Source organism: Ixodes scapularis, unplaced genomic scaffold (genome assembly GCF_016920785.2).
Source record: "Ixodes scapularis isolate PalLabHiFi unplaced genomic scaffold, ASM1692078v2 PGA_scaffold3__209_contigs__length_174095766, whole genome shotgun sequence".
NCBI lineage: Eukaryota > Metazoa > Arthropoda > Arachnida > Ixodida > Ixodidae > Ixodes > Ixodes scapularis.
The window spans coordinates 62971470-63219952 of NW_024609868.1; the positions used below are offsets into that span (position 1 = coordinate 62971470).

Sequence of the window (248483 nt, forward strand, 5' to 3'; positions counted from 1 at the left end):
AAGGATGTGTATTTGTCGACCTCTGACGACGATATCCGACTTCTTTGGCTCTCCGTCGACGAGTGGTTCGGGGCCTATGACCCCACGCTACCTCGGCCGCAGTGTGTTTACGGAACCTTACTTCCAATAAACGAGGTCTGAATCTGGATCATCGTCTGGTGTGGCGTGGCTATGTCTACTTGTTGCAGTCAGCGAACGAACCCGGCGCGGGAACCGCTCTCCTGGCAGCGTCGCCACGCGGTGGGAGTGCTTTTAATGCATGAGACCTTTGTTTGCTCGGCCCCGTGGGTAACTGAATCCCCACAAGCGACGGGTCCTTGCGTCCTAGCGTCCCAAAGGCTGCATCGCGGATGCTAGCCGCGATGCAGCTTTTCTATTGGTTCGTCATCGCCGGCTTCGATAGCTTGGTATTTCGCTGATACACACTGAGGAAAGGAGCATTGGTTCGAATACGAAGCGATATGTAATCGTCGATACCTCGATTCAAGTTGTTGGCGTCCCACAAGGTACAAACGCTTGGCGTTTTTACAAAAAGCAAACAAAAGCGAATGGCAGAACCCACTTTCAGCACACACTGGCATCGATGACTCGCGAGCGGTAGTCTTTTATTTTTGATTGTGTGGTTTCCCAATACAACCATGGGCCCACAGAGGAAACTTACAAAGTATGTTGTACCAAAGCACAATACGAACAAACTACCTAAAAGGTGCATAAGGTATTTGCAACAACGCCACCATTACAGAGGAAGCTTGGTCGAACGCGGACAAGGACACTGCACGCTTAAAAAGCGCTACACGGCTTAAAAGAAGCGTGTCCAGTGATGAAAAACAAAACACAAAATGTAGCATTTTGGTCAGACCTGACATAATCACTTGGTATGTGGAATGCGTACGACGGTCGCGTTGTTTGTACCACTATGGGCCACGTGGCTGGTGGCTCTCTGGCTCACGTGGTCAAGCCATCGCCTGACATGCCACACTACTTTACCGTGTCATAGGACCTTACAACCTTCTAACTTTAGCGAGTGAACATACATTTTATCGCCTTACTTTTGCGGAAAAGGGGGGGGGGGGGGGGGGAAGGTAAACCTAAAACGTATTTTAAGGTAAGCGATTGCAGTACTGAATTTAACAACTAATTTTGTGCACAAAGTGTCAACGGTCGTTGCCCATTAAAAATTATATCATAAAACTAAATATGTGCTTCAGGCGCACTGACTGCACTTTTGTAAGTCTGGAATAATTCTAAACTTGGCCCAAAATATATTGTCATTTTACTTGTGAATGACTGGACACTCAAAATGGAAAGTTCCCGTTTGCTTCAATTTCTGCAACAAGACCACTTATTTTTTTTTTTCTTAGAGCATCGGTCGGATTCTACTTTTTACAGGAAGGATGCAGGGTTTCCTTCTTCCTACGGAAGGGATAAAAGGACACTGGGAAAGGATTTTTGGTCCGGCAAAAAAACGAATTTGAACGGTCGACCTTTAAAAGGAGTAGGTCCAAGGAAGATTTGAAGCAGTTGAACATCCGCTCAAGACATTTTGCCTGTGGAAGTATACTTTTTAATGCTCCGTTTCACTTTAAGTTCGACCGCAGCCGTCCGCAGCCGACAGAGTGAAACAAAATACAAGCTGCGATCAAAAAGTTTCGAAACTGATTTTGTAGCGTAAAAAGAAAGGGCAGCAGAGTAGCGTCAGAAGAGAGGTAGGGCGACTTTTTTCCGACCTCTCTTTGTCCTGCAGTGATTTTCTGCTGTTCATTGTTTTAAATAATTATAATAGTTCGTTTACAAATCCGCATCAAGGTACACAAGTTTGCGTCACAAAAGCACTTGCGTGTTTGTGCGTGAGAAGGGGCAGTCCGTTCAGATTCGCATACATGTAAAACAAATCAAAACAAGAAAAGTAAAAAAAAAAAACAAAAAAAAAACACTATAAAAAAAAGTCCGTGTGTCTACTTCCCCACACAACTCTCGGAGAACCAATCATCGCAACCCATGGAGGCAGCTGAGCGAATGACGATGCCGAAACATGTGTCTAGAGCAAAAAACGTAGTCTGAGTTGTGACATTACGCAATGCAAGCGTGACGTTTTGCATTGCTTAAAGGGATATTTCAACGAAATTCGAAATATACTTGTCGTGTTCAAAAATAGGTTGAATATGATCCACAATATCCGTAAATGACAATCGCACGTTTTTATTTTGACCCATGGTGGCTGTATTTTTTGTTATAAACGGCAAATCTGGCAAGCGCTCGGAGAACAGCCAGCGGAGAGCACGTGACATCTCCCGCAATCATGACGTAGTTCGTCTCGGGACGAGCAAAGCTCCGGCGAAACTGATGTTGAGAGGATATCGTAGTCGTTCCAGCCACCGAAGGGGCTGCTTTTGTGCGAATTTTGAGTGACGGGTTAATCTTTTTTAATCTTTTAGAGGGACAATAGCGACTTCTGGAACTCACAAAAGAGATTCTTGGGAAGAGGGTAGTTCCTCCTTCCACGCTACTCTCGTGATGGCCGGAGGCGAGACAGTTAACGTCATTACCTATCAAGGTTCTTAGACGGGCATTACAAACGAGGCGTTAGTGACATCCACCAAGTGCTTTTTGCTAATCGTTTAATTCGTGTTAAAATTTTTTTCTTGTCTTTTTTAACAGGATATTGGTGTGTCCGACGTGATATTGGTCCTTTAAACGCATATAGACCAAGCAATAAGAGCCAGAATTTTGTTGTATCCCTTTGATGTCACAACTCAGACTGCGTTTTTTGGTCTAAACATATGTTTCGGCACCGTCATTCGCAGAGCTGTCTCAGTAAGCTGCTGTGACTGACTCTTCGAGTGTTCTGCGGGAAAGTAGACGCACGGGATTTTTTTAGAGTGCATATGAATTTAGTCTGTGTTCGCTTGAACCGCGAGTGCCACTCTAAACTCTTCTCACAGTTCACTGTTTTTTTGTCACACGCCTGCTAAACCATTTCAAAGGTCTTTTTCAAATTTGCCGAGTTTGACGCAGAATTGATGTTCACCCTTGCTCTTGTTTGCAGTGCATAGTAAAATCGCCCAAACGCACGTGCACATAATAAAAAAAAAACAAAAAAAACTCGTGTAGCGCAGTTTTAAATGTTAACGGTACGACGTCTTTTAGCATATTGACACGGGGAGGTCCCTGCATTCAACTGCTGCGCCGCCCTAATCTGGACACTGGGCAAAAAAGTCGGCGAGAAATCTGGCGGCCGTGATTGGACAACGCAGGACTCGACCTTGGCGTCGGCCAATCATGGCCGCCAGATTTCTTGCCGACTCTTTTCGCCAAGTGTCCAAAGCCGGGCCACTGCCTTTTCTTTCTACGCTACAAAATCAGTCTCAAAGCTTTTTGATCGCACTTCGCATAGTAATAACATGAAGTGTGCTTTATGTTCACTGATAATGTAAGAAACGCAGAATGGGGCGAGTCGAACATTATATTGACACGGGTGGTGACCAATAAACAAGAAATTAACAGGAAGAAATAAACGTTTAATGTGGCGAACTTGTGCAAAAAAAAAATAAATAAAAGGGTGCAAAAGATAATAACAGAGCGTCGCGGGCGTCGAAGTCGGCGTAGCAGCAGAGTCGAACACTGGGGCGAAACTGGCCCCGCTCGCCTTGCGGAATCCCTTATGTACCCTCGTGGGTTTCTGGATCGTTCGGCGTAGAAGGTTCGGCGCGTAGAACATTCTAACCTCGAATCAGCAAGACGGTTTTCGAATTCCCTAGAACATCACATTACAGTGCCAACAAAAATTATTAGCCGCGGCCAGGAATCGAACGCCGGCCTTTTGCGTGGAAAGCAAGCGCGATAACCGTTATGCCACGCGCGCGCTGTCTACTTGGCCAGCTGCGCGCGCGGCATTACTGCCCCCTTTAAAAAGTGCATCGTCCCGATGCAACCCAAAACAAAACAAAACAAATAAAAAGAACGGTAAACTAAAGAGTCATTTGGAACACATAAGGTCCACAGTCCTATCGAGCGTAGTACGGCTTCAGTCGCACGACGTGGACGACTTCCGGTCGTGGAGGGCGGCGTGACGAAGTCCGTGTTCCGTCGGGCATCACCTCGTAGTTCAGATCTCCGAGTCGACGAAGCACTTTGTAGGGTCCAAAGTAACGTTTCAGGAGTTTCTCGCTGAGACCGCGGCGGCGAATCGGTGTCCACACCCACACCCTGTCTCCGGGCTGGAAATGGGCGTCCCGACGACGAAGGTTGTAGCGGCCAGTGTCGACACGTTGTTGAGCCTTAATCCGGAGTCTGGCGAGCTGACGGACTTCTTCTGCCCTTTGGGAAACCACCTGGGCGTCGTCGCTTACGTCGACAGCCGGTTCGTGGGGCAACCTAGCGTCCAGCATTGTCGTTACCTTGCGCCCATGCACCAGTTGAAAGGGTGTCACTCCGGTGGTCTCTTGTACGGCCGTGTTGTAGGCAAATGTGACGTACGGCAACACCTCGTCCCATGTCGTGTGCTCCATGTCGACGTACATGGAGATCCTGTCGGCGATGGTCTTGTTGAGTCTCTCAGTTAGCCCGTTGGTCTGCGGGTGGTACGCCGTGGTGCGACGATGGCTGGTGTGGCTGAGACGAAGGACTTCTTGCGTCAGGTGGGCCATGAATGATGATCCACGGTCTGGGATCAGGACTTCGGGAGCGCCGTGCCGGAGGACGATGGACTCGATGAAGAGCTTCGCGACTTCAACAGCCGATCCTGATGGAAGGGCTTTTGTCTCGGCGTACCGCGTGAGATAATCGGTTGCGATGATGATCCATCGGTTTCCTTGCGTCGACGGTGGGAAAGGTCCGAGTAAACCCATACAGATTTGCTGGAATGGGGCAGATGGCGGCGCAATAGGCTGAGGAAGTCCTGCCGGTCTCGTCGGTGCATTCTTCCGTCGTTGACACTCGTGGCAAGATCGGGTGTAGTGGTGCACTGTCTTCGCAAGCTTGGGCCAGTAGTACTTTTCGCGTATCCTGGCAAGAGTCCAGCTGTAACCAAGGTGTCCCGCCGTCGGGTCATCGTGGCAGGCTTGAAAAATTTCTTCTTGAAGACTGGAAGGGACCACCATCAGCCACGCCGTCCTGTTGTCGCTGAAGTTCTCCTTGTAGAGCACACCTTGTCGGATGGAGAAGGAATTGGCAGTGTTCGTACAAAACCGCGGGGAACGGCGCTTCCTTGTCCCTCTAGGTGCTCGATGAGTTCTCGCAGCTCAGGGTCGTCTCGTTGGAGTGCTGCCATGTCGCTGACATCCAGTGCGCCGAGGAAACACTCATCGTCGTCCTCTTTGGTGTAGGAAGGACCGGCCTCGACTGGGGCGCTCGACAGGCAGTCGGCGTCATTGTGCTTCCGGCCGGACTTGTACACCACGTTCATGTCGAACTCCTGCAGTCGTAGGCTCCACCGGGCGAGGCGTCCGGAGGGGTCCTTTAGATTCGCCAGCTAGCAGAGCGAGTGGTGGTCTGTGACCACGCGAAAAGGACCTCCATACAAATACGGGCGAAACTTTGTTATTGCCCAGACGACAGCGAGGCACTCCTTTTCAGTCGTTGAATAGTTCCTCTCCGCGTTAGACAGGGTCCGACTTGCGTATGCGATAACTCGCTCTGCTCCTTCCTGCACTTGGACGAGTACCGCACCCAGTCCGGTGTTACTGGCGTCGGTGTGGATCTCGGTTTCAGCAAACTGGTCGAAATGGCCAAGAATCGGGGGCGTCTGGAGTCTTCGTTTGGGCTCGTCGAATGACCTCTGGTGTTCGTCTGTCCACTCGAACTTTACGGCGTCCTTCGTGAGGTGTGTCAGCGGTGCGGATAGTTTTGCAAAGTCTCGAACAAAGCGCCTTTAGTAGGCACGGAGTCCGAGAAATCTTCTCACTGCCTTCTTGTCAGACGGCAGCGCAAATGCAGCTACGGCGCGGGTCTTCTCGGGGTCAGGTAGAACACCTCTGTTGTTCACGACGTGGCCGAGGAACTTTAGTTCTCCATAGGCGAACCGACACTTTGTTGGCTTGAGTGACAGGCCGGCGGTCTTGATGGCTTGAAGCACGGCTCGAAGTCGTCTGAGGTGTTCGTCGAAATCTCGTGAGAATACCACGACATCGTCCAGGTAGACGAGGCAGCTCTGCCATTTCAAGCCGGCAAGGACGGTGTCCATAACGCGCTGGAAAGTTGCCGGTGCTGTGCACAGCCCGAACGGCATTACTTTAAACTCATACAGTCCATCCGGCGTGACGAAGGCTGTCTTCTCACGATCTTGTTCGTCGACCTCAATCTGCCAGTACCCGCTCTTCAAGTCTATCGACGAAAAGTATTGGGCGTGGCGCAGCCGGTCCAGGGTGTCGTCGATGCGTGGCAGCGGGTAGACGTCCTTTTTCGTCACAGCGTTCAGTCGACGATAGTCCACGCGGAACCGCAGGGTTCCGTCCTTCTTCTTTACAAGGACGACTGGGGACGCCCATGGACTTCTTGAGGGTTGAATGGTGTCGTCGTCGAGCACCTCCTGGACTTGATCTTGAATCACTTTCCTTTCCTTTAAGGAGACTCGATACGGCGACTGGTGGACAGGGGGTGCGTCGTCGTCAGTAATAATGCGATGTTTCGCCATTGGTGTTTGGCGAACTTTCGATGTCGTGGCAAAACAGTCACTGTATTCGGCGAGGAGATCAACCAGTTGCCGGCGCTTCGGAGCTGGGAGCTCGGGGTCGATGTCGAGCGGCGGCGGCGTCGTGCTCTTCTGCTGTGGCGACGAGGTTTCCTCGGAGATTACGGTGACCACGGCTGGCGCCTGAAGCTCCTCGACGTGGCCCATGATGGTACCCTTCCTTAGGTGCTGCGGCTCCTCTCTCTCGAAAGTTGGTCACAAGAACAGTTGTACGTCCTTCTTGGAGATCCGTTACGCCTTTCGACACCAATTCCTTTTTCGAGGAGCAGTTGGACTCTGCCTTCCAGAAGAGCTTCACCGTGCATGGCTGCATCGGTTATAACGGTGACGAAAACACTCGACCGCGGTGGTAGGTTCACATGGTCGGCGATAACTCGGATAGCAGTTGACGTCGTGTTGGTCTCCACCGGCGGCAGGACAGGCTTTCGCAGCGTCAACTGGTTCGCCGCGAGGTCGATTACGGCGCCATACTCGCAGAGAAAGTCCATTCCGAGGATAACGTCCCTCGAACAGTCTTGCAGAACGACGAACTTCACAGGGCATGTCTCACCATGGATCTCGACGCGAGCAGTGCATCTCCCGACTGGTGTAATGAGGTGTCCTCCGGCGGTTCTTATTTGTGGTCCATCCCACGGCGTCATGACTTTTCGAAGGCGGCGGGCGAGCCTCCCACTCAGGACTGAGTAGTCTGCTCCGGTGTCCACGAGTGCCGATGCGTCGAGGCCGTCGATCACAACGTTGAGGTTGTTGGACACCGATGCAGGAGCGTCGTTGTGATGCGTGGCGTCGGGAGAGTGGGAGCGCTCCGTCGTTCTTGGAGGCTCTTTACGTCGGTCGTCTTCGGCACCTCCACCTCCAGGGGTTGCCGCGCCTAGTTTCCCCGGCGAGGAGCGTGGGGCGACAGGCTTTCACGTCGGGGTCGGTGCATCGGCGAAGCTGGACGTCGCGGCGACGGCGATCGGAACTCTCGGCGGGACGCAGGCTCGGGGGACTGGGGTCGTCGCAGGCACTCGTCGATCTCCCGAGGGCGTTCACCATACCGGGGGCGCGGGTCGTTTGGGTGGAATCCGCGCAGCCCGAATCGGCGGTATGGGCATCGGCGGTACACATGGTCGGCTTCCCCGCAGTGGTAGCAGAGCGGGCGTCGGTCAGCCGTTCGCCACACGTCGGTCTTCCTCGACGAGGGTTGCTCCGGGCGGACGTCCTGGATTTGCCCTTCCTGGCGTCGAGGATACTGTGGCATCGGAGGGTCTGGTCGAGGTGGCGCCGTGGCCTGGCGGTTAGTTTGCGGCGGTCGTCGGGCCATGGCGGCGTAGCTCAAAGTCGGCTCCTCTGGCGTCGTCGTGTTGATCGGAACATCAGGTTGGAAGGCCCGGTGAACTTCATACTCGCACGACCTCGGCGAGCGACAGGGAGGACGGGCGATCCATAGCGGGGAACATCTTGCGGATTTCGTCCCGGACGACTTCACGGATGATGTCGCGGATGCCTGGGAGGTCGGTACCAAGGTTGTATCCGGATGTCGCCAGAGTAGTCACGCCAGGGTGTCGCTCGTAGTGTCTGGCGCGTGCTAGTAGGGCACGCTCCATATTCGTCGCCTCCGTGACGAACCCGTCCACAGTTGTCGGGGGATTGCGAATGAGACCTCCAAATATCTCGCTTTTCACAGCCCTCATAAGGTGTCGCAGCTTCTTCTCCTCTCTAGCCTGAGGATCGACGCGGGCGCTCAGGCGAAGAACATCCTCGACGAAGCCGGTGACGCTCTCGTTGGGGCCCTGAGTTCTGGTTCGCAGTAGATCCTCGGCTCTCTCTCGGCGGTGGTGGTTGCTGAACGTAGCCTTGAGATCGGTCTTGAACATGTCCCACGACGTCAAAGAGGACTCATGATTCTCGTAGCAGTGCTTAGCGGTACCCTCAAGCGAAAAATAGACGTTGTTCAGGCGCTGCTGGTCGGTCCAGCAATTGTGGCGGGCAACGCGTTCATACTGGTCAATCCAGTCTTCGACGTCTTCGTATTGCTCGCCGTGGAATGGAGCAGCCGTCCGCGGTACGACGGGCAGGTAAACGACGGCTGGAGCGGCCGGGGTCTCCGACTGGTTGGCCATCGTCGTCCTCCTTGTTTGCCTGGTCCTGGGTGGCAAGGGTCCTGACTCCGGGGGTAGGCCAAGGTTGCGGCAACTTAATCGGATCTCGGTCTGGTCCTCGTTGGGTTCTTGGGGGCTTGTGTTCGGACTTGCACTGCGGGAACTCGGAGGGGAGCGCTGCACGGGCATGCAGTTACCCCGCACCTCCACCAAAATGACAGGGGTGGTGACCAATAAACAAGAAATTAGCAGGAAGAAATAAACGTTTAATGTGGCGAACTTGTGCCAAAAAAAAAAATAAAAGGTACAAACGATAATAACAGAGCGTCGCGCGCGTCGAAGTCGGCGTAGCAGCAGAGTCGAACGCTGGGGCGAATGGCCCTGCTCGCCTTGCGGAATCCCTTATGTACCCTCGTGGGTTTCTGGATCGTTCGGCGTAGAAGGTTCGGCGCGTAGAACATTTTAACCTCGAATCAGCAAGACGGTTCTCGAATTCACTAGAACATCACATTACAGTGTCAACAAAAATTAGTAACCGCGGCCAGGAATCGAACCCCGGCCTTTTGCGTGGAAAGCAAGCGCGATAACCGTTATGCCACGCGCGCGCTGTCTACTTTCCAGCTGCGCGCGCGGCAATATGAGAATGCCGAGAAAGAATTACGAGTCAAGAATCTTGATATGAATAAGCAAACCCTCCCTTTCCTTAAACTGTCCGTGACTATAGGATAACAATATGCCAAGGTAGAAAGTGCGCGCATTTAATAAAAAAATTAAAAAAAGCAAGATATAAGAATGGCTTTTTAGCTTTCACTTCATCTTACTTGTCGCGACATAACGTTCTTAGAATAAAAGTCGCCTTAAATAAATAAATAAATATATATATATATATATATATATATATATATGTATCAGTGTGTCGAACCGAAAAGAATACGGGTTCGGTTACGGTTCAGGTTCAGGTAAATTTATTGTGTTCCAGTTCAGTTCCGGTTCAATTAATTCGATCCGCGAACCGGTTCGGGGCGCTGAACCGGTTCGCGAACCGGTTCGGAAATTATATTGACAAATTGCAACATCAAAATAAATTACAAATAAAACATCTGAAATCAGCACATACGAAACGGGATACATCGTATTGTAAGGCTCAGGGATTTCTACCAGGAATGGTTTCTTTATGTGCACTCAAAGGTTACCTCATTGACGTTTACGCATCCGGACTTCATCTAGTTGGGTCCGACGCAGTAGCTGTAAAATCCGCGACCTCCTTACAAACCCACTTACAAGTAGAACTCGCTAACTATCCCGCCACCTCGGCGTGTAAGCAATTGAAGGAACAGTGGGGAGAAAATACAGCTTTCTTTATTTGAACTAGCCTTCGGTAACTCAGATTAGACCCTTAAAGAAGTTTTCATTAAACAAGATACGGAATACGAAAAACACTTCACCGAACGCAACGCCAGAAGGACGTAATAGGATAAATATTAAAATAGAAGAGTTCGCTGTCTCACAAATATGTTAGCTTCTAAGTGCCTATACGAAACCGGATGCATTATCAAACTCCACAGCCTTTTCGTTTCTCATTCCGATGGAAGCAAGCTTCAAGAACTCGCGCGTTCTAGAAACGTGTTATGAAATGAGCACACAGCAGCATTTAGGATTTACGAGATTGTAGGAAAATAAAATCCCGTGACGCGATTTTTTTTTTTTGCACAGTTTTCCAATTCTTTTTTTTTTTTCGTGCAAGCCGCGACCAGCGCAATACTGGTTCCTATGTCAAGATTCATGGATGCAGCGTTTGTCACGATTCACGGATGCAGCGTTTATATTCCTAAGACTGAGTGGAGAAGAAAAATATGTGAGCGAGGTGTGTGTCAGTTGACGGCACTTAAAAAACAAATGGCATTGATAGCACATTCATTGTCAACAGCGCGTGGCGGAACCGTTTTGACATGAGCCGGTAACCGTTATTTTTTCCGGTTCAGTTCCGGTTCGGGTTCATCGCGATAACAATATAACGATTCGGGTTCGGGTTCAGTACCGGAAAAAATACCGGTTCGGTTCCGGTTTTCGGTTCGGTTCGGTTCCGGTTCGACCACCCTGATATATATATATACATACATACATACATACTAGAAAGGAGACGCTCACATTGCTTAAAAAAAGAAAGAAAAAATAACAAAAATAAAGTAGCGAATATCGAATATGAGACCAAGACCATATCCGTATTTTTCGAGTCAATAGGCACGCGGCGAATAACGGGTGATCTCCCTGCTGACGTAAGCAAACTGACTGCTGCAGCTTTCAGTCTTCCTTTCTTTATAAAATTTTTTTTATTTTTATTTTATTTTTTGAGGGGGAGGGGACGTAAACAAAATCGATATGCTGCCGTTCTACGTCCGTGGCCATCGCCGAGCAGCCACTGGTGCCGCTAACATTTGATTTCGGAAAAGTGCATATGACCCCGCTGCTGTTGACTGCTTGAGTGTCTTATGTAACGTGAACAGGCGGGCCAGTCGCTGTGCGCGAATGGTTAGGGCGACAGTTGGGGTAAATATATCTTCCACACACTTTCAGAAACATGCGGTGGATTCCAAACAACTGCATTGTCACTCCCTGCTGTAGAAACGCAGGGTGTGTCGGGCCCCGGGGACCTTATTATTGTTCCACAGCCAATGAAATTGCAATATTAACCGAAAAGAACGTCAACACCCCCCCCCCCTTCTTTTTTCCGTCAGAAAAAAGAAAGACCAAACATATCGATAATTAAGTAACGTGAACATTATGACCCACGCCATTCTTTTCTTCAGCTGTGAGTGACTCATTCGTACACCTCGGTGTACGAATGAAATAGCGTGAAAGAGGCAGCGACGAGAGAGTAGACGGGACAGACGCCATTCTATTTGCACTATAGATGTATTTGTTCATACGCGTATTAAAGTATACGTGTCGTAGCGTGCGCATGTATGCATGTTGTAAATGTATCCGTCAAGCGTTTGTGCGTGTAGCTTTTTCTCTCTCTACGTGGATAGGCATGCAAAGTTGACACGTAAAAAAAAAAAAAGGACATAGTCGGACGTCAGAACCTGTGAGACGAGAAAATACAGTGTTATCCTCGTACGCTCTTCCAACACACAAAGAGCCGCGTTACACGATAGGAAGATAATGCCGATAATGCCCGTTCAAGAAGTAACGAAAGCCGGCTATCTGGGGTTTCGATTGGTAGCTCAGAGGCTCCGTTGTTCTTGTACACTTAGAGCAGAAACTAATTGCCTTCCCTTCACTGGTTGGGCTGCATTCGCCGATCTAATACCAAACAATTTTCTGTTGCAGCCCAACTCACCGGTTTGTTCCACATGTCGCTAGTGGCGAACCTCTCCCAACTTCCCCCTCCCCTTCCCCCCCCCCCCCCTCCCCCGAGATACACAGATGTATTGGTCGGGCGTCGCAACCGACCTGGACAGATGGGCTTCGCGATGGACGCACCGAGACTTGTCCTTTTCTAGCAGAGCGACAATCCGCATCGTTTTTTTTTTTTTTTTTTTTTTCATCGCCAGGTTATGGTATGTTCTGCAGGCTTTACACTGTGTGCAGAAAAATGTGCTGCAATTTCAGAGTTTCTGCAATGTTAATATGGAAATCAACCTGGAACCAATGAGTCGGAACAACATTTTTCATTGCGTACGCAATGTGGACTAGGACTCTCTCACCTATTTGTGCGATAAGTAGTGTCAAAGTTTTATTTTTCTTTTGTACGCGATCAAGAGCAGCCATTCATTCGGGCGCTTATTCAAACAAAACTGTCACCTCTTTTTCCTTCTTTTGTTGAATCGTAAATTGCTAACCCGCCTAACAAACTGTTGGGTTTTTAAAAGAAGTAGTGAACGCCGTAGGTTTTCTTTTCGTAATGTTTTTATTTGACCACCTGGCAACGGTTAGCAAGAAAACATTCACGCGTGACCTGAATAATAATCTTCTTTTCAGCTTCTTTGTATTGCACTTTGTTTCCGAAGCGCCAGGGCTAAAATGTCCTGTCGCTAGTTAAGAAGATGTGCGTGCCTCCTGCGGCGAAGTCTTTTTTTTTTTTTTTTTTAACGCATAGCTCTATTTTTTCCGTGAAAGCTTGGTTAAGAGACAAAGGCATCTTTTGTGCCGTGGTTGGTGGATTGTCTCCTGTTCAAGCGACCGGAGACGGTCGACCATGTTCTCATTTTTTGTTCGGATGCCCACTTTTTCTGGAATATACTTCAATGCACTTTAAAAAAGGACTTCTACAAAGTCCCGCCTAACATACTTCAAACTTGTCTTCAAAGCAAATAAATTACTTTATAAAATTAAATTATTTGGGACGTGCGGCGACCTTTAATTCACATTACAGGTCATGTTTTAATATACTTTCATTTCACGTGTGACGTCACTTTTCACGTGAGCGTTGTGGGTTATTTGAAATTCCCGCGCGAGGTGACGTGGTTGTGACGTCATGACCCTATCGGCCAATCCTGGTTTTTAGCACACACCACCAACGTCGGCTTTTTCGCGAGACGCGTTCCTTAACGCTATCGCGTTCAAAATAATCGCAACGAAGTTTAAACGTTTGCCATGCAAGGAGTAACGTAGCTTACATTTGGAGTGCGCGAGTGTTGCCATTGTGCGCGCTTCACCGCAAAATGACCCCCCTTGCCGTGAAGCCAGCTTTCCGTAACGTTGCTTTCGAGGTTGGCAAACGTTTCGGTCGTAGGAAGGTGAGTCATCAAAGAGAAGCACGATGGGATAGGCATGCATGTATAAATATTTATATTCGATTCATTTTTATTTAGAAATTTCCAGCGTTAAAGAAATATGTGTTATTTTTTTTTTTTTGGTTGCAAGCGTATGATTGATAAATTAATTCGTTATGTCTGGTTTCGGTTTGGATCACGCGGTGCACAAAGGCGACGATCGGGACAAACGGGCCACGGGATTCGAGCGCGCAGTCACTCTCCAGAGTCACGAAATGCAGCCGATGACCAGACCAGAATAAGGGATTTTAGCAAACCGTTACCCTGTTCCGCGCACCGCGCTATCGGAGCATTTGAAGCATGCTTTTAAGCGCGAGCCCCGCGCTCCCTATTACTCGGACACGCGCTTAAAAGCATGCTTCAAAGGCTCTGGTACTGCGGTACGCGGAAGACGGTAACGGTTTGATAAAAGCCTCTAATAAATCCTACATATTTCGGCGGTACCGTCCCATTCAGCACTTGAATACGACAGAACTGTTAGCATTTTCATCGAAAATAGCCACGGTTAAGTCAGATGGGCAATCCCGTTTGGTAAAAATTACGCTTGCCAGACTTAACTTTCGTCACCCGGTGATATGTGACGATATAATTATTATCTTGAATATAATGTTGTTCCCTTGTCCCTTTTCCGTTTCTTCGAAAAGTAACGGGCAAAGAAAAAAATAAAACCAACCGACGGTGCGTTTTCAGTTTCTTATACCTTGAGAACTAGGTTATTTTAGTCTCGCAAGAATTGACTGCTTCATAACAGTAAGTCTCACTGTTAAAAAACAAAACAAAAACGGTAGTTTGAGTTAAAAAAAAAAAAGGGTGCATGGGCGCATATGTTAGAAGACAACGTAATAGAAAAGTAGTCCACCGTTGGATTCATTTTTATCAACAAGTAAAGGAAGACGATGGTGCAAATTTGTGACGCCGTTCATTCCTTCACAATCGTTTCTTCAATGCCTTTATGGTGTGATTCTGTGACCCCATGGCCGCCTAGTTATAGCGTAATTACTGAAGCTAGTTTCCCCTTGTCTTTATAAGCTATCAGTGACTGTATAGCTTATTAATTAAAATAACACGCTGGTGTGTGGATTGACACGATTGTAACATTTCCCTTGGCATCACCCCGGAAAGTTTGGCGCCCTTTGTTTGCCGAAAGACTAAATACCTCACCGCACGGGCCCCCTTTGCGCACAAGTGAACACATATTATAAACTTACAAAACAGTGTACTGACAAATAGTGTAAGGCTTTTTTAAAGAAACGTAGACCCTTACTTTCTGTTTGAATCTGTTTTCGTTGTTGTTAGCGCCAGCGCCACGATATGCACTGTTTCATGCATGGGTGGCATAGTAAAGTTAGCTGAAAAACGTTTACTTAAACAAAACATTAATGTAGCGCTGGTGGCAAGGTTCATTTTTCAGATGACCAACTTCACCAGCCACAAAAACTGAACCTATACCTCTTATTAAATTGAAAATGACATAATGAGTGTTCATTATTTACAACGTAACAAACAAGATAAAGCAAGCAATCGATAACTATCTCACCGCGTATACTGCAGGATTGACAAGAAAATTTAAGAACTTTTCACTAATTTGGCCATAGAATACGGCGAAAAAAGAATTTTATATTTCTGAAATATCACAATGTTGTCACATTTTGGCAACAACGAACACATGGCTTATAGGAATGTAACAACCCACGTAAAAAAAAAAAAAAAACACTTTACGCTCGAAATTTTGGCAATTAGTTTGCTTAATATTAGGTCACAACCAATGAGAAGTACAGTTGCCTGGTGGAGCGTCACAAACGGCAGTGACATTCCAGTTGAGCCTAACCTAACCTAACCTATGTTAGGTTACAGAAGCTGGTTATACTCAGAACTAAGAGTGTCACTTGGTGGGCAAAACGCAGACATAACAAGATTATTTTTAAATACACCTTTGAAACTCAGTGCCCAAAATCCTAGCCCCCAGCGATAAAAATGGGAAATAATGATATCAAACCCAGGTTCTTGTCAAGAGAAGGGCTGCGCATAAAATTTTTTTTTTTTGTATTTTATAACACTTTAGGCATCGGTGTTCTTGGAGCTTCAAAACTCTGCATTTCTGACGTTTTAGAACTACGATATCTGCCAAGGTTTCTGAAGAAACAACCAAAAAAACGGAATTTTGCAAAAAACGCAGCCCCAAAAGCTGTGTCATGGCGTCAGATTAAACAAACATGGCGACGCCCATGGAACACAGCAGGCATTGGTCTTTAAAAGCTGGGATACCCATAACCGTCTTCACGTAAATATCAAATTACTGTAACAAATGTCAATGCCAGTTTGTTTTCATTTTCTTTTGTTTCTAGAAAATATGACTGCATCACCTTGTTGAACCGCATAAGAACGATGCCAATTGTAGTATCAATAAGTTTGTTGTTACGAGCCGTATTATATTCTACGTAATGTTGTTCCTCTGCTGCAATGGCAAAATGCATGACCTGCGTAACCAGCGAATGATTAAGTGGGTCAAAGAGACTGCACAACCTAAGTTTGCTCATGTGCGAGGAGCACCCTGCAGTATTGCGGAGACAACAGCAAATATGATGTTCTTACATTTTTTCTTAAAAGAAATTTGCACGTTGTCGTTGGCATGACAAAAAGTATAATATTTTTAATAGCACACACAAGCCGCGTGATTGAGGTCGAAGGCATTCAACAAAGTGGAATATGACGTGCGTTCACCGCTTGTTTCTTGTATACTCCGTTTCAGCTTCGGATGGAGAAGAGCGGATGCTACGACCCATCCGACCAATCCAGTGATGTGAACGTATCACGTCACTACGCACGCTGCGCTTTTCTGTCACGTGACAATCACGCGGCATCGTACTGGCGTAGATGGCTCGTTACGTCCGCTGCTGTCAGTCGTAAGGTGTGACCCAGGAAGCACTCTAAGAGTTACGGTGCGTCCATTTTTACGCAAAACTCTTGAGACAGCCAATCACTCTAATCTACAAGGAGAGCTCGATAGGTGACGCGGTATAACATTTTTTTACCTAAAAAGAGGCAGCCTACGCTGCGAGACTGAGTATGGCGTTTTACGTGCTTATACGACATGCTCAGACTGTCCCTTTTAGTTGAAGACATGCGTTCAGCCTCGCCTCACGCCGAGGGCTTCCTGCGTAAACTTGCAACGATTGGATCTCTTATGTGCTGTGCGTGCAAGATTGAAGGAATTGTATATTTTAGGGTGCAGTCGTTGGTGTCGTTAGCGCAAACTCGAATGCGTTGCACGACCGGCCAGGGTTCATATCCCACTCATTGCCCAGTGCAAACTACCATTCCCTACTATCGCTTTCTGCTGCCACATAAACAAAACCTGCCCCTCCCCCCCCCCCAAAAAAAAAGAAACAGTAAAACAAAGACACAATAAAACAAAGGCGCAACGAGGGCAGCGTTAACGATGAGCGGACGAGTCGTCGCGCTCTCAGTCACGTCGCGCCGCCACTGACGAGAGTCGTGTTTCTGCCCGCCAAGCCATTGTTGGGTGCGTTTCATCAGCCCCAAGCTTGCCCTGCCTCTCTCTCCCCTCTTTCCCAGCGCCGACTGCGTGCGAGTTCACGGGGTCGATACCTCAGGCTAATGATGCACCTAATGGTATCCGATAGCAGGCTTTCAAGAGGCGTACCGAAGGAAGAAAAAACAAAGCAGCTATATTATTGCCCACGTTCTGGGCGATACACTTGTGCGCAGTAATGAGCTAAAAAGCTGGCGGTCATCTATTCATTCCTCCCTTTCCTCCCCATCTCTCCGCCTCCCTCGCGCGTCCCGAAGGGTGAAATATGAACGACCACGCGTGCCACGAAAAGTTTCGTTTGCAGGTATGGAGGTGAAGTGCGCTGGTCGGGTAGTTCGCGGCCTTGCGGGATCTGGGAGTGAAAGCCTTGACAACATGTACTAATGATTTTCGAAGAGGGCGCCAGCGTGTCTATGACCCGGCCGTTATGAAATCGGGGGCAAAACAACAACGAAGAGCGATCTATTAACATGATGTAGTATTGGGGGCTTTCAGATTGCAGACGGTAATTGTTTTTTAAATACTTACTTTTTTTATAACCAACAGACACACACACACACAAAAGCTAAATCTGGATACGTAAGTACCGCACAGCATCTCACAAGAAGCACCGCCGATTGAGCACTCAGAAATAAAATATATTCTTATTTGCGTAATAGGGGGCAAGCAGGGGTGTGTGATTTAAAACCGAAGGCTCCTTTAAGTTCGCGGCGACAGTTTCGTCATAGGGTCAAAACAAATATTTTTATGCCGATAAGGAAAATAAAGTTGGCTATTTCTGGGCGCCTTTATTGCGTTTTTATGAGTTTTCGGTTTCACTTGTATCGAAATAATGCCCCGCTTCAAAAAATACTGAAATTGTACATAAAAACAAAAGAAACCCCATGCTCTGAATTGCGAAAGCTAGCACTAGAGCAACTCCTCATAGATAGAAAGTCATTTTGACATTATAAAAGCGAGTGAATGGCTGTGACCGCAGGATTCAAATACCTTCATGTTTGTTTTTGAAAAAATTGTAGCTCGAGAGTATGGTACAGGTCAACGCGCTGTTTCCAAACAAGCCCTGACGAGGTGTGGGCAAACGCGCAGTTTCCGCACGAGGTGTGGGCACTGCGCATGCGCAGAAACCAGATTCGCGTCAGGTGGAGCTTCTACGCATGCTCCCGGCCAATAGCAGCGCCACTTCAGCGCTATTGGCCAACACGCGGCGTGATGTCAGCGCTGCGTGTTGGTCTATAAGAGCACGCGCGTATTTCAATGCTGATATACTACAAATAAAACATAGTACCGGCGGTGAGTTTATAAAAAGAAAATGATTTTCGAGCTTTCTTTCTTCGTCACACGCCAAATCATTTTGAGGTGTTCTGCGTTGAACTGTTGCTACGATCTATTCAGGTAGCTCCTCGATCCTTGGCAACAGGAAGCACAGTAGTTTGTTTACTTCGTGAGTTATGAGGGCGGAGAAGAACTACGAATTGTTATCGTGAGCACTGGTCTGGTCAAAAATTTCAAAGCGTGCTCGTCTTTCGTCAGTACAGGCAGCGCGTGCCGAGAATATGCGAGATCTGCAACCACATCACCCGCAGCTTGCGGTGCTTGTTCGCTTCAGAATTCGCGCACCCTGCTCCGAGCCTCTAAACGTAAAACTGATGCTTACGCCTAAACTATACTTTGGGTATAACAAAATCATAAAGAACCGGCGACTGTAACTGTTTCTGGGTGTTCTTTCCAAGCCTCGTAATGTAAGAACTGTAGCGCAGCGCTGTATCTGAAGGTGAATAATATGCACATGAGGAGTTCCACCGGCTGCTTCAGCGAAACATATGAGCCTCATTTTCCCTGTAAAGAGACACTAAAAAAAAAAAAATTGTAAAGGGTGTAGATTGGACACATATTTCTTTTCAGAAATTTCGAGCAAAAAATATTATTGCGCAATACTTACGCCGTTAGGTGTAACTTAGATAGTAGTCACGGCCCGCTTTAAGCCCGGCCCACAGATTAGTGGTGCCGGCCATTACTACTGGATTGGCTTGGCTGCTCAGCCGAAGCCTCGTGAATGCCGCGACGTTCAGTGTCTAGTCTGACACCTCCTGCTAGTCGTGCGATCAGACGCGCGGCAGCCTCCGGCATTGTCTGCTCTTCCACCACCTTTCATCGTCGTCTGCAACGCCCGTTAGACTCGAACCATTAAAGCGGCGGGTGAGCGTCTGTCATCGCCTGCTTCCGTCTGTGAAACCGCCTCCGTCTAAAAGCATGTAATCGCTGGCAAGAAGAAAACATGAAAGCGCCGTTCTAACGTTCCATCCCACAGGAGCCAAGTTCTAATACAGCGTTTGTCAGCGTCTGTCGATGTGAGGTAAAACGAGACCGAAAGGACTAAACAAATATTTAAAAGATTGATATGCAGTCGTTTCAAATTTCCTGTTTTTGATATGTCTTTTTTTTTTTTTCTTTGCATGGCATTCGCAGGCGAGGTGGATGAGCGCCATGGCCCACAATCAAAATGCTACCTAAACATATTCGCTTTTGCAAGCTAGGCGCGATGCAAAACTTGAGAGTCACTTTCCTTTCGAACGTAATGACGGGAACATACCTGGACAAACTTGACGCGAGGCGAGCGCCCGATGGCCTCCAGCCAAGTGACTCGCAAATTCTTACCTATGTAGGCGCCTTCTCGGTATTCAAATAATTTTAGCAATCACAACGATTGCACAATTCACAAAGCAGCGGAGTCGCTTTTGCGGGAACCAACATATGTATTCAACATCAACAAGCTCAAACGAACAAATCAAGCCAGATCAAGAAAAATAGCTGACGGGCGAAACTAGGCTTATACCACTCCCGCTACAAAACCAAACACCCGCACAGCGTTTCCGAAGGCGCGTACTTGCGACAGTTGTTTGCTGTAAACTAGGTCGGTTGGGGAGATCTTCCTCTAAACACCTCGGTGAACGCCCAAAACGACTCGCACTCATAGAAATATACGAGCTCAACGAGCTACACTTGTTGAGCATGCACTGAAGCCTATTCTAGCATGGCTTGGTCGCGGATCGAGCTTGTTTCGCTATGGAGGCAAGTAGCACCACCGGCGGCCAGTGCTTGATACCAGCAAGTGCATTGAACCCTATGGGAAAAAAGTCAAAAAGTAAATTTTCTCATTTGTATTACATTTTTCACGACCAAACTTCGACAAAGTTTGCTAAGAATGCTCAAAACGTTTTGTGTTGTGATGTTAATATTTCCTACTCAAAACCGTTAGGGGAAAACTACTTTTCTATCCCCCTTTGATTTCCTCCATGGGCGAAACGAGCAGACAATGGGAGCCACGTCGTCATGCAGGGAGCCAGAAAGGTTTGCTTATATGTTTACTTTTTATATTTTTACTGACGAAGGATGGCGGGTTGTGTTTGAGACATCACTTTTATTGCCACTAAGCGTGCGGAACGGCGTAAGCAGCAGATCATGTGGCCGTGTGTCTTGATACAGCTTGCACGGTGCACATGCCACCTTGGTTATGATTGTTATTCTTCCTGTCGCTTCTACGTACGGTTCAGTTCATTAATTATATGAATCCAATGTCAGCAGATAAGAGTGATTGGCATGCTCTTGGTGTAAGTAATAACGTTCTCAACAGCTACTGACGGCTTCAAAATCTGAAAAGTTTCTTAGTAAGACACTTCGCACAAGAATAATAAAATTAATTTTTATTTATTCCTCACATATGCTTACATGTATTGCCTGGTGTCAAGCAATGACCACCGGTGGTGCCACCGTCGGGCTCCCAACCCGCGATCCAGTCAGGGTTGTAAACTACCTAGCTACAAGTACCACCAGGTCGGTAACTAGGTACTTTCATTGTACCTAAGGTGCAAACCTAGGCACTTTCGTTTTGATTTATTTGTACCTGTATTGCAGGTACATTTTCCAATACTATTTAACTGAATGAAGTTACTTTTTGCAGGTATTTTTGTTTGCTTTAGCTAGGGTTCGGCGTCCCCGCAGGGGACGCCGAACCCTAGCTAAAGTAAACGTAAAAGCTAAGTAAAGTAAACCGCGAACCCCGAGCTATGTGGGTTTACCCACCCACGCCTGGCTGTGTGTGGCTTAACCCGTGTCCGGGGAAAAGGGGACCCTGGTGGTTGAGCTGAGCCCGGGGTTTGTTTGGACCCTTCGGGGCCCCCCGGCCGAGGCAATACACCGCTTCGGCCCCTGCTTCTCGTAGACGGGTGTCCTGGCTTGGCCCGACCAGGATGATTCAGCCAGTCGCCTCTTCTATCCTCTTCTTCCCTCTTTCACTTTTCCTCCCACCTCTTTCTCTTTTCTTATACACTCTCTTCCTTCCTTTTTCACCTTCTTAGGCGGCAAGGGCCAACCTTGAGTGGAAACAGGACCTGTCCCTGCAACCACACTAGGGTATAGTGCGCGGGCAGCACTGGTAGAGTAATTGTGTCAGCCAAGCCCATCTTGCTATGGCACATTACCTACCCCCTTGTTGGGCTCCGTGGTGGGCGGTGCACCCGGGCCCTGAATTTTCCTCCCATCTCTTATGGGTCTGCACAAAAAATTTTTTCTTGATCGACCCCCGAAAAGGGGTCGCACCGAAGTTTCTACCTCGCACGAGACACACACTACTCCACCTAGATTCCTAAAATTCTTGGTACTCCACTCTGAAAGCGACAAACAACTCTCGAAAATGTCACCATTTCTTGTTGCAAAGGTCCTAGAGGGTGTGATTGGAAAGAACTTTAAGGCTAAGAAACTGGCATCTGGCGATTTGCTTGTAGAAATTAAGACCAGCCACCAGAGTTCTGCGCTCCTTGCACTCAACTGTGTGTCGGACTACAAAGTTACAGTGACACGCCACAAGACATTGCACACCATCCAAGGAGTCATCTCGGAGGACGACCTTCTGGACACGTCTGAGAGCGAAGTAGTGGAAGGCCTTTCTGAGCAGGGGGTTGTAGCTGCAAGGCGCATCTCCTTGCGTCGTGACGGCCAAGAGCTGAAGACTAGGCACATTGTGCTTACCTTTGAGTTTACTACACTTCCTGAGTCTGTGAAAGCGGGATACCTCTACTGCAGAGTTCGTCCTTACATTCCGAACCCCAGAAGGTGCTTTAACTGCCAACGATTTGGACACGGTTCACAGAACTGCCGCGGCAAAGCGACATGTGCTAAGTGTGGCAAAACCGACCATGCAGCAGACTCTTGTTCCAACGACACACTCTGTGTAAACTGCAAAGAGCCCCACCCTGCTTACTCCAGATCGTGTAAGACATGGAAAGATGAAAAAGAAATTCTTACACTTAAAGTGAAAGAAAACCTTTCATACCCAGAGGCGCGTCACCGCTTCGCGTTTTTGCGCAAGGGCGGCTTTGCACAGGTGGTGCAGCGGGGACCTGCACCACTGAAGGTTGCGGTGGCAACCCAGACGTCCTTCCCGGATGCTAGGAAGCCACTGCAGTCCCCAACACCCCAGCTGAAGCTTCAGCTTCCTGGGCGTTCACTCTCGTCTGGTAGGCCTACATCCCCCTCCAGCGAGAGTTGTACCACTTCCACGGGGCAGTAACCTGTCCCCTCTTATGTAGAGGGCTCACAGGCTGTTTCTCCTACCCAAGATGGGTCGGCTGTGTCCGCACCTATCAGTGCTTCGCGGTCTCCTTCCAAGGAGAAGGGACCACGCTCCCGACCGAATTCTTCGGAGGGAGCGTCCTCATCCAAGGAGCGGCACGATTCTTGTGCCACTCCTCCAGCACCCAAGGGGCAGGAGCAGGTGGGCTTGGGCGACTGCCTGCCCAGTACCTCTGCTCCTCCGGCTGGTGGAGGTAGGGGCCGGGGTTTTCTTCCCCGTGCCCAGAACCTCTCTAAACCGGCTAGAACAGCCTCCGCCCAGGCGGCAGAACCAATGGAGGAGGGTGCCGAACCATCCACTCCTGCGTCTGACCCAGACGACATGGAGTGGCAGGTCCGCAAGGCCAAGCACAAGAGCAAAAAACCGATTGTTCCACCAAAGTGACAATTATACTCTACAAGGCTGGTATTATCTTTCAACAGGAACATCATCCTACATCCTCAGTCACTACACCAACCTCACGACACCAAGATATCTTGCTCATTTCCATTGCTCCACCTACTCCTAGGGTTCAGCCAAGAGAGAGGAGTAACGGCGACTCCCTCGCCAGTGGCCTCGGCCCGAAGTCTCGGCGCCCTTGGAGGTCGGAGAGGTCAGTTCCATATAGACCAACCAGAGGACTACTGGCGACTCCCTCGCCTGGGGCTTTATTTTTAATTGCTTTTCCCCAAAGGTTCGGTCGGAGCTGCCTTCTTGCAGACTCATTAAATCATCATTCATGTCCTTTTCACATTTTACTAAATTCACCTCCTATGACTGGCTTAGTTTTGCTCTAGCTACCATTACACGAAGCTTGTGACTTTCTGGTGAAAAGCTAACTGCCTAACATTAATCATGTCTGTTTTTTTACAATGGAACTGTCGTGGACTTTTTTCCAATTATGACGACATCACCTTTTTATTAAATGAACACCGCCCTGCTGCCTTTTGTTTGCAGGAGACGCACCTTAAGGAAAGTCACTCAAATGTGCTTAGACACTTCAAAGTCTTCAGGAAAGATAGGTTAAACGCCTCTGTGGCTTCCGGTGGTGTTGCAGTGGTTTTCCAACGCATGGTCCCGTCCACTGAAGTGGCTTTGCAAACCTCTCTCGAGGCCGTCGCTGTCCGTATGCTGCTGGACCGCGTGATTACCGTCTGCTCAGTGTACATCTCCCCGGGATATCAGCTGCAGTATGAGGAGCTAGATAATCTAATTAGCCAGCTTCCGGTGCCTTACATCATTTTAGGTGATTTCAATGCACACAATCCTTTGTGGGGAAGCTGTAGAAGAGATTCTCGAGGGGCACTCATTGAACGGTTTGTTCTTTCGACAGGATTGTGTCTGCTCAACACAAAAGAAGCCACTTATTTTAGTTCAGCAACTTGTAGTTTTACTTTCATTGATCTTTCATTTTGTCATCCTTCATTGTACCCTTTGCTTTTATGGAAGGTCATCCAAAATCCTTATGGGAGTGACCACTTTCCACTCATTTTAGAGTTCAACCATCCTCCTGCTGGTCTTTTAACACGCACCCCTCGTTGGAAGCTTGAAAAGGCTGACTGGTCAATCTTTACAGAAGCCTCACTTATAGCATGTTCATCCCTTGATGATCTTTCCATCGACAACGTCACTGAGCACATTACTCAGCACATCTTGCAGGCCGCTATGCTTGCCATTCCCATGACGTCCTCACATCTTCCAAAAAGGCCAAAACCGTGGTGGAACGAAGACTGCCGCCAGGCAAAGAAAGAACAAAATCATGCATGGGGTATTCTCAGGCGCTATCCCACGGCCAATAACCTGATCGGTTTTAAGAAAAAACGAGCGCAAGCGAGGTATATCCGACGGCGAGCCAAGCGGCAAAGCTTTAGAGGGTATGCTTCCTCAATTAATAGCAGTGCATCCTCGAAGGAAGTTTGGGACCGTGTGCATAAAATTGAAGGCTTCTACCGGGTATTTTCTGTCCCACTCCTGAACCACAACGGAGTATGCCCTGCCAGCCTAGAAGAACAGGCGAATGTCCTTGGTGAGCATTTCAAATTCGTTTCAAGTTCTCAACATTACACTCCGTCATTTTAGAGACACAAGCTACAGGCAGAGAAAAAGGCAGTTCCTTTGTCAGGTGGCTTGCAGGAGCCCTATAATTCATTATTTACACTTTTTGAACTACAGCGGGTACTCCATTCGTCCAAACAGACGGCTCCTGGGCCAGACGGTATTCATTACAAAATGCTTCAGCACCTCCATCCATCAACTCTTGAGCTTGTATTATATTTGTTCAACCGCATTTGGCTTGAAGGTTGCTTCCCCTCATCTTGGAAGGTGGCTGTCATAATTCGCCTGTTGAAGCCAGGAAAGGATCCTACCTGTCTATCTAGCTTTAGGCCGATAGCTCTCACGAGTTGTTTTTCAAAGACACTAGAAAGGATGATAAATAAAAGACATATTTTATTTAGAAAGAAGCAAGCTACTTGACCGTTACCAGTGTGGATTTCGCTCAGCTCGATCGACGGTTGACCATCTGGTCCGCTTTGAGACTGCTGTGCGAGAGGCCTTTGTAAATAGACAGCATTGCTTCTCTGTCTTTTTTGACTTGGAAAAGGCATTTGATACAACTTTGCGCCACGGCATATTGCAGGATTTGTTGAACATTGGTCTTCGGGGCAGAATGCTAGGTGCCATCCATAGTTACCTCCGGGATCGCACTTTTCGTGTGAAGCTTGGGGCAACTCTTTCTAAAGAATTCTCGCAAGAAAATGGAGTCCCACAAGGCAGTGTGCTTAGCGTGACACTTTTTATCGTAAAAATGAATTCAATTTCTCGTATTATACCGCCATTTGTTCAGTACTCGCTCTATGTTGATGATGTACAAATTTCAGTCTCATCTTGTAATCCGTCCATCTGTGAACGTCGACTTCAACTTGCAATCAACAATTTGGTCAAATGGGCGGATGTAAATGGTTTTAGGTTTTCTCCTGAGAAAACTGTTTGTGTGTGCTTCTCTCATCGCCGCGGAATTTTACTTGAGCCTTCCTTAACTATGTATGAAGTCCCTATTGCAGTAAAGAACGAACACAAGTTTTTAGGTCTTATATTTGACTCAAAAATGACATTTGTTCCACACGTTAAGAGCCTCAAAATGAAATGTGTAAAATCACTTAATATACTAAAGGTCTTTTCGCACGTATCCTGGGGGGCTGATCGGTGTTGTTTATTGCGCATCTACCGCTCAGTCGTACGCTCCCGACTTGATTATGGCTGTATTGTGTACGGCTCCGCACGGGCATCGGTTCTCAAGATGCTGGACTCCATTCATCATCAGGGGCTCCGACTTTCCACTGGTGCCTTTCGCACATCTCCAATACTCAGCCTATATGTAGAGGCAAATGAGCCCTCACTGGAGAAAAGGAGGTTTGAATTAGGCTTCATGTACTCTCTGCGAATTAGGTCTGTTCCTGGTCACCCGACCCTGGACTGCATAGAACAAGTACACTATGAGCAGACTTTCATAAACAAGCCTTCATTTGTTCCACCTCTCGCCATGAGAATTCGTTCTTCTGCTGAGTCCGTAGGGCTGGATGTGCTACCCTCAGTTGTGCAGCCCTTGAACTCAGTAGCTCCTTGGGACCTCATGCCCCTCCACTGTGAGTTGAAATTAACAAAATACAACAAGAAAGAGACCCCTAATGAAGTTCTGAGACAAGAATGCTTCGAACTCCAGGACCAGTACCGAGACTTCACCAGTTTCTGCACTGACGGGAGCAAAACTGATTCCTATGTAGGCTGCTCAGTGGTAGGGCCTTCCGTGAAGTGTGTCCAGAGAATTAACAATAATGCCTGTATTCTTTCCGCATAGCTTTACGGCTTACTCCTTGCCATAGACCACATTCTTAAAAAGAAGATCCGTAAGTCAATTGTTTACACTGACTCACTTAGTGCTTTACGAGCTCTGGACACAATGGGGGATGTTTAAAATCCACTTGTTCTAGAAATAAGGAACCGGTTACATTCAGCATCAAAAAGGAAGAAAGAAATAACATTGTGCTGGGTACCTTCCCATGTAGGAATTCCTGGGAATGAGGATGCTGACCGTGCAGCGAGCACTGCTAAGGATCGACAAATGGATCTGCACAAGATACCCTACAGAGATTATAGACATGCCCTGAAAAAATCTACAAAGTGCAAGTGGCAAGAGGAGTGGAACCAAGAAATGAACAATAAGTTGCATGCCATAAAATCTTTAATTCAAGAATGGGACAGTGCACGTCATCGTGAGCGATTTTATGAGGTGATATTATGTCGACTCTGAATCGGTCATACACGTCTTACCCATGGGCACCTTTTGCGAGGGGAGGATGCTCCAGAGTGTGAACATTGTCACATACCATTAAGCATCCTGCACATATTACTTGTATGCCCTTTGTATGACCAAGAGCGCCACAGACACTTTGCTAAGGTTTACCAAGAGCATACACCATTACATCTCGCCATTTTATTCAGCGATGAGCCATTGATTCCACACAAGTGTGGAATCAATGGTATTCTTTATGAGTTTTAGCATAGAAGGTAAATTTTATGATTTTTTTTAAATATTTGTTTTAGTTTTGACATACTGGTGCGAGATGGCATGCCTCGACTTTGCTTGGCAGGTCGGGTGGTGATTCCTTCCATATATATCATCCCTTCTGCTTTCATTATATGTGCTTAACCGTGGTACACTTAGTTCCTCCAACTGCAACTTTGGGCTTTACACGACCATGTACTTTTTCTTTTTCTAAATATATATATGATCAGTATATTTGCTCATTTCAAGACGACTCTTTCAAACCAGTCTTGATTTTGGGATTTTGGAATTTTGGCCTCTAGAATGAAACTGGTTTCTCGAAGAAGTTTTGATCTTTTCTACGTATTCTTTCCCATTTCTGTTTTGTTCCACGATGTTAGCTCCTATTGTGCGCGATTAACGGACTTTTTTTTTTTATCACTTTAACACCTTTTGCATTAAGACGCAGCACCCAGCCACAGAAGCAGACGGACGGCGCGAAAAGGAGAGGACACCGGCGGATTGTAGGACCGTATAGCAGGACGGTGAGGAGAGGGGCGGGAAAGAAGGGCGACATTGTGATCGACGCGCGAACCTACGCTTTGAAAATACATGAAGGCCGATACGCCACGTGTCACAAAATTTTGAAACAAATCCGCCGTGTCCCCGAAAGTTGGTCTTGAGGCGAAGTTAATCACGGTTGTTGCCAAGGGCGGGGAATCCTTTGAAGTTACTGCCTTAAATTACAGATTAATACATTCCCCCTCGTCATCATCAGATACCGCTGCATTTCCATCTACCAAGTGAGTTGGGTCACTTGTGCCCCGCTATTGCTTCCCCGTCAACGCCGCTTCGTAGGCACGAGACGCTCGCGCGAGAAAAGCTTCGACGTGCCTCTGGAGCGTTTTGCCCGTGACCCGAAGCTTTGGGAGGACCTTTGCTCTCCTGGTCGGGAAGCTCTGATCACCGGGAGAAGCTAGAGGGGGGCAGGTATATATGTTTCGTTCGATTAGCCGCTGGACCAGCGAGGCGATCCGGCCCGCACTCTTCGACGAAATTGGCGACATTCGTTGGCAGCCTCTTCACTCGTAATGGGAGCGGAGAGCCAATGCTTTCGGACCCTGACTGACCGGATCGGCGACGGAAGGAGTGGCGAGGATAGTACGAACGACGGAGTGCCACGATTTTAGAGTGTTTCCGACTGCTCCATCGGATTCACGTGGATTACGGGCCGCGTTTGTGCTCCGAGGAGGTCGCCAAAGCGTCGATTGTCCGCAAGCGTCCTCCGTCTCTCCGCACGCTTTCCATCCTCCTCGCCACGTGAAAACACCACGCACGCGCGCTTGCGACCAGTCTCCGCAGGAGGCGTCCGCCACAAAATTGAAAACGCTCCCTCCCTATGGTTTGGCTTGCTCGTCTCTCTGAAATCCAGGCTCTCTAGCGGGGCAAAGTGCGACGGACAGGTTAATGAGCCAGAAAAGAGGACAATCTCGAACCTGCTACAGTTTTGTTTCACCTTAAGATAGGCCGCAGTGAACGCTACGACTCAACGAAGCCAATCGAGCGCCGTGCCTGTCTCACGTGACCGTCGGAAAGGGGTGTAGCGACGCTCGGGGAAAGTCGTCACGTGACAAGCTGTCGCAACGCTGGATTGGCCGGGATGGCTCGTAGCGCCCATCGCGGTCCATCACAGAGTGAAACATAGTACAGTGGTGTCAAGCCTCTTCCGCCTCGCGGCCTCACCGCTTCGAGCACCCACTCCGGGAAAAGAAGCAAAGAGCTGGAAGCAAGACGGACGTGAAAACGCGCTGGTCAGTACGCCCTGCTCATTGTTTTCTTTCCTTTTGTTTCGTTGAGGCCGAAGGGGAAGATTGGCAAAACGTCTGAAAGGACACAGCCTGAATGAAGAGAGAAAATAAAGCAGCGAAAAAAGGAAGAAGTGAGTTGCGAATGGTGTACAATCGTCGAATGGTTGTCAGGAAGGGCGGGAACTAGACGCCACTGAAAGAAAGCTTGATATCCTTTTTGATTTCTCTCATTTGTTTCTCTTACGATCGCGTTGGAGCGTGTACGCGTGTCCTCGTTATCATCTCCGAGAGGAGCACTGACGTTGAGTGACAGAAAATGAGACAAGAAAATGAAGAAAAAGAAAAAAAAGAAGGCAAAACGGATGCTGAACGCTACCGTCGCTCAAATTTCGGGCTGGTGAGTCTGGAGTCTTCGGCACTTGGTTCACGCTCGCACACGTTTCACGGAACGTTCATTTTCTTTCTCACGCTCTCTCTCTCTCTGCGTAGAAACAAATAAAAAAACAAAACAAAACAAAACACAAAAAAACAACGAGTTGAAAGGAGGCGGAACGTGCTCGCCGATGCGTTTGGCTCTCATCACGGTTCTTGAGTTCGTGCCCTTCCACATTCCCGAGTTTTGCGTTTTTCTTGATTGAATAATGTAATATAGTTCACCCGTTCAATATACTTGCTTTTTCCTCTGACCCGCGGAAGTTCAAGCGTAACTGCCCGCTGGGGCAGCAACAATGGCGTTCCACACTCCAGGTATGCGCCTCTGTAAGACACCTTCGGTCAGAGCTACGAAAAAAAGTCGAAATAAGTTAATAAACGTTGGGTAAAAAAAAATTAAATTCTTGCGTACTTTCTTACAGTCCCGTCAAATATCCTTTCGCTCCCCCTGAAACGTGGGACTTGAGGGCGACAGCCATTCTCCTCGAAATGGGTGCTTGCGAAGCGTTCCTGGCTCAAGGGATCAAGCAGAAGGTAAAAGGATGAGAGACTAGACGAATGTGATGTAAAGTAAGTTGGAAGAAGACACATTGATGAAGAAAAAAACGAGACAAGCGGCTGAAGCCTGATAGCTTTATAAGCTACGTGATCAGGGGCGTAGGTACAACATAAACCGTCGTTTCAATAGCGACGCATGCCAGGATCGATTACGCGGAGAAATGTGTCAACATATCGGCGGGAACCACACCTTCTTCTTGCCTCGTTTGGCACTTCCGAGCCACCGCTGCTGCTATGCTCCGTTCGCCGCCAAGCTGACAGGATGATGGGAGCTACGGGATGTCCAGACCGATGAACCGCCTCCCTTTTATCAGCCGACCCCGCTCTTCGCGCCTGCGTATGTGGGAGCTTGGTCACGAGTAGAAAACTACCCGTATGACTGGTCCAACGAGCATGTAGCTTCGCACTTGGTGTCAGCTTCGTGATGAAGGAAGTCTATAGAGGCGATCTCCATGACGATGTACTTTGTTTCCGCTGTCTGCTCCCAAAATCCTGCTAAAAAGGAAAAAAAAAAAGATATATTTTCCTTTTTACTTGTAAAAGGTTCAAAAGGCGGCTTTTTTTTTTTTTTCATGCGTCTTGAGGTTGTTTTTGTAACATTAACAAAAAGAAGAAGAAGAAAAAAAAATGGGATTAAAAGGAAAGTGTCTGCTCTTGGTCGGTCGCTTTAGTATATAGACACTGTGTGACAACTGAGAGTAACCTACGAGCCGAAGCTTTTAGATCATGAAGGTTCCTCCATAGCAACAGGAGCAACTTCTAGAGGAATAAGCCGAGGCGTGGTAGATATCTTGTTAATAGAGGTTGGGGTTAAATGAATACGAGGTAGTTAAAAAAATGTATTGAAAATCAAAAGAGCTGAATGATAACTTGTTATATACACTGGCTTATTTTCTTGATTGCTGTCACTTCCTTCGCACTATTGCGAGTTACGTGTTGTTTATTTCACAGATTATCAAAATTCAATATTTTTTGTGCACTTATTAAGGAAAGCTACTGTTTTCTTTTTTTTTTTCGGAACCATACGCAAGAAGATTGTTACGCCCGATATCTACTATGGGCGAGCGGATGTGGCGTGCATGGGTTTAGACACCATGTAGGTTTTAAACAAGCATGAAATTTTTTCTGTGCAATTGCAAGCTTACGACACACAATTTTGAGTACATATATTGCACGTGTTAACTTGCATGCTTTGGGCTCCAGCTCAACCTACCAAAATACAGACATAAGCTACGCCACTAGGAGCATGGCAGTGTCAGAATGCTCGACTTACAATCAGGTACGCGCATAAAGTTCTAAGAGTGAACCTATGTAACGCACGCAGGTACTGTACATGCAAAGCCTTGACAAGGATAGGCTGAGTGTTCATTGGCGTAATGGGCTTTGCCATGCTGTTGTATAGTGTTAGCAAGCTCATGCCGAGGTTCTACAGAGCTTTACTGAAAGTGCCGCGAAGCAATCTTGGAACTTTCCACTATTATGGCATTTAAATGCTTTGTTCACGGTTTAGAACACCAGAGTGTGACAGAGATGCTAGGATGTTTTCGGTTCGGAAGCTCAAACCGGAACTGTCACCTGACTGTGAGGGTCTACCTAAGTTCATTGCCGAACAATATACTTAAATACCTTCACCGCTCCTCACGTATCTATTTATTTTATCTATATATTATGGGGTTTACCTCTCTTGTTGTTGACACGGCTTTCCGGGCCATAAACCTGCTCATGTAATTCAATAAAAAAAATCCCCCTTACGCTCATATCATATCCATATATAGTTGCCCCATCCTAGAGGCGTCCCTTAAATTGGGTCACTTATAGCTGCAATTTTAACCAATCAGTACACACACCACGAAATAAAACTAAGCCACCAAAACATAACATTACATGAAAAATAGTAGTGATTTTAAAAGCATTGGAAACATAAAAAGCACCCCGCAGTTCGGAAACACCAAAGGAAACCCCGCAATCACGGAACGACGTGAATCACATCAGAGCGAGTTACGCACTAAAAATATGTACGGCTTCTGTGAGATGCCCACCACAAATCAGAGCACAAACACAGAAAAGATAAAACAGTTAATCATGTTCAGTCGAGGTCCCAACTGGCGGGTATAGTCGTGCTCTTTTGAATACAAGCAGTTCAGCATCCATAATATCCTCAAAAGGTTTCAATAACGCAGGGCATCACCGGTCATTTACCGGGTCATTTTCGTGACCCTGCAGATACCTTGTGAGGCTTGCGTCAGTTTATACGTGAATACAAAGTCCTCATACCTCGCGGCACGTGGTGTCTGTCTACAGAACCTTTTTGACCGCAAGACCCCCTCGCCCAACCTGTCATACAAGCGCTTAGAGAAAGATAAAGCGGCGGCCAACGTCTTCAAACTTTGAAATTGGATCGTGGAAGGGCTTTCGGTGGAAAGCGACCCAAGGAAAGAAGGCAGGGGAAAGGATTTCGTAACGGACGCACGGCAACCATGCAGCTCTCACTCCCTGCGTTGCTGCCTTGGCTACTGGGAAAGTTTTCCCAACTTCAAAGTGACCTTTCTTGCCCGTTTCATCATCTGACCCCGATGAAAAGGAAAACAAAGCGAAAGCGGGGCGACGATCGGTTAGTTTACATAATATTCATTTTTCTCCGAACTTAGACGGAACAGCGTCCCCTCCTCTCCCTCCACTTAAAAAAAGAAAGAACGTTTATAGAGATCATGGTTCAGAGAGGGCCGATCACCTCGAAAGTGAAAACGAAAAACAAACAGCGTCAACTATCGTCTACCACGTTCCAGAAAAAGAATATAAAAATGAAATAAAGACAGTTTCAAATTCCTTACGTCGAGCGTGTTTTGCGTTTCTGAGAAAACGTGGCACATAAGGCTTTTCGTGTTTCTTTCTTTTTTTCTACAAAACTTTTTTGGGCGATTTGCTTTATGTCGATATAGCGATTTTGATGATTCAGTATACAAAACAACAAATGCACATCTACGCACACACACATACAGACACAAACACGCACACAAAATGAAACCGAACCTTCCTCCTTCAGTCCGGAAATCCGTCGCCGACGCGAAAACTCGGTCAAATCATGATTCGTTGTGAAAATCTCCTAGCTCTGGTACCAGGTCTGGCCAGAGCGCTTCTCAAAGGTGAAGGTTGGCGCCTTTAAAGCCGCAGTTCAACTGCTCACACATCACACAAAAGACACCGTGGTCGCTACAGACACGATGACATGATCATTTGCGGAAACACACCACGAGCATACTCGAAGCATACTTGCCTCATACGCAGCATGTCTGCAGACAGTTTTTGTAGGACCAACGTGAGAGGACCGGTCATATACCTGTAAGGAGGAAACACGTCCTCAGACGGTTTCTGCACACTGTCTTGTGTATGACGTGGTACCGGTGTGACCACTGCTTCATAAGGGAGTTTTGGGGAACCGTTTTTGCAATTACGATACGGTACGATAAGCCCTCCGGTACGAACTGCGCATGCGCGAGTCTTCTGCGGTGGCGCATGCGCAGTTCGTTCTGGAGGACCCATCGTACGGTATCGGATGTGCAAAAATGGTTCCCTAAAACGCTCTAATGTTCGTTCGGAATCGCGCTAGAGCTATACTGGTTTTCGTATACACATTCCGACTGTGTAGTTATATCAGCTTTTATTCACTCTGCATTCTTAGTGAGCGTCTTGACCATTACATACGATACTGACGCTCCAAATGAACTGTAGGGCACATACCTTTCTCTAATGCAAATTTTTTTTTTTCACAAAATTTGTGTATAGAATTGTATAAGACTTATATACCTTATTTTTGGTCAAGTATAGAAGTTAAGTGTGCAAATTTGTCGCAGGGGTTATATGCATTGTTCGATTCGTTGGCGAGAATGTTGAAACTGACTATACAGGCTTATTAATGCAGTTTCATCGCGCTTACCTTACGAAAATATAAATGCGCGACTTAGAGACGGAAAAATACGGTAATTGTACCAGGACCCTTGGGAAGACTCCATCAAGAAGTATGCAAAATATTCATAGCCAGCAGTAAAGTAAAATTAATTTCAATGTTTCTTTTTTTTTTTAACTGCTGGAATATTTGATAGCTTCGAACGGTTACGCGTTTTTATTTATTCCTTTTGTTGAATGTCACCGTGAAGTTTTCTCCCTTAAAGACCCTGCGGGGAATATTACATAAGGGGTGGGGTTACATCGACAATCAATCATGAGTGTCACAAGTCTTCGGAGTGAAACATGGATAGTCAAAAATTTCCATTAAGTTTGCTGGGCAGATGGAGGCAGCAATCTTGTTATTTTTCTTTTTCTATTAGAAGATTATACGAAAAAAAAAATGATGTTCAATACAGCTCTGATGACTTTATAGTAACTGAAATTCAGGAGCTGTAAGTTGCATAACGCGGTGCACTTGCGTCTGCTTTAGTGCAAATGGCTGCACTAGTCGATTCATTAGGCACGTGACGATTCTTCATTTACATCAAGGTAATGTTGTCCCCTGTGTAACCATGTAATCTCAGTGTCCTGTACTCCTCGCCATCTTTAATTTGCACGAGCTTGCTTGCACCTTTGCGCTTTGTTCGTTTCATACGAAGTGCGATAAAAAAAAGTCCGGAGACTAATTTTGTGGCGTAAAGAGAGAGGGCAGCACAGCCGTACGTGCGCAGCAGTCGAAGCCAGGGAGCTTTATATGTCCTTCTGCGAAAGGGAGTCGTTCTCTGAACATTTTGACCTGCGCTACGCGAGTTTTTCTGACCACGTGCACGAGTGAGTAACATTGTCTAACACTGTCTTTGTGGAACGGCCTCGATATTAAGCAACACCACCTAGAGTCAAGGCCGGAGCGCTTCTCCCGTGACGTCACCGCAGAGAGGCGATTGAGTCGGGCCGGGTACCTCGGGATCATACATGGGTAAATTACTTTCAAAATGTAATTTAATTACAATTACAATTACTTAGCTCCAAAAGTAGTTTAACTACAATTACAATTACTACTACGCAAAAGTAGTTCATTGCAATTACAAATTACTTTTTAAAAGTAATGCAATTACTTTACAATTACTTATTTCTGAGAGTTACCCCCCACATTGGGCCATATAACTGTAAACGAGTTATATGGCCGCTGTATAAATGTCACGCATTGTACTTTCCTTTTATGAAATTTGTTAAATGGAATATAGAACTTAATAGTTTGGAGTAATGAACTCCTGCGTTCATATATTCTCAAAACATAAAAAATGGCGACAAAATTCACAGGTGCGAGGTGAATCTCCTTAGAGCTTATGCAAATGGTATCCAAGTCAAACCAAGAAAAAATAAACTTAAAAATAATACAAGGAAACAAATATGCGACAGTACTGGTATCATAAAACTCACGTAAAAATGGCTAATAAGAGAAACTTGTAAACGACGTCAAACATTCAAAGGATACGACAACTTACGAAAACATTTCAGCCACGATGATGCGCTGCCTCTCCCTGTCTGTGGACTTGTTACATGCCGGATGTGGGTAACCGTAGCACACGAACTGTGGTCGCTTCCACAAAACTAGTGTCACAATATCAGCAACTCTATTGCCAGGGATTCTGGGTTAATTCAGTGCACGGTAACACCCAAAAAGCTCCTGAGATAAATAATAAATTTAGGATCGTCATGTAGCTAATCATTAGGATAGCAATGATTGTATCGATGTTATGCGTCTCATAAAGAAGACCGATTTGAATTTAGCATGGCAAGAACAACCTCGAAAAATTCATGATACACTGCAAACTACTTTATTTTCGCGAATTTCGCGAATTGCCTACAATTCGCGAAAAAAAATGTAAACACATCGGAATATATCGCGACCGCACCGCGTCGCGAAAATTAGAATCCGCGAATTATTCCAAAACTGCGGCCTCTTGGACGCCTCGATTTCACGATTTACTTGAGCGCCTTTCAGTTGGAAGATATAGACGAGCTATTATTATTATTTTTTTTTATAACTGTAAGTATTATTCAAAGTAACAAGAAAGTGGCCTACCTGCAAGTGTTTCCGCAAATTGGAGGTCGCCTTTCGGTTTATTGAATTTGTTTTCAGAAACGGTCCGGAGAGTTTGCTCCTCACGATTATAGTTTTTTTACATTGGTGCTAATCTGTTTAGAGAATTTTTCGCAACAAGGCCCCGGCAGCCTTTCCTTTTCCATTGTAGATAAGACTGTTGCAGCTTCTCAATGCAAAGCAGCACTGCGCGCCTCGGGGCGGTTCCACAGGCGAAGACGAGAGGACAACGCGTGGAGGGTCACGATAGAAATGTGAAAACAATGTGCAAGCCAAGCCCTTTATAAAAAAAGAAGCCTTCAACGAACAACAAATGCAAAAACAAGCTTCCTACCGCTAAAGCCGCGGTTTGTAAGTTTTGGAATCTCGTCCAATCAGGCTGACAAACGGTTGAAAGGGTTAGGTAGAGCGAACACTAGATAATGAAGATTTATACAAAAAGGTAGACGAGGATTGGGAGAAGGAAGAGCAGTGTAGCAAGAACAGTTGGAAGTAAGGCAGGGTGAGTCGTGTTAATGAGACCTGCTGCTTCTTTGCTTCTTCGCCTCGATGTTAGAGTAGCACGACTTACTGTTAGTGGTATCAACATACGAGATAGAGGAGAAGGACGTGAAAAACTCATAAAGAAAAGAGAATAATTTCATGAACAAAAAAGTTCCAAACTTGACTGAAATATGTAAGCGAATATGCTAGCGGCGAAGACGCGTAAGGAGAACCTCGAACCTCCCCGCCTCGACCGGATGATGTGATCGGAGCCAACCAGCTCGACTTCGACCTCCGATGCCCCCGTGTGGGAATGAGAAATAAGAAAGACCCCTAGAAGCAGGAGCAACAGGAAGCAAACGAGACGAAGAGTCAGATTCAACTACGACAGGAACGAAAACGGACGCGAATGTAGCCCTCATTTATCAATTTATTTTTCAAATTATTCATTAAATCGTTTTACAGTCTACAAAATCCTTCATTCCGTTCTATCCCAGCCTCTCTTTCCCATCCCTCTTTTCCATTTTTTACAAATTACCAGGAAAAGTAATTAAATTACAGTAATTTAATTACTGTAATTGAATTACTACCCAAGTATGCTCGGGATGGCGCTGACATGAAGGCATCTTGCGTAAATATATCATCGTAAAAACAAGCTTTTATTAATACAAACACGTTTTATTATCTATAAAGCAGTTTAGAAAGAAGATGGTCTAGTAAACAAATATTGTTGCACGGGAAGCGGTCGGTCGCCGCGGAACAGCTCCGACATGTAAGCATTGCGAGTGGATTTACATTCGTAGCTACGAATTTGTATTAACGCAGACACGCTTTATTACTAAAAATGATAGTTACACGCAGCATGTAAGCTAGAAACATCTACACAGGCAAATTATTTAGGCACAGAAACACCGAGACGCAATGTACGAACAATACTTGTACTTACAAGAATGCCTCGAGAAAGATGGGTTTTTGCTTTGAAGCAAACTTCTATTGTAATCTAAATATTGCTCGGAAAGACAGATGTTTTATAAACAATAATTCTAATAAAATATCATGATACCGAATCTTACGACATGGCAAAACAGTTCATAGTAGCAGTGTAATGCACGCAGAACCAAACGCTCACGGAAAGTATTGCTTACAAAAGGAATAACGCGTTGTTGAGGAACTATGTTTCTTTCGAGATAAAACAGCATAAAGTTACGTTAGTGGCTCGAAGAAAGAAGACGGCGAATCAAGGTAGGGAAAAAGTGTCTTCGAAAGAGTTGATATCTGCCTCAATCTTCCATGTTTATTTTTAATTAATCGAGGTTAATTCAATGAATCAAGTTCATCGCGGCTTTACTACTCAGACACTGATGAACACTCATTATTTTTGTCCCTTATCGCCCTACAGCATATCTTTTGAGTGGTACTGCTAGCTTGCAGCGCAACCGATACATCAACAGAACAGCACAACCTTCTGGAGCAAATAGCTCTGACGAGAGACGGAGGTCTTGATAAAGACAGAGATACGGACGCGTGATTCCATTGTCATACAGAGTTTTTACCTCTTAAAGGTAGGCAGTGTCTATTCTCCCGGCCATCCGGAAATTGAGTTCCCGAAATTTTACGGGCATTCGCCTTCCTTTGGCTGTCTGAAATCATGTGACAACTACCAGCAGAATACGGACTTTCTGATTCCCCGGTATTTTGTGGAAACACTTTCATGGACGCTAAACACGTCTCATGGACGTTTCATGAACGCGTTTGCTAAAACGTAATTCGACGCTTTAACGGGGACGCTTAACGGGGGCGTATACGACCATTGTAATCGTATACGTTGTCAAAAAAAAAAAAAAAAGGAACTCCTGGCGCAGCTCCGAATGCTCACATCACGACCCTTTTTGGCATAACGACACATGAAGGCCTTCGAGTACTGTGCGCGCATTTACGTGCTGCCCTTTCTGTTTATGCAACAGAATTAGTCTAGGACCCTTGTGATCGCACTTCGATAAGTTTGTCATGTTGTAGCTTTACTATTCTCCCGCGTCAGAACGCTCGATTTGCAGTATGGTGGTCTAACCAAAGTTGTATGTAACACGTTAAAAGTAATGCAATATTGTAGCTGGTTACTTTTTTTAGTAAGGAAGTAACAACCTAGTTACCTTGCAAAAACAATAATTAGATTATCGGATTTGTTTTACTTTTTGTTCAGTCAATGCGTTTCTGTACTTTATTAGATTTTTCTTAAATAACGTTTTCGATGCCAAGCTTCTTTTTGACTAGGTTCGCGCTTTGGCTCTGAAGCCCAGGTGGGAAATCAAGTGAAGGACGCCTCAACAAAAAACCACAACAACAATGATTGAGCTTATGTAGTAACTTCGGAGGAAGAAGAAGAAGAAGAAGGGATGGAGAAACGCGTTGAAAAACATCATACTCGCACAAAAAGAGAACGCGGTAAACAAAAACTAAACTCTTCCAACTCCCCGTAAAACATTATTAAAACCGCAACTCAAAGCGTTCAATTTCTTTTGCCCGGTGACTATTATTTATCGCAGATTAAGTCGGATGTTTTTATGGGTGAATCCTTTCGACGGCTAGCGCTCTTCGGTCGAAGAAATAAAGTCTTCATGATGGATATAGTGAATAGAATTGTACCTTTTGGAAGGTTATGTTGTTTCTAAGACAAAAATTGAAGTCAGTTCAAATAGAAATATATTCGCCTTCCTACCCCCCTTTCCCTCCTTCCCCCAACCAAAAAAGAAAAGAAAAACTAAGTGGTAAGAGAGTGCATCGATACTAAGGAAGTGGGAGAGAATGGAAGAACTGTCTTCGTACATTTGCTGTGCTTGCACAAGAGGTTTACGAGAGCTTTGACCACCAGCTGTTCTGACTTCAAAACGCGGCTAAAAAAAAACGCATAAAAATATATATATCTCTTTTTTTGCACCTGCTTCATTTATGCAGAGTGTTTCACGAAAGGTGGACAAATTCGATATTGCGAAAACTACGCGTCGCAACAAAAAAAGGCTTTTGTTGGTTTGGTCCTGGGCCAGGGGCCGAATTAAGAAAATTTCTAAAGTAGGGGATAATTATATTGTTAATTATTTTTGCGTAATTAAATTTTAATATTGTGTTTAAGGGCGTAGTTGCAATTAGAAAATTGCTTAGCATCATCGAAAAACAAGAGATCAACAAACTGCAGAACGATAGAAGGCACGTGAAGCATTTTACGACTTTTGGAAAGACCGCACAAATTCGACGAGTTTTTTAAGTTTCGGCTTGCAATCGGAGCGGATCTCGGCCCCGACAGCACTGCGCCCCGTGGGGAGATAGTGCAACCAGCCTCTGCTGCGCTGTCCTCGCGCAACGCAGCAGAGGTTGGTTGCACTATCTCTCCACGGGGCGCGGTGCCGTCGGTGCCGAGATCTGCTCCGATTACAAACCGAAACTTAAAAACCCGTCGAATTTGTGCGGTTTTTCAGAAAGCCGTAAAATTCTTCGCGCGCTTTCTACCGTTCTGCAGTTTGTTGATTTAGTGTTTTTCGATGATGCTGAGTAATTTTCTAATTGAAACCATGCCCTTAAACACAATATTAAAAAAGTTAATTACGCATACATAAATAACAATCTAATTATCCCGTACCTTAATAATTTTCTTAAATAGACCCCTGGCCCCGGACCAAAACGACACGTCTTTTTTTGTTCGCAATATCGAATTTGTCCACCTTTCGTTTCCCATCCTGTATACGCACGTACGGCGGAAGGCCAAACAGGGCTTGTAGCACGTAACCGGTGCTAACATCTAAAAAAAAAGTTACACAAGGATGTGTTTTTTAGTAAATTAAAGTAAAACAAAACTGATATTGATGATTGGCATAATTCTGCTATAGTATGCGCACGGGTGCTATGAAAATATCTTCCTCAATGGCCGAAAGGTCTTCCTTCTTTAAAAAAATATAATTGATTGCTATTTATAAGTAAATCCCCGTATGCTGGTTGCATCCACGAACGACAATTGTTTATGCTGTCGCGGTGCCCTTGAAATAAACCCAAATTGCCTGTATTCAACATTGCAAAATAAAAGGCACAAAAAACAGAACATCGTTGGGGAGTTGCAGGACACAGATGAGTGTTGGGGGGGGGGGGGGGGGGGGGGGAGGGAGGGAGTGAGGGAGGAGAGAAAAAAAAAGGCAAACTTGGCCTCCCGCGTCTTTTGTTTTTTTCACTGTTAGCGCCTTTAGAAATTTCGCTTTGGCATTGAGTCGTTGACTTTAGAACTTAGCAGTCCTTAAAGTCGTCGACTTTAATAACGATAAAGGCGGACATGGCATCTGGCGGCTCATCGTCGGCGGTGCTAATCGCTGTTTTTAACAAACGTCAAATACGACCGATAGAACAAGAATGAAGACCTGTGAGAGGTCATATAGAAGGCATGCGTGATTACTTCGCGCAATTCAGGATCACACATATGTTTCGTCGCCTTTCTCAGTAACCGATAGAAAATAGTCCGCCAACACAGGCCGTGTGCGTCTGGCATTTTAGGGATTCTTCGTAAAGCGCCGCTCGCGTCCTTTAAATGAAACACTTGCTTTTTTAGCCTTTTTCTCTAGGCAGTTTCTGTTCTGCAAGGATCAATAAACTCACGCGGTATTTACGCAAGCTGCATCTGGTCTCAAATATTTCGAAACCCCGAGCCACTTTTCTTATACCGTGCCGAGTCACGTAGAATAGATGCCAATAGGAAAGATGTCACAAAGAAAACAGGAAATGTTCAAATTTAGCGCCCCTTGAGGAGGCTGTAGCGAGCTTCAGGACTTATTAAACAACTCATGATGCGCAAGAACACACGTGTTTGAATCCTCAAAAATGCTGAACTGCGCTTCAAAAACGAACACCACAAAGTCAGACGCAGGATAGGTAGCCCCAAAAGACGGCTCGCTGCACATGCATGGTGGACTAAACTGGTTGTCATGTAAGAAAACTGTTTTACGCAGGATATGTACGCTCCGTGATGTAGTTTTTACGGGACTTGGTTGCGCGTGGGGACAGTGCTTTTAGCGTTTGGAACGTGTAGAACGTACTGATAAAATAGCAGATACTTAATCTGAAATACATTTACATGTATCTTACCATTTAAAAAGGAAAATTAGTGATGTTTTGCGAAGAGCCGGACTATTTTTAGATGCAGAACTGGATTCTTACTGAAGCTAACTTTAATTTAGTCTTGTATGAAGCTTGAGCTCCACCGACCGTGAGCTCCACCGGCCACAAAACCCAACGGTGAAGGAAAAAACAAACATAAAACAGAAGAAGCATGAGGGAGGACTCCGACATGCTTCGAGAAGACATCGCCAGCTGCGAAAACTCCAACAACAACAACAACAAAAAAATAAATAAGAAAGAAAGAAACGACACAAAGAACGAAACGAAGTTTACACGGCGTCGCATGCCTGGAAGGCTAAAATGGAAATCAGCGTCCACTGCCTTCGTTATAAAACCTAATTCTTCAAATCGATAGATTGAAATAAAACTGCAATCTTCTTTTACAACGGTTTTTGAGATGAATATAAGTATAAATAACAACAAGCGTAATCCATGCATGCCTACTAAGTGGGCTCGATTCGTACCGAACGCCCAACGGTACACGATGGCGTAAGACCCGTAGACGCCGAAAGGCAATTAGAAATGGACACCAACATTGATTTTCCCTGGAACGTCGGAACAAATCACCGTCGTTCCTAATGAGGATATCGAGCAATTACTTGGGGTGCCGTAAAACAGGACGGCGAAAGATCTCGTTCTTCATCCGGAAAGGTGATGAAACCAACTCAGAGAAGTCCGCGAGGAATCTAATAAACTGAGCAGTAACTTCTCAGTCATTACGACCGTTTAGTTTCGCAGCCTCATGCTCCTGTCGCCATTAAACCCCACAAAACCAGACCTAGTACACGCGGACACATAAAACAAACAAAGTCTTGTTCAATGACAGGTCCTGGGACGCACGCAGTTCTTGTTGCGCTTGATGCTACACGAAACGTGGCGGTCACAGATACGCTGCTTCCATCCAAACATCGGAAGTTGTCGAGCTTCGTGCTTTCACAGCAGCAAAATATTCTCTCGTGTTTAGTGTACGGCACGAAATAGCTCCGAATCCTCTCAATTATGATCCTCCCTTTTGATTTCCAGTTCTTTGTAGAGGCCTCCATGTGTGATGGGTACTTCCTTGACGTTTTGATACGTACAGTATTAATCTTTGTAGTAACGCATGCTAGCAAAGTAGGCCAAAACAAGGAACAGGGTGCCTAAAGCCGCAGTTTGTTCAAAGGCGCGTTCGAAGCTTGAAGGAAGCAAAGAGGCTTCGTGCATTCTTCAGGTGTGTTTCCGCAGATGTCATCGTGCCTGCCGAAATGTTTTTTTTTGGTGTGTTTTCTTCTTTTTTTTTTCTTTTTGCAGCGCGACTTTAAGTCACGTTGCTTATACATTCCATAAAATGCAGTCCTCAAACATGAGTCACCGCAATATCCGCGGTCCCAATGCTGCTTGCCAAATTTTCTACTCCAACTCACGCCATTTTCAAAAAACCCACAAAAGTTTTTTTTTTTTTTTTTTATGTTTTTACGAAGATTTAACAAAAAAAAAGAGAAAACATTTAAAGTAAACTTTAATAGTTGCTTTCCACGTATCCTCAAGCTTATGCATGCCAGATGTGGTTGTCATAGGACAATATTAAGAACGAATATTCTTGTGCTGCTAAAATGTGTCAAAATTGTAAAAAAAAAACAAAAAAAAAAAAAAAACAAGCGCGTTTAAATATTAGCATAGATGTGTAGCGGCGCTCCTTTGCGGTTTCAAAAATAGTTTTTGTTATAATTTTTTTTTCTCGTGAGAAGTCGAGGATACAAAAAAAAAAAAAAAACAGCGATAGAGAGCATATATTTTCAAAATAACTTTTATGGCACGCAACGTCACAATTTAAGAACCGCGCACACGAACATGGCTCATATTTATGCCTTTTTCGGTCTCCGGGAGGTCTTCAAATGCTACTTACTATGACTGATTTTGCAAACATATTCGGTCCGTAGTTTTTTACAGAAAATATGAAGATTCAAGAATGATAGGGACTTTTAGCAAATCGTTACCATGTTTCGCGTACCGCACTACCGGAGCTTTTGAAGCACGCTTTTAAACGCGCACCCCGCCGTCACGGTATCACCCGGGCGCGTGCCTAAAAGCATGCTTCAGAGGCTCCTTTGATGCTCTACGCGGAACACGGTAACGGTTTGCTGAAAGCCCCCGATAAAACACAGCAAAACCCGAAATCACTTTTTTTTTCCGCAAAAGATTGCCGTTTTTTTTTGTTTTTTTTTTGTAATTTACATTAACCCTTAAGTGAATCAGCGAGTTCAAGTGGGAACTTGTGTATTCAACGCAAGAATTATACACGCAGTTGTTCCACTACATCCCGGTGCCAAGTTAATGGTGCGCGCTGTGTCGTCTGGCTGAAAACAGGTTTAATGACGCAACAGTCTGGACAGTTCGGAGCTCCGGTGCACGGTGCCTCGAGGCCATGGCATAAAAAAGGCTTCGTAAAACTCGGTACTTCTCTTCGATTTGCTGTCGTCCTTATACGCAAGCAATAGTCGCGGGAACGCCCTAGATGTCATCGGCTGAACAACCAACTCAAGTAAGGAATGAAAGGAAAGGGGAGCGGCGAAGAAAGAGCGAGAAAGAAAACAAAAAAGTTTGATTAGGCAGCCATTACGCGCTAGGACTTCGCTCGTATAATCTGGGATTGCGGAATCCGCAATTGAAACAATGCCCCGAAACTACGTGCAACCCTTCGAGATATTGATTAACGTCACGCTGTCGGACACAGCTGACGTGTCGCAATTTGTCCCGTAGGTCTCCGAGTTGAGCGCGCCGCGGCAGTTCATTGCGATTCCGTTCGCCGCATAATGCTCCCAAAACGAATTTTGCGACCTTAAGTGTCCCGACCGTAACATTTATGGCGACCTCGAGAGGCTATAGCTTTGAAGCACCGGGAACTCCCAGACGAGGCATAAAGCAAGAAGAGCAAAGGGATCCTGTATCATAAAATTTGAGGAGAAAATTAATCAACTCAAATAGTCGACCGTGAGTATAGAGTTTTCATTCCCCACAACAGAGACTGGCTCTCTGGGAGGTTAAATCAACCGTCCCGGGACCCCTATAAGCACGAGGGTCGTTCGAATTCACGCTCTAATTTGATGAACGCACAAAGAATAAATGAATTTCTCCAATTCATATAACATCGTTTTTAAACATAGGCTCCTCCTTTCTTTGAAATAAAGGGTTTAGACTGGTCTGATTTATTCTTGATTTAGTATCAAGAACATTTTCTGTTGCAGACACATTCACTTTCGTGTGCATTCGGTAACATTTGAGTTACTGGCCAACGTTTTTGTTTCTAAATTCCTAAACACTCCCTGATGGTCTAAAAAAAAAAGATATCCGATGGGTGGCATTTAGATTATATGAAGCATGGGAAAGAACAGCCCATTTCAATTTCTACCTCTTCTCCATCGTGCGAGCAGCAGTATATTTTAGATCATTGTCCTGTAAGAACTGAAATAAGAATCGAAACGCGGGCGAGCTGGTGAAGAATGATGATTAAGAAATACAACCTTAAGACAAGGAAGCAAAAAGGGACATACGCACCACCGTCGTAAGTGACGGTGGAGTGCACGTTCCTTTTTTTTTTTTCCTTGCCTCAAGGTTTCATTTCTTACTTAGGAGTTCTGTAAAAAGCACACGAAATTCTAAGTCCCGAACCAAACCGGCCTTTTTCTTTGTGATTGGAGCTCTGATTTTTCTGTGCATAGCCTCTCCTGCAGACCTTATGCTGCAGCAGAATAAGGTTTGTACCTTTCATCGGTTGACGATCGTGTGTGAAGGTACTTAGCAACATCATCATAATCATGACTTTATTTTATTACATTTTAAACCGATAGTTTTTTTTTATGTCTACCGTCCCGTAATCCCTAAAAAAAATAACCTCCACCGCCATCTTCATGCTAGCCTCTACCTCCTTCATTTGTCCCCATCGATCAATCGTAATTGCGTGAGATCACTATGTGCAATTCATGAGGTTTCGGTAGGTTACAGGCGCGGTATGAATCTGGAGTTTTCAGTGTAATACCCCAAACTGCAACAGCATGATATAAGCTTTATTTTACTGGATGCGGGCCTACAATAAAGCGACCAGGTATGCCTCCGGATGTTTCTGCGGTTATTTCACCGCGTACGGTTTGTTGAAGTCGTTATAAAACAAGCTCGAAAAAAGTGCCATGGTCGCACTAACAGCTCAAAATATTACGAAAAGACTGCCGTTGAGGCCCTTTGTTGAAGTCGCCGAAAATACCTCCTTCATGAGCTCATTCAAGTTGACCTACCTGACAGGTCGACATGTCCAGTATACCTATTTGCATAGAATAAGTGTTCCGTCATTAAACACACGGTACTATTCGAGAAGAAAGACAAACCTTAGCACCACCGGGCACTGCGGTTCCGACGGGATAACCGCGTTGATAACTTAACTGATCTAAATGTTATTTTTACCCGTTTTACGTTATGGTTTGTTTGAAGCCCGAATGTATTCGCTGACAGATTAAGAAACGCAGGGCGTGAATAGGCCTGAACATCTGGTCTCTCCGCAGTCAATTAGCTTACGGCATGAGCCGATAAAAAACCCCAAAGACAAATGAAGAAGCAAGAATATATTATAAGCCACGCCGTATGTTTCCTGGGTTGTCAGTGACTATAGATATCTCACATTCTTCACCTTTCTATCCTTCGTTTCACCTGATGCCCAGACGCAGCCGACGCTACGAGCTGATGGGACCAATCAGAGAGATTCAAAAGCGCACTGTCATGATGTTCGTCGTGTTCCTGCGGGTATTCTGTCATTGCTGAACCACTAATAAAAAAAAAAAGACCCAGTGACTTGCGCTGTTGACACTTTAGCTCGTAGAGTCGGTTGCGTGTGGACTTGAGCTGAAACGAAGTAAAACTTACTGTTTGTTCTCTTTGCATCTTTCTTGCCCAGCGCTGATGCATCATCTAAACTGACGCATCAGCGCTGGGCAAAATGGTCCACGTGTATCTGTAAATACCTGAATAAACTCTTAACACTACGCAGGCTCTCATTCGCTCTTGTTACTCAATGTGTACATTAAATCGGACCAAAATATTTTATTTGTTTTATATGAATTAAAGGGGCCCTGCAAGGACATTTTTACTGGTTTTTAGTTTGCATCAAACCTGAGCGCACTGAACGTAGTAGCTTACTGAAACTTTTTTTTTTTTTTCAAATTTCGCTTTATTTTAAAACTTATAGGCAAACTAAAATTAAAAAGAACAAGTAAAAAAATAATCTCCTTCATGACGTCGTTGGTCGCGGCTTGAGTGGCCGTGAACTGGAGGAGGGGTAGTGAGCTCAGCGAGCGCTCACGGCTGCCGCACACCGTGTCGACGGCTCGAGAGGGTGCCACTAAAGCATGTTCTAAATAGGCTGTATGAAGCGGGCAGCCAGGGCGGGTGGTATTGCATTTGCTGCGCGATTAAACACTCATTCGGCCTGGCACTTCATTGCCCACAAATGACAGCAAACACGGGGTAAAGATCAGTTCAGAACGGGAGCCACTTCGCACTGCCACACCGCCAAACGGCCACAAACCGCAAGCCAAACCTCCTCGCCGAAGGCCTTCGGAACGCTCGGAACCGGTCGGATCCTCGAGCCCGCGTACGACCGCAGCGCCGTCGCGTACATCCGCGACCTTTCTACGCTCGCTGCTCGTCGGTGCCTGATTCCACTACCCCTTTCTAGTATGCGCTGTCTTTTCCACCGCTTGGTAACGGGTATGTCGACGGGTCACTTCTTGCTTCCGTACTTTGTAAACTGCATTTGTTTCTTTTCCGATCTAAAATAATGAACAAAAACTACTTTTATAAGTAATTGAAACGGTTCGCGCCACTTATACATTGTATTTCGACTAAAAAGAAGCTTTTAGCGGCTCTGACCAGTAGTAAGCCAGGACCAAAGACTTCACATTTCGCGCGCTTTCGGCACCGCGGGTCGCCCCCGTAGGGGGAGGAGGTTTCCGCGTCATCCGGTTAAAATGTGACGCACTGATATTTAGTCAATCTCTCCGTGCCCGCTAGCTTGCCCGAACCCCAAGAAAGGCGGAAACCGCAAAAAAAGGTAGACGCTTAAATATGATTGCAGGGCCCCTTCAAGAAATATAATGTTATGTGACGATGAAAAGGATGAGGGAACGCCCGGCGTGAAACCTTTCCTTCGCGGAGCATTATTTGTGGGCTTTGAGACTAACGGTATGCTCGAAAGAACAGCGGTACAGGGCCCGAATCACTGACCGAAAAGGCAGCGGGTTCTTGAGAGCACGGATAGGCGAGTCCAATGTCTTTGAAATCAACGAAAGTCCGCTCTCTCTATCATCGTTACTATACATCACGCCCTGTCGCGGTTCGTGAGCACACACCCACGAATAATGACAAGAGGCATAAAGTACAAAGCCTGTGCATATCTGCGAAGTTTCTTATTCTTGATAAAGTTTATAATGGGATTCCAAGTTTTATATAATAAAGGGTTGTGCACAATATAGCTTGTCCAGTTTTGGTTCATATATTCAACTTATCGCTTGAATCTAAAGCATATCCTGCCGCTTGGAAAAAATCTGTTGTCGTTACACTGCATAAATTTGGTGATCGATTCATGGTTAACAACTATTGGCCTGTCTCCTTCCTCTGTGGTTTGTCGAGAGTATATGAAATTGTTCTGCACACCCGCCTCTATGCATATGTTGGTCGGAAGGGGATCACTGAACAACATGGTTTCATAGAAGGCCACTCTGCAGAAACCAACCTATGTTCCTTCCTAAGTCAAGGTACTAGTGGTGCAAAACTATCGATAGTACTATCGATAGTATCGATAGTCGCCAGGACTCTGACTATCGATAGTAAGAAAACTATCGATAGTACTATTGATAGTCGACTATCGAAAAACTATCGGTAGTACTATCGATAGTCGACTATCGAAAAACTATCGATAGTACTATCGATAGTCGACTATCGATAGTACTATCAATAGTCGACTATCGGAAAAATATCGTTAATCGACTATCGGAAAACTATTGATAGTCGACAATCGTAAACCTATCGATAGTACTGTCGACAGTTTACTATCGGTAGTTTTCCGACACTAGCAGTTTGCGTTCCTCCCTTTTTTCTTTTTCTCGCTTTTTTTTTTCAAATCGGACACCAACTAGCCCAAGAACTTACCATCCCAACATTGGTTCAGCTTTCAGTGATGACGAAGACGGGAGTTTGAGTGAAAAGAGGAGGAAGGTCAGGCGAGTGGCGGTGTGGCAACTGTGTTCGCTCTAGTAGTGGTGCAAAACTATCAATAGTACTATCGATAGTCTCCATAGCCGCCAAAAATCTGACTATCGGTAGTAAAAAAAACTATCGATAGTCGACTATCTAAAAACTATCGATAGTACTATCGATAGCCTGCTATCGCAAAACTATCGATAGTACTATCGATAGTTACTATCGAAAAACTATCGATAGTTCTGCGACACTATCGATAGTTTTTCCAAAATTATCGATAGTATCGATAGTCGATTTATCGATAGTTTTGTATCACTACAAGGTACACAGCGGAAGACAAGCGGATGTAGTATGCTTTGATATCACCAACGATTTTGGTAAAGTAAACCATCGACTATTTTTGAGTAAACTTTCTAGTTACAGTCTCTCCACTTAGTACGGTCGTCTGTTCTATAGCTATCTATTTCATTGAGGGAACTTAGTGCATCATGTTACTTATCTGCTCCCTTTTTGTCTACCTCCGGTGTTCCCCAAGACAGTATTCCCGGTCCTTATTCTTTTTCATTTTTGTGAATCATCTTGGTTATTGACTCAAGAACACGAGGTTGTTCTTATTTGCTGATGTTATTAAGTTGCTCACGGTAGATAAAGTGGTTGAAGATTGCGAATGTCTTCAGCGTGATATAGATTCTATTTCGGTGTGATGTCTTTCAAATCGCCTATTCTTAAACGAGTCAAAGACGCAACATGTCTTTTTCTCGAAAGTTTGAAATTCTGAATATTCCATATACATCAGATTCCACCGATAATATTAGTATTGTGGTCATTTGTGATCTGGGATTTCTTTTTAATGGATACTGTGATTAATTTCAGTCATCAAGTAACTACAATTACGAATGTTTTCATTACAGTTCTGGAAGCCGTTACGGGAATATCACGCAGTTTTTCGAAACCATTTTATTTTTTACGTTTTTTTCTTTAATGGCGCGTAGTCATGTCGAATATGCCTCAACTGTATAGAACTGTTGCAGTGACTAATTCAAGTGTAATTTAGCGTGTTCGACGTACTCTTCCGTGTATTGTTTGATCGCTATTTTCCACCGAATTATTTCTACAGTTACGAAATGATTTGTGACCTAGTGAAATTGGACACGTTGTACAACAAGAGGATGATCCGTGGATTGATGTTTCTGTATAAGATCGGAAATTGCACAATTGATTCCCCAGCGCTACGCCAACTTGTGTGTTCTTCGTAGGCCTAATAGACTTCACTCTGTTTTATTCTTCTGATTTATATCACCCAAGACACGCCTTCAATAGACATATAATCATTGAGAACTGATATGTGGGAATGTTAGCCTAGATATATTTTGATGAGAGCGTAAATTTAGAAAGTGTGTTGCAACCATCGTTTTGTCCTAGCTTTCCATTTTTTTATCATGCCCGAACAACTTAACTAGTATCTGACATTGATAAGTGCACCACTAAGGCGCCGACAAGTGGTTTGTGGGTCACTAAAAAAAAGATAATAGCGCAGCTTATAAAAAACGCTGGTAAGCGCTCAGCTCCCTCAGTATGCAGTATTTGCGTGTTGTGTTGTCATTACTGCGCGCAATATTCCTTTTTTTTTTTTCTTTTGCGACTGTCGATGAAAGTGAATGAGAAAGCAATGCGTGCACTCAAAACAATCGGGTAACAACGCCGATGTCTTCATTTTCACATGACAAAAGGGTAACTTTCCCTTCGCTCACTAACACGCGCGAAAAGGAACACCGTCGAAGAAGACTGTCATTTCCAGCATAATTGACCGTTTAACAAAATCGAGTACATAAAGTGATAGTATTAAATGTATGTGCTCTACGCGCAGCGCAGGAAGTAACGGCATGTCGAGCTAACGGTTTTTTCATGATCCAGCCTCATTCTCCAAAGCGAATGAGTGAAATCATGTCTCGGGCCACACTGGCGTCGTAAGGGCAGGGAGTAAGTCAGAAGTAGAAAACCAAGATACATGATATACATGATCCCATGTCCTCAGTGTCTTTTATTTTATCCCTTAATTTGTTGTGTATAAAAAAGGAAAAAATTATCCGAGGCTTTAGCGGATCCGAATAGTCCTTTCGCTTGAGAATATACTATACGCGTATTCCCCATTAACTGCTAAATAAACAGTAGCCGCCGGAACCAAATACAGCGCAAACAATTCCCTTCAGCATACTCCATAAAAATCAAATTACGGTATTTGCATTGGGACACAAAAGGCGGAATGATATCTACGTACATACAGTAGCTTGTGCACTCAAAGCGAGTACTAAAAAGAAAAAAAAAAGCCTAATTCTCCTGGCGTCTCTTGTATCTCTAGGTGGTGGCTTACAAGAAACGGGCGAAAATGAAGGCATGTTGTGCTCAAGCTTGCTTAAGCTTTCGATTTCAAAGCTTCCGACCAAGAGAAACCCGTCTTGTGCAAGTCAGGTGCGCGCCATTCCCGTTTTTCGGCGCCAGCGATGAAGCTTTTTTATGAACGATGGCTTCGCAAAAGCCAATATGAAAGAGTAAAGGCATGTTCACATTTTAGCGAATTTAAGAGCTCTACAATGACATACCGAAAAACCCTGCGTACGTAAAGAAATGGCGTCGACGCCACTGCGCCTGTGCTGAGCCTACACCGCCTTTTGGATTGGCACGTGGCAACAAAGCTATTTCTGTTCTCGCGCAAGATGTTTAGCTAGGCAGTTCTAAAACTCGCTATTATCATTCGACTACGTTTTGGCTAAGTTCCGGCAGCTTATTACGTTGAATACGACCATGGGTTACCACAAGAAAACTAAAAATTGGGGCTTGGGTCAACCTTAAGTATACTATGCAATTACGGCCACTTACGTTGGACCAATCGGGACTCGAGGAAGTGAAAAGCCGGATCCATGATCGCTGCAGTTATAGCCGCTTGCAGCCAGTTTAAAGGCAACACCACGCGTTCCGTTACATTTTTCGCGGTCTCCCGGTTGAAAATAAGCAAAGACTTTGCTGCCGTAAGAACTATGTGTTTATTTTGTGACCAGATCGGCCTTATAAGCCTCGATACTCGCTTTTGGACAAAGAAGTGCGCGAAAATAAAAAGGAAAGGCGAGGCCGGTGAGCCGAGTCACGTAATCATATTGAGCCAGCATGGCAATCGTTCAATCCACGAGTTCTTGTTTGATGATATTTTTTTTTCTTTGAGAGTTCGTCGCGGCAAATAACGCACTTGCATTGAGTGCGGGACGGTAACAATATGCCCGGAACACGTCACATCCTGCGTTTCCTAAGCAATCAGTGACTGCAAAGTTGTTGGTCGCAAGTGTCCGTCATCCGTCGCTGTCGATACGAAACGTTGTGGCCGCCACGTTTCTCAGAGTTGGCTAACCAGAACGTCTTGAGAGAGAAGTTCGCCATTCAACAGCCCCTAGATGAAGTAATGTGAGCCTCCGTGTAACGGTAGCGAGGTAACTCATCGTGGTAGAATGACATGTAATCGGACTCAAATATGTGAACGGCCCTTGAGGCCGGATCACAAACTCGCATGAGCCGCAAGCAGCTGCCTTCTTTCCACTGGAATAAAGTTTCATTTCTATTCTATTTTTTGTGGACGCTCTACACCGTCGGGTGTAGTCGTGGCTCGGCAGTATGGTTACATAATCAGAATTATGTGCTAAGAGTTTCCGATGTTCTGTTTGCAAACAACCGTTTGATCTCCTCGGGATTCGGGAATCCTTCCCGCGTGCAATTTCCGAGTTTGAAAAGTGTATGCAAGCACTAGGAAGCAACAGTTACGATGAATTCCAACCACATATAACACGTTTGTTAAGTACGAGCAACTATTTCAGCGACAAGGAACGAGCGTGGTCTTAAGTCTTCCCCGTGGAGCACGCAGCTTGGCGGTCGGAACTGCACGAACCACAAAAGTATCGCAGCGGGATTGTTTACACGCAGGGCTTATAATCCCCGAGGGTTTGTAAAAGGCGTCGTGCATGCGGGAGATCCGATATTATTTATGTGCTGTTCTATCCTACCTGAATTTCCGTATACTGATCAGTACCTCTGTTCTACTAGCGCCCATAACGCAACCGGGGACTGATTTATATTTATGTACAGGTTACGTGATTAGCAACCAATCTGTCCAACTTGGTTTCAAGGATATCATAATCCCATGGTTTTTTGTGCAATGTGCAACGAAGATAACGCGTGTCAAACCTACACCAAATACCCACCTCTCTAGACCTCCTAGAAACGCGATGATGCCAGCAGCGCTCGTCACCTTGCGTCTGACGTCACTCCTTGGAATTGAGATCTTCGCGTCGATTTCAACGTCAAGTGAACTAAGGGAGACGCATCATCACGCTGTTAACTTAAACGAGGATTAACTCAGCCTCCATGCTTGCTGCTGACTGCGCTTTATTCAAAACACGCTGAATGTTTCTTCCTTTGACAAGGTCCCTTTAGAGCCTACCCACGCGAGCGCTTCGCGTTGCAGCGTGCATCATGAAGCGTCTCGCGCTCTTTTCAGATAAGGTACCTCGATATCGTGATTGTTGTGGACGTTTCTTGGAAATTAAAAATTGCTATCGTCTCAGCAGTGGTTGCACTTTTACAACGAAGTTATATATGACTCGTAGGTCAGGTTTTTCCGGGTCCACCTACAGGAGACCTACGCGCGCGCCTTATCACCGTTCGCGCACGCCTTATCATTTATCATGTGGTTTTGATACTTGTTTCAATAAGAAAACCACAAAAGAAGTGTCAAAACCACGTGACGATTCTAAGGCGCGCGCGAACAGTGATAAGCACGTAGCGGTCCCCGAATGGGCTTGGCGGTAGAGGTTGCGGTTTATTGGGAACCTAAAAAAATGTGATCGTACATTGTGTTCATTTCAGGTGTTAAAATTACTAATTATAGATCAAATTCTGCTCCTAAAAATTTTATTACTATTTTTCATCAAATTACACAGGACCAATCACTTTTCTTTAGCATGTATCCAAAAATACCAGGAAATTACAGTTTATGAGATGGCCATTACATAAAAAGCAAGGTCCGCACTCATTATTGCTTCCAGCAACTCTCACATCTCGTTCCAGACACCCTAAATACACACCACACCATAACTCAAATGATGGAAAATAATATGTCCTTCGAGACATTTAAGAACAACCTAGTAACCCATATATTAAATTTTTCGTAACCTGCAGTTTGTACTCCAATTTTTAATTTTTCTAATTTTTAAACCAAATTGATAGTTTATCAAATGATAAATTATGTGGTACTTGTGAGAATGATTCTTTACACTTTGTTTTTGAATATCTTCTCTGATGGGTGCTGTAAAAGCCTGGGGCTGGGGTCCTGTCAAAAGACGAGCATGTCTTCTTTTACCCTAGCCCCCCCAGTCTTTTTTGTCTGAAATAAAATGTAACACAATACTATACAATAAGCTGCCGCGGCAACGGCAGATTTCGAAGTGTGGAGTGACATTACTAGTCCCGCTAACAATGCCAAGCACGTAGCGGTCCCCGCATCCGTTTCCCGATCGGTAAAGTTTGGGGTTGCGTAAGCTGCCGCGGCCATTGCAGCGTACGAAGTCTTTCATATATATATATATATATATATATATATATATATATATATATATATATATATATATATATATAACGTTTCGCTACAGTGCATTTACTTTTTGTGTTTTTCAATCAACTGGTATAGACCTTTTTGGTGTTTACAAACACGAACTGCCTCTTGTGTCCCAAGCGGCTTCTGGTCGCACCGTCTTTGCAAGCCTGTTGAGCTTGTTTATGTCGCCAGTCCAGTGCTAGGAAGCATAAAGGTTACACGGACAACGAAGTTGGAGATTCAGAGAGGGTCTTCGACTGTACAATATTACATCTTGGAGGAGGAAATTTGGTTTACAAGAATACTCGAAACATTTTAACAGGTCTCGCACTCCTTCGTTCTTTTGGTGTTTACCTGAAGAATTGATGGTTAAACGTTTCATCTACATTTCAAGCAGTAATGTTAAGGTGGCCTTGTTCATTTTTTTCTTTATAAACCGACATTTTTTTGTTATGCCAAAGACTGGAGCATTACCAGGTGGCGTTTGCCATAAAAAGGGTCTATAGTGCAGTGGGCAATCGTTGCAGGGGGTACTTCAGCTGCGCTGTCCAACCACATTCACTGCGTGGATTGGAAGCTTTTTCGTACGACCCTCCTTTGCGTGCAGATTTGCAGACGAATGGGTCGAGTTTCTAAATGGTCTGAGCCACGCCAGAGAGAGAGAGAAGTGTTGGAAAGAAAGGAAGCCTGGAACTTATTAACCACACCGTCGATTGGGGGCAAGCCAGTTCCAGGTTGGGGATGGGGAAAGAGGGGATCAAAAGAAAAGATTAGAAAGGTGAAGAGGGAAGAGAGAAGGCATCTTGGATGAAGTCACAGCTACTTGATTAGGTTTGTCCACTACTGTATATCTATTTACAGAACTGTCGGCACTTTTACAAGCGGTCCAGTAGGCAGGTATCTTCCAGGAATACAAGAAGACAAGAGAATGTTCTTGCGGCATCACGAACGGAGCCGGGGGGGGGGGGGGGGGGGGGGGGAAGAATATCTTGCGTAGTAGAGCGGGTAACTCCGGCGATCTGTAGTTTGTCGAAGATTTTTCTCTCGTCTGCGTAATTGGAACAGGCCCAAAAGAGATGGTCCACATCCTCACGAGTGTCACAAGTAGAGCAGTTTGGGCTCATCGTTACGTCAATTCGGTGGATGGCAGATGCAGTATAGGCACAGCCTGTGCGAAGCCGGTGTAGTACGGAGGCGGTTGCACGTGGTAGCTTCGAAGGGACGCGTGGGGGTAACTTTTCGAATGACAGTGTTGCAGTGCGAGGCAGACGAGATCTCTGAAGCCGCGGTCACACTGGTATTACATCACACGAATGACAGTCTGCAGATGACTCCTGTGGTATTTCTTCGCTGTTGATGATCTTGTCACATTTTTCACACAACAACCGTCTGTAGGCATGTATAGAGCAAACATGTATATAGTTCGCTCTACAGATCGACAAACGTGGCTTCAGAAAGTTCGTCGGAACTCAACTCGCCCACAGTCCGTGCGAGCGAAACATAGGTAATGAAACAAGGACAAAACAGGAAGAATGTTGAGCTAGCCTGACAGAGTGTGACTGTTTGCTGCTCGCTTCATAAAACTGGTAAGCGCCAGCAGAGACGGATAGGAAGAATGGGACGCGGGCAAGTACTACCAAGAAGTTCACGATAAATGTGTAGAAAGGAAAATTGAATCGAGGACCCGTTGCGGACGTCCTTTTTCTCTACATCGCGAGTGAACTTCCTTAGTGTCGCTCGTGCGTGTCCCTTTCTTCGTGCTCGTCTCCGTTTGCGCTAACAAGTTTCCTGAGCATCGTGCACCAACTTGTCCCGCAACGTCCTTGTTGGCGACTCTGGGGAGAAGGGTAAGCAGATTAAGCAAGAGTATCACACTGCGCTGCTCGGCACACGGAGCGCTCCGAGTTCCTACTATACATGAAACTAAACCCGTCTGTAGTTAAATGGCATAGCTTTGCTTACATTTCACCTCAAAACATTGAGCGGTGGCCATACATCATACAAACGACAGTCTACGGACATTGTCTGACGCGCGTTTCTTCCTTGTATGACGGTCACACTGTTCATACAAAAACTGTCTACATGCATGTCATAGGCATACATATTGTATTAAGCAAACGTGCGTTGAGAGTGCCTGAAGCGTGTCCACATATAGTTCTGCCATACATGTATGTTGCGAACACCATGGCTTTCGTACAATGTACGAGGGGCATGATTGCGGCTGCCTTGACAGTGGAACCAGGGCTGACGGCTTCTCTCTTTCCCAGGCGTGGCACAAGCGGTTCCTGGTGCTCAAAGACGAGACGAGCGAGCGCGGCCCCTTGCTCGAGCTGTACACGAGCCAGGAGGAGGCTCTGTCCCAGGCCGGCACGGCACCCTGCTTGAGGTCCCCGTGCTGCCGGCTCTGCTTCGACCTGGCCCAGACGGTGCACGTGGGCTTCACGTCCGACTCGAAGCGCTTCCCCAACGCCCTGGTGCTCGTCTGCCAGGGCAGGTCGCCCCTGGTGCTGGCCGCCCAGGACGAGCTGGGCTCCCGCTCCTGGCTCCTGGCCTTGGGCCTCATTGCGCATAAGGCCTCCTCTCAGCACGGCTGGAGGTTCATGTGCAAGAAGGTAACTGTGGCCATGGCTGCATGCTGCTGCTGACGTGCGGGCGCGCTGCTTCGATCGGTTCTCTTTGTTTTTTAGTGGCGCTGAAGGGATGGTGGTTTGTGTATACGTGGCTTGCACTGGCGTCGCGTCAGCGGCCGTTGGAGTAGCTTTGCTCATGAGAGCGTGCATTCTGGAGACAGCGTTTAAAACCATAAAATGTGTTTTTCTCCGTAATAATAAATAAGAATGACCACCCGCATGACGCGAGGATTTCACGTGCAAGCCGTACATAGGACTTGGTCTATTCCAGAAAAGACAAATCGACTGCACTTGTCTGGGAATATCTACCAGTGAAAAGGGATCAACTGGAGATGATAACCGGAAAAGAAAGTTTATCGCTATGGTTTCGTTACTGTGTACAGAGTTGATTGTTATGCAATCTGGTTTCTATGTTCAAACAGAATAATTCGCATCGTATATAACTAAAATCATTAGCCACTCCCATTTTCCTGAAATCTTGAGAAATGAACTGAAAAATGTCAATTTTAATAATTTGCAAACGAAAATAGACAAGGATTGAATAAATCGAGTTAGACGAGGTGTACGAGTATACGCCTCCATGTGAGTTTTTGATTAATAATTTAATTATCTCGCAAAAAAGTAAACGAACTGTTAAAAAATTACGTGTGCAAAAATTACAAATAACGTGACTTGCATATATCCACAAACTCTGGGTACCATTAAACAGAGCTAAAATATCTAAACGGAAGAAAAGACAAGGTCGGGCAAGGTTATAACCTTTCTCTTCTCCGCTCTTCCTTTTGTAACCTTTGGATGAGCATTCGTGTGATTGGAGCAACCGTCTCGAAACCTCATAGTGCTGTCGGTTCGTAATCATACATCATAGCCGAGCCCACGGTTGCGTGCGTCTAAAATTAGAGCCGAAGTTCCGTAAATGGTACAAACACTCGCCAGATTTCACGCGGTCTTACTTCAGCTTAGCTGCTTGGCTGCGTATGTTGCGGCTTCCGTTTAACGACAACGTCAATCGAAGAAGGCTTTTTCTATAAAGCGAAGCGTTGTGCGCAGCGCCCAATTCCTCCGCGGTCCGAAATGGGCGCTTGGTGGCAGCATACATCTATCGTGCAGTATCGACGGATTCGTGATCTCGCTAGCGCTGGGCGCGCGTGCGCATGTTCGCTCGCGGGGACCACGGGCAAACATGCGTTCAGCGAATCTTACGCAAGGCCGGGCTCGCCGGCCCACCCTGGCCAAAGTAGGGGACCGGCGCCGACGGCCAAGCGGCCGAGCGAGCTGGGCGGGAATTCCTCGGAAGACGATAGCCTCTCGGAGCGGAAACCCAGCACGAATAATTGGGTCATCTTTAACGCCGCCATCGTCGGATGAATTCGAGAAGCCGCCGTCGTAAAAGCCGTCGCATTTTTGCACCGTTCCGAGGCTAATTAACTTTGCGGCATTATTTCCTGGTGGAAATATATTCTTTTTAGTTATTTGTCTCTTTGCATACCCTCAGGGACATCGGCATTACAGAAGAGAGCGGTAACAACAAAAGACAACATTATGGAGGCTCAAAACCGTGAAGGGTGTTAACGGCGTTTTTGAACCGTTAATAACTAACAATGCATACGATAGAAGCCGGAAGGCGGTTCCATTCCAAATATAGTTTAGAGACAAATGAATGGCAAGATGCATTCTTCTTACAATTAGGTTCAGTAGCGTTTATAATAGGGCGGCCAGGGTCCTTGGTATTTATTTTTCTTCTAATATATTCTGGGCTGCTCGCGAGTATAATAGTATAGTTGTAACAACTACTGCGCAATGCAGGTTGCAAAACGCCAGACTTGCAGGGGTGCTGCACTGCCTAAATTTCTCATCATCAGCGAATACGCCAACTATTGAGGCTGATTAACTTTCGGCTATCTAAACATACCCACGACATACAAAACTATTGTACCAATATTTTTTTTTAAGGTGGGGGGGGGGGGGGGAGGGGGGGAAGGGGGGTCTTTTTCCTGGTATCCGGTGGTTTTGGATGTATATTTTTGGTGTCAGATAAAAAGAAAATCTGCGTTTATAAGGGCTTTTGTTCCGTAAAAGAGGACATGGAGTTCTACAACCCCCAGGGAGCACCTGCGCGACCCGATTGCTTGGAAAAGGACCAGGTACCGATAAAAGGAGGACGCGAGATAAAGGCTGCGCTTACCGAAGGAAAAAAATCAGCCTTGTAGACATTTGAATAGGGGCTGTGTTCCGGGTGAACACAAAATAAAGCTGTTGATAAACGAACAAAATAGTAAGAGAGCAGGTGAGCTGGTGTATACTGAACATTTTGAAACAACCCGGGAGTGAGGAACACGAATCCTCCGGTTCCAGGTTGCTTCAAAATGTTCTTTTGATGAAGATTGTGTATACCCGCGGAGTTGGGCTTTTAAAGCGAAAGAGGCTTTTTTAACAGAAACCCTCAACCCCCAAAATGATGTCCGTCCGTACATTTTCTGATAGAGTTTAGCGAGGAAATTGACGTCACGTAACCTAACGTCACGTGACCTGTACATAAAGTGGGGAACATGACGGCACGTGACCAACACGTAAATTCAGTTTCCTCCTAATATTTACCGAGACATTTCACGTCTTGAGATCTTAACACCAGTTCAGTTTCCCCGCTAAATTTCCCGAGGAAATTGACGCCTCGTGACCTAAGGCCAATTCAGTTTCCCCGCTAAATATAGCAGGAAAATTGACGTCACGTAACCAAAACACCGCCTCCATTTCCCCGCTAAATTTAGCTGGGGAAATCGATGTCACGTGACCTACACGACAGTTTAGTTTCCCCGCTAAATGTAGCGGGGAAATATGCGCCACTCGACACAGCAATTCCCTCTCCCCATCCCTCTTCTCCCTTCCCCCTCCCTCTCTCCTAATCCCTTTATTCGCCTTGCTTCCTCTCCCTCTCTCCTCCCTCCCCACCTACCTGTAATTCTCTACCGCTCCTGCCGTTCCCACTCCCTCTCACTTCCCTGTTCCTCTGTCTCCCCATCTCTCGCCCATTCTCCTATGGTGCCTTTTTTCCTGTTTCGTCTCTTTGCTATCCTCCCCTTCCACCTCCTTGGTCATGTCACACAAATAGACGTATAAATTAGCACAAAAAAAGAAGAAAAGGACAAGAAGCAAACAGGACAATCGGTAACTTTCAACCAGTTTTACTGAGGAGAAGGGAAGCAGATATACACACTACACGCGAAGCAACAACACGTACAAGCTGATATCAGTATCCGATCATGCAGAAACTGAAATGTATTCTCATGTAGCACAATAGACCTTTTTCAAAAGTCCGCGCCAACGACTGTCCACCATTGCTTGCTCACATACTCTGAGCATGTATTGGACACGAGGGTCACGTGAGCGTTCGGCGTCAACTCGGCTTAGCTCGTGTTGATAATGAGCGCTGACGTCACCGTTCGGCGAGGAATCGGAGCGAATCACACGCTTTGGGAGCAAGCAATGGTGACCGAGCAATGTTGCTCGATGGACTCTTGAAAAGGGTCCATTGACACGTCGCTGACACATGCCGTCTCCCTTTTTTGATAAGGAACCCCTCCAAAAGTTCACGAGCGACAGTCTCACGGCTTCTCCCCAGAATCCTTATCTGCTGAAGTCGCGGAACACAGCCACACGTGTTGCAGTGTATAGGCAAATGCGAGCCATATTTATATTTTACTGATAATGCGCGTGCTCCCGTGCTCGGTCATTGATGCTCCGCCCCGCCTGGCCGATGTGGACCTTACCCCAACTCAGTGGGATTTCGTAGGCAACACCCGCTGTGCAGTCCATGTAAGGGGTGACGTGTTTCTTATCACATGGCCGTTTTGCTTTCTCATCAGAAATGCGGCAGCACAACCCAGCCAACTTCTTTTGTGCGGAGAAAACAACGGGCACAACGTACTTACTTGCTTGCCACTTTCTTCAGATTGTGGGCAACTTTGTGGAGGTACGGAGTAACTTCTGGTCTTTTTGTTCTTTGCCTCGTTAAGACCCTTCTTTTAAACACCTTCATTTTCTGTATGGCAATCTCCGCCACAGAAACCAAAACCGAACACGGGAAGCCAGCCAATTCCAGTCTAGAAATTTGGCATTTAAAACAGCATCCGCCTGGTGGTTACAAGACTTCATCAGTGCAGACTAGTTGAACGTTAGCGCTCGTCCTGTTTACTTCTTGTCCAAACACTATTTGAAAATTGGCACTTGTCCTGGTTTACTCCTTGCCGTTGCCTTTTTTGTGCTAATTTATACGTTTAACTAAAGATGAACCAACTGGCCCAATAACGTACCATATCACACGATTAATTGTTCCCGTTCCTCCCTCGTTCCTTCCCCTTTCCAGTCCCTCTCCTCACCGTCGTACAGTGTCCTCTCTACTTCCCCAGTTTCCTCCTATTGCTCTTCCTCCTTAATTGTCAGGTAACACACCAATTCAGCGCCCCCAAATTTGATTTAAAAAATGCAGGTTCTTGACTCCCGGAACGACAGTTTAACGTCTTCTAAACATTCAATTCAATCGCTCCTACATACTGCATTTCATACATGATAGGACATTAAAGATAAAGGTCGCTATTACTCTTTTTATTCGTCCAAATCGTTTTTTTAAATAAAACTTGTTTGTTTACGTTTACCATCAAGAACGTAACATTTTTCTGACGCAGCAATAAAAAAGAAACGTCTGTCAGCGCCATTTTTTTTTTTAAAGATTGGTGATTACCAATGCGAATTTTCAATGCCCTATATAGGGCATGTAGTGGAACGTTGTTTTCAGTATAGGCGGAGACTTCCTTGATGTTCTCATATCGCAGATGGCTATAGGAGGGTGTAATCATAAGCTGGTTTTCGAATGGTCGCTCTTTTCTAGGTACGATGTTAAAAGGAAAACACTTAAGGATATTGGGTGAAAGAGGCACCTATTTAACAATAACGATCGGAAGTTAGATGGCGCCATATGATAATACACGACCTGACAATGTCCGTTCTCGATGTCTGTTGTATATTCTCGTTTAGCTCGCGGGCTCAGTTAGCTAGACTAAAATTAGATATTAAAAACGACTTTTCCTTCTTTTTTTTTTTTGGCGGGCTCAATATTTCGCGACTTATCGAAGTGTGGGTTTCGGGAATATATGTCGGTTGGGAGTGAAATGCTACGTATTCGTCAAAATAAGGTAATGTATTCGCGTGATCAAATTTTCACGATATGTTTCAGGTCGCTAAATTTTCGTAAAATAGGTCCCCGTGAAAATGAGCTATTTACAGTGTGTGCGAGATTTTCTTTTCAAGGTGTATCTCTCTCTCTCTCTCTCTGTTTATTTATATATATATATATATATATATATATATATATATATATATATATATATACCGAGTGTTCATTTTTAATTCGAACATATTTATTTTAAAAAATCCGTAAAAGATGCACTGATACGGTTTGTGCAGGTGAGTTATACGGCCAGGGGGACATATTATAGGGGGCTTATCGTAACGATCAGTTGGCTAATTAACTAAAATTCGTTAATTGACTTTTTAATTAATGAAAATGGACATACGGTTCCAATTAGAAACTTGCACAGCGTCACCGAAAACCACTAAATCAGTCATTTTCAGAAAAACTTTGAGCGCGTGAGAAGCGTAGTAGTGCACTAAATTTACGACTCGTGGAGCAGGTACAAGGCTGGGGCCGGATAAGAGACGGAAAAATCGCGCGGGCGCCTTACTGCAACCGCTAGCTTTGTACCTGCTCCACGAGTGGTAAATTTAGTGCACTACTACGCTTCTCACGCGCTCAAAGTCTTTCTGAAAATGACTGATTTAGTGCTTTTCGATGACGCTGAGCAAGTTTCTAATTGGTACCATATGTCTATTTTCATTAATTAAAAAGTTATTATTGAATTTTAGTTAATTAGCCAACTGATCGTTACGATTAGCCCCCTATAATATGTCCCCTGGCCGTATAACTCACCTCCACAAGCAGCGTAAGTATAACTTTCACGTTTCTTTTGAATAAATCGGTTCGAATTAAAATTGAACACCCGGTATAATGATGTAGTTGTCAAATATTGCAGGTTTTGCTACGATAATAATAAAAAAATACGCGCCTGAGAGAAGGGATATGTATGAATTATGAAAATTGTAGATAGATTCGTTATAGAAACCAGATCATCAGCTAAATAGCACGCATTCTAAAAACGACAAAGTTAGAAATAAAAACAAAAAAAAAACATAACTGCAGTTAGCCGAGGCATAATACAACCATTACGGAACATTGACTGCGGCGCTTTGAGTCTGAGGCTTCGCAGCAATTTATTTAGAAATTATACCCGCCCAAGTTTCTTCGGTACCGAAAATTTTCGCCTTTTCTTGAGCACCATGCCTCTGATGGCTCATTCGAGTAAACGGCTGCGCAGTTTTGTAAACACGATACATCACAGCAATGATCGTAAAAAAAGGCTATGTTCTAGAGAAGCCTACGCAAGTAATTTGTAAAACATTATGAGTTATTTTGCGAGTAAAGAGGCCTGGAGGCGAGCAGATGAAAACGAGCAGTTTTTGAGGGTCTGTTGGCTTCTGCTCGATTCCTCACGGGGGACCTAAGACGTAATTCACGAAATCTTGTTTGGTATGACGAGGAGCCATAAATGCTTGTAAGAAAAGATTTACGGCAAACAGGCTGACTTCCAAAGGGTTGCTCTGAAATCTGCTCTTGGCTCGGAGTGCGTCGTTGTTGTCTGAAAACTTAGAACTGGCTACCGGCAGAATGGGCCCTTCGAAAATGTGTTTGTTTACGGTTACCCCCCCCCCCCCCCACACACACACACACGCACACACAAGCACACACAAGAAAAAAATCCAAAGAGTACTTAAAACTGACATGACTGCATGTGCAACTTCAAATGTGATATGATATTTTCGTTTTATTTATTTGTTTCTGTCTGCAGGTCAAGGACGGCAGGGCAGTAGAGTAAAAATAGGCTTTTATCCCTGACAAGTTCTTTCTACCCATTACAGTTTGATAGTAGCACATAAACACGAACAACATAATAACCGCATTATAATAATAACAACTTAAATACAAATGAAAGAGACAAACATAAGCTATAAGTATTGGGTTCGGTCGAGAAAATGAAACCCGAGTTTTCAGGCCACACAAATAAACCACACATTCCTGAAAGCTGAAACTTCGTGAGAACATGACGCTAGCGGTGCGAAGAGGATGCGAAAGTTTGATAACATTACGGTTATTTGGATCAAAAGATAAAAAAGAAAGGCGAAATCTCCCTACAAACTGAAGTCCACGTAAGTCTGAATTCTTCAAAACAAGAAATAACATTGTAAACTCCTGTAAAATTTATTTCAGTGAAACAAACTTCTCTTCAAGAAAAAACGCAATATTGTCTTTTTCGCTGACAAGTTTGCACGCACGCTCTTTATGGTACAAATATTTTGTTTCGAAGCGAACTGAAATTCAGGTTTTGTTCGAATTTCTCTACAAAACAAAAGTACTCTTGGAAATATATGTGTTCTTAAAAAAAGAAAGAAACTAGGAAATTATTGCACGTTTGTTTTGAGACACTGACACAAGTTAATGTCTGCATTATTGATTGTTACATTATCATATAAAGTATACTTTTGGGGGTGTGCTCATAAGATGAGACAAAAAGCAATTCTTCGGAAAGAGCAAGCTTATGCAAAGTTAACATTAACGTAACACAAACGTGCAAGTATAAAATCTCTGAAATCAGAGGATTAAAGACTCGAACTTAATTCACAGTGGGGCGCTTGAAGTTGCGGCCACGAGAACCTCTCAAATGCTGACCAATTGTGACCCACTGACGTTATGTTCGGGCCAACAATAAGGAGGCATCTAACGACGTCTCGTGCTCAGTGTGACTGCTACAATTGAAGACCTCTAATGTGCTTTTGATTTGGGTTGGGAATGCCAGGTTTGATGGCAAAGCGGCTCTTCACTCTCAGAAGGGCCTGAGTGCATACCGCATAGTGATTCACGTAAACACCGACGTGTGGTCTTTCTTGAACCAGTTCAACCAACGTGGACGGCGATCCGGATTGTGCTCTGAAAGGGCTATACGGTCTCGACGGCAAACGGGGTAGTCTTTAGATAAATCTTCTTATCACTAAGACTGCATAGCTATCCGGGTGTGTTAGCCACTTGTCAATGGCCAAACTAGTCAAACGGAGAGCTATCATTGGTAGTCCGAGTGTATCGCGGGGCAGCGTACACGCAGGAGCTTCTGAGAGTGTCAACGGCATTGATTTCTGACCAGCTAACTTGCGACCTGAGGACTCACGATGTCTGCAGCCCCGTTGATGCTCTAGGACATGGCAGACGAGTTCCGCCGTAGACACATTGAAGCTACAACTTTTCAGTCACCAACACAACCAACCGCCGGGGACGCGGTTAACCAGCCCATTTGCACCGAGGCTGTACGGCTATCTGAAATTCAGCCATTGTCGCGTGCGGTTTTGACGACTCGAATATTGGTCCGAACTATCGTAAAAACCCGAATGAACGTTCACTCCCAAAGCATGGCCCATCTCCTACCCCCCCCCCCCCCCCCCTCTTTACTCTTTTCACTTTGGGTGGGAGTTTATTTGGAATCTTAAGGTACGCGCGGGCCGGCTGTCATCGGACCGCACCTGTGAGTGAAAGCGTACTCAACAGCTTAGGTTAGACCTTTGTACGTAAAGTAGCAGTCAAAAGGCTTTTATATCACACAAAAGATACGATGTTTGCTACAGACATGATGATAGAATTATGTGCGGACGCGCCTCAAGCATGTGCGTAGCATGTTTCCCTCATTTAGATGTTTCGAAGATGCCCTCACGCTGTTTTTCTGCGATCAATGTGACCGTCATGCGAGGAAAAAGCTCGCCTCAGTGCATACACACTGTCTTTTTTTATGAAGTATAGCAGGCTGACCGCGGCTTAATTGTGGGCACGTGTGTTTTGTTGCGCGCAGGCTTCGGAGCAGGCTGTGGCGGTGGCCACCTCTGTGGCCTACGCGAACAGCCTGGAGAACAGTTCCTCCGCCGGCACCAACGCCAGTTCGTGCGTGGCGGTCCGGCGCCAGAGCGGGAGCACCTTCGACGGCGAGTCGGAAAACTCCCTGGATGCGGTGCTCATCCCGCCGCCCCTGGAGTACGGCGACGGGTGCCTCGACAGTGAGTACCCTGCCGCCGTCTCTCTTTCGCTTCCTGACTGGCAGCTGTCGCGAGACGGGTATACCGGGCCATCGGACTCGGAACTTGACGTCCCGGAGACAGGCCAGCGAGGGGGCGCATGGCCGCATGACGAAGCATCGCGAATACTGCACCGTCTGAGGTGTCACGAAGACGACCACACGTCTAATCGGCGGTCCAAACTATACGATGCCTGAAATGCGTCAACGAATGGTGTGCCTAGTGTGCCCTTCCTCCCACGCATCGAAAGTTGTCCCGCAGTGGCAACAAAGGACGTCAAAAAAAGTGTTAGGCTCTTGAATGTTGCGAGCTTGGTGGTTGGTCGTAGGAGTTTTGAGAAAAAGCACGAGCAAAGGTGAGTGCCGCTGTTGTCACGGGGTCGTAGCTCCTGGCTGCCGAAACTTTCGTGAACTGTGAAGCTGGGAGCGACCTGCAGCAGAACAGGCGTCTGCCAGATCCACCACCGTTGCTCGGACACACGCAGGATCGTGACCGGTGACTGCATGACGCTTCTATGATATCATCAGGAGGAAATCTAAGGACGAGTTTTTTGGACGTGATAAACACACCAGTTGGAGACGCGTTCCAAGCACGGAGTTATTACAATGTACGCTAGAGGTTCAAGTGGCGCTAGTGTGTTGTCGCAAAATGAAGCAGACTGCAACCAGTCGAAAATTGACTTCTGGTAGTGCATTTCTAAGGGAAAAAGTCAGTGCATTTTCTCCCCGCACTCGATTATAAGAGAAAATATCACGAATAATTCGTACGTACTAACTAGCTCGGAACATTTTTCGGTCACGCAGAGAAAAAAATTAGTCAGTTACCGCGTTTTCTTTTTTATTTCAAATTCATTGCATTAAAAACGGCTCTAAAACGGATTCCTACATGTTTTTATGTGCACTGTCGGACACTGTCAGCGAACACGACGTCGGCGCGTTTCAGAGGGGGGGATATACGTGCCAAACGGACAAAGCACATATGGAAAACCAAGAAAGACGGCAAGAGCTATACGCAGCAATACTGGACCAGTAACTTCCTGTGCATGAACGATCAAAATAAAATAAAGGTCACAAAATATGTTCTAGTTTTTAATAAGTAAGTACTGCTTTACTATTTCTGCTCTGTGCAAAAATGCTTGTTTTACGTTCAAAACATCACCCGCACGATGAAAAATTTTGAAAATATGCGCCTGATAAAAACTGCCCGGCACAGAAAATAATAAAAACACACCTTTCATGGCCCACGTACTTTATTCTTTACGTTTCGAATGTTTTTAACCGCTCGTAAAGATGCAAGACCTGGAAAGTTTCATATAGTGACAGGACTAGCATATTAGCGATATATGGGCGTCTCCGGAATGCTGGCGAACCTTGAACATACTTTATATTCCTCTCGATCGTTATTTTGCTTATAATCGTCGCTTGTTTTACGCACCTGCTGCCGTGGAACAGAGGTTTAGGCCTGAAATATAGCGAAGTTAAACTTCGTTCACTGATGAAGAAAAATGCGCTTACTACAACAATGACACTTTACAATGCTAATAAAAGTACGTATTATTCGGTACGACCCAAATGAGAAAGTGTTCCGTGTTATTTTCCGGCGGAGAGACGAAATGCACGCGAGTATTCCCGGAGGAATGCAGAGGAGAACCGCCAAAGTAAACTGTTGAAGCTGTCTGCTTCAATTTAAGCCCCGGAAGTCGCATGGACACTAGCGCCAGTTGAACCTCTAACGTACATTATAATAACACTCCACGTCACAGTCACTTACAACTCAAAGATGTGAGGACACGAAAATTAGACGGGTAGATTATTCTTCAAATAGAATACTCATTGACCTCATAGTAGGTACACCAAGTTTCAGAATTTTAGAGCTCTAGTAATTGCAGTAATCAATTTACGGATTTTTATAACTCTCATCTGGCGACCAGGCAACACTGCCAAAGTTAGTCACACCATGGTGCCAATAAACGAGGTGATCATGAGCACTCTCTCATTCTAGGCGCCCCATAATCGCCATAGCTTGCCTCGCCACGGTGCGATCGAAACCTCTCACACCGTTCGGGTACTCCAACGCTATTTTCGCTCTCTCCCCCCCCCCCCCCCCCCCCCCGACCCTTTTACCTTCCGCCCTGCATGCACCTGCGAGATCGTCACGGACGACGGCGACCACGGCGAGTTTGCCCGCGACTCGTCGTTGCTGGAGCTGGTCGCCAACGGGCCGCCAGTCTAAATGACCAGCTTCCAACATCTTTTGATAACGATCCTTCTCATCGCTGCTGCGAACAGTGTCGAAGGCTTCAATGAAGCGAGCGAAACCGTAGACGTAATTGTAACCAAGCGCATCCTCGAAACGCGGTAGGTAAACGAGGAAGCTGAAGCTCGAGAGAGAGCCAAGTAGGGGTGTCGCGAACCGGCCGAGGTCCAAGTTCGACCAGGTTCGACTTTTTCGAACTTTTAGTGGAGAGTTCGACGAATCTTGTATTGAGGTTCGACTCGTGCGCGTATGCGCGACAGGCTGGCCAGTTAACTTCGGATTGGATGGCGATGGCTAAGGTATGAATGAAGGGCGGCACTGATTGGTTATTTCAGTTAATACAGTACAAAAAAATTAAGCTATTAACTTCTTCAGTAATTAGAATTAATTTATTTTAATTGCAACTGTTCATAAAACTAAAATAACCCTCTGCTAAAAAAAAAAATAAGTTCTTCAGATCTAGACATGCTTGTACCAAGGTCTGGCCACACTGTCTGCAAAGTCGAAGCTGTCGAATCTGGTTAAAATGTCGAAGGTTCGCCGAACCGGTTCGAACAAGTCGAACCCCCAAAGTTCAACTTAACTTAAATATCCGGTTCGACAAAAGTTCGCGACACCCCTAGAGCCAAGTCTGTCATGGTATATTCGGTTGGTCGCTTTCGAGCGCTCCAATCATCCGAGTCGGAGCTGCCAGATCCTAGAGCGCCTCCGCATCGGAGCGAGAAAATCGGCGCGCCCAGCCGAACGCTCCTCAACTTTTCAGAGCGGCAAGCCGAGCGGATAGAGGGTGGCCGGCGCCGTTATAGAGGACGGCGCGAGCCGTCCTCTAGCGGAACATTTGCTGCTCGGATTCAAAGGGTTCAGCAGTATTCAGTCGTTCATTCATCCGTCAATCCTTGAAAAATGGCAGCCATCAACGCGGACGGTGCCGCCCCTAATATTTAAACGTCTTCGTTTCAACGACATTTCACCTCATTTCGGGGAGCACAACACAACGGTGACGGCGTCGAGATTGACGGCTGTTTTTCGCAGCCCTCTTTCTGCGGAGTAGCTTTCGACCGAAAAGCATCATGGCGGAATGGCTGGAGTCACGTGATCGGTCGTCAGCTAGATCTCTCGCGCGCTCCCACTTCCAAGTCAGAGCGCCTCAAACAGCTCCGATTCGGAGGACGGCGAGAGTCTGAGCTTCGAGAGCGATCCGAACGAACAAGCCGGATATACTTGGAGCGCCTGGCATCGACCAGCCGAATGCACACCGGCTTTTCAGAGCGCTTTAAAAGGCTGAAAAGCGACCCGCCGAATATACCATAAGTGCGTGCAAGGGGACGCCGGGCGTTCAGCGGATGACGTCCGCTGACGTCGTCCGCTGAAAAGTCACGACGGACTTTTCCAAAAGGCGTAGATCTTAGGGTCCTGCATATAAATTGATTTATCCGCAAAACTGTCGCACCGTTGCCAAAATAACTTTAGTAGAAATGAAAAAACATCGATGGGTCCTGGCAGTGTATTTCTAATATTTTATTTTTGGCTAGTCCTAAGGCAATTTTGAAGACAATTTTGAACTTTTTTTAGAAAAGGGTGTTCCCGACTCTCTAGGCCCCTAGCAATATGCTCACTCTTTTTAAACACTTATATGAGGCGTATTATTTCGTGTAAAATAAATCAACGAAACCAAAACTGACGTTCGGCTTTCTCGCCATACAACCACTCTTAAAACGGAGGTGACGTCAACAGTGAACCGTCGGTTTCGGTAGAGTATAGTGGTAAGGAGCGTAGATGGCGCGGTGAGCTGTAGCGGCGCTGTGTAGTTTGACAATGTTGTGGCGTTGTACCGCGTTGCGACTGCGGGTAGGAAATTCGTGCTTCGCACGCCGCTTGCCAAGCCACTCCCTGAATCGGTTGCCACGCTTCACACGATGCACGGATGACCCAGTGACTCGCGGCCGTGCGTCGACGCAACGCAGTCAAACGCGTTTAAACGCAGCTGTGTGTATGCACCTTAGTTTTTGTAGAGATCCCTTATTGCCAATAGTGTTGCGAGCGGCGGTATCGCATTACAAAGAGCAATAATTGTTGTGTGTGGCTGTTACGTATAAAGTGAGACAGAACACCTTGACAGGATTAACGGGGACGCCATAAGCTTTACTAACGCAAGCCATGACACAAGTGTGGTCCTGCTTGAGGCGGCTCCGGTCAGAGCTTCCCATATAAGTTTATATAGGAGGCTGTGGCTCGGCGTGCATGCGACAAAGTCCTGGGCTTGCACAGGGACGTTTAGCGATGTCCTCATTCCCGCATATTCGCGCATAACACTTCAGTACACCACAGGCGCAGAAAGGTCTCGTTGGATGAAAGGCTGGATGGATGTACAGGAAAGATCGGAGCGTGCTAAACGAGGTCTGCTTTTTGGCATAGCCCCTGAGGAATACCAGAAACCGCAGCACGTCAGCCAGGAACAGTTTCTCGCGAGACAAAACGGACAAAACACAATGATATGCCATTTTTGTTTTCCCCACGTTAAAAAACCCAGGCTAGCGATTGTAACACTGGATAAATTGCTCATCTAGAGCTGAGAGACAAGTCGCCCGTTAAAGGGGTTATGACACGAAAATCAAGTGGGCAGATTTTTCTTAAAATGGAATGCTCATAGGTTAGTTAGTACATACACCAAGTTTCGCTATTTTTAGAGCTCTTGTAATTGCAGTAATCAATTTACGAGATTTTATCATTTTCATCTGGCGACGAGGCAACACTGCCGAAGTTAGTCACGCTATGGTGCCCGTACACCACGTGTTCATGAACGCTCTCATTCTAGGCGCTCCCATGATCGCCCAAGCTCTCCTCGCCGCGGTACGATCAAAACCACTCACGCAACTCGGCAATCCGAGCGCTATTCTCGCTCTCGCCCCCGGCCCGTTGACCTCCGACTCTGCATGCGCCTGCGTTATATTCCTGGACGACGGTGACCACGACAAGTTCGTCCGTAACTCGCCGTCGTTGGAGCTGGTCGCTAGCGGGTCGCGGTTAAAATGAATAGCTTCCAACATCTTTTGATAGCAATCCCTCTCATCGCTGCTGCTATCAATGTCGAACACTTTGACAAGGCGAGCGATGCCGTAGACGTAATCGTCACGGACCGCATGCTCGAAACGCGGGAGGTAAACGAGACGAAAAGTGTGAAAGTGCGTGCAAAAAGACGCCGCGCGGGAGGCTGGCTACATAGCCAGCCTCCCGCTCCGCCCCTCCGAGGGATTCGCAAATAAATCAATTTATCCACAGAACTATAGCGCCATTTGAAAAACAAATTTAGCTGGATTATAGGAACATACAAAGGGTCCTAGCAGTATAGTTATCTCATATTTTATTTTTTGCGTGACATAACCCCTTTAAGGCAAACTAATTTCAGGCTCTATGAGTATACACACAACACAAATACTATTCCTTTTCTCACTAGAAAAAAAAATCTTATGTTGTTACCTCATTAAACGCTTTTCAAGTTTGTCCTCGCACAATATTCCCGAGGGAAAAGCGATCGGCTATTTGAGTCCACACGTCAGCGAACTGAAATAGTACTTACTTCCATTGTCAGAAACCTTTCTGACAAGAATATACGGTTTTCGTTTTTATTAAATAAAAATAAAAGCGATTTCAGAAAAAAAAAAAAAAAAAACTCGATCGAAAACGAAGACGAGTGGACTCCGTTCCCTTCGACCAATAGCCTGAAAAACTTTATTTAATGTCATGGGCCACGTGACTAAAAACCTAGATTTGTTTTCCCAGTCTCGGGCGTTGCGGTCATCGGTCTCGGCGTGATTATTGCTGGATCTGTTGAATTAATCTGTACTGCACGCAAGCGCAACTTCGGGCTAAAACTTCGTCTACATTGTCTAGTAAACGCCATTACCGAGAAATAGATACGCCTCGAAGACGTATCTATTTGAATCGTAAAACTGAACTTCTAAATCGTCTTCGTGGTCCCTTTAAGAAAAGAGCGTGACCTATCACGATCACGCCTCTTGATTGGGTCTTCGGAGTCCTTATCTCCTAATACCGCACTAATACCGGCTTTGGAGTCATAATGAGATGCTGCAAGGAAGATAATCCCCTTAGCACTCCCCTCTCCAAAGCTGCGAGGAGAGCAAAGTTGGGGCAAGGTAAAAAGTGGAGAGGATATAGAAAAGGAGGATGCGGGCAAAAGTCGAAAGCGCGAAGTGTACGTCGTCCTTTAATGTGTCAATAGTCTGTAGTGGTCGGCGACACCACACGGCATTCGCGGCTGCGCTTAATGGCGGACGTTCACGTGGGCCGGCGATTTTCTTAAAGTCAGTATCACACTGCTTACGACATCATCCAAAAGACAGTCTGCAAACATTTGAGCGCGAGTCCCCCGAGATCCGTTTTAGTCAGTATCACGCTGCTTACGACATCATCCAAAAGACAGTCTGCATACAAATTCGAGCGCGTGTCCCCCGAGATCCGTGCATCAAATGCTGCATGGTAATAAGTTCAAGCAGGAAACTTGGCACTCGGCATTCGAACCAGGGACATTGGCGGTGCCTCGTGTTTTCCATACTGTCTCTTGTATGATGCATGAGCAGTGTGACCTCGGCTTAAGGCAGCCATTCGAACACTCTGCGAGGTTCGGCAATCTTTTAGTTCACAACGTGAAGCCGTGACTGCGAGCACGTAGTATTGATTCTGCTTATGAGATTCGTCACCAGAAAGGAAGTTCCTCTCGCTGCTAATTTGTTTGTGAATGTACTCCGAAAAAAAAAACATTATTGAGGCTGTCGGCCAACTCCTATGAGTTCCCCGACAGCGAGAAACAATAAAGCGATGCCTAGTTTTAAATTTTGGAAAGAAAGAAGATGTCTAGGAGGCTGAAAGGACAAGGCGACTACATTCACCTGACGATGACCCATCCTGCCGGCCCAGCACAGCAACAGAAACGTATACGGCAGAGGAAAAGTGTAACTGCAAACCTATATCACTCACCGGCTCCAGTTTAGGGGGAACATTATTCATGACAAGGTGCGAATTGACACGTCTTTGAGAGCTTTTTATCGTCACTCAAATACATCTTACGTGTTTGCACTGGATGGCGTTACTTGTCGCGTGAGTTGAGGCACGGTGGTATCAAGCAGTCGAGCCCAGGGCGGAAAACCGACGCGTTCTCGTTTTTTTTTTTTTTTTACTTCATGTTTTAAAGCGTTTTCGAGATTAAATTTACGCACTTGTTTTCCTGAATTGTCGATTCTAACGTTGCCCGTAATATTTTACACCTACAAGGGGGGGAAAATGCGTAAAAAATTAAGAAGGATACTTAGGTGGAAGTGTGCTTAAAATGAAATGCTAGAATACGTTCCTTGTTGTTGTTGTTTTGTTATTGTTGTTGTTGTTGTTTTCGGGGGGAGGGGGTGGGGGATGTTTGCCGCACCAGAGTTTTTGCGCATGAAAACAAAACTACGAAGACACATATGGAAAACGAAGCATACTGGTCCGGTAATCCTGTTCCATCTACTCAATGGGCTTCTTAAATTACACGTTCGTCGGAAGGGCCATGCTTCGAGCCACGCCACCAGAAAGGTATGGGAGACGGCCGGCCGTACTCCTACTCCTCGCTAAGCCCAGGCAAGTCCTTACGGCCGCTGCAGAGGTTCGTGTTTCAACGGTGGCTCTTGCTAAGATGAATAGGTGCAATCCAAGCGAGCGCTGACTTTATTTTTATGCAGTGCTGACATGTACGGGCTTCATAAAACGGGGCTATCGAAGCTGAAACCATACCACTCCTCTCCGCGCCCGAACAGGTATCATAATGCGACGCGCGCAGAGTTGCATGGAGGGAGTTTTGGAAGTAGTCTATAATCTCTTTGACATTCTCTGCTCTTCATTGCATAATCGTACCGCCACAATACAAACAACGCCGACCCTCAGCTGAAATAGCTCAATTCGTCGGACTTTCCATCGGAAACCGGTGCTGCGGTAAATAGAAGAGGCAAGGCTGCATTACTTACGCATACTCGACTCGTCTCAGATAAGCGCGCGGTCGAATATAACGCTTTCCTCGCTAACGGTGCTGGGGAGAATCGCCCTTCTGCGGTTTTCGTCATGCAACCAGAGATAGAGAACACGAGACAGGGCGAGGCAAACGGTCCTCTCTCTCCGTTTTTTGTTTTCTCTACCTGACGCCCGAGCTTGTGACAAACGACGACGCTTCTGCGTTCAGTCCCAGCTTTAATTCACCTCGTCGAGGTCCCTATTATTAGAATCATCACCCTTCCCTGTCGTCCATATTTGGCTCGCGCTGGGTTAGGAGCGCTGCACTTTAAAAAGTCTCCGCAGTTATGCATCTTTATGAAGTACAGGGAAGACCACATCTCGGGATGAGCGAGCGCTAGAGCCACTGAGCCTGGAACAAGCTATGCTAATCGAATGTTGACATGGTGCGATACCCTGTGGTTGTTGTTTTTAATCGGTCGACTGAATTGATAATAAAAAAAGAAAATCAGTAAAGCATAAAAAAGTGCATTCAATGCATGCTCGTATGGGTGACGGGAATAACGAAAATCTAGGTTAATTGATTCCTTTGTTTTTCCCCTAGCCCTATTTACTACGTTATATTTGTGTGTGTTTCTGTTAGTATTATTATTTAAAATATTGCGTGTTTAAATGTTTTGATCGCTACTGTGGAGGAGGCGAAGGCGTCTGAAACTCACCCAACATTTTTTTCCCGTCCCCACTCTCAGAAATATATACATATACTTATCTTTTATTGAGCTGCGCGTCAGAGTAAAGAAATTTCCGTCATCTTGGTGGTTAAATTTATTGTTGTCAATTATCTGAAGCTTTATCTAAAATAACCAAAAAACGGGTTTCCGTTCTCCAGAACTGCGGCAGTAACAAACGATATTAGAGACTTTTAGCGAACTGTTACCGTGTTCCGTGTACCGCACTATATATACCGGAGCCTTTGAAGCATGCTTTTGAGCGCGCGCACCGCGGTCACGGTATCACTCCGCCGCGTACGGTAATGGTCTGCTATAAAAGTCCCTAATAGAGAGTTTTAGGGAATCGTTTTTGAATCCGATACTGTACGATGGGCCGTCCGGTACGAACTGTATACATGTTAGAGTCTTCTGTGGCAGCGCATGCGCAGTGCGTACCGGATGGCCCATCGTACCGTATTGGATGTGCAAAAGCGGTTCCTTCAAAGTCTTTATCACCTGAGCTTCCTGACACATAATAAAAGCTCGGGAAGTCGCATTTCTGAACTGTAACGATCGCCAAGAGACCGATTTCACCGAGCGTTCGGCGCATCCATGCACGCCTTAGTTAACTGGCTGCAGTGCGCGAGACGGCTCGTTCCGTTGCCTGCACTGCTTTTCTCAGCACTCTGCGAGGTTGCCGCGCGTGCAGAAAAACTTCCTTCGATGCATTGCGGCAGCATGGCGCCCACTCCGCACAAGGCATCAAAATGGCGGCGCCCGCAAGAAAATCGACCAATGGAGTGCCGATAGCTCGATACACTAAGCATAGTTTTTTTTATTGGCTCTAGTTGGAGAAGCCTAGCCAATGAAGATACACAAAAGGCTCCCTGGTTACACTTGGTTGTCGATGCGTCGGTAGGATGAGTTACTTCGAATGTATTCAAATAGTTAGATGTTTACGAAAAGGCACTAAAGTCGACGTTTCGGTGATAGCATCCTCAGGGGCGCCCACAAGAACCAAAGAGCCTTAGCGAAATGTAAGAACCCTGCTTTCGTGGCGTTTCGGGACAAGTGCTTTTCGATATAAGCCGACCTTCTTCGCACCTTGCCTTTTTTTTTTTTTTTTTGTGCCAAATGTAAACTTTTTGTGAGTGCACATAAACCGGGGTTACATTGCATGATACAAAAAAAGTTTGCGAACACGAGTCATCGCCATATCCTTGATTCAAATGCCGCGTGCTAAGTTTTTTTTTTTTTATCTCATTGTTATGCGGCATTCGAAGCACCGATCTCGCGGTGACTTCCGTTCGAATATGTGCGCAGAGTGTCTTCTGCATGATCGATATAAACAGTGTGATCCCGGTTTCAGGGTCCCAAGGAAACCTAAATGCTAAAAGTGTTTTTTTTTTTTTTTTGAGGGGGGGAGGGGAAAGTGTGGAGTTTGATTTTTTTTTTATCCCGTGTAGCATTTTTTGAAGACCTCTTTCATTCTTCGGCATGTTTTTTTTTTCTAGTTAACAGCGAGGCACAAGTAAGTTTTCGGCATATGACGGTTATCTTCACTGAGACAGCAGGCATTCAAACGCTTAGGTTTATGGAATTAAGGTGTCAGTACAAGCGAGTTCGTTCAGACTAATGATAAATGAAAAGGCTAAAAGCGCGCCAAGAACGAAGACAGAATAAGGAACTAGAGAGCACTTGTCCTGTCTAGTTCCTTATTCTCCGTCGTCTGTCTTGGCGTGATGCTTGGCATCTTTAAGTTTACAGCAGATTCAATCCATCATTCGTTAGGACTTTTTCGTACTGGAAAGAAAATATTGTTTTAATTTTATTTTGTTTGGAAGTGGCGGAAAAGGAAGGGGGGAGGACAGAAAGCTGCTATTGAACGAAATTGTTAACAAAAAGGCTAGCTCATAAAGCAATGAAAAGTGGTTTTGTCGTGCATTATCATAATTGGCGGCATAGAAAATCGGCCGGTCGTAAACAAGCGGTACACGCCGGTGGATAGATCCAGCAAAACACATATCAAAGCAAGGAAAGTTGAGAGAAATCATGTGAATGCTGGACTAACAAATATATTACTATTAAAGACCACCTTTTTACTCCTTTGCTATGTTTCCGCCATTTCCCAGTTCCACTCCCAAGCATCAGCCAATTGTTCAGCTCCAACCCATCAGCATGAGCCAATGCTCTATTTACAAACAAGCTCACGCTTTCCCACGCTGTGGTGCCTGGAGCTCGTCTCCGACTGGTGCGTCTAGTGTCCTATTTCGCGCATACACCAAAAGTGGTCCTGACGCGGCAACAAACGACGTCACAGAAGCCGGAGTGTCCTGCTGTCGGACGTCGCGATCCTGGTGGTCGGTCATAGAAATGCTGGCGAAAAGTACGAGCGCACGCGGGTGTCGCTGTCGTCGCGGCGTCCAAACTTCTTACTGCCGAAGCTTCCGTGGACTGTCGCACCAGAGAGCGACCTGCAGGAGAACAGGCGTCTGCCACATACACCTCCGCTGTTGGGACACCGCCAGGATCGCGACCGGCGTAAGCATGACTGTTCTATGAAATCACCTGGTGGAAAATCGAGGGACCAGTTTTTTGGACGCGGTAAAAACACCTGTCGGAGACGCGTTTCATGCACCGTACCCACACCAGGTCATTTGGATCTGGTTTCTGCGTGCGCAGAAAGCACATTCGAACAAGAATACGCGTCTGCGCATGCGCTAGGCCGACAGCAGCGCCACCGTTTCGGCGTGACGTCAGAGTATGTATATACGCCGGCAGCAACCGCCAGAGAAGGATCTTTACCGAAACGGCTTTCGGGGCTAAAACAAGTTGACAGAGGCTGTGAATCACCAGCGTCCATTTTCTTCTCAATTGAAGTCGCATTCCAAAGGTTTAAGACTGCCACGTTGGATCTTTGTTGATACTCGCGATATATTACGTGGTTTCTGTTTTTACCCGTTTCGGTTTTCTTCTTCCGCCTTCAGCGAACTTTCGCAAAGCAAACTTCATAATATTGTGAATAAATAATCACTCGATGAACTGAAAGTCTTCGTTGAAACTGGCATTTAGAATTGACATTTTTCTATGAATGGTTTCCGAAGCACCTGGCTGCGTCATAAAAAGAAGGGGGAAAAAAAGTCAGTTTAGTTTATACAAGGAAATTACCTTCGCAAAGATGGTTAACTGCGTGTTTTTTTTTTTTTTTTTTTCGAATAGAGCTACGTGGTTTGGAGAGCGACCATTCAGCTTGTGTTAAGAACAAAGTCAATGTCGTCTTTCTTGCTAAACTATCGTAAAGACGCTTTACACACGCGCCAAATTACAGCCGTCATTGCTGACCTTCTCTTGTCTTACCGAGATGCCGAGCAACTGAAACGATAGTTAACGATCTTCTACAAAAGCCGATGCTTTAGAAAAGGACACAATTGAATCTGATATGGCAATAACTTGGCCTGCTATGGTAATGATGAAGTGAAATAAACGGAATAAGAGGAAACAAAAACTGAAGGTCAGTTATGGCGGCGTCCATGCACAGCTGCTGCAAAGCGTCTATATGTATGCACACCGTTTTGCGGCCTTTTTTTTCTTTTTTTGCTAGGATTGAGGGGGCGGAGATTTTATTTAAAATATTAAAATTGAATACCAATTTTGTAAGGTCTCAGCTTTAATTCACGATAAATTATTCATGGTCTAACCGCATTCGGGAATACGGGCTCGAAACATATCGCGGGACATGTTCATCGTCTTTTCTCTTGTGTCCGAAGAAGAAATAATTAAAAGATGCAGATGTATAAAACCATACCGATCCAACAGGAACGAGTATTAGAAAGTCGTCACATAGCAATATTTTGGGGTCAGTATACACCTTTACATACGAACTCCGATCGCAGATTCGCAGCCAACAATGCGAACAGGGGCCCTAAGCTGGACGCATGGAGAAAACGACGACGAGAAATCTGGCGGCCGCGATTGGCCAACGCTACACTTGACCTTGGCGCCGGCCAATCATAGCCGCCGAATTTCTCGCCGACTTTTCCACCAAGTGTCCAGATTAGGGCCCCAGATGTGGAGCAAGTAGCAGAAAAGTGCACCGTCATGACACTCATCCTACTCGTTTCTTTGCTATCGTCGACTAAACCAATCACACACAAGAAAAACGCGGGAATCACGAAGTGCGTGAGTGGTTGTTTAGGGGCCCTAAACTCGTCAAAGGGAAAGTTGGAGCCCAAAGTTCGCGGAGCACGCTCATTGGACGTCGGCGAAAGAAGCGCGAAGTCATCGTCGTGATAGGCCAATCAGTGCGCTCCCTCAACTTCGGCCCCAACTTTGTTTTTGACGAGTTTAGAGGCCCTGCTGGGGCCCTAAACTGGCAAAACGCAAAGTTGGAGCCGGAAGTTCGCGCAGCGCGCCGATTGGACGTCGGCGAAAAAAGCGCGAAATCATAGTCGTGATACGCCAATCAGTGCGCTCCGTCGAATTCGGCCCCAAATTTGTGTTTGACGAGTTTTGGGTCCCAGAACTCGTCAAACGCAAAGTTGGAGCCGGAAATTCGCGGAGCGCGCCGACGGGGCGTCGACGAAAAAAGCGCGAAGTCATCGTCGTGATAGGCCAATCCGTGCGCTCCGTCAAATTCGACCCCAACTTCGTGTTTGACGAGTTTAGGGCCCCTGGTATAGAGAAACACAAAAAGAGGGCGAGCGCCGTAGCGGTACTCTCGTGATGCTGCTTGATTCGCTCCCTCGGGACGTTTACCGTTGACTGCGCTCGAGCCAACGCTACGAGCTGATGGGACCAATCAGGCACCGTCAAAAACGCACCGTCATGGTGTTCGTCATATTTCCGTACGTGTTCTATCATCGCTGAAGCAGTCATAAAAAAAAAGGCACAGTTACTTGCGCTTTCGACGCTGCTCAGTTGGTCCCATTAGATCGTAGCGTCGTCTGCGTCTGGACTGAAGCTGAAACGAAGTACAGACGACCTTTCAGGGCCAAAATTTGGATAGAAAAACACGAACGTAGCACCTAAGGAGCGTCTTATACAATCGTCGCGCGAAAGTTAGACCCCTTTCAGAATACGGTACTCTTGGCAACTGTGAAATCCCCCCACAATGGCGGACTAAAACATCAACGTCACGGCACACTAGAAAAAGCACACCCCCTAAAAAAGGTGATGATCGCAGTGACGCTGCACTTTTGACGCTGATTGGCTCGTCGACTCTTAGTGTTGGCCGCGCTCCGACGTTTGCTGTCTTATGTAATGACTTGCACGTTCCTCCATGCAGTCGCTCCGCCATTGTGCAATGGTTCCGACCCTTTAATAATTTGCACAAGACTTTTGAAAGGGGTCTATAGCCAGCCGGCAACAGCCAGGCTGCGCCAACAAGTGGGAGCCCAACGTTATACCCTGTCTCGTTGCAACTTGGCAAAAGGTGAACAATAAGCCCACATGCGTGCGGATGGCTGCGATATGTGCTACGATCGTAATGCAAATATATGCGGAGGGCAGGGTGTAAGATAGACAGGTGGGGAAACGGCCCATAGAAACCTACCGCAGCGCCGTGACCCGATTGTGTACTCGTCTGCTTGCGGGTGGCTTGCGGGTACCCCCGATTTGCGACAGATGGCGCTGCGGCGAGAAGAAAAAAATTGGAATCGAATTTGCATGGAACTCTATGTGAGAGTGCGCAAAATAAACTGAGAGCACGACAGTCCTCCATTGAAAATCCACGAGAAACCTTCTCCGTCAGTTTAACCGGTTGCCAGCGTTCGCCCACCCGGAGTGAAAGTTCGCGGTGCTCCACATAGATGGCGCCACAGAAAAAGAGAAAACCGAGGGGGACACAATCCGGTCGCTCATTTGGCTCTCGTTTCCCCACCTGTCTATCTTACACCCTGGCGGAGGGCAAGTTCGTCTGCTTCTTGCGCAGGGGGTAGCGGTGACGTTAGAACGCCGAGCCCTGATTGGCTGATCGCGACCCCCTATCTGAGCGTCGTCTGCTCCTTTGCAACGTCGTCTGCTCGCTACGTCGTCTGCGTCTGTCTTACCTTTCCTGCGACTTTCGAAAGTACAGAGGCCAGATTCACGAAACGATCTTACGCCAAAAATGTGCGTAAGACATAACTTAAGAACAAATTCGTATTCACGAATTCGTTGAACAGACCGAGGCCAGATTCACGAAACGATCTTACGCCAAAAATGTGCTTAAGACAAAACTTAAGAACAAATTCGTATTCACGAAACGAAATTATCGTAAGTTTTGCGCAGGTTACGACGGAATCCTACGACACCTCCGAAGCTGTCTTACGCACTTCTTACGATCAAATCAGCATGGCCGACAGCGTCGCAGTCGCGACGACCCACGGACGTTTATTTTTCTACCTGCGCTTCTGACGAGTCCCGACTTCAAGCAGCAAGAAAAAAGTAAAAAGTACTTGAAACAGACCACGACGAACAAGAACGCTGGATCCTACAAACACCTGGGAAAAGCTCCAACGGCCACGATGTCACCGACCGCGACCAAACGAGCTGGGCAGTTAGGCCTAGCAGGCACTCCGCGACTCGGCGACCGTCTGCCCACGACCGGCTGGCGTGCTGAATGGAATATGCCCGCGCGACCTTTGTGAACCCTTCCCGTATTATACTTTGATCGCTGACCTCAATTTCTTCCTCTTGTTATCTCCTTGCTTCTCGAGGCGACGGTGACTCGCCGGTGAAAAAGCGGTGAATCTCCGACAGACGCAGGAAAAGTAAAGCAGCCATCGCTTTGACTAGCAGATCGTAAAGCAGACGACGTTAACTGCGACAACCCGCCGACGCCGTTAAAGAGTGAGGGGTCTCGCCGCACACGATTGGAGGGAAAAAGTAGTTGGGAGGGAACTTGTGGACACTAAAACGCTCATTCTCGGTTCTAAGCAAACAAACCTCGGCGCCCCGGGACACCTTGCCAGTGAGTCCTTTGACTTCCCTCCTTGATGCGCGTCTGCTAGTTGTTAGACAAAAACAACGTACCGCTCGAGTTATTTCGTCTGCCCTCTCTTAAAGGCGAAATCGAGTTCGCTCCGAAAGTCGCAGGAAAGGTAAGACAGACGCAGACGACGTTGCAAAGGAGCAGACGACGCTCAGATATATAGGGGGTGGCGATCAGCCAATCAGGGCTCGGCGTTCTGACGTCACCGCTACTTCCTTTCTCATGCGCAGAAGACGAAAATGGGCCCAGTTGCGAGGCGTATTAGAGCATGACGCAGCGAAAAGCCTGATAGCTCTTCGCAGTAGAAGCGCCCTCCGGTGATACGTACTCACGTCCCGATTGGCCCGCCATGGCAGTAGCATCTGCCGTACTGGCATGTTATGCGATCACGGCTTCCTGGTCTACCCAGTATTTCTTGCTTCAGACACTAGGCTAAGCGGCGCCACCATTAAAATAGCTCGCATTTGAGCAATGCAGCCGCCACTCCCAGGCATACCCAGTATTTCTTGCTTCAGTCGCTAGATAGCGCAAAACCAAACAGCACTGCAGGTTGCCCATTGAGGGCTTCTTCCGCGTGAGTCGGATTGTAGAATATCTCCTACTACGATTTCTGAATGCTGCGAAAGTTTGCTCAGCGCGCTGAACTCGTCAAGCAACCGCCGTCTGTCACACTAGATCACTCTTCAAGGTGCAGCATTGTCCTAGAAGCGCACAAAAAAAGACAAATGAGATTAAGAAACAATAAAAACCGTTCGGCGCGCCTACGTAGAAAGAAACGCGACATCTAGACTTCATTTTCATCCCACAGTGAGCCGCAACGGCCGCTACTAGCCATCCCGGCCGATCCAGCGCTGTGGACTCATCTCGCGACTTGGCGTATCGCGCGTTGCTGCTCTACTCTCGAAGGTCACGTGACATTCGCGATGCATTGGATTTGCTCCGATGGCTCCTAACGTCATCTGCGGTCCGGCCTAAGGTGAAGCAGAGTAGAGTATTCGCGACTCCAGCAAAACGGACGCCGCCAAGCGGGAAAACCGGGAACCAGCCGGTCCAGGTCGCTCCGCGCCCCGCCGCGTCTCTGATGGCTTTCGCGGACGAGTGCTGTCGGCGCGGCGGCGAGCAATGTAATTTGACGAAGGTCCGAAAATTTCTTAAGTTTGCCTGAGTGTTCATTTGTGTGGTGAAGCCTCAGTAAATTGTTTCTTTCCGTCACGTGTTTGAAAGCCCGTTTATTCCACAACACACGATCGCGTGCTTTCAATTTTTTGAATGGGGAGGAATCACGGAAAAACGTTTTGATTTCATGTCTGTCTCTAATCACAATCAAAGTGACGACTGCTTGGTAACTGATAAGCGGTTTCTTTATAAGGATGTTGAACAGTAGACAGAGGTCGACAGACGAAGTGTTTTACTAGAGGGGACACCAATGTTGCAGTCAAGTGAATGGGAAGGTTCGATAGCTGCTTTCCTTGAGTTTGGTTGTGCTGGATTAGCTTCAGGTTAATTTGAGCCACTAACGCCGGCCGGTGCGTTGGCTATTCATCTTGGCGGCTTTTCGCCGAAAAAGACCACATTGAAGGAGTTGGGCTAATTTCGCAATTACTTGATTCAGAAAACCTGCTCGCTGCATATGATTAATGAGGGAAATTATCTGCTTTCAAAAGGTGGGGACGCGTCTCGCAAAGATAGAAACTGTCACGTCGTTAGGATCTATCGCGCCTCCAATACTTATAACCCCTGTCGAATCCAGCAGCAATATACGTCTACATTGCTCAAATTGACCGGCCACAAGAAAAAAAATATACTAATTTTATTTGTTCAGGATTCGAAGTCAAGTTCAATGCAGAGAGGTCTGAGTGAATCTCCGATTAAGACTCTCCTCAGCTTGTCCGCATTCGTCTCCGTTCTACCGGCTAGAACCATTTGGCTAAGTTTAAGTAGTACCTCTCTGTCTGTCAAATATACTTTTATTCAGCAGTTCACCCTAATAGTTAGTCAACTAAGTTCATATTTCAACCCGAAGAACATACTAATATCGCTTTAGTGGGACCATAGTACATAATATAATACATAACCGCACATTCATCAAAATGACTTCTCGATTGCTACTAAAACCTGAATTGAAATACGAGTATCAGCTGCTTAGTGAAGTGCCAGCGAGTTGACATGCTCCTTGGCTCAAGAAGCGCTTGCTTAATTTTCGTAATTTTCCTGCAGCCTGTGTTCTTGACCGAGCACACGACTGCAGCTGTTTCTTGAAACGCGGACAGGCACAAAAGCTCAATTTCGCGGACAGGTAAGTCGCATGATCGAGGCATGCGAGTTAGCTAAACATTACTCTTGGTGGAACAATTTTGGAATCCTCGCCGCTTTCCTTAGATGATCAAAACTAATTAGAGTCTATTGCCGTTTCTCCGCAGCCCATAGTTTCGGTTTTGATCGAAGTCTCCGCAGCGAAAGTTTGACATGAAAAGAACAAAAAACACCGGCAAAACAAAACTATGCTCGGCAAGTTTATGCGCACCGGCTAAACTTAACTGTCTCAGTTCAAATACCCATACAATTGGGCATTCAACAAAAGAATAATTGTTAAATTGAATGCGCCACCCATTCAGGCGGCCAGGCCGAGCCGACGCGACCTGGACTCAGCCGCCATGTTTGTTTGGTGGTGGCGCCCCCTATAGGTCGCTGGAGTCGCGAATACCCTCCTGAGAAGTCTACGCGAATTTGTGCGCAACCCGCGCGACACGACGGTTTCTCCATTCCGTCGGCTCCCAATTAGCGAGCTAAGGCGCTTACGTTGCCAGAGAAAAAAAAAACTTCCTTCTTAACTTTGCACACGCTAATGACACATTGGCTGCGACGCCTAAAGTGGAGTGCGGATTCACGAGCTGCCTAATCCGAGGTTTTTAAATTTCCGAGAGTTGCCACCCTAGGCGTTCATTGCGTAAGTCCACGAACGGTGTAACAGGAATCAGGGCTCGATCTTCACGCAACAGGGCTTGCGGTAATGGTCAATAAAACCTCCATTGGGCGCTACGCAGAGGAGAGAACCGGATACTCATGAGCCGGTGAGTGCTGCTGTGCAGTATCGTTCATAGAACGAAAAAAAAAAGAACGAAAAAGGGCAGTCTAACGAACAGTTCATGCGTGGTACGTTGCATGCTTGAAATTACACCCTGTGTTATTTTGTTTATTATTACTTCTAATATTTAAGCGGTTGTAAACTTGAAACGTTTTAGCGGCAAAAGTTAGCACTGAAGTGTTGATGTTATTTCAATAAAAACAACCGCCTGTTTAATGGAAAAGTCAGTCAAATAATCAATCAATCAATTAATCAATCAAACAAACAAATCTTTACTTTTCCAGAAACACTGGAGGGGTCGCCGGACAAAACGCTGTTAGATTTGGGTTCCCCTTTACACTGGCAGCAGCTCTGATAACACAGATGTATAAAATATTTTCTAAAAAAAAAAAAAAGTACATAGCATTGGTGTTTTAGTCAGCAAAAATCAATTAACAAGAAATAAAACAATAAGTACGTAGGTTTTTTTTTTTTTTTGCCAATCGTAGATATGTTCGTGTTGTTCGTGAAACATTTATTTAACACGTATGGCACATTGTAATGTAATGATTCTGAGTTATACTTTGTTCGAGACCGAGGGATAAGCCATGCGTCTGTACAGCGTCTTGAGAAATAAAATATAAAACAAAATTCTACGCATGCTGGCGATGGCAAACGAATGGTATAAAGTGAACAATATTTGTATATGAGTCCCCCTACAGGAAGTATTTTATATCTATAAAATAATGGTAAATATCTGTACAATAGACACCCGCGATGTGATGTACAATTTGTAAATTTTTTCGCAACATTAGTTGGTTTTTAAGATTTTTCTTTGTTGTAGTGGCCCATTCGAGGTAACATTAATTTAAATTTGACTACAGTAATGTGTAGTAAATATATGAATAAATAAATGCTGATTGCTAAAACATTACGACAACGGGCTATCATGCGCGCTGTCGCCAACAACTCGGGAAACTTTAGCGATTAAAGAGCGTGGTAATCCATTATTATATACTCAGAAAAAAGTGCACCTGAAGTTTTTTACTGGCCAACGAAATCAATTTTCGGATCACCAAGTTTGATTTTATTTTTAATCAAGACTGATTTATTAGTAAATTTAAACAAAATGTCTTTGGACTTTTGTGTGTTTGCTTTAAAGCCATTAATTCCGTAGCAAATAGGAAATTTACTCAGGATATTGTTTGCTTCGCATACCAAAGTGATTTAAGTGCTGCGTCATTAGCGTCATATTGCGCCATGAACGAGTTCAAATCCTGGCTTCGCCGTTTTTTGGCTTTCGGCGGGTTCCTGAAAGCTTCGATTCTTTGATTCATTGGGTTGGGTATGGTTCATTCATCTGCACATATTCCTTTATATATATATATATATAATATTGGTTGACTTTACTATTCAGAGAAGCGGGAAGAAATGAAAATGGTACAAATATATATTTCTAGGTCAGAGCACAGTCAAAGACTCGGTCGCATACAACCACGAACACACGCACTAAAAGCACGAGTCACGGGACATTCGGGGCGCTTGTTTGTTTTAGTCAATAAAAGAACACGTGCAGGAACATGGATGAATGGCATGAGGTCGCACTTTGACGCTGTTTGGTTTCCCCTTGGCTCGTAGCGTCGGCCGCTCTTTTATTTAAGGTGAAACGAAGTATAAGGGCTGCTTGTGAACCGTGCTGACTGGTTGACGCCCTGGCGGGTTAACTGCCGACATCGTCTAAATTTCCAGACGATGTCGGCGATGTCAGGAGCTGAAAGTCGAGAGAAAACAGTGGGAAACAGTAGGATGGCGGTTACTGTGAGACACAACCAGGATCTTGCAACTCAATTGAGATCACTTGATTATCGTGTCTGCGCATGCCTCCGTGCCGCCTCTCACCAGCGCGTCGAGCTTCACCGCTTTGCACCAGAGTGCTAGGAGAAGCGGTTGACTCGGGTGAGCGCCTGGGTTAGTGCGATAGGCTTGGAAATGAGGCTCAGTATTACGGAAGCCTTACCTTCTTTGGTCTCGATTGTAGATTAGTCTCTAATGTTAAAAAGTTACTCCGAGGAAGAAGGGGGTAAAAAAAAACGCGGGTCTGTACTTAAACAAATATGGTAGTGATGGTAATTCTCTTGAGGCTGTCGATCGAAAGAGCAGCGAACTTTGACTTTACTTTGGTCCCGACGCGGCTAAAGATCAGTGTCACTTTTAAAGCGCAAGTGTAGGTTTTCATGATATTTCCGAGTGTGTGTGTGCGTGTGTGTGTTTTTCAGTTTATAATGTTAATCTTGATTTTGGTAGCTTCATGAAGCTTGCGTGAATCAGTTTTAGTGATCGACCTTTTAGCGGATATGTTGGTCTCTGCTGGAATTTTATAGAAATTATATTTTTGTACTAATTAGACTACCGGGCATAAAAGTGGAACGGGAAAAAGAGGCTTTATCCCCAATGAAGAGTTGCGTAATGATTAATTTTTAAAACATTTTAATACCCTTTGCAAATCGAACAAATCTAACCAGAGTCGTATTTCTAAAAGAAAAAAAAAAGCCTGGTTTGTTTCCACTATTTATTTTTATTATAAAATTTCAGAAGTAATATGCTCCAGTGTTGAAGAGGACCCCTCAATAATTATTAAAGATAAACTCACTTAGTGATGCAATCACTTTCTTTTTAATCTTCAAGTGATGTGCTAACAGATGTTGACATCTGCTCCAAGAGTTTCAGTGGCCGCTCAAAACCGATATTCTACCTGCTACAGAACCTGCTCCAAAATGTCAAATGCCGCTTCCATCACCGATATTATCAGTATATCAGCATCATCTGCAGAAAAAAAAGGTTCGTATCATCAGCGTAGATATTAAACTGAGCTTGGTGATCCATGTTAACGATATCATTTATGTACACATTAAATAGAAGAGGCCTAAGTATGCTTCCTTGTGGAGTAATGACCATCATCAAACAGTTTCCTGCAATTTAGATAGGATTACAGTAGAGCTAACGTTGCTTCGATGACACCATAATAATGATACTACTTCTACTACTACGAATAATAATGCTTTATTTGATTCGTGCCCCAGAAAAACCTATAGGCTATAATGTGGTGCCACATAAAATATAATACAAAAAACAAAAAAACATAACGATGTCTGCCATTGTTACAAAATATGGGTTGGGTCAATAGCCGAAAATACATGAATCAAGCTCCCGTTTAAAGACTAAACAATCTGAAAAAAAAACAAAAAAAAAAAAAACATCAACGTGAGGCGACAATTCTTTACTACGCATTTGCATCCGCACCAATGATGCGGATGCAAATTAGCCAAGTTTCGTGAGAAAAATGTTGGGATTTAGAACATCGAACGATTTACTGAACTTAGTGAATACACCTAAAATAAGAAACATTTTTCAATATTCTCCAATATAATTTATTCTTGAAGTAATAAAGTCAAATAATGAAGGATGCTTTACAAAAAAATGAAGGCCGTTTGCAACTCCCTGTAACGCCAAATTCGAGCGCAGCTCTTGGGGAGGAGGAGGAGGGGAGGGTACTGTGGGGAGGGGATACCTATCCTCCCTCCTCTTCACCTCGTGATCCTGCCTGCTACTCCTGCTCCCCCCCTCCCCCTCCACCCCCTCCTTTGCTTTGCCGAAAAACCCCTGTCGAAGAACACGCTTTGTTGGTCCAGTCACGACGATTAAACTTCAAATGGTTGCCGCGCGTTGAATCGTGAGGCATGTCCATAACATCAATGTGAATTTGTTTAGTTTACATTTCCTCCGGATTCGGTCACGTAATTTCTAACCGACTTTCCGAAACGAAAGCTGGCACACCTCCAATGACACATCTCCTGCTTCCGTTTGGACCTCGTTCTGAATACACGCTGAGCCGAGTTCACTCCAAACGCCGACGCAGCCTTCATGTCCCAAACAATGGCGGATTCGGGATAGTTGGCCCACAGGATACTATAGTTGGTGACGGGTTCAGAGTTCAGGGAAAAAAAATCCTCCCACCCCTTTCCACTTTAGCAGAGCGAACGCTGGGGAGGAGGTCTCCTCCTCTCCAGCGTTCGCTCTGCTAAAGTGGAAAGGGGCGGGAGGATTTTTTTTTTTTCCTGAACTTTGAACCCGCCATTAACTATAAATGGCGCGCACTTTAGAAAAGGGTCTATGGCAAGCCTGCGAAAGCGCGACCATTGCACGTGCTGGCACTCATGGGGAACCCGTAAAGACGAGCCTCTCGAGAAAGAAAACATAAAAGGCGTCCATGTGCGGAGCACCCTGTCCGGTGAGGCGCGGGGGCACCGACCACGCGCCCCACCGTTCAAAAGTGCGAGCCTCCCTTCCGAGTCTGGTGCGAAAACGGCACGTGTGGCGTTTCCTCCTTTCTCAACGCTCGTTAGGAAAAAGGCGGCACACCCGTCGGTCTTCTTGATGCCCCAACTCGAAGTAGCGCTCTACGCTACAGCGGCAAAGTCGACTCCCCCGCACGGAGACGCCAAGAATGATTCGGGGGTTGCCAATTTGAAACCCTCAATCCTCTGTTGTGCTCAGGGGCACGTGGAACCACAAAATGTGGGTTCGTTGATGCAGAATTACATTACCACTACTTTTAGTAGAACGTAACGTATTCAGATTGCTAGATGGCTCGGAAAGCAACTAAGCCCAACTAATTGACGGACTACTCAAGGGGGAATGGCGGCGAAGAATCTGCTGAGAAGAAAAGGAAAGGCTGTTCCGTTGGAGGAGGCCGAACAGGTTTTCCTTGAAGAAGTGAAAGAGAAACTAAGAGAGAGAGAGAGAGAGAGAGAGAGAGAGGGAAGGAGGATTAAAGAGAGGAACGTAAAGATAAAATGAATTCAGAAATAAATAAAAAAGAAAGATTATGCAGAGAGGAAAGATGGGATCGAGCAACGCCTCCTAGCCGTAGTACTGGAATTTCTACGCTACCTACCGGAGATGAGCGCTGGGCACCGACTGGACACCGGTGCTACGTCAGCGCTCGGCCGGGGCTCGTGTCCAATCAGCGTGGACACGAGTCAAAGCCGAACGATGATGCGATCCTTGTGTCCAAACTGTGCCCCTTACTGGCCTCCGATAACTGACGTAAAAATTCCGCAATTACAGCCTCGTTATTTATACTCATCGTCACATCAAGAAATAACGATGTTTTGAGCATACTTCATGCAGTGTGCGAAGTATTTTTTTCAAGATTTGGATGTCGAAGCAAAAAACGATTCTTTTATTGTCAGCGACATTTACGTCTCGATAAAATAGCATAAATCGTGTCTTAGATGCACTTAAACACACCTTAATTCAACGTATGAAGAGGGAAATTAGTAGCGTTTCACAAAACGCTGGACTTTTTTTTTTTCTTTTTTTTTTTTGTTGTGAATACTTTGTACAGGAGTTGTTGGATGAAGTGAGAGTAGAGAGTCGACGCTAGAATTTTCGACCCTGACAGCTATGTTTCGTTTTCGGACGCGTGCGCAGTGCTCTTCTCCCGCGAGCGGTTCCCGGTGTCCGTGAACCCGAGCGAGGCCTCGGAGCGGGTGGGCCTCCGGGGCGACTACCAGCTCGTCATCCTGGGGCACAGCGTGGGCCTGCTGCGGCCCGGCGCCCCGGAGCCCTTCCTCGTGTGGCCGGTCACCTGCATCCGCCAGTACAAGCACGAACTGCTCCTCGCACCAGGAGCCAGGAACAACGCCCGCTCCACCACGCTGGTCACCATCGAGGTCGGCCGGTACGTTCCCGGCGGACGTCGCCCCAACCCTCGTTTTCTCTTCTGCTGTAATAGACCGCGGGAATTCGGTTTTGATTAAAAAAAAGGATGCCCTGGCTCAGATATTTCGCCAAATGCAATTAAAGTGAGAATGCAGTTGATATATACATATACGTATTTTTTTTCTTTTTTTTGACGAGGAACAATTTTTTATTTTTAGGTTTAGCGGATGTGCTTTAACGCTAAATTTAGCGGGGAAATTGTGACGTGACTTTCTGTCACGTAACCATTTCATGTGACTTTGGGTCACGTGACATTAATTTCGTAGCATCACTTGACACGGGAAGTTAACACTGTGGTGTCATTTTTCCCGCTTAATTTAAGCAGTTCCGTTGCAATTTACTCGCTAAAATAAGAGTTACGTTGCTTTGTGCTAGGAATCATTATTTATGCGACATCATTTAAAGGATAGGGTATCCTTTTCTTATGAAGGGCACAAGATAATCCGGAACAAACAATTCGGAATATGAAAGCATATATAAGGTTTACATCTTTTTTTGTACAAAATTTAGATCCCGTTTTATCGAATTCTAATCTTGTATGCGATGCATCGGTAAGTACCTATAAATGTCCTATGAACGTAGTAAGACAGGATAATTTTTACCCTAATATAGTTTTGGTACTACCCCTTCTGTGGTCAAGACCTGTGTCCTGCACTTTCTTAAGTCACCCTCATCTCTGTTGGTACCTGCGGTTGCTTCAGACCCTTAAAAAAAAAAAAAAGAAATAGTGTGCGAAGCGCAGGACATATGGGACTCTAGAAAAGGCAAACACTTGCTAGGAATAGTTAATCGTGGACGCCGCAACAAAATATAATATCAATGAAGGCAATGCCATATTTTGTTGCGCCTTTAGCGTGAGTGTTTCTGCACTTGCTAACACTAGTGTGAACGCGCAGGCACGTGCAATCAAAGCAGTGCGGAAGCCAGTGAGCTCGCGCTGAAGGCGGAGCTTCTACTCTCGGCTTAAGCGTGAACGGAGTGTAGAATCAATAACGCTGTCAAAGCTACTGGTACGGGCATATGGCTCAATGCAGCGTTTCGTTTGCACGGGCTTTCTTGCAAACGAAAAGCCACATGCAGCCATGTGTTCGTTTGTAGTAACTGGGAGTCCCACAATATGTTTAAAACGAAATATACACCTTTTCCACAAGAGCACACCCATTTTGAATGTCCTCACTTCTGGTATGCGCGGTAAATATCCTTTGGATCTCTCCACGCCGCTGGAAGGGGTTTACGAAAAATGAGTGATTGTCACACATTCTTGTTTTGCCTCACCTTTATTTTCTCGCATATTCCGCGTTAAAATATTTTATTATATTTTTTCGTCCCGTATACCAGATACGGAACCCACGTGGCTGAGAACGACAGAAAACAGGAAACGTCTATATAGTTAGTGGGCGGTGTTGCTGGCGCACTGCTTCATTGACGCTCCACGAGCATGGCTCGACCAGCGGGACTTTTGGTAGATAGCACGCTGCACATTGCGGGCCCTGCAAGCTAGTGCTCTAGCCCGGCTCGAAGTGGCGACACGAGCTCCCGCTGCTATCAAGGCCTGTTGCGTACAACCTACGAAAATGCAAGCCTCTCCACAGCGGTTCAGGTGGATAAACTCGAAGCATAAATGATACAAGGCCTATGGGGGAAGTTTTATCATGGAGGAATGCCAATAATAAAACACTTCCACCTCTAAGGCCGCCGCGCACATCACATAAAAAATAAGAAGTTCACTGCAGACACGATGGAAGAATTACCTGCGGACGCGCCTAAAGCATGTTCTAACATACATAAGTATGCTACAAAGATGGGTGCAGAGAGTCTTTCTATGACCCATGTGACGGTAATACAAGTAAGAAACACGCTTCAGACACTGTCTTCAGATTGTTGTTTGTATGATATATTTGCAGTCTGACCGCGGCTTAGCGATCCCTTTGCCAATTAGACACATTGTCCTTCGATAGGCTACCCGTTTTGACTATATAGTTTTCCCAGCTGCATAAATTCAACTATTACAAATTAGCCTATTCGACGAACCGGCCTTTGAAGAGTTGACTTGTTAGCCCAGTTCCGTTTCGGAGGTACCTATAGATATCACTAAATAAGAACAAAAAGAAGTATCATCAGAGTCGTAGGTTTTCTTGCATAAAAATCCCGCTGCCACGATGTTTTTTTTTTTTTCTACATATTGTCACGCGCGTTGCGAGCAAGCGCGTGCGTGGCCGAGTGGTTTCCGCTCTTGGCTGTCGCGCGGAAGGTGTAGGTTCGATTCCAGTCAGCGGACTGTCCTTTTATTTACTCTTTCAACTTGGCCTTCTCGTAAGTTCGCGAACATTTTCGTCTGATCGAGTTCCAAATGTTCTACGCACCGAAAGTTCTACGCCCAATGATCCAAAACCGCACGAGGGTACATAAGGGGGACTCCGCAAGGCGAGCGGAGTCAGTCTCGCCCTAGCGTTCGTCTCTGCTGTTACGCCGGCTTCGACATTCGCGACGCTCAGCTGTTATCTTCTCTTTCCTTTTTATTTTGGGCACAAGCTCGCCCCATTGAGCGTTTAGTTTCTTCAGTTATCATCGCCTCATCAGCTGTCACTCGTGGCAATTGATTGTTACATTTTCATATTTCGGAGGGTTTTAGCTGCTTCTGGCGTTTTTTTTTTTTTTGTTTCTCGTCTTGCTGCTATGCGTGCCTAGATGTTCAGTTGTGTGTTGTAATACTTTAAACGGTAATTGGTAAAAAAGGGGCGCGGGGGCGGGGGGTTAGGGCCGGGTTAGGCAGTAATGTCTTTACTCATTGCCACCCTACTTGGCAGTGCCGGTAAAACACCGCAAAAAAAATATACTTAAAAAAGGCAGAATATCGTCCACACACAAAAAAAGAATTACTTAGCACCTGTCAATATAATCTCCGCTGATTTTCTCCTCAAGTATTTCCCATTTTATTACGCAGCTGATTTCTTGAATTAACAAATATGTTCATGTGTCAAAGAAGAGCAGTATTATAAATTAAAAATAATTATTATTATTGTGCTACAAGAAAAAAACGCAGTCTAGTTTTTTTCGAATATTGAACAAACCTCCAGCAAATAAATACAGAAATGCGTTCATCTGCTTACTCTGCCAGTCATTACGCAGTGACCCGTGCCTTTTTCTGAAGGTTTACTTTGCATCAACTTCCACTTCCATCTCGCTAAAAAAGTTTAAAAAGCTTAGATTAACTCTTTGTTCGAGAATTGCACGTGCTATTCTATTCAAATTACCCCGCAGGGACAAGCGCACCTTTACATAAGCAGTCATTAAAACACCAAAGTCACGCGAGAAGTCAAACTTTTATGTTTTATAGTTTTCTTTTTTTCTCGGGACGTTGTAAAACGTTGACGGGCCTTGAATTTTTCTGAAAGAGACATTTTTACTGTCTTTTTAGACGCGCAGTCTAGGCTTTTAATTGAAACGATAGATTGATTCTTGCCCATAAAAGTTGTTTGAAAACGAACAGAAGCAACGCCAAAAACGACCTTAATATCTTCGAAAATTGTGGTCCTTAACTCTGTCGCTAAATTTTTGTAATCAGGACATCCATTACTGCTCCCGCAAATAAACTGACAAAACCACACTAACTTTTACTTTCTAGCCCGTCAGCTGGATTGATGGACGGATGGTAATGGCTATGCCCTTTGTAACGGGCGGCAGCTTGCGCCACCTAGCCTAACAGCCTCCTTTATTCTCTCTCTCTCTCTCTCTCACACACACACACACAAAAAAAAGAAAAAAAAAACCAAGGTGGGCCGTAATTGCTGGACAGACGGTTCCCGTAGCATTCCCGTTATAAGACGATTGCAAGCAAGCTCCCTGGCCGCCGCCATATCTTTGCTCGTGCGGAGAAAGCCCGTCTAATTGCAAGCTTGCACAAAGCTGTGTTCCCGAGCAAGCACCACGTACTTGCACGCATGGGGCGCTAGAGCACTGCACGGGCCCGGGCCAGCCCAAAAGCCCGAGCCCGGCCCGGCCCGCGGGCCGGGCTCGGGCCGGGTAGCACGTATTTTCTCGGGCCCGGGCCGGGCTCGGGCTTGAACAAAAAAGTTCTCAAGCCGCGCCGGCCCGAGCCGGCCCGGGCCGTGCCTGGGCAATGTTGTGCCGTAAATCATAAATTGTTGTTGATAGCGAGAAGTTTGCTCATTAATCTTTTAGGTTCATTAAATACAAAAAAGGCGAAGTGCAAATTCACTACAGTGTCGTTAAAAATAATAACTAAAAGACGTCTTGAAGCTAGAAAGCCTTCAAGCTTTTTCCGTGTGAGCGAGGGTTCAGTGTTATAAATTGTAAACAAAATAAAGTCCCAGTCATATGCTTGTCAACCTGTCTGATTCATCGCTCTCAAAAATATCTAGTTCACTATTAGGAAGGTTTAGAAAAACGTTCGCAAGCGCTTTGGGTACCGTAAAAATAGCGTTCCGATGTAAAACCTATGGCGATGCTAATTTTAGCTTGCCCAAAGTGCTTGAGTACGCTATTCTAAGACTCCCTTATTGCACAGATTGCGACACTAAATTAGCGCGAACAAGCGATCGTCGTGTTTTTATGTTTATCTCATAGAATCAAAACGCTGTTTTCAAAACTATTAGTATCTTTAGAAGTGCTCATCTGGGCCACAGACCTAAGCGGTATACTTTGGTGCCTACTAACACCATTTCGAAGTAAAATTCGAAAAAAGAGCCAACGTCGTGTTCGCGGTATCAGTGTCGCGCAATGTACATAGTCCGTTCCGCGCTTGCACGTTTTGGGAACCATCTTGAAAAAAAAAACATTTTAAGGGGATAAGTAGGAATATATTAAACTTAAGCTTGCCTGAAAGGGTTGTATATTTTAAGAACGCGTTGACATGTAAAGCTACTTCAGAACATATTCTTAAACAGAAAAGGTGCGCAGACCAGGCTTAGAACGATGGAGACTTTTTGCGAAGAGGTTGCGATGTGCAGGGCCTTATAAAAGTAGGTTGAAACGGGACGCGTTCAAACGCAAAGGGTGCTTCGGAAACTGGTTCAAGTAAGAAGGACGTTTAGGGAATGGGTCGAAACAGGACAAATTCAAACGAGAAGGGCGTTTAGGGAACTGGTCGGAAACGGGACGGGTTCATATGGGAAGGGCGTTTAAAGAATGGGTCGAAACAGGACGAGGTTCAAATGGGGAGCTCGTTTCGGGAACGGGTCGAAACGGGACGGATTCAAACGGGAATGGGTTGTTTCGGGCTACAGCCATCGGGCCGGGTCGGGCGGGGCCTAGAAATTAAAAATTCTGTCGGGCTCGGGCCGGGCCCGGGTCGTGTCTCTTCCGGGCCGGGTCGGGCCGGGCCTAGAAATTAAAAATTCTGTCGGGCTCGGGCCGGGCCGGGCCGGCCCGAGCCCGAGCCCGACCCGAGCCCGACATGTCTAGGTCGAGCCCGACATGTCCATGTCTAGGTCGGGCCGGGCCTAGAAATTCCGGCCCGTGCAGTGCTCTATGGGGCGCCGTGTCAGTTCGCCATGCTTGCAATAGCATGAACGTCTGAAGCCTTTTCATATGCCAAATCGTCACTTTTCGTTTACCTCTTCGCAGTGACTAAAATAATGTATAGTATCTTCTTTCTTTTTTTTCCTGCTTCATCCGGATTCTAGTCATACAGCAGTCAGCTGTTTACAGCGCGTGCTCAGAATGAGCTCTCAGAGGTCGTCTGCCAAGACAAACCATTTTGATGGTGTAAAATGCACGTTATGAAAGCGTTGTGGAAGCTAGCCCTCAGCACGAGCTCAGCAGCAATGGCAGCGACACTGCATCTATTATATCTCTATCGTAGTCGCAATTCATGCTAATGACATTTGTATTTGTGGCAAGCACCGTCAACAAACAGAAATGAACATTTTCCGCGTAAAGACAATAGCTGTGGGGGCATCATATATGAAGTATTCATTGGCGGCCATAGCTGTGTGCGCGACTGCTGAGCGTGTGCTGATGGCTAGCTTCCAGGGTTGTTTTGCAGCATGCATTTCACACCGTCAAAACGGCCTGTCTTAGCAGCCTATTAATGGGGGCTCGTTCTGAGCATGCGCTCTAGACAGCACCCACAAATATGGCGCCCAGTGAATACCCTTATAGGTCCCCGCTGCAGTTGAAGCCAGCACAGCCTGCTTGAAGAGCCGTAGACGCATGTGCCATTAACTCGCTCAAAGCAGTGCATCTAAAAGAAAGCACTGTCAAGGCTAGCACTCGGGCGATATGAGACGTGAATATTGTGGCTCATGAACTTGCATGCCCCAGCCATGGGAGTGCTTTTATCGAACACTGTCTAAAAAAGAAAAACACTGTTTCAAGCAAGCAGGTGCTGACACTATTCCCCATCCTAGTTCCCTCCAAAGCCCATGCGCATCTCTACCGTTAAGTGGAAAGAGAACTCTCGTAGTCGCAGAACTCTTTTCAGAAAGCGGCACTTATATTATTTTACTGTTTGCATTTTAATGCACTGCACGACTTTTAAATATATATATATATATATTTTTTACCGGGATAAGATTTTCTTGTCCATAAAGAAAATAACCACTGCCAATGTCGTTGGCAGAAGAAAAAAAAAATACAAAAAACAAAAAAAGGCGAGTCCGTGCGTCCGACAGATGTGAGAGAGTTTACCCGCAAGACGTTGCAAAGGCGGGATAGTGTTCCATCTGCACAAACAATTGCCGTTGCTATTGCGCCAGAAACAGGAAAGAAATCGAGCGATATGGTATATACGCGGAAGGTTTCCGACTGCTTTTAAAACCAGTTTTCACTGGACAAAAAAGAATAATAAAGGAAGCACATATTTATGTGCACCTCTGCTTGAGCGCACGAGTACAGGAAACGTTTTGGCAAAGAGCTGGGGAGTGACGGCTGCGTCTTTGTCGGTACTCCAAAAACCCAAAGACTGAAGAAAGCACGTCGAATGGAAGTGGCGCTCGATTATGCAGGACGATGTAAAGGGGAAAAAAATAGGGAAACCAAACCTTAGTGTGTATCGTCCTTTTTCTTTGTTTATTCTTTTTTTGTCTCTCGGTCTTGGGTTTCCGCCATGTTGAAAGTGTTTTCAACTCGCCTCTGTATCTTATGTTGTTTTTAGCAGAAAACGACGCTTGGAGCGGGACGATATTTTGATTCTCTAGCGGCGTCGCCATACACGCCGCACACTTGCAGCTGCGGAACCAACATACAAGGGATAATTATATGTTCAAGTTCAGCCTCTTTACCTCGGTGGTTTTTCGTCAAAATTGGAACCCCTAAGCACATATGTACCAAAACCAAGTATCATGTTTCAAAAATGTTTTCTCCGAAAATAAATATAACTTGCACGACCTGTGACGTTACTGCAATTGCTTGGTGATTTATTTGACTCACAACCTTAAAGGGGTCTTGAAAGGATATCGGGTTGGAATGTTCATGACTTTATAAAGGCGTACTGCTCCTAGTCTGGCCCAAGTATACTCGCACGGGCCACCACGGATTCAGAAGCTACTTGGTTCCGGTAAAATTGTGAGGATAAAAGGGACTATTTCTTTCAGTCTAACCTTCGCAAAACTTGATGACGTAATTGTGGGATCGAAACCGCCCGTCTGACGGCAGTCAAGCGCGGCTCATGAATCAGACGCAATAACTGCGTGAGCACTCGACTTCGGCTCGTAACAATCAATGCCTCGGCGGACACTCGGGTAGTGGCTCGTGTCGAACCACTGCGGTGAGGAGAAGAGCCGAACTCTAACAATGCTTGGAGCTCAGCACACGTGTTCTACTTTGTCGAATCCAGCCTGTGCTATGATTAACGTTGACGGCATAAGATAGGCATTAGGTCACGTAGCCGCTTGTTCTGGATCCGAGTTGAGGCGATGAACGATGCTCGTATATCTTAAATTTATTTGCCAACTACCATTACTTAAAAAGAAAAACTAAGGCAAGTTTATTCGGTTATGAACGTTAGGGAGCGATTCTGACTAGGATTTAGCGAAAGTAGAAAAATCGTTTCAAGGCGTCTTTAACTGGTGTATAGACGATTGCAAGCTGGGCGACTGACCGCCGCCATGTCTCTGCTCGAGCAGGCACGCCCGTGCGATTACGAGCTTGCCAAAGCTACGTTTACCCGCGCGTTGCACGCGCTTGCACGCATGGGGCACCACTTGTGGCGCCATGCTTGCAATTGTCTATACATATTGGTTATACCTAACGCTAACAAAGTGGCATACCTTATTCAGAAATATTTTAAAAAGGCACTACGACCTCGCTGGAGCTCTGCGCGTGCAGGGCACGAACAGTCTCGTGCACTGCCGATTGCCCCCTGTGAACTAAAGTTATGGCTGCCTCGCGCATGCGTCGAACGCTTGGTGAGATCGGTCTATTGCTATAGCGAATTCTCATTGACAAAACAAAAACAAAAAAAAAACGATCTTACTTAGCGTTTGGTGCATGCGTCACGCAGCCATAACTTGAGTTCACAGGAGGCAGGCGGCAGTGCCCGAGATGGCTCATGCCGTCTCGGGCTCTGCATGCGCAAAGCTCCAGGAAGGTTGTCTCAAGTAAAAAAAAAAAAAAAAAAGACTGAAGTTTCCTCGATTCATTGCGACCTCGGTGGCGTAACAAACCCGGCTGGTGAGATCAGTCTATTGAACGACGTTTTTTAGCGAAAACTAGACTACCTTTTTTTGCGAGGTGAAGTAAATGCTTCTTGGGAATTCCTTGCGTAACGAGATTAAAATGTTTCATTGTGTTTATTATAATGCCAGTGGTGTCAACAGAACCGAGCATTTTTTTTATCCAAGCTCACGTTTGAAAACTCACTTTTTTTTTCGTGTTTTTCTTTCCAGTTCTATTTAAAAACTAAATTCAACGTTCAACGGCGCAAGGTCGGTCTGCTTTTGAGGCGCGGCGAAACTGCTTTACGCTGTAGATGAGCAATTTAGCCAGTGCAGTACAACTGATTGCCTGGGGTTTTTAACGTGCACCACGCAATAGTGATGCACAACCGCACGCCCGTACGATGCTCATCCAGATCGAAACAGGCAGAGTGTAGTGGCCAGCGCTAGCGTGCCTGGAAGTAATCTTTTTTTTTTTTTTTTTTTTTTTTATTTACTTTTAATTTTTATAGTTTTTTTTTTTTTTTTTGGATTTCCGCGTCGCAGCATCACTTCTCCCATATGCCCTCGGCCTCCCGCGGCAACGCACCCGTCGCGTCTAGCTTCGGATATCAGCTCAACCGGTGGCAGTGAACATTCCACGCATCCATGTCGCTTTCCTCGCCAACCTTTCCTCCTTCCCCAGAGAGAGAGATAAGTTCTTTATTATACAGACGTTGGTAACCTCCTTCCCCATATCTCCCCCTTAAATGTTTAGGGGTTAAAAGCGCTAAAAACGACGGACGAGTAGGAGAGACACACACCACAGAGCGCTACTTGCAACTGGTTTATTATTGGAAAAACCACACGTACCGCGAAATTAACAAAGCACAGATCCGATTCAGTTCCAACCGTCGCTTATCACAATTCTTACTCTTAACCCATGCACGCTCACGGAATCGGCCTTGGTACCAGAAGAGCTGGTCAGGAGAACACGAAGCTCGCCGGGAGGCGTCGCGATGATCGCGTTGATTTTGGCTGGGCTTGTCCCATAGCGGCGATGGCACTCGTGCTGTGATCAGGTTGGGCCCCGGTCCTTGACGCTAGTGCTTCCTAAGACGTAGGGTCCGGTACTGCGACGGCACTCATATTCGGCGTTGAATATTCCACGGCGCGGTCCGCAAGCACGGCGGCCAAGGGACATGTCATCCGCCGCGGACAGGATTATCCGCATGCCTTGCGGGAGCTTTTGAAGAAAAACGCTCGTGCCGGATGGAACCCTGCGCTTCGATAGCTTGCGTTCCCGGTAAGTGCGTCATGCGGTACAGGAGCTGCGACAGGACGGCGGTCCCCGAGCTCTTCGGCGGTGAGGAGCTTTTGGATGCGAGAGATCTCTGATACAGTCGTCCTGTCCAGCAGCGCTGCTTTCAGCTGGGATGAAGCCTTGCCGCTGTCCATGTTCGCGATTGGCCTCCTACGTTGCCCAGGGGGCACTACAAAAAGGGACTTGTCAGGACTCGAACTGCCACGCATGTAGATGCGTGCCTGCTCTGGTGTGGAACGTAAGCCCACAAAGAAAGAAGCAACAAACATTCGAACGCCATCGAAGCACAGGTTAAAGCTAAGACCCTAAGAGCGTGAGCTAATTAAGAGACGCCGTATCACGCGGTCTAAAGTAAAAATAAAAATAAACGCGTCGGAACGCCAGATGTTCTGCACGTAACAACCCAGAGATGAGATACGCGTACCCTAGCGGTGGCGGTATGAATATGGCGCTTTCGATTGTCTCGCGGCGTTGAATCTAGCCGATGTAGGACGTCCAAATGTATTTTTCCGTTCTTTAGCACCACGCAAAGAGAAGAAAAAGCTCAGTCAACGTGCCTTAAGTAGTGCGAGGCCCAATCAGGTGAGCTTGGACTGCCCAAACAGAGGGCGCCACAGTATCTTCAAAGCTTCACCGCAGAAGGCCCATGGGGTCGGCGTCCGCGGTGTATGAGCGGCGCTGTTCGAGTCGCCAGTTTTGTAGTAACGTCAGACCACTACGACATCGAGAATCGAACCCTTTAATCACGCGCTCGCCAGCGAATCAGCACGCGGAGCGGTGCTCTAGCTCCGCGCAAAATGTAAACGTAAATAAAAATCAAATATATATATATATATATATATATTTAAAGTCACACACAGGGGTTGGAGATTAAACGCAGGATCCAAACACACACTTTCAGTCATTCCATTTTTGCCTACTCACCCAAAGGCTGGAGCTATTACTACATAAACTGCCCATAATTCTGGACAACGGTATATTCATTCCTCGTTCGTGTCATTGAATACCTGAAAGTGCGACACTGGGCACTGAGCTATTTCCTCTCTTCCTCTCTCTCTTCCCTCTTCATTTTACAAAAGTGCCTCCTGGGAGCTGTAGGTACCCGATATATAAAATGCATAACTACAAAAGAAATGTTTTGTAGATTAATCATACTACTTGTGTCTGCCTGTATACTGAAGAGTCTATGCGAGCTTCGTATGCAATTGCAGTGTAGTAGTAGTGCAAGTTATAGTAATAGAAGCGGTAGCAGTAGCATTTGTAGAAAGAAACGGTTGGCCTTTCATGAACCGTTTTCTTTTCCTCTAATAGATGTTGAATTATGATAATATAACTACTTATAAATGATCACGAAGAGTTAGTTTCTATAGCTCTTTATTCATACAAGAGCGCATTTCCTTTTGTACACCCTTCATTTTGTTTTTCATACTGTTGTCGCATGAAAACCACAAAAAAGTAGACACGCAGGCCTGTTTACAAATCAATGCACGAGTGTGAGTAACCAGCTCACACAGTAGATTTGCCGTTCCAAAAATAGGTCAGCTCGAGTAGATCAGGTGGCCAGTCCCCACAATCTTGCACTTTGTCCTAAGAATATATAAACGCATGTACGCAAGCCGCAGTCAAAAAGTCAAATCAACTAAAAGAAAAAACGAAGAGTGCACAGCCCATAAACATCATATACTGAGCTATATCAAATGTCACTCCTGGTCCAATCATTCGCCAGCACTCTTTACCTTTCCCTTCCCTTAACATTAATTAAATATACAGTATATGCATATATATCATTATTGTCGGAAGCTACAGGCAAGAGCGTTTTTTTTTTTTTTTACTTTTTTTAACGACGCTGCCATTGCAAAGGTGCGCGTGCTTGACAGGGACGCTAAAAGCCCGGAGCTAACTTTCGTCGATTTTGCTACGCACGCACTTAAAGTGAAACAGAGTGAGCGCCGAGAAACTGAGGGAGGCAGAAGCTTGTCATGCGACGATATTATTAGCTCGTCAAGCCTTCCAATATAGTGGTGAACGGCTTATTTATTGCGACTTACACTAGCGCATGTCAAAAGGGATGGACCTCGGGGCGGGAGATGAATCCCCGAATAGCCTCCGTGGCGACCAACCGACGCGGTCGGCGGCAAAGCGCACGATCGGGCTTTGGGTCACTGCGGGGGCCGTTGCTGTAAATCCGCGCCACTCAAATATATGGGAACGACACAAAACGCCGGGTTGGAATCCCATGGGGCGAACGCCGAAGGATCGCATTTACTGCGCATCGAATGCGCCACCCTGGCTTTTTTCTTATTATTGTTATTATTACGACGAAAAGAGTGGCTTTTATTCGATGCGACTACATGAAGGCGTGGGGTCACTGGCATGCCAAGTATATTTTATAACTGCTGCTAAAGGAAAGAATATATAACGCGGGAGTGGGGAAGGAATGATGTATTAGATGAAATAGTTCCTTTTGAAATCGGATTCGCGAAAAAAACTTAAACTACGCCTGCGACTTTCTTTCTTCTTTTCATTCTTACTTTTGTCTTTTTATGTGTATAAATCTGGGGCGCCTCGTGTCGTGAAAAGGACGGTAAAAAGAAGAAAAGATTCAAATGCGCCAAAGAAACGAAAAAGCTTTAAAACACACCGACGAAGCGGTGTTTAGGGTTATTGATGTTCACACTGCTACATGTCCGACGACTTTCTATCTTATTCATTTTGTTTATATCGTTTTATTTTTCGGCATGCCGATCCGAGAGGTGAAAACCTGCTGATCTCAAAATGCGTCACTTTTTTCTTAATTTTTTTTCTTCTGGTTGTATTTGTTTTTATAACGAGTCTGAGCGCGTAAGTCGATATCGAAAAGGGAGGACAGTTTGGGAAGATTCCCGGGAGATGCGCTTTGTTTCCGCTTGGAGTCTCGAAGCAGCTACTTTCGTGAAAACACCGAGGTTATCGGGTTGGTCGAAAGGAGGCGATCTGTTGATGTTTTCCGAGAGGTAAGGCGCTAATGTTCCGTGTGCGACGTGTGTTTCCAACGAAATGGCAGCTGCTGTTGCTCTTGAGTCGCGGAGCCCATCTACAGTCGCCATCGAGAAAGTTTGAACCGGAACCGAGCATTGCTTCGGTAGAAATAGGAGGAAGGGTAACAGCAAGAGGGACACTCAAAAGGGTCATTCTTTCTTTTGTTCTTCTAAAAAAGGAAACATTACTTTTTGCTTGTTAGGTGTGTCTTTGTATAGTGTCGAACTGTTTTTATATATCTTATTTCCCACTGTAAAAACTGTTTTTTTTTGTTTCAAAAAGTTTTGGCTTTTTCTCAAAAAAGCTTCGGTATGCGACGGTGCGACTGATATGCGTTTTGTACAAATAAAATTTAATTGTGAAAGGTGTTGATATTTGCGACAAAGAAGGAACAACAGAGCACTCGCCGACGGTCTGCCTTTCCGGCGGTCTGAAGACACGGTCCGAGGCGTGGCAGTATGGCATCGTGGCTGCAGGAACTCTGCGTGTAATCCATACAAAGAAGCACGACTTATAGAAGGGCGCGACTTAGATTACGTTTCTATTAGATCACTAACATTACCACTTACCTGAGGAAGGTTGCCCTTTTAGAGCCATTAATACTGAAAGGGGGACATGGCAACGGCCGGTGGCATCTTACCTCCAAAAAGAGCTGTCCTTTTTGAGTACTATACCTTTCCGGGTTTTCAATTCTGAGGAGGTAGTTGAATGGCTCGAGATAGGCGCTTGGGAGATGTGTAGAGCATTTATTATAGATGTCGATGATCTGTTTTAGTCTTTTGCCACACGACCGGCTGTTGGCCTTAGTGCAAGCGTGCACTGAAGAGAATAGAGAGCTTCTTTTCAGAAGTTCTAGTGGTGTTCCACTTGAAATCTTTGTATAAATCTTACTACTCTACCTTGGGTTTACGATAGTTGGGTAGCGCGAAGGGTGCCGCAGGCAAAAATCGGGGGTCTATGTAGGTTCACGCGTGGCGCCGGTACTAGGTGACCTTTACCTAGGTAAAGTGTACTCTTCCATTGAAAGTGCGCATGGCAGCAGAAATATTACCAAGGGGTCCTTTAGGTTGACGACTTTTTAGAGATTCTTGAAGGAGGTGGAGAATTCAACATACGGGTGGAGCAGATTGTGGCAAGTTTTGTAAAGAGTGTGTTAGGGGGAAAATGAGAAAGAGGGAAAGGGGGGGGGGGGCTCAAGTTTACCTTTGCGATTACAAAAGAAGGAATTGTCCAGTTTCTGGACCCTTCTCTTAATATAGGGCACTTCCACGTACGCGTTTTTGAACTTATCCTCCACTCTGAACAAAAACGTATTCTGGGCTACAGGTCGGCTCACTCAATAGTCATTAGGAGGGGCACTGCTCTGTCGTGTGGCTACGCACCGAAAAGTCGTGCTTTCACACTTTGCGGGACTGTTTCGTAATACAAGCGGACAGGCTTAGAAAAGCAGGGTGTCCGTTAGACCTAATGTCAGACGTGATGTGCACCCTGTTCAGGAGAGCAAAGGGGGTTCCAGGCCACACAATGCAGTAAGGAGAAAAAGAAACCGGTGGTGATCCCCTACCTGCACAAAATGTCAAACCATAATAATATAAAAATACAATGTTTAAAACAATTCTGAAGTATCGATATAAGAAAAGAAGCCGCATTTGCTTCAGAGTTAATAACCTGAAATCTCAACGGAAAACAAGACAAAAGTGTAATAAGAATCATGCTAAAAGCTGGTTCACACAACTGTTTTCTTTCGTTTTCTAACGTTTCGTATAAGTCCCCGAAACATTCGTGTCTCAAATGTCGCGTGCCAGACTATCTTATTGAACTGGTAGCTACGCTTAATAGGAAGCACATATGTCTCGGTGACATGTATGTAAGCTTTCGTAATATAACGTAACATAAGAAAATGGGGCTGTATGAACCAGCCTTTAGGCGTTTGTCCTCGAGTCACTATATGTTCCCAGAGTACCGAATTCCATTCAATCCGCTTACGGGAAGTCAATCCCCACAGAATGCAGTGCTTGTTGGCTGTTTTAATCTGTAGCGGAAGTTATCAGTCGGCCATTTTGGAGACAGGCCCAAAATAATTAAAAAAAAACGTGTATAAATTGTTTCCGCGTTACCACGGCCACGGCGGGTACGCACGGGTGGGAACTCTGGGCATCGATGACTTAGGATTAGGAACAAACGAAAGGTGTCTTGATGTTTTCTAGATTTTTTTTTATATCCAGTAACCACTAATCAGCTTCGCCAAAGAAGGTTGCCGGCTCGTTTGCTCGCTCTGGTTGCGCTGACGTTTAAAACTCTACGCCTCACATGCTAAGCCTAACGCTGGACTTCGATGTGTTTCCAGTTGAGCAAGAGAGACGAGAGAGCGAGCAGGAAGTCACGCACTGCTCGCAACGTAGTAAAGGACTTTAATAATAACAAAACGGTGTCGCCACAGTCCAGGAACGTGGATTGAATAGCTCACATAACAACGAACGCCACACTGTATACGCCCTTCGCTTCGACAGCACAGGGCAGCGCCATGCTGCCCTGTGCTGTCCGCGCGCCCGTCTCGTTTTATATAAAAGTGATCACTGCGACGGGGGGGGGGGGGGGGGGGGGGGGCGCTGGGTGGTCATGGTTGCCATACAGTGGCCGTCGGACCCGCTGTGAGGCGCACTCGTGTCTTAGGGCCGGTTGCACCAACGCCGCTTAGCGCAAAGCGGAGCTTAGCCGGGAACCTAAGCTTAGTTTCGGTTTCGTCCGGTTGCACCAAACTCGCTTATCGCTAAACCTAGCACTAAACTACGCTTAACTTAAGCGCTCAACATTGGGCGCTTTACTTTTGGTTGTTTCTTAATCCTGGATTAAAAACATGGCGGCTGGTTTGTCGCGGTCGACGTGGTGGACGAAATTGGTTGTGCAAAGTGTTTTAGGCTACATCAGCGTGAAAGTCTCGACAAAATGACCTTCGATTGTGACAAGGATGCAAAATATTGTCGCGTGAAGTGTTTATTGACCCCTGTTTTCAAGTTGGCTCTCCACTCTCAGGGCGTGTTAGCCCTAACCGCGACACGTACGGAGCTGTGGGGCTCACGGGGCTCACGTCTGTCTTCCCGTTGGTTCTTCTGTTAACGAGCTTATTCGTATGTGCTTACTAATTTTCGCATAACCGTAACGTATTGTTATTTACCACCTTGTTTATTTACACTTGCGGCGCGTATCCTTCAATTCGATCAGGGCGTTGAATAGTGGCAGTACATGATCTCGGCGACCAGCTGATTGTCGACACCTCTGCCGTTCGCATTAGATTGCGGCGCTTTTAAGTAATAAAACAACGAAAATTCAATTTCTTTCGTTTTCTGAGTTTTGAGACAATCTTCAGTGAATTTTCCTAATCTCGCGAGTAGAATCTTGGCTTCAGAAAACTGTATCGTTCCATAACCGTAACTTTTTTGGTGATCGCGATTTTTTAGGAATATTTTGCTTTATATCTTTCATTCGTGGCGACGACAAATCGTAACGACTACTATGCTAGATTCGTTCATTGCTGTATCGGGGCAGGCTGGGGCAGGCGATGCGAAGAGACGACTGTTCTTATCGGCACGATGTGATGTACTAGTGAGAGTTTTTTTTTTTTTTCTGAACTCGACAGTGTGAAACTGAAGTCCGTTTGAGGCTGCAGCGGATGTTCAACGACGGTACAGTGCAGTTCTGTCACCTTGCTGATAGCAACGAGTACCGTGGATGCAAGGTCTTGTGACCTGACCTCTCGACGACTTCTATTCGACGATTTCCGGGCATTTTCGCAGCTGCCGTGGCGAGTTGTCACTGTTTTGAACTTCATCGGTCTCAGGCTTGACTTGATTTTAGTCATAATTTTACCTGCCTGCTTATACACTCCGTGCGGGAACTATAGGGGGCGCGGTGGGGCTGCACGGCAGCGCCACTGGCGGCGGAGCTGGTGTTGCTTCGCGAGACTCGTCCGGCCGCTTGCAGCCGCCCTTTGCACCAGGACGCTATGGCGGCGCAGACGTCCGCAGTCGGAGGCTTGGTACTTCGAGCCGGTTTTAAAGACGTCTTAGTAGGCTCCATGTTTCGCGATGCTACTACGAAAAAGGGTGAAGACCTCTACGAGAGTGGCCACGTCTTCGACGTTAACGAGAGATTATCGAAGGCGTCGTCGGTCCTGAGGGCAAGGTGTGTGCGACAGGCGAGCGTCTGTCAAGAAGCTTACTCCATAACGATCAAAGTAAGTGCGCGTTCTTTCATGCTCACAGAATTATTTATTCGTATTTACTAGTATTGTCTCCTTCAGAATCTCAGAGCTATTCGTGATTATCGAATGCCTAGATGAAATCTTGGGAATGATGTTTATCCTTTCGGGTCACGGCAATTCGCACGGAGTCTTTTTCGCGAAATGTTTCACTTCAATTTGTTGCGGTGTGTAACAATCTCTTTCTTTGTTTATCTTGCCTTCATTTAACTGCCTTCTAGTTTCTTCGCCGATTTCTGTGCACGCCAGCTCTTCCTCGTCGTAGCTGACTCGATCGTATCGAGCGCCGAGAGATATGGGTAAACAAATCTCGTGAGTGGGTGCTACGATCACAAAAGCCTCAAGACCCGTTGCTATTTGATCAGAAAACTTCTGCAGCACCTGTAGGGCCTCGGCAACTCCGATCGATTGCTAGACTCGAGCCCACTGCGAAATGTGACCTCTCCTTTATTATCAAAGCGGGATCATTTCGCTGATGCCTAAAGTCGGACCGCACGTCCGATCAGAATTGCAAAGACAATTTCCTCACACTTCCTATTTTCGCGAGGGAGGCGAACATTAACGAAATAAATGTATCAGCATTTGCTGCACGGTTGTCTCACTCATCCCATTCCAACCCTTGGTCGACCTAACAAAAACAAATTCCTGCACTTTCTGCCCTGCTGTTTTATATTTTTGAGCATGATCTTTTTGTTCCGAGAAAAAGACCAGGCGCACAGGAGAACGTGTAGTGCTGATGATATTCATAATGACAATGTTGCATGAACTTGATTGGACATTAAGGAGTCTTACATCCACGTTTTCTTTTTGTCATCAGCTGGACAACACCAGGAGAATAACAGAGGCGCACTGCACCTGTAGAGGTGGCATATGCGGCCAGTGCAAGCACACGACAGCAGTGGTGGCATATGTGAACAGGGAGGACACTTCCACAAAGACGTCCACAACAAATGTGTGGAAGAGGCCATCGGCAAAGCAGCTTGGAATGTACAACAAGGGTGTGCTATTCTCGGAAATGTTTGCATCGAAGCTACCGGATGGCAGGCTGCAGGGACAACCGGTGCCAGCGTCTATTGTAAACTCCAACTCCCGTTAGGCATTATGCTTCGTCAAGAGGAGCAAGTGAAGGAGAACCTCAAAAGTCTCAACAAGCTTCTACCTCGTGTCGGACAATCGCGGGTAATATTTGGCGCAGATGACATTTTGAGTGAGGAGCTATGTGACGACATTCTTCTCGCTGTCATGGTCAGCGAGGATGAGTGCAAAGAGATTGCACAAGAGACAATACTTCAAAGTGCATGCCCACAATGGCACCGCTTGCGGGCACCAAGAATCTCTGCAAGCTCAAAGGCTCACAGAGTGAAAATACGTACAGCTGACTTCGATACCCTGGCCGAAGACCTTGCCTCACCACGGTCATTCAAGAGTGCCTCATGTTCTTACGGTGTAGCGAAAGAACCGGAAGCCAGGAAAGAATACGAGTCCTCGGAAAAGAAAAAGGTGATACAAGTAGGACTTGTTGTGTGCGTCCCACAGCCGTGGTGGTGTTGCAGCCCCGACGGACTGGTGGAAGAGAATGGGGAAGTCCGCCTCCTAGAGATCAAGTGTCCGTCTAGGTGCGAGACCAAGCCCGTAGTTAACGAGAACATTAACGTTGACTACCTGCAATACGAGGGGAAAAAGCTGAAGCTGCAAGAAAGCCATGTGTACTACACACAAGTTCAAGTCAGCATGTATGTTGTTGGTGCGAATGTGTGCGACCTCTACGTCTACTCACCCAAGGGGTCCGAGTGTGTCAAAGTAATGAAGGACATGCCGTTCTTGAAGAAAGTTGTGCCAAAGCTGGAATGGTTTTTTTTTAGGCACTATTTTCCAGCTGTTCTGAAGCGGCAAAGCCTCTAAATCAGCTAGAGTAGTGCTGATATGTGAAAAATTGTTCTGTATGGAATACGAAGTGCAAATGTCCAGTTGAAATATCACAAATAAAACGTGTGTGACCATTTATTTCTGATTCATAGTGGCAACGTGGGCAAGTTGGTTCACGCTTACGATAAAATACACGGCGTGCAAAACGACGAAGACTGATTGTACAAAATGACAAAGACTGATGAAAAAGAAACAAACACGACAAATGCTAATTTTCGTCCTCTCATCCTGTCTGCTTCCTTTTCGTCGGTCTTTGTCTTTTTGCGCACTGTGTACTTTATCGGAAGCACAGATTTCTGTTCGAAACTCTCACAGAGTCTTAATGACGGGACCTTGCAGGTTCGCGAGCATGCTACATACATGTAGAATTTTGTCTATGTGGCATTTGAGTTCTGGCGTCAACCTTTGGCTCAAGATTGCAAAACTCTTAATCCGCTGGATACATCTCTCAACATGAATTCGATGAGATGCAACCTTGTATGTCTCCTTCATCTCTGCCTCCGTGAACTGTTCATTAGCTCTTGCAAATGGTGGCATAACGAGAGTCACATCTTTACTCTCCAAGTCGCACTTCACGTGAGGAAACCCTTTGTCGGCCATAACCATATCACCTGGTTCTAGCAGGTTAACCAGCCGAGAGTTTGCTATGATGTAAGTGTCACTTGCCCTTCCGCCATAAACATCTGAAATAAATGTAATGTACCCAGATGGCGTGATGCCAACAAGAAATTTGAGCGTGAAGTCACTTTTGTAATTACTCCAGCAGTTCACTCTGTCGGAGACTTTGCTCGGTTTCTCAATCCGGACTTCACTGCAGTCGACGATAACCCTACAATTGGGATACTTCGACCGGAACGATGCAGGCATTGATGCATGAACAACATCTCTAGAAAACCACTGGATCCATCCCTGCGTACTAACATAGAGCACATCTAGAATCGTGTAGAAGATGCGCGATGCACTGGTTCGGTGGATACCAAACAATACACCCAAGGCAGAGAAGGTCAGTCCATGCTTCATCTTGACCAGGAAAAGCAGGAGCTTGCTCTCCATACCCAGATCCAAGTATCGCTCCCCACGTACCTGGAACGAAAATACTTTTTATGTAAACAGAATAAAGTTTTCTTTGACCAGACATTTTTGCTCGAAGTGCGGTGAAATCTTAACCGAAGTCCCTTGTAGCTGCCAAGAGTATCTAGCAAACTCTAATGGCTGAATGCCCACTAGCTCTTGGCTTCACTACTACACGAAGCTTGCGTCACTCTGTGGTGATAAGAATAATTGCCAGCAAATTGTCATCTTTTACGACAGTAAAACTGTTGTCTGCGAATTCTGTCTCTGATCGACTGAATCCTACTGCTCTTTTTCCCAACCCCCAACCGATCCGACCAGCTCGCCAGTCTCATCTCGACTGTCTGAGAACCATGCTGAAAAGTGACGTATGGCAGAAGTACAAATGGCGAATGTAATGAGACACCGAGACCGGATGTACACGCAGACTCTGGTTGTGATGAGTGAGAGCTAATGTTCTGCGACTACTTTAATCCCCACGGACAGGCTCGACGATCATTAACTACAGCACTGGTGCAAATCTGCTGAACTTGTGGGACAGCGTCCTTCTCGTCGACTCATTATGTTTAGGCTCGAGCATTCACCATGTCGCGAATGCGGACAGAATTAGAGAGGCTTTGGCACGGGCAGTATTTGTTGAGATGTGACTTGCATTTCTGAAGTGTTGCGCATGATCTTTCGTAGCTTTGCTGTGAATTAACGTGTTTTCATTCCTAGACTGATGGCGCAGAAGCTGAGCACAGCCGCTGTGGAGTCACTAATTTAGACAATTCCGCTTGCCGTGACATGACTTAGCATTGTAAACAAAGAGCATGCGTCCAATTATCTATTGTTTTAGGCCCCACAGCCACATCCATTTGGTCACAGGGTTTGCTTGTAATACGACAAGCATCGTCCTGTTACTAGGTGACGTGTGTCTGCAACAGACCACCGCAAGCATACATTCTGCACCTAAACGTAATGAAATACCAGTGTGCGCTAGCCTTCGGAGCTAGGCAATTTCTGTCCACCGTAATTGGACAGAGACTCTCAGCTGAATGCCAAAACGCGCACTGGAGGTACACTGCCTAGCACTTCCCGCACCGGTGCAGGTGAATTGAGAGCACCTGCCAAAATCTCAAAATTTGTATGGTAGCTGCATCACCCGATCCCGTTTGCTCGAAGTGCAGATATCTTTAACCGTGTTTAAAAGTTATCCGAAGTACCTGGTAGAGGGATTTCAAGACCGCGTGACTGGCCGTACAGGTACGCGGGAGGGGGGCAATTTTCTGCATCCCTACACGACCGGTCACAATCTTAAAATGTCCTACTTTGGTTTACTTGTAACCATGGTTAAAGATATTCATGCTCCGAGCAAATAGAACCAGGTGGTGCAGCTACTTCAGAAGTTCTAACATTTTTTCTCGTAATGAGGATAGCTTTCTGGTAAATTTAAGACATACAGTCGGCATGAAAATGAGCTGGCTCATTGGAACGCTCGCCGGAGCAGCGAAAATTTCTTTGGGGCGCTTCTGTCTCGATAAGCCATTAAGAGAAAGGCTGGAAGAAATGCTGCGACCTCGTGCACTGGGGAAGATGGCAATAAAGTAAGCGGCGCATAGGATGCACTTGGATCTGCTCGTTGCACACCAGCTACATTCTACACCTAACGTCATAAAATGCATGTGCTAGCCTTCGGAGCTCGGAGATTTCCGTCCATGGTGATTGGACGCAGACTCTAAGCTGGGTACGGTGTGCCCAGTCAGGTATTAATTTTACGTGAGCCCGAACAAAGTGACAATGCAGTGCTCGGGCCTAATCCATGTATTGCATTCAGCTAACACACTGAAAGGTTGATCCTCTTGTCTGTCAAATGTGACCCGCATGACCTTGCCACCAAGCTTTTTGAAGGCAAGAAAGAATGAAGTACCCTGCATTTACTCTTGAAACTAGGCAGATAGGAAAACTCTAGACTTAGTAGCATTACGTGGGACATACTTGCTTCAGGCTTGTGTTAACATGCACATAAACTTCAAACCCTAAATTGCTGTGTCACCCCTTTGAGTGAGTTTCTATTTACCTTTGACAACAAATTCAACAATGCCAGGAACACCATGGCAGTCACACCGGTAAGGTCCCTCAGAGCATCATCCTTTTCACTGTGGTTCACCAAAGAATGGTAACCATAAAAACCTTTCGGTTGGTGATCCTGGAGGCACACCGCAGCGATACTTGCATCAGCAGTCGTCGGTCGTTTGTGCGCTAAGTATGCAACCTGGGTGGATGCCTCGCAGACACCAGTCCAGAAGACGCAGGATATCATCAGCACACCCTGATCCTGGGGCTCTGATGTCCATGATGTTTGAGTTGATACCTGAAGTTGAAGCAATGACATGTTACAATATTTACAATTAAAGCAAAACTCAAATGTTTAGTCTCATGTTAGCAGAGGAGAACCTACCTCCACACCTTCCTGATGACGAGCTTCACTATGTTGTCCAGTGACTTCAGGTTCTCCAAACTCTGGTGCGAATGCTGGAGATGCTGGCAGATCCACAGGAGCCTCGGTCACCACTGTTGGTGGCGCAGCTTGCAGCAAGTCTGGCAGCGACGTTGAGGTCTGGGGCAGAGCTGCAGTAGCTGTCCTCCGTTTCTTGTATCTAAGAAAAAGAAATCACACCTTCACTTCTCTCATTAATCACAGTGAGGCTGCATACCAACAAATAAGCTCCTGGCTTCTAAATAGAGCAAACACTGCAATTGTTCTCGCATTCCCACCCAACTGTGCAGCAGTTGCGTTTGACATTATCTTTCCGCGACCTACGAGAAACCAGCGTCATAAAACTGCTTCCCCGAAACCGTCGAAAAGAAAACAAAATTGCCGCGTCTGTAAGGATGCTAATTAAAAGCAGCCGACAGACCGGAACAAGTAGGTTCAAATACGGCAATTTGACAATGTTCTCACCTTTCGTAGCGTCCGGATTTATCCTCAGGGAGCACCGAACGCTTGCGGTACTCTTCGGGGAATATCGTCGGCGCATACGACGGGGACGAAACATCCTTCGAGGACGCACCTCCGACGAAATGAACGCTGCATATCCGTGAGTGCCGGGTCGGCTCCCAGTCCGTTCCGTCGGCACTGAAATACGCAAACGTTAGTGGCAGAAGAAAAACCAAAACACAACGCGAGACGGAGAAGATAAGTTCGCCATTACGATCCATTGGAAGACAAGATCCGGAGCGGAACTTACTTCTTCCGCCGCACGGCTCTGATCCACTCTTGCCGCTGCCCGACGAAGCACGGACGAGTTGAAAAACTGTACAACGTCGTCCCCGCGGGGCACGACGTGTACCTATTAGTACAACCGACGACGCAGCAATTCATAATCGCAATAAACAGCGCGTTTGCGGCGCAGTTTGGGCGTCGCGGCGGCAGTTGTGCAAGCCTCTGAAAGCGGTGGTGCCGCGCTGTTTCCTTCTGCTCGGGCAGCTCGGTCGCTCGGTCGCTCGGTTCTCGCGGCCTGTCCTCTCTGACGGCCGCGCGGCGGCGCGCCGGTCGCCGCGCACGGAGTGTATATCGATGATGTTTTGTTTTCAGCGATGTAGCGAGTAGAGTCCCCGATGGCCCCTTCACCTCAAAATGTGAGCACGAAAACTACTACCACTGTCAAAATATCCTGTTATCAACCGATATTAAACACACAATCACAGATGTAAAGAGCATTCGTGTTTATTTGAAGCTTTGACTTCTGTTATTGAAAGTTAAACGAAAAGATTATTGAATTTGGAGACCTTTAATTTGTTACTCACTGAAGAAATACAGCGAAAAGCAGACGCCAACGACTACTACTACGGCAGTTTTTTTTTTTCTTTTTTTATACACATTACGTGATTCCTTTCCGCCAATCGTATTCGTCCCTCTGAGCGTTCCCTAGTTCGCTCTGTTTGTCCCTAGATTCCCTACGCAAATCCAGCGTTTAGCTAGGGGCGCGTCTGTAAAGCCGGCTTAACGTTGGTGCAACCGGAATTTAAACCCGTGCCGGTTAAGATAAGCGGCGTTGGTGCAACCGGCCCTTATTAGCGGAGGCGGACAGTAAGTCGAGCATCGAGGGTACTTTTAGTACCGGCTGGCTTTTCCTGGGCCGTTCCACTGGCTGTACAGATTGGTGGTTTCCTTTATCCCCACTAATTTCCCATTGGCATTTCTAAGGAATTCCCACTTGATCCAAGGATCTAATTCATTTTACTTTATATTGGCTTTAAGTCTGTGGTGCGAAAGCGGGAGCCGGCCAGAGACACAAAATTTTTCTTATTTCTTTAAAGTCTCAACTCATGAAATGTGTCGATCACAGGTGCTGTCGTCGTGCACGAAGGTGAGCCTTAATCCGAAGAAGAAGAAGAAAAAGAAAGGAGAGAGTACAGATTTACAGACTCTCGTGATTTGGTGGCGGCGTGGAGGCGGTGAGGCACAACAAGAAGCGGTGAGCGAGGGAATGGCGGGACCACCGCTGGGAGTAACAACGGGAGCGGTCGGTTTGGGAGGTATTGTATTGTATTCTATTTATGTAGCGCTTGCTTTTTGCAACGAGCGTCTGCAAAACAGACACGCCCCTCCCCTCCATCCCCCCCCCCCCCCCAAAAAAAAAAGAAGAAAAAAAAAACAAAGAAAAAGAAATTGTAGTATTGTAGCTGCTGGAGTCTCCTCGCTGGCGCTCCTCGTAGCTAATGGGCTGAAACAGCTGATCAGACCTTCCGAGACTCGTGCCGTTGAGAATTTCCTGAAGTCTCTCCTAAAGCTTGTCTGCCCGTCTTCTTTCCGTCTAAAACTGCCTCTTCAACTCCTTCACCATAGACAATCCTCTCTTGTCCTGCATTTTGCGCTCCTCGATGTTGTCCTTTAGCTCTTGCTTCAGCTTCTTTGCTTTCTCCTCGAAATCGCACTTCTGGTTGTTTGACATCTTTAGATGAATGGTGAGATCCTTTACGGCATCGTCCAGTTGCGACTTGAGCTTGGTGCAGTCGTCCGAACCTTGCCTTGCTTTGCACTGCTCCAGGTCATCTTTGGACTCCTCGGTGGCTTTCTGTAGCATGTCCACGCGTTCCTGCGCCTCGGCCTTCAACTGAAGCACCTCCTCCTTCAAAGAGGGCAGCACACGCTTGTACAGTGTCAGCGCCGCTTTGTTCTCTATCACCTTCACCGCACGTTCCTGCTCAACAAGAAGTGCTTCGTTCGACAAGTGTAGCTTCTCCTCAAACTCCTGCCACATTTTCTCCGGGGCCTGCCTGTGTTTCTCCTCTTCCTCCAGCAGGTATGTTCCATCTCCTCTACCAACGCCTTCCTCTTCTCCGCCACCTTGTTTGCTTCGAAAGAAGCAGTGGCGCTACTTCGGGAAACATCTTGAAAACCATGAATGGTGTTGTGCATTGAAGTTATCTTGCCTACCATTTGCTCGTTCACCCTATGCAGAGCCTCCCGCACCTTGTCCGAGTAGTCGATCTGTTGGCACGAGTCTCGCAGCAGCGTCTCCAGCGATGCCTTCTCGGCGAGGGTTTCAGGTGGATCGCCCACCAAGCCTCCAGAGCCGTATATGGGGAGAGTTTGGTCAGTCTATGATCTCGCCGCCGTAACACTCTCCTCCCAAGTGAGCCAAGCAGCACGCGGCGTAGAGCGAGAGGCATGAGCGCGTGCGCGTGAACTCCCGGCTGCTCCCACCTGAGCGGGAAGGGCCGCCATCTTCGATCATTCTCCCGGCGGAATGCGTGGGATCGACATCTAAATCTCGATTATTGCCTTTTGTATCGCTGGCTCTGGCAAGAAAATGACATTCTGTTATACCTCGGTGGGTTAAAAAGCTAATAAATGAAGATTTTTCGGCGTATGGCCACTAACTTTTATTCAAGCGAAAAAGAAGTCGGCACGTAGCAGACGACGCGTAGCCTCAGCAGTGCTCTTCTCCGACCAGTCTCCGACAGCGTTGCTCAGAAATGGCGGTCGTCTCCTCTCTGCGCCCTTCTTTCTCTCTCGCTCCTTCGGCGCTCTCCTCCCTTTCATTTACTTTTCTCCTCTTCGGCCCCTTCGTCGCCACACCCACTGGCCAAACTCTCCCAATATACGGCTCTGCAAGCCTCGAGCCTTGTGCGCCATCTATCCCCGTGCGAGTGAAGCGCGCTCGGTGCGCCGGGTATAATGTGGCCGCCGCGTCGGACAGAGAGTCAGAACCTAAATGTGTTTCTTCCACCATGGGTAAGGCAAGAAGCGGTGAGCGAAGGAATGCGGGACCAGCGCTGGGAGAAACATCCGGATCGGTCGGTTTAGGAACGACCCCATACTTGGGCGCCATCTATCCCTCGCGAGTGAAGCACTCAGTGCGCCGAACATAATGTGACCGCCGCGTCAGACAGAGAGTCATCACCTAAATGTTTCTTCCACCGTGACCGTGACTCGGTTCTGAGGCGAAGCTTGCGAGTTTCGGTACTCTGAGAACATTCAATGGCTCTGGGTTGTTTCCATGTACTTCGGAAGTTGTATACAAGGTGAACCTCTCGTTCGGCAGTAGCTACATTGGACAAACGAAATGGTATAGGTGAACAAGAGGCTCCGTGAGGATAGCTACTTCTTGATAGCTACAGTCAGACACCATATGATCCACTGTACGAAATACCTGTACCAAACGCATATCTCGGCAAACCTCTCATGTGGGCTTTCACTCACCCTTACTCACCCTCACTCGCCCTCATCATCACAGGTGAGGTGAGGGTGAGGGAGTTTCTGAACCAGGAAAATTCATGAATGTGAGGGTGAGTGAGGGCCGTGAGGGCTGTGAGGAGCGTGAGTGCGTGAGGGCCGTGAGTGCGGTGAGTGCGTGAGGGGCGTGAGGGGTGTGAGGGCCATGAGTGCGTGAGGGGCGTCAGGGTGGTGAGTGGCGTGAAGGCCATGAGTGCGTGAGGGTATGAGGGCCGTGAGGGCGGTGAGTGCGTGATTGGTGTGAGGGCCACCAGTGCGTGAGGGCGGTGAGTGTGTGAGTGGCATGAGGGGTGTGAGGGCCGTGAGGGCGGTGTGTGCGTGAGGGACGTGAGGGCCATGAGAGCGTGAGGAGTGTGAGGGCGGTCAGTGCGTGAGGCCCCCTTCAGACGGAGCAACTTTTTCAGCAATTTTGGTGTTGCTGGCGGGTTGTTTCCTCGCTTTCCCCAGATCGACACGAATTGCTGAGATCGGGTCCGGCTTGAAAGAAGCGAGCCACTCGGAGCGATTCAAAGACGTTTGAAGCGGCTGCATCCAATCAGAGACGCGATATTTTCACGTGATACCTCGGGCAGGTGATGATGACAACAAAAGACTTGGTTCTGGTTTGAAATTGATCGTTTTTTAAATAAACTGTTTCAGAAAGATGCATTATTATTCTCAACAATATTTAAATGCATAAAAACACGTTTATAGCGCGTAATTGTGTATATAAATAGCGCAAAAAAATTTAATGATGGTGATGGCAAATTGCAGCAATTGGTTGCTGCGGGTTAACGCGGGCGGCCCGTGTTGCTGGTGCTGCGACGTAAAGTTTCTTGGCTTAATCACCCCATCTGAAGCGGGCCTGAGTGGCGTGAGGGCCATGAGTGCGTGAGGAACATGAGGGGTATGAGTGCGTAAACGCCGTGAAGGCGGTGAGTGCGTGAGGGGCGTGAGGGCCATGAGTGAGTGAGGGCGATGAGTGATCTGAGGGCCATGAGGGCGTGAGGGGTATGAGTGCGTGAGGGCGGTGAGGGGCGTGATGGCCATGAGTGCGTGAGGGCGGTGAGTGCGTGAGGGGTGTGAGGGCCGTGAGATTCAGTGAGGGTGGGTGAAGGGCTGAAGGTGTGTGTGACTCTGAGGATGTGAGTGAGTGAGGGGCTGAGGTGGGTGTAGCTGTGAAGGTGAGGGTGAGTGAGGGGCCTAGGTGAGTATGGCTGTGAGGGTGAGGGTGAGTGAGGGCGCCCTAAAATGCCGACCTCTGACCAAACGTGCTCCAGTTACACAACCATCTTGGTAAGACACAAAGACAAAGTTACCAAGAAGCAGTGTTGTACACGTTCCTCAATATAAAAAGCAGAAGATTATTCCTCGTTACTTCTAATTTTTAGAACGCTTTCCCGTTACTCCCTTTGCATATGAAAAAGGAACTCGTCCCTGTTACAGTTAAAAAATGGAACGTATCGTTACATATACGTTGCATTTGTATTTTGCTGATTACCATATCTAGTTAGATCAAGGAAATTGTTTTTACCTATCCTATCAAACGGGAACATGCGAATTGGAATGTCGTGATGGAAGGGCACCAAGAGAAGAAAACAAGCGGAAGAAGGGTTTCATTTGTTGGCATATTCACCTTTAAAAATGTCAGCTTTTAATCATTTTCATGTTTAGGTCGGCAATTGAGATGATCCAAATGTACTGTTATCCCACATTGCGCGAGCATTTTTAAAAAAACTCACACGTTTTCAATCTAACAGAAGCCTTTGTTCGACCATAACAACTGTTGCTTCTCTATGTTCCTGTCCGCAAGACGAGCAAGTGAAGAAGAAGGTACGGCTTTTGGAAGATCAGTCTTTAAAGCTGCGAGTCCTTCTTCGTGAAGGCTGGAGTCGTTGTTCAGTTTTAAGGTGGGGGACAAAGGGAGAAGGAATAAAGGTTAATTTTTTTGTATATTAAGTGACCGATGCTCGGTATACAAAAGTGCGTTCGATGTCTGGTAACCTGTTCTTTTGTTGTAACTGTAGGTTTCTTCGTGGAAGTTCAGTAATGGCTGTAGTTAACCTTAGAGTCATGTGTATGTGATGATTCGTGCAAGCAAAAAAAAGTATCTGAGTTTGAAACGTCCCTCTTTCTGTGTCTTTTCCTTCGACTAAAAGTTATGATTTTTGTACCGCAGTCTCGTGCACTGAAAAAAGTATCGATGTCCACTAGCTCTACTGCACCCGACTGTTACCAAGCGAGGACCACACAATATAAGCCCTAAGATAAGTTACCAAAAGGCTAACGAGATCCTGCTCTTCGAACGTAAAGATACTGTTTTTATACGTTTAGAATTTACCTTTTGGAAATAAAATAAAAATTACCCCACTGGGCGAAAAAAAGGAACGCCGTTCTATTTTTCATTCCAGTAAAAATGTAACGAGTTCCCGTTTCATTTCCACCGATACAAAATGAAACGGCGCCGTTCCCTCGTTCCTTCTAAAAGGAACGCGTTCCAGGAACGCCCTTTTTAGGAACGCCGTTTCGTACAACACTGCCAGGAAGGTACTCGAGACGTGCAAAATATACAGGGATAGATTGAGAAAATTAAACCAGGGTGTTCGGCCCGTATAAATAAACTACGCCTCACGGAAAGCAGAAACTCGATGAGAATGACGCTAGTGGTGGTGATAAAATTCGAAAGCTTGAGCAGATGACGTTAACTAAATAAAAAAAAACTTCTATCATGAAAATCAAAATTTGAGACTTCGACCACCTGTAGCAATTATGTCAACGGAAAAACTTGTCAGAAAGACAAAAAACAACAACAATATCGTGTTTCTAACTGACACGTGAACCATCAGTGACGTTGTCGAGCAATGAGATAGGTTTCCTGAAGTTGACAATGGGGCCCCTGCACGTGCAAAGGGGATTAACTATCAGCGGGAAGGGCGATGGATGCACGCTCGAAGGTTTGGAATGTGTTTTCTTCTTTCGCTTTATTTATTTCTTATAAAAAAAACTCCCTGTTGGCGACGTGCGCGACCAAAAGCGTCGCTGGTCGGCCTTCGACGATTGGCCGAATATGAAGTCACCGAAGGATTTTTCATTAACGCAGACAAGAGTAATGTAGGAACTTCAATTTTGACGGTGTTGGCAGTGTTGGTTTCAGAGCGCTATGATTTCAAGCTTCCACCATGCTCATTAGAAACACTATCGAACTTTTTGTTCCCAAGGTAGTGACGTCACGAGAGGGAACCATAGGAGGGCACCACCAAAAAACTCTCGCCGCTCATATTCTGTTTTATACTTGTATACAACGTTATCAATGCTACTGACGCGAGCGCGTAGCTACATCTATGGTTTCGCTTATTCAATAACCTGTCCACATGATCTGCGAGATCAAACCTCATGCTTGCGCCAGCAGCTTCGACAGCGTTGTACACTACGTACGAAACATACCATAGTTAAGAGCTATCACCTCTGTCCTGCCCGGTTCTTCTTTCTATCCTCGTGTTCACGCTATTTTACCTCAACATGTTCTGCGACTTCCGTACCAACCTTTTTTGTGAAAACGATCGTTTATGGGGAAGTTTGACTTTCAGAATGGTGCGAAATATAGACCGGAAAATACGTACAGTACTTACTGTTTTATAAGTCTCACTTTTGTATAACTCGCACCCCTTTATAAACGATCGTTTTGACCAAAAAAGTTGGTATATAAGTCGCACATTTGTTTGAGTCGCACTTACATATTTGTACGATCGGCGAGGCGAAACTGCATTGACAAGCCTACATATCCGTATGAGGATCGCTATATATTCAAAAAGAGGAGGAAGATTCTATATTCTCGCCAACGAATCAGATTCGAATCAGAAATATAACCTCCGCGGTAAATTCTGCGCCCATACTTAGGTAAAAAAAAGAAAAGCATTTAAGCCGCATCGTTGTATAAGAGTAAGACCCACCGGCGGAAAATCCGGAAAACACACCGCGACTTATCGGTTGAAAACGACCGTATTTGAAACGTGATGCCTGTCACGAGACTACTGAATTCTAGAAAGTAAGGCTGCAATCACCGAAACCGACGAGAAGGAATGGTAGCAAGTGATTTTCAGCCGAAGGCCCAGTGCTCATACGCCTTTATATCTTGAAAGGGTGCGTTGTGCATTCTCCTTTTCAATCTGTGTTCTGCTGGTGTGTGTTATATACCGCATCGGCGTAAGCCCTTGATGGTAATCCCACTCTTTTTCAATCAAAGCCATTCGGAGCTCAGCGTCGTTCCAGCATCACCGGAATCCTTGCGCTAGAAGCAGACGACTTGCTCTCTGTAGAGGTGAACCAATAACATGCATATCAGCGGCATCTGACTTCAGAAACACGGCAGAATTGTCTCCTAGAGACCAGGGCGTGTTAACACCTTCACCCTTATGCGCCCTGGAGTGACGTTGCTCAGTTCAAGGGCCGGCGCTTTTTCATTCTAAGACGGGTGCACTCGCCTGTTTACGATCGAAATGAATAATGACGAGAAGGTGCATTTGCATGCGAGATATCTTTTTTTTTTTTTTCTCTTTCGAATTTGCATAAACTTCAGGGCGTCCAGGATCCGCGGGAAATAATAGGTGCAAGAAGCCCCGTTTAAGGATATGCAAATGAGGACCCCCACAGAACCCAAGAAGCGGCGGATATACGATCGCCCCCTAATTAAGCACACCGGCTGCCGATTCCGTTCTTCTCTGGATGCATCGAGGGCCAAGTTTTATCTCTCGGCCATCCAACGCTTGACCGTGGGGTGGGAGGCAAGTAAAAATATCGCGATTCGCGCAGTACCGCCGTACTCAAAACAATAATGTATCGTAAAAAAAAAAAAAAAAAAAATCGTACATAATGTAGGTTGTCTATATTAACGAGACAAAACTACGTGAATTTGCTCCACTCGTGCCCGAAACCTTTGTCTTTATAGCGGGGAATTTGTATTAATGGGGTGAGTATTAACGAGGCGTAATCGTACCGCGGCAATTCTGGGGAAAATAAATCGACCAAGTCGAGACAAATATCATCGGCTTCGATGGCACACTTCCTTCGTGTCGGCCGTGGATCTTCGTCGAAGTCATTATAAGAATAAGAATAACGTCGTTGCCCGGGGGTCGGTTGATATGGCAGGCACCGCGATGTTCAGTTATGGTATATTTGGCTCGTCGCTTTCCAGCGCTGAAATCCGTTTAATCGAACCTGCGAGATTCGGGAGCGTCTCCGAATCTGAGCCGAGGAACGAGGCGCCAGTCGAACGCTCGGCATCCTTTCCGAGCTGCCGGAGCGTCGACACTGAGCCGGATACCGAGGGCAATTTCCCGAACCGCTCCGCTGCGATTCTGTGAACTACTGTCCGATACGAAAGGCTTAGCCAATACCATTTATCCATCCATTCAACACCCCTGCATGTCGCACTAGCAGTGCCACCGCCACATGTCACCACGAAAAGCGTGTTTTCAAAGGTCACTTAAATTAAAAAAAAATAATAACATTGAGGTGAATAATTTTTGAATTCTACTTCGTATTTATTAGTGATAAACCGAACCTGTCGAACTTCAGATTTGGCAAAGTTCGGCACATGCCGAACTTTTGAAGAAAAGTTCGGCAAAGATTCGGCCAAAATTTAGCGGCAAATGTCTGCGCACGCGCGCGAACTTGACGGGGCCATGGATTGCGAATGGACGCCGTGCGGTCGTGCGGTTACCATCGCACAGTGTATTACAACCAGCGGTTAGGGCGAAGTGTGTAGTAGGCAACGCGGTATGTGTGCGTTTGTGAGCCTTTGCGAGTGCGGTTCTCTTCAATATCTCCTGCCACAAGAACAGAAGATCAACCAGTAATATACGCCTGAATCCTGAAATCCAATTTTCATCTGCAAATTGGGTTTCAGGTTTGCAACAAGAAATCCAGTTAGATTTCCTGTTCCATAACTTAGTTAGCAAAAAAGTTATACAGTTTTTTTAGTTTTCAGTAGGGAAGTTTTGTTTACGAAGAAACCGAAGCGCCCCTTGCGGCCCGCCACCGACGCCACGCATGCGCGATGGGTGTTGGGATAGCGCCGCGTTTCGCATCAACAAACCATAATAATGTAATGGCGGCGTAGGTGTGAGTCTCCGTACTCTTTTTCGCGTTGGAATTTCTGCTTCAACGTCTTCCTTGCGAAGTCTTACTAGTTTAGTGGCCCGAGGGTAATTAACGAGGCTCGTTACGTCACGAAACTTCGTGTAAATGATGTGACATGCGGCGATTCATTCCGCTTGAACACCACAGAATGGACGCTATAGTGGCTGATTCACATTATGAGATTCTGCTCAGAATTTTTCTGTCGCAACGTCGCTCGGGCTGCTAAAACGTGGACGGTAGCTGCGATGCTCGACGTCGATACTGAAAAGCGCAAGCGGAATCGAACCAAGTGAATCAGCCATAACAAGTCGTTGATGGTCACTGGTAACAATGATCAACATTTCCTTGCATCCACTGTTTACACTGAGCAAACTTAAAAGTAGTTTGAGGCCCGCACTTACTTCATACCGCAACGTTCGGTCAACTGGCCGCCGTCGTTTGAGCGAGCAGACGACAGTTTGAAAGAATTTGAGGGAGCGCACGAGAGTTTAACGCAAAGACGGCCGTTTGAACGTTAAGACGCACTGAACGTGGTCCGCGGGTGTTCCGAAAAACTTGGCGGTTTTCCCGCGTTAATGTTGGAACAAAACAAATAAATCTGACGACCGCAAGTACGCGCGAATTCAACTCACCAAACTGTTTCCTGCACAAGCCATCGCGGTCCGACGGTGTCGGGGTTTCCCTTTTCATGGCACCTATCTACCTTCTCGGAGGAACCGAGCACGCAGAAAGCATGTGCACTTAAAGACTGATCTGCACGCCTTTCCCGGCTCTTTACTGGTACACCCCTATTTGCGACCTTTTCAACGAGAAGGCAGGTTTTAGTTTTGTTTCTTCCAAAACAACGCAGGAATTTCCGTCCCACATGGCGACTTCCGCCCGCACCCCCCAGACAGGAAGTGCGCCCGAAGCGCCACCGCTGCGGCGTGACGTAGCAGAGTTGAGTTGGTGTATATACTCCGCCCTACGATACGTCCGATCGCAGTCAACAGTATGACCCGATGAGGCCAATTAGGCAGCGCCAATAGTGCATCGTCATGGGGCTTGTCGTCTTAGTATGTTTGCTCTCATCAGCTTAACCCCTCTCGCAAAAACAAAAATGATTACGGTGTCTTCACTGTGCATGATTGTTTGAGTCAATGACAGCAAACGCGCAAGGGCAGCGAAGAACATGACCATGCAGTTTTGGCGCTATTTGATTCGCGCCAGGAGGCAACGTTACTAGAACAACTCAGTTGGGAAACTGACACAGCATGATTTAAAAAAGTGGCTTCGATCCGTACACGAGAACCAAACTAATGGCGATCGCAACGCCGCCATTTCTCCCGCAGCAGCCACTCCGGGAACTGCACGTCCGAACGTATCGGTTGTGGTTGAGTCGCGCAAGGGCCGGTGGCGCCATCTCGCAGTGCTGTTTCGGAGTAGCAATATTAATGGACTTTCATGTTTTGACTAGTCGCTAAAGGATGGCGCTGTTATCGTATTTTGTTTGGTCTTGGTGGACGCTAGCGGTCCGGGTTTCAAAGGTGAGTTTCCCAACTAAGTGTATTAGTAACGTTGATCGATGATCGGAGGTATCCTTCCCCATGTTCAGGTTTTCGTGCGATGCATTTTGATTCTGGCACACCAGCCTGAATATTTGTAGACTGACTGATTGCTATCGAGTGCAAAGCCGACCGCGGTGACGCATGCGCGTATCTAATTTATTACCTGCCATTGGCCGTGACGATTACGGAAGAAAGCGATATGATCACGAGATAGATAATTACAAGAACGAAAAAAAAAATAGTCGCGCCACATTTTCGTGATTTTACGGTGAAAATAACGTTTCTTTCTTCCCTCTGTGTTCTCGCGTGTTAGTCCTCTTGCGGTCCGCTAGGTAATAGGTAATTATATGGTCACTAAAAACTTTAGAAACGAAGGACGTCACAAGTTCCGAAGATCTCATTATTTTTCCGCGGCCAATCAAATTGCGGCATTAGCCGATAAGTGCGTCGAAGAACCAATCACGGAGCAAGATAAGCATTGACGTTATAAGCCACGCCTTGCGATTTTTACTAAGCCGCCAGTGATTCCACTATTGGCGGTAGCGCGTTAAGGCTCGTTCGTACATACCCGTTTTCTTACGTTACGTTACGGAAAGTCACCGGGAAATCTGTGCTCCGTGTTAAGCGTGGCCACCAATTAAAGGCGATAGCCCGGCAGGCGACATTCGAGACAGGAATGTTTCGGGGACTTAGACGTAACGTAAGGAAACAGTCCTGTGTGAGAAGTTGAACCGAGCTCAACTCCTTACGTTACGTTCCGACGAGCCTTGTGTCCTCGGTTGCCACGGTAACTCACCGTCCTAGGTTGTCATCACCGAAACATTCGTGTTTAGAATGTCGCGTGCGAGGCTATCTCCTTCAATTGGTAGCCACGCTTAATACGAAGCAATGATTTTCCGGTGACTTTTCGTAACGTAACGTTACGCAACGTAAGAAAGCGGTGCTGAGTGAACCAGCCTTTACAAGTAACGGCGCGTTACCGGTAAGGCGTTACTTTTTCGGTATCGCTGTAACGTACTCGTTATATTTTCAAAACAGTAACAGATAACGTACTTAGTGTTACTTATTTCAAGTTACGGGCAAAGTAGTTACGTTACTCGTTACATCCTTTTCCCAAGGTCTGAAAAAAAAGTACATATATATTTTTTGTGTTTTTATACTTTGTTGCACCTGAAGTCCAGACAAAGCCGACGCTACGAGCTGATGGAACCAATCAGACAATGTTAAAGGGGAACCATCATGGCGTTCGTCGTGTTTCTGTACGTGTTCTATCATCGCTGAACCAATCACAAACAAGAAAAGGCCCAGTGGCTTGCGCTTTTGACGCTGCTTGATTGGTCTCATTCTCGCAGCGTCGACTGCATCTGGACCTAAAGAGACCATAAAATTATTTTTCAACTTCTTCTCCTTAGCTTTACTCCTAAACTTAAATGCGAAACGAGAAATCACGTGGTCGTTATGTGCTTGGGATCCGGTGCGATGACTCCAAACTTCCACCGTGTTTTCTAAGCTCACCATAAAACTTGTCTTTCGCTAGCGATGATGAGTGCCGTTACGGCACTCATTGGCCACGAACGCGAATTCAGATATTCGTAAACGGATTGATTGTTGACGAGCACATACGTCTGTGGCTATGTTCCAAATCTTACCCGAGTAACCAGATGTCTCCTACGTGTCTCCTACGTGTCTCCTACGAAAGTGAAGAAACCTGTTTGTAGCAAGAAACACGTGACAAAGTTTGTGCCTTGTGCCACTGAGGTGGTTTACAAGATTCCTTTAACGTGTGCTCGTGTTTACAGAGGGCAGACGGGACGTTGCTTAAATGATCGACTTCGAGAGCATGCGGCTTCTCTTGGCAACAATTACGGTTCCCACTTGCCGGGGCATTGTAAAACTTGTGGTTGTTCCCCCACGCTGGACGGTGCGCAGGTGGAGGGACGCAACGAAGGAAGGATAGAACGAGAGTTGCTGGAGGCGGCAAAAATACATGCTTGTGGCAAAGACGTTTGCATAAGCATCGCATCGGTGTATATACAGCCGAAAGAGTACAGTTTCATTAACACTACCTAACTTGATAATATTAACGTGGCGTTTTTTCTATTCCTTTCCTCGTTCGGATTGTGCGGCGGGGTGATGTAGCTGTTTTGCTGACTTTTTGGAACAGGTGGTGGGCGGCCTGTATCTGCTGATTTGGCGGTACACCCTCTTTTTTGTTGAGACGAGACTAAGCTTGTGCACGACGATAGCAAAGTTGGAAGCATTCAATAAAGTTTAGTTGCCAGTTAGGGCTTGTCCTGTGTGCTTCTTCGTCTTTTTGTCCCGTCTCTTTTGCGCTATTTTTAATATGAATGTCCAGTACCGACTTGCCCAGCAGACCAAGCTTTTACGATGTGGTCTTCTTTGGCAAGGGAATCTGAAGCGCTGGACGTAGTGGAAGTCGAGGCGACAGCGGCTTTGCGGCAATTGCGGACTTATTCGCGCTGCTGCGTACGTCGCTGCTCCTTCCGCAGCCAGTCTCCTTTCCCCGAAAGGGCGCGCGGCCGACCCATCCTGAGTCCAAACCGAAACTGATAAGAACGTAAGAAACAGCGCGCAAAACAGACGAAGACGAAGAAACACACATGACGAGCGCTGCGCTCGTTACGTGTGCTTCTTCTTCGTCGCCGTCTGTTTTTCGCACTGTTTCCTACGATGAATTTTCACCAACGGGCCCAACGGGCAAAGCTATCCATTCTTCCATGATAGCTGGAAAGGTTGTTTTCATCTATGAGTGACGGCGGTAACCAGACTGGTTGTGTGCTTGCCGCCGTCGCTTATAGATGGCAAAAGCTCTCCAGGCAGGTTTGTGTTGACATACCGGACACGATCCTGAGGAACCTAGCCCTTAACAGCTCCTCTGTAAAAAAATTTGATAGTTATTGAAGACAGGATCCCCCAGTTCCGCAGCGCGAGCTGCAATGCGTGCTCGGAACTGCAATGCGTTAACACATTCCTCGAGCTCAATATCGTTTCGTGGTAACTTTATAAAAAAAAAATGTTTGCATGAAAATAAAAATAAAAGGATCTGCGCGGCAATTGTTTAGTATATATCCTAAGTAATTAAGAGAAGCTGTGGAAGCTGTGAGCTCGGACCCACCGATCCGGACCGACGGTTTCACAATTCGAGGCAAGGATTAGAATTAGGCGATTGGGACACACCTGGCGACAGGTGGAGTTGCTGCTAATGAGGCGGCGTATCAGTGTCGTTCGTCGCCAACTGATTCGCGTTGTCAAGCAACGAGGGGTGCTGGACTTCGTATAAATTGCGCGTTAGCGGGAAGTCAACGAGGGCCGAAACTTATTAACAAGTGCAAAGGCAACTAAAATTTCTTTAAACTTGAGCACAGCAAACGCGAAGAATACGGCTTCGCAAAATATTTCTATCGCATAATTTGCTTTGTGTCCTTACAACATCCTGGTTAATAAAATTGATGAGGATTAGCGAAAAAGAAGGAAAAGCAAACAAACACCCTCTCTCTGGCTGCCGCCAAAGGAGATTTATTGCGGCAGCATTCGGGATCCTTTGCCTGCTGTGCTTTCAACGCCAGGTGTACGTTCGAACCAAAAATGGCTACAGCTACCTTCTCCGTCATCCCGCGCGCTGTGTATGTAACCCTTCGTTGGCGTATTGTTTCGGCAATAAAGCGCGCTCTTCAGTCGTTCGTCGAGGCTCAGAGCAGAGAGGCGCCACCGGTGGGTGGAGACACCTCGAGAGATGGATTTCCCTGGGCATGGGTGGATGGTGTTTCAATTTCGACGGATCCACGCTTGAAACTTCAAACGCTGTTAGTCGGCATATGAATTTTTTTCATAAAACAATCCTGAAATGTGTCTAGGCCATATTTTTTAAGATTTTCTCCGCAGGAACGGCCACTGTGTGTCGTAACGAGAGCAGAGAGGCGCTACTGGTGAAGATTCCTCAGAGAGGGCTCCCCTTGGGCGTGAGTGGACAGTGGTTCAATCTAGACGCATCCACGCTAGAAACTTTAAACGCTGTTTGTCGGCATATTAATTTTCTCCTAAAGCAATCCTGAAATTGATCGGAAGCTATAATTTGAAGGTTCTTCCAGCCGGAGCGGCCATTGCATGTGTTAAGGCCTCTACGCACATTTGCGTTTGAGAGCGTTTGAGCGCGTTTGACTGCCTTTCGTCAAGAAACAACAGCGAGTAACCGGCACATCTGTGCTTCGTATGAAGCGTGGAGTCCAATTTAAGGAATAACTTGGCACGCGACATGATAAGCAGGGATGTCCGATTTTCTGGCAGCCGAAACACAGTCAAACGCACTCAAACGCAACTGTGCGTAGGGGTTTTTAACAGGAGCAGAGAGTCGCTACTGGTGGAGGCACGTCAAAGAGGGCTTCTCGTTGGCGTGAGTGAAATCTCCCAGAAGTCATATTTCAAAGATTCTATCAGCAGAAACGGCCATTGAGTGTGTTAATGAGAGCAGATAGGTGGAGACTACTGAGAGAGGTCTTCCCATGCGTGGGTGGACAGTGTTTCAAATTAGACACATCCAAGCTAGGAACTACAAATTCGACATATAAATTCTCCCCTAAAACAATCCTGAAATTTACCGGAAGCCATATTTTGATGATTCTCCCAGCAGGAACGGCCACTGCGTGTGGCGGTTCCTGCCGTCCTCGCGCACTTACGAGAGCAGAGAGGCTCTAGTGGTGAAGACTCCTCTCAGACAGGGCTTCTTGTGGTCGGTGGACGCTGTGCTACCAGGCTTTATGAACAAGTTGTTTGGTCCAGGGTATACGAAGCACTTTTCGTACGTTTTTCTGCAACAAGCCGCTAAAGAACTTTTAGAATCATAATGGAAAAACAAATTGTCACAAAATCGACTGCCAAACCCCACGCAAATAATGCCCGTCAAGTTTGCACCTCCAACCTACATCACAGACGATCGACTTTCGCCAGGCACAGAGTTGCTCCTCGCAAGCTCGAAGTTCACCCCGGAAGTTCTAGTTTCGAAGGTTGATTAACTGGCAGCTGTGTACCAGGTCGCGTACGTCGTGCCTGAACAAGGACGACAGAGATTCCTAGGAGCGGCGACTCGTTTGATGTGCTTCTTCCCGACTCCTCACTTCAATTCAAGTGTCAACATCCGGTCGGCTGTAACGGAAATGCGCGAAAACAACCTCGAGCTCCCGGAGGCGGATAAATCAGGGGGATTCGTGGTCATTGATGCTCATGAGTTCAAGGTGAAGGCCAACGCGGGCGTCGATAAGAATTTTGCGGCACTGAAGGAAAGGCCTTCGGGGTCGCTCCGCACCGATCTGAAGAACCTATGCGCAGACCCAAACCTACAGAAACTGAAGATCTTTGTGGCAGCCCCAGCCAAGCTGTACCTGCAGATGTTCTTCTCTGCTAAAACCCACAAGCCAGAGATCCCTTTCCGCACCATTGTATCAGAGAGGGGGGGGGGGGGGGGTGTTGGCAGAAGCCCACCTAGCGCTGTATCTTAAAGAAACACACCTCCTCCATAGTTCCGGTTCAGCTGTTCCGCATCAGAAACACCTTAGAATTTATATCCGCCATCCAACCTCTTCAGACATCTGCACCAGAGACCGCCTTCTTTTTGTTGGACATAGAAGATATATACTACAATTTGGGAATTTCGTTCTTGCTAAATTGTGCTCAAGAAGCTGTCACGGAGTACGGACAACACAGCTTCCAAAACGCGGTTGGAGTGCCGCTATCCGGGTTCATCGAGCTTCTCAAGCTCTACCTCAAATACAGGATGATTGTACTGTGAAGGAATATCTGGCTTAAACAATCAGGTGTGTGTATAAGTTCGTGTCTTGCACCCGTGCCAAAACAAGATATACCTGTCCTTCGGTCACCCAGCCATGGAGACGGAGCTGAAGTACGCAGACCAGAACATAAAAGTGTTTCGCTACACGGATTATTATCTGATAATTCCCCCTGCAGCCGTCAAAGTGGAGGCTATTTTGCCTTCATTACTTAGCGCCGGAGGTAAATGAAATTAAAGAGAGTGGACCCGTCCCCGGAGGGCCTGCAATTTCTGGACCTACGGCTGACAAAAACAAAAGGCGGTGTTTGCTGGGCGTTCAAGCAACGATCGGAACAATCAGTTTTTCTTTCGAGAGTGCCCACTCCAAGTCGGTCAACATTGGAGTGATCAACGCGTTACTAATCTCGGCAAAAACGAAATCTTGTCAGGATACCACAACGGAGAACATAAATAACCAAATCCAACGACTTTTGCAATCCAGGTATCCAGTGCAGCGTCTTGTGTCATGTTTTCACTGGCTCATCAACCCCAGCAAAATTACCCCCCAGCACGAGGAAAGATGGCCACCATTCTGCACCTTCACAGCGCGTCCCAGCCGCATCCGATCTATCGGCAGACGCTTTGGCATTAAAGTTGTCTTCTGATGCAGGGAATCCAAGCCACCTTGCGAGAAGAAATACACCACCCAATTTAGAAAATGTGGGGTAGAAAAAGTATACACGGTACTCCTCATATGCAGAGCCGAGTACATCGGTCAAACAGGCCGGTGCGTCAATGATCGGCTTCGCGAGCATCACAACGAAGTAACTTCGAGAGCCGAGTACCCTACGCACCCTACCGCGGCACACGCGAAAGATTGTTTCGAATGCACTCCCAATTTTGGTTGCACGAAAATGAAAGGAGCTCACCGTCAACGCTACAACGCCATCGAGGCTTTTCTCATCGAGAACGCAAGAAACAACGTCTTATCGGCTTCTCTAACATCATAAAGACGGAAATGGGATTTCTTAGGCAAGAGATGCAAAAATTGCGGAACTCAACTAAGAAGGAGCGAACGTCACCATGGCTACGTTTACATGGATGCGACAGCAGCGCATCGGATCCAGTTAGCGAATCGGATCCACTTGAACCACTACGTTTACATGGATTCGGATCGACCAGCAGCGGCACCTGGTGTCGAAGGTCACAACGCAAACCTCGTGACCTTCAGATTGTTTCCGAGGTGTCCGGTTTGCCTAGCGGCAGGCAAAGCAAAGCTCCCGTAATCCCTCGCTCGAGCACTCGATCCGATCCGCTGGAGAGTCTCGATTCGGATTGACCATCTCAAACCACCCCGTCTTAGCGGATCGGATCGGATCCGATCTGATCCGATCCGAGCTGTTTACATGGACCGATTCGATTCGTTAACTGGATCCGATGCGCTGCAGTCGCATCCATGTAAACGTAGCCCATGACCCAGCGTTTCGCCCCCTTCCTTCACTCCTTTCCTTCGGTTCTCCATTCCCCACTTCCCCCTCTCCTCCCCCCCCCCCCCCCCTTATCTGCGTAAAAATTTCGAGTAGAGCGTGAATTTTTGTTACAAGAATAAAATGCGTTGCCATTTCAAAGAGTGTGGTCGTCTGTGTACGTATTTTATGTTTCATTCTTTCATTTTTTTTAAGTATTCTTGATAACAACGCGCTCGAATTAACTAGTCCATAGATAAGCCGAGTAGAGAAAAATCAATGACCAATGTTGAGAGAGCAGTCATGGACAGTATATGCCCGTCATATATCTCTATAAACGTAGATATTAGGTCGAGGAAACGATTCTATATATGAGACGGAAGTAGGTGGCGCCGTTTGATATTGCCACGCGCATCGCCAAGCGAGTGCGTGCGTGGCCGAATGGTTACCGTGCTTGGCTATCGCGCAGAGTCTCTAGGTGCGATTCCAGGGAGCGGAATATTGTTTTATTTATTCTTACAACTTACCGTTCTCGTAATTTCGAGAACCTTCTCGTCTGATCGAGTTACGAATGTTCTACCCACCGAATGTTCTACGCCGAATGTTCCAGAAACCCACGCAGGTACGAAAGGTGCTCCGCGTGCCGAGCCGCAGTCAGTCTCGCCCTAGCGTTCAATCCTGCTGTTACGCCACCATGGACGCCTGTGGCGCTAACCTTCTTTTATTTTGTTTTGGGCACAAGTTCGCCCTATTAAACGTTTAGTTTGTCCAGTTATTCGCCGCCTCATCATTTCTCATTCGTGGCAATATGGTGTTTCCATTTCCATAATAGTCGCTGACAGCAAGAGACGGACGGGCATGGCAATTATAATGCTTACGCTTTTGGCTTCGCGGTTCGTTCATCGTCGGCTGTATCTGATGATGCCGCAATCACGTTCGCTGGGGAATGGTAACAAGATGCTCGAAACTCGCCACGTACTGCCTTTCTTTAGCTGTCAGGTAATAGAGAATTAGTCAAATAAATCGATGACTGTTTGAAGGGACCGCATAAGTCGGTATGTGAACGTATTTTCTTTTTTTAGAGGTGGCCGAAGAACGTGCATTAAGGTTATAAATATTTCGCTGAACAAACTTACCTCAGTAAAAATTAGACCCCATATTTGCACGAGCCAACATATTTAAAAACTCTCCACTACTCGCTATATCGCGCCGGAACAGCCTCTTTAGAGAAATTGCCACGATCAGTGACCATCAGTGAATAGTCTTGTATTCCTGCAATATCTGTTGTTGTCAGCGTCTTGTTTCTGATGTGCAAGTTTTGATTGTGCGCCATTGCCATCTTTTTTATATTATATATTTGAAGGCCAAAAGTTCGCGAAATGCTTTGTACCTTCAATTTATGCTTTTTACCTTTATAATTTTTATCTTAGTCTCTTTTTGTTTCCACTTGGTCCAGTTGTACTAATCTTTGTATCAGATTCCCCTTATGTAATGTCCGAAGAGGCCCTTAGAGTTAAAATAAATAAATAAAAGTAATGCCAACGCACTGAGCATATGTTAAACATCAGTGTCACCGGCATATATTCCCAGGCAGGTTCAGTGGATCGGCGTGGTCGATTTTTTATACGTTCTGCAGAGCAGAAAGACGAATAAAAAGAACGCTAGGAACGCTGAGAGATCTTCCGACATTTAGGAAAGTATTGACCGAGGAAACGCGGAAATTAGATAAAAGACAAAAAGGCCCTACCCCATTTTGTTTCATTGGTCTCGTGTTGGGACGGAAAAGTAGACACAGGCCGGATCATTTCTCCAGTCTGGAAAAGAAGAGGTTTGTTCCCAGCCACTCCTATGCTACAGTACACGTTACTGACATCATCGAGGAAGAATGTTAAATGTTCGATAATTGACGTGCAACCGAAAACTCAGTCACACCACACCTGCGCTGCTATACGAGTGGCTGCAGATTCCTCGTCCGGGAAGTTAAACTATATACTAATTGAGAATATGTACAGCTATGATCTTCCTCCCAGGTATACCAAGGTGGCAACAATCCTGAGCGAGGCGAATTTTTTTCTCGGTTCGGGCGTGAAGCAGCACAAAAAGCTCGCTAGTTTATTTCTCTATTGTAATCATTGCTGGGCAGGTGACCCCCTCAAGTATTTGTATCCAGGTGATTAAAAATAGAAACGACATAACTGTTTTCAGTTCCCAGTTATCAATATTTACACCCCGAGGGTTACGTTCTAAGCTCCAATGTTACACCGCGTAAAAGCAGACACACAATTGGCACAAGGACACAAAAAGGGACACTCAGGCTGCGCTGCGTAAGTGTCTCCCTTTTTGTGTGCCTGCACAAACTGTCTCTGCTTTTACGCACTGTAACATCGGATGTATGAACAACCAACACGCCCAAACTGAAGTTTTAATACGTCTTTAATTGCGTCACGAATAACGCGCCGCGTGCCAATTTACGTCATTAATATAATAAGCTATAAGGCTTCTTCGGACCTAAGCTCGACGCCGCAGTTTAAAGACACAAAACTTTAAAACTCTCACTTGGACTCCTTAAAGAATAGACACGCTTCATCGCGCTCTTAATCTCGATCTCGTTGAATTCTGTTCGCATAAGTGACGGACAAAAACTTTCGGAAAGATTAGGCAACGAATGGCCGCGACGAAAAAGTAGCCGGTGATGGTGGAGGGCCGTAAGCGAAACTAATCCCTTTGCGAATCGAGGAAATACAAAAAGATAAGTATTCTTCGCTTCCTTTACAAGAGCCCAGCTCTTGGATGTGGGCGGAAGCACTTCCCGACGTTCGAGTCGGCGAGATCACAAGATGTCGATCATTACGCGCTTCCCTTAATGCCAGACTGCGCTGTGTCGACTTCGTCTTGTACCGGCTATCTCCTCGGCAGAAGACCTGCCCAATCGGGAATGAGATTTAGTGCATGTAGTGCGGTAGTGTGCTTCCTTCTTATTTCTGCTTTGTATCGGTTGGGTATTTGTTTATAAAAAAGGAGAAAAATGTACTTTTTTACCCTTGCATCGTTCGTTCAGCTTGTTTTGTGTGTGTTTGCTTGCGTGCGCGCGTGTGTGCGCGCGTGTGTGCCTGTGTTTCTGTGCGTGCTTGTGCGTGCGCGCGCGCGCGCGTGTTTGTGTGCGTGCATTCTTACCGGCGTGTATCTATCTGTAAGCGTGAGGGTGTATATTTGTGCGGATTTGAACACGTGTGTGTGTGGGTGCGTGTGTATGTGTATTTATATGCTTGCTTGTATGAAATATTTCTATGAAAGATGTGGTTGTGTTGTCCCTGTTTTAATTGTTTTATTCTTTCTTCATCCATGACGTGTATTTATATGTTTGCGTGTGTACATGTCTGCGGGCGTGTGAGTGTTTTTCGGTTATTGGAGTGTGCGTTGGGAACACTCTCCAACAAAAGGAGTGATATAAGGAGAGAAGAGTAAATAAAAATTGTAGATAGTTTTGTAAGAGTAAAAATAATGTTTCATTGGGCCGTGTAAACGCTGACACACGCGTGTCGCCGTTTCTTCCGCGTGAGCGTATCGCTAGGCCGAAAGAAATGACGTTTCTAAGCCACTTCATGTTACTTCAGAACGATTATAAGAGATAAAAGAGTGCCACCGAAACATCTCGCTGCTTATACAATTCAAATTTTATACCCGTGCCACACGGGCTGCTCGAATGCCATTTACAACGAATACATTTGAGCGGACGGCCAATCAGCGCTCGACACTCCGGGCGTGGCGCATTCCACGCGCGACAGATTGCGAGCTGATTCGCCGATCACACAAATGCCATTCGTTGTAAATGGCATTCGAGTTGCGCGTTTGGCACGGGTATAACTCCTGCCGGTCTCGAGATGGATGGGCGTTGTACCGGTCTGCACTCGTGCATTCACTACAGCGTGACGCACGCTAAAGCGCCACGACGGTCATCTTGAATTTGTTTGAACAACGGCCGTCTTGTTTTTATTTATTTCAGTTTAAATCATGCTACCGACGAACCTTCAGCCTGGTCAATATTGTAATAGCATTCGTGAAGATTTTGCAAAAAAACTGATCGTTCTTCGTCATAGAGACGTTCATGGACCGTCCGCAGAACTTCTTTCAAGGGTAGCAAACCCCGTTTTTTTTTTTTCGGGAGGAACGGGGTATGATTCTTTTGCAACAAAAAACAATAACAAAACAAATCTGTTTTTCTTTTTTTTAATTTAGGCAGAGGAATTACCCAGGCTTGTATTAATCCGGTTTTATCGGCGAAAAACGACAAGCATCAAACTGTCAATTTTTACGGTGTGTGTTTTATAAACACGATGGCTTCGAGCCTCCGCCGTGCTTGCTACACATACCATCATACCATTGAGCTTCTCGCTTACATTTGATAATGCTATCGCCGGTGACAGGCTAAAAACCGGGGGCGAGGGGGGGGGGGGGGGGGTATTGAAGGCTGGGGATTGAGGAAGCAGGCGGAATGCTAGGGGGATGTTTCCTCCCCTTTCAACATTCTATCTGCTTCCTCCTTCCTAGCCTTTCTTTCCCTCAACCTTGGTCTTTGGCCTGTCAGGGACTACAGTCGTGCCGTGACGATCGTGACCCACGAAGCGCAGTTACTGCTCATACATCATAGAGAAGGTGTCACCACGCTGCAGACATGATGACACAAGTATCTACGGACAGGCCTCGAGCATCTTCGAAGCAGGCTTGCTTCATACACGCTTCGAACATGTCTGCCGAGAGTCTTTGTATGGCTAATAGACCGTGCTACGAGGAAGACGCACGCCTCAAACACTGTCTTCAGACTGCCCCTTGTAGGATGTAAAAGCAGTGTTAGCGCGGCCTAAGAGTACGTCACCCAAATATCTCGTCGTTTTCGATACCTCCGAAATTCCTATGGGGAAGCAGGTGCCCACACTTTCCCCCTCCCCCTTCCCCCCTCCAAACGCCCATGGAGATGTAATTAAAAAAAGATAAATTTACAAAATTAAATTTGTTCACCGGTTTTCGCCTTTCTTTAGATCGATTTTATATTTCTTTTTAATATACTTAACGGGAGGCCCACGTTAATTTTTTTTAAACTACTTAGGATGTATTCGAGTTTAGAAAACAAAAAACGGACACTCTATTTCGCCTTTTTAGGCACCCTTAAAGTACAAATCTCTGATGCTGTTGTTTTGCAATGTATAAATACGGCTAAAAAAAAAAGCCCTTATTTATGCTAGGGCACTGAGCTGCGAAGCACGGGACTGTGCGTTTCCTTTTCTTAAAAGTAACGAGTTGCTTCTCTCGCTACCCTTCCGGATATTGTAGCTGGCGCGGGGCATGAAGCTAAAAAATGCAGTCACGTCTACCGAGAGTCATATAAGTGCTGTAAGGTTAGCCGTCGAATGGTGTTTACAGGTCAGCCATAAGCGCGGCCACACTCTTTAAATTTGGGGATGCCCGCCCTTATTATACCGTCCCGATTCCATTCTATGGTGGCGCAATTAAAATTAGAACGCGTACAGGCCTCGGAAAAAAAAAAATCGGTTCTTCGTCGTGTTTCGCAAATTAGGTGCGGCGACTGCCGAGACGCTACATGTTTGAAGCCATGGTTCCTTCTTACATACCCATGTATGCCTCAAAGAAGTCTACAGACAGTTGTTGTGCGACCGATTTGACAGGACCGTCAAATAAGGAAGAAACACGCATCAATGTGTTACCAGTGTGGCCGTGGCTTTAGCGAAGCCCAAGGACCCCGCACGGGGATCTGCGGTGAAACCTTGCCAATAAAAGCTGTCGCAATAAAAAAAGGAAAAAGATAAAGTGCCTAAATACTTTTGTGGCATTAGGATAGACGTCAAAGTGAATTGAGTTCGATGGTGTCTAAAGGGAGACTGAGGTGTATTTCCAGTCTCCAGTTGCCGACAGATATTCGTTGATGGTATCAGCTCCCATCGCTGCTATTGGCGACGAGGAATTTCGTTGGCTGCTCCCTCTTATGGCTTTTATCTGTGACGCCACGACAAGGGTTATCGATTGCCAGCGGCCGTTTTAATGGTATACTCTTTAAAAAGTCGTATTTCCCGCCCACAATGCGCGAAGAAACGAAAGCAATGGCTGTAGCACTTTCGCGCAATGCGGGTGTAATGATGCCGTCACGTTCCCGATGACGGAGGCGCTACGTGGTTAATTCTCCTAGCCGTCGTGGTTGGCGTTGTGGATGCCACTCATAACCGCAACCAGTGCTCGGTGATCCGTGAATAAGCGGGTAAGTGGGGTGGAAGATTGTAAAACCATCTAACATTAAGCGTAGCAACTGGATACTGCCAAAGGGGAATTTGCATAACGCGATTAATGTTTCAAAACAAGTCTTTCAAGCAGACGATACGAAGAATCTCCCTTCGTCGACCCATTTTTGGTGGGACGCCAGGGCTGCCCTCTTGCTCTATTCGCACGGTACGGCCAACGGAAAACGCAACAAGTCCAGACTTCCCTCTCCTCGAGGCAAGAGGGCAATAAATAAGGGTTTTTTCATCCTTGGCGTGCGCGGCGACGACAACTTACGAGGTCTAAATGTCTGCAATGTCGCCCATAAAACTATCACTCTAAAATCACGGTGAAAGCTCGTAGTCGTTGAGTCCTCAAACCAGCATCGTCAAAGTTGGCAGTCTGACATTCCTCCTCTTTCTACTATCAAATGTAGAATTCATCATACTCAAGACATCATAGAGAGCATTTTTCCAATCGTGGAAGGCCGACCACAGCGACGCTTTTTTTCGCCCACTTCGCCAATGGTCACGGACAGGATGAGAACAGCTGCGAGGTCTTGCAGCTGTCCCGCCTCCAGCACGAGCTGTCTTCCTTCGATAACACTTGGGCGTCTCGTGAGCTTCGAGCGCGGACGCGGAGTCAAAACACTGTGGAAGACAACGAGCACGTGCTAGGCGCAGGAACCTGAAAAAGACGCACGGCGGTTATTCCTCTCAGTTTCAGTTATTATAATACAATTATGCATACGAGAAAAGCTTCAAAACATCAAACACCCATGAAAAAGTTGAATTTAGTATATAGTGCAAGAGTCGACGGCCCATTACAATAGAAATTGGACAGAAACTGCCATGCTGACGCCGTCAAAATGGGAAAACGAAGTCAACGATAAACACAATCGGGACTGCAACTAGTGCAGCTTCGCGAAGCACTGTGGCCGCACGAAATAGGCGCTGGAAAAGCTTGCTGGCTCGAGTTCTCTGCTGCTAGTCAACGTCGTGTAACATTCACTAGACCGAATCGTCATTGTCTAGTACTCGCTGTAGAAGCACTCGTCGAGTGATAAAGAACGATGCAAAGCTTTTAGTTACTCCGGTTGTGTAGCCTTTGGGAAGACATTTCTGACAAAAATGTTCGCCTAAACATGTCCGAACAAGCATCTTGATTGTTGGTCCTTCTTGCAACTGATTTATCTAGAGTTGCATTAATTAACCACTTTTGCTAAAACGTATTAGGCTGAACTATTCTTTACGTTCTAGCAGGACTGCACTGTTTGGCCTTGTTATTTTTTTGTGCTCTCGGTTATGCTGGAGTTTTTACTCACACCCCTCTGTGATGCCCTCTACGCCCTAAAGGTACCTAAATATATTGAACTAAAAATTTTCCAAAAACGTAAATTACACAAAGCTTGAACGTAAATTAAGTTCCCTATAATTACTCATGAGGAATATGGAGGTGCAGTTCAAGCGACCCCTTTTATCACTCTTTCTAGGTGGTTTGTGAAGTAACCTGCGCCATAGTGCAACTTTGCCCGCAAGAGTTCGGTGACGCTGCAAAATTTTGTGATTGGTCCAAGGGCACAAAATTTCCACCATTCCCCATTCTGCACGACGCGTTAAGTGCCTGTCCGGGCGAAGGAAGAGATACTGTTTTATTCTTTCCTGGGGCTGTAACTGCTATTTCGTTACAAGAATATAAGTAACGAGCTACAAGTGATACATTAAAGAAAGTTTGGTTTTCTTCTTACCTTTAGACTTCGTGCACGCCGACACACCAGTTGTTAGACTGGCAGTCCGAGATAGGGTTCGCAACATTTTAAAACATACTTACTTTTCGCTCTTGGAACATAGCCTGTGCATGGTGAAGGTCAATGAAGACACTACAACTTGATTGGGGCTGAATGTGCACGAGCACACGGGTAACCATAGCATTCACTCTATTGCCAAAAAAAGTTATCCCAAAGTATAGACCATTCAAGAAAAGAGCTTAAGGCCAGTGTTAGTTTCAGCGCGCAAGCGTGGGGCACCTGCTTTGCTCACGTTTTGAAGCAACGAACATGCGCGTGCTGGGCTGTGTAGATGGAATGCTGGGCTTTAAATATTAGAATTGCCTGTAACGCTGGCACGTTAGGCCACCGTGCATTTGCCTTAGAAAAGCCAATGTGCTCTAATAAAGGATTCGCCCTGTAACGAACCGAGGTCATGGCTTCCGCATCAAATTTGTTGTATTGTCACTAATAAAGCACTACACGCGCCGCTTTTTTGAGCCCCAGTCCCGGCCCGGGCCCGGCATCAAGGTAATTTATCCGCACGAGTTCGGCCCAGTTGTTTAAAATCCCCGGCCAGAGCCCGAGCAATTACTATATAACCCGGCCCGGCCCTGTCCGCCAGCTTTTAGAACAGATCCGGGCTCGGCCCGCGCCCGAATTCAGTACGAAAGTATTGGGCAGACATGTATACGCTACCCAGAAAAGTAACTAAATACCGTTACTCGCTACCGATTCTCAAAAGATGCGCGTTACGTTACCTCAAAACTAACGAGTTACTTTTCTGTTACTTTGACGGTCAAATGAACAACTGCTTTTGTTTCATGGTTTATGTTTTCTTTTCAATAGTCGTTGCACTTAAGCGGTAGCTGCCTCTCAAAGTTTTCATCAGTTATGTTTCCCCGCTTCCTTGAGAAGAGAATACATCTTCGGCGACGCTGAAGAGTCGTTCTACCGACGCGCTCGAAGGAACGGCAGTGTTGTGCTTTAGGAAGACCTGGTGAATATGGGATTGCCCTCTCTCCTCTGTTCTCTCTGCTTCTGAAGTTCCAAGTTGACAATGGGTTCTGTGCCTTCCCGTGTTGGCAACAACCAAGTTTACATTCGGTCTGTACACAATTCTAGAAGGTTCAAGCAACGAACCTTATTGTGTCCTCTGGGGGAAAGACATTCCCAGCTGTAGAGTTCGACTGGCGTGTTCAACAATAAGCGTTGCTATACTGTCATACTGTTGAGTTCTTTTTTCGAGTTGCCCCGAATTAAAACGAGGCTGCTCAAACGTTGTTGTACACGTCACTCCTCAAGAGTTACGAAATACCGTTACGCTTCACTTGGCCTTAAAAGCAACTAAGTACGTTACTCGTTCTTTTTCTAAAAAATAGTAACTGAATACGTTACCCGTTACCAAAAAAGTAACTAGGTAGAAGTAACTGGTTACTAGTAACGCGTTACGTACGTGTCTGGCATTGGGCAATGTGATTTTATGCATATAACGCCACCGTTGGAGGAAAATTGCTAGTACGCAACTTCTTCCTTATATGTAAGTAAATGACGGAGCTACGAATAACACGTGTAAAGTTATCTAGGCTAGTCGAATTGCGACACCAAAGAATGATATTAACCTAATAATTAATAAAATGTAGTATAGATTAATTGATCAGCATATAGACCTAAGCAAAAAACAGGCAGCTTTCAACAGATAAGCAGTATTTCTTCCAGGGCCTCAAACTAAAAATTATTGTTTTTAATTGTTCTCCAATATTGCCAGGGTCTAGAATGGGAACCAAATAAAAGTAAGCTTCCGACAAAGATTTTATTTACGTCATATATGGCTGGAGGTTTTGGTGCAATAACAAGATGTTATCCAATAAATCTGGAATACATAGAACCTTCTTGGCAAGATAAGAAGGACGTGGAAATGTCTTGCTCTGAGACTCCCACCGTTTTAGCAGGTCACCCATATTTTCACACCACTCGCCGGCATGGAAGGAGCTGTCTAAAGGCACGACCACATTGCCGTCGCGGAGGCCTGCGGCGCGGCGGTCGGCGCTGCCGTTTGCCGACCCAAACCAGTTTTCGGCTTCAACGGCGCGACGTACGGCGCCGCAGAGTCAACCGCTCCGTGCGCGGTTCAGAGCTCGGCGTTGCACGCCGCAGAAGTGAGGAGCCAATGGGAGGTGGTGTAAATAGTGACGTCGCGATGCCATGGCAACGCTCAAGCGTGTCCTCGGCGCGTCTGTACACGTTCCGAAGGACGTGTTTCGTGTCGTCTGCTCTCCCTATTTCCCCCCGGTGCCTTCCCCAACGGAGCGGTTCCTTGAAACTGTGCGACTGTTTCCCTTTTTATATGACAAGACGCAGCCAGACTGCCTAGATAAGGACGCTAAGAACAACCGCTGGGAAATTATAGGAGAGGAATTCGGAATTACATGTGAGTTTCTCCGTGGCACTTGTTGCATGTCGTCTTTGTTGTGACGGATGTCGTGTTGATTTGGTGACACTTTAGAAAGTAGCCTTCATCTCTGGCGCGCCGCCGGGGCAGCAAAGCCCAGGCGGCGCGCCAGACCCCTCCTGGCCTTCGGTGTTTCGGTAAAACCAACTCGGCCGGACCCAAAACCTGCGCCTCCTTCCCTTCAGAGCGCGGCGACGTCGCAAGATCAACGAGCAGGCTAGGATAATCACATTCACGCTGATCACCAGGTCAATATGGACTCCTGCCATGTAGGCAGCGAGTGCGGAACGGAAGAATGTAACGAAGAGCAGACGACGAAAGAGCGGGAAATCCGACGGGAGGCGCGATCGCGGGATCCAGTGCTGTCACGTGACGCCTGCAAAACGGAGGCCAATGTGGACTCCTCGCGTTGGGATGCCGGACCATAGCCGGACGGCGGTGCCGCCCGGCGGCGCCGCTCGGCGGCGCCGTTCACGCTAGTGTTGTCAGGCCTTAACTCACCGTTATAAAGGTCCGTGTCGGGGTCGTCGTGCCAGCCTTGAAAATCATCCAGGAGCCTGCGTTTTGGTGGTTTTGCACTGACGCAGCATTCTTCGCCGCTGTTCTTGCCTTCGGAAGGAACCGCCGGCACGCCAGCCATAACTTTTCTTACTATGCTTTAGACAACGTTCCTCGCTGCTTCTTCAGTGCTCGTCAAACAGTTGAGACAGCGGTTTGTTCAGCCCCTCAGTTTGAGAATATAATTCCATGGTATCGGACTTCTGTGAGGTATTGTGATGCCTAAGTAAAACGACGCAAAATATTGTAAGGGTCAACATGTTACACTTAGGGAGCAAGGCCAGAACTACGATAGGTGTCGGCTTGCGATGCAGCCGACACACAACCGTACTTATCAAATCATCGTGTCATGCTTTCCGTCTATTAATTTATCAATTTACAGAGTGCTGTGATTTCTCCCAAAATGAATTTGTATGGCGTACGTAATCGCGTTTAATTTCACTTGCCGTCCAGAAGAAGTTCTATGTAAATATATAGCAAAGCTACGCTCATTTTTTTTTTTTTTTTGTCGCCAAGACAACGGCATTAACAAAGCTGAGATGTTCCACACTGAGGCCACACCTACTATTGACATTCGTTGGAGGGCCTAGATCGGGTCGCAGCCCCGAGTTCGATCCAGGCTCGTCAAGCTGTTTAACTGAGCCCGGCGCGGGCCCGCAGTCAAAAGCCGGAGGCCAGCCCGGACCCGAAGGTAAAAGCCCGGGCCCGGCCAAGGCCCACCGAAAAAACCGCCTTACCTGGCCTGGCCCGCGGGCCGGGCCGGGCCTTGGCTTTCGGCTGAACCCGTGCAGTACTCTAGTCACTACTCCCGTACTAGTCTTATTGTATTTTTTTGTTTTTCATTCCACGCCGGTTTTTTTTTTTTCTTTTTTTACCAGTAATTACGGCAGATCGAACCAGAAACATCGATGCACGGTAATCTTGTGCTGCGTGGCTGTTTTTTCTTTTCTTTTTTTCCTTTCTCTCTTTTCTTTTCTTTTTTGAGTGAGCGCTTTAGAGCTTGGACGTGTGATCAATCATTCTAAACGAGAAACGCCAGTGGTGTGATTCATTAGAAGTTCCCTGTTCGATACATTTTAAATAGTGTTCTTTCATATCTTCCATCTGTGACAATTCAAAGGCTCGGATTTCTTCTAACCGATGACCCGTTGATTCACACATTATTGCCTTAGTAATATAAACACCCCTAACACCCCCCTCCCCTACCCCCCCCCCCCCCCCCCCCTCCGCGCACCAACAAAAACAAAACAAAAAATGTAAAGCCCATCCACTTCACGTGAAGATGGATTGTATAGACATCGAGATTGCATAAATCGTATAAACATCTCTACGATCTACATGTGATCGCAATGAAGGCACGTACAAGACTGCGCTTTGTCTCTATTTAATCCTTAGTGACTAAAGTGATCATTGTCTTGTGGTTACTTATGGACAAGTTCTAAACCCAATTTTTCCAGGCCCACCTTGAGGACAGTTTTCTTCGATTGAGCCCAGGTTTCTTTATCAGCATCGCGGGAGCGAAAGAAAAAAAGGTTAGATCGGCGCGTTCTGCCCTCAGCCTCGTCACAGCGCATTCTTAGCTAAGTCGGTGGCCGTAAATGATAGCAAGGTATCAGGACCTCACTATCTAATAATTCCAAGGAAGGCTGACTCACGCGGGTTGCCTCCTCTGCTTATTTATACTTGCCACGACCAATCGGGACAACGGAGCGTTGTTTAACCGAGAGTTTTCTTGTTAACATCCATGGACGCATTTTTACCAGATTTTAGCACATAACAGTTTCGCTGTAAAAAGTTATACTTTGTAAGTTGTTCATAATAGCAAGACTCAAACGAATGTAGTAACTCAGTTTGCAAAAATTTTATCTCTAAAGCGTCCCATTCATATTAACGGTGTCCGTAATAACGGGACATGACTGACATGGTTAATAAGGACTAATACGCACAAGTCGGTTACCGTCGAGTTTAATTCTCCCATTTCTATGAGGGGAATATCCGTTTAGAAAAGTTGTGCAACAGCTCTGTACAACGATCATGCTTAGCTTGCAAGCGTGCGCGTCGTAAGCGAATTTCGACCGAGAAATACTCGTGTAATGCCTTCGGTTTTTTGCAAGAGATGGGTCCCAAATTTAATAGGTCAGTTTAATGTAGTTCTAAAAGGTGGAAACACTAGAAGCATCATTCATTTTCAGAAACAATGAAAATGTCAACTGGCGTTCAGGTGACAATATTTTTTGTTTTCTAAACTAGGAAAGAACCTGTTTAAAAATAAAGAAATGCATGTCGTTCACAATATGCAGAAGAACTTTACCACAAAAATAGCATCCTAGTAACGTGAGTTAGTATGGCAATTTACAAACATGATAGTTTAATCAGAAAAGTCATAGGCGTGGGTGCAATAATGTTGCAAATAACGCCATTCAATTGGGGTCTCTTAGTTGCCGGTATCTAGGTTTGACAAACTTCGATGTTATAAATGCTGGTTTCTTTCACCCAGATAAATAAGGCATTTAGCAGTATTTAATAAACAGTGCATAAAAAACAAACAGCCACTTTGTTTTATTTGTTGAGAATTTGGGAAGCTCATCCTGACACAAAAACTTTATTATAACCCGTGTTTAATTTATTTTGAACTAAGTAACATATTTCGTAGATTCTGCCTCCTACTAAGTTCAAATTATTATTATAAACTGTGATCTAGTAACGCTTCAGGGAGTGTTACTATACTTTGTTTTTTTTATTTTCGAGGGATGCCGAAGCTGATAGCACGAGCATGTTGCACTGAATTATGCTTTCAGTGCACGAGCGCACGAAATCTGGCAGAGACGCTGAAAGCCTGGAGTTATTTCTTGCAGCATCTTGTATACTCGCACTTATAGTGCAAAGGGGTATACACAAATCAGGTAATTTGGAAAGTTTTGGCAGAATTTAAAACCATTTTCGACGTCATAGCTCTGTTATAACTTATAAACCAGAATGTTTATTCAAAATAAGCGAACGTGATTGAAGTTTGTAAATGGGTAAGCGGACTTTGATCGATGCTCCATTTTTGTTTTTAACTCCCGTCTCCTTCCGCTACGCTGATCAAAAACTGATTTTATATTTAGACAGGCGCTTAATCAAATGGTTTATCGGGGAAGTTTCAGACTTCTGCCCTGCTCGCACTTGCATCTCACCACCGTCGTCTTACATATGTCGCCTAACGAACCGGAAGTCGCCTCCGTCGTGTGCTACGACCCGTTCTGTAGTCAGTTTTCGGAACACCTTTCGGCTCCGGTAGGGGGCACTAGGAGTTTTGGAAATTGCCTATTCAGAGAAAAACGCTTTTCCCGTCTCTAGCCATTGCAGTTTGCCGTAAACTATGGCGGTCCCCGTCCTGAAAGTGTTTCAAGTGTTCACCGATATTTCTATGAGACTCTCTGAGGACTAATTGGCGGGCGGCTCTCTTAAAAAGCGTTGAGAAATATGTGGTTGGTCTATACTCTGTTTCACCTTGTGATGTACCGCAGGAAAGGCTACAAGCGCGAGCTCCTTGCTCAGAGCACATGTCGTCGGCACTAGCTCTCGCGCATTAAGGGCAGCAGCCAATGCTATGAACTCGCGCTTCTAGCCTCCGCTGCGGTACAACATAAAGTGAAATGGAGTATAGTTGGTGCATTTCAATACAAAAAGAATGACGCTATTAGGGCAAGGACGATTAGGTCAGACAGAACAGGTGCTATCTTGTTTTACTTACTTGTCCATACGTTATTCGCGCTATGACTGGAATGACTAGTGGTAGGTAGCCGCAAAGCTAGCTTCCGCTGTGTCTCTATTCACTGTTCGAACGCCAACGCCGAAAGCTGGACGCCAGCGTTCGGCGTTCAATAGTGCTCGAAGAGTGAGCAGAGATAAAGGCAGCTAGCTTTGCGGCTATCCCTACTCGTTCCAGTCAGAGTTAAGGCCGGTTCTCACATGCAGCGAAGCGCTGATGTAACGCTGCTCACGTGCCGTCAGGTACTTATCGTATGCCATGAGCAACAGTTTTGACGGTACGATACAAAGCTGGTGAACGCTCCTATCGGCACGTGCTTAGCACGAGGTCAGCGCTATGCTTGTTGCGCTCCGCTGCATGTGTGAACAGGCCTTTAGGCTCTCTGGCGTCTTCGTGAGCTCTCGTCTCCTCCTCGCTATCACTTTCCGTACTTAGTTTATTCGCCCTAAGATACACTTTCCAGTCACTGACAAGGGAAGAACGGCAAGGCGCCTCTTTCGAACGCCCGGCCTCCAGCACCCGCTCGTTACCTTTCATCGCGCTTTCTCAGCGCTTGCACACTAAAGGTGCATGAGACGCCGAAGCATTATCGAAGGCAAGAAGCTCGAGCTGGAGGCGGGAAAACGGAAACTCCTTCCTGCCGTTCGCACTCCGTCAGGGACTACTTTTCAATTATCGCGTGTCTCATCTTAGTCGGTGTCTTTGCTCTATTGGCGCTATTTTATTTATATTAAGATACTTCAACCTTCGCTTCGCCCCGCGGTGTGAGCAGGAGGTGCTGCACGGGCGAGGGCACGTTCCAGTTTCGCACCAACCGTGGCCAAGAGGTGATCCGGGAGCTGAAGCGGGCCGTGGCCCTGTGGTCCGCGCGCAAGGCCGCGCTCGCCTCCTGGTGCCAGTCCAGGGCCGCGGCGCAGAGGTCCTCCTGCCTCAGGCTGGGTAAGGCTTTTTTTACGGACCAACACGGTCCCGAGGAGAGCCCCAGTCTAACGAGGGACGAGGAAACAAAAGAAGGGCAGGGCTAAGATTTGCAGGAGAATAAGGAAAACACAACGGAATGTAGGGTTAATAACCGTGCAATGTGGCAGGAATGGTGTAAAGTAAGCAGTAATTGAGAAAGAACCAAAAAAAGTTCACTGTATACAGAATTGCGGAGACACATCTTAGTTTTGAAACACCCACCTTTTACACCAGAATACTCGTGAATCGAAGGCAACAGGAAATGAAAATAACAAAAAGTGGGAGGTCTTGTGGCATTGGTGAGCGTACAAAATTGAGAGAGTGTGAAGAAAGAACGTAGGGATTACCTGTGAAATGAAAACTAACATTGCAGGGGGGGGGGGGTTCCAACGCTCTTGGGATTTGTATATTTGTGGACAATCAATATTTCGAGAAACGAAAACACGGAGAAATTAAGACGCATAAAAAGAGACATCAAGGAAATCGAAAAATACCACTAAATACTAAATACTAAACCTAAGCGGGATGAATGCGCACTAGGAATTTGACAGGTCCACGGGGCGACATGAGGAGTGGTACAGTAGTTATGCGAGGCCTTAGATTTAGTACTGGTAAACGCATAAACTAAATATAAGGGTAAAGCAACGTCGCAGGGGAACAACTTCCAATCAACAATAGATTACTATATCACATTCTAGAAATTATACAACAGAATGGGAGCATGGAAATAAACGAGGAAGGAATAAAACGCTTGGGCTGTGGCCAGTAGCGAATGAAGTTAAATTTTTGTTGGATTGCGCAAGAACCACGAACGAAGAAGAGACTTTTGTAACGGCCTCTCAAAAGGTGCCTTGCTAGGTGCAGTATTATTGCTGCACCATTTCTGCAAACCTGCGCCAAAGTGCTTACCCAGCTACATTTTGCTATTCTCCAAAATGTGAAGAATTGGTGCTAGCATTGCGCCATAACGTAATTTTACTTAAGTGCCTTGGACGAGCTGAGCTCGTCAGCCACTTTCTGGCTAAAAATGCCGTGGACGAGCTCAGCTCGTCCAGTGGTTTTTTCGGTTGCCCTCAATTCCACGGACGAACTAGGCCCGTCCGAGTAGTTTTGCGGCGCTGATCATAGATGGCAGCAATCGTTTTAGTTGGCAAATATTTTTTTCGCCTCCGCTGATTTTTGCGTAATAAACTTCTCAACTTTTATGTGTAATACTAGAGAAGTAACAACTCAAAATAAAAAAAAATATCTGGCACTTTTAGGTAACTTTTGGAAAAAAAAATTGTCACTGAAGGGGTTTAATACTGAAATTACAATAACCTGAGCAGCGCTCCACAGCCGGATAGTTACTGTAAACTTGTGCAAAATTTCTTAACTTTTGATTATCGCCTGAAATGACATACTTTATTTGATCTATTTGTCAAACACTGACTGTATTATGAAGTATCACATCACTCCTCATGGTCGTGGTGTGTTCTGGCGTTTAAGTTAAAGCCCCTCTATCATGTTAAGTTAGCTCCGTTGAGTGCGCTTCTCCCCACGCACTGGTGTGCTGCAGGGAAGCGACGACGTCGGAGTAGGAATCGAGGTCGAGATGTGATGGCGATGTTGCGTACCTTGCTTCACCGCTGCGCATCCCCGCGCTAGGCGGGAAATCCCTCCTCCAGAGCCGGACATTGCACATGTAAGCGTCGGGCATATATATATATAAATAGATCTTCGTTAGTGCTGATTTAACAAACACTTTCTTGCAGTAATTTGTTTTTAATAAAACTGCGGCTAATATAGCTGATAGACTACGATATTCTGACCATAGCCTATATTTCTAATATATTTTTCTTCAAAATTGAGATTCAGCAAGGGTACTTGGGTATTGCGAGATGATGTATATGAGCTGCTCTATAATCTTTTTATGTCAACTTTATTGTTTCGTTAACACCGTTATATAAATTTCATATGTGTGGTGACGCAGTGAACAGAGTCAATTAAAACTAAATGAACTGGAACAGCGGATGGAAACTTGGGAATACACTTGATGAGTTCAGCTTGATTGTTTTTAAGAAAATATGGTTTATATGTTCTAGATATAAAATGTTATTGATGTTTATAATCAAATGACAGAATCTTCTGTTTTACCTGAATTAAGGATGGCAGTTTTATTACAACTTTTAGAGCTTCAGCGAAACATAAATATGGGTGCTTTATATAATTTTCTTCCAACATTATTTCCATGAAATGTACTATTTGGATTAGCTTTGACACCAGACCTAAAATTACTATTGCAGCAGTTCATTATGTCCATCAATCAGCATTTCCTTGCCGTTCTTGATGCTTCTATGCACAACTAAATAGCTAGTTCTGAGTTTGAGCGAATCAAACCTGCTTCATTTTGATGCTAACAAGAGGTTGCACATAGGTGGGAAGACAAACTTAACAATGTATATTAGTTGGACAGCCTAGAACGTGAATCTTAATATATAAAATTTGCATTGTTATGAATAAGAAAGATGTGTGCTCTTATGTTCCAAATAGTGCGTTTGGCCGCTCCAACAGGTGCTCCAAAATTACTAAAACCAATCACATCACCGTAAGTGGACTTGATTCTTCTCATATTGGTTGCTCGTCTTTAGTTATCTACAATTCGTTGTAAAACATAAACATAAAAAATGTACACGCCCACCAAAAAAAAAAAAAAAGGCTCGGCTCAGCTTTTAATACACGAAGTGCACTGCGAATCAGGCGGAGGCCGCTTATTTATGTGGGTGCAATGTATCAGAAAAGGACGCCAACGGGTACTCCCCTTTTTCTGTGACGCTGGGAAAATGCTGCGTTTGTACTGAATGACGTAGTGACGTCATTTCTCACTGTGAATACAGGAGCCTAGCCTGACGACAGTAATCTCTGGAGAAGGGGGGGCAAAGGACAAACACTAATCTGCAAACACAGCTGGGTGACCGGTGCGCGTCGGAAAAGATCCGCCCGGTCCTGGTATCGAACCAGGGTCCTATCCATTTCCAGTGAAGCGCTCTACAGGATGAGCTAACCCGGCGTTAGACGACACTGCTCATATACATAATACCAAACAAAAATACGGTGTTCATTGCAGACATGATAAGAGAATTATCTGCGTAGATGTACGAAACACGTTTGTTTCATACATATTGTAAGGACGGCTGACTGGTTGTTGGTTGATGAAGTCGACAACAGCATTTATATACACATGTTTTCACGATAACTGTCGGGCACAGTTCGTTCATGGCCAAGCCCCGATTGTCCTTCTCGTTCGCTCTCTATCTCTCGGGAACCCGCTTCTACTTAATCTTTGTCGGGACGCCCGCTTCCGTATCATTAAGTGTCAGCACATATGTGCGCTTCGAACACATCTGCGGACAGTTTTGGCAGGGCCAGTGTGACCGTCCTACAAGGAAGAAGTGCGCCTCAGACACTGTCTTGCAGGCTGTCTTTTGTATGCTGTGTCCGCAGTCTGACCGCGGCTTTAGTCTCCCTCGTGAATCGCAGGGAGGTCAGCCCCGGCGACTCCGTCCCTGTCCATGCCCCCCGCGTGGCGTCGCCAACCCGAGAGCCCGGAGACGCGCGGAGGGAGCTGCGGCGACGCGCGGACGACGGCCGACCTGAACTACGTGCTGCCGGCCTTCGAGCGGTCGAGCAGCTCGCTGAGCAACGACAGCGCGCTGTCTTCGCCGCGGCTGACCAGGCCCTTCCAGTCGGACCCGGGGGAGCACCTGGCCATGGCCGTGGACGAAGATGACGCGGACGGCAACTACGTGCGCGTGGCCGCCGTCTCCCACGCCGGGCACAAGAACAGGGTGTCGTTCAGGAACGCCGTCAAGTCGCCCACTGCGCCCACGCCCGTACCCGGAGTGCCCGCCCGGAAGGTCCAGGAACTTAGAAGGGCCGAAGGTGAGCAGTGCCGGTCACAATGAGCACTCGATATCGCGGGAGTAGTAGCGAGTTTGAGTAGTTCCACACTTCCCAGTTATCAAAACGATGTACTAAAACCCACCTGTAGATCGTTGTTTACGTTCCGATAAGGAGACACGATAACTATTGATTGACTGATTATGTATTTAGTGAGAGGCCAAAAAGGGTGGGGATCTTTCGTTAGCGCCGAGGTCTGGAAGAAGTCCTGCGAGAGTCAGATGTGGGCTTTTACATCCCTGCCATGAACCTAACCCAAGAAGGTGCCAGGCTTATGTGTCGTCGACCCGGTAGCCTATAGTGCACGAAGATGTCGGAGGGCTTTGGTTCGAGACAAAGCCAGTGTCTTGCATTCGTATATCAAATGCTGAAGATTGGGGTGTTGCTGTGTTGTTATCATTTGGCTCTGGGCGTGTGATAATCACTCTGAACTGAATTTGCCGTAGCATGAATAATCCTCGTCTGCAAAAACGACAGGAAGTTTGCTTGAAGGTGTCAGCGGGCTGTGGGTATTGATGTCGGTATGGCAAAAACGGTAACTAAAATTCCCTAGTAGAATGTTTTAGCATTGTGTTACCGAAATACCGCTTTCGTTACCGCCATTCCGGAAGCGGGCAGGGAAAGTACCACGGACAAAACGTTTAGCAAGGCTGCATCTTATACACGTCTAAAAAAAAAAAAGAGTAATGTTGATAGTAAATTATGCACGGTTGGCTTGTGGCACACATTCTTTTCCCGTAACCGCATAATGTTCACGCTAAACTAAATATGTTTATAGTAGAAGGTTATGCGTTCTATGCATAACGTTATGCATTCTATGCACACACAAACAAAACGTGACACGCTAAGCGCGCATGCAAAGTATGGCTGCAGAATACGACGTTTCCAAATTCAGTCGAATGTTTTCCAGCACCCCTGTTGTAACTAAGGTCCAGTGCCCTTTTTTATAACCCTGTTTCTCCCTTCAAAATCTTCAACGGTAGAAATCGTTTAAAAGCAACGGGATGCGACAAGAAATTTATACCCGGCCGCCATATTTTTCGTGTACACTAAGCGTATATATAACATTTAGCCTGTCTGCCTGGAGAGCGCTTGAATAATTGAACAGGAATGCACAAGCGTGAACACAAACACACACACACACACACACACACACAAAAAGACTTCTAACTTGCCTCCGACACGATCACCCTGCTCGCTGGTACCAAGCAGTGGCAGGGTGACCTAGAAGATATATAAACAAAGTCCGGCCCTTTGTTGCCGTAAAGTGAAGCGCGTCCGAGTCTGTAAACTGAAAGATAATTCTAGTGGTGTCGCATGAGATTGGCACTTTCATTTCAGAAATTTCCAGGTGAGTGAAAGATTCTGTATTTTTCTGAACATCGTGAAGCACGCTTAGCGTTTTCTTACGTTGCATTGTGACACGACTACCAGTCACCGGGACATCCGTACTTTGTATACAGATGTCCGGGCGACTCGTGATCGAAACTTATCGTAAACCCCCACAACGAGGTCAAAATGTGTCAAACGCTAGTGTATTACGTTTTCTTGCGTTATGTTAAGATACGACCGCAAGTGACCGGGACGTCCGTGCTTCGTATGTTACGTGCGAAGCTATTTCTTGAATTGGTTGCCACGCCTCATACGGACCACGGACTGCCCCGGAACGTAAGCAAACGCAAGTTCTCGTAACATAGCTCAACGTCAGCAAATGGCGCTGTGTGAGCCGGTGTAAACGAGCCCTTACTCTCGCACGCCTGTGAAAAGAAATATTATTTCTTACAAGTTTTTTTTTTTTTTTTTTTAATTGCTGGCAAAGCACGAGAACGGACGTGTGGTTTATGAAAGAACTGTGTATGCGCGATTGCTTGTGCGGATAATGCATTCTTCAGGGTCACGGCAGGCCGGGAGACCGGTGACGTAGTGGACTAGCGCACACCAGCTCGGAGCCCGTGGAGCGACAGCTCGCGCTCCAGAACCTAGGAATCCTGAGCTCAATCCCCACCCATGCCCGTTTCGATCTGAATGAGCATTGCACTGGCGGGCAGTCGTGTATCACCACTGCGTGGTGTACGTTAAAGACCCCAGGCAACCTCCAGACATTTCCCACGGAGCCAATGGTTCGACATTTGTACCGCAGCGCCAAATTCCTCTTCCGTTGTGGGCCTTAAACTTACTTGAACGAGTTGACAATTTATGTTTAATTAGTACATTAGAAATTCAAATTCACAACTAGCCGCGTTATTAAAAATACGTTGCTAACTTTTTATACAGGCTTCTTTTGACACAAGTTGCTTGGAGTAGTCTACTCTGAAGTGGTTTCCAAGCGAAGCCATAAAATATTCCACATGGCGCTTGCCAATTTTTGTAGGGTGGTTGCACAAGCGCTTCGTAATCGTGCTGGAGCGAGGCTCCTGTGCAGAAAGCACGGCGCTGTGTGATTTCAGTTTCATTGGTATAAGGTGCGATCATTTTAGGGACTTTTAGCCAACCACTACCGTGTTCTGCGTATCGCTCTACCGGAGCCTTTGAAGCATGTTTTTAAGAGCGCGCCCGGCGGTCACGGTATCACCAGGGCGCGCGCTTGAAATCATGCTTCAAAGGCTCCGGTTGTGCTGTACCCGCAACACGATAACGGTTTGATAAACGTCCCTTTTATGTTAGTGGGTAGTCGTGTGGGGTGTGCGTTGTTTGGTTTCGAGCGGTTCCGAGACGTCCAGCCTCGAGCTCTGTATGGCCCTAGTCCAGCCGTCCCATAAAAAATCGAAAGATGCGTCCGAAATATTTTAGGCACATTTATTTTACATTAACAGCTCACAAAGAAATCAAGTACAGCACTACATGCATACATGAAAACATAAAATATTGACATACTTCCTTCCTTACAAGACCTTTAGGGGTAATCTGAATAAATGAATAAATTTTCCCTGAATAGATAAAAAGTCATAAAATATTTACACATATTTACAAATGTACGCACCTACATTTACCCACATATTTACAGTCGATATACAAAATCGGATCAGTTAGTTCTTTGTCCAGCTCACTCAAATTATATAAGTTGTTCCCTCGTTTAAGAACTAGGTCACTTTAGTTAGCTCTCATCATTTGCTTCGGGTTTACTTACTGTATTCAAAACTTAGCAAACATGCAAGATGGAAAGTCGGTGAAATGATCGAGGCTGATGGTTAACCTCAATTAATGTTATCATCTGAAAGTGTCGGAAATATTGGCACTCAACGAGTTCTTGAAGTGGTGGGAAGCACGAAGTGTACGTCCAGAGCACTGTGGTCCGGAACCATAAGAAAAAGTTCATGCTTGGTCGCTCTATGTCCCCAGAAACTGTAATGAAAATGTGGTCATAATATTTAGAATTTAAATCGTCAGGCGGCCGAACACAACAAAACTAACACACGCGTGGCCAGGTTTAAATTAAATTTATATCAATCAAGCTAAAATATAAATCCGAAATTAGACTTATTATTATATTCTCCATCTGTTTGAAAACCGCACGAGAAAGTTTCAAGAATAAACCTGATTGTAACTCTTCAAGTATGGAGTTGTGCATTAAGTGAAGTGGAGCTGTACCAGTTCTAAAACTTTAAATCGTACTAAATCTCAACTTCATTTCGTAAAAAAATATTACTAGGCATTTTTTACTTCCTCTTTTACTGCTAGATTAAAAACAGGTTAGGTCAACCCGCAGACTAACCGCTATGGACAGAGAAAATTCTATGGTAACATCTCTGGAAAAAATAGAACATTGAATACAAAGGAGGTGCGAAATCACCCGTCGTTCGTTAGATGAAAAAAAAAAAAATCTTGGAGAACTTGTCATTTTCTTTTGAGAGTGGCCATGTCACACACGCTCCTGAACAAAGTTCCTAAAGGTTTATACCAAAAACATCCAGCGAATTCGACTGGTAGGCGGAATACCAAGAACAAAGGCCAGACTCGCACGAACCTCGCTTAAACAAAACAACGCGCAGCGATGCGACCATTACAATGGTCACATTGTAATGGTCGCATCGCTGCGACCATTACAATGTGAAATGTCAAGTGAAGCAGCGGCGCCGAGGCCCGGGGCGCCGGCGGGTCGGGCTACTTGACAGCTCATGCAGCCGCCGCCCGGTAGTTTGATGGTTTTGTTTTCAGACCAAGGGAGGATCAAACAGAAATGAAGATATAAAATAAATTACATTTTATTTTCATGACGCGCGAAAATAGGTCGTATAAAAGTTAGTGGTATATAAAAAAATATCTTTTATATTTTCGATTTTATTTTAATGAGAGCTCCCTACCACCAAAGCGCTGCTGCCGGTGACGACGCTCTTGACAGCGCCACCGATGGGGGCGACGCTAATGTCAACGCCGCAAAACTTGGACTATGACCGGCGGTTTGTCCAGGCAAACGGTTGTACTGAACTGGCCAAATTCATCATCTACAGCGGGGACGCCAGAAGACCACTGAGGCTCACTAAATTCCAGCTGTATAAACATGCACACAACAATATAATGAGAGCCACGGCCTAGTGCCCGTGCCTTTGCCAGGACTGAAGCCAACGTTACTAAAGCACTCAGTTGGGAAACTCCCATAGAGACAGCTTTGAAAAAGTGGCCCCAAACTGTCTCCGAGCACCGAGCTAATGACGAACACAACGCCACCATTTCTCCCGCAGCGGCCACTCGACAAACTGCACGTGACTTCCATTTTGGCTTTCAGAACAGATACAGCGGTAGAGGTTACAGGGGTGCCACCCCCGCCTCCCCGGCGGACGCGCCGCGTTGAGCTACCGAAGTTAAAATGCACCTAGGGCGGGACGTGCTACCTGAAAGGCCTGCTGAGGCATGGTTGTATAAAAACAATATTAATTGTGCCGCAAAACCCTGCAAACTAAAGATTTTAAAAACATAACGCGCCCCTCTTTTGGTACTATACTCCAATAAATTTCATACAAAAAGAGTCTTTTTCGTTTGTTTTTACGCAAAAACAGGCTTTCAAAAAGCTCAAGGTGACCACAGTACAGACAAATGATAAAGAGTGGCGCTGTTGTCGCATTTAGCTCGGTCTCGGTGGACGCCAGCGGCCCAGGTTTCCACGGCGAGTTTCCCAACTGAGTGTTTTAGTAACGTTGACTGAAGCCAAGCAAAACACAGTTTTTGTGTCGGCTGAACTTGGCCTTTGTCCAATATAAGAATAAAGACGCAAAAAAAATATTGGAACTTTCTCACTCTTTTTTTTTTCTTTTTTTCTTGACAACGACGGCAATTTAATTAAAAACTCGGAAGACGTTCGCTGGGCGCCGGCAATGCTGCTTTCCAATCCAACTCCGCTGCGAAGCGGAGAAAACACCTTGCAGAGTGCTCCGCCTTGTTCGACCAGTTATTTCGCTGCTAAGGGTATTTCCATGCGACTTCACCGTGATGAAATATCATGAATAGCCATCGGGTGCGTCTAAAAAAAATAAAGTAACAAAAAATACATATTCGAGAAGAAAATCTCGAACTAATTTTGTGCTTCGTTCTCGTTTATCTCGGTTACGGTTCCCTTCAACGTAGAGAACGTAATCTCCCTCAAACCGATGCCTGATTCGCAAGTCAGAAAACTCCTCGCGAAACGTGCAGCCAGGAAGCGTAGGCACAATAGCGAAAGAAACATGAATAAAATTAAGAAACAAAACGGCCTTGATTAGAAACTAACGCCATCGAATCGTCGTTTCTAACGCTAGGCTTTGATTGCTGTTAAATTGTAGGCGATGCTATACGATTTTTTTTGTGTGTGTCATTACCAAGAGAGCTGGACCGGAATGACCTATATCACAAGACGTACGAGCTGTGGGGCACATCAGAGTGTTCGGTTTTCCTAAATGAATGTATGCGCGCTCACGAACAGTGCAAAGCACGGGCGAAACAGACGATTGCCGCGACTTCATTACAAGATTGTCGTGCTTCTACAGACGCTGTCTTACGTCGTTCCACTCATTATTTCGTAAGCTAAAAGCAAATCAACAAATTATTCGCGAGGAGACACGTACTTTCCAAATTTATTTAATATAGTGGAGCAAGAGGGAAGGCGAAATAATAATAATAAAAAAAGCATACGACAGCAAGAGAAGACTTATCGAATAATTAGAAGTACCAAACATTAATCTGATCATAATGAACTAATTAACGTATCACTTAAATAAATATAAAAACAAAGCAAAAAATACGGGTGACAATGCGTCTCAGCGCGGAGGCGGAAAACGCGGGAAAGCGGAGAGTCGTGGAAACATTCATCACGCACGCAGGCGAGAAAAATAGTTTCAAATTTGGTTGCTTATGTTCTTTTGCAACGTTTTATTTTAAAGTTTTCTCTGGCTTCTCGGTAATTACGGAAGTTAATTACGTTAAAAGTCTCGTTAAAAAAAAAAAAGGAACAAATAAAGTCATGCGAGGCTTCTTTTTTGACAAGTGATCTTTATTCGCTTTTCGACTGCGATATTTGGGGGACACAACTTTTTTAGCACACGGGGACATAAAGAACAATCAGCTTGTCATTTTTCAGCTCGAATAAGAAGATAAAGGTTTCTGTTGTGTTGAAGCACTCGGGTGATTGAAGGGACTTTTATAGCCGCCGGCTCTAGGAGCACACGTCAGGTAGTTTGACGAACAGTGTACGGTACTCTTACAGTCGTGTCTCGCTAATAAAAAACAACTGTCCTCCCCCCTCCCCCCCCCCCCCAAAAAAAAAAAAAAAAGAAAAGTCGTTTATACTATGAGGCGTTTCTAATAATGTAACAAAATAGCATGTTTTACCTTGCTTGTCTCCGGAAAGTTGGCGTATATTGAAGAGGACCTATATTAAATAATCAGGTTTATATTTACGACATAAGATCGTAGCGCGAACACAACATCGGCGCTTGATCGAGGTTTAAAAAGAAAAATTGGGCTGTATGTATGTCTGTACAGCCTAGAACTTAATCTGCCTCAACGGGCACCTTGTCTCCCAGCTGTAGATGATAAGTTTAGCCAGTGCAATACAAACGCTTGCCTGGGGTCTTTAACGTGCATCATGCAGTGGTGATACACGACCGCACGCCGGCACGAGCTCATCCAGATCGAAACGGGCAGGGATGGGGATTGATGGTCGAGATTTATTCGCGCAGGTTTGTGATGAACGCCTTTTGCCACCATCTTCCCTGGGTTTGTATACGAGCCCATGAAATAAATCTGGATGCTAAAGAAATCATTAAACGATTTTTCTACAATCGCTAAATACTACTTACAATCGCTCCCTAACGTTAATAACCCAGTAAACTTGCCTTGGTTTTTCTTTCTAGGCAATGACAGTAGCCAAAAAAAAAGTTGAGAAATATGAGTGTTAAGTTTGAAGTAATCAGGAATCCGAATAGTCAACACACAACGGGTAGCTTTACTCCGGTGGCTCACAGCTGCCGATCTTGACGGTGGCGTGACCGAATGTCTAGACTTAAATTCCCTCGTCAATGGTTCGTGGTCCTCGGTCTTGTGGGGCTTTAGCGGCTATTTGGCGTATAAGGGTTAGCTTGTCTAAAGCCTCAAGCTTGGGTGCTGTGACATACTTGGGCTTTTCTTTTTTTTTTCAAGCACCTGTTTTCCTCCGGCTGATATAGGAACGTTCCCTATATCAGCCGAAGAAAGCCTGTAGGCCTTGGCTATAGAAAACGGCTGATATAGGCTGATATAGAAAACGGCTGATATATTTCTCCGGCTGATATAGGAACGTTCCCTATATCAGCCGGAGAAAACCTGTAAGCCTTGGCTATAGAAAGCGAAGAAGAAACCTGTGTGAGCTCCGCCTCGATAACCCCGCAACCTCAAGAAAAGCTCCTTCTGCAGGGCACCCTCCCTGCTCAGTACAAAGAGAAGGAAGGGCGCAACACGACTCAGGAGAAAGAAAAGGAAAGAAAAAAACAAATGTCCACCATGCGCTGTCACGCACACTATACTATTATTGGCAGAAGAAGAGGAGGCGTTTTTTCTTATTTTCACATGCTATGCAGGACATAACACCTCTCCCCACTAGACGTCATGTCCATATCTTTTAGGTGGTCGCCGGTTCCGGAAACTCCTTCGAGTGCCTGAAGTGTCAGGCGCTGCCGGCGCCGCAACAGGAACCGATTCTTGGGAAATCGCAGTTGTACTGCTGTCCCTGATGATTGTCGCGGGTAGCGGAGCCAGGTCGTCGCGGCTGTGAATGTCCCATGCAGCTGCCACAGCTGTCTGTAGAGGTTGACTATGCGATCCCATCCTCGTCGCCAATGTTAAGTGTGAAGTAATCAGGAGTCCGATCACTCAACACACAACGAGTAGCTTTACTCCGGTCGCTCACAACTGCCGATCTTGATGGCGGCATGACCGAATGTCCAGCATGCACTGGCACGCACACTATCCGATAATTGGCAGAAGAATACGACGCCCGTCTTCTTTTGACATGTTATGCAGTACAACACTGTATGCAGGACAGAACAGTGAGCATCGTTCATCCCCTCAACTCGGAGCCAGAACGAGCGGCCACGTGGTCTGGTGCCTATCCTATGACTTTAACGTTAATCATAGCCGCGCACTGGGGTTGACAAAGTAGAAAACGTGCGCGCTGAGCTCCAGGCAATGTTAGAGTTAGGCTATTCTCATCTCTTCAGTGGTTGGACACGAGCTACCAGCCGAGTGTCCGCCGAGGCATTAATTGTTACAAGCCGAAGAGAAGTGCTCACGCAGTCTCGTGTCCTGTCCACGAGCCGCTTGCGACTCTCGTTAGGCGGGTGGTCTCGATCCCGCGATTACGCCATAAAGCTTTGCGAAGGCAAGACTAAATGAAATAGTCCCCTTTTATTCACGCAATTTTACCGCGACTAAGGAGCTTCCGAATCAGCGGTGGTCTTGGCGAGTATACTCGGGCCAGACTAGAACCAGTACGCCTGTACAAAGTCACGAACATTTCAACCCGAAATCGTTTCACGACGCCTTTAAAACGGTAGCTTATCGTTATCGATAACCTACCGTTCGAAGTTATCGAGAAAAAAAAAACAGACGGAAAATACCGGAGACGTAAGTCCAGTCAAACTGTGGCACTGCTGCATATTCTGCTCACGGTGCTCTCTCACCTAACATACATGCGAATGTACGAGTCAACTGACTTTTGTTTTCCTCAATTTACGTGCCCTCATATAACTTTTTTTCTTCCAGGAAGGGAGCCGGGTACGGGTGTTGAAACGTTGTTTCATCGTTCAGATCGGAGTTACAACGCCGAAAACTATTTGCGTTCCTGGTTTACCAGTCAGACGAGTTGTTCTTTAACAGAACTAGGACACAATAATTCCTCCTTTTGTTTTTATTTTTTCAGGTTACATCGAAGTTCTGCCCACGTAGCCTCTCAGCAGGTCATCAGGGGAAATATATGGACTGCTCAGGAAAGAAGATGAAAAGGAACTGTCCGAAACCACGGACAACGTACGCGTAAAACCACAAGAGCGTGACTGCGTTTCGTCGCCAACGCCGTCATGAAAAAGACATTTCTCTCTTCACACTCGCGCAGAAATGTAAAAACAAAATACGATGATTATATAGAAGCGGTGTCAACGCATATACGTCCAAACCTCGTCGATGACTCTTTGACTCGTTACACCGCTACTACGTCGTACAAAGGATAGCCTGCAGGCGGTGCCTGAAGCGTGCCTCGTTCTTGTACGACGGTCCTCTGTGTCACGTTGGTCATGCAGAAGCTGCCTCAAGTCGTGTTTGAAGCTTGAACCTATATATGTGAGGCGTGTCTGCAACTGCTTTTGTCATCGAGTATGCGGTGAACAGCAGTGTCTCTTGTATGAACCTATCAGCAGGGTAACTGCAACTCTAATCATTGTGTTTTGTTTTGTTTTTGTTGCTTTTTTTTTTTTTTGCAATACAGGGCCGGAGCTTCTGTGTTATTTTATTCAAAGCAGGTTTCATTTTGTCGAACTCGTTTAAACATTTCAATATTTCTTTTTTTTTTTTTTACATACTTACGTTTTCTTTGGGAGTCTCCGAAATGGGAACCGCATCTTCAGCGCGGACGACAATGCAACGAGACGTCGTCAGCTTTGGTTTTTGCAAAATTAAGAAACGAAATAGGTCTTGTTTGCGGAGATGTTAATAAATTCTGCCGTAATTTCTTAGCGCGGGTTTTGTCAGACGCGGCAAACGAACGTATGCCAAAATAATTCAGCTTCTTTTATTAGCCGAAATTTCTTCGCGTCCCACGTACCGCGAAACAAGAGGCGCATAGCGGCCAACTTCTTCGTTCGCCGAGGAATCATTGTCCGCGCAGTACTAATATTCGGTTTCAATAGAAGGTTATAAAAATAAAACGCACCGGGCGCGGTTTTAATCGAGATGGACTTAATTAAAGCCCCGAATTCGAATGAAGGGATTTTATGTTATTTCGTCTTATCGGAGAAGAGCCGAATGACGAAAAACCGTTGCGCCGCGTCGAAGGACGTCCCACTTTGTATCATAAGTCGCGTTCGATCAATATCGACCTGGATCTGTTTTATTTTTTTTTTCTTGCATTTGGCCTCGAGTATATTTGTATCTAAAACTGACGACAATCTGACGAAGGCTACAATCGGTCGAACTCGGATTGAACCTAAGAATAGATCTGGTCGCTGTCGCAGCTGTGAATTTCATTGACTCAGGCTTCGTTGGCTCCTACACTCTCCTGCTTAGGGCGTGCTCGACGTTTTCGTTTCAATCCGAACCTCAAAAACTGTAGCTGTCCTGAGTCGATGTGTTTCACGCAGTTTTCGACTGCTTGTGGTCGTTGAACCGTGAACTGAATCGTAACGGTCCCATCTACGGTTCTAGGCTGTCCTTGGTGGTCAATGGAGATGGAGCTCAAAATCCCCCGACTATGTGATTTTATATATATATATATATATATATATATATATATATATATATATATATATATATATATATATATATATATATATATATATATATATACTTTTATCAGATGGCTTTCTCGTAGCGACTGAAGAGTATTTGAGGTAAGTAATAACGGTCGAATCCAACCAATAGGCCCGCGGAGGTGGTTCTTAACGGCCTTATTTTGTCGAGTTTCAGGAGTTTATTTTCATTTTTAGGTGCAGGCACGATATATCAATAAGCCGCCAACTCTTGTCTAGTATAAAACGCTTCACATACCGCCAGGGGCGGCTGTATTTTATTTTACTTTTTTTTTTTTTTTTTACAAAAGCCGTCATTTGACATGCCATATATGTTGGTACTTTATGTCGTGACAATATTCTATGAACAACATAAAGGAATCAAACCAATAGTAGTCTTTCCTGAACACCTAATTGAGGGATTGTTTTTCTAGGATTTAAATTTAAAAAAAAAGTGTTAAGAGACTGCGTCAACAAAAAACGTATTGTCAGTGGGATATTCTCGTTTGCCAGGAGAAAAACATAGCATGCCGAAAATGGCTTTTACGTTGCCCCGTTTATTCTCGATGACGTTTTTATTCTTATGGCAGTGTTACCCGAATTTGGGTAGTGACCCGAGGGAGCTCACAAGACAACATGAAAAGTAAACAAAAAAAATATAGTTTTTTCTGCAATGGCTTTGGTGAAAACAAATAACGAGTCGCAGCTCAACATACAGTCGAAACTTCGAGAAGCGGTGTCCAAACTTCGCCCTCGGTTTGAGAAACTGCGCTCTAACAAACTAAATTCAATCATTAGGAACACTCATAACCGTCATGCATTGTTTTTTAGTTGTTTTGCTAAGGTTTCTTGCCGGATGATTTACTCTCACTATATTTGGTGTCAATTAACATTTCAGCGTCATTATTCTGTATTTCTCGTCATGCATTAAAATTAAAACACTTGTGGCATCGTGAAAAACCCGGGAATTGAGGGGGAAAAACCGTGACGTGACTTTTTAAAAAAAAATTTTTTATGATGAGTCGCAGGGTAGCAGAGTTTGGGAAGAACTACCTTATTAAACGCGACTTTTACGCCCACTTCATTCCAAGAAATCTTCAACCGGAAATCACTCGTCTCTAATCAATGGGCGTAAAAATTGTGCTCCGCTTTCGGTTGTTTTTATAGCGCACAACCATAAAAAAAAGTCTGGCTTCGCAAGGGATTTCACGGGTAAGTTGACTCATCTTAAATGATTCCAGATGTGAGTTGAATGATTCTAAGTGATTCCACGTATGAGTTGAATCATTTCAAGTGAATCCACATTGTGAGTTGAATACGGCACTTATATTCAGATGTAAAGACGCAGGTATCGTGAATGCTCTCGTATGTTTCCTTTCCGTAAACAATGAAGCCTAAATAAATAAGGCCATTTCAAAAAGTATATGACGCAACGCATCACATTTGTTTCTAGAGTTATGCATTTGTACGCATTTTCTACTAAGTTTACCTAAAGTTTGGAGGCTCAAAAAATAAAAACAAAAACCGTATATCGGGCATGTGTAAATTTAAATTTGAGGTACGTTAGTAAAAGTGTCATACTCGTTCGAAATATTTCTTTTTTTCTTGGTGATGGTACTTTCTAGGACTGCAATAATCATTCCGAATTTTGGACAGTTTATGCAGTTATTTTGATGTTGTGCGAAACCAGCGATACTAAATACATTGTAATCTTATTTCATTTGGTTGCGAATGATCAAACTGTGTAACAAATGGACATCGATAAATTGTGGATTCATGGACCTATTTTGATAAGTTAGCAATGTTTTGAATGCTAAATTAACAAACACGGCGTTTCTAAAAATAATAAAGTAACGCGACAACAAAAACTGTTTTAAAGGTCAACTACTGTTTGTGTTTCGCTAAGGAAAAGCGCTGCCTTCCTACTGCCTTCATTAAAGACCTGTTTCTCTCTATACCCCACACATATGTCCAGCAATTAAATCTGCCAGTCAGACCAAACCGAAATTTCTACGCAATCTTGGGGTCTTAACATCATCTAATGAACGCACGACGATGTCACAACGTAAATCTGCGCAGTACATCTTCACGAAGTGCGAAATCACAAGTACGAAAAAATACATTCTACGATTTTGTTAAAGGGCTTTAGATTTTTATTAAACTAAAAAAAAGAAAAAAAAAACGTCTTCAAATTTAAAAGCGTCGATTCTTTGCATCTGTGATTAATTGAGTGAGAGAGCAGAACGACTCGCAAAGCCGCCAGGCTGAGCTCTGCCACCCTTGCCGCGGTCGCCAATATTTAGCCGTTTCAGCGAAAACGTAAGAAGCAGAATTTATGCCGATTAAGTCCTTTGAGGGGAAGGTCGACTCGCTGACGTGGTCCACTGACATTATTTGTATTTTTATTCATTCGTCCTTCGAGCCGTGAGGTCAAGGCTAGCGTGTTACGCGTATTTAACGCAAAATATACAAAATACAAAATTTTTAGTGCTATGTAAAAGGGTGTGACATCCTTTGAAACATCTATAACGAATGTTCAAAGGCTCTTATATTAACGTAAGCAAAAATAAAGAGACATAACAGAAAATTACGACGGCAGGTAAGCGAAAGACGACGCACAAAAAAAGTCTCTGACACAACTGAACATTTATTTCACTTGGAAAGTTCTTAAATATGAAATGCCACAAAGACCCAGAACATCACGAAAAAAAAGGATTGAAAGCTATAACCGCCTTTTCACACCAGTACTACTGAGGTATATATCGTTTCAACGAAAGTCTAGACGCAGTCGACACCATCAGGTAATGGGATCATTAAAACAGCGTAAAAAGCGGATATCGCTAGGCCTTTTCTGTTTATGATTGCTTCAGCGACAATAGAACACGCACAGAAACACGACGAACACCACGAGGGTGCCCCTTTGACGCTGTCTGATTGGTCCCAGTAACTCGTAGCGCCGGCTGCGTCTGGACTTCAGCTGAAACGACGTACACTAGCTCTGATAACAAAAGAAAACACAAAACACAGCTTTGTGTTTTGTGTTTTGCCGCAAGACGTGGTACCAACAATTTGCACACATAAAATGGGAAAAGCAATAATGAGCACTAAACCAAAGTCACTTCCTGTTACTTTGGCGAGCCTCGATACAATGAAGAAATGAATCAGTAAAGTAATTTTTTCTTCGTATATGCTAAAGCGGTAGCCAATTTCAACATTCCCGTCAAAGATTCAAACAAGAATTATAGCCCCCGTGGGAAATTTTTAACACTTAAAGTCACTTCATATCTAAAAAAAATTCCGAGGACACTTAAACTCTTTTTATGCGTTGATAATGCGAAAGCATTCTCGGAGTCGAGAGGAGCAGAAGCGGCCGTAGCGTCGGCAGGGAGTGCGGCGGTGCTCCGCACAGACTACACTGGCTCGCAGGTGACTGCTGCGCCGCTGGGTGAGGCAGCGGCGGAAGTGCGAAGCTCGGCGCGGCGTGTGCTGGAATCACGTGTCCTCTCATCATCACCATCGCTCATGCTGCGGGCACCGGTTGACGACGTTAGACCTCAAACCGTCACGTTAGGCCTAACATCAGGCCGGCGCATACCAGCGTCCCCCTCACGTCAAATAGCTGCGCGTACCGGTTGATGACGTTAAACCTCAAAGCGTAACGATAGGCTTAACGTCAGGCCAGCGTATACCTGCGGCTGGTTCGGGTGGTTCGGCTGGCTCCTTAGCGACGATGACGCCGTTGCTATGGAGCCACATGACGCGTCGCCGCCAATGGTAATCTAGGTGCCGTTTTGCTCAGCCAATGGGAATTTAAGTGCCGTTTCACTCAGCTAATGGGAATTTAAGTGCTGTTTTTGGCTGCTGCAGATAACGCCTGCTTCGCTACATTGGGCAATTAATACTTTCGCATTAAAAAAACGCGTATAAGTCGCACCGTTGTGTAAGACGCAACAACGGAAATTTTGAAGAAAACGCCACTTATACAGCGGAAAAATGCAGTATTTGAAATTATATATAGGGTACGAATCATGGTTCGAGATAAAATTTGTTTTCTACTGAGCATAGGCTGGGATATATTATGTCGTAAGCATTTAGTAACATTTGTCTGATGTAAGCCATGAGCTACTTTAATAAAATATTTGTATGTACTGCCAGACTGGTTGGGCGCTTGTTAGATAGGGGATTGAAGTTAGCGACATGGTCTGTTAAATCGTAGATACCGTACATAAATAGAACTTCTTTTATTGGTATATTTTCTAAACAATAAGCATGTTTCCTGGTAAATGACGCGCAAACAGGGCAGGACTGATCATTGGTTGGTAACATCGAACAATTAAAATCAGTTAATTTTACTTCTGAAATGGTATTCTTCTCCAACTTTCCCTTGTGCATACACAATTTTAAAAATATATTTACGCACATGTTTAAGTTAAATGTTACAGTTTAGATCATATGTGAGATATATTTCATAAGTTTATTAAGTCAACCTAATGAGTTTTAGAACTGAATTTTAAGCTTGCTACTCATCAGTTGCATTCACGCAGACAGTTTTCTTCACCACCACATGCTACTACTATAGACACATCATTCCGCTGCTTACGGAAGGGCCTATTACACTTATTATATCATAAATAAAACATGCAATACAGTAAATCAAAGTGTCGTTCGTAAAGTACTTCAAGGTTATCACGGGATTTAAGTTGTTACTCGTGTCTTTGATCAATAAACTATAAAGGTAATTAAACCAAGAACTCCGTGAAACGGTGCCCTTACAAAAAAATTAAACGAGTTTCAATTGAAAGTCATTCAACTGAATAGAAACTCAATTGAAACTCATTGATAATTTTTGTAAGGGTGGGCTCTTGCGCTCTTGCGCAGTCAGTATATTTTCCCCCAAAATATGCGATCTGTTCCCTTCCTCACAAGTAGGCATCCAAGAAATTCACAGTGGATATTTTTTAGATTGTGACTGAATTTGTATAAAAGCTCCGGGTGCGATGCGCGACCAAACGCCTCAGCGAAATCTCAAAACACGATCTAAGTATGTTCTACTTTATGCTACGGTTATAAAAGGCTCACATCAAAATGAAGATGTTTCTTTTCATTGTGTTGATGTTTGGGAGTTACGCGGTGCCGTTGCGGGGCCGCGATGGTGGTGTTCTTCGGTGCTGAAGGCTTCGTTTTACTTACAATGTAAACTGTTCCTTTGCAGCATATTTACACCAAAACGTCTTCTACAAACAATGTGCATATATGTAAACATTTCGGCGGAACTCCGCCTGGTTAGGTAAGTAATTAGGTAAGTTAGTAAGTAAGCGGAACCCACACCGACTCTGTTTCTACGTTACGTGGATGATTGCTTCTGTGTTGCCAAGTCCAGCGAAGTCGATCGCTTTCACAAACATCTCAATTCCATCCATCCAGACATTCAATTCACGGTTAAACAAGAGTCTAACGGGTGCCTTCCATTTCTGGATGTGGCAGTGGAAAAAACAGGGAACCATTTATCCTTCCAAGTATACAGGAAAGCAACGCACAACGGTCGCTACCTAAACTTCTCGTCAGACCACCCTACGGCTCACAAATCCTCTGTAGTGTCGACGCTCTTTCGACGCGCCCTCACGGTCTGCTCAACAAAGAAGTCACTTAAGATGGAAGTCGATATTATAAAGGGAGACCTTCGGAAAAACAACTACCCTACGAGATTTGTCAACAAAATATACAAACAACTTCGTCACCCTCCTACATCCAAGAACAAAAACACCTCCAGCCGCATGTGTGTCCCGTACCTCCATGGCACGAGCGAGGTCCTTGCCCGCGTTTTGAGACCGTACGGCATTGCAGTAACGCATAAACCTGTCTCTGGGCCATTTTCTTCCTCTTCCAAAGGATCGTCCACCAAAAGAAAAAGCTCAAGGCCTGATTTACCAAATTCCTTGTGCCGAATGCGACTCCTCTTAAGTGGGGGAAACGAAGAACTTTCCCGAACGTCTGCGTAGACATAAGTATGATGTTAAGAAGAATGACATCCAAGGCAGCGCGCTGGCGGAACATGCTCAGAAGACCGGCCACGCCATTGGCTTTGACAGCAGCTCCATCATCGACACAGAAAGAAACTGGAGAAAGTGGCACATACAAAATACAAGCAACAACCTGAACCGATCCACCGGAACGCTTCCAAGCAGCTATATACACGGGCTAAAATGCGCCACACACAGGAACAGAAGAAGAAAACAAAGCTAAGAGAGAAGAGAAGAAAACGACGACAGGTTGCTACCCTTGGGCCCATATACAGTCACCCGTGAACAAGGAGCCGAGCTGGCTTCGAAACGTCGGGCACATTAAGAAAAAGTACGTTGTACTTTTTCTTAATGTGCATATATGATCACTACGTACCAAGTGGAATAATACTGGTTGATTAGCTACGGGGTCAAAATCACAGCGGAAAATCGCCCTTTCTCGCCCAGGCACGGGCTCTTGAGAGCACTGACTTCCTTGCCCTCGCGCAGGAGTCGACCAATGAGCTGAGAAACTGGGGGAGACGAGGAAACGAGAGCGCGCTCGGAGGTCAAAACGCCGAGCTCTAATTGGATTGACTAGTGGGTAGACTTAACACTAGCGGCCTTTGTCTTCACTGCACTCGTCGAAGGCGTCAGAACGCAGAACGCAGGCGTCCGGCGTTTGGCTCTCGCATTCGTACGCGTTTGACGAGTGCAGTGGAGACCAAGGCAGCTAGCTTGAGGTCTACCCACTAATCGTTCCAACCAGAGCGCTCTCGTCTCCTCCTCTCCCTCAGTTTCCCGGTGCATTCTTTCAAACATTTATAAAGGCACGTGATGTTTATAGACCAATATTCGAACACTGACATTCCTCAAGCCGGCAGCCTACTCTGGCTGACAGCACCGACAAGACCCTTATAGGTCAGGCGTGCTGTCGGGTCCCACATACCGGCGCCTCTGCTGAAGCACAATCGGCCCCTCAGGTACGTAACGACCCCCGTCACTAGAAGAAATATCACATACGATCGGCACTCGTAACTGGCGGCTAGCAGGTATGTATATACGTTTCGAATTCGGATTTTTCAAGGTGTGCCAAATCTGCTGATCCTAAAGCCGGGGTCACATTGCTCATACATCATACGAAAGAGTCTTCAAGCACGAGTCATCGCAATATCCATGTTCGAATGCCGCGTGCCAAGTTTTCTCCTCGAACTTATTGCCACGCGGCATTCGGCACTCGCTTTCGAATATGTACGCTGTCTGTCTCTTGTACGATGAATAAGGAGTGTGACTCCGCGGCTTAACGGCTGCACCATGCATGCTCAGAAAGCATTCCAGTGAAATAGTGATTTTCTTTTTTCTCTTTTGTTAGTCTGGTTAAAAAGAATGATCACATATTTAATTCACCTACAATTGCTTCCTAATGTAAAGACTAGTAGAACTGAATAAAAACTAGCACTTGCGACACCGATGCTAATACCTGATACAGCGCTGTCTAGGGTTGCGCGATCGAATTTAATAGTTCGCAGCAGTTCGAATCGTGGCGTGTATTGACTACGCGTTTTAATTGCAGTGACAGCCTTCTGCCTCATATTTTGTGCCGTATGTCGCAAACTGGATAACTGCCAAGCGTGATAGTCTTTCGGCTGTCGAGTTAAAAAAAAAAAAAAATGTGACGGGTTATTTGCTTGTTATGTAGATCCTTCTTATGAAAGCAAGCGAGACACGTCATGAACAGTGACAAAGGTGACTTTTGATAAGATTAGGCGTTACTGCAGGAGTGTGTACGGATGCACGGTGTTCGCCGTGGAATATCGAAAAGACAATTAATAAAGTACGACGCAAAGTTTAAGGACATTTTGCAACGATTAACAAGTTAGAAACCTTCCATAAATGTTCGTCATCCATTTTAAGTGTGAGATGTATGCCGATAAAATTATCGCCTAACTTAGACGTTCCGCCAATTTCAATGAAGGTTTGCGTAGTGGTAAGCGTTTTATTGAAAAGGGGAAAACCTGAACAGTTGGCCACTCCTAAAAATGGCGGCGAGTCAGTACAGGGTTGCAGAATGGGTTAGAGGAGGGACAGATTAAAAGAAAAGAAAGAGAGAGAGAGATAACAACAAAGGGAAGGGGTGGATGACTGTCACTTGTTGTCACTATCCACTTAGTTTGAGTACTTGTGGCTTATAGGCGGCCGAATATATCTAAGAATATGAGGAGACGAGCGAATCATCTAGAAGTGATCCCGGCTGGACCCCGGGGAAAAATAATTTCCTCTGTAGTGGCATGTGCGACGCCGGCCTACTGCATGCTGTCGAAGAGGGATTTTGTTTCTTTCGTTAACGTCGCGCAGTCCCAGAGGAGATGGTCAAAGTCCTCAGGAACATTGCAGGTTGGGCAGTGGGGGTTGACGGCTGAGTTTATGCGGTGGAGGGCTTTTGCCGTGAAGGCACATCCAGTGTGAAGCCTGTGCAGCAAGGAGGTGCTGGCTCTTTGTAGCTCCGTTGGGACACGCGCAGGAGGTTTTCCGCCAGAAACGCTTCGGTACGGGTGAAAGGGGGATTGGTGGCCGAGTGGGCTAAAGCGCACACCCAGCTCGACGCGCGCGGAGCGAAAGCTCGCGCTGCAGAACCCAGGGATCCTGGGCTCGAGCCCCACCCCTGCCTCTTTCGATCTGGATGAGCATCGTACAGGCGTGCGGTCATGTATCACTACTGCGTGGTGCACGTTAAAGACCCCAGGCTAGCGGTTGCACGCACTGGCTAAATTGCTCATCTACAGCTGAGACACCAGACGCCCACTGTGGCAGACTAACTTCCGGCTGTATAAACATACACACAACAATTTGCTTGTTTGCGGGTGATGAAGGATTATTTCTCTATGTACAAGTAGCTTGGCTTCGTGTATTTTAGGTACTGTTATCACTGGGACATCAAGGTGATGAGCCGCTGCAGCGAGGCGGTCAGCAGCCTCGTTGCTCGAGATGCCGATGTGCGAAGGCAACCGCTGAAAGGTTAATTGCCAGCCGTTTGTAAACTTCTCGCTACGTAATGGTTGGATTTCACTAATATGCAGTTCCTACCCTACTAGACGGCCCTTGTTCCTACGCAGCGGAGGGGGTAGGAGAGATAGAAAGGGAAGTGTTAACGCACCACCTACCTTCCCCCCTCCACCACACCACCTGCTGTAACAACATTGATCCCGCGATCTATGACGTTAAAGGAACAGCTGCGCTCCGTTGCTCACATACTTTCTCCCATGGTCTCGTTGCGGTGCGACCGACGCCAACGCGAACAAGGAAATTTAATGCAGGGAATCTATAGAGGGTTATCGCTTAAAAAAACAAAGACGAACTAATAGTTTTTATATGTATACGCTGTACTTGTGTTCATGACAACACTGAAAGAAAAAAAAAAAGCACAGCAGGGAGATTTGCTTGTTTTGATTCCGGCTCTCCACTACGGGTATTGCTGTGCGCCTGCGACCAACTTTCCCCCATCGTATTTCAGGAACGTGAGGTCTCCCTGTTTACACAACGGCAGCGGCGAAGGTCCAACTAAAAAATGTAACCAAAAGGAGGCTAGAAAATAATGTATTCGTATGCGCGGTAGACGCCCATGGACGCGCCATTTAGATAGCGGTGCCCAAAAGGCTGGAACCGGGCAAAATTGGAAGCGAACTCGAGGAAGCGGAGAAACGGCTGCCACTACGGTTGATGTTTCTCGTGCGAGTGCTCGGAGGGAAAGCAGTAAGCGCGATAGCAGCAGGTACCGTGCGGGAGAGCCGGTTTCGAAGCTGCGGGCGAGTTTAACCGCAGGAAGATACTGAGCGGCACGAGAAAGACCATTCAGACCGAGAGCACCGAATTCTTTTATTATCTTTCTTTTTCATGAGGTCTCTGCAAACGGTGCAACTCTTCATCTCGGATCGTCCTCTCAGTTTGCGTCATTATCATTGAAAACAAGCTCACTCTGTTCAGTCTATACTGTCTTGACTCTATACTCGCTATGTTAGCTACGATCCTACGCAACTATCGACACTTCGGTTATGGTGCACGGAACGCGTCTCCGGCTGGCGTGTTTTTCGCGTGCAAAGGAGTGACCAATCGAATTTCCGACCGATGACGTCATAAACGTGTCATGCTGTAGCCGGTCGCGATCCTGGCGGTGTCACAGCAGCGGTGGCGGACGTGGCGGACGCCTGTTCTGCTGCAGGTCACCCTCCGGCTTGGCGGACCACGGAAGCTTCGGCAGCCAGGAGTTGGGACGCCGCGACGACAGCGACACTCGCGCTCGCTCGAGTTTTTTGCCTGAACTTCCGAACCCAACCGCCTGGATTGTGACAATCGACAGCGTGGCACCGTCGCGTTTGTGAAGTCCTCCATTGCCACCCTCGGATTAACTTTCGATGCATATAGGCGGAATGCGAAGCGCAAGTTCGTCTGCACAGGGGTTGCGATGAGGTCACAATGCCAAGGTCTTATTAGCTGACTGAAAAAAAAAATCTCTCTCTCTCTCTCTCTCTATATATATATATATATATATATATATATATATACAGTGTGTAGACTTTAAGGCATCTAGCATTGCGGTCTACCCACTATCCTTTCAATCAAAGAAAATCGGAGCTCGGCGTCGTTCGGAGGTCACCGCAACTCCTGCGCAGGAAGCAGACGACTCGCTCTCCGCATGACGCTAAGCGCACCAGTCGGAGAAGCGTCTCAGGCACCGTACTTCGGGCCCTTTGATACTTCAAATCATTGTTGCCACTTACGTGAAACTTTATCTGAGACTTTGGGAGCACTTTTTTTGTGCCCCCCGAGACAGTCCGCGACAAAGGAAAACAATTTCGCCTAAGCTTCATGACATCATATCTAATGCTCATAAATTGTTTCTTTTTTATATATATATATATATATATATATATATATATATATATATATATATATATATCTTAGGTATTTCAAATTGCGCTTGCTTTGCACAAAGCAGCAAAATGGCAGCGCCCACGAGGTAATCCGTAATTAAAGCGACGATACTGTAAACGTACCTTTTGAGTGGCTTTAGTCCAGTCTTTAAAGGTGTGCGAATACTGCTTCAAATTCAATGCGGAGAGCAAGTCGTCTGAGGCGTTCTGACATCATCGCAATCCCTGTGCAATTGAATCAGACGAACGTGCGCTCCGCATAGCGCAGCGCCATCCCTTACTCCAACACTGAGAAGCGAGTCGGTAGGACGTGGGCCTCCTAACGCTGGGAAGGCTAGGAATGACAGTGCGCGCTATTCGATTCCAACCATTTATTGGCACGCCCCATGTACTATAATCAAAAAGGAAAATCTTCGCGCATTATATGTACGCTGCCCGAAACAGTTCATGCAAGGTTTGGCGGTCAAAGAAAAAAATGGTGTTTTTGGCGTTTGAAACAAGTACGTGTTTATGAAATGATACAAATATGATATATAATGCACCTAGATGCTATACAGCAGGGGTCTCAAACACGCGGCGCGCGGGCCGCATGCGGCCCGCGCGTATCCGGCGGCTGTGAGCCCCCGTTCTCATGCCTCAAGCGCAACATGCGCCAAAAACTGTAGCTTAATATCGTCCATTTGACTCCGCTTGGAAAGGAGCTCTGCTGATATGACTTGTTCACGTATTTTGCATTATTCTGTTTTATTTTGTACTGAGTATTGCTACGCTTAGATATCTGATTACCAGTCCTTTCTCGAATAAATCAACCGGCATGGCAATACCACTACTAATCTACAAGCGCGAGATCTTTGCTCAATCAGGCACCTCGGCTGCACGAACTCTCGCTCGACAGGAGGAACTGGTGAAGCTCAATTTATTAGCTCGGATGTCCGACAGTACTTTTAAAATACTTTTTTTTTTTACGTTGCTATCAAATTTGCCAGGAACGCAAAAAATACTGTATGAAGACTTTTTTTTTCTTTTTGTCTATGCCTGTTGAGCTTAATTAATTATGCGACCGGGCAAAGACGGTGTGAGTGCTCTGGTTCTATTTAAAACTGCATGTACGTTGGCACTTTAAATCGTGTTATAATATCGAGGGTAGACCCAAAAAAGTCGTATATGCAAACAAAAGCTGCTCGTAAAAAACTGAGAGCACAAGGTTCTTTCACTAGAAAATCTCTGTGGTGTCTCTGTGACAGTCGGCTGCTTTGCAACGTTGTCCTTGATACATTATCAAGTTTGGTTAGAGGCGTATTTTATTTTTTATTTTTTTCAAGATATCAAAATATTGCCTCCCCCCCCCTCTCCCCCCCCCCCCCCCCCTTTCACCGTTGGCCCTCGAACTTTCGGGAATGGAAAATCCGGCCCCCACACTCGAATGAGTTTGAGACCCCTGCTATATAGGGTTTTTCTACGAAAGTTTTCAGAAATTCATAAAAAATATGCTGTTCGAGATAATAAAAAAAAAACTCTTTACGAGAACAAACTACCAGCCTTGGCGGACATCAAGGATTGCAAAAACATACTAATGAACAAGATTATTAAGTGAAATTTATTAATTACTTTTTTAATTAGAGAAAATAAGTTAAGTTGACATGGGGTAGTTGGTAGACTAACATATTGAAAACAAAATAAACATTTTGTTTTCTGAGAAAAAAAAAGACGAAATAATTCGTGTATTAAATTAATAAACAAAATATATTAGAAGTGTAGCTTTTTTTTTGTTGCTGAGGGTTAATTAAGGAGATTAGTTTTTGTAGCACAAATTGATTAAAACAGCCAATCAACTAATTGTACTCCGTGCGCCGTGTTCCTTGTGGCCGAGAAGGAAAACCCTCGCGTGCAACTCGGTCTTCCGTTAGTTGCTCGCAATAGGTTGAAATGTTTAGCATCTCCTTGGGACGAACAAATCTCACTCCATTAAAATGCAAGGGCCAGGGTCGGACAGGTTTTGCGTTTTGACGGCTGGATGCGCCGAAAGTTAATACGCTTTCTTCATCCAGAAACGTTATTTGTTTCCATGAAGGGGGATCCACCCCGGTTCTCTTCCTCACTAGAGTCATCCGAGCCAGAGGAGAAACTGGGGACGGATGGAATAGGTGAGAAACGGTTGAGAAAATGCACTAAAATCAGTCCCTTGCACGTAAGCAAGCAAAAAGTCCAGTATTTTTTGTAAAAAAAAAAAGTGACTAGCGTCATTTATTGTCGAAGACTCCTTCACTACCTTACAAAACTGCACCTAATACATCACGCGGCACATCTGACCAAGCAAAAAAATAAAAAAAAGGTTGAGTTGTCACGCTTGATCTCCGAAGCGTCGAAATCCTGTCTCAGAAAGTCCGAAGATCTCCGACGCCGAGACTTCCGCACTTATAAAGGAGGATTTGGCGGTGTACGAGTTCCGTCGAATGCAAATGAGGGGAATCGGATGTTTTCCGCCGTGACTCTGTTTCACTTTACGATAGACCGCAGCGGACGCTACGAGTCCTCCTAGCCAATCCAGTGCTGGGAACGCATCACGTGACTACGCTCCTCGTGCGTTGCTGCTCATCCCGAAGGCTACGTGAAACTCACACGGTGTAGGATTGGCTCCAATGGTTCGTATAGCCCCCAGTGCGGTCCTTCGTAAGTAGGAACGGTGTATCGTTGTGTGAAATAGTAAGTCAAGCTTGGCTCTTTCTTACTTCTTCTCTCCTTTAGAAACTCATGCGACCGTTTTGATTTCGGTTTCCACAGGCTCCGTTAGTTGCCGTGTGATGTCTTGCGTTTTGAAATGCTCGGGTGAAAAGTAAAACAGAAAGAGAAACGGCGACACATTCGGTCATGTATACGACACGCAAACAAAAAACAATTTTTTTTTACCAGGTTTGAGACCGTCGGTAGAGTCGCTTTAAACATTACTTTTGTTATTTGTTCACGCTCAGAATACATTAGAGCAAATAAATTCTAGCCGCTTCTATGATAGACCTATTGCTAAGTTACCCAAGCATCCAGGAGAATGTTGGGAATGTACGTCTACGCGCCGCACGCGCTCGCCTTCCCCATATAAACAATTCGAAGTAAATAACTAAATAAGGCGTTCACGAAATCGAGTGCAATGTGCAGTTTGTTTTAGGCTTTTGCTTTAGAACAGTTATACTACTGCAGACACCAGCACGTACAGGGCGTTAACTACACTCTCAGCATGCTCCTTGGTGCTTGGGTAATTTAGCAAAAACTTACAAAAATCCGTAGTCAAATTCTTTTGACTTTCTCTTCAAAACTTTCTGGAATTGTATTGAAGTTTTTTTTAACTCTTTTGAAGTTTTCTAGAGTTTATTTTGACAAGTAACTTTCCTCCCAGTTAAAAATGGCCACTTAAATCTTTTTAGAATTCCTTCTAACATAAATTTTGTTGAATTCTTTTTTGGCGGAACCGCAGATGAACGTAAAAAAAAAAAAAGACACTCTAATTTTTGTTTTAATACATATTTCAAATTTCTTTAGGAAATAGTGTCCCTGTGGTACATACACATCCCACAAATACAGATTAGAAACGAGCACAAACACAGACACCATAAAGCACTCGACACCAGAATCACAGTCCCTGTTCCAGAGCCTTATATAGCCTGAATATTGAAGGTAATTATTTGGCCGGTGACCACCTCGGTACTTATTAGGGTTCTAAGTGCCTGATCGCCTTCTCAGGAGGCTGTCAAGGGGAAAACAGTGTTTCGAAGTTCGTGGACTCTTTCTCTTGCTAAAAGGCATTGGAACAACTAATTATTCGGCGCAGCCCCTAAAACGACATCCACAAAAACAGCTCTTAGAAGAAATGTTATCGCTTTTCTGTGTTTACGCGTCAGAAAAAAAGGGAAAGGGGGTTAGGTTAACGCGTTTCAGCGGTCCGTCCGGACGTAACGCTAGGCACAGTTAATTTTTATGTTACGTGGGACGCGACTTTAATTTTATTTTTGTTAGGTCGGACGTGTTATCAGAATGTTTTATTAAATAGAAACAGGAAAGGGACTGAAAAGGGTAATTTGCCCTTGTCCTCTGATTCTAAAAAAAGATATCCTAAATTAAAATGAAAAGAAGGGCAAAGCAACTTACTATCATTTTTAGAAGATTTACAAATAGGTCAACAGTGAAAAATCTATAGAAAATGTCTTTTCCTTTTCAATATTTTCAAAAAAATGTGAGCTTTTATTTTCCGAAACTTTTTTCCAAATTAAGAGAAGTCCTTAATATTTTTAATAGAAGAATAAAAAAACTACATCTTCAGTTTTTATAAAATAATGTAAAAACAATGTCAATAAGTTTTCTTTTTATTTCTTTTTTTTTCAGAAAATAATCTACAAAAAAAAACACGTCATTGCAACTTGTTTTTAATTTTCTTATGAATAAGTGTACAAAACAATCTTATTTTTTCTTTGGAAGTTTTTTGACAATAATCAAAACCAAGTGCGACTATAAAGGAATTCGGTAGGATCCTGGAAAGTCAGTAAGAAGTCAAACAAAAATTAAAAAGAATGTTGAGACCTGTTTGTGTCAGGAATTACCGCGAAGGACATAGGTCAGTACAGTTTCACAGCTATTCCAAAAGTGTTTTGTGCTCATTTCTAACCTGAACGAGGGCTCGGATATTTCTACAAAGAAAACTATGTGGGTTCCCATGGTTGTACAGAAGTGGCATGACTATCAATAGCTCATGTGAGGTCTGGGAGATGAATTATTTCACACAGACATTAATACAAACAAAGAAAAAAAACTCGCACTCACGTCATCTTTATCACAAAGGGCACTAATATCACTCTAAGGGTCTCGTGCATCTAAAATAAACAGTGTGACTGACGTAGCGAATATAGCAAATTCAAAATAAATGACACTGAACTATTCCTATTGTGGCTTAGGTGGTCCGCGTGTTACAGTTTGCTATGCCAGATGAAAATCCAGCTTTAACAAAATTAGTGAAAAGTGTACGCATAATACACAGGTTGACGTTGGAGAACTCGTTCATTATTCTGAAAATCCCTTTCAAGGTCCACAAAAAGGCGTTGATAGTATTATAACCGCGAACAATATTAGATAAAAAAAATCTCTATGTACGCCTTGATCAAGCGTCTATTCAATCCATTGCAGCGGAATACTGCCCAGCAGATAATAAAAATGCATAGGTCTAACTTTCCCAAACAACGAGGTATACCACGTTTAGAAGGAATGAGCGTCAACGTGTTCCGACAGCACCTATCACGTGACACGTACCGTTATAACTTTTGTACACTAGGGAGTTTATGGAACCGTTCTTGCACATCCGAAACGGTACGACAGGCCCCCTGGTACGAGCTGCGCATCTGCGAGTCCACTGCGGTAGCATGAGCGCTGTTCGTCCGGAGGGCCCATATCGTACCATATCGCAGGCACCTAGCCAGGGGGAGGGGGGGGGGGCATAGGGCCCGGGCCCCCCCTCTCCCTCGTACAGCATTTTGTCATGGGCGCCTCCCCACCCCCCCCCCCCCCCCCCGAAACAAAATCCTGGCTACGTGCCTGCCGTATCGGATGTGCAAAAACGGTTCCCTAGAACTCTCTATCATCCCTAGCCTTCCACAGTCTCCCAAACCTGAGATCTGCCAAACCAGTGTCATTTGCTTATGGTAAGATGTCTGAATGTCCAACACATGTGGTCTTCAGACACGTTCCAATCATACATATCTAGGAAGCGCTTCGAAGATGCTTCAAGCGTGCCCGTGTATAATTTTGCCATCGTGTCTGCTGTGGACACTGTGTCTCTGTATGATGTACGACAAGTTTGAGTGCGGCTTTGAACTCAGATGCTCTATCCTTCACCAAAATTATAAATAAACAAGAACATAAAAAGCAATCGCAACAAAAGCACATCCCCAGCATTCCTAGACACGGTCTCCTTGCGCCCTCTCTTGGGTATTCTCAGCAAAACGCCGTAAAATGATAATTTCAACCAAAATACTGCAGAAATACTTAATTTCCCCGAGATAGCTATAGAAGGCACTAATACACTCTTATTTAATACCTACTTGAACCTCAGGCTTGTATACTTCTTATTCCTGGGCCCGATATAATATTGTTGCATTGGGTCCTATAGGGCCACTTTGACAAAATTTTGAATTTCTTCTCACTGAAATGAAGAATCGTAAAGTCCCCGAGAAATATAATAGCTGCCGACTCATAGCACACACGACAGTTAATATTGGGGTATTTTAATGAGCAGTTTTTATTCCTCGAGACTTTCAAATTCGGCCCGCTTTTCGCCCCTGTAAAGTTAGCACTCCGCCGTGCACCAATAAGCTCGCGGCCAAGCTACCTTTACATAAGCTTATCGAAAAAAAGATTTGTACGATGCGTTTGTGACAGCATAATGACTAAAAACGTGGCGATTATAATATGACTATATAATAATTAGATGTTTCCAATAAAAATTTGTTCCCTGGATTTCAAATATAAGCAATTGTTATGTAGGGTCAGAAACACGTGCATTGTATATATTTTGCTGTGAATTTGCCTGTGTACGTAAAGTTTTAGCTCGGTTACAGACACAAACTGAACAAAATTCTCTCAGGCGTGTATAGCTAGAAATAACTAGAAATATAAATAGAACGGCGCGCCACTGGCCGTTCGATTGTGTGTCTTTTTATCTATCTGATTTTATTTAAACGTATATACGCGTATAAATAAAAAACACAGCGACGACGACGTTGAGAGGATGACACACCGGGCGACAGCGGTGCCTCAATCTGAGCCCTGGTTCCTGGGAAGCGGCAGCTTCTACTTTGACTGGGCTACCTCCTTAAAGCCTGATGCTTCGACCCCAGTGGACCCCAGTAAGCAACAGCGCCATCATGTTCCTGGGGCTCCTCCATGCACCGATCAAACGGCGTGCCAGATCCCCATGGCTCGCTGCTGACCCGCCCAACCCACCTCCACGAAATCTGGACTTCTGCGAATCGGACTGCCATCCTCTCTAATACCGATAATTCATGTCGTCGTCATCATGCATGTATATACTCATCGTATTATCATGTTCACGAGACGTGGTACCGCGGGCCTCCATGGTAGGCACCGCTTTCCGCGGTGCCGTGGCTCTCCAGAGCCAAATAAATAAAGACTAAAAACTAAGGACTAAAGACAAAATGCTTTGCTGACCAACAGCCGGTAGCGCCTCAAAAGAAAGAACAATAGTGTTTCCTCGTTTAGAAGATACAAATTCTAAAACTACACCATACTAGTGGCGCACATTGCTGAAATAACATACGCTATACAGAAAATTGCAGATTCTCTCTCGAACGCAAAACGGCAAAATACATAAAATTGGGGAAATATTTTGTCTCTAAAAGACAAATTCAGAAACCTAAACTAAACTAATGTTTGTTGAAACTCGGGGCATATCGTATGCATCGTTTCGAAAAAAAGCATCAAACGAAAACACCACGCAACAGATTTGACGTTGTTTTACACCTCGAGACACTGGCTTGCACTGGCGCACCGACCGCCGGCGTTGCATAGCGCGTAGTCGTGAAATGTCTGCGACTAATAGTAATAATAGATTATTTGCAAAAAAAAAAAAAGAAGATTTGTCACGGACCTCAACTCCGTCAGGGCTGGATTCGGCGCTGTAGGCGTTCTATCTATATAATGCAAATGAGCGTAGTGGAATGTATTCCCCCTAGTAAAGTATTTGACCAGACGCAAGCGGTGGAAAGGGTGGGAGGCCGGAGAGATGCATAAGAGACGAGGTTCAGATAGCGGTCGCGCGCTTCGAATGCTCTGTTTATCTAGTACTATCTTGCTCTAAAGCCCTTTCATGTTTCAAAAGTAGCGTAAGGTTCGTCGATGCACGAGGCACGCGCAAGTTGCAGCCCTTGTGCAGATCATGGCGGCACAGTGCAGCACTGAGCTAGATTTCAGCCGCCATGAATTTCCCAGAAGTGGCGCGCGGCACGTGCCTCGAGCATTTGTACAACAATGAACAGCGCCAATTTTCCCAGGATTTATCTTGCTCAAGATTGATACGCCACGTGCCGTGAGAATCTGGAACTAAAACAGCGTGTCCCAGAAAGCTGGCCATGATAGGGCACGAACGTTAACGTGACGCGATCACAGTGATTGCAGACGACGTGTGTACAGTTTAACTATACCTTTCAGATACTTTCCTTCTAACGAGGTCTTGCTGTCTCACGCGAGCTCCGGTCACGCGGTAATCACTCCAAAAAAGTAGGCCAGACGCGCGTCGCAATAACCGCGCGTTAGAGCGCGATTGACCCGCCTCATTTAGATTTTGACAGCGCGGCTACTGACCCGCTACTACTTTTCTTCCATTATCTTCCCCTTCTTAAACCACGCGAGGTTGTGCTATGGAGACACCCAAGGACGGCTATTAAGGTCCAACCACATGGGACGTTTTTCATGCACTTCGTCCACGTCAACGTCACCCCTCGTCGGCGCGCGTCGCTTCGTGCCAGACTTGCGCCCGTTACTTCAAAAAAGTAATTACAGTTACAATTACTTGCTGTAAAAAGTAATGAATTACCGTTACAAATTACCCATCGTAAAAAGTAATAGATTAATTACTGCGATACTTTGCTAGATTACTTTTCCGTTACTTCAAAGAAACACGAAAAAGACACACTTTATAATGCGTGTTTGAGGGGGAATATTTTGGGCCTAATCAAAGTTAAAACAAAACTAAAACACCTTCAGTACTATCTACGCAATATTTTAGGTTAATAATTTTAAGAGAAGGAATCTATAAAGTTGTAAACGACTCAAACAGGTGTTCGAGATAAACGAGTTTGTGCTGTCCAACCAGGACAGAACTACATTCCATGAACATTAGGCGGACTCACTTGGGCTGTAGAGGCACCCACACCATTCGAATTAATCCGATTTTGGCATCGGCGAACTTCAAAACAGGATTCCTTCGAAAGATGCGTTTTTTTATGTTTGCTACATGTTGCCTAAACAGGGGCTGGTCTACCTACTAAAACTTACTGACTGTGAGACCAAAATGCGGTACTTGCGTCTGGGTGCATTTCAAAGACTCCTGCTTGATGAAGGTCCGATGATCCGACCGAATGACTCACTTTGTCTTTTTTCTTGGTCACCAACCACAATTTTCAGCTAACAGCAAGCTTCCATGTCTTTCACGCGTTTACATGCGGCTTCTCAACTCCAGTGTCTAAGTGAGTCACTGCTTATTGTCAGAAAACTAATGGCGTGTTCCCCTTCCCTAAAGTTTCGGTCTTATTTACCGCAGGCGCAATTAGCCGTCGAGAACCCCAGATTTTTCGTTTCTAAGAATATCGGTTCAGCTTCGAAGTCCCAAGCCGTTTCGCTGTGTCCCCCGAGCAGCTACTGTTTAAACTGACAGCTGGTTTGATGCTACATCTTTTCTGTTCCAATAAACTGCTCCCATCGCACCCCTCATGTTTCTGCCTTACACATCCGCTAGTGCGAAGTGACAGAAGCCGCATAGCTGGTTGGTCCAGCCAGTGTCTTTCACAGCGCTGTCAAGGATGAGCATGGGCGAGGTCTCCTTAGAGCCTTTTACGGTTTCGTGTGATAACAACAAAAAAGAAAAACATTTTTTTTTTTCGGAGGACAAGGCGCGGGTGGGTGGGAAGCAGCGTTGGACAAAATACTCGATAAAAGTATTTAAGTTTAGTTACTAAATACCTGCTTCATAAAGTATTTAAAATACTACCCAAGTTACATTCACTATAAAGTATCTTGAACAGAGAAAAATACTTAGATATGTAATTCCATTACTTTTGAAGATACTTCCACATTGCGTAATTTGTATCGACGTCAGTGGCAAATACAATTATGCAGTTCCGCAAATCTGGTTTACTAGAGTGGTTTATTAGCACGAGACAACAAAACGGAAAACAAACCAACAAAAAACATTGTAGGGCTATTTTATACAGGCCAACTATAAGGAGCAGAATATCACGGATACATGTTACAAAGTATTTTGGGACAAAAAAAAAATGAAAGCCGTTTACAACTCCCTGTAACGCCGAATTAGAGCGCAGCTCTTGAGGAGGAGGATGGGAAGGTGCGGAGAGAAGGCTATGCCTTTCCTCCTCTCCTGCTCACCTCCCATTCAGGGGAAAATTTTCTGCTAAATTTGGCGGAGAAATTTTTCCGCTAGATCTAGCGGAGAATTTTTTCTGGTAAATTTAGCGGGAAAAAATTTCCGCTAAATTAAAAGGAAAAAAATTTCCGCTAAATCTAGCGGGAAAATTTTTCCACTAAATTTAGCGGGGAAATTTACCCACCATGCACCCCGCGGTTACGCCGACGCCGCTCAAGCCGAAAACGGGTGCCTTAGGTTAGAGCTGCGCTCTAAAAAGAGGTCGCTTTACCTATTGGCAACTTTAACGACGTATAAGTGTTGCGCTTGTGCCTATTAAAATGGGTGTCGTCTGGATGATCGTCGTAGAACAGCAGTAAGAAGCGGGGTTTGCAACGCGTAAGAAATTATAGTTTTGCTTTATACGAGCAGCCTTAGTTATTTTTTCCCGCTAGGAAGCTGCAGGCAAGCACCCTTCTTGTGAAACCGATCATCCAGGAGCTAGGGAGCGTGATTCTCACACCGCGGAGCCACCATCGCTGAAAGTTGCGAATAGTGACATCGCTGAATACTTCGTAGTGCGCCGGACATTAGGTGCATCGTTTAAATACAATGTATATTTTTTACATAGGGAAATTTCTATAAACGAATTTAGGATATGGAAATGAGTGAATGGCTAACAAAGAGAGCCCACATAATAGCCACGGCACTCGTCGCACCTTCTTCTATAAAGTTGTGTTCCGAGAGGCAATCAACGTTGGGAGACACTTTGTTGGCATTTTAAGAGGTCATCCTACTCATGGTTAGTTTCCTAACCTGTTCTCTGCTTATCAATGTTCGCTAGCAGACAGTGTTCGCGAGAGCAATAAGTGCTGGACTGACGACAACAAGAAAAGAAACAAAAGAAACCTCGACGTTATTCTGCAGCAAGGTAAAATACACGAGCAAAAAAAGAAGAGTTTTCTTTTTGTGTCTATTTCTCGTTTTCTTCCATTCGTTATTTTCTTGACACTGAAGTCTGGATCGTTGTCGTGGGTCGTTTCCCGTTCTCCGTTGTGCCTCAGTACGGTAGTCTTTACATCCGTAAAACCACCCCTTCGGTTCGAAACTTTTTGGGGGGAACTCTACGAAAAAAAAGCGTCTTTGAGGAGGCGAAAGGGAAAACCTTCATTGTACAAACTTTGATGTGAAAGATGAGTCACAATCGGCACAAAAGCGATGTTTTCAAGAGCGCAATCTAAGTCATCGAAGCTTATCAGAGCTAGCAAAAGGATTGGGTTGCTCGAAATAATGTTCAAGTTTGCTCGTGCCACGCCCATGCCACTTCATACCGAAAAACTCGGAAAATGGCGGAATGTCAAAAATGTATTTGAGGTACGAGATACCCAGAAGTGTAATTAAACTAGAGTATCAAATACTCTCGATCAAAAGCATTTGCAAAATACCATGATACTTCAAAAAGTATTTGAAATACAGTATCTTGAGTAGAGTATTTGAGATAGGCACAAGTATGGTGGGGAGGGAAGAAGGGCAGAGGAGGGGGGAGGAAGGGAGCAAGCATATGCACCACGGTCACTGTTTCCATGGTTCATGGTCGCGACGGTTTTATAATCCATTAGTTTTCTGCTCTTCTGTACGCTCGAAGAAGTCTGTTCATTTTTCAAGAAGTCGAAGCCTGTTGCCTTGATGTAGACAGTCGAATCCTCCCAGCGTATCTGACCACACGAACGAGTTCAGAAACGGGCTCTGGCTTGGCTGTCATGCTTTCCGTGAATTCCTTTCCTCTCCCTCACCAGCACTCTCTTCGCGAGCGAACCGTGCGTTACCATGCTAAAAGCGCGAAGGCCATTGCATCAACCTTCTTCCACTCTACTTCTCCCTTTGATGGGACGGAAGAATTGTAACGAGTAATTTCAGTAATTCGTTAATGAAAAGAAATTATATTATATTACAAATTACATTTTCAAATAAGTATTGGAGTAATTACTAAACTACAAGAAACGTAATTAATTACAAGTAGTCTCATTACCCGTAACAGATTACTTGCTAATTCCGCCCAGATCTCGGCGTCCGCCCGTGCGTCGCATTGCTGCGAGTGACCTCGGGCGACGCGCGCCAACGCTGACGCAAATGAAACGCGTGAAAAAAAAAAAAAAAAAAAAAAAACGCTTTACATGGTTTTTTTTTTAAGTGTACCTGAGCACTCTTCTGCCCTCGTTGTCTAAAGCCGCTTGTCAAACTACCACATCCGGCAAGAAACAGTTCGCAGACAATGCCTGAGGAATGCTTCTTCCTCGTATGAAGTAGTTCTGTCATCCAGATTGGCCATACAACAAAAAAACTTTCTCAAGACATGCTTGAAACATATACAGGGTGCGGCCCTAAAAACTTTCACATTTGGCATGCCTAGCAAAAATCGAATTTAAAGCATACATACCTGAAATTGGGCACACGGACGTCGTTTATTCCAAAGTTTTTTGTCTATTTTTTTCAGACGTCAACTCGGGAGTAGCGAATCATTAGAAAGATAACAAAAATGGCAGACGTGCATTTCCTATGGCCTATACCCACCCATTCGCCGTCTGCTATCAGGTTCGCGATGCCGCTCCCAGGTGGCGCACTGGACGCAAAAACGCGGGAAACGCCGGACGAAAGACTGGTGTCGGGCGAGATAATCGCGATAAAAAGTGATTTTAACGAAATATATGAACGATTGTTGAAATAACCTGTTTCAAGCCAAGGTTTGACAGATCGTCATGCAAGCAAGAAGACACCATGATGTGACGAGATCATTTATTTACAGCCTGGAATAGCAAGTGGTGCTGCTACCATTACAGACAAGTTCGTTTTGAGTTATTTCATCCTTTGTTTTTTTTTACAGGGCCGCTGTAACACAAAGTAATTTTTTTTTTCATACAGCTTGGGTATAATTAACACATATGTCACAAGACATATTTGTAACAAAAATATCGTATTAATTGGAACAATATTTACGGCGCTGGAGTCATTTCGGTGGGCCGGTGATAAAATGGCTGGTATTTAGAGAGATAGTCGTCGTTTTGCTGTTTTCCCATTGGTACCTTAATCAGCTGCCTCTACTTTGCTTTCCGCGTGCGGCAAGCAGCATGAGATACAAAAATAAGAGGGATACTAATAGTTTAAATTCGATCAGGAAGTGGAAGTTGTGCGTTCATTCAATTGTTTATTCTTGAAAAATACATCTTCTGATACGCCTCTTCTGTCACGGCGATTTCAAACAATGTTGAGGCTGCAGCGGCCCTTTAAACGACTAGGGTTCGGCAGATTCGATGTGCCCGCCGTTTACAGACACGCAAAGCGGAAGTCGAGCTTCGTACTCCAGGAAAGCCCTTTCGCGCATCCCATCGTCGATCTCGAAAAACGCGGCCTCAATTTTTTTTTTTTTTTCATCGATGTTGGGGATTTTCTTCTTGTAGCCAGGTCCTTTTATAAATCCCCATACGAAAAAGTCGCACATATTTAAGTCGGGGGATCGTGGAGGCCAGACCATATAATTTGATCCCCGACCCATCCACCGCCGAGAGAACGTAATATTGAGCCATGCCCTCACACTCTTTGCGTAATGGGGAGCCGCCCCATCCTGCATGAATATACAGTTTTCGTTTGTCATGTGGTACCTTTCAAGCTCAGGGAGCATTTCCGTTTTCAGCATGTCCAAGTAGGCATCTGCATCAACGGTGCCATCGAAAAAAAAAGGGCCCACTATGCCTTCACGCTAAATCCCACTCCACACTGTCACCTTCGGTGAATGGAGGTGCCGTTCGTCCACGGCATGAGGGTTATCGCGAGCCCATATCCTGCTGTTCTGGCAGTTCACACGTCCATCTAAGTGAAAGTTGGCTTCGTCACTAAAAGAACTTGCAGGTGCCCCGGGTTGCTCTTAATTCTCAACAACTCCGCCTTGCAAAATTCTAAACGTCGGACGTTGTCGCCGTCGTGCAGGGATTGGACAACTTGCGTCGTGTACGGCCGCAAATTATTTTCCCGCAAAATCCGTCATACGCTTTTTTCCGAAATTCCAAACAACCTGGCTGCTCGTTTTGTTGACAATTGCGGGTCACTCTCGAAAACAGCAAGCACCGCTTCAATGAGCTCTTCATTTTTCAGCAGGCTCTCACGTTCACTGACTGGATACTTTTTTTTAAGTCTTCTCCACGCACAAAACGATCCGCCCAAGTCAAAATAGTCGGGCGTGAAGACGGGCTTTTATGAAATGCAGTACGAAATTTTCGTTGTGTTGTGGCCACCGAGTTCCGCTCCACGTACCACTTGACTGCCTGGGCACACTCACTTGCCGAGTATTGCGGCATCACAGGGCGCCGCGGAAAATATTTTGATAATAACTGCAGAAGATAGTGCTACAAAAACAATAAAAAGGAACAATCAAGATTTCTCAGCAGCGCCACTCTTGATTCCAAAGTTGAACTTTCACCGGGAACGGACCCGTCAACTGATAAGCAGACGACAAAGGAAGACACACGTTCGTCTGCTTTAGAACATATTTTTATTAAACGAGGGCGTCCGCCAGTTTCAAAATTTCAAGTCAAAGGGCATAATCGTTCACATATCTCGGTAAAATCACTTTTTATCGCGATTATCTCGCCCGACGACAGCCTTTCGTGCGGCGTTTCCCGTGTTTTTGCGTTCAGTGCACCACCTGGGAGCGGCGTCGCGAACCAGATAGCAGACGGTGAACGGGCGGGTATAGGCCATAGGAAATGCACGTCTGCCATTTTTGTTATCTTTCTAATAATTCGCTACTCCCAAGTTGATGTCAGAAAAAAATAGGCAAAAAACTTTGGAATAAACGACGTTCGTGTGCCCAATTTCAGGTATGTACGTTTGAAATTCGATTTTTGCTAGGCGTGCCAAATGTGAAAGTTTTTACGGCCGCACCCTGTACATACGTTTGAAGCAAGCATGCTCGAGGCACGCCCGTACATTGTTCAGTCATCATGTCCGCGGTGAACACCGTGTCTTTTGCATGACGTATGAGCAGTGGGACGGCAGCTTTATGCCCTGACGGCGACCATTCGTCCGTGCAAGTCGCGGGACGTTTGCTTATGCCAAGCCATCCGTAGGTTCCTACATCTTGTTAGAGCTCTATAGTCGTTGACGGCTTAAGTAACGCAGGGCGGGTTCCTGGCATCTCTTTATCGCTATATAGCGAAGGAGAGTGCGGCATTGGCCTATGATAACCTCGAAGCACGAATTATGAATTAGGAAGCGTGGACTGAATACAGAGCGCAAGCTTGTCTGATTTTTGCACAGGGGTTACGATGATGTTAGAACGCAGAGATTTTATTGGCTGATTGCAAAAAATGGTGGGCAAACCTCGAGGCATCTAGCATTGAGGTCTTCCCACTATCCTCTCAATCAAAGCCAATTAGAGCTCGGCGTCGTTCTGACGTCACCGCAACTCCTGCGCAAGAAGCAGACGACTTGCTCCCCGCATAGGACACGCCCTGCGTCTCTTAAACTGCTGTCGGTGACTATAGTGAAAAGAGAAAAATGGGGTACGTTAATTTGTTCAATAAACATATAATAACTCGAATGAGTTACGTAGGGTGCGTATAAGTTCATTCGATCCTATATGTACTTGACGGCCTTATCAGGCAATGTCCCAAAGCTTACCCGGGTAATACCAGGTGACATCGAGAGTAAACGATCCGCTACTGGATTGGGAATGGCCTGGATTATCACCTAGATACTATACGTGGATTGGCTTCACCTTGAACTTCGGCAAAAAGAAAACGTAGCAGCGATGGTGGAAAATAGCAGACGGTCGGTTTTGATCATGCAGGAAGCATTCGAAGACCGCTGAGAAGTTTTTCTTTGACAGTGACAATGCGGCATTTTCAGAGGTGGCTTAACCGGTTCCACTTGATCACCTTCTTTTGTGGGTTGTATATTGAGATCAAAATGATTTACTCCTTTCAGCTAGACATCAAGCCTCTTTTTTTATATTAATCAGCGTGTTCGCTGTAATTCTACTGTGTCCAAAACATTCACTTTCCATGCAACGTAATTTGCATTAATTACGTTTTAGATTTAGAATCCGCTTCCACACAGTGATATATTTAACTTAAGTACCTCAGTTATAACGCGAAAAGAATCACAAGGAGCTTCTAATTCAAGCAACCGTTCCTTGGCATGAGAGAGAGAGAGAGGGGGGGGGGTTGGTTGACTGATCACATACATAAATTCTTCCAATCATTCACTGCCTTCACTCAAGCGCCATTACGTACATTCGGAGAAAATGACTTCTACATCATCCTATTGTGTTCGAACATCTTCAGCCTTGAACGTAAGAGTACGGAATTCACTCTAACGCCGAAGACAAGGATGCAAGCTCCTGTTTACGCTCGCGCTCTAATAAGAGCAACATGTATACCTTCCAGCGGAAGGTGCACGGTCTGAATGTGATGCACAGTCCAATAGTGTGTTAAAAACCGCAAATCACAAGAAACAAACATAAATGGCTGCACCTCGTTCCCTGCCATTTCGAATGTCTGCAATGAAAGCCAACGAAGCAGACGAGCTTCGACGGTTGTTAGCGCGGAAAGCAGACGACGAGCACACGGCGAACAGAGCACGTGACATTTTTACACCCGTTACCCACCGATCGGGGGAGAGCAGCGTGAGTAATTACTCCAAAGTAAATGACCCGCTTCTGGACCGCGAGTTCTGACGTCATCGAGCAAGCGCGAAGTAAGTTTTGAAACGTCGCGGCACGATACTTTTACGCCGGAGTTGTATAGAGTAAATTTTGGAATACAGCCTTATAGTAACTCCTGTAATAATTTTTGCCAGCAGAGCAGGTGCGCCATTGGCGACGGAGTGGGCTTTGAAATGAGTCATTTAAGCTTTAGGTTTTTCATTTGGTAACCCTGATGACGTTAAAAATTTTTTTCTTGGGGGGGGGGGGGGGGGGGGGAGGGGGGGGAAGTGCTGTTTCAGCGAGCAGGAATCTAAAAGGTGGCTTCTACGCTTTACTTCAGGTACGTTGGAGCCAATAATAACTGACAGTGTGTGAATGACGTCCCTCTTACGCGCGACCTATTTTTAGTCACAGGCGGCGTAAGAAACGCAGGGTTTGGATTCTTATGATCACTATTCTGGCGCTTTGATTCGCGCTTAGGAGTTCTCATCTGCTACAGCCGCCATCGCATTGGCAGCTGAGCCATAACAGCAATGCTCGAGGCTCGCCACGCCCTGAGTTGACAGCGACTAGAAGGACAACAATTCGCGTCGTTCAATCTCAGAAGCCGTGTGTAAGACGAGAGAAACCGATCCTTAACGCGGCTCGTGAATGTACGAAGTAAACTGTATTTGAATTTCTGAAACCAAAAATTAACCATCGCCCACTTAACAAAAAAATAAGAAAAAATTACGACCCCCTTTTCCACTCCAGCCCGAGCAAACCAATCAAACGAAAACCGCCAGAGCGCGTTCAAGCTTCTTGTGTGTGTGTGTGTGTCCTTTTTTTTTTTTTTTGTCTCTCTTTCTTTCTTTGTTTTTGTTTCATTCGGCTCACTTTCGGTTCTCGTTCGAAGAGTGCCCAAACTTTAGTGCCTACCGAAGTCTCAAACACGGCTGCTAACGCGATTGTGAAGGGGCTCGGATCAATGGAACGAAACTTTCACTTCGCCAAATGCCTACATTAAAATAGAAATAAAGAAGCTGCAATCAAGAGCAAAACATAAATGAGGCAGGGCCGATCACTCTGCTCAAAGGGCGTCGATCTATATGTGCTCTTCGCCACTCTTTCTAATTTGAAAACGTTAGAAATCCCATACTGAGTATCGTGTTGCCGTTCACTTAGTTCAATCGCTTTCCGGCTTGAGCGAGCGAGACTGCGAACCCTTTATGCCGCAATAGATGGACGCGTACACCTCGCTGGGTCATTGTATTCGAATAATGTATTCTTGGCTCGAAACTCGATCGTGAATTATTCAAACTTGGCGGCGAGAGTTCGCGAAATTTGTGTGAGCCGCGTATGGCGCGTAATGTTTGGAAGAGAAAAACACCAGCAAGAACTCCTTCTAAGCACAGGTAATCACAGCCTAAATTTAGCATTTTAGTGAATCGTCCATTCGGAAGGTTTCGGTATGAGCTGCATGTGAACGGCGGAATGAGTAAGCGCGTACACTTCACTCGAACCAATGCCCTTCCGAAGGAACGCCCGCGGAATGCACGTGCCCTACTAAAAGATATCAAACTGGCGACTCAAGAAGAAATGAATGAATTCAAAATGTCTTTACTAAGTTGAAACCTGCAGACTTGTACACGTTACTGAAATAAAGTAACCGATTACAATTACAATTATTGCACGGTAAAAAGTAACCGATTACAATTACAATTACAGCCTCAAAAAGTGATCGGAAAATTACTTTAAAGTGATCGATTAGTTCTCACGTTACTTTTCATTCCCTTTTTTTATTACGGTAGCATAATCCATGGAGTCTCGCGCTCAGTTGTTCCGAAAAAGAAAAAAAAAAGAAAGAAAAAGCCTTGATTATTTTTGCTTAGAACCGAGTGAGGGACGCCAACACACCCAATCCCTCTCGTGAAAAAAAAAAAAAAATAGAAAAAGCACTTTTTAAATTCATTACTCACAAGAGGCTGGATAAGGTCAATTTCCATACCCGGACATAGTCTCCAGTGTACCAAAAGAAAAAAAAATTACCCAGGAAACGAGGCATAGTGAAGTGGCCTACTAATCGTTGAGGTCCCGTGCTTAGTAGTTTCGGAAAAAAAAAACTGACCGTTACCCAGAGCTGACTGACTCCAGCACATCTAACGCCTCCTTACCACCCCCCCTCCCCCCCCCCCCCCCCCCCCCCCCCGCAACCTCCAAAAAAATTAGAAAAACCTAATGGGTAATTTTGTAATCGATTACAGCAAAAAAGTAATTCAATTTCAAGGATCGTTATTCCTGAAATGAAGTAATTGAAGCGTTACAAAATTGCAGTAAAATGTAATCGGTTACAAGTAATCCATTACTTGTAACGCGTTACGTAAAAGTCTGATTGAAAGTAAAGAACTGGTGCAAACGAACCTGAAACCGCTCTCAAGGAGACCTTTAGATGCACTGGTCTGTATTTTAGCGCTCTATTAGTTTTGTGCTTCCTTTCTCGTTTCCAGAAGTAGTGCATCCGAATTGGGCAGGTTTCTTCGTGCACCGCCATTTGTCTGTTCACGGGGTACCCTCCTAGCCGGTACTCGCACCGCTATTTTACAATTGCCCATTACCACGCGACAAACCGGAGTGCCTGTCAGGGACAGGCACTCTGGTTAACATTTGCGATGCTTTTGATACTCCTTGCAGTGTCGCCCTTGTCTCGCGTCCTTCGAGGAACATTGCTGTGCACCCGATCAATCTTACACGTTCCATTGTCTGCTCGCAGATGCCGTCTTCCAGACAAAAGCGTTCGCCGCCGCTGTCTCGCATTAAAAGCAAAACGACCCAATTTGCACTCAGCCTAACTAAACCGTCGGCTCTCCAGACACTGACAGAAGGTTCGTCAAAGAGCTACATTGTTTCTGCGTAGTCTAGTTCGAGCGGAGAAGGCGCCGACTTCCTTTCGAAGCCTGCTCTCTGCCCGCGCCGAATCCACGACCCGGCCGGCGCAGGCATCCGACCGTAGGAGCAAGGAGGACCACGTTCCGTCCACCAACTGAGCAGACAGTGCGGTGGAAGCTATGCGGTCGTCGGACCAGCCATGCGACTATCTTTCGACACGTGATCGCGCTCTTTCGCCCCATACCCACATGCAGAGGGCGAGGTCGGGTGATTAAAGGAAGGCGGTTGATTGGTCCGGCGAGAACGTAGCTTCCACCTCACTGTCAGCTTAGTGGTGAACGGAGTAGAGGAAGCCAACACTTCCAGGAAGCCCTTATAAGAGCTTACGAGACCGGAAGCATGCCGCCACTCGAGCTGCCGAATCCGCTCGTATCCGGCGCTGGATGCACGCAATCTATCCTGTTGCCAAACGCAAAACGCGCAAAAAAAAAGCAGAAACAAACAAAACAGACCCGCTGCCGCGAGCAAAGCAGCCGCCACGGGTTCGCGTGGGTCTTTACTCTAAGTCTCTGACTTTTCATGGGCTAACCCAAAGAACCAGGCTGAATATTGTCGTCGTGGAATAACGATTCTTGAAATCAATATCTTTCCGTGGAAAGATACCTCAAGGTACGGACCACGCCTTCGGAGGTTTGTCAACAGTGTTTTAGCGATGGTACGGGATGGTGGCGTGTGCGATAGCCGCACGAATAGATAACCCGAGCACACGCCGTGTGGCTCGATGGCGAGGAGCGAGTGTAATCGATCCCGGCTAGTGTCTTTCTTACGAGCCATTGATTTCCCTATATTGATGCTACGTTTAGAAGACACATTCCTCGCGTCCGCCAAAGAGATCGTTTAAAAAGAGAGACTACTGTGCGGGCGTTCTCCTGAGATTGTGCGCTGGTAGTCTTTTTCAGAAAGACAAATGGGTGGCCTACTCGGTATATCACTAATTAAACAAAAAAACGCAAAAAAAAAAAAAAAAAAAAAAAAGATCAAGGGAATGTTTTCTAACATAGCTGCTCGAGCAGGCAGCATGCAGCCTGTACCAAAGCGCGCATCTTGAACTCGTGTTTCAGACTTGAGGATTTTGGTGATCTCAACTAACAGAGGAACCAAAATATACACAGATCGTGGGAGAGCCACTATGCTCCGTTCCCACTTCCGCTGACGGTCCGTTGGAAGCTGGGTGCTCGCTGGACCGGCCACACGTCTATCTTTCTTACCGTCATGACGCTCTCGCCCATAGCCACGACGAAAGAGCGGGGTCAGGCTATGATTGGGAAGGAAGCTGATTGGTTCTGGCGAGCCCGTAGCTCACACCGCGCAGTCATCTTAAGGCTGGACGCGGTATAGCGTGAGTCAACACCACCTAAATGGCCGTAGCGCCGAATTTTCGAAGCCATTTAAAGAATCCTAACATCGGGCCGCAGATGGTATAGTACGAGGAGTGATCAATCAGTTTTGACTTTTATATTGTAACTTTTTTTTATTCAATGATGAAATTGAAAGATGTTACATTGGAATGAAAGTTAGGAATCTCCTTTTTCCCAGGAGCCCATAACTTTTGAATGTAGTCCCCACCGGCGTCGATGCACCTCCGCTACCTGTGCATTATTCACTGCATGCCATCGTAGATGATTGCGGGCGGCCGTTGACGAGACCAAGACCGCGCTGAAGGAGCTGCCGTTCCAAGATGTTTTGCCTTATTCCCCTTATAGCCCGGACCTTATGCCATCTGACTTTTGGCTGTTTTTCAAGATAAGGGAACATCTGTAGGGTAGACTGCTTGGGCCCGACGACCAGGTTACCGATGCGGTGCGCCGTTGGTGTCGTCAACAGCCGCCCTCGATTGTCTACGACGGCATGCGGAGAGTAGTGCACCGGTAGCGGAAGTGCATCGACGCCGGCGGGGACTATATTGAAACGTTATACGAAAGAGGAGATTCCAAACTTTCATTCGAATGTAACACCTTTCAATTCCTTCATTGATTAAAAAGGTTACAGCTTAGGAGGCGAAATTATTGATCGCCCCTTATTACAGTTATTTAGGAGGTGCGGCTTATAGACAGCGCTCCCTTATGAAAACAAATATTGAGACAGTAGGCAAGAAATTATGACAAACCTTTGGGTGTATGAATCTCGTTATACGCCTCTTTTCTATTGCACTGATTCTTGCTGGTGATGGCTTTACTCTAAATAAAATCTGAACGAAAAAGTGGGATGCATAGCCCAACGTTGGTCAAAAGCTTACTCGCTCAAAGTGACAAGACTTGACGCTGTAAGAACGATTATACACAAAAATAAATGTGACATACTGCGTTTATGCACGTTGATAAAAGAAATTATTAAAAAAAAAAAAAAACTTTAAAGTGCTGTGTGGCGGACGTTGCTGGCAGCAAACTCGATTAGCTGTCCTGCCCGCGGGCTCGCAACCAACCAGCGGGAATACAACATCAGGAGGACGTAAACAGGCGCACACAACGTGCGTCGTTGATTGAATTAGGGTAGACGAGCATCCCCAGATTCGGGGAGCCTCGGTTTGGCACAGGCATTGGCTTCCAAGAAGCGTCACCACAAAATCACATTAGGAATCAAAGGATCCACCGATTTTCAGTGACCTTTAAACGAACGAGCAGAATAAATGTATAAAAGATCAAAGCGAGAAAAATAAATTTGTGCAGCCTCGGGATCGACGCAAATCACGAAAGAATAGAGATCTACGTTCGATGGATCATCGTATTTTTGTTTTTGGCACGTACGAGGTTTGGGGACGCTTCTCTGCGTCAAGTATTTCAATTTGGCGTTGTTTAGCGCTCCTCGAGATTTTGATGATTCTGTTGATCTTGTCCGGGTTTAGCGGATTTGCTCAACGTACACATGACACGAAAGACAAATAAACGCGCCGGTAAAATATGTGATATACGGGTGTATACACGGGACGGGGTCTTCGCAGAGGGATACTGATCCCGTATTCTACACTTCAAAAAGTAGACCGCCCAGTCTCGTAAAACAGTTAATATGTAAAACAAAACTAGCCCATATTAACGCCCGGCCTTCATTTCCACGCAAAGAAGCCCCGTACGCAATCGTGTGGCCCACGGGAGTTGTGGCCCTCTTAGAGAAGTGTGAGGCAATAGAGCAACATGGACGGGCTCATTCTGGTGCCTATACATACAGCGGAATTTGTTACGGTCACTCGGGAATGGTGGCGTATCCGGAGTCACCAATTCCGAGAAGAGATGCGACGCATTCGGTGCTATATACTTCGTGGTGATTGATACACATGCTCGCATTGCGGAGCCGAGGCACATTGCCATTCAACTCGAGGATGCTCAGCGATGGCGTATGAAGTCCTATTAGCTCGCCCCGTGCGGTTACCGGATGTATTAGTGATAACGAGCGAGCGCGAAAAAGACGGGCGGTATCACCGATGTGCATTGGAAAACACTGTCATACACTCTAAAAAATGTCTGTGCGTCTAATTTCACGCACACCACTCAGAGAGCCAATCACCGCAACTTACCGAGGTAGCTCAGCGAATGACGATGCGGAAACATATGTTTAGACCAAAAAACGCAGTCTGAGTTGTGACATTAAGCAATCCAAGCGTGACGTTTTGCATTGCTTAATGTCACAACTCAGACTGCGTTTTTTGGTCATATGTTTTCGCATCGTTAGTCGCTGAGCTGCCTCCGTAAGTTGCGGTGATGGGCTCTCCGCGTGTTGTGCGTGAAATTAGATGCACAGACATTTTTTAGAGAGTATCAGACTGACTTTAGTCGCCAACAGTGCAAGGAGCGTGGGGCGTGACTTATTAGCTTAATGCTTATCTCGCAACGTGATTGGGTCATCGGCGTTGTTATCGGCGATTACCGCAATCTCATTGGCTGCGGGTCACAAAAGACGCGCACTCTGTGCTGTCGGTGAGACGCCAAGCCGCTGAAACGCCAAGCTGTATAGGTGAAACACTAAGTTGGTGAAACACCAAACTGGTGTTGCGCCGCCTTCTTGTTTGTTTGGCTTTTTTTTTTTTTTTTTTTTTTTGTCTGTCAGCCTCAGGGTAATTTTATTAATAATCTTTTTTCACGCCACTGCATTACAAACGATGGTGTGTTGCAAGACGACAGACGTAAATTGTAAAAAAAATAAAAATAAAACGTCGCTGCTTACCAAAATTCCAATGCAAAAAAAAAAAGTGTTTTAACGCTAGTTTTGATGTATCTGGAGTGTTCCAACCAGTTTGAGCGCAGTTGTCCACATTCATACATGTTTGACAACTGCGTCTTACAAAATAATAATGATAATAATAATAATTTCATAATTAATTTCATAATTTATTTGTGATGGAGGAGCATATCCACAAGACAACGCAGGTTCGTCAAAGCCTTCATGGGCTTGTGTGACTAAACCGAGGTTGCAAAGGTATCAAAATAATTATCACAAAAGAAGAAAGAAAAAGGAGAAATATAAAAAAAAATTGTGAACTTGACCAGAATTAGCTATAGTTCCAGTTGAAGCTTAGGCTTCCGAAACACAAGAAAATATAAAATTCAATAAAAATAAAAAGAAAGTCAGGTTATGTCACTAGAAAAGAATCACAGAATCATTCCTTGAAGAGTTGCACGATGCAGGGTACGTCCAGGTGACGATTGAGATTCTTAGTGGATGAGAACAGTCACAAAACGAGTCATGAAAACAAAACAAAACAAAAAATATGACGCAGAATTTGACACAAGCAAAATTGAGTTATATCACAAATACACCATATTGAGGACAGCACCATATTTGTGTCATTAATAGTAACCATAAATAAAAGCACTATTTTAATCAATCACCTTTGGACTATACGCAAGATGCACCAATCAAAAGACACATACTTGGTGGCAATACTAGTGGGGACAAAAAAAACTGTCAAATAAAATCCAATAAGGGCGTTTGAGAAAAAAATACAAAACGCAAAAAAGAACACACACAAAAATGTCATACATTTTTAGATCGACTCATCGGGAGACAGAAGGCGAAGCGCTTTTCTAAGCTTTTTTCTGGAAGTGAAATCAGGGAAATTAGCAGGTAAAGAATTAAAAATCCGAGGAACGTAGAAGGACCGCAAGTTTTTGCCATATCGAGTGTAACATTTGGTGATAACAAATCGTGGAACCGTTCGGAGTTGCCGGATATTCCGACGAGGTGTTTTGAAGTCAGTATTCCAGTAATGACTAAGGACTACCGTTTCCACAAACAGAGATTGAAAGTTGGGCATAGATAATATTTGAAACATATCCTGAGAGGAAGTGGTAGGCCTGTAGTAAACATTACGCAGCATTCCTTTTAGAATATTATTGATTTTTGCCTGCCATAATCCAGAGCAATTTCCAAAAATGGTGATTCCGTAGCGGAGGGAGCCATATGCTAACGAGTGAACTATGAGTTTCCTGAGATTAAGTGGTAGAAAAGCCTTGATATTGTACATTAAGCAAGAAACGCTCCTTAACTTAGAACACAGTCTTGTGAGGTGTGAATTCCAAGAAAGATCAGAATCAAAAATAATTCCTAAATACTTCACAGTGTCTGAGAAAGCGATGGGAGTGCACTGGCAGTTGACACAGTGCGACGTGTGGAGGAAAAGTGGAGTATTTAGATCAACTACCTTAACGGGATTGTGAAAACATACTAACTTAGTTTTTGAGACATTGATATCTATAAGATTATGGGCGAACCAGTTCATTAGTCCTAAAGAACATTCCTGGAGCATCTCCATAGCCCTTGAATAAGTAAGATGACTTGTTAACAAAAGAGTGTCGTCCGCGTATTGATAAAGGGAGCAGTTCGAAACAGAGGTAGACATATCATTTACATAGATATTGAAGAGTAAAGGCGAAAGTACAGAGCCCTGTGGGACACCAGATTTTAAAGAGACTTTGACGCTGTGTATGCCTTTGATTGAAACCAGCTGGGAACGATCTTGCAGGAAATTAGTGAGTAGGGACAAAAAAGGACCCCGGAAACCAACAGCTGAAAGTTTTTGCAACAAAATAGAGTGACCCACTGTGTCGAACGCCTTTCTTACATCAAGAAAGCAAGCGCAAATAAACAGGTTGTTCTCAAAACCCAAATTTATCTCATCAGATAGCGCTTCGAGAAGGGGTTGAGTCCCACGACCAGGCACGAAACCGTATTGGTTGGGAGATATTATGTTGCACTTCTCTACGAAAGAAGACATAGTGATGTAAAAAAATTTTCTAATATTTTAGCTATACATGGTAGAATAGAAATTGGCCGATAGTTTTGAACCTGGCCACGCTGACCTCCTTTAAAAAGAGGTTTAACAATAGCAGTTTTCAATTCGATGGGAATGGAACCTGTCTCGATCATTGTGTTGAGCATAAGTAGAAGAGTATCTTTTAAGTACCTAAAAATTCTACGGAGATCGCTAAGACATATTCCATCATAACCTGGTAATTTATTTGGCTTGAGCCCGAAGATTATTGACTCGAGATCCTGCGATGTCATTTCAGGAAGAAATGCGGAAGCCGAGTTCAGGGAGGGACTAGAAAAGGCCGCTGTGGCCGATAGCCGGGCACTGCCCGAGAAGGAAGCAAAAAAATTGTTGAAAGTATTTGCCGTAGCCAGTGGATTAGGCCCAAAGGTACCGTCAAAATTTTGAATGTGAGGAGATGTAACACCACGTAACTCGTTGATTAACGACCACTTTTTAGCCGAGTTACGTCTAGAATCAGAGAACTGCTTATGAAAGTACAGCCGCTTAGCTGAGCGAATTAACGCGCTGACTCTGTTCCGGATAGTTCTGAATTCTGCTTTAACCCCTTCGGACATGACGTACACAATTGTGTACGCAAATTTTCTACTTTTATTTGCTCCTTAATACCACTCTGCTCCTCTCGGGACACACCGTACACGATTGTGTACACCTTTGGCCACGGGTAAGTGGCGCCATCTCACGGAAACTATTCAAAACACACCGAGAAACGCCGACTGCAAGATGGACGCCTCCACGTTTTACGGGAGCGCCGGTGAGTAGCCTACAAAAAAAAGCTTTTTCTCTTGTTCCATGTCTTTGCACTAGGTGTAGAATATGCGAAGACGTTTCTAAAGAGCTACAGAGTAACTTATGATAACAAATAAACATCGGGGCAAGTAAATTGATTCTGAATTTCAAGGTTCAATTAGCGCGTACACGTTTGTGTACAACGTGCCGCAATGAGCACAAATGCCGCATTTTCTTTTTCGTCAGTAGAATTTGCACGAAAGCTCGATACTGGCTAGGGAAAATAAAATATTTCTTTTTTTTTTTTACGTCTAGAGCTCAGCAATCATGCGAGAAATCGGACAAGGATGGACAATGATTCGGCACAAAGGCTACTGATGAAAATAGCAGATGGGAACACGTCTGATATCGGCCTGACAGATGATGAAGACGCCGAGCTACCTCCACCACAACCCGTGAGTAGTGCCCTTTCTCTGTACTCTGTTTTGAATCAATGTGGTGAGATTTAAAATAACTTAATTTGTCAATCAGGCGGACACCCCTGGCGGAGAGCCAGGCCCATCGGCAGCAGTACAAGCGCCCTCACTTCCTGAAAACGACGAGGAAGACGAAGGCGATACGAGAACCAAGCAAAAAACTCGAACTGTTTGGATGGCGAAGGACTTTGCGCCACCTGACGTTTCGTTTGAGTGCAACCAGCGTCCACTAGAAGAAGTGGCTGAACCTGTAGAATACTTTTCCAGGTATTTTCCTGAGCCATTGTTCGAGGAAATGACGCGGTGTACCAACATCTATGTACTAGAGACAACCGGAGCCATTCTTGCAACCACTCCAGAAGAGATCAAAACATTTCTTGGGATGCTAATGATAATGGGAACGCTGAAGTTTCCACGCATCAGAATGTACTGGCAAACAGCGACCCAAATTCCTGTTGTCTCAGAGGCAATGAGCGTAAACCGATTTTTTAAGCTGCGCTCAGCCCTGCACATCACAGAGTCGTCGTCACCGCGCTCTCCGACTGACAAGTTCTGGAAGGTGAGGCCACTGCTTGATGCCATCAGAGAGCGGTGTTTGACACTGCCACCGTGTGAAAGAAACAGCATCGATGAGCAAATGGTGCCCTTTACGGGCAGAGTGGCTGCCAAACAGTTTGTAAGAAACAAACCCAACCCAGAAGGAGTTAAGGTGTTTATCCGTTGCAGCTCGGAAGGCATGGCGTACGACTTTGAGTTGTATCAGGGAAAGGGCACTGGCACTTCTGAGGAACACAAGCACCTTGGCCTGGGTGGCTCTATTGTAATGAGGTTAGTTGAGCACATGCCAAAGTTCGGTAATTTTAAGTGTTATTTCGATAACTACTTCACGTCGGTGCCTCTTCTCCGAGAGTTGAAGGAAGTTGGGATTTGGGCGGTTGGGACCATCCGCGCCAACAGACTGCAGGGCTGTGTCCTGAAACCCGAGAAGGAGTTGAGGCGTGAAGGCAGAGGAAGCTTGGATTACAAGGTCACGAGAGAAGGTGACGTCACACTTGTGAGGTGGCAAGACAACGGGAACGACAACATTGCTTCGACTTACGTTGGCGTCGAGAACTTGTCCACGGTAAGAAGGTGGAGCGAAGCCACTAAGCAGCATGTAGACATCGCTTGCCCAGCGATCATCAAGGAATACAACGCCTTCATGGGCGGTGTAGACAAAATGGATTACTTGCTTTCACTGTATCCGCTCAGACAACGGACGAAGAAATGGACAGTGCGAGTTATGTCTCACTTTGTTTCATTCGGTATCGTAAACAGCTGGCTTGAGTATCTCAGGGATGCTCAGGAAAACCGCACGCCACGAAAGAGCGTCCTTGACCTCCTGGGCTTCCAGAATGAGGTTGCGCTGTCGCTAATCACGTGCAACAAGGCCGTTGCTAAGAAGCGTGGCCGTCCAAGCCTCCAGCAGGCAGGCGAACCACCAAAGAAAGTGCACAACGCAGAACCACGACCTGTCAGGGCGGTTCGCTACGATGGCCTCAACCACTGGCCAGCCCATGTTGCGCAAACCTTTGCTCAGCGCTGCAAGTTCGAAGGCTGCACATCGAGGACGCGCATTCGGTGCAGGAAATGCAACGTGTACCTCTGCCTCTCGGCGAACAACGATTGCTTCTTCGCTTTCCACAACAAGTAAACATTCTCTTCCGTTTCCTGGTGCTTGTGCAAAGCAAATCTGACGCGAAAGCCTTGAAAAATTAGTTAGAAATAAGAACTGCTTTGATTTTTGTATCAACTACCTGTTGGATATTTTTGTACCCAGTGATACACAATGTACACAAATGTGTACGCGACCTACAACAACACCTGACTTCAAAAAATATTTTTATATCCATTCATTTTCATCATTGAGGCTTTCTGATGTGAAAAAAGTACAGAAACGATTTTTCCTCTATATATTTTAAAATCGTGTCTGAAGGGGTTATGGATGGAATTATGTGGAGACCGGCGGGATCGCTTCCAGGCTATTTCTTTGAGTTTTATAACAGACAATATGTCTTTATTTAGCCAGCGTATGTTGTCTTTTCTTTGTTTTACAACAATAATCTTTTTTGACGCTTCAGTAAACTGTCTAAACAGTTGCACAAAAGTAAGATAAATGTCACGGCGTGACACGGAATGCTGAAATGTAAGCCAGTCATAAGTAGAAATACAGTTGTCAAGACTATGGCGATCAACAATCTCAACGCGGTGCTTACTGTTGATACCTGTCACCAACGCATCTCCTGGGAATTCCAACTGACATCCTATAAAATAGTGGTCCGATAATTTGTATGAAATGACTGCTGCCTTTGTTGTTGATGTTGAAGATCTTAAATTGATATGATCAATTGATGATATCACAATTTTGTCTCCGAGGAGTTCTTCCCTTGTGGGGGCCTGAATCGCAGGCTCTACGCCGTTATCTGCTAAAAGAGTTAGATACTCGCAAACCAGTGCTCTCGAAGGCTTCAATAGATCAATGTTGAAATCCCCTACAAGACAGAGGGACGCATTATTAGGCAAAGTTTGTAAACAGTCTCCCAGGTCAGAGAGGAATTCAGATACGTTTCCAGAGGGTGGCCTATAGCAGGCTAGCAGGTATATATTATAGACAGAAGTAAGAATACGAAGTGAAATGTTCTCACATGATCGGATTGAAAACTTAACCTCTGAGAAAAACAAATCGTCCTTCAAAAATACCGCGATACCACCGCCGCGCTTTTTGTCACGAGTATAGAACGTGCTATTAAACCCTGGCAACGAAAATTGACCTACATCCTCATCATGAATATTAATTTCAGTCAAAACAAACACATCGACAATAAAACGCACAGAGTCAATGGCTAACTGAAATTCACACCAGTGCTTTCGAATGCTTCGTATATTGACATGAAACAAAGTAAAAATACTGCCTGCCCTTGTCTTAAATATTTCTTTACATGAGTCTAGGTTTTTTATCTGGAAAAAACTGTTCCTAGACATAATTCTAGGGCTTTTATCTAACAATACTCTTTTAAACGCCTAAACCAATTGTTCCAATGCATCAGTGTTGGGGATGCGAAGGAGTGGAGAATTCTGGTTTTGCTTTGCGAAGATTTTTCCGTGGCGCACCCATACAAATTTGTAACCCTTTTCTTTGCCTCTAGTTCGTGCCAACCAAAACAGCTTCCTGTTCGCTTCGGTTAGGTTATCATTAAAGTATATCCTAGGATGAGATTCGTCCTGACGTATGGAGCCGAGGCGTCCACGACAAGCCATCCAACGTTCTTTTTGAGAGACTGTAGAGAACCGGACCAGGATGGGAGGGACTGTTCCCGGTTTAGCCGGCAAGCGATGTGCTACCACGACATGCGCGGGTTCAAAACCCTCCACACCAAGTTGATCTGCTAGGTTTGTCATGGTATTCACGATGTTTTCTTGAAGCGAAACTGGTATACCGTGAATCTCTAAGTTAGGGAGGCGGTTTGTTTGATCTGAATCATTATGGTTTGTTCTGAGCTGACGGATCTCGTTTGTCTGCTCGGCTACAATCAAGCGCAAAGCGCTCGTTTCACTTTGAAGATCTTTGATAGTTTTGTCTTGAGACTTCGTTGTCAACACTAGTGAGTCGTACTGGGTGGAGTAAAAATTCATAGATGTTTGCATTTCATTGATGGTAACTCGCATGGAGTCCACTGTCTGCTTCAGCGTTAATAGCGCATCTATCTTTGGATGCAGTTCGTGCAGAGCACCGACGGTATCTTTCCACGAAAGAAGAAGATCGAGCTTTTGATTCACACTCGAGAGTTGCGAAACGAAAGAACTGGAGTCGTCTTGAGAGGGTGAAAGCTCGACTTCAGTGTCGGACCTGGGCAGCCCTCCACGACAGGCGAGACAGCGCCATTTCTCTAGTTTAGAAGCGCTCATCCCTTTGAATGTACCATCAGACACTCCCGAACACTTCTTACCCAAGTGGTAGGCTTTTGAACAATCAACACATTTCATAAAACGACCGTCAGTTGGCAGAGAGCCAGAACAGACAACACAGGGCTCCGGTGTAGGCATGGTACGCAGTTCACGACGAAGAAGTTGACGGTATAAATGATAAATTAGAACTAAACAGAATGCGAGAAAAATAAACAGTTCCAGGCTCACCCGCAAAAGTGAAACACAGCTAAAGCTTAACACGCGACCAACCGCCAAGACCCAACGAGACCGGTGAGTCCCCAAGTAATCTGGGTAAAAGGGTTTGTTGCGGTAGGCAGATGTTGAGCTCACTGCGATGGCCAGAAGACCCGGGTCAAGGGCTTGTTGAGCAAGGCGGCTGTCGGGCCTTACTGTGTTGGTCAGAAGACGTAGCATCGAAAACCGGAGCAGTGGTGGCGGACGAAGAGCGTGGAAAGGGAGGGTCGTCAGAGAGGTATGGAGTGCCAGTATGCGGTGGTCACGAGTCTTCGTCGCTCGGGGAAGCTAGGCTCGCAGAGATGAAATCTGATGCCGAAATAGATGATCGAGCGATCAGCCCAGATGACCTCTTTACCTTGAGCGGATGGAACGAACTCGGCGAAGACCACCACTTAATTTAAGCATAAAAAGTGAGATAAAATCTCAGCACGAAGGAAGTAAATAATAATAATAATAATAATAATAAACTTGTATTCAGGACACATTCATAAAAGCATACAAGAGTGCGGGGCAATCAAAGCCAACAAATGGCTTGTGTAATGCCGCCCAAAAAATTACAGAAAAAAAATTGATATGTCCACAAAAAAGCAGTGTAAAGTTCGCCACACACACATCAGTAAAACAAACGGAAAAACTTTAGGATGTACAAAACTGAATCAGTAATTATGCACATACACACTGATACTAACAAATATGCACACGCTAGGCGACATTTCATCCCCGTAGGTGAAGGCTCAGCATTATTTTTAGTTGACGCAGTGAATTCGCTTGTAGAATTCCAGAAGGCAGATTATTAACGAGTTGAGGCACGTAAAATTCGCGTGTACACCGTCCATATCTTGTTCGGGCGAAAGGTATCTAGAAAGTCTCTTGAAAACGATGCCAACGAAGAACAACGTTTCTTTTTTTAGAATTGATCTGTCCAAAAGTATCCATAAGATAACAGTTTGAATAAAAAGTGTTCGGAGACAGGGAAATTGTAAATGTTGAAAGAGATCAGTACCATCGGGAAGTTGCATGGCATAAGAAGCACTTTTCAAAATATTTTTTTTTTTAAATGCAGTCAATTTTCTCATGCCAGAAGCCGGAACAGTTTCCAAACACCGTAACGCCATACCGTAACACATTATATGCAAGAGCACGGGTGACTAGTCTGCGAACTGAGAGAGGCATAAGTGATTTTGTATTATAGAGCAGACAAGTACTCCTCAATTTTTTTTTTTTTACAGAGGGACGTGAGTTGAGCATTCCAAGTTAAACCGCAGTCGAACAGGGTTCCTAAGTACTTTATAGATTCAACATATACTACAGGAACACACTTGCAAAATACACAGTTTGAGTTATGTAAAAGGAAAGGGAAATCAAGACACACATATTTAAGAGGATTATGAAAACAAATAAGCTTAGTCTTGTTTACGTTAACGTCCAGAATAATAATAATAATAATCAGAAGAATAATAATCTTTGGGGAAGCATAGCAAACCATGGTGGTTTGATATGGTGGATAAGAATATCATCGCTTCGGCCACTCAGGTGCTATGGACAGGGCGGATTGAAAATTGGAACGCGACTCGATCACATAATACGGACCTTGACCAAAACGTTGCCGTGTTCGGCGTACCGCACTACTGGAGCCTTTGAAGCATGCTTCAAAGGCTCCAGCGCGCTTAAAAGCATGCATGCTTTTAAGCGCGCTTCCGGGTGGTACCATGACCGCGGGGCGCGCGCTTAAAAGCATGCTTCAAAGGTGCGGTAAGCCGAACACGGCAACGGTTCGCTAAAAGTTCCTAATTGCCAAGTTTTCTCCTCCAACGCACTTTCACGCGGCATTCGAAGCACGGATCTCGCGGTGACTCGCGTTCGAATCCGTATGCAGAGTGTCTTTTGTATGATGCGTAAGCAGTGTGACCCATTCTTCTGTTGGGATTCGTGGAAAGGGGGAACCGGGAAGGGAGGAGAGGTGTGGGTCTCGTATTTACGGCTTCGGGAAGGGGGAAACTCAAGGAGGTTATAGAATGGAGATTTGGAAATCGTTTAAATTATTAAAACGATCGGGACTCGGTCAAATCAGAAAATACATGAAAGAAAAGAGAAAAACGCAGAAAAACTGGGGCACCACATTTTATCATTAACCCAACAATTTTTTGTTTAAATTGGACAATTGCATGCGTCTTAATAAGGTCCGGTCCGGTCCGTTCGGGTGCGCTGAGCACTACACCACTCCACCTTATCTTTATAAGGTATTGCGGCGTTGCGCCAGCGTTTTCGTTCTTTCTGTTTAAAAGCGCAGCCCTCAAGCGCCCGTTTCCGAGTTTGTCGGCGTCGCCGTCGGCGTAACCGCGCTAAATTTGGCGGGAAAACTGACGTCACATGACCTCAACACCAATTCAGTTTCCCCGATAAATTTAGTGGGGAAAATGACGTCACATGACTTGGTGTGACGTCACCTATGAACAAATTCAGTTTTTCCGCTAGATTTAGCGGGAATTCTCACGTCACGTTACCTCAACAGCAGTTCAATTAACCACTAAATTTATGGGGAAATTGAATTGCTGTTCATGTCGTGTGGCGTCAATTTTAGAGCGCAGCTCTTAGGGGCCCGTTCCCGGCTTGAGCGGCGTCGCCGTCGGCGTCGCCGTCGGCGTCGCCGTTGGCGTCGCCGTCGGCGTAACCAAGGTCATCCCAAGGTCACTTGATCCCCAAGGTCATCCCAAGGTCACGTGACCCCAAGGTAACCCCAAGCTCACGTGACCCCTCCCCAAGGGTCACGTGACCCCAAGGTCACGTGACCACCCAAGGTCACGTGACCCCCAAGGTCACGTGACACCCTAAGGCACGTGGCTTCCCAAGTCACGTGACCCCCGGGGTCACGTGACCCCCGATGACGTCATCAGTGACGTCACTGATGACGTCACTGGCATCCTCATCGTCAGCGTCATGATCACTGATGACGTCATCAGTGACGTCACTGATGACGTCACCGGCATCCGTATCGTCATCGTCATCATCACTGATGACGTCGCCGGCATCCGCATCGACATCGTCATCATCGCTGATGACGTCACCGGCATCCGCATCGACATCGTCATCATCGCTGATGACGTCATCAGTGACGTCACTGATGACGTCACCGGCATCCTCATCGTCAGCGTCATGATCACCGATGACGTCATCAGTGACGTCACTGATGACGTCACCGGCATCGTCATCGTCATCATCACTGATGACGTCACCGGCATCCGCGTCGTCATCGTCATCATCGCTGATGACGTCATCAGTGACGTCACTGATGACGTCACCGGCATCTGCATTGTCATCGTCATCATCACTGATGACGTCACCGGCATCCGCATCGTCATTGTCATCATCACTGATGACGTCATCAGTGACGTCACTGATGAAGTCACCGGCATCCGCATCGTCATCATCACTGATGTTGTCACCGGCATCCGCATCGTCATCGTCATCATCGCTGATGACGTCATCAGTGACGTCACTGATGACGTCACCGGCATCCGCATCTTCATCATCACTGATGACGTCACCGGCATTCGCATCGTCATTGTCATCATCACTGATGACGTCATCAGTGACGTCACTGATGATGTCATCGGTATCCACATCGTCATCGTTACTGATGACGTCATCGGCATCGTCATCGTCACGTGACCCCCCTAGGTCACGTGACCCCCACCCAAGGTCACTTGACCCCCCAGTATCCTTCCCTCTTCCTCCTCAAGAGCTGCGCTCTAATTCGGCGTTACAGGGAGTTGTAAACGGCTTTCACTTTTTCAGCTAAATTTAGCGGGGAAACAGGGAGGAGGGAAGGGTACGAAGGAGGAGTAAGGGAGGGTAAGCAGCTGGTGGGGGAGGGTAAGGAAGGGGCGGAAAGGAGGAGGAGGGGGGTACAGAGGAAGAGGGGCATACCCTCCCCTCCTCCTCCTCCGCAAGAGCTGCGCTCTAATTTTGTGTTACAGAGATTTGTAAACGTCTTTCATATTGTTTTCTCCTTTGTTGTCTTAGAATAACAATGAAAAAAAATATGGCTTCGCTCTTCTCTGCTGTCGCAGAAGATATGAGCTATCGTACAAGAAAGCCCTCAATGCCTCTTTTATTAAGTACGTGCCATCTTTTGAAGCTTTGCTCTAGCAAGAGAGTCAAAATGTGAAGTTCTTTGAAATCTAGGACAAATAAAAAACGAATAAAACGTAACTCTGTTGATCCCATTTTGTCCCCGTCCGATCACCACGCATTTCAATCATGCTGGATTTATTTTTAAGAGATAAACAAATAATTTTTTGCAGCGCAGCTGTTTATGGCTAGGGTTCCGTAGATATTTCGTGTGCGGGACCAAAAACTTTGCGCTCGCACCGCCGCACGCGCCGCACCTATAAAGTATTTGAAGTAACTAACCAAAATAAAGCGTTGACGAACGCGCGTGCTACTGCTGCAGACGCCGGCGCGAGCGGCGCTTGTACCGGTTCCTCGGGGTGGCAATAGTGGTCCACGCGAATGCATATAGAAGTTTAGAAAGGTAAGATTCTTCATTTTCAATTTCACTTCTCTCGTCATAACGGGGAGGCCGCGTATAATCCCGACTCCCGAAGAGCAACGGCGGGAACGGCAACGCGAATGTCAGCGGCGGTGGCGGCTGGTGGCACGTGTGTGTGTGTGCCTTTCGTCACGATGAGCACCGATCAAGACAATGGGGAATTGTAGTAGACCGTTTCCGCAGCCCGCTAAGCACCCGGATAGGATAGCGCTCCGCAATCCGCCATAAGACCTTGAACTATGCAGATAAGGCTGGCGGCGCGCATGCGCAGCTGCGGTGTTTTCTTCACGTATATATACCGTAGCGGAGGAGAAAAACGGTCTACTACAATTCCCTCATAAATGTGTTCGTAGCTTTGTTAAACATTCTGTGTCACGTCTGTGTCGTGTGCAGAACAGCTTCGCTGGTCCTCCGCCTTCACAGAGTGGATTGGCTCCAGGTTTTGAATTAACAATTTCATCAAAATTATTACGAATCTCCTTTATCGAAAACCGTAATTCTTGTTTGTATTTTATAACTACCAATTGAGCTTGAACATGATTTCATGCGCGAAACAAGTGCTTTTCTGAAATGGCAATCGTGGAGATAAAAGGAAAATTGCGGCCGACTGCTGTTATCATACGCCAGGAGCTGTCCAATGACTTTACCGTTCATTAATCGCAGTTTCCACGCTTGTAATTACAACGCTCGAAATCAACCGACTCTTACGTTGCTCACAAAGGACTACGTAATAGTGTACATTTGAACGTCTTGTATTTCGTAGTATCGATTCAGCTCGGCTACAGCGTACAGATGGCTCTATAGTATGTCATGTCAAGTCGTAAAGAGAAATCAGGGCCATCGCAACTGAACCTCCAAGTTCCTCGCGGGTTTTGCACACGCGCCGTACGTGACTTCCTCCAATCCTCCGCCCACCCACCCCCCCCCCCCCTCTTTTTTTTTTTTTTGCTTGTTTTGGCAATCGCCGCGGATTATGTTTGTATCGTAAAGACTGCGTATCGCGCTTCGAGAGACGACAAGACACATCTTCGAAACCTTTCTATGTGTAGACAAGAAAAAAAAAGTATTTTAATAAAAATAAATTGACGTGACAAGCACAAATAAAAAAAGCGACAAAACTAAACGCTCTTAAATCGTTTACAGCCCAGGCGATACCGGGTCATCCCGTTTATTCTATCTGACCACGCTTAGTGAAGAGCGCGAATGCAGAGGAGGGAACAAGGCGGGGGGGGGGGGGGGGGGGGGGGGTAAGGGGGGGGGCGATACATTATTCATAGGGCAACCTCACGATAAAGGAGCCTGTCATCCGGTCGTAAATTACAGCTCGAGCTTTTCGGGTGCATTCCGGCCGATTACGCAACTTGAATAGAAAGCACGCACTACGTCGCTAGGATCACGGGCTGCAACCAGGCAAATCGCGACCGCGCGTGCGCTGCGTCATTTGTTTGGTTAAACGCCAAGTTTCCTAAGACGCGCGCGGGCCGCGCGCGCACTGCCGCTGCCCCGTTCTTCCCTACTGCTGCCACGCGACATCCTCCTCTTATCAAAGCCGCGCTCGTACGCGAGTCGCAGCAAGCGCGCACGACCATTGAACTTTCTGAAGGGCTCCTAAGCAGGAACTTTCGCCGTCTCTCTATTGCCTCTTCTCCCTACTAAAAGGCGACATGCCGCTTCTCTTTCTCCGCGGCCTAATCGGGAAAGGAGCGTGCTTGGTTTTCGCGATCTGGAGTTGTGTTCTCGGTTGTGACGCCGGTGCTTGAGGCAGTCAGACAACGCGCCGGGACGCTAGTTTAGATTAATGACTCTGTTCGCTGGTGCTCGGCATGCTTGCTCTATCTAACTCGTTGTAGCTAAGAGGAAGCGCTTTGCTGCCGCGTGGAGGCGTTGGGTGCACGCAGTGCTAACGTTTCTTGGCGCTTCGGGGTTTGGCTTACAGTGCCAGACAAATGGGAACGTAAGCGTGTACATCTAACGCGCCGTATTTCTTCGCTCGGAAGTCGCACCGTCGTACGCCGTACCCTCCAAGGAACCTACGGATCAAAGGCTACGAGTATAATGTGCAATACTTGCCAAAAATGGGCGCGTAGGCGTCTTTTCGTCCCTTCTTTTGCGAACGTACGGTTTGAATTGTTATAATTGGCGGCCAATGAAAGCATATCGCGATGTTTTTGTTTGTTATTAGACCCTTCAAAGGGGCCCTTTTTTGCGGTTTCCACCTTTTTCGCGGTTTCCACGTCTCTAGGGTTTCGGGCAAGCCAGCGGCCACGGAGAGAGTAACTAAATATCAGTGCGTCATATTTTAACCGGAAGACGCAAAAACCTCCTCCATTGACGAGGGCGAACCACGGTACCGAAAGCGCGCAAAATGTGACGTCTTTGGTCCTGGGCTTACTATTGGTCAGAGCCGCTAAAAACTTTTTTGTAGTCGAAATACAAAATATAAGCGGCGCGAACCGTTTCAATTATTTATAAAAGTAGTTTTTGTTCCGTATTTTAGATCAGAAAAGAAACAAATGCAGTTCATAAAGTACGGAAACAAGAAGTGACCCGTCGACATACCCGCCACCAAGCGGTGGAAAAGGCGGCGCAAACTAGAAAGGAGTAGTGGGATCAGGCGCCGACACGGAGAGGACCCGGATGTACGCGGCGGAACTGCGCTCGTATGGACAGGAGGATCCGACCACAGTGGAATCAACTGTGGATAAGCTGTGGATCCGACCGGCTCCGTGCGTTCCGAAGGCCTTCGGCGAGAAGCTTTGTTTTGTGGCTTGGATGTCTCGCGGTATGGCACCGCAAAGTGGCTCCCATTCTGAACTGATCTTTAGATTCTTTACCCCGTGTTTGCTGTCGTTTGTGGCCAATGAAGTGTCATGCCGAATTAGTATTTAATCGCGCAGCAAATGCAACGAGAGCCGCTCTGGCTGCCCGCTGCATATAGCCTATCTAGACCATGCTTTAGTGGCGCTCTCTCGCGTCGTCGACACGGAGCGCGGCAGCCGTGAGCGCTCGATAAGCTCACTACCCCTCCTCTAGTTCACGGCCACTCTCAAGCAACCTAGGACGTAATGAGGGAGGTTGTTTTCTGCTTGTTTTTTGTAATTTTAGTTTGCATATAACTTTTAAAATAAAGGAAATTTAGAGAAAAGAAAAGTTTCACTAAGTTACTACGTTCACTGCAGTGCGCTCAGGTTCGGTGCAAATTAAAAAGCAGTAAAAAAGTCCTTGCAGGGCCCCTTCAAATAAAAGAGCGCCATCTATCTCACAGAAAGGCAACTAGCCCCAGCCGCCATCTTGAAGGATACCGCGTCTCGCATGCCAGTCTGCGCAAGCTTCAATGTTGCAATACTAATCACAATGCGATCGCGCTTTGTTGTGTAAAGTCAGATGGAGAGTAGTTTGGTGGCCCGAATTAGTGAAGAAACTGCATTTGTCTTGTTATGCCGTGATGTCCAGACTAAAAGTGAGCCACGATCGGGATGGCGACTCCCCGTTTGACCTGGTAAGACACGTTTGACGCGAAGTTTCGGGAGAGAGCCTGATTCACTACACATAGAGTTACTATTGTTATGAAAAGTGTGCAGCTATCGGTTTCGAATACGGCTTTATTCGTGTGAAGGTTTTACTCATAGACGCGGACGACACGTAGAACAGCGGCCTTGTATGCTTGTCTGGTAGATTTGAACAGCTGATTAATGACAGCGTTCAGACTGCTAAGTGCAATTCAAAATGAAGATACCACAATAATTTTATAGTTAACACGTGTAACAATGGTTTTTCAAGGACTGATCGATTTAGGAACTACGTTCAACAAGGCGTGGGGAAATTTTTCGGCCTTGGGTACGACTCACTGAACAATTAATTTAAAACATTTTCGAGCATAAGCTTTTAGGGTGGTTACTTTCTTTGTGTATATGAAGTCTATTCTTAGAATTGTTAGAATATGTGGCAGAACATAACTGCGATATAATCAACTTTGACTTTTACATAGCCAGTCTGCACTGATGAAGTGCTAGCGCCATCCAAGCAACCGGAAAGGGACACTGCTTTTGCAAAACTGCATGTAGACACAGTCATAGCCTCCTCTATACTCACAAAGCCTGGCAGTTCAACGACGGAGCCTTAGAGCGCCCGTTCGCAGATTTAGAGCTCGAGTTTCTGGTAGCACAGAGCATTTCTCGGGGAGCCTGTAGTCAGCGCACAGTTTTTGCAGCAGCGAGAATCCAAATCATAGTTTTCAAACTCGACGAGAGGAGCTGCATCACGATCATCTGGTGGGCTAGTTGGTTGATCATATTGTTGAATTAACAGCGCAAATACGACAGGAAGGAGAGATAAGGGAGACAGGATAGAGCGCTGAACTAACAACTGACGTTTAATAAAAAGAGAAAGAGGAAGAAGAACCGAAGAATGCTTTGTAAAACATGCATAATGAAAACCCGCAAAAACATATGCTATAGCTTGAGTTGCCTGAAAATGAATTGCTAAGAATGCCAAGCTTTAAGCTAGTCGCTTAAATGACTTGTTGAAATCGATTGAGTCCTGGGACGACGTGAATAGAAATTCTGGTAGGAAAAAGAAAGAGGAAGTTTACGTTTAAAATATTCACCGAATCTAAGGACCGTTAAAGATCGCGACTTAAAAAGTAAAGTTCTTTTTGTGACAAGGCCACGGACGGCGCGCTTACGCAGGCATCCCCACAGGACAGAATAACCTGTGCCTCGTAGAGCTCGCGAGTTCGTCTTTCCCCTAAACGTTTCAGGATTTTTGTTTTCCTGAACAAGGCGGAGCACTGGCAGTCCCTGACATGTATGGCAAAGTGGCCTGATGGCGACGACTTTAGTGACACGGCATGTTCTCTTAGACGATCGTTGACACACCTTCCTGTCTGACCCACATACACTTTCCCTCAAGTAAATGGTATTTCGTAAACGACCGCACATTGGCATTCGACGTATCTTTGTTGATGTTGAACTCCGCACCCATCTTGCTGCTGCTGCTTGTTGTTAATTTTCGAACACAACTTCTTTAGTTTGTCCGGTGCAGACAACACGACTTTGACGTTATACTTCGATGCAGTCTTCTTAAGGTTGTGGGAAATGCGGTGAATGTATGGAAGCACAGCCGGTCGGATATTTGTGTCCCTTTGTATCGTCTGTAGTCCCCGTGTGGTGATAATAGACTCGGCGACGTCATACAAGATGGAACTCGGGTAGCCAGAATCTTGAAGACGCTGCACTTGATCATGAAAGCTTTCCCCCGCTGAATGTACACAGGATTTCTTTATCGCCGCATTTAGGGAGTTTTTTACAATTCCTCTCTTAATAATCTTCGAATGTGCCGAATCGTATTGCAGGAGGCCTTTCTTGGACCTTGGGGAGCACTTCCAACAAGTATGATGTTCAAAGAAAGACAGTCGTAGATCCAAGAATTGAAGAACGGTGTTAACAGGTAACTCATGTGTGAACTTGAGCCCTTGTCCTTTTTCAAAAAAGGTGGATTGTATGGTGTCAAATATTTGTAATTCGTTGTCTGCCGGACGTTGTGTGAGGAGAACCAGGTAGTCGTCCACGTACCTAAAAATACGGGAGACTTGGCCGACGGGGAGGGCATTAGCAATTGCCCGATCACACTGCGATAGAAAAATATCGCAGAGGACCGGAGCCACGCACGACCCTATACAAATTCCTTTCTTTTGCAGGTAAGTCTTGCCCTCAAACGCAACGACCGTGGCAGACAGGTAGAATTGCAAAAGTTCTAGAAATGATTCTTCCGAAATTCCACAGTCGTTTTGAAAGGACGTGGTTCCCTTTGCCTCAATAGACTCTTTGACGGCTGCAAATAATTTTGAATGCGGGATCGAATAAAACAGGTCTTCAACATCGAGCGAAAATCCGTACCTGACTGTCGATGTATCCTGTTGAAGGTACTGTATAACCTCCTCGGAGTTTGGTATCAGAAATGGATCATTCAGTACGAGGTTAGAAAGGTGACGAAGTAAGAAGCGTGACATGAACCCTTGCCATGAACCCTTTTCAGTGACAACGACCCGAAAAGGACAACCGTCCTTGTGGGTTTTGGCTGTGAAAAACATGTCTAAATGATCTTTTTTGGTAGTCGATATTAGCTTCTTCATTTGCATCAACTCAAGCCTGGTGCACAGTTGGAGCGCCATGGCCTTCACCTTTTTGGTTTTGACTTCTAGATGGTTAAAGTTCTTGTCTATGGCTACTCCTGCCTTTTCCAGGTAGTTTGTCCTCGATATAACCACAAAGCCCCCTTCCTTATCAGACACCAGCAGGTTTAAGTCGTTTGCGATGAAGTACTCAACTAAACGAGACATGTTCATCTTCTTTCGACTGCTATCTGGCATAAATCGTAAGAGCACGTCGACACTGTCCTCAATACATCGGGTTCTTTCACTTTCGTGAGCCTTATTAGCTATGTCATGGATGTTAGACAACAGCTGAACTCTCTGGCGTTTTGGGGCTGTGCAAAACTTCGGTCCTTTTTCAAGTATCTTGCTTAATTCTACGGGTAGAATGGTGTCTCCCACCAAGGTCACTCTTTCTCCTTTCCGTTTGGTGTTTTGTACTCGGAGGCCTTTTATGAGTGGTACATAAGACGACCACAGGAATTCCGTCGCCCTACTTGCTGCATCCAGGAAGGACCTGTGTCGTCGCCCTTGGCTACCGCCAGGATCCCCACCGCCAGCAAGCACCCAGAGGCACGTTCGGTAAAACCGTACTTGCCTCCACAGCTCAGCGCGGACGATCTTGCAGACCCTCCTGGCATGATGTTGGGATGGTCTTGCTGAGCCGAACACACCTTGTAGGTCCGGTGGAACTGCACCGTATCTGATAGCGACAGAATAGAATCTTGCCTTGCATGTTGAGATGGCGATCAGGTTGATATAAAAAGAAACATAGTCTATCGGAGAAACACACGGAAAAGGGCCCATTGAAGAAGAAAGAAACTGCAACACGATCATCTGGTGGGCTAGTTGGTTGATCATATTGTTGAATTAACAGCGCAAATACGACAGGAAGGAGAGATAAGGGAGACAGGATAGAGCGCTGAACTAACAACTCACGTTTAATAAAAAGAGAAAGAGGAAGAAGAACCGAAGAATGCTTTTTAAAACATGCATAATGAAAACCCGCAAAAACATATGCTATAGCTTGAGTTGCCTGAAAATGAATTGCTAAGATTCATTTTCTAAGGTCCTTAGATTCGGTGAATATTTTAAACGTAAACTTCCTCTTTCTTTTTCCTACCAGAATTTCTGTTCACGTCGTCCCAGGACTCAATCGATTTCAACAAGTCATTTAAGCGACCAGCTTAAAGCTTGGCATTCTTAGCAATTCATTTTCAGGCAACTCAAGCTATAGCATATGTTTTTGCGGGTTTTCATTATGCATGTTTTAAAAAGGATTCTTCGGTTCTTCTTCCTCTTTCTCTTTTTATTAAACGTCAGTTGTTAGTTCAGCGCTCTATCCTGTCTCCCTTATCTCTCCTTCCTGTCGTATTTGCGCTGTTAATTCAACAATATGATCAACCAACTAGCCCACCAGATGATCGTGATGCAGTTTCTTTCTTCTTCAATGGGCCCTTTTCCGTGTGTTTCTCCGATAGACTATGTTTCTTTTTATATCAACCTGATCGCCATCTCAACATGCAAGGCAAGATTCTATTCTGTCGCTATCAGATACGGTGCAGTTCCACCGGACCTACAAGGTGTGTTCGGCTCAGCAAGACCATCCCAACATCATGCCAGGAGGGTCTGCAAGATCGTCCGCGCTGAGCTGTGGAGGCAAGTACGGTTTTACCGAACGTGCCTCTGGGTGCTTGCTGGCGGTGGGGATCCTGGCGGTAGCCAAGGGCGACGACACAGGTCCTTCCTGGATGCAGCAAGTAGGGCGACGGAATTCCTGTGGTCGTCTTATGTACCACTCATAAAAGGCCTCCGAGTACAAAACACCAAACGGAAAGGAGAAAGAGTGACCTTGGTGGGAGACACCATTCTACCCGTAGAATTAAGCAAGATACTTGAAAAAGGACCGAAGTTTTGCACAGCCCCAAAACGCCAGAGAGTTCAGCTGTTGTCTAACATCCATGACATAGCTAATAAGGCTCACGAAAGTGAAAGAACCCGATGTATTGAGGACAGTGTCGACGTGCTCTTACGATTTATGCCAGATAGCAGTCGAAAGAAGATGAACATGTCTCGTTTAGTTGAGTACTTCATCGCAAACGACTTAAACCTGCTGGTGTCTGATAAGGAAGGGGGCTTTGTGGTTATATCGAGGACAAACTACCTGGAAAAGGCAGGAGTAGCCATAGACAAGAACTTTAACCATCTAGAAGTCAAAACCAAAAAGGTGAAGGCCATGGCGCTCCAACTGTGCACCAGGCTTGAGTTGATGCAAATGAAGAAGCTAATATCGACTACCAAAAAAGATCATTTAGACATGTTTTTCACAGCCAAAACCCACAAGGACGGTTGTCCTTTTCGGGTCGTTGTCACTGGAAAGGGTTCATGGCAAGGGTTCATGTCACGCTTCTTACTTCGTCACCTTTCTAACCTCGTACTGAATGATCCATTTCTGATACCAAACTCCGAGGAGGTTATACAGTACCTTCAACAGGATACATCGACAGTCAGGTACGGATTTTCGCTCGATGTTGAAGACCTGTTTTATTCGATCCCGCATTCAAAATTATTTGCAGCCGTCAAAGGGTCTATTGAGGCAAAGAAAAGCACGTCCTTTCAAAACGACTGTGGAATTTCGGAAGAATCATTTCTAGAACTTTTGCAATTCTACCTGTCTGCCACGGTCGTTGCGTTTGAGGGCAAGACTTACCTGCAAAAGAAAGGAATTTGTATAGGGTCGTGCGTGGCTCCGGTCCTCTGCGACATTTTTCTATCGCAGTGTGATCGGGCAATTGCTAATGCCCTCCCCGTCGGCCAAGTCTCCCGTATTTTTAGGTACGTGGACGACTACCTGGTTCTCCCCACACAACGTCCGGCAGACAACGAATTACAAATATTTGACACCATACAATCCACCTTTTTTGAAAAAGGACAAGGGCTCAAGTTCACACATGAGTTACCTGTTAACACCGTTCTTCAATTCTTGGATCTACGACTGTCTTTCTTTGAACATCATACTTGTTGGAAGTGCTCCCCAAGGTCCAAGAAAGGCCTCCTGCAATACGATTCGGCACATTCGAAGATTATTAAGAGAGGAATTGTAAAAAACTCCCTAAATGCGGCGATAAAGAAATCCTGTGTACATTCAGCGGGGGAAAGCTTTCATGATCAAGTGCAGCGTCTTCAAGATTCTGGCTACCCGAGTTCCATCTTGTATGACGTCGCCGAGTCTATTATCACCACACGGGGACTACAGACGATACAAAGGGACACAAATATCCGACCCGCTGTGCTTCCATACATTCACCGCATTTCCCACAACCTTAAGAAGACTGCATCGAAGTATAACGTCAAAGTCGTGTTGTCTGCACCGGACAAACTAAAGAAGTTGTGTTCGAAAATTAACAACAAGCAGCAGCAGCAAGATGGGTGCGGAGTTCAACATCAACAAAGATACGTCGAATGCCAATGTGCGGTCGTTTACGAAATACCATTTACTTGTGGGAAAGTGTATTTGGGTCAGACAGGAAGGTGTGTCAACGATCGTCTAAGAGAACATGCCGTGTCACTAAAGTCGTCGCCATCAGGCCACTTTGCCATACATGTCAGGGACTGCCAGTGCTCCGCCTTGTTCAGGAAAACAAAAATCCTGAAACGTTTAGGGGAAAGACGAACTCGCGAGCTCTACGAGGCACAGGTTATTCTGTCCTGTGGGGATGCCTGCGTAAGCGCGCCGTCCGTGGCCTTGTCACAAAAAGAACTTTACTTTTTAAGTCGCGATCTTTAACGGTCCTTAGATTCGGTGAATATTTTAAACGTAAACTTCCTCTTTCTTTTTCCTACCAGAATTTCTATTCACGTCGTCCCAGGACTCAATCGATTTCAACAAGTCATTTAAGCGACCAGCTTAAAGCTTGGCATTCTTAGCAATTCATTTTCAGGCAACTCAAGCTATAGCATACGTTTTTGCGGGTTTTCATTATGCATGTTTTAAAAAGCATTCTTCGGTTCTTCTTCCTCTTTCTCTTTTTATTAAACGTCAGTTGTTAGTTCAGCGCTCTATCCTGTCTCCCTTATCTCTCCTTCCTGTCGTATTTGCGCTGTTAATTCAACAATAAAATGGACGAGAGGAGAAGTGGTAGCGCGAGGAACGCGAGGAGCAAGAGCGGGCATTCCATCGCTCGGGACAAGTGTGTTTCGGCGTATCGCCGCAGCTGGGTGCCCGTTACATACCTCTTCTGTCATTTGTCGTCTGCCGCTCTACCTTTTCACGTTTGGAAGCCGCGCCTCGTGGCGATCTGCCAGACTTTGTCAGTATCGAGGAGGCTATGACACAGTCTACCTGCTTCCCGTGCTATCTGCAACATACTAGCGCGGTTGTCAGTCAGAGGACTTGCGAGCTCAGCGACTAGCGATCTGTGGGCCCGTAGCCCCCGGACCGCAGGCAACTGTGCACTGCGTGTTACATAAGCTCGCGACTGATCGGGAATAAACTTTGAAATAACAGGATGATGCAACCGCAAGCCTTTCAACTCGCGTAAACACGAATACAGACTTATCTTTCACAACAATGTGGTTGGGAGCCCATCACCAAAGCACACAAAAAACGTTCAAGGAAGATTTTTACTCTCACTTTTAATACATAATGGTATCCCCACTCAGTCTCTCGACCTTACTCCGAGCAGAAAGAGGGAGAATACACCGGCGCGTCATAAAGAAATGGCAGTAGTATTGCACCCATGATCTCCTCACCGTACCACGAAACTCGTACTGGAACGACGTATAAACAAGCCGGAAGCATCCTTCAGGATGGAGTCGGCTGCCCATTGTACCCAGCCAGACTAAGGTGTTTTTTTTTTTTTTTTTCACTGTTGTCAGACTTTTTCAAAGCGGTCTAAATGGGTGGTGCTTGCTTCCAATTTGTGACGTCATAACACGTAGTGTGATAGTAGGCTCGGTCGATTTACCTGCACCTCCTGCACCGGTGCACAAAAGTATAGGCACTCTACTTTCGGTATGCGTATTGAGATAGTCATAAGACATAGTGTGAGAGTACCATAATTGAATTAGAAAGTTCTTTGTAGGTAAACGTTGTGCCGTCGAGTTTCAAAGAACCTGGCTATCAGCGGTGAATTGACCGACTATTCTCTGACGCCACCGACGGTGACTGGGTGAAGAGCAAAGGGGCAATCAAATAGGTTTCAAGTTTGGTATGCCGAACATTCCTTAAACCTCTAATGGGGTGATGCCGCCATTTTTCCCTCTGGTTTAAGAGGTGCGTCAAATGACACGTTTTTGTGCAACGAAAAAAAAAAATATTGTCAGGTAGAGAGCACATCTCAAGAACTAAGATTCCGGTGACCCTCGCGTGCTTCTTGTTCCCAAGATTGTGAGCCCATTGCGGGGAAATGCCAAGAGATAAAAGCTATTATGGAGATTTAGTAGATCAATCCATCAATCAATCAATTTATTTTTCTTTACCCAGAAAAGATGGTAGCTGGGGCACTCAATCCGGTCACTCCGATAACGCTACGCCGATAACAGTACGGTGGACACGCAAATGCTTGGTGCAGTATCGGCTATGGCTAATGAGTTATCGAAACAAGCTGCTAAAACTCCCTTCTGGCACGCAATCAAATCAAGGAAAGGGGCAACGAGCGGAAGGCTCGCAGAAAGCTTGAGATTCAGAGCAGGATGAACACTTATCGAGGCTCTTTCGGACCCTTTGTAATCGAAAGCGGAAGGAAAATTCGCTGCATGGCGCTCGAATGTAAAAGAGAGCTCTTCAACTTTTCCTCGCGCAAGCGCCTAACGATCATCCATTCGCAGTTCTCAAAGGCCGACACAATTTCCACGGTTTTCCCTTTTGTTCGCTACTTCCTCCACCAAATCCCTCTCTCCTCTTCACTCTCCCTCACCAAAACTTTGATCTTTTTGCCTCATTCGTTTCTCCCGCCGTTTGAAGAAAAAAAAATAGCCCTCTCAGAACTTTCTTTTTTTTTTTTTTTTTTGCCATGCTGATTTTAAAAAGGAAGGGAGTATTTACTTGGAAAGCGTAATTGGCTGTTTTCAGATAATATCATGCACGCGAGTCCGGACGTATTTTTTGTTTATGTTAATTTATTTGCATGTTAGTTCTCAATATGGCTTGGAAACTTCATCAAAAAAGATTTTGCGAAAAAAATTTTAGTTGATGAGAAAAAAACAATTGAATGCGTATGAACGGCATATTTGATTTTTGAACTTTTCGTTTATGTCATGTTATGTGCCACGGCCTATTACATAAACTACAAATATCGAAAAATCTCAGATATGTTGCTCTAATAACAAAAAAAGGAAATATTGAGTGATATATGTACAGCATTGTGTAGGTCATATATTTCGCGTGAAATATGCGCAAACATGGTTTCTTCGACGTTTTGTCACTGGACGTCTGAGTCGTCATCTACAGAAATTGAATAGCTACAAAATTACAATTTTTGTAATATATTGTTCTTAACGCGTTCTTTCGAATGATATATAAAGCATTGCTTTATCTCGAAGATTTATATTTTTATGGTGCTCCAAACCTGTTCTTGATTACAAAGTTAAACAAGTTAAAGGGGGAATTAAAAAAAAAAGACACCATCTTCGATTTTAACGAAATTTGTAGTGATAGTATTCCACCATACTCTTATGTTTATTTACGAAACACATGCTGCATCATTTTGATTCCTTCAAAGTTACAGCGCTTCTAAGTGTACCTGCCACGCCGGCATTTTTGCCCAATGCCACAGACGAGATGATTTTTTGATTCTGTGTATTTTATGACTAGGTATATTTTTATACTGTATTCTGGTATTGGACTCATGTTCAAGTATTCTGCTCATTAAATCAATACCTGCGTTTCTCGTCCTTTCATTCATTTAACCAATAATCCTGTTTTGCCCTTTAACATGACAAGTTCTATGAGCTTTAGCTGAACGTTTTACACAAGCGGGACGAAAACATGTAATCGGAGCTGCAACTTTTTTTTTTTTTTTTTTTTACAGAAAGTAGTAGAAAAGGAAGGGCAATAGTGCATAATCTATGCGAATATATATATACCTATATGTGTGATGAAGTGGGAATACTCGAGGCACCAAGCTTCTTACACCGGTCTTCATGACGGCTGTACATCCGGCTGACTAAGGTAAGCCTGTGACTTCACTGGCACTTTCAGCAAGACGTCCTCTACGATTAAAAATATTTTTAAATTATTTATTCTATTAAAATAATAAAAAAACATGAAATTAAAAAAAAAAGAAATAACGAGTAGCGATATTCAGCGCACTATAGTGGCCCGCATTGGCAGGAGGACGTCTTGAGGAGTTCGTTTTTTGTCCCTCTCCAGACCAGACTGGCGAATTCCGCGAAGCACTCACTTGTGCTGCAATAATTCCAACGAGTGCGAGAAAACCGGTCAGCTCCGAATGTAGCTCCAAATAGAGAACGTACGAACTGAAAGATTTTGCCCGATCTTTTTCGCAGAATTGACATTGAGATGTATACACACTGCGAAATTTTTTCTGCTTTGCCATCTCTATTTTTTTTTATGAATATACCATAAAATACTTTACGGACGCTGTACGTCGCTGAAGACGTACTATCCAGACACAACTATACACGGGTCTGGCAGCCACTTCGTTTGTTTATGACTGCAGCGCGAGTGTTGTCTTGTCTCATGATCACAACAATCTGCGACTTCGCGAAACGCATGACGGGGGATAGAAATAATGAAAGATAATGTGTTATTAGTTTTTCTATGAACAAACGTACAGAGTAGGTCTAGGCTCGCGGCAATCAGTTCCTCTGAAAAGAAAAGTGCACCCGGAGAAAACAGGCGATAACTGCGTGTGCTCTGCGGTTTATGCCGTCTCTGGCTCCCGTAAAGCCCCTCTTCAGGTTCACGAGGGGGGCCACGCCGGCTTGTGGGGTTTTATTTCTTGTTGAAAAACAGCGCGACTGGGACGAGGACACACAGAGACGAAGAGAACACAAGACAAAGCGCTGTGTTCACTTCGTCTCTGTGTGTCCTCGCCCCAGTCGCGCTGTTTTTCAACATGAACTCTCACCAACTCGCCCAGTTATCGATCCTTATCAGTTTTATTTCTGCCTGATCCACCACCTTTTTAATTTAGCTATGATTAGGTCGATGCCGCTAGTATTGCGCGCGTCACGTTTAGGGTTCGCGGCATTGCGATTTTGACGCCAGCGTTGGCGTTGGCTCTCGGGGACTATAGTATATTGACAAACGTGTTGCTCAACACCGGCACCGCCAGCGAATCAAAGCGATTGCATTTTTCTTTGCAAATTGCGTGCACGTAGAGTCAGGATTACAACGGATGCCCTTCAAACCTCATGACTCTAAAACTGGTTTCATGGGTGGTCATGTGGGTTTTTAGCCTTAGCGGTTTTGCCTTGCGCTCCGATCTGTCATGTCGAACGACAGATCACCAGAGTGTAACTTTATAGTATAGTATAGTAACTGTATAGTATAGTATAGTAACTGTATAGTATAGTATAGTATAGTATAGTAACTGTATAGTATAGTATACTGCAGAGTATAGTAACTGTATATGCACCGCAAGCCGGAGCATATACAGCTGAGGAGCATATATAGTTACTCTACCTCACCATGGGTAGTGCACGTGTTACCCACGCGGTTATGTTTTAATTTTCATAGTGCACAGAAGCTTGGCATTCCACGTGCTTGCACAAGCAGAGGAAGTTAAAGGGACCATGAAATGATTTTAAAATCGAGTTTCATCCACCGCACGTCGTAAAAGGTGTGAAAGAAACACAAAAACACAAAAATAGGGAGCCAAAAAAAATTATTTGCTATAGAACTTTTAAAAGAAAACTGGACTCTTTTGCGCCTTCCTTCCTTCGCCCGTTCACTACGATGCATCCGCGGAAATGGAGCACGTCAGCCAAATCCAGGTCGCCTATTGGGTAAGAGCCTACCTCACCAGCACCGCGATCGTAAACAATAAATAGCCGGCGAATGTTTCCTAAAAGTTTTGTTAAATAATATTCAGATCCACATTTTGTAGCATAATTAGAGATGTGTGGCGAAAATTGCCAAATTTGATAATGCTGAGAGCCAAGCGCCATCTATCGTGTGGTAACGAAGCAACTACTGCGCGTGCGCAGTAGGGCAGGGCCGACAGTTACTTGGGTGACGGCGACCGACGAACATTTATTTTCTTTGTTTTCCTTCCTCTCAAAACTCTGACTGACTGAACGTTTATTTTTCTACGTGTTCTTCCCGCGCGTGCCGACTTCAAGCAGCAAGAAAACAGTACTTAAAACAGACCACGACGAACAAGAACGCTGAATCCACCGACTCCGACGAAGCGAGCTGCTCAGAATATAGGCCTAGCAGGCATTCCGACTCGGCGCTGCGTTGCTTCGTCGCAAGACCGTCTGCCTACGACCGGCTGGCGTGCTAAATGGAATATGCCCGCGCGACCCTTGTGGACCCTTCCCGTATTATAGTTTGATCACTGACCTCAATTCTAGATTAAGAGGTGAGGTCAATCTCTTCCCCTTGTTTTCCGAGGCAGTGTTGACGGACACTCGTCGAAAAGGGACTCTCGTCGATTCTATCTTGTTTTATGTGATATAGAGCTGAAATAAACGCCGTATGGATTACCTTCGTAACACGGTATGTACACTTTGTCATTGGTATGCCATTTTTATTCTGACAGACTGCACGTCACTGTCGAGCTATAACAGTTCGTGGGAGGTATACGTACAACCCCGGTCCAACCTTTCTTTGCCGAGTGTCGCGTCAGTATCGAGTTGCAATCGTAAAAGAACGGTCCCGAAGCGCTTACAAACAGCGCGAATACAGCACTTCCATCAAGCGCGCGCGTCCGCTCCGAGTGTAAACAGGTATTAACGTGGCTCTTGCTGACACTCGTAGTTCAAACGTATTTTTTTTAACGTCGGCTCGCTCCTGCATCTCCGAGGCCGCGAAAAACGCCATCTACGTCGCTTTGCAAACGACTGACACGGGCCGGCCCTTCTGCCAACAATGACAATTGGGTTGACTTCTGGAGTCTTCACCGGAAGACTCGCTGCACTTCCCAACAGGCATACCGGCGTATGGGACTAGTCCCATGCTGTCGCTGTAGCGCAACATATTGAATTTCGCTCAGCTGCGATGCGGCGCTGAGAGGCGCCGATTCAGGAAATACGTCGGTGACATCAGCGCAGTAAAACCTACCGGCGCACCCCAACTCGTTGCCGCTAACACTCCCATTCTCCTACTGCCGAGAGAACTTCCGGTTCCGGAAACGGCCTACGTCACGGCTTGTTTTGCGGTCAGTTGGAGAGAATGAAAAAGTCGATATTTCAATAATTTTTTGTGTAGAAGTTAATAAACCGAGACGAAAACGGATGCCTGTTCGGCATTCAGTGAACATTGACGGTTTAATGTAAAAGTTATCAGGAAAAAGTAAAAAGGTCATTTCATGGTCCCTTTAAAGTATCCTCACTCTGGGTTGTGAAAATAAATTCAACCAGGATTTGGTGCTGCACTGCCATGTCTAGCGTAACCTCCACAGTGCTGCAGCCCCGCACTGCTGAGCACCTAGCTTCGAGTTGCGTCTCATTCGCAGCCAGCGCTCGCTCACAACTGCGGCCAGCAAGAAAGAGAGCGTGCATAACACAGAAACGCAGCAACGAACGCGCCCTCCTACGCTTTTATGGAAGGGTTTATAGACGCTTTCAGGCAGTTGTGCATGGGCGCCGCCATAACCGACCTTCATTCAGTCTTTGTTTCCACTCATTCCGCCGCTTCACCTGATCATTGCCACGGCAGGACAAGTATTGTCCACTTTAAGCATTTCTCTGTCTTTCTCCCTAGCATTGGCCTTTGTGGAGGCTAGTCAACGCTCGCTATAGGGGCTCGGTATCTCGGTAAGACAAGAGAAGGTCGGCTATGGTGACTCAATCTGGCACATGTCTAAGGCGTTTATGCTGAACGAAGATTAGAATTGTCGCCGATGTGACTGTGTGTTTGCGTATCAGTGGTGTAACAGCAAGAGGAGATGACGTAAACTGTCGGGCATTGATGCCGCTGGTCGGGCCGTGATCGGAGGGGCGGGATGTCGCAGGTTGACATACTGCTTTACATTAAAGTGTTTAAGACCGCTTAAGGGATTACACTGCAATCGATCGACCTGGATACGCTGGATAGTCATGTTAGAACGCTGGTCTAAACTGAAGCTCCTATCCCCGAAGATCAATGTGACTGTCGTCTGCGATGTCTTATTGTCCCCTCCCCGAAAACAATTACACACTAGGGGAAGGACTAAACAGTCTTGAAATATGATGGAAAAAACATATATTTAGCTTAAAATTTAGCGTTAAAGAAGGAAGGCATATATAATGTACAAAACAAAACTATATTTCATTTTGCTCTTTATTTAATACTACGGTTCCTGGAGAAATTTCCCTCCAAGTAGCGCGCTGGGATGAGCGCTAGACGTTTTCGAGCTCGCCACGGCGTAGTTCTGTACGCTTAACACCTGCCGTAAGTCGCGGCTTTGACAGCATTCGTGTTGATCGAAAGGCGATTTCGCTTGCACGTGAATCATCGCTTTCAGCTGAGTAATGCCCCTTCTACAGGGATTATTTCAAGACAACAACTGCAGCCACTCGTGAGCACCAGAAATAGAAGAAAAAAAATACTACGTTAGAAAAACTGGCTAAGACGTGCTCTGCGGGGAAGCAAACAAATTGCTTGCAACCGCAGTGGAGCGGCTTGTTTTATTGGTTTTAGAGCGCGGCTCTTAGGGCGCCCGCTTCGGGTTTGAGCGGCGTCGGCGTCGCCGTAGGTGTAACCATGCGTTGCATTATGGGACATTTCCCATAATGACGTCACGTGTCACGTCACGAGTGACGTCACTGCGCGTTGCATTATTGGTAAATTCCCTTTCCATATTTAGTGGAAGCATTTCCCCCTATATTTAGCGGACAAATTCCCCACTCAATTTAGTGGGAAAAATTCCCCGCTAAATTTAGCGAGAAACTTCTCCGCTAAATTTAACGGAACATTTTCCCGTTAAATTTAGCGGAACATTTTCCCGCCTAAATTTAGTGGGAAACAATCCCCGCTAAATTCATCGCAATATTTCCCCGCTAAATTCAGCGGAAACATTCCACGATAAATTCAGCGAAAAAATTTTCCCGCTAAGTCCAGCGGAAATAATTCCTCGCTAAATTTAGCACAACATTTTTCCCGCTAAATTTGGCAGAGAACTTTCTCCCCTAAATGTTGCGGGAAATTTTCGCCAATAAATTCAGTGGAAAAAAATTCCCTGCAATATTTAGTGGAAATATTTCCCCAGTAAATTTAGAGGGAAATTTTTTTCGCAACTCAGCGAAAATAGTTCCTGGCAAAATTTAGCGGAAAACGTTTCCTGCTAAATCTGGCACAAAAATTTCCCCGCTAAATTTTGCGCAAAAATTTCCCTGCTAAATTTAGCGGGGACTTTTTCCCGCATAATTTAGCGGGAAATTTAGCGAACATTTCCCGCTAAATGGGATGTGAGCAGGAGAGGAGGGAAGGGTACGGATGAGGAATTTAGCGGGAAACTTAGCGAACATTTCCCGCTAAATGGGATGTGAGCAGGAGAGGAGGAGGGGAGGGTACGCATGAGAAGGGGCATACCCTCCTCTCCGTACTTTCCCCTCCTCCTCCTCAAGAGCTGCGCTCTAATTTGTCGTTAGAGGGGATTGTAAGCGTCTTTAATGTTTTCAATAATTACGGCATGAACGTTTAATTTTTACTTAGAAGTTCATTTCCTGAGCCGTTAAAAATACTTTCAGAGGTATGGCATTACAGAAAAAAATCAACGTGCTGGGAATATTATTTATTGCTTAGGTGCTCACCGAGAAAATCCGTACCTCCAAAACTACGATTAAGCTCCCTAGCAGTAATCGGATTAGTGTGCTGTTGTATTCATGGTTGTATGTGCCGCGTATGCGTATGCGCTTGTTGTGTATGCTTAGTTGGTGCTTGTGGTGCGCGTAATGTATCTACATCATTGTATGATCATGGCCTCCGAGATTTTTCTCGGGTTGGGTGCACTCATTAGGGCATTGCATTTGCGCGGTAGAGACTGTTACAGCGGGGCTCTTAGTGGCGCTCGCAACCAAGTCAAACAGTACAAATAAATGAACGGGATTTACCACCATCCCCAACGTTATCGTCAATTTACGGGACTTATAAGCAACGCGAAATGTGCTCCCTGCCTCTCGCCCTTGTTCTCGCCTCAACACACAGACCTATGCCAAAAAAAGAAGTTGATCGAAATTTGAAGGGTAATCTTTTCGAAGCGCGAAAAGATTAGAAACGCCCATGATGTTGTTTTCAAACAAACTGCACGTCTAATAATTTCAGTAAAAAACAGGAAACTGTATCAATCCAAATCAGGAAAGCGAGTCAAAATATAGATTCGCACTTCATTGTGATAGTGATAATGATTTATTTCGGCTCAGAAAAGTCGCTGCACCGGAGAAAGGCAAGTCGCTCATACCGTGAAGGCCCGCGGCGCCGCGTACAACGATAATGAGATAGCATTGCAAAGATGAATTTTCTAAAAGAAATGGTGACGAGAGTTTAAATGAAGCTTGTGGACGAGAGTGAAGGGTTGAAGTCGCGGCTGAAGAGAGTGAAGAGCGTTAGGCTTGCAGCGGTCTTCGCGACGGTAATCTGTGTGGGGCCGCCATGGGCAGCTGACTCCTAGCAGGCCGGTCTCGAGCGCCTGGCGAGGGCTGCCTTCGTGCACAGCTTGCAGACGAGCCGCTCGAATTTCTGGCGACGCAGGGAGTCCAGCAACCCCGTGGTGGGGCTCCAGAAATCGGCGCCGGTGTCGGCCGGGTGGCGGTCTTCGCGAAAGCGGTCACTGAAGTCTTCCAGTTTGCGGTCGAGCTTGTAATGCCCGTGTCCCACTTGAGTGACAGACAGAAACAAGCGACAGCGACAAGCCTCAAACAAGAGTCTTTCGCGGTTCGAGAGGCTTTGTAGAATAAAGAAAGCTATGCTCAAACACGAGCATCATGCACGCGAGGGTATCTTTGGCAGACTTGCGATCGCTCGTGCTTACTTCACGAGCACCGAAAGACTAAACGCCTACCAAAGGTACCATCGCAAGCATGCTGCATGGGTTTGAGGCTTGTCGCTGTCTTTTGTTTCTGTCTGTCACTCTAGTGGGACACGGGCATAATGCCCGTGTCCGCCACATGAAGCGCCCCCTATAGTTTGATATCCTGCCCAATACATCGTTTCAGCTTAAGTCCAGACCAGGGTGTAAGATAGACAGGTGGGGAAACGAGAGCCAAATGAGCGACCGGATTGTGTCCCTCTCGGTATTCTCTTTTTCTGTGGCGCCATCTATGTGGAGCACCGCGAACTCTCACTCCGGTGGGCGATCGGTGGCGATTGGCTAAACTGACGGAGATGGTTTCTCGTAGATTTTCAATGGAGGATTGTCGCGCTCTCGGTTTATTTTGCGCACTCTCCTATAGAGTTCCACGCAAATTCGATTCCGACTTTTTTTCCTCTCGCCGCAGCGCCATCTGTCGCAAATCGGGGGTACCCGCAAGCAGACGAGTACACAAACCGGTCACGGCGCTGCGGTAGGCTTCTATGGGCCGTTTCCCCACCTGTCTATTTTACACCCTGGTCCAGACGCAGCCAATGCTACAAGCGCGAGCTCCGAGCTTTCAGCGTCCCTGCCAAGCACGCGCGCTCGTGCAGTGCAGATACTGTTCAGGGCCGCATGGTCCCGTTTGTAGCAACGGCTGCGTCTAGACCACGGTGGTCTAGACCACGGTGGAGGAAAAACATTTTGGTGATGACTCTCTGTCCGACGCGGCGGCCACATTATTTTCGGCGCACCAAGCGTGCTACACTCGCACGTGGATAGATGGCGCCCAAGTATGCATGGGATCCATCCCAAACTGACGGCTCCGGTTGTTTCTCCCAGCGGTGGTCCCGCTGTTCCCCTGCTCACCACCTCTTGTTGTACCTCACCGCCGCCACGCCGCCACCAAGTCGTCAGAGTCCGTAAATTTGTGTTCTCTTCCTTCTTCTTCTTCTTCTTCTTCTTCTTCGTCTCCTTCATCTTCTTCTTCTTCGGGTTAAGGCTCGCCTTCGTGCACAATGGTGGCGCCTGTGATCGACGCAGCACCAAAGCAAAACACGAGGCCAGGCACAGGCCGCACACCACAACACCACCACACCTCAAAAAAGGCTAACACGTTATGTCGCCGACACCGTGGCCGCCGAGGAGGGACCTTAAAGGTGTATCCACACGACGGACCAAATTGCTGTTTTGGTCCGCGGGCCGCGCATCACGTGATCTTATGTCACCAGTTTTCGAGGTCCGCCGGCGGTCCGCGGCCCGCGCTTCTGAGAAATGCCAAGCGACTTTTCTCGCCCGGACCTTGGCGGCGGACCGCGGCGTTTTTAGTATAATTGAAGCGCTAAGTCTGGCAACAAGCTGACTTTTGTTGTTTGGATTAGAATCCAAGTCCAAAGTCGTTTTCTTTTGGCGCCAACTGTTGAAGACGAAGAAGACGAACCTTTTGTTGTGCGACGATGCAACTTTTTACTTCATCGCGCTCATGGAGCAATTCCCCGCTCTGTGGGAGAATAGTCGCGACGACTACTCAAATAATCATCTAAAGATGTCCCCATGCCTTTTTCGGTTCATTTAAGTCGTCCTCGTCCTCAATATTCAACGCCAGGGCCACCGCGGTCAAACGTCTCTTTCGTTCAACCTCCATCTTGGCTCCTTACGAATAGCCTCAAAGCAGCTCGCTGCATGCGTTTGGCGGAGCTGTGAGGTCGAGGGTTAGACCGGCCCGTTCCCTTTGTCGTCTGCTCTTTTGGCCCGCCGTGTGGATGCTCATCGCAGCGGGGCGGCCCGCGGGCCGCGCATCACATGATCAATCGGTCCGCGGCCCGATCCGTCATGTGGATACACCTTAAAGGGACCATGAAGGCAATTTAATTTTTAAAAAAAGGTGTTTTCGGAAGCATTGGGGTCCTGGCATGCCACACAATTTTTTCTAGAACTTTGTGACTCTTATTTCTGTACCTGCAAATAAATTTGCGAAACCGAAAGAAACATTCAGATTTCTTCCCTTTTTCGCCTCTGGAAAGAGAAGTGACGTCAGGGAGCACTGTCGGCATCGGTAGGATTTAGTGCACACTCAGTGTGGTTCCCGTGGTTCGCTCTAGAGCACGGCGGTTTGTGAAGAAAACCTGGAAGAAATGGACGACAACGCCGCGCTCGCAAACGAGTTTCAGCTCCCGTTCAGCGACCTCACGCCGACTGAACGGGAGATGCTGCTAAGGACGCAGAACTCTGGATTGGCGCTTTACGAGGGCGCCCCAGACCTTGCGCAAGGAAAGTGAGGGAATAGCGTCTTTCCTCATACGCGGGAACTTCATGTTTTTACCCAGACACCGGCTGACGTGAAGGTGCTGCTCAAAGTCTTCTGGTCGGAAATGCAACGAACAAATCTTGACACTGCTGTCCACAGCTCTACGCAAGACGACGGCGCGCAACCACATGCTGCGCATTGCTGCATCGGTCGGCAGTTTATGCAAACTAACGTCGCCCGATCGACCGCACGTCTTTAGCCGACCGTTTGCGCAACCTACTACTGCACATAAACGCGGCATGATTGGTGAGACACCAGTTCGCAAAGCGAACACGAGACGACGCACAAAACCAAAACCAAAAGTCCGCCGCCCCCGGCGCTCGTACATTTTTTCTTTTTTTTTTGTCCATGGTTGCTCGATGCTTGTTACGCGCCCGAGGTAGCAGTGCGGGATGCGTTCAACCAGTGACAAACCGAGGGATCGCTTCAGATCATGATTTTATACACGGTATGAAACCTATTAATTCCCAACTACAACTTCAAAAGATTATCCAACGTTCAAATAAACTTTTTTCATCACATCTCACCACCGAAATCGAAACCAAGAGCGCGTCTATCGTTTGAACCGATCGCCAGACGAGGAGCCCGTTGTCGTCACGCTTCGACGGCGCACTTTAGTTCACCTTTCTGCCGCCGCGTCAGGCATCGTTCCCGGCGCTATTATTACCGCGCCTGTTTGCTCGATTGGTGCGGCACCCAAATTTATGTTCGGGCTAGAACTTGGTCAACAGTATCTGAGACGTGCCTGATATCCATTTCAACCGTCGAATAAAACTTCGAAACTGCCTTCATGGTCCCTTTAAAATCTTAATTACAAAGCGCAAAGGACAAGGACAGGACAAAGAAAGAACAGGACAAGCGCTTACTAACAACTGATTGTTTAATGCTTAATAAGAGAAAGACGAAAATGAGAGGAGATTTGATAAATTAAGACTCCAATTGTTTTCCAACTTAAAATGATTAAAAATTATTTGAGAAAAATTAGGACTGATAGAAAAATAAAATTAAAGAAAAGCATCCAGATTAAGAAAAAAGGTTGAGGTACCCTATCTCTTTCTCAGACAGTGAAATTGATGGTGTGCTAATGCACGTGTCTCCTTTTTCAATTATAGTTTTTGCCTCAAAAATCTCTCTGGCTCTCTTGCTCCGAAAGCGTTTGAGTATTTGCGTTTGATTGAAAAGGGGAGTGCACTTATGGTCTCTGGCATGTATGGCCAAGTGTCCAGACGGTGACGCATGCAGGGAAAGCTCATGCTCTCGTAGTCGCACATTTACGCAGCGCCCAGATTGACCGACGTACACTCTCCCACATGTGCACGGAATTTCGTAAACGATGTTGACGTTGCAGTTGATATATTTATGTGTGTGCTGGACTGAGCAGTGTTCTTGTCTTTCGTTCTGGGAGTTGATTTTTGGACACAGTTTTTTAAGTTTGTCAGGAGCTGATGTTACAACCTGTACGTCATATTTTGACGCTATTCGTTTCAAGTTGTGTGATACTTTGTGTTGGTAGGGTATCACTGCCGGGCGCCGTGTCTTATCTCTTCTTCTTCTTTCATTGTGAGTGGTCAGGCTCTCTGCTACACCGAACATTAAAAAACTGGTATACCCAGATTCCTGTAGTTTTTGAACTTGTGCCTCAAAACTCTGCTTGGCTGTGTGCTCGCATGATTTTTCACTGTCTGAGAAAGAGATAGGGTACCTCAACCTTTTTTCTTAATCTGGATGCTTTTCTTTAATTTTAATTTTATTTTTCTATCAGTCCTAATTTTTCTCAAATAATTTTTAATCATTTTAAGTTGGAAAACAATTGGAGTCTTAATTTATCAAATCTCCTCTCATTTTCGTCTTTCTCTTATTAAGCATTAAACAATCAGTTGTTAGTAAGCGCTTGTCCTGTTCTTTCTTTGTCCTGTCCTTGTCCTTTGCGCTTTGTAATTAAGATGTTTAACCAACTAGCCCAACAGTTAATTTTAATTCAGTATCTTTCTTCTACATTGGGCCCTTTTCCGTGTGTTTCTTCAGTAGACTGTGTTTCCTTTTATGTAAATATCATCGCCATCTCTACATCCAAAGCGAGGTTCTACTCACCGTGGTGCCACCATCGCTAAAAGTTGCGAATTATGTATGAGCAGCGTGACCCCGGCTTTACTCCGGCGTAACAAAAGTGAGGCATCCAAGTTCAACATGCCTTCAAACACGTTCATCCACCGACGAGTGGCATTTATCGGCAAGCTGCATCACGACATCCGGTCGTGCTAAAGCGACCAGATCAATTGAAAGCCTTTCCTCTGTGGCCCGAGTAGTTATTGATACGGACCTTACATCCACTTAACAGAGCTTCGGAATGGTCGATGTTTTTTTTTCCGACCTCGGACGAAAAAATGCTAATCGGGAATCGTGTTTAGGAAAGAGCTCCTCAGTCAAAGAGGGCCTTATTTCTCGCGAGAGAAATAACCGGCAGTAAGCAGTCTACCAGCAAAATAAACGCGTGTACAGACCAGACACTCCGTCAAAGGCCCGTGCGGAAAAAACAAGAAAATCCCTTTTAGGCTGAGGCGGACATATCTCATGCGCATATGTTTGCACGCTCGCGTGTGCTGCTTTTACCTACACGTTTCGGCGCGTGACTCATCCAACGTGTGTTTGTTTCTCGTTTTGCTGTGTTTGAGATATGCAAGGCAAATTAGGAGGAGCTCGAAGCACAACGCCGACGCCACGCGGAAACCCCGCCCAAGAAACGCGCCAAAGAAAATAATAACGCCGAGAAAACTATTTTTGCCGCGGTTGGCGCAGGGGAGAGCTCGCGCACGAAATCAGCGTGGCCTGTCTGTGAGTACTATAGTGAACGCATAAGTTGCAGCGAGATATTGTTTTCGGTAATTAGTATCGTTGCCATTATAAACCCTCTCAAAAAGTCCATCGAGCAATATCGGGGCGCCAGACTCGTCAAACGTGAAAGTTTACGGAAAGCGACAATGACGCAGCGCTTTTGGTCGCAGAAGTCCAATCGACGCACTCTACGAACTTTCGGCTCCAACTTTGTGTTTAACGAGTCTAGTGTCCCTGGCGGCCGCTATATTTTCGGCGTTGCTCCCTGCACGTAAAGTCACTGGTTCGGGGAAAGTAGCGCCATTGCATTCCCACCTGCAAGCAGGACACAAACAAATACTAACATACAGACGCCAAAACCTCTCACGGTGCTTGGCTCATCGCTGTCGGTTGCTATGGTGATTGCCACTTTGGACCCTTTGAAAGCTTCGAAGCTTCGTAAGGGTCGTCAAAACCAGTCGCACCAAGATCGCTATGGAGCATCGTCGTACTGAAAGCGTTCCTCGATCAATATGAGCGTCTTTGGCACTGTGCATGCAATAAACTTATCACTCATGCTTATTTCTCCAGATCTCTTACAATTATGTTGCTCTTCTTGCGTGTTTTGATACAGTAAAGTTATTTTTAATGTCTCCAATCACTGGCGGTACGATGATGTACGGCTTAGAAACTTGGAAGCTTCGAAAACTTGGAAGCTTCAAAAAGGGTACAAAATGGCAATCACCATGGTAACCGACAGCGATGAGCCAACCACCTTGAGAGGTTTTGTCGTCTGTATGTTGGCATTTGTTTGTGTCCGGATAGCGGGTGGGAAGGGTGCTACTTTCCTAGATCCAGTGACTTGACCTGCACGGAGCCTGTGGTTGAATCCGAGTTCACACAGATTGGTGACGCAGCACTTTTGTACAGTGCACACTCAAAGTGCATGCCCAAAATATGGAGGCCTCAGATAATCGACACTACGGTTACCGGAGGAGGCTGGGCATTTCTGTAAAAGGTTCATTGTGGTACGTAAGTACAACAACGCTCTACTCCCCTAATGAATACCGAATACAAATTCAAATGTTTTACAAATCGCAGAAAGGATCAAGAAGTTTGGGAAACGTTTCCATAATATTTTATTATAATGATTTTTAGGGGAAATCCCCAAGGTGGAGACGATTTACGAAACAATAAATTGGCTTCCACCTAAAAGGTGGAAGCCAATTGATTCTTAGGTATTCTTTTAGAAAAGCGTTTCATTATACAAACATTATCTCGGATGCCAAAGTACCAGGAGAAACGACGTGCAAAAAAAGCTTTCACTTTTCCATCAACCGCCCAGTGATTCCACAGCAATCCAGTCGACTGGGACGAAAAAGCCGAGTGACGCAAGACATGCCATGCTTACACATCTGAACAACGCACCTCTGACAGTCGCAGCCTGTGTATTTGGCAAATCTGCGATCGATCTCTTCATTCCTTTGCCTTCAAATATTGCCACGACGATTTCTCCCTTTACTGTTCCAGACCTAAGGGGCGTCACCAACGGTTTTGTTTTGTTGCCTAGCAGTCGTACTGAACTGGCTTAATTTCTCATGTACAGCCTAAACTATCCTTAATGACAAAAACGTGAGTCTGAGGAACAGATAGATAATGGTAACAAATGAAAGACGTTTACAAATCTCTGTAATGCGAAACTACCACGCAGCTTTTAAGGAGGAGGAGGGGAGGGTACGGAGAGCAGGGTATGTCCCTCCTCTCATCTTAGCCTCCTCCTCTCCCTTTCTCCTCCTCCTTTCATGTTCCTCTCCTCCTGCTGCTGAATTTGTTCATGGGTGACGTGACACGGTCGTACTACCGTCATTTCCCTCGCTAAATTTAGCGGGGAAACTCAATTGGTGTTGAAGTGGCGTGACGTCAATTCCTTGCTAAATTTAGCGAGGAAACTTAACCCGCTAAATGGAGCAGGGAAACTGTGACGTCTCATAACACAACGCGTGCGGTTACGCCGACGCCGACGGCGACACCGGCGCCGCTCAAGCCGGAAACGGGCGCCTAAGAGCTGCGCTCTAAAACACGCATGGCGTGTGAGTTTATTCCATTTTCAACGTGTTTTTCGGTCTGAGAGTTTATCATTATGACTATCAACATGTTGGCAGTCAAACAAATTTGTCAATAAATACAGCGTACGTACCCCGAGACTTCCGGAAAGCTCTCACAGAATAACTCGGCAAGCATGGCTCAATCTTGTATATCCTAATATCCAGACCAAGCAGTTCTATCAAACTCGCATATCACGGCAAATATTTTAGAATATGTTATATTTCCGGATGTGCTGATAAAAGTGAGCGTTCAAAAGGGCTTTAACGGCGTCAGAAATCGATGAAAAGGTCCTACAAGTTGGATACAAGAAGTAACAAGCACTAGCACTGAATCTTCGTAAGAACTTCCTTTATAGAAAAGTATTCCTGGAGTAGGGTGCCAATAAATCTAGAAGGTTTGCAACCGAGCCGATATTTCAGAAGTGCCTGGACAGTGCGCATATATACTGTCACTCTAAATCTGGAGTCACACTGCTTATGCATCATACAAACGAAAGTCTGCATAGAAATTCTAACGCGAGTCACTGCGAGATTCGTGCTTCGAATGCCGCATGGCAGCGAATTCAAGGGAGAAACTTGGCACGCGGCATTCGAACCACGGATATCGCGGTGACTTGTGTTTACAGACTGTCTTCTGTATGATGTAGGTGCAGTAGTGTGACCACGGCCATAGCCTCCTCTAAACTCGCACATCCTGGCAGTCCGATGACGGAGCCATAGAGTGCCCGGTCGCAGATTAGGAGCGCGAGGATCTGGTAGCACAAAGCATTTCTCGGGGAATCTGGTCGTCAGCGCACAGCATTTGCAGAGGCGAAAACCCAAAACGTGGTTTTCAAACCCGACAAGAAAAGAAGCGGTAGCGCGAGGAATGCGAGAAGCACAAGCGAACATTCCATCACTCGGCAGAAGTGTGTTTTGGCGTCTCGCCGCAGCGTGGCGCCCGTCACGTGGCTTTCCTCTCTGCCGCTCTACCTTTTCAATTTCGGCGGCCGCTTCTCGTGGCGATCTGCCAGGCTTTGTCAGTATAGAGGAGGCTATGCCTGGCTTAAAAACCACGGGTTTGTGTTCCTTTCTGTTCATGAACATCCCACAAAAATAAAACGGGTTCGGCATTGCCAGAGCAGTATAACGTTCACGTAAAACATGTAAGGATGATATAGTCAGTTTCTTTTGTTTTATAGTTTCCAAACAACAATTTTTTACGACAGATACCAATAACTTTTGATAATGCTTGCAAAATAAAAAATAAAAAAAGCTACATGTCGGAGTCTTCTTGAAATTTAAGGAATACACCCTGAAAAGAGGGATACATGGTCGCTCTTTCTTTCATGTGGGCGATATTTTTACGGCCCGTGCACTATGTATGCCAGCCTTGTTCCCGATATCAATCACGTAAGAAAAACGACAAAAAAAGGGACTTAAGGAGGGTTAGAAAATTATTTCTCGTGATTGCACGATTACCAAAACATCGTAACACAACAACACCTCTAGTCTCACAACGCCACCTCAATGGCAGCACCCACGTGCAAGACCTAGTTTTAAAAACGACTTGTTTCTTGTTCTTGTTTTTTTCTTTGCTCGACTCATTTTTAAACTCGCTCGCACGAATTGTTCGCGTGGGAGTACGCGTTCGAAGTGCCGTCTTTCCGCGCGCCCATTATCCCCATCACCGCCTCAATTATTTATTGCTTACGGAATACGTGAGTTACACCTCTCCACACAATACAAGTAGTGGGAAGCGAGCGCTCATTTCGCGGTTCCCAAAGCCTCCCCCTAACCGTCCAATCTAGTTAACAAACAGCCAGAACAAACATTTTCAATAACCTCCTCTGTATATTCCCCTCACTTCATCTCAGAGCGCGACTACAGCCTACAGCGCGCTTCCAACCGCCACGCTCCCACCGCCACTAAATTTACCCGCCCGTGTGGCCCCCACGAAAAGCGCGCAAGAAGCAACTATGATGCGAGCAAAAAACCGCTGTAATGGGCGCCCGAACAAGCGGCGTAAACAAAACCCCGATGCATACGGTTATGCCCTGTGAAGTTCGCCGCCGTACCCCGTGTCCGGTAGGGAGCCACCTCTACCCTGGCCCGAAGCCAGCGCAGCAGCCGCGGCGAAGGGCGGACGAGGCCTGTGGCCCAGATACAAAAGGACGGATCCGACCCAAATTCAGATCTTCCCCGCGATACTGCGGCGGGGAACTGGCACAGGCGCAGCGCAGAACCAGAACCAACTTGTGTGTTTGCTTTATCGTCTTAATCACCATCCTCCGACAGTGCAGCAGCACGTGTTCTCCGCGACGCCTATGCAGAGACCGTGTTACTCGTTCTGAAAACCGCCTCCTTTTTTTTTTTTTTCTTCTTCATTTTCTTTTGCTTATTTTTTTACCGAATCTCTTCGATTTGATCATCTTCGCGAACGGAGACAACGACCAAACGCTAAACTCCGCTTCAACGATACGATAGACCGCAGCGGACGCTACGAGCGATCTCATCCAATCTTATGCCGTGAACGCCTCTCGTGACTACACCCGTCCCGCGCGTCTCAGCGCCACTTTCGAAGCTCACATGATACTCGCGTGGGGCATGGAATTTACTTCGATAGCTGCTATAGTGTCCTCCGCGGTCCGATCGTGAGGGTGAAACAGAGTATAAGCCGCTCAACAAAAGGGGGCGTCACACCTTTCCCTAGATAGTTCGTCATTAATTATGGACCACTTCACCACTGGTGTCCAGCGAGGCTTAATAAAAAAAAGTACGAAGGGCTCGCGCGGGTAATATGCGCCATGTATTTCGGACGAGATCGTCCCCGCCTGTGCACCCAGATTGGTAGGGACTAGGATGGACGGCTCGGCAAACGATCGTGGCATCGTGCACGAGACTACTATTTGGGTGGTGCGTTCGTGGCTCCGCCTTTCTCATCGGCTGCTCTTGCGTCTGGGTTCTGCGTTGGCTCTCTTTGCTACAGCGGCGAGTTCGTGATACTCGAATGTGATTTTTCTTCCGATCTAAATCTAGAGAGGCTTTGCGAGCGAGGAACCGGGCGCAGTTATGTTCGCTTCGCGCATCAATCTAAAGTTTGTGTTCATTGTTTTACGCGAGACTGCAATGCTTATCATAGCAGGACCGAACGTGTGATAGCCACTGGTCGGCATCAATCCGGACCCATGCCACTTTGTAAACTACGTCTGCGTGCGCGAACGAAATTTCCTTATTACGCCGCTGTAAAAGTACGAGTACGTTTGGACGAAACACAGCGCGAGCGCGAAGCACGTTTGGATCGTTTCGTATCTACGAGTTGATCTCGCCTCTAAAAATGGTATAACGTGACCGATCTCCGTTCTGCTTCATGCTTCTCTGATCTCCGTAACTTTTCTCTATTTTAGGGACTCAAAATCCCGCTAGCTTGTATAAAGTAAGTTGTAGGCCGTAAATACAGTTTTAAAACTCATTCGCGATGCACAATGTACTGCACAAAGAGAATAACTATCGAATGCTAATTTAAAAAAAGAACTATCATCCGTTTATGTTGTGTGTCGTTTTGGGAAATTAAGTGACGTTATTAAGAAGATTATGGACGCCTTAGTTCGGACATCTTAGCCGTACACAAATTTCCGCTTTTCAGAGAAAGGTAGTCGGTCTGATAATTCTTCGCATCGGATTCCAGACATACGTGCGAAGGGAAAAAGTAATAGACACCAACTAAGTCAATGATAATTTAATACTATTGTTATTTGTGAAAAAGTGGAAATAATTATACTTAGGGAGCCTAGAATTTTATAGCATAATCTTACCTAAGTGCCGAATGATTATATATGAATGCAGCAAAAGACAAATCTTCACAAAATTAAATAAAATTTTCATTACTTAGACATCAGTGTGAACTTTTACTATCGTCGAAATCTAAATCACGCCCTGCAGCCAACGTCAAAAATGATGCAGAACTTAAGCGGGCCTCATCCTTCGCTGAAACAATGCTTAATTCCGAAGATTTATATCGTACTCATTGTTTTACGCACTACCGTAGCGTCATAACTTATCTGTAAAATAATGCAAGCACGCGAAAGAAAAGGGTGTTATTCTAAAACAATTGAACACAACCCAAGACGTATCTACGAGTTGATCTCGCCTCTAAATATGGTATAACGTGACCGATCTCCGTTTTGAAAGTTTATTTTGAGGACATTATTCTAAAGCATTTCAATAACGTAGACAATCGTTCGGATTATGTCGCCATGAGTAATCACGATTGCAAATTACAAAGAGACATGGACCTCAGTTCGGAGCGAAAATCCCTCTCCCCCCCTTCTTTCCCCCATTTTATTTTTTATTTTTTTTTAAAGTAAAAACGCGTTTGTTTTTTTGTTTTTTTGTTGGTTTTGACGCGATGGGTTTAATAAAAACCAGAATAGGGCTTTTCTTTTCTTCTCCTTCTTTTTTGTGTTCTCAATTTCCACGACAGACCAGGTACAAACCTGGCTCACGACAAACATGACACCCGGATAGTATAGTGCAGTCAAGCAACTTTCATTCCGGCACAAATTTTACATGCTTTCTGGTTTCGGCTAGCACACAAGCAGAACAAACGCGACCATCGGATTCTTTACGTGGCCATTTACTTTCGTGGTGGCCTCTGCCTCTTCGTGCTTTTCTTGTGACTTCCTTCAAGGTTTCCTTGGCCCTGCAACCGATGAAAAGGTATCCAGCGTCCAAAATGCGCCGCTCGTTGCAAGAGGGCGCCCAGAGACCCGCCCCCTAGATCTATATCATCGATGGCACGGCAGAAAACGATTTGAAGGCGTTAAACGAACGCCACAAGTCGAGCACTTGGGGATTCGAATAGGGCGACAGCGAAGTATTCGAACCAAACCGGTATCCATAAAGGTCCTGGCTCGGTGGATTCTGAAGCGAGATTTGATTATAGGTTTACAACCTTGCGCGCTCTGAAGAAGCATGTGGCATAGATATATAAGCAATAATGCTATTGCAAATTTAGTTTCTTGATTTAGAGGAGACGGAGGGACCGAAAACTACATTTAACAGCTAGACGGGACGCCCGCCAAAGCAAGGTATGAAGTATACAGGCAGTGCCACTGCGTTCAAATATTTATTTACGCGGCAGACACCTTTTCAAAAGAGCGTGCCGTCTAGTAGTTGCTGCACCATACATCCCAGTCGACCATTGTGTGGGCTCGCATTCTGAGCGTGCATTGCACACGAGGGCTGCGTCGACTTTCCGGGCGTGAGCTCGGCTACACTGAAGATCGGCTCAGCTTCTACATCGAAAACAAGTGGTACGCCAGCGTCCGGCGGGGACTCGGATCTAATCACACGCTTCGTGCCAGAAGATGGATGGATTTATGGATGTTACTGGCTATACTCTTTGTAACGGGTGGTAGCTTGCGCCACCTGTACGTCTAAAAAGACATGGTGACCGCCAATGTTGCTCGTTGGACTTTTGAAAAGGGGTTTCTTTTTAGAACCAGGGGTGAACGATTTCTAGTCTTCTTTCTTTTCGGGATATTTTCGGCCTTGTCGTGCCACACTGCGACACCTTTGATTCTCCAGTGAAATGACACCCAAATACGGTTAACGAATCAGGCTCAAGCACTGTGAACTACGCAGTAACACTGGGTCGGTAACTCCCTGTGCAAGTACGATCAAAATGAATTGAAAGCCACGTAATAAAATCCTATTTTCAATCAATACGTACCAGGTTTTATGTTTTCTGCTCCGTGCAAATAAATATTCTTGTTCTGCGTTCAAAACATCGCCCGTAGGCTCAAAATCTTTCAAAACAAGTCCCCGATAAAAGCTTCTTGGCATAAAAAATAATAAAAAAAAGACACCTTTCATAGCCCACATACTTTATTCCTTACGTCATGAATGTTTTTTAAACGTTCGTAAAGATGCAAGACGGGCTCATTTTCATATAGTGACAGGACTGGCATATTAGCAGTATGTAAGCGCCACCGGAATGCTGGCGAATCTTGAACACACTCTACATTACTTTCGATTTTATTTTGCTTAGAACCGTCGTTTGCTTTACACACCTGTTGTGGAACACAGGTAATTGGGCCTGAAATATAGCGAAGTTAAACATCGTTCACTGATGAAGAAGAGTGCGCTAACTAGAACAATCACACTTTTACAATGTGAATAAAGGTACGTACTATTCGGTACGACCCAGATAACAAAACTATTCTATGTTATTTTCCGGCGAAGAGACAGAATGCAAGTACATTTTTTTCCTACGAATGTACAGGAGCACCGCAAAAGTAAACCGTTTTCTGTCTGCTTCAATTTGCCTCCCGGAAGTCGCATGGACCCTAGCGCCAGTTGAACCTCTAGCGTACATTATAATAACTTGATGCGTCGCTCTCCAGCTGGACAGTCCGCGGAAGCTGCAGCAGCCAGGGGTTGGAACGCCGCGACGACAACGACACTCGCGTTCGCTCGTCTTTTTTTGCCGCGACTTGTAGCTCGCCAGCCACCGGATTGGGACATACGACAGCATGACACTCCGGCTTCTGCGACGTCCTTTGTTGCCACCTTGGGACAACGTTCGATGCATGGACAGAATAGCTAGGACGCTAAACGCACCGGTCGGAAACCCGTTCCAAGTACCGTAATGGGACTGAGACATTAGGTTTTCTCTCATAGCTGTTGCTGAAGGAATCTCAAGCAATTGAACAGCGTTCACATCCTCCGGAAATCCCCCCCCCCCCCCCCCAAAAAAAAAAAAAAATTTTTAGAGAGAGGGCCTTTTCATGTAAAAAAAAAAAATGTTCTTTTTTTTTTTTTTTGACTGGTGTGAATTAGTTTTGTAATGCAGAAAGATCAAATTCAGTGAGAATGTGACACTAACGGTTGGAACAGAACGCGAAAGTTTGAGAGTATGACGTTTCTTGAATCAAAAGAATTGAGAAACAACTTTTTTTTTTTTCTCTCTATGAGCCGACGTTTACAGCTCTGCGTAATATTGTGAAAACAAGAAGTGACATTGCGGGCGGCCTTTGCATCTATTTCAGATTTAAAAAAAAAAAAAAAAGAATTTGTTAGTTAGAAAAAAAAACAATATTTTCTTTCTTGCTGACAATATATATATATATATATATATATATATATATATTCAGCAAAATATTAGCCCTTAAAGGAGTTAGCCGAGGAGGTTGCCAAAAAAGTGAGATCATCAATCTCACTTTTTTGGGAACCTCCTCGGCTAACTCCCTTAAGGGCTAATATTTTGTTGAGCATATTTCTCTCGAGTGCCGTCTTTTGTTCCCAGGTGCTGTTTCTATATATATATATATATATATATATATATATCTATATATATATATATATATATATATATATATATATATATATATATATATATATTATATATATATATATATATTTAACTTGTATAAATTCCACACGCGCTTACAGCGTCATTTCTTGTTTTGACGATATTACGCTTAAGTGGACGTCGGCTCATAGAGAAATTCAGTTTGTCTCAATTATCTTTTGATCCAGGTAACGTCACATTCTCAAAACTGTCGAGTTCTACCCAAACCGCTAGCGTCACATTGTCACAGAGTCTGAGCTTCCTGCGATGCATAGTTTGTTCACCCGGGCCCAAAAAACGCGGTTCTCTTTTCTCGGAAGCTCTCGGTATATACATCATATAGCTTCGTCCCGGGTTTGGAGATGCAGATTGTGCGTGCCGCGCTTGATCCATTGTTAGAGCTCGGACATTTCTTTTTTTTTTTCTTTTTTTTTTCCGCAGTTATTGGACACGACGTCCAACCCGAACGTCCGCCTAAGCTCTCAGTATACCCGAGCACAAATTAAATGTACAGCACACTAGCGCCATTTGAGCCTCTAGCGTACCTCAGCAATCTGGGATCCAGGTCATTCAACGCTTATAACAAACATCGAAGCCCTGCAAAATCGCGCCGCACGATACATAGTCTGCAACTATCATCGCACCGCAAGTATCTCATTTATGAAAACCACCCTAGCCCTGCCTTTTCTTTCCTCACGTCGGAAAATATCTCGTCTATGCCTTTTGCATAAAATCTATCATTCCAACGCTTCACTGAAAAACAAACTATCCATTAGCACCCCCCCCCCCCTTCATTTCTCCCCGCATTGATCACAAACTCAAAGTTGGCATACCTCAATGCGAAACTTCAGCTTACATCAACTCTTTTATCCCTAGAACGTCATCTGAATGGAACCACCTTCCCGCATCATTAGTAACTATTCCATCAATAGTTTTATTTAGAAAAGCTCCAGCTACTCACTTTTGCTAGGATTATGCCGTACTAACATTGATAACCAAGTTGCCTTGCTGTTTGAACTTTATACAGAGCCAATATTTATGCCCGCCCCCCCCCCCCCCCCCCCCCCCCTGTAATGCCCCTAAGCCCTGAGGGTATTGAAAAAAAAAAAAAAAAAAAAAAAACTCTATGGACGACCCGCAACAGAACAGGCGTCTGCCACATCGACCACCGCTGCTGGGAGGAGTGACACCGCCAGGATCGCGGCCGACGACAATATGATACTTTTATGACGTCATCAGACGGAAATCGAGAGGCAAAATTTTTGGACGCGGTAACGCACCAGTCCAGGGCGCGTTCCAGGTGCAGAAGTCACGCTGTTTATACAGTATACAAAAAGACACGACGTTTGCAGCACACACGATTAGTGAATTACCTGCGGACACGCCGCAGGGATATGTTTGAAGTATGTTTGCTTTATACACATCTACGCTTAAAACGTGTCTGCAGACAACGTTTGGTAGTATTGTTGTGAGAGGCCCTTCATACAAGGAAGGCCTCACAGACAGTGTCTGCCGGCTGTCTTTTGCACGAGGTATTATCATTCTGACCCAGGCTCAATGCGCATTCCGTATGTTGAGGACTTCAAGGATTCAGCATTTCGCAAAAGTTAGAAAAGTTTTTTTTTTGTACCCTCGCCTGATATAAAAATATTAAAAAAAAGTAGAAAAAGTGTGTATAATTTACCAGAGTTTTCACGACAAGACTTTCCGTGGAAGTAAAGAGACTCGTGTGCATAAATTCATTGCTCGAACACAGACAGTCTGCCCGGTGCTCCCGAATATTGTTTTTGTGAAGTGCAATAAATTAATGTAGTTTTTTTTTTGTATGCAACATAAAAAACACAGGTACGTGGCACATTAGTTTATTAGTCCTTCCAGTTCCTTTAGTTGTAAGACTCGAAGTATCGCGCGAGGCACACAGGTGATCTAAAACCGAGAACACACGTGCGAAGAGCAAACTGAATCTCAAACAAAATCCGGAACGTGCAAAACTCATTTACCCTAATTACAAAAAAAGGAAGAAACTTGTTTATTTATTGCACGCAACTCGCACATATTCTATTATTACAATCATATTCGCAGGTTTTTTTACCGCAAATACCCAAGTAGCATTTTTTTAACTGCAGGACTACGTTTTTATTGTTCAAAAGTTTGCGAAATTTTCGCTTTTTTTTCTTTTGTATTTCACACGTGTCTTAGCTTTAATAACAGGCCAAATCAGACAAGTGTCCTGATATAAACTAAACTGCAAGAACGACAGTAGTATGTCGAGTGATCGAGCTAAATTAGGCGTATTTCGAGTCTGAGAAGCACGGCGTAAAACGTTACGAGTGACCTCACACGTGAGTTCCCACACGAGCTAAGCATACTGGACGAATTCACTCACCCCGAAGTCAATACAGGCAAAGGACGTCCTCGCGAAAGCGGTCCCAAAATAGCTCGTACATTGCTTACACTGTGTCGCGGCATTTTTATCCAGCGGTACATCGAGGAGAGAACGCAAATCATTAAGGGAAGACTGTCTACAATGTGGCCCGCTTTTCGAAACAACTGGTCGCGGGCAAACAAGCTACGCGTGCTGCCGCTGTCGTTGAATGGGTCCGGCTATTTTCGAGCTCCAAGTGTGAGGAAGGGCCGAAGAGAAGGCGCGGTCCCACGCAAACTGGCAGTTTGGCAAAGAAGACGCGCGTTGACAGAGCAGAACAAGCAGGTCCCTCCGAAGGCGACACGCGTTCCGACCGTTAGGTAAACAAATGGCCACGCAGATCTTAACCGTTCAGCGGAGCGGCACACAAACACATCGGCCACTCAAAAAAAAAAAAAAAACGCTTATTATTTGTTTACTGCCGAAACGTTGGCGGCAAACGACGAACAATAACAAATGCACGATAAGGCGGCTTTATATCATGACGTCTTTGTTTTAAATTTTACACATATCGACCATGTTTTATAAAAGAAAACTAAATATAATGCTGATACGTATATTTCGCGCGC

General features: G+C 45.8%; 3 protein-coding genes across 3 annotated transcripts; 2 read left to right on the forward strand and 1 right to left on the reverse strand.

Moving 5' to 3' along the window:
- Positions 1 to 29391: 29391 nt before the first annotated feature.
- LOC121048214 lies at positions 29392 to 162369 on the forward strand. Its single transcript, XM_040504278.1, has 8 exons — positions 29392 to 29459; positions 29917 to 30028; positions 56862 to 57206; positions 66227 to 66428; positions 90937 to 91186; positions 148626 to 148792; positions 152333 to 152734; positions 162117 to 162369. The coding sequence occupies exons 1-8, from the start codon at positions 29392 to 29394 to the stop codon at positions 162140 to 162142; spliced, it is 1572 nt and encodes a 523-aa protein (XP_040360212.1). The 3' UTR covers positions 162143 to 162369.
- Positions 110320 to 114872, reverse strand: LOC115316553. The gene is made up of 5 exons (XM_042292465.1): positions 114652 to 114872; positions 114366 to 114539; positions 113862 to 114060; positions 113637 to 113774; positions 110320 to 111433 (listed from the first exon to the last, which is right to left on the reverse strand). Exons 1-5 carry the CDS (start codon positions 114783 to 114785, stop codon positions 110660 to 110662), a joined length of 1419 nt encoding a protein of 472 aa, XP_042148399.1. The 5' UTR covers positions 114786 to 114872; the 3' UTR covers positions 110320 to 110659.
- Positions 162370 to 201202: 38833 nt separating the features above from the next.
- On the forward strand, positions 201203 to 203598 carry LOC120847785 (piggyBac transposable element-derived protein 3). Its single transcript, XM_040219662.3, has 3 exons — positions 201203 to 201395; positions 201686 to 201825; positions 201902 to 203598. The coding sequence occupies exons 1-3, from the start codon at positions 201365 to 201367 to the stop codon at positions 203537 to 203539; spliced, it is 1809 nt and encodes a 602-aa protein (XP_040075596.1). The 5' UTR covers positions 201203 to 201364; the 3' UTR covers positions 203540 to 203598.
- Positions 203599 to 248483: the final 44885 nt, after the last annotated feature.

Coding starts and splice junctions, on each gene's coding strand:
- LOC115316553 (XM_042292465.1), bottom strand. CDS start 114,785: ATGAATTGCTGCGTCGTCGGTTGTACTAATAGGTACACGTCGTGCCCC. Junction 114,061..114,365: donor AAATCCGGACGCTACGAAAG/GTGAGAACATTG, acceptor TCTTTTTCTTAG/ATACAAGAAACGGAGGACAG. Junction 111,434..113,636: donor AACGACCGACGACTGCTGAT/GCAAGTATCGCT, acceptor TTTTCGTTCCAG/GTACGTGGGGAGCGATACTT.
- LOC120847785 (XM_040219662.3), top strand. CDS start 201,365: ATGGACGCCTCCACGTTTTACGGGAGCGCCG. Junction 201,396..201,685: donor CACGTTTTACGGGAGCGCCG/GTGAGTAGCCTA, acceptor TTTTACGTCTAG/AGCTCAGCAATCATGCGAGA. Junction 201,826..201,901: donor AGCTACCTCCACCACAACCC/GTGAGTAGTGCC, acceptor TTTGTCAATCAG/GCGGACACCCCTGGCGGAGA.
- LOC121048214 (XM_040504278.1), top strand. CDS start 29,392: ATGAAGAAAAAGAAAAAAAAGAAGGCAAAACGGATGCTGAACGCTACC. Junction 57,207..66,226: donor GGAGGTTCATGTGCAAGAAG/GTAACTGTGGCC, acceptor TGTTGCGCGCAG/GCTTCGGAGCAGGCTGTGGC. Junction 91,187..148,625: donor GTCACCATCGAGGTCGGCCG/GTACGTTCCCGG, acceptor CGGTGTGAGCAG/GAGGTGCTGCACGGGCGAGG.